A 262,296-nucleotide genomic window follows, 5' to 3' on the forward strand; every position below is an offset into this window, starting at 1 on the left:
CTTCTTCTCTCTCTCTCTCTCTCTCTCTCTCTCTCTCTCTCTCTCTGTCTCAATCTCCCTCCCTCCCTCTCTCTCTCTCTCTCTCCCCCCTTCCCTCCCTCCCCCTCCCCTCTCTCTCTCTCTCTAGCTATGAGCCCTGACCAGAGACTGTTCTGGCAAAACACTTCCGTTTTAGATTTATTTTGTCCTCTCCTCCATGGATGTTCCCCCTCAAGTGCCTCTTCCCAACTACATTTTTAGTAAGTATACCCACACTAGCAAAGGGTTATGGTTAATATTGTTTACATAGTAAATGTTTAAACAAAAGTGGGGAAGCAAGAAAGTACAGTTATCCCTTCCACATCACTGGGGCCCACAACATGGAAAATCTGTGTAAAATTTTTTGGCCCTCCCTTCATACCAGAGAAAAAATCTGGATTATTACGGTATTAAAAGATAATATATGTTGATATTATACAATACTATGTATATATTTTATGTATTTCTGAATTTCTAAACGATTTCTGTGTCATCTGCTGGCCTTCGCATGTTGTCTGCAACTTCTGCAAAACTCCTAAAAAATTCCCATTTAATTTCTTATGCCAACCCATAATATATCAAGACCACAACGGGGAAAGTTGCAGTATAAAGGGGATAACTGCATGTGCTTTACATTCTATTAGGGAGCCCAAGGTAGGAAAAGAGAAACACAATTATTTGGTGTTTATAGTCCAAGGAAACCAGGTTTCAGCAACATGATGTCTGCTCCAACATTCCTCATACCCATTGGTCCAAAAAAGCCTCATTCCCTAAAGTCCTGACCCCCTTAGGTGGCTGCCTCAGTTTATGTTTCCGATATTCCAATGTCCGTCTCTTTTCTCACAGTCTCGTGTGTGTCCTCCAACACATCTTGTCGGGACCTGCGTTCTTTTCCAAGTTTAACTTCTGCCTACATTGACTAAACTGATTTTTTAAATTACATTTTTAAATTATCAAATATTTATTTTTTTTCCTCTAATAAGAAAAAGGAAGGCAAAGCCCTTGTAACAAATAAATATAGTTAAATGAGACAAATTCCCCTATTGACCATATCCAAAAATGTGTCTCATTCTGCATCTTAGCTCGTTACCTGTCTGTCGGAAGGTGGGTCATCAGACCTCTGGAAAAATAGTTGATTCAAGACGCGTTGATCATAGATCTTAAGTATTTCCAAATTGTTTGATTTTTCAGTCTTGATATTATATGTAGAACAAATTGATTTCCTGGTTTTTCTCAGTTCACTTGGCCTCAGTCTATACAGGTCTTCCCAGGGTTCTCTGAAGCCATCTCTTTCTTCATTTCTTATAGCGCAATCGTATTCCATCACATTCAGATATTGTAACGTATTCAGTGTTTCTAGTTCTTTACAACTACAAAAAAAAATTCTACTCTAAACATTTTTTTTTTTACATATAGGCCCTTCTCCTCTTCCTTTGGTCTCTTTGGGATATGGGTCTATTAGTATAAACTGACTTTTAAAGCTCCCTCCACCTCCTCTGGCCTATCATTGTTCATTCTCTGGTGTTGTTACCTTTTTGATCCACTCACTCTAAGGAGTTGTCTACATTTCCTATAAGGATCCCTTACCCTTTCCTGGGTTCTAATAATCAACTTCAATATAAAATGAGGGAGGCATGGTTGGATAATAGTTTGTCTGAAAAGGATCTCAGGGTTTGAGTGGACCAGGAGCTCAATATGAATTAATAGGGTGATAAGTAGCCAAGAAAGCTAATGTAGCTTCAGACTACAGTGAAAGAGGCACGGCACTCGGGAACAAGGACTTGGTATAGTTAGCTCCGTCATTCTCGGCCCTGGTCAGGCCACCTCTGGAGTATGGATTTACCCCTGGAAACCATAATTTGGCAGGATACTGATAAGCTTGTTGCTGTTTGTCCTTCATTCTTGAAGAAGAACAATGGCACCCCAAATGTGATGTCTTGACTTGTTCATAAATTAGATTTGAGTGAAACAGAGCTGCACAAAATCATCAGACTCACTCTCTCCTCCAGAGCCATCAGGATCCAGAAATAGAAAGACGCACTGACTTTTTCTTCTAGATCTAGAAGGCCAAGGAGGGGGAGGGTTTCTGAAAGTTCCTTAGAGGCTGACAGCTGCTTGTTGTCAGGGAAAAGAGGACCTCAACCATGGCTATGATGTGGTTTAAGGGGTTCAGGGACCCCTCAAAGACTGAAGTACAACAGAGGATCGTCTGGAATGAATTCACAGACTCAAGCATTCTTTAAGTCAAGTTGGCAAAGGTTTATGGTAATGCCAATATGGTGGGCAGAGCTCCTTAAGGAACTTGCAACTTAACAGGAAGGATGGTAAAGGTTCTCTAGGAAAAGGAGTGGATTATCTGGCAGATATGCTAATTAGGTGATAACATACAACCTTAGTCACAGGTGTCATTCACTACTGGAAACCAGGGGAAGGAGTTTCTCAGGGGTGTATTTTGGGTCTGCTATGTCTGTAGCAAGATAGCTTTGAGAGTTGATGTCTATAGCTTGACCTCTGGATTGTATATGATAACTGTGGGAATGTATACATGATATTTCTATGGTTACAAATTTAGTCCTGTTTTTACAAGAGAATGTCTTCAGAGATCAGCTTCTTCTTATAACAGGGAAAGGTGGTTTGTCTTCCTGGGGCCCACTCATGAGTAATTGCTAGACATAGCTTCCTTGGTCTGGGAAGAGAACTGTCAGGAATAGTGTTTAAAGGCTAGGGAGAAATGTGATCTTGGAAGTGGGGTCTAAGCACAGGCACTCAAGCACCCCATCAGCTAGACCACATGGTGTAGGACCTTGAGTCCATGCCATGTGAGGATCAATGAAAAGAATCGGGGATGGTTAGCCTGGAGAAGAAACTTGGGAGCGGTCTTGTCACCTGTTCTACTTGGCCTCTAAGGGAAAATCCAGGAGGAGTGGGCAGTGGTCACAAAGAGGCAAAATGTAGAGTTATTCTTAACACTTGGAGCTATCCAAAAATGGGAGTACTGGTTTCCCCATGCCTGCAGGTTGTCAAGCAGAGGCTGGACTCCCACTTGTTTCATAGGTTCTAGAAGGAATTCTTTCTGGGTATGAGCTAGATTCAATGGCCGTGAAAGTCACTTCCAACTCTGAGGCTCTTTGCTAGTGTGAAAGAGCCAGAAAGGCCCAGACAATTTGCTGACTCTGACTCCTCTGTTTTCGGTTCGTCTCTGGATTATAAGGATTAATGGCTGCTTTCAAAATCCCCTCATTCCTCTCTTGATCTAAGAAGGCTCCCTCCCAAAGCTGCCCTTTCTGTGGTAGCAAAGAACTGGAAACAACAGATGTCCTTTCATTGACAGAGGCCTGGAGGAGCTGTGTGTGTTACAAGGCGTGCAATGGACTATGACTGTGCTGGAAGAAATGATCTAGCTCATGAATGCCGAGAAGCATGAGAAAACTTAGACGAGCTGATACAAAGTGAAGTAAGCAGATCTAGGAAAACCGTACACAGGAAAAGGAACAGAGAACAAGACTGAACTCTGTGTAATGATAACAATCAAGCTTTGTCCCAGGGAATAGATGAGAAAGTCCATTTCCCTTCCTTCTTTGCAGAGGCGTAGAAACTAGTGTGTGCAGAAAACTTCACATACTGTTAGACATGGTTAGTTTTTCCTCTTTTTTCCTTTTTTGAAATCTTTGTTATAAGGGATGGTGCTGGGTGGAGTGGGATAGAGGGGCGTGCTCATAAATATTGAACAATGGACTCTCCAAAGAAAAATGTATTCATGACATTTATTTTTTTTTGTGACATTTATTTTTGAGGCAAGCAGGGTTAAGTACTCATGCCATTTTAAAATTGAATCTGCATCTGACTTCATATGTATAATGGGTTTCTTGTCTTCTCACTGGGTGGAGAAGGAGGTGGAGGGGGCTAGAGAATTTGGAACAATAAGATAAAATAAAGTAAATTTTTAAAAAGAATTACCATTCTAAAAGATTACCAAAAGAAATTAATTTGCATTGTTAACATTTTCTTCATCACTTTCTTAACAGAACAATCAAACAAGCCTGGATTTGCATCTTGCTGGTGTGACATTTAAAAGTTCCAGCAACATAGTTTCTGAGTAATTTAATCATTTTTCTTAATATGGCTAGCATGTTATTTTAAAAAGAGGTGAGGGGTACTCTCAAATACCAAAGACAATCACGATGGTGGGCCCACAGTTTATATGCCCTTGGAAGAGGGGTGTTCCTGAGGGCGGTGATCAACTTTGGTTAACAATTAATGAGAGAATGAATATTACAATAACCTATTCTAATGAACTGTGAAATTACCCCCAGTCCTGGGCAATCTAACCAAAGAATTTATCTCTACCCAAACCTCAGTAGAGCACAATGGGATTAAATTTCTTCTAAGACTGGGTGGTGTTGGACCAAGATTGAGAAGAATTAAAATGTCCTTCAAGAGGCTGAACTTTGAAATGAGGACTATAGAAAAAAAGGGAAAACTCTGGATCTCACCCAAATCTTTGGTTATTAATAATAATTTCTTTCTTCAGTTGCCAAGGTGCAAACGTTCACCCTGAAAATTCAACACCTGATTGTACTATAAGAAATGATGAGCAGGCAGACTTTGGGAAAACCTGGAAAGACTTACATGAACTGATGCTGAATGAAGTGAGCAGAACCAAGAGAACATTGTGCACAGTAACAGCCACAGTGTTTGAGGACCGATTTGGATGGACTTGGCCCTTCTCAGCAATGCAAGGATCTAAAACTGTTCCAAGGGACTCATGATGGAAAATTCCATCCACATCCAGAGAAGGAACTATGGAGTTGGAATGCAGATCTCTTTCTCTTTTGTTTTCTTTCTCGTTCATTATAATTCTTCTACACAACATGACTAATGTGAAAATGTGTTTAATAGGAATGTATGTGTAGAGCCCATATCGGATTGTAGGCCATCTTGGGGAGGGAGGGGGAGAAAATTAAAAAATTATGGAAGTGAATGTTAAAAACTGAGAATAAAAAAATTAAATATAAAAAAAAAATCCAACAGTTGGCTCTCCCTAGGCCATTTCAGCTGGTTCCGGCACACCCCTGGTGGGGAGACTATATATTCAGGAATGGATGTGACAAACAACATTAATAAAATCAGATAAAAACAAAGTCTGGCTCCAAAGTCTGAGAGGAGCCAAGGGAAGAAATGACTGCTGCTCTAACTCAGAACTCACCCACACAAGAGAGCTGATGGATATTGAATAAAAGATGACCCATCAGCCCTGCAGAGCCCTGCATCTCTATCCTGCTTCATCCCTAGCCACCCCATCACATTAAAGATTTCAAGCCATTGGCCCACCATTGTTCATTCTTAGCAGAATAACAGTAATTCCCACTTCTATAGCCATTTAGGTATCTAACAAGTTTTCCCTTCACAATAGCTCTCTGAGGTAGATAGTGCAAAGATTGCTATTCCTGTTTTATAGATTTAAGCAGCTAGGAGGTGTCATGGATGGAGGTCTGGGCTTGGAGTGAGGAAGACCTGAATTGAAATTTTGCCTCACACACTTAGCAGCTGTGTGACCCCCAGGAAAGTCACTTAACCACTCTCTGCCTCAGTTTCCTCATCTGTAAAATGGGGAGAATACTTCATAGGGTTGTTGTGAGGCTCAAATGAGCTAACATACTAAGTGTTTTGCAAACCTTAAAGGGCTATATAAATGATATTATTGTTCTCATCGATGGTGAAGGGGCTGTACCTGGGTGATACAGGGACGTTGACTGACTTATCTTCCAAGCTTATTCCTGCCTGGTACTCCCCCTATGCTATGTTCACCAAATTCCTAGTTCCTGTTCTTCTAATCCCTGTGATTTAGGACCAATGTCTTCCCAGGCCAAAATCCCACTCTCCTGCTCCCAAACCATTGAGGATCATTTAATACCATCTTATATCATTTTTGTAACCTCAGTAAGGGCCAGAGCCTGAATTAGTGATCAACTAGAAGAAGAGCTGAAACCTAAGTTTCTTTGTTCTCTGAAGTTTGCTCAGAGAATACCCTTTCCTCCGTCAACAAGGCCAGATCGGGCTGACTTAACCATTAAAGGATGTTAACCATTAAAGGATGAGACCCTAATCCCGAGAAACTATCTTCCTTAATATTTTATGGGCATATACTATGTTATGGAATGTTAATGTTAAATTAAATACAGAAACGCTGGGTTGTAGTTTCACCTGACCCTTGTCAACACTCATCTTACTGTATTTACAACCTATTCCATTAAGGAAAATCTTTGTATCACGGTTAAAAATACACAGGGGTCATAAAATTGAGTAACACAAACATGCTGAATTGTGACCGTTCTAAAAATGTATGTAAGCTTTCTCAATTTTCTGTTCAGCAGTCAGACTTCATCTGGCTCCATGATCATGTCTGTCCGCTATGCTTAAGGGAATAAATGAATAAGTAATATAAATTTTTATATCACCAAGCTCTGTTTGCCTCCTTTAACCAAACTCTCAGGTCAACACCATGTATTCTCATGCCTTAGTTTTTCCGGGTCCCCATATTCCTTTGCTCCAAGCCTTCCTCTGCACCCTGGAATGCCTGCACATTGTTGTTGGTTTTTAAAATAATATTTTCTTTTTTCCTCGATTACATGTTAAAACAACTTTTAACATTTTTTAAAAAAGTTTTGAGTTCTACAAAATCTTATGAAAGTGAATGTTGAAAACTATCTTTACACATAAAATGTAATTAAAAAAATAAAATACTATTAAGTAGAAAAATTTTTTAAAAAATAAAGTTTTGTGTTCCAGTCTATCCCTCCCTTTCCCCTCCCCATAAGTACTCCAATACAATTTATATACATGTATAATCATGTAAAACATTTCTATGTTAGTCACTTTATACAAGAACACTCAAATTAGAAAGAAAGACAGAAGGAAAGAAAGGAAGGAAGGAAGGAAGGAAGAAAGAAAGTGTTAGAAATAGGCTTGACACTGAAATTCAGGTATGAAGGGCAAGTTATTATTATTGAGGAATTCAAAGGAATTGGTAAACGTTCCTGGCCAGGAGCGGATTTCACTCTTCTTTTTGGGAAGAGGAAGTGGGGAGTACAGGAGTGAGACCAACTTTATTCTGTTAGACTGACCTAGAATGATGCACCATCAGCTCAGTACCTCCCTTCAGAGAACAGATTGGTCTGCTCCCTTCTGGGTCATAACCTTCCCTATACGACCCCAACATGAAACTCCTTGGCATGTTCCCCCTCCTCAACATATGTCCCATGTTCAAAAACGGCAGAAAACTCCTCCCTGTGGGTGTGTGAGGTAATATTCAATTAGCCAATTAAGCATTTGTGGTAGCCATTTGACCCAGTTTTCTCTTCAACCCTGACTGTTATCTGGCCAGTTTAGACCAGTTTTCCTAACATCCTGAAATTGTGGTTTCTACAAAACCACAAACTCTATTCCCATTGGCTGAGGACTCTCATCCTGGTTAATTTTTACTCCTTCTTTGTTTCAGCTGACAATTAATTATTCTGTGGAACTCAATTAACTCTTCTGTGGAAATCTAACTTTCCCTTTTACCCATCTCTCACAGAAGGAAGGAAGGAAGGAAGAAAAAGAAAAGGCAAGAAAGAATGCTTCATTCTGTATTCAGACAGTAGCAGTTCTTTCTCTAGAGGTAGATAGCATGCTTCATCACGAGTCCTTTGAGAATGCCTTAGATCATTGTATTGCTGAGAATATCTAAGTCATTCACAATTCTTCATGATACAGTGTTGCTATAACTGTGTACAACGTTCTGCTGGTTCTGCTCACTTCACTTTTCATCAGTCCATGTAAGTCTTTCCAGATTTTTTCTGAAATCATCCTGCTTGTCATTTCTTATAGCACAATAATAATTCAACACCATCATATACCACAGCTTGTTTAGCCATTCCCCAACTGATGGGCAACCCCTTGACTTCTAGTTCTTAGTCACCACAAAAAGAACTGCTACAAATATTTTTGTACAAGTAGGTCCTTTTCCCTTTTTTTGTATGTCTTTTGGATATAGACCTAGTGGTATTGATGGATCAAAGGGTATGCACAGTTTGATAGTCCCTTGGGCATAATTCCAAATGGCTCTCCAGAATAGTTGGATCAGTTCACAACTATACCAACAATGCATTAGCATCTCAGTTTTCCTACATCCCCTCCAAAATTTGTCATTTTCCTTTTTTGTCATATTTGTCATGTTAGCCAATCTAATAGCTTTGGTGTGGTAGCTCAGAGTGGTATTAATTTGCATTTCTCTAATCAATAGTGATTTAGAGCATTTCTCCATATGACTATAGATAGTTTTGACTTCTTCATCTGAAAATTTCATGTTCATATCCTTTGACCATTTTTCAGTTGGGGAATGGCTTGTATTCTTGTAAATTTGACTCAGTTCTCTAAATATTTGTGAAATTAGGCCTTTATCAGAGATATTTATTGCAAAGATTTTTTCCCAGTTTTATGTTTTCCTTTTAATTTTGGTTGCATGTCTGCACATTATTAAACAAACTCTCCTTCTTCCTCTTCTTTCTCTTCTTCTCACACTCCTTCCATGTTCTGGTGCTCCTAAAGACCCTGTATCTTTGGACACCTTCTCTAAATTGTTCCCTTTCTCATGCCCTGTCCTCCCCAAAGCCTCTATAACACCCAGCCCAGGACTAGAAGTCAGCATATATTTTTCCTCCCACTGCTGCTGGAATCAGAAAGACCTGATTTCAAATCCAGCCTCAGAAACTTACTGGCTTTGTGCCCCTAGGCAAATTACTCAACCTCTGCCTCAGTTTCCTCAACTATAAAATGAGGAGATATTGTGATAGCACCTACCTCCCAAAGTTGTTATGAGGATCAAATAAAATAATATTTACAAGGTACTTAACATGGTACCTAGCATATAGTAGGCACTTGTTCCTCTCAGTTCTCTTCCCTCTGCCACCATATGGCTCCTCCTTTGAAGATGACTCCATTCATCTACATCACCCCACCTGTATCATCCCACCTGGCATCATCTGTTGACCTCCAGATCACTCATCCATTTTTTTCAAAGGTTCTCTACTCTTGCCTTATCTTTGGTGACTTTAACATTCATGCTGATGACTCTTTTAACTAGGAACTTCCCAGTGTATTGACCTCAGCTCCCGTGGTTTCCATCTTCACTCTACCTTACAAACCCATAGGCGTGGTCAATCTTTAGAACTCCTCACTCCCTCTATGATATACCTCCATGACCTCCACCTCTGACATTGCCCACTCTGGTCCTAGTCTCCTGTTCTGCCATCTTTCCCCCTACTTCACCACTTCTTAACAACCTGGGGTCCCTTTGCCCCTCCCTGTTCTCCCTGTCAACCATCTCTATTCTGCATCACCTCCTTCTCAAAATATCGACCCCCTACTTAACCATTTAGTAAGGCACCAGCTTCCACCATACTTGCTTTGCTAATCCTCAATCCTGGGTCACCCCTAGTATCCATTCTCTCTACCCCTCCTTTCAATCTGCTGAATACTGCTCCTGGGGGAAGTGATAAACAAAACTGTGATGAATCATATCATCTAATTTCAACTGGGCTCCCATCTCACTGCTGCTTAGTAATCATTTTATTATTCACCTCTGATCAACTCTATTAGAGCCAAAACTAGCATTTTTTTTTCCAAGCTGGGGGAATTGGTAGAGGGGAGGAAGCATTCTTTCTAAACTGCTGAAAGGGTGAGGAAGCCTGATCCTGCGAAAGGAGACTGCTATCTCTACCACAGGAGTAGGGTCAAGCAAGGACAAAGTACAAATTTTGGGGTAATACTGCTAGAACCCTTTGAATTCCCCACCTTAAGGCAAAGCTCCCTAGTCCTTCCCTAGTTACAACCCTGCTCTCCATCATCCTGCCCACACAGGCTGTTCCAAGCTTTTTTCTCTCTCAAGGCCCACAATTCACTCCCTTCTCTCACTCACTCTCAGAAGATGACATCACCTCTTGGTTGGTTGTTGTCTTTCGTGATCGAAAAAGACCAAAATGACGTCACTATAGTGGGGTTAAGGTACAGTGTGTCTGACTGTGGCTGATCAGACCAATAGGAGCTCAGAAGGCTCTACCACAGGTTGGATATAAATAGCCCATGTGAACATTTGGTATGGAAATTTCTCTAAATTTGCGCATCTCATGTTTCTTTTGAGCTACTGAAATTCTGTTTTGCTCATAGAGCACAGTGCTTTCTTTGACGTGGGCACGCCCTGCTGTGGGGTTCTGTGCCAGTGTCTCCCATGTCTCATAATCGATTCCAAAGGTCTTCAGAGAGACCTTGAGAATGTCTTTGTATCATTTCTTCTGACCTCCACGTGAGTGCTTGTCTTGTGTGAGTTCTCTGTAAAATAGTCTTTTAGGCAAACGTGTTTGGCATTTGAACGAAGTGGCCAGCCCATCAGAGTTGCGTTCTCTGCAGTAGCATTTGAATACTTGGCAGTTCAGCTCAAGAAAGGACCTAAGTGTCCAGTACCTTATCCTTCCAGGTGATCTTCATACTCTTCCTAAGACAATTCAAATGAAAGTTGATTCAGTTTCCTGGCATGGAGCTGGTAGACTGTCCAGGTTTCACAGGTATACAACAATGAGGTCAGCGCAGTGGCTCTGTAGGCCTTCAACTTGATAGTCTAATACCTCTTCTCTCCCACACTTCCCTTCGAAGCTTCCCAAACACTGAGCCAGCTCTGTGTGCGTCAACCTCATCATCCATGTGAACATTACTGGAAAGTATACTGCCAAGGTAAGTGAACTTATCCACAACATAAGCACCACTTATGGATGGTGTGGTGCTGGCTGATGGACAACCTCTATTTTCTTGGAGTTGTTAGGTCAAAATTAGCTTGAGCAGCAGAGAATCGATCCATAATCTGTTTCAACTCAGCTTCAGAGACTGCATCATCTGCAAACAAAAAGTCATGTACTAATTCTTCCTCTACTTCAGTCTGCGTTTGTAGCCTTTTCAAGTTAAATACTTTACCATCAGTGGGGTAGCTGACCTCGATGCCATTTTCATCCTGTGGAAGGGATCCAACAGTGTTATGGAAAACATCGTGCTAAAAAAGCAAAGGAACAAGCACACAGCCCCGCCTCACCCCATTGATGACTGGGAAAGTGTGAGAGTATTGTCCATTATCCATAACCCATGCAAGCATGCCATCATGAAACTGATGCACAATATTGATGAACTTCTCTGGACAACCAAATTTCACCATGATCTTCCACAAGCCCTCATGACTGACAGTATCAAAGGCCTTGGTCAGATTGATGAATGCTGTATACAGAACTCAGTTCTGCTCCTGGCATTTCTCCTGGAATTGTCAGGCTACAAACACCACATCAACCATTCCTTGGCCCTTTCTGAGGCCACACTGGCTCTCAGGTAGATGAGCATCTTTCAGGTGAAGAATCAGCCTATTAAGAAGGACTCTGACAAGAATCTTGCCAGCAATGACTAAAAGAGAGACCTCCTTATGATTGTCACAGGACAACCTATTTCCTTTTCCTTTACAGGGACGGACAATGGAGGCATCCTTGAATTCCTGGGGGATAATCTCCTCTTGCCATATAGCCTGAAAGATTTCAGCTTCTGTATGAGCAGTGGACCCCTGCTTGTAAATCTCAGCTGGAATAGAATCAGCACCAGGCACTTTGTCACATGAGAGGAGCTTAATGGCATTCAAAACCTCTTCTTCAGTTGGAAGTTCAGCTAGAGAGGGATTGACTTCAACCTGAGATATATAGTGCATGGCTTCAGCAATGGGTGATAACAGTCTGTTGAGAATGCTATGGAATTGTTCAGCCTATATCTCCAGGATCATGTCCTTATCACTAATCAATGTGGCTCCATCATTGCTGAGCAGTTGAGATGCACCATAGGTCTTTGGCCCATAAATAGCCTTCAGGGCACCATCAAAGCTCTTTGGATCATTGCCATCAGTATAAATCTGAATTTCATCTGCCTCTTTATCGAGCCCCAAATTCTGTATATCTCTAAGTTTCGTTTGCACTTTACTTTTGATGGAGTTAAACTCTGCCTTCTTAGAGATGGACAACCACTTTTCTAGTAAAGCCCACGGAGTTCTCGTTTTTTCACTTAGCAGCTTCTGAATTTCCCCATAATTTTCATCAAACCAATCTCGATGAGTAAATATGGTACTGTACACCAAATCTCTGAAAGCTGCCCACTCCTTTTTTACTCCACTATTGCCAAATGTGTGTTGACTCAGCAGCAAACCGTTCACACTAGGAGAAGCACTCTAATCTGTTGACAATAAGTTTTAATGTATTTAGATAAATGGACGACAGTGTTGGTGATGAAAAGATCATGAGACAAACAAGTCGTCAGTAGTAAGTGACTGTTGCTCTCTCTAATTCCATTCCTCTCAAAGACTTCCTGCCATGTCTGATAGACTGTGCATACTCTGGCATTAAAGTCACCTAGAATTACAAACTTGTCCCCTTTCGGCATATTGATGATGAGAGTCTCCAGGTCTTCCTAAAATTTTTCTTTGGCCTCATCGGGGTTCATCGTGGTGGGAGCATATGCACTTGTAATGGTGGTGTGGAGCTTTCCTGCAAGTGGCAATAGTGTTGTCATGACCCTGTCATTCGCCCCTTTGGGGAGGCATACAAGCTTGTTGACTAGATTAGTTTCAATTGAGAAAACTATGCCAGCTTCATGGTGCTCCCCATCACTGCAGCCATTCCAGAAAAACATGTATCCAGCTCCGACTTCAGTAAGCTGGCCTTCATTGGCCAACCCTTTTTTCACTCAGGGCTGCTGTTTGAATATGATGCCTGCTGACTCCTCTCACAACAAAAGCTGTTCATCTTTCAGGTCTACTGGATTTCTTGTTGTCTATAAGTGTGCACACATTCCATGTACCAATTGTGAATGGAATCATCTTTGCAAAAATTTTTCTACATTTTTTTTTTATGTTTCAACTGCAGAGTAGGATCCCTGCCTGCTGCAGTAAGCAGACCAGGGTTAGGTTAGGTGAAACAAAGAATTTTTAGGGCACCTTTTCTAGCCCCTTCCTCATACCATGAGGAGAGCAATGCAGTCCTTTAAAAAGGCTGCTCAGACATGAGGGGGCTGCTGAATCCTACTGCTGCTTCAGTCCAGCGAGAAGATGACTGACCCTGTGGCTTAGGCCACCTGTGGGCAGGGTTGTGACTACAGCTCCCAGTGTAATTACCTGCTGCCTTGTCACTGGCCCATCAACACAGAACTCTGAGTAAGTAAAAATAGTAAAATGGTATGGGTGATGTCTTTTGACACACATATATTGGATTTAAGTGGGGCAGAGTTGCACAAAGTCATTGACCTCACTCTTTCTTCCGGAGTTATCAAAGTTCGGTGGCAAAATAAAAGTCAGTACAACTGGTGATGGCCCTGGATGCAATGGAGGATCTTGGCATCTTCAGTGTCTAACCAAGCTCTAAGCACTCCACAGAGCCTGCTTCAGCTGCCTTCATGGCTGTTGGAACAAATTATTCTCATCCCCTCGTTCCACCAGAAGAAGTCTTCACTTGCTTAGGGTAGCACCCCCCTCACTCACTGACAGATCTGAGGCCTGTGGGTTACCCTCAACCTGGTTTAGTTTGTCTGCTGAAACAGTTCACGAGGGTGTGGATACTGCACATGCTACAGCTTCTTGGAGCCACCATAGCAGAGGTGCTGGTCCTACCTGAACATCCCATACATCCCATTATCTAAGGGTACTGAGCAGAGGAATAAGATATGATAGTGAACGCAAACTGGAGGGGAAGGAAAAGTAAAAAAAAACCAATAGGAGGTTGTTGCAGGAATATTGTAATGTATTGTAATAGGTGTATAAGAAGGTGGTAGCCATGGGAATAGGGAAGAAGACCCAGATGCTAGAGATGCCATGACGTTGGGATCAACAGGCTTTGGTAGCTGATTGGATGTTGGGGAAGCAGGGTAGTCAAAAGGAAGAGGGAAGAGTCAAAGGTAACACTGGGATTCCATGCCTGGGTGGCCTGGATCCAGCATGGTGGTGCCAATGTGACTGCTGGCTAGAGTGAGACTCAAGGCCCATGGGAGGGAAGTGAGAGTGCTGGGACTCTGGGTGAAGCAATGATTGCCCAGGGGGCCAATGGGGTCCCTGCAAAGCCAGAGGAAACCTGGGCTGGACTGTCCAGGACGCCCCTAAAAGGCTTCTGAAAGGGACCCAGGGCCCTCAGCCATTTCTTTGTGGACCAATTGGCCACAGAAGGCACCCCCAAACTTAACTCCTGACACCATTTCATCTACGTAAGTGCTTGTGGTGAGTTAAGAGAAGTGAACTTGGAGAGGAGATGGGGTAGAAGTGCTGACCAGAGATGTTTTCAGTCATGGCCAATGTTTAATTGTTTTTCTGGACTGTACAAGGGAGGGCTTCTATATGGATGGAGTAGGAGGAGACTGTGGGCTAGTAGGTCCTGATCAAGATGAAAAAAGAAGAATATTGACAAAATGTTTTTGAAATTATTTTTAAAGCTTTACTGGACTTTGAGTCAGGAGACTAGGGTTCAAATTTTGCCTCTGATCTTGGACTAGTTATTTCTATTTGCTGGGCTTTGATTTCCTCATCTGTTCAAAAAAAATATGGGAGACACTCACAATCCTTCCCCCGTGGAGTTGTAGTGGGGAAAGAGTTTTGTAAATTTTAAAGCGCTACATGTATGAAGTTGTTCTTTGGGTTTAGATGTGTGATTTCCTGATGTGGGGAATCTCCCGGTATGGAAACTCCCTTGCCTGATGCAGATTGCCACCTGTTCTATAATTCATAGTCTGAGATGGTTCCCCAGGATGCTGAGAAGTTAAGTGACTTACTCACATTCATCCAGGCAGTGTGTGCAAGAGGCTGGATGGGAGGCCAGGTCTGCCTGACTCCAAGGCTGGTCTCTATCCACTACACTTCACTGCCTGTCAATGGGAGTAATTATTAGTAATCAATCAAAAAACATTTATTAAATGCCTACTATGTCCCAGGCACTCTGCTAAGGGCCGGAGATACAAAGAAGGGCAAAAAACAAGGATATACAATTACAATCTAATGGAGGAGGCAACAAGCAAACAAATACAAACCAAGCAAGCTCTATACAGGTTAAATAGGAAATGATTAGCAGAGGGAAGACTAGAGCTAAAGGTTGGGAAGGCTTCCTGTGGAAGGTCGGACTTTAGCTGAGACTTAAAGGAAGCCAGGGAGGTCAGTAGTTGGAGCAGAGGAGCATTCCGGGCATGGGGACAGTCAGAAAAAATACCAAGAGCGCAGAGATGGAGCATTTTCTGTGTGGAGCAGCCAAGAGGTCAATATCACTGGATACAAGAGTACATTTCAGGAATAAGGTATAAGTAAACTGGAAAGGTAGAAGGGGGCTAGGTTATGAAGGTCTTCGAATGCCAAATAGAGCATTTTGTATTTGCCCCTGGGGGCAATAGGAAGCCACTGGAGTTTACTGAGTTGGGGGAGGGGTGAGGGTGTGTGTGACATGATCAGACATTCATTTTAGGAAAATGACTTTAGTGGCTGAATGGAGAATGGATTGGAGTGGGGAGAGACTTGGGGCAGGCAGACCCAGCAGCAGCTATTGCGATAGTCCAGGTGATGAGGGTGTGCACCAGAGTAAGGACAATGCCAGAGGAGAGAAGGGGGAGTATTGGTGAGATGTTGCAGGTGAAATCAACAGGTCTTGGCAACAGCTTGGATATGGGGTGGGGAGAGATGGTGAGGAGTCCTGGATGACTCCTAGGTTGGGAGCCTGAGGGATGAGAGGGTGGTGTTGCCCTCTACAGCACTAGAGAAGGTCGAGGGGGAGGGTGGCTTTTTTGGGGAAAGATAATGAATTTTATTTTGGACATACTGAGTTTAAGATGTCTACTGATTATCCAGTTTGGGGTGTCTGAAAGGCAGTTGGAGATGCAAGATTGGAGGTTGGGGCAGGAAAGGTAGATTTAAGAATCTTCAGCATAGAGATGGTAATTAAATCCATAGGAGCTGATGAGATCACCACGTGAAGGAGTATAGAGGGAGAAAAGAGGAGGACCCAGGACAGAGCCCTGAAGGACACCTGTGGTTAGAAGACATAAGATGGAGGATCCAGCAAAGGAGACTGAGGAGTGCTCAGAGAGGTAGGAAGAGAACCAGGAGAGCATGGTACCCTGAAAGTCTAGAGAGAGGAGAGTATCAAGGAGGAGAGAGTGATCCACAGGGCCAAAGACTGCAAAGAGAGGTAAAGGAGAATAAGGACAGAGAAAAGGCTTGGCAACTTGGAGAGCAGTTTTGGTGGCATGATAAAGTCAGAAGCCAGATCATAGGGGGTTAAGAAGAAAGTGAGAGGAGAGAAAATGGAGGCACCTATTGTAGATGGCCTTTTCAAGGAGTCTAGCCCCAGAGGGCAGAAGAGATATAGGAGGGAGGGAAGAATCAAGTGAGGGTTTTTGAGGATGGTAGACACAGGAATATGTATATTGAAGTCCCCTATAGTAGGTGTTGAGGAGGAGAGAAAAATTGTAAGCCAGGTAATGAACTCATTGAACTCAGGATTGACATAGAGGTCTCTAGACAATAAGTACTAGGATTTTGATTGAACCTCAAAGGAAAAAAAAGGTTACTGAATGATGGAGGAAGAGGGAGAACCTGGAAGGGGCAATGGGGAGCAAGGAAGATTCCGACTCTTCCACCTTGGCCAGTGAGCAGAGTGAAGGTGCAGGAAAGAGAAGCCAGGGCAGTGTGTCACCAGGGGGAAGTCAGGTTTCAGTAAGACTTAGTAGCTGGAAGGACTAGGAGAAGGCTAGATTTTAGATAAAAGGAAAGTTATTGTCTATGGAATAGGCATTCCAGAGGGCACAACAGTAGGTCTGAGTGGAGTTAAGATGAAGCTTTAGGGGAAGAGGATTAAGGGGAATGGGAATGAAGAATCAAATGGTAAGGGGTGAGGAATGGGTTTTGGATGGCTGCTAGGGTCTACAGATGGCGATCTATAGGAATTCAGAGTCACTGAAGGGTGTGACCAAGGATGAGAATGATCACCAAGTGGAAAGCCTCACTACTCTATCCTCAAAGGACAGGTGCAGCAAGAGATGGGAAGTCTGAAGTCAAAGGGAGGGCTGCTTTCTTTGCACTGGAGGTTTCCTACATCCAAGTTGTGAGATTGGGCTGGCAGCAGAAGGCTTAGTCAACATTTATTAAGTGCTTACTTAATACTTACCAAGGGACATAGTATAGAGAATAGAGAACTGGCCTTGGAGTGGAGAAGATGTAGGTTCGAGGCCTTTTTGTGCTATACACTGTGTGACTTTGGGCAGTCATTTAACTTTCTAAGACTAGAAAAACTAGGAGAACATGTTGATCTTTATTGGTAAAGGGAGTTCCTCATCAGAGGTTTCTCAAACCATTGATCAACATTTATTAAGTACCTGCTATGTGCCAGGCACAGGGCTAAGTGCTGGGAATACAAAAAGAAGCAAAAGACAGTTCCTGCCCTCAAGGGGCTTATAATCTAATGACAACAACAAACATGCTAAGCATTGCGCTTTTTACTACGTTAACTCTCAGCTTACTAGAACATTCAATTAACCAGAATCCCAGATAGGTTCAGAGTATTAAGAGCTTGGAGACTGTCCAGCTCAACTCCCTTATTTTAACGATGAGGAAAAACAAGACCCATGAAGGGTTATGTAAGTCACTCAAGGTCACACAGGTCTTTCATCAGTCAATCACTTCCCAAGTATTTCTTGAACACCTCCCGCCATGTGCCAGGCACTGCACTAGGTTATTGGAGATACAGGGGAAAAGGCTAAGGCATACACTGTCTTGTGTGACCCTGACCGAGCATGTTCCTACATCTAACTCCCACATACCCCCTCCCCACCCCGAAACAGGTGATTCTTTAAGACCTGAGGAGGATGGGGAAGGGGGAGACTTCGACCTTGGGGAAAATTAGATACTGATTTCCACCAACCCTCAGTTTGTTTTGTAATGCCCTACTATGCTAAGCCTATACTATTAAATGACCTGGGAACCCAAGTTTTAAGCAGACTGCCAGAGCAGGACAGGATAGAGAAAAGGTTAAAGACCCCCACTTTAGGATTATAATTGCAGGTACCAATCTGCACTGAAGGAGCATGGGAATCTGCAATCTGCATTAATAGATGGAGTTTCCTTACCAGGGATTCCCCTAGAGCAGTAAAACTATAGGCCTAGTCCCTACCCCATTCTAGATAGAAGTTTGACTTAGCCACTAAACAGCTGATGTGAGAGAATGTAGCTGGACCGGAACAGCCCACTCCCCTCTATTGTGAAGAAAAGGGAAGGAGGAAGGGAGTAGAGACGCTGAAGGTCAGGACAGTCACCTTCATCTAGACTGAAGGTTTTGGAGGTACTCTCCTGCTTACAACTGAGCTTTGTGGTGTCGGGTTTTTTTTTTCTGGTTTTTGTTTTTTGGTTGTTGGGTTTTTGTTTTTTGTTTTTAGCACAGAGTTGCTGCTGACCTAAAACTGAAGACTTGGCTTCCCTGACTCAGCAGGATACAGATGTATGAGCCCTGCTGAGAGCAGGGCAGACAGAGACAGGGAACCCAGCCCCACACAAGGGAACTCATCCCTGGGGCACAGATGTGCGCGCCCCCAGCCATTTACCTCCATGCTGGCGTCAGGAAGCTTGAAAGCATGATGATGGATAGCAGGTGTGCCCAAGCCTCTGGGGAGCTTACTGACTGTTTCTAGAAACAGAGACTGGTCTTGCAGCAGGAGCAGCAGCGGCGGCGGCAGATACACCCCAACTGGACCCACTGGTTGGTTTAGTGACTGATTGCAAAGTCAAGGGGACCAGAATAGGACGTGGAGCGAGGGAAAGGGGCATTGAAAGTGGTGCTTTATGAGACCTTGTTCAACTCACGCATCAACCCTCTGCTCATCAACACCAGCGCCAGGGGTGGGGAACATATGGCCCTCTAGGTCCTCGGGTACAGCCTTTTGACTGACTCTAAGTTTTACAGAACAAATCCTTTTATTAAGGGAATTTGTCCTGTGAAGTTTGGATTCAGTCAAAGGGCTGCACTTGAGGACCTAGAGGGCCACATGTGGTCTTGAGACTGCAGGTTCCCGACTCCTTAACAAGTCTCCCTGCCTCCAGGCAGCCCATTCAAAGCCTTCTGTACAGTCCAACATACTGACTTTTTTTTTTGGAGGGGGGAAGTCAGGGCAATTAGGGTTAAGTGACTTGCCCAAGGTCACACAGCTAGTAAGTGTATCAAGTGTCTGAGGCTGGATTTGAACCCAGGTCCTCCTGATTCCAGGGCTGGTGCTCTATTCACTTCACCACCTAGCTGCCCCCACATTGACTTTTTAAAGAAAATTTTTAAAATAAGTTTTTATTGATATTTTCTGTTTCTTACATAACCATAGTTATCCCAAGTATCCCTTCCAGAGAGCCATACCATATGACAAATATATATATATATATATATGTATATATACATATATATGTATACATATATACATATACATATTTAGAGAGGAAAAAGAATCAGCACAACTGATCAATAAATTTATTAAGTCTGGAAAATATGTGTAATATGTAACACCTGTTGACCTCCATGAAAGTGTAGGTTGCTACCACACTCATTAGATCTGCTTTATATGAGATAATATTTGTAAAGCACTTAGCATAGTGCCTGGCACATAGCAGGCACTATATAAATACTTATTGTCTTCCCCTTCACTACGTTCCCTATATATGCCTTAGCTTCCATTGATTGATTCCTTCAAAACACATTTCTCATAAGCCTACTCTGTGCAGAGCCCTGCTCTGGGTTCTGGGAGTTGGAGGAAGGGCCGACTGTGACTGTCAGTCACAGAGTCTTAGAATTTCCAAGATGAGAAGAAGAGCAGAGACTTGTGAGGCTATGTAGGCCACTTGTAAATGTTAAATAAGTGGCTCTCCAGAAAAATGTTAGCATGACACCCATTTTTCATCTAATTTATATTATGAACATTTTTCCATCCCTTTCTTGTTTTTTAGTCATTTTTTCAGTTGTGCCCAACTCCCAATGGGCTCACCAAGAGTCGGATATGACTGAAAAAGCTATTAAAGCTTAAAGCTACACAAAGACATTTGGGATGTCCTGAATTATCTCATTTGACCTGCATAACAACCCTAGGAAGTACTACTAATAACAATACTTAGCACTGATATGGCACTTTAAGTTTTACAAAGTGTTTTATACATATTGTCTCATTTGATCCTCATAACAACCCTGGGAGATAGGTACTATCAGTATCCCCATTTTACAGATGAGAGAAATTAAGTGACATTCTTAGGTCACCTAGCTCACTTAAGTGTCTGAGGCTAGATTCGAGTTCAGGACTTCCTGACTCCAAGTCCAGCATCCTTACCACTGAGTCACCCAGTTGCCTGTGCTGTTGGCGAGCCTATGATGATTCATGTCCTCTAACCTTAACTAGGCCCTCACTGCTGTCCGACAATACTGTTTTTAATTTCTAATTGACTCTCGATTACACTCTTTATTTCAGCTCTTCTTCTCTCTTCTCCTACCTTCATACCTTTGCACAGTCTGCCCCCCCCTGCCCAGATCAAACTCCCTCCTCCCCTCTGCCTTTCAGAATCCTTCCATATACAGCCCTGGTGCCACCTCCTCCAAGTAGCCTTTGCTGAACTCCCCAAACATTCCTGTCATTCTCAAAGATTCCTAGAGCTTGTATCTTACTGAGCTCTATACACATCCTATTGCCCTGGTAGGATGTGACTCCTTGAGAGCAAAGAGTCTTTGTTTTTGTCCTTGGGTCCCCAGAACCTAGCACAGTGCCTGGTAGTCAGTCAGTAAGTCAAGTAGTATTTATGAAGCCATACTATGTATGTGCCAGGCACTGTGCTAAGCCCTGGGAATGTTAAGAAAGGCCCAAGAGAGTCTGTTGGAGGCAATACCATGCAAACAACTAGACAAAGGTAGGAGGAATTTGAGATAATCAACAGGGGGAAGGCACTAGTATTAAGGGCAATCACTGTAGAAGGTAAAATTTTAGCAGGGCCTTGCAGGAAGCCAAAAGGCAGAGAGGAGGAGAGAGACTGTTCCAGATATAGGAGACACTTTGGTTTTGGGGGGCTTTTTTGAAGCAAACAGGGTTAAGTGACTTGCCCAGGATCACCCAGTTAGTAAGTGTCTAAGGCTGGATTTGAATTCAGGTCCTCTTGACTCCAGGACCAGTTGCTCTAACCACTGCACCACCTAGCTGTCCCAGAGGCATGGAGATAGAAGATGGAGTGTCTAGTGTAAAAAAAAAACCAAGGAGGCCTCTGTTGACCTTATGTGGATACCAGGGGAGCCCACTGGCTGTCACTTGATTATCCTTTCCTCTTATCACATCATGACCAGCCTGCCTTCCTTTCTGTTGTCCCAACTCTCTGACAACATTGTTTATACTGCTTCTCTTAGGCCTTTATTAGTACATCATACCCTGCTCCCCATCTCCCCCATCCCTACTACTTTATGCTTTCCCATTGCCCTCTGGGTGACTGACCCACAGCTTTTATTCTTTGGAGCCTGTGGTATTTTATGACTCATAGTCATACAGCATCATTGGAAGAATCTTGTTAAAAAGATGGGCCTTTTTTTTTTAAGGGAGAGACTTGAAAGCCATTAAAAACACTGTCAGTTTTCCCAAAGGCAGCTGAGCTAGGTCTTCTCTTCAGGTCTAGGACTAGTTCACTGTCCTTGATCAGAGTCTGTTCATCCAACTGTATAGCATAGTCAGAACAACAGAAATTCTTCATCCACTTGGTTTTTCTTGTGTGGATGGTTCAGGTGAAATCTTTGAGGGATGACAGATCTCATTTAGGAAGCTTTAGATACAAGGCAGCAAAGGAGGAACTTGGAAAAGTCTGGATTTGTCAGAGCAGCAGCTCACATAAAATAAGAGGTTTCAAACAGCTCTGAGCATTAGAAACTTTTTTCCTTAAAAAGAACCTAAAATCTGCCTCTCTGCCATTTCTAACCATTGTTCCTATTTATTATTGTAATTCTTAATAGTAATTCAATTTATGAACCACTTTAAAATTTACAAAGTGCTTTTGTCACAAAATGTTGTAAGTTAGAGAATGTACTATTAATCCATTTTACAGATGGAGAACCTCATTTATAGCAGCTCTTTTTCTGGTAGCAAAGAATTAGAAATTGAAGGGATGCCCATCAGTTGAGGTATAGCTAAACAAGAAGAAGCTGTGGTATATGATTGTGATTGAATACTATTGTGCTATAAGAAATGATGGGGGGATGGTTTCAGAAAAACCTGAGAAGACTTATGTGAACTGATGCAAAGTGAAGTGAGCAGAACCAGAAGAACATTGTGCATAGTAACAACAATATTATAATGACGATCAGCTGTGAAAGATTTAGCTACTCCGATCAACACAAAGATCCAAGACAATTCCGAAGGACTCATGATGACAAATGATATCCACCTCCAGAGAGAAAGAGAGAGAACTGATAAAGTCTGAGTACAGATAAAGGCATATTTTTTCACTTTCTTTGTTTTTCTTGCTCTTCTTTTCATTGTGTCATTTTAGTCCTGTCTGACTCTTTGTGACCCCATTTGGGCTTTTCTTAGCAAAGATACCGGAGTTCACCATTTCCTTCTCCAGATCATTTGACAGATGAGGAAACTGAGGCAAACAGGGTTAAGTGACTTGCCCAGGGTCATACATCTAGTAAGTGTCTGAAGCCAGATTTGAACTCAGGAAGATGAGTCTTCCTGATTTCCCAGCCCAGGGCTCTATCCACTGTACCACCTAGCTGCCCTACGTTTCTTTTTCTTGCAACATGGCTAATATGGAAATACATTTAGTGTGATTTCACGCATATGATTGATATCACATTGTTTGCCTTCTCAATGGGTGAGGGAGGAGCAGGATAGAAGGAGAGAATTTGGAACTCACAATTTTTAAAAAATGAAAGTTAAAAATAATAAATGTGTATGTTTTTAAAAACTAAATCTCAGAAAGATAACTTTACCTTTCTAGTCCTTCATCTGTAAGTCACTTGACTTTTCCAAGGTCACCTGGCTAGTGTATCTGCCCTTTGGGTCTAAGGAGAATAAATTTCATCCTGCTCCCATTTAGGTTCAAGCCGGTGATCATGCCCGTTCTCCACATTTTTGTCTTTTCAGAAGGCTATCCAGCACTCAATTCTTTCATGACATCAGTAAAGGGGAAAGGCAGGGAGGGAGACCGAGCTCATCAGTCTTCCAGGATTTCTGCAGCCCTTGTCACTGGCTACTTGAGATTTCAGTCAGGATCAGCCTAGCCAAGGGTGGTGGAATGACCAATCGAAAGAGCTATTGTCTTGTCTGATATTGATCGATGATAGCTCAGCAACCCGAGATGGGGAAAGGGCATAGTCACCTCCTCTGCCTACATTTTCATGTGTCTAAAGGTGTTTCTGGGGCCTCACTAGGACAACATTCCTGCAAAGAGTCCTGGATCCAGCCCTCCCTACCTCTGGTGTTCCTCAGCCTGTGCAAGGCAGTGTGGTGCATGGTACGAGCATCAACCAACATTTTTTAGGCACTTTGTGCCAGGAACTGAGAGCCAGAAATACCAGAAAAAAGCAAAAACAATTCCTGCCCATCCAGGAACCCTAGACTAAAGGCTGCAAAAAGTCACTTCCCCCTCTGGGTGTTCTCATCTATAAAATGAAGTTGCATTATGATTCCTTGTGTAATTAAATTGAATCTCTCCCAGCTCTGAAATTCTCCGTTCTAAGGGCCCTCCCAGGTGTAACAGCCTATATCCTAAGCCCTCCTAGCTCTGATATCCTCTATCCTAAGGGCCTTCCCAGCTCTGACAGTTTGTGTTCTAAAGGCCCTCCCAGCTCTGACATCCTATGTTCTAAGGGCCCTCCCAGCTCTGACAGTCTGTGTTGTAAGGGTCCATCCAGCTCTGACATCCTGGGTTCTAAGGGCCCTCCCAGCTCTGACATTCTGTGTTCTAGGGGACCTCCCAACCCTGAAATCCTGTGTTCTAAGGTCCCCCCAGCTCTGACAATCTGTATTCTAAGGGCCCTCCCAGCTCTGTCACTCAGTATTCTAAGGGCCCTCCCAGCTCTGACACCCTGGGTTCTAAAGGTCCTCCCAGCTCTGACATTTAGTGTTTTAAGGGCCCTCCCAGCTCTGACGGTCTGTGCTCTAAGGGCCCTCCCAGCCCTGACATCCTGGGTTCTAAGGCTCTGACAGTCTGTGTTCTAAGGGCCCTCCCAGCCCTGACAGTCTGTGTTCTAAAGGTCCTCCCAGCTCTAACATTTAGTGTTCTAAGGGCCCTCCCAGCTCTAACAGTCTGTGTTCTAAGGGCCCTTCCAGCTCTGTCATTCAGTATTCTAAGGGCCCTCTCAGCTCTGACACTCTGTGTTCTAAGGGCCCTCCCAGCTCTAACAGTCTGTGTTCTAAAGGTCCTCCCAGCTCTGACATTTAGTGTTCTAAGGGCCCTCTCAGCTCTGACACTCTGTGTTCTAAGGGCCCTCCCAGCCCTGACACTGTGTTCTAAGGGCCCTCCCAGCCCTGACATCCTCTGACATTCAGTGTTCTAAAGACCCTCTCAGCTCTGTCATTCAGTGTTCTAAGGGCCCTCCCGCCTCTAACTTTCTGTGTGCCTTCCTCATAGGCCCTTCCTGCCACTCACATGGCATGCTTCTGTGGGGCGGGGAGGGCTGGGAAGCCGGGGCTCCTGAAGATAAGCTTTGCCTCCTTCACCATTTAGTCGCCAGCTGGCCCCAGCTTCCTTGACTCTACCCTTTAATCAGCCAAGAGTTAAGCAAGTCCAGCTGGTCCATGCAGGTGTGCAGAGGGAGGGAAGAAAAGACATCAGACAACATGTCAGTGGGCTGGGCTGCAGCGGCATCCCCCTCACATGACAGGCCCAGGCACTGAAGCCTGACAGCTGTATTTATTGTTCAGCTCTTGCAGAAGAACTAATTACACAGGATGAAAATTTCACACCCACAGTGGAAAACAGGATTTGTTCAAACAAAGACAGGGAATGTTTAAATTAATACATGTAAACACATCTCTTGTTACAGACCTTCTTGCCCGTAGATAGCCCAGTGCCTTTTTTTTTTGCAAGAGGTACTGGGTAGTGATCATTAGATCTCACAGCTGTAAAATGTTTTACCATTCACAAAGCCTTGTCCAATTCACTAAGCACTCTACAGTTTATACAGCATGATTTACAAAGGGCTTTACAGTTTGCAAAATGCTTAATCTTTTATGAGGCACAGTTTACAAAAACTCTATAGTTTACAAAAGCTTTTTAATTTAAAATGCATTATAGTTTCCTGCACTTTAGAATTTTTACCCTTCATAGAAGTTCTCCTCCTTAGAGCATAGGCAGATTGGAATAACAGATAGGGAGCTGACCTTGGAGCAAACAAGTCCTGCTTCAGACCCCTGCTGGCTATGCGACTTTGGATAAGTCATTGCTGTAACTCTCTAAGGTACCAGCCTCCACCGACAGAGGGAATATCTTCACCATGCACTCCTCCCTCTACCCATAAAATCAGAGGTCTGGTCCCCCTTTCTTTACATTTTACAAAGCTCTTTATAATTTATAAAATGCCACATTTTTTTTTCAAAATGCTCTATAGCTTACGACATATTTCCCAGTTTACACAGACTTTACAGTTGAAGATACTTTACAGTTTAAAATGCCCTTTTAGTTTACAATTCACCATTTACGAAACCCTTTGAAATTTTACAAAAGCTTCGTAGTTTGCAATTTACAAAGTACTTTATAGCTTGGAAAATGCTTTCAGGTCTGTTCTCTCATGGGAACCTCATAGAAGCCCTGAAGTTTGTAGGGGGTTATTATCCCTGTTTTACGGAAGAGGAGACTGAGGCCCAAAGTGGGGAGTTGGCTTGGCCAAGGGCATGCAGCCAGCCAACGGCAGGACCCAGAACCTATATCTTGAGACTTTCAGTTCTAATACCAGGCTGCCATTGGAAACAGAGTGACTCCTGGGGGAGAGACAGGATTCAGCAGGCAGCATCAGAAGTTACCCCTCAGGGGGGAAGGGCTGGGGGGTCCCCAAGGCAAGGAGCATCTCTACTGTGGAGATGACAGCCGTTGCTAAGGCTCTTATGGAGAATTATGAGCTTTGTGCATGAAAAGTCTGGGGGCGGATTCCTAAATGCGGATTCAGATGAGCTTTCGTTCCTGGCTCTAGCCTCTCAGTTCTATTTAATTCTCCCAAGATTTGATGTTCTTTGTGCATCACCCTCCCCCTGGCACTGGCTGGGCTCCGGCTCGTCTCAGTGGGTGGGGACTTTTTGTTTCATGACTTTGAAAAATGAGGATGATTTTGAGGAGGGTGGCATCTAGCTAAGATATGTGGAATCATTGGAAAACAGAAGCTGGTGGCTTCACATAAATAAGAAGGAATAATTAGACCAAACAGAGCCTGGATGGGTCACTGGGTTAATTGCCATCAAATATTGCTTTTGTCACATATCTCCCCTGCTAAAGAACCCTCCATAGTTTCCCATAGAATAACATCCAAACTCAATTTTCCTGTCCAGCCATGTCTTCCACATCTCCCCAACATTGACCCTCAGCTCTGGTCAAATTGACTTTTTTCCTGTCCCTCTTTGTGGATTTATAACACCCTAGGATTTTTGGCTGAGAGGCTTTAAACAGAGATTGGATGACTACGTATGTTATCGTGGGCATTCCCCACTATGCACTGGGGTGTATGGGGTGCTCAGGGAGGACCAGCACCTCTGGTGGAGGGGCATGCTGAGCCCTTTTCAGAGCCGCTCATCCACCTTTGGTATCCACCCAACTCTCACCTGTGACTCCAAGAAGCTGTAGCATGTGCAGCAGCCACACCCTGGTAAAACCATCTGGGCAGACAATCCTGAGGGTAACCAAGAGGCCTCACAGCCGTGGTTGAGTTAGGGGGGTGTCTATCCCAAGCATGTGAAGACTTCCCCTGGTGGAATGGGTGGATGAGAACGATTTGTTCCAACAGCCACAAAGGCAGCTGAAGCAGGCGCTAAGAAATGCTTAGAGCTTGGTCAGACACTGAAGATGCCAAGGTCATCCACTGCATCCTGGGCTGTTGCCAAACGTCCTGACTTTTGTCCTGCCACTGAACTTCGATGGAAGTTCAATTCTGGAAGTGAAAGTGAGACTTATGACTTTGTGCCACTCTGCCTCACAAATCTAATCCACATGCAAGTCAAGACATCACCCTGTTATGTCATTGGTCTTCTCTGAAAACAAACACCAGTGAAAGTCTCCTAGTGTGAGGGCAGGAGCTAAGGAGGAGAGAAAAATTGTGAGCCAGGTACCAAACTCATTGGGGAAAGAAGAGGAGTGACTTGGAGGTCTGTAGACAACAGCTGTAAGAATTTTGATTAGATAGTCAATATAAAATACATGAACCTTGAAAGAGGAGAGATTACTGAGTGCTGGAAGTAGGGGGAGAAGCTAGAAATGTCAAGGGGGAGCAAGTGTTACAATTCTCCTGCCTCAACCAGTGAGTCATAGGGAATGAGTGAAGATGCAACCAGTACTAGAAAGGGTGGCCTTGAGAGGTTGTGTCATCAGAGATGAGCCAGGTTTCAGCGATTGCTAAAAGATGGAAGGAGTGGGAGAGGAAAAGATTTTAGGATGAAGGGAAGTTTGGTGTCAGTGGAACAGGCATTCCAGAGGGCACAGAGGAAGGGGTGGGTGGCCTTTGGTTGGGACTTTGGGATGGGAGGGTTGAAGGGGATGGGAATAAGGAATTGGGTGGTGGGGGATGGAGGATGGAGCTTGGGTGCTTACCTACAGGGGTTCAGAATCACTGGGATGTGTAGGATATGACCATGTGTGAGAATGCTCATCACTGAGTGGAAGACACCCTTCCACTTCCCAGAGGAGACTGGAGAAATTGGTCTGGGGACAAGTGGAGCAAAAAATGGAAGGCAGATGGTGAGACAGGAGGCCTCATTTCACTACTTCCTTCCCAAGGCTGAACATTAGGCAGGTAATAGCAGCAAGAAATGGAAGCCAAACCTGCACAGTAGGAGATGGAAGTCCCACTGACTTTCATCAGGGGACAAGGGCAGCAGGAGATGGAAGGCCCGAGGTCAAAGGGAAGGTCAATCTTTTTTGCACTGGAGCTTTTCCACATCCCAGTTGGGAAATCAGGATGGAGGCAGGAGGTAGCAGCTGCTTTGTTCTGGTCTAGAAGGAAGTAGCTAGCAGGCCCCTAACAGCTCTCCCTCAGAGGACTCAAGCAGCAGGATACGAAAGACTCATGGTCAGAGGAAAGTCTCCCTTCTCATCTGAAGCTATAGATAAAGTGGGCACAGCAGGAAGTGGAAGTCTCCTGTCCCTCATTTTACAAAGGAGAAAACTGAGACCCAGAAAGGAGAAGTGGCTTTGATTTTGTTGCTGACAGGTATATATAATAAAGGCTGAAATTTAAAACAAAGGGTCTAAGGTGAAACCCCAGAACCCCCTAACCCTTTAGTTCTCTGTCCCAGGTTGATACATGCCAGGAGCATGGGGCTTCACTGGAGGCTTTCAGAAGATGAATAATGACAATCAGGGATGTGACAAGAGTTAAAAGGAATTTTCTAACCCCAAGTCAGATGATTGCTGGGACTGATGACTTCCAGTTAGAGAAGTAAGTTCAAAGGACAGACTTTGTCTAAAGGCTCCTGCTGGTTCGTTTTGTCTGACATAGCCTTAGACACTATGGTGTCAAAGATCTTTATTCTTGCCTTGTAAAGGAGAGACTTACTAGCTGCTGTACCCCAGCTTATGGTAACAGAGAAGAGGGGGTGACCCAAAAAGATGCCTATACCAGGAGATGGTAGCAAACAGCAGCGCAATAAACACTCCAATTCCCATCTCCAATGGACAATATGGTGCCATGTACCACAGTGCAACAGTGCCTAGCAGAGAGCAAGGTGATGACATCACCAGGGGACATTGGCAGTTCTCTACAGCATATATGCATTTCTAGTATGTGTGCCCTTATACACGTGTACCCAGGCCATGTGTTTCGACCCATTCATATTCACTGGCTATATTTAGATAGATAGATAGATAGAGAGTTAGATAGATATAGGGGCAGCTAGGTGGCTCAGTGAGTAGAGCACCAGCCCTAGAGTCAGGAGGACTTGAGTTCAAACCCAACCTCAGACACTTGACACACACTTACTAGCTGTGTGACCTTGGGCAAGTCACTTAACCCTGATTGCCCTGCCAAAAATAAAAAAAAAAAGAAAGAAAACCTAGAGATAGACATAGATATACATATAGATTAGATATAGATATAGATATACACACACACACACACGTGTGTGTGCCTGTATGTGTGTATTCTGTCAGTGTGTGTCTACTTTCCCCACTGATAATGTGATAACCTCTGGGTTATCTGAACAAAAAAGGAAAATGCAAGGTAAAGGAGAAAGGGAAAGATATATCTAGCTGAAAGCAGAATTCCAGAGAACAGCAAGGAGAGATAAGAAGGCCTTCTTAAAGGAGCGTTGCAAATAAATAGAAGAAAACAATAGAATGGGAAAGATGAAATTTCTCCAAGAAAATTAAAAGATAACAATGGAGTGTTTCATGAAAAATGGGCTGGATAAAATATAACAAAAATGATAGGGGCTTACCAGAAGAAGAGATTAAGAAGTGACCGGATTGTACAGAAGAATTATACAAGAAAGATCTTCATATCATGGTGTGGTCACTAATTTAGAGCCAGGCTCCCTGGAGAATGAAGGCAAGTGGGCCTTAGGAAGCACTGCTAACAGCAAGGCTAGTGGAGGTAGGGGAAGTCCAGCTGAGCTATTTAAAACCCTAAAAGGTGATGCCGTTAAAGTGCAGCACTCCATATGCCAGCAAAATTGGAAACCTTAACAGCGGCTGTTGGTTTGAAAAAGATCAGTTTACGTCCCAATCTTAGAGAAGGGTGGTGCCAAAAAATGTTCAGGATACCAAACAATTGTGCACATCTCACACACCAGCAAAGTTATGCTCAAGTGTCTCCAAGCTAGGCTTTAGCAATATGTGAACTGAGAATTACCCAGGCTGGTTTTCAATGAGGCAGAGTGAACTAGAGACCAAATTGCCAACATTCGCTGGATTATGGAAAAAAGCAAGGGAGTTCCAGAAAAACATCTACTTTTGCTTCATTGACTACACTAAAGCCTTTGATTGTGTGGATCACAATAAAATGTGACAAGTCCTCAAAGAGATGGGAGTACCAGATGATCTTGCTCATCTCCTGAGGAACCAAGAAGCAACAGTTAGAACTGAACATGGAACACCTGATTGGTTTAAGATCGGAAAAGAATTATGACAAGGTTGTATATTGTCACCTTATTTATTTAATTTATATGCAGAGTACATCATGTGAAATGCCAGGCTAGACAAATCAAAAGCCAGAATTAAGGTTGCTGGGAAAAATATTAACAATCTCAGATAGGCAGACGATACTATTCTGATGGCAGAAAATGAAGAATTAAGCAGCCTCTTAATGAGGGTGACAGAGAAGAGTGGAAAAGTTGACTTGAAGCTTAACATTAAAGAAAACTAAGATCTTGGCAACTGGTCGCATCACTTCCTGGCAAATAGAGGGAGAAGAAATGGAAGCAGTGTCAGATGGTATATTCTTGGGCTCAAAAACAACTGTAGTCAGAGACTACAGCCATTAAATTAAAAGATATTTGCTCCTTGGAAGGAAAGCTTCGGCAAATCTGGACAGCATACTAAAGAGCAGAGACACCACCTTGCTGACAAAGGTATGTTTAATTAAAGCTATGGTTTTTCCAGTAGTAATGTATGGCTGTGAGAGCTGGACTATAAGGAACGCTGAGCACTGCAGAATCAACGCTTTCGAATTGTGGTGCTGGAGGAGACTTTTGAGAGTACCTTGGACAGCAGGGAGATCAAATCAGTCAATACTTAAAGAAATTAATTCAGACTATTCACTGGAAGGTCAAATACTGAAGTGCTGAAGCTTAAATACTTTGGCCACATAATGAGAACACATGATTCATTGGAAAAGACGCTGATGTTGGGAAAGATTGAAGCCGAAAGGAGAAGGGGACAGCATAGGATAAGATAGTGTCATGGAATCAATGAACATGATCTTGGACAGACAGGGAGAGATAGTGGAGAATAAAAGGACCTCTTGTTCTATGGTCCATGGGGTCACAAAGAGTTGAACCCAACAGAACAACAATAGTATCTTTTCTTGTGATGATTTGCTGTTCTGTTTAATTAAACAACTTTTGATTTGAACTAATGCTTCTCATTGGCTTGGAAAAAGTAAATGCATCATGTTGGTTCATTTTGCTGAATTGCTGTTTTTTCTTTGTATTCTTTGTTCTAAGGGATGACTCTAGATGGGAGAGGAGGAGGGATGTATTGGGAAACGAAGTAAGGTAAACACAACAGATACTGATTAATTTTTTTTTAATGTAAACACATCACAGGGTGCAGCTAGATGGTGCAGTGGATTAAAGCACCAGCCCTGGAGTCAGGAGGACCTGAGTTCAGATTCAGTCTCAGACACTTACTAGGGGTGTGACTCTGAGCAAGACACTTAACCCCATTGCCTCAAAATAAATAAATAAACACATCAGGGTCGGGGTGGAGAGCCTTACAAGCTTTGGAGTTTGTCTTGAAACTCCTGAGTGTCTAGTAGCCTTCTGGGGGCACACCTGTGAGGAAATAGTCACAAAACTGGCTCTAGAACCCAGATCTCTGGATCCCTGATTCAGGAATCTCTCATTGAACCATGCTTTGTTATAGTCCCAATTAAATTAAAAAAAATAATTAAAAGAAATTAATTAAGAGAAAATAATAACAGGTAGCTGTTTTTGTAGCCTTTTAAGGTTTGTAGAGTACTTTAACATGCTGTCTCATTTTGGATCCTCCCAGTGACCTGGGGAGGTAGGTGCTTTTATTATCCTTATTTTACAAATGAGGAAACTGAGGAACCAAGAGGACTCATGACTTGCCTAGGGACACACAGCTAGAGAGTGTCTGAAAGCAGAATTTGAATGCATACTGTCCTGACTATCTACTGGTCACCAAAATGGAGAAGGGTCTAAAGAACCTAGCAGTAGTTGAATGTCCTCTCTAAATTCTGGGCTTTGTAAACGAAAGATGCTTAATGAATGTCTGACAGAACTACTGACAGAAGTGACTTTACTTGTTTATTTGTTTTCAGTGAAGGTTCTTCAGTTCCTGTTGCTGTTCAGTCATTTTTTCAGTCATGTTCGACAATTTTGTGACCCCATTTGGCGTTTTCTTGGCAAAGATACTGGAGGGGTTTGCCTTTTCTTTCTCCAGATCTTTTGACAGATGAGGAAACTGAGGCAAACAGGGTTAAGTGACTTGCCCAGGGTCACACTGTTTAGTAAGTGTCTGAGGCTGGATTTGAACTCAGGTGCTCCTGACTCCAGGTCCAGCACCCTATCCACTACATCAACTAGCCACCCTTCTTCAGTTCCTAGTTCACATGAAAAGGATGGAACAAGGTAAGGTAAAAAGGAAAGCTAAGGGCCTTTGGGATGAAGGATTAGGAAATTGTACATTTTAATTTAAATGAACTAAAAGGGAAAAATAGAAGAAAAGGTGTTGGTTTTTCCTTACCAAGGTATGAGCTAAAGTCCTTCCCTACCCACCTTTACTGCAGCTTCCCTTGGGCACTGATTATGCTATAGGCCCTAACCCTTCACAATTCTCAACAAGGAACATTTCTTCCCTTCTCTCCCCACTCCAAGTTTTTAAATAGATTCCATTCTTCCTGACCTTCTGGGTTTGTATTTCCCAGCAGTCCTGGGAGAGCTGCCTGGAAACCTTGAAGTAGGCTGGCTTGGTACAGTTGGGCCCAGAGAGTCCAGGGGATGGCCTCTGAGATCGCTCAATCAGCCAGCCACCCACTGCTGGGGACTCGACATGGCACATGGTGGTCATGAGGCTCCTCTCAGACAACCAGCGTTTTACTTAACATGCCAGGCACTGGGTATTTAAACAAAGGCAAAAATAGAGTCTCTGCCCTCAAGGAGCTCACATCCTAATGAGTGAGAGATAACATGTCATTAACTAGTCATATACAAGACAGATGCAGAAGGAGGCTTTGGAGACATTGGGGAGGGAGGAGACCAGGAAAAACCTGCAGAAAGGAGCGCTGGAGCTGAGTCTATGTGGGAGGCAGAGAAAGTAGGCTGGTGTAGACAGATTGCAGGGCGTTTGGAGAGGTAGGAAGGGGCCAGGTTGTGAAGGGGTTTAAATGGCAAACAGAGGATTTTATATTTGTTGAGAGACTTTGGGTGGCCTAGATTGTCCTGGGACTCCCCCGCCTCTCTGGCAGTGCATCCAGGGGTGGTGGGGGGGTGGCACTCATTGGGAAGCAAGAGGCCCAAGTTAGAATCCCAGCTCTCCTATTTACCATCTGTAAGACCCAAAGGAAGTAATTAATTTCTCAGGTCTCAGTTTCCTTTTCTCTCAGCAAGGAGCCTGGATTAAAGGTCTCCAAGGGTTCCTCAAAGCTCAAAATCCTGTGAAGCTTCTTTCCATCTTCTTATAGAGAACAACCTAGTGAGAAACTCTGGTATTTAAATCAATCTTACTGGGGAAAAAAGGAACAACAAGTCAATTATATGTCATTTCCCCAGAAATGGAGAGTCATCAGGTTCCTAGTGATGTAATGGAAAGGGCACCCTCTGGGACTCATTTTTTCATCTATAAAACGGGAATGATAGTAACATTTGTACTATCTCACAGACCTTAAAGCATTATGGAAGATAAGCTCTGGGAGGGCAGGGATGGTGTCATTTCTATCTTTGTAATCCTCAGCTCCGCTCACAGCCCCTGGCATACGTGTGTATGGGAGTGTATGTATATACGTGTGTATATGTGTGCATATGTGTGTATAGATACATGGCACATGGATAAGCAAATATATACACGTATATGTATGCAGGCAGCACACATATAAGCAAATATATACACATGTATATGTATATACACAGCACATATATGTAAGTATATGCATCTGCATGTCTATGTATGTGTGCATACATGTATACATATGGCACACAGGCTAGCATATACTCGTGTGTATCCATGCACATGCATATATAGATACAGATATAGATATATGTGTGTGCATCCATACATACATGTATATATACACGTATAAACAACTAGGTGGTACAGTGGATAGAGTGTCAGGCCTGGAGTTAGGAAGACTCATGAACTTCCTAAGTTCAAATCCAGCCTTTGACACTAGTTGTGTGACCCTGGGTGAGTCACTTCACCCTGTTTGCCTCAGTTTCCTCATCTGTCAAATGAGCCGGATTGATAAATGGCAAACCACTGCAGTAGCTTTGCCAAGAAAACCCCAAACGGGGTCATGAAGAGTCAGACACGACTGAAACAACTGAATAACAAACACACGTTTCCTCCTTTCCCTTCCTCTCCCCCATTAAACACTGACCATCACCTTAGAGTGAGCACTGACCTAACCCTAGAGCTAAGGGTTTGGGATGAGATAGTATAGATGATGCCTGGCACACAGTAGGTGCCTAACAAATGCTCATTAGTTGATTGATCCATTGTTGCTAGCAAAAGAGCTGAAGCAGTGACCATCTAGCATGCTATGATTCATGGGTGTTGTGTCTGCGTGCCTGGTACGGCCATGAGTGAGCTAGCACCTCAGAGGCAGGCCCCTTTATTTTTTCTGATGCCCCGGACCATGGAGAGGCCTCAAAGGGGATTAGGGGTACTACTGTGGTTTGTGCTAACAGGCAGGAAAATCTTTCGATTCCAGCTGTCTCATCAGCATTTATTTGTACTGCCTGGTGCTGGATGGGTCAGTCCATTCACAAACAACCCTGACAGAGAGTGGCTTTACATGAACCCTGCTTGGAATAAAGAACGGACTGATGTCAATAGCACGACCACACAGGACAAACTGAGCTTGACCTACCTCCTGCTTCCGTGCCAGCCTCTAACTGTCCTCTTTCCTTTCCCTGCCACCCCCAAACCACTACCTGACATCTGTAAAATCACAGACTGACATTCATTCATTCATATACTCCCTTTATTGATCCAAAACAAGCTTCTTCGTACACAATCTCATGTTTGGTGATGTCTGCAGGAGAAACAAACAACAAACATTTATCATGTCTACTATATGTTACACATTAGAGATATAAAGGCATGAAGGAAGTTGACCTTGCCACGAGAGAGCTTACACGCCACTGGAGGATGCCACCTATACACAGATAAATAGGAAGTTATTTGAGGAGGGAGAGAGCATTAATTCCTTGGGACACATCAAGAGAGGCTTCATGGAGGAGGTGACGTCTGATCTGAGCCTTGAAGGAAGAAAAGGAGCCTGAAAGGCGGAGATGAAGGAACATGTTCCAGGCACTTATAAATGATTTTTTAAAAATTATTTTATTTTTAATTTATGGAATAAAACAAACATTTTCATATCATAGTATGATAAAAAAATAATCTCACATGAAACTGCAAATCTATCATGTACAACTTGCTATTCCTTTTACAGATATAATCATGTACATTTCTATTTTTCCTTTTATCCCCCCAGGACTCCGCCCCCTCCAGAGATGGATACCATTAGGCACCAATACACACACATGCACACACATATGTAAAAATATTCTATACATACTTCTATTCATCAGTTCTGTCTCTGGATGCAGATAGCATCTTTCTTCTTATGTCCTTTATTCACTTCATAAATGATTAGTCAATCCTACGTCAGCCCCTCAATGCCCCACGCCACAAGGGCTTCTCTGGGAATCTGGGAGGGGTTCTTTATAGTTCCACTCTTCCAACCCTTTCTGCCTCAACTCAACCAAATTGCGCTGGGCGCCAAAATTGTTCTGCTCACTGCATCCCATCATGGAAAGATCCATCGCTGGACCACTTGAAAGATCATGGAGAATTGGAGAGATGCCACAGCACCAAAGAAGGACAGATGCCGGGCCCTGATTTTTTTTAAAAGAGGGAATGGGGGGAGAAAAAAGAGCCCCCATAAATGATAGTCCAGGGAACCTGATTTCAAATGCCCGGAATAAATAATGTTTGACATGATCGTACATGTTTTTAGAAAAGCATTAGATGAGGTCTCTCTTTTTGTAATACCTAGCTTTTATATGGCATTTTAAGGTTTGCAAAGCACTTTACGAATGTTACCTCATTAGATTCTCACAACAACCCTGGGAGGGAGGTGCTGTTATGATCCTCATTTTACAGTTGAGGAACTGGAGGGAGAGGTTAAGTGACTTACCCAGGGTCACATAGCTAATAAGCATCCAAGGTCACATTTGAACTCAGGTCCTCCTGATTTCACTGGGCCACCTAGATATCTCAGGGGACAAGAGAGATGTGAGCTGGACAATGGTACAGTTAGCATAGGATTAGAAACAGTCTGTGTTCTTAAGGAGTTTACATTGTATTGGTGGGATACGACATGTAAACAGATAAGAGTATACGCAATAGTTTGAGAAGAGAAAGAACCCAGATGACTTTGGAGACTGAGAAAGGCTCCCCTTAGGAAGTGGGTTATGAGCTAACCCTTCAATAAAGTTAGGATTCTAAGAAACAGAAGTGAAGGGGGAATCCCAGACAAAGCACGGAGGTGACAGATGGAATGAATACCAAGTTCTGGAAGCATCAGGTGGGTCAGGGTAGCTTGACCATACTTGATCAAAGGGGGTTGTATGAAATAAGCCTGGGAAGGGAGGCTGGTCCAATCCGTGGAGGGCTTTAAATGCCAGGCAGAGGAGCTGGTATTTTTTTATACTAGTAACAATAGGGAGGCTCAGAATGTTGAGTAGGAGAATGACAATCAATAATCATTTATTAGATACCTACCATATGCTAAGCATGGCCTTGAGGCTGCAGGTTCCCCACTCCTGGCCTAGAGAAACACAATGGGGTCATGCTGGGAAGTCTTAAGCACAAAGCAGGAGTTTGTATTTTATCCTAAAGGCAATGGGAGAGAAGCTTCTTGAGCACAGAAATACACGGTCAGACCTGTGGTCTAGGAATATCAGTTTAGTAGCTATGTAGAAAATGGTCTTTTTTTTTTTTTTTAGGCAATCAGGGTTAAGTGACTTGCCCAGGGTCACATAGCTAGTGAGTATCTGAGACTGGATTTGAACTCAGGTCCTCCTGACTCCAGGGCCAGGGATCTATCCACTATGTTCCCTGGCTTCTCAGACATATAGAAAATGGATTGTAAAGGTGAGAAATTCAATGCAGGAAATCCACTTACAAGTCAGTTACAGTAGTCCAAGAAAGAGGTATTAAAGGACATATTTATGCTTTGGGAGTATTCTCCTGTCATTTGGAAAGGGGACCAAAAGCTAGAAGTCCAATTAAGAAGCTCTTACAAGGATCAGGGGAAGAGGTGAGAAGCATCTGAATTAGGCAGGTGACCACATGACTGGACCGAAGGGCATAGGTGTATTGGAGAAGTGGGATTGGCAACACTTGGTAATTCATTGCATAGGGGAGGGAAGGGGGGGAGAAAGAGAGAGAAAGAAACAATATTTATTAAGTGCCTACTATGTATCAGGCAGTGGGCAAAGTGCTTTAGAGATATTATCTCTTTATTAAGTGCCTACTATGTGTCAGGCATTGGGCTAAGTGCTTTAAAGATAGTATCTCTTTTGGTCCTCACAACAACCCTCTGAGGGAGGTGCTATTATTATAATACCTACTTTATTGTTGGGGATATTGAGGCAAACTGAGGTTAAATGACTTGCCCAGGGTCACACAGCTAGTAAGTATCTAATACCAGATTTGAACTCAAGATTTGCCTATCAATCTATTTACTTAGCCATACAGAGTGAAGGATGATTCTGAAGTTGTGAACCTGGGTGGGATTTTGGCCCCTGGAGCAATCAAGGGATCATAGAAAGTACCTTAAAGATACCTAGTACCTTAAAGATAATCTGGTCCTACTCCCTTATTTAGAAATGAAGAGATTTGGGCCCAAAGGGGTTAAGTGACTTACCCAAAGTCACACATTTAAGTAGCAGAGCATGGATTCTAACTTGGGTCTCTGACTGCAAACATATTACTTTTCCCACTACCTCCCTCAGTAAAAGAGCTGTAATGCTGTCAGCTGAGGCATCAGTTATTTCAGTGGCCAAATGCTTGAAGGAACTAGACCCCAGAGGTACCTAGTACCAATAAAAGAGCAGGTGATCTGGAGAGGTGGATGCCAGCAAGAAGACAATGAGTGAAAGGAATAAGCAAATCCTGACCTTCCCCATCTGTGGAGCCTCAACAAGGGCAGCTAAGAATAATAGAAGCCTTATAGATCTCTGAAGTATAGGAGAAAGGAGTGTGCTTCCACTGGGGGTTACCAATTGACTCCCTAGGGACTTGGGTACAAGTACTTTCTGCATGCATTGCTTTGTAAATAAAACTATTTTGAAGTCTATGAACCTGAGCGCTTGTAAGGGGGAACTAGTGGCCACTCCTGTGGTAGAGTGAGACACTGAAGTTCCCCAGATTCCAAATGAGTTCAATAAGGAAGAGGTTCCAGAAATGTAATTGGTACTTTCATGTCTGGAGGAGGCCTCTGTTAGAAGGATTATCTATATTCGAAAAGACCTTTCAACTCTGAGATTCTTTGATTTTATGAATCTTCAGTTGTGAGTCATCTTTTAAAATGGGTGGAGGGGTACTAATAGATTTTAAGCTTTATTTCAACTCAGAAATAAAGATAAAAATCCCTTGTCTAAATTATTGAACTACCAGAAATATAATAAACACCAACTAGTCCAATTGTCTCATTTGAAAGATGGGAAAGCTGAGGTCAAAAAAGGGAAATGGACATTTTTATGGTCATAAATCAAGTCTGGAGAAGAACCAGGAGTAGAACCCAAGATCTGTGATTCCTGTGCCTGAGTTCTTCCCTATATACCATGCTGTCTATCTTCAAAGAGAATATAATGTTTTTAGGGGGAGAAAGGTAGAGGTGAGGTGGGGAAAAGTCTTATGCACACAAAATGATCAAACACTGGAATGAGAACAATGCCAATCTTATTAACCTAATTTTACCAAAAAAAAAAAAGATTCATTGATTTCTTTTTTTTTTTTTTGGTGACACTGTGATTTCTGGATAAACTCCCCTGAACTCTCATCAAAGACTGTTTGGAACCAAGAAAAACAGACAAGTAAAAGTGTAGGAAAGGAAAGACATGTGTTTCCTCATCTGTAATTCACCCCATTTTATAGATGAAGAAACTGAGGCTTATGGTCAAAGCTGAGACTAGAACCCAAGTCCCCTGCATTTCAGGGTGATGTCTGTTTCTCTCCCCCTTCCTCTCTCTCTCCTTCCCTCCCTCCCCCACCCCTCTGTCTCTCTCTCTCTCTCCTGTCCCTCCTCTCTCCTCTCTCTCACCATCTGTCTCTCTGTCTTCTCCTCACTGCCTCTCTACAACCATTTGTTAATCTTTGACCAAAGGCAACACTTACAGGTGTACAGCAACCAGAGAAGACTGCAAATTCTCTTAACCCAGTCCTCCTCCCCCAAGTCAGCACAACAAAGGGCTGGGTTGCCGCCAGAGGGCCAGCATGAAGGGCATGCTCAGTTAAGTGTCTGCTCCCAGAAGGCTGTTTAATCAGCTTTCAAACGGCCTATTTCGCTTCATCAGCTTTGCCAGCGTTAGAGACCGTTTCCCTGCAAGGCTGTGCCAGAAGTCATGGACTGGGTCTCTCCGAGCCTCTTGCTCTCCCATAGAGAGGCCACGTGGCAAACGGCTGGTCCCTAGGAGGCAGCAGGTCCTTAGTTACTCACCTCCAGGCCTGCTGGATGGCAGGTTTGAGCAGCATCCAAAGCCCTGCTTTTCCTGCTCAATGGCAATCTTTGTGCTCAGCTCTCTGGGCCCCACTAGGACAGACCCCAGAATGCAAAATGAGCTCTGCTGAGTCTGGCACCTTTATGCAGCCCTGTGATATCTCTGCAGAAATTTTCCAACAATAACATGCCTTTGCCCTGTGGTCTAGGCGCTTGGCTCCTCCCCTGTCTGGGCCTTAGTTTCCTCACCTGTAAAATAAGATTGAACCATGTGATTTCTATGGCCCCTTCTACCTCTGAAACCTGGGAAAATGCCACTTCCTGAACTTTAGTTTTCTCATACACCAAATGACCTTTTCTCTGCCAGGAACTGACTGTGCTGCCCTGGGCAAGTCAGGCCCCCTTTCTGAGCCTCAGTTTCTCCTTAGATGATACGAAGGGACTAAGCTAGACAGGTCTGTCCAGTTCTAATACTCTTTGGCCACAAATACAAGAAAAGAAAATCAGATAGCATATGGGAAACGAACAACAACATAGGATTTCCTAGGATGTTAAAGCTGGAAGAGACCATGCATCCTTAGCCCCCTCAGTCCATGTTGGGTTGAAGCTGGCTCATCCCACTGGCTCTCGTAGTTTGATTTTCAATGTGTGCATTTACACCTCAGAAACTGGCAGTTACGCCAGTCAGGACTTGATGAAGTATTCTGGTGATTGTCTAGACTTAAGAAAGCGGTGGAGAAAACATCAATAATGCGGATTAAGCTTGAGGGTGCCACATATTTTTTTTCAGAGTCAATTGAACAGCGTACTACTGCCCAAATTGTACAAATGAGGAAACTGGACCGAAGAGAGGAAATGACCAACCGAAGGTCACACAGGTGGTAAATAGCAGAGTAAGCATTCGAGATCCAGGTCCTCTGATTTCAAATACCTTCCTGCCTTGCAGAGAGACATCACAGTGAAATCTTTTAATTATCATCACTGCTTTGGAGACAATCGGAGTTAAGTGACACCCAAGGTCACAGAGCTAGTAAGTGACTAAGGTCAAATTTGAACTCAGGTCCATCTGACTCCAGGACCATTGTTCTATCTACCGCACCACCTATCTGCCCCGCAGTGAAATCTTTTTAAAAGTGAAGGACAGTTTGGTGAAATGAGTAACCCACCTGACCATCTTCCATCTTGCCCCTCCTGTTTCTCTACTTTCCAAACCATCAGAGACCAAGCCACTTAACTCCTTATTTCCTGGGACTCTGAAGCCTCATCTCCACCCTGTCACCCATGCATGTACCTTCCCCTCCCCTTCCACCTCTTGTTGTGAGAACCGTAATCAAATGAACACTACCATTGCCTCTAGAAAGGCAAGGTCAATAGACATATGGCTTTAGTCACCACTTTTGTGATGTATCTATTTCTCAGTGGTGGGCAGTGGTGTGCTGGTAAATGTTCGATTCCTGATAACCACTCCATCTCGTGTGTTGTCTTCCTCATTAGAATGCGAGTTCCTTAAAGGTGGGGATTATCTATTTTTGTATTTATAACCCCAGTGCTTAGCACAGGTTTTGACACATGGTAAGTGCTTAATAAATGTTTTTTTTTCCCTTTTCCCATTCATTTATTAGTTTCTTTGTAGCACCCCTTCCAGACTACTCTTTCAACTTATACTTGCATTTGCACATGGGGTCCCCAGAGGACGGCTGCTACCTTTGTTATAGGGGTAACCCTGTACATCGATATTCCTAACGTTATGACTGAGAAGCCCCCATTGCTGTGCCTGCCAGCAATAGTAAGCTGGTAAACTCAATCCATTCCTATCAAAGGTATTTACTCAAATGGGATAGTAAGAACAGTAGTTATAAAACATTCCCCACACAAGCCTCTTCCACAAATATACACAGCATTTAGAGGGAAGGTTGGCTCACACTTAGAGTACATTGGTAATCACACACACACACACACACAAACACACACACACACACACACACACACACACACACACACACGGAGAATACATATCTAGCAAAGGTCACAATTCCTAGTAATGTTAGACCTAGATTCCTTTCTCTCTTTATAGAGTTTTCAGGGTGTATTCTTCTCCAGATCCCAACTCTTGATTGCCAGGGGGTCACACTCTTTGAATCTGCTTTTTCCCTCAACCAACTATCTCTCTGTAACCATGTCTGTCTGTATCGGGTATTTCTGCTCCCCATTAGGTAAAGTGGCTAAGCCCTTCAAAGCTACAGGGCCAATGTGGGGGACCGAGTGAAATTCCCTCCTCCCCTTGCAGGGTCTCCTCTACAACTTCTCTGGCTACCTCCTCAGGGCTTAACTATTTAACTATGTATAATGGATATCATATTTCTTGCCTTCTCAATGGATGGGGGAGGGGTGAAGGGAGGGAGAGAATTTGGAACTGAAAAGAGAAAAAATTTTAAAGAATAAAAAGGTATTTAACCGTTAGTTTAATACCTCATTAACACCTTATGATTACATTCTGGGTTTTTTCTGTGATATCAACTGAAGTGGAAAAGGGACTCCCCTTCTGCATATATTTACCACCTTGTCTGATCCTCATAACATGACCTCATGGAGAGGCAGTGGGAAAAGAAGGCTGGATTTGGGAGCCAGAGGACCTGAATTTGAATCTTGACTTTGCTATTAATTAATTGTGCGATACAGAGGGCAAGTCCCTTCGTGTTTTTGAACTTCAGTTTCCTCATCTGTAAATATGACGGTTGGATTCTCTTTTTCTGTTGTGCCTTATACAAATTAACAATTGCTTTATTTGATGTTTGTTAGGCTCAGATTTTAAAAATTAAAATAAAAAAAGATTTGGACTGGGTAACTTTGAAATCCCCCTCTCTGATCTGACATTCTAAGCTCTGAGGTCTCTTCTAGCTCTCAATCTTATGCCTAAAGTCACATCCCCAGAGACAGGACCAGATGGGCTAGACCAGGGTCCTGCTCACCTCCCTCTACTTCCTGTGGTTCTGATGCGCCAATAACACGGTTCCTATAAGCCGCTGTGATTCTTTCTCCCAACCCCCACCTTCCAAAGTCAGCAGGAGACTACAGGCTGGGGAAGTCAATACTGCACGGTTTAGCTGGAAAGTGAATGACAGTCCCAGCTCCTATTTCAAGGATATAATGAGCGTGCAGAGGGTGGCTGGAGAACAGGAAGATCAGGTGGCTTTGGGAAAGAAACAGTTGGGAAGGCACGGCCTGTGTCTGGCATAGCTATGATGCCTCTGCTATGGGGGAAAGACCACAGGAGGGAAAAGACCAAGAGCCCAGGGACCCCTGCCAGCTCAGAAGTGGGAGAAAGAGATGGGAGGCTGGCAACATCTATAAAGCGCTTCCTATGTATTAGGCACTGTGTTAATTGCTGATGATACAAATACAAACAAAAAAGAAAAACAGTCTCTGCCCTCAAGGAGCTCCCATTCTAACGGGGGACGGGCCAGCTTCAGCCGTTCCTTTGGGAAAATAATAGTAATAGCTAACATTTACACGGTGCTTTAAAGTTTGCAAAGGGCTTCTTCACATATATCATCTCTTTGGAGCCTCCCAACAAGACTGTTTTTATCCTTGTTTTACAGATGGGGAAACTGAGGCAGACATAGGTTAAATGTCTCCCCTATGGAGACACAGTGAGTGAGTGTCTGAGGTCAGATATAAAGTCAATTCATCCTGACTCCAGGTGCCTAACTCCACTTCCCTCCTAGCAACCTCTAACCAGGGTTTCGTGTCTGAGGTACCTCTCAGCCCTGGCCTTCTACGTACATTTACTTCTAGTATTTACATTTCCCTGAGAATGACGCTCCGGTATCAAAATGAAATCGATCTAAAGCAGAAAGTTATTCAACCGTATACCCAAAGTACCCTTTTTATGGATGTTGATAAAGGTGTTACAGTCATAGAGTCAATTGAATTGAACAAATACTCAATAAACATTAACTATGTGCAAAGCATTTGCTAGGTGGGAGGAATTTTTGTTGTTCAGTCACTTCAGTGGTGTCTGACTCTCCATCACCCCATCTGGGGTTTTCTTGGCAAAGATCCTGGAGTGGTTTGCCATTTCCTTCTCTAGCTCATTTTACAGATGAAGAAACTGAGGCAAACAGAGTCAGGGTCCCACTAAGTATCTGAGACCAGATTTGAACTTGGGTCTTCCTGACTCCAGGACCAGCACTCTATCTACTGTACCACCCAGCTGTTCCAGGTGTGAGGAATACAACAATGAAAAACCAGAATAGTCTTTCCTATCTTCAAGAAACTTAAAATCTACATGGGGGAAATCTGATATGTTTATAGATCAGTATAAGGCAGAGAGCATAGCGGGAAATTACCTTGGACCAGCTCCCTCACAGCTGCTGTGAGAGAAATGATTTGTAAATTGTAAAGTGCTGTAGAAGTGAGACCTGTGGTAATCTGGGAAAGAGATTCTCTATTTATAGAGTCCTCCTTGCTTCTGCCCCATCTCAATTTTTTTTTTCAGTAAAGAAACATCCTTCTTTTCCTCTCCTCCCCCTTTCCTTTGACTTTTTCTTTCCCTTTTTAAAAAGAGGGGATGTGTTTGAAAAATAATTGGTTAGCAGCGAAGGAGCTCATTAATTGAAGTCCTTGCTCAGCAGGGTTCTAGGCCCGGCGGGTGATTGGGAAGCTGCTCATGTGGCAAACTCACAGAGCTGGGCTTTTCTGTACGATTCAGGGAGGTGGGAGGTTGGGAGGGGCTGTTCGGAACTCCGCTGGTGCCCAAGAACATGTCACCAGATCTGCCCTCCCCAGGCCCCTGGCTTGAATTGCCTGACTCCGCGTCTTCTGGTATATTTGGAAGCCTCGATGATGATAATAGTTAACATTTATAGGGCTCTTGCTATGTGTCAGGCACTGTGCTAAGTCCTTTACAATTATTTTCTGGGGGCGGGAGTTAGGTGCTGTTATAATCCCCATTTTACAGGTGAGGAAACTGAGGCAAGCAGAGGTTAAGTGACTTGTGTAGGGTCACATAGCTAGGGAACTGTCTGAGACTGGATTTGAACCCACTCTATCTACTGTGGCAGCTAGCTACCCCTAGTCAAGGGGGCTTAAAGAAGATGATCAGATGTTGGAAGATTCTCCTACCTTACCTGAGCCTCAGCTCCTCTGATCCTCAAACACACGCCCTCTTCCCATTCTAAAGATTGTTGCTCTATTGGCCTGCCAGCAAGCACTGACTTTTACCTACTGCATGTCTGTCTCATCCTCTGATAGGCAGCTAGGGAGCAGGGTTTAATTTCTGGCTCTGCTACTGACTTGTTGTGTGCCACTAGGTAAATCCCTTCTCTTCCTGTTTCCTCCATCTGGCAAACTGGGACATCTGTTCCTCCAACGGGCTGCTTGAGACCTGTGGACCTCAACCATACCTCTTGAATCGGTCCCTTCTTTTCCATTTCCCATAAACACCTTGCCTCCTGCTTGGACAAGTGTGCCAGCCTCCCAACTGGCTTCACTTCCTCCGAGTCTCTGATGATAATTATGATAATAGCTGGCATTTATATATGCCCTAAAGTTTGCGAAACACTTCACAAATATCATCTCATTATATCCACACAACAATCCTGGCAGGTAGGTGCTATTTATTTTGTGTTCAGTTGTTTTCAGTTGCTTTTAACTCTTCGTGACCTTATTTAGGGTTTTCTTGACAAAGATATTGGAATGGTTTCCATTTCCTTCTCCAGCTCATTTTACAGATGAGGAAACTGAGCCAAACAGGGTTAAGTGACTTGCCCAGAGTCACATAGCTTTATTTGAACTCAGGAAGATGAGTCTTCCTGACTCCAGGCCCAGCGCTCTATGTACTATGTCACTTAGCTGCCCTATCTCCATTTTACAGTTGAAGAAACTGAGGCAGACAGAGATTCAGTGACTTTCCCATGGTCACATAGCTAGGAAGTATCCGAGGCTGTATCGTGGGTTTAGGTCTTCCTGACTCCAGTTCCAGCCCTCAGGCCCAGGCCTCTAGCCATGACAGCACTTAGTTGCCTCTAATCTCTCATATACAACCTACCAGATTGATCTTCCTAAAGCCAAATGGAATAACCGTCTCTTCTCTGCGCAAACACTCTCCCTGGTTTTCCATCCTTTATAGGAGAAAGAGTACAGAGCAAGGGTGGGGAACCTGTGGCCTCGAAGCCACATGTGGCCCCCTAGGTCTTCAAGTGCGACCCTTTGACTGGATCCAAACTTCACAGAACAAATCCCCTTAATAAAAGGATTTGTTTTGTCAAACTTGGACTCAGGCAAAAGGCCGAACCCGAGGACCTAGAAGGCCTCACGTGGCCTCAAGGTTGCAGGTTCCCCACACCTGGTATACAGTATACAACTGCAGGTGAACTACAGTGTAGGTCAAAACCTGAAAGAGAGGAAAGTGGGGGGTGATGGCCTGTAAGAATAGGGAGTAGTAGAGGGACTGGAGGTCCCAGTGAAGATAAAGAAGAGCTCTTGCCCTGGGGCCTTGTGTCCCCAGGGCTAAGCATAGTCTCTAGCACACAGTAGGTACATACCAAATGCTACCTGACTGACTCCATCTACCTGGCCCTAGCCACCCAACCCTGCCATTCTCCTCTCACTTCTACCCTTAGTATTCTACATCTTACCCTGAGAATAGTAATCAAATTAATACTAGCATTGCTACTGAAAAAGCTGTGACGCCCTTGTGATTTCTCTTTACTCCCCCTTGGTCATCACTCTCCTATACGTGTTGTTTCCTCCTCTTAGAATGTGAGCTCCTTGATGAGAAAGATTGTCTTGTTTTTGTATGTGTATTTCCAGTCTTAGCACAGGGTTTAATGATGCTTTTTCATTTGGGGGACTGTAACAGCAAGCACCTTGGCACACCCAGTATGGCCTACTAGCACAGGTTCTTTGATCTGCTCTTCTTAAAGAAAAGGCAACTTTAAGGGGTTCAACAATCTTATTTTAATTACATCCACTAGTTCAGGGGAAAGGTCAGCGCCTTGAATGTGAAGAAAATACAAGCAGAGAAATTAGCACAAAGGTCAACAGACAGGGTTCCAACTGCCTGAACACAGTAATACAACCACCTACATATACCACCAGATTGGGGGCACCACTACATCTGAGTAGCTGGGGGGGTTCTTGACAAATGGCTACTTAGAGTCCCATCCAGGGAATCAAAAGGTCCTTCTCATGAACAATCCCCCAAAGCAAAATATCAACCTCAGAATATATATTCACTTCTCAGAGCCAGAAGGCATCAAAACCCTCATGACTCAGTGCCTGATTAGTTTAGTACCAAAAGTGTGGAAGCCTTCCTACAAGCAAGCCTCCCCATAAGCAAACCTCCCCCTAAGCAAGCTCCTCCTGTGGCGAGTTCCTCCCTCAATGGGCTCTATGTGACTCAGGATGTATCACAGCTGTGATTGAACACATGTGGTCATATAGGCCTATTAATGGACAGGGAAGATCTTCCTATTCCATTAACATTACAGGAACCCCCTGGGATTGCTTGTGTCTCCAGCTCCCATTCTCTTTGGCAGGCTGGGTATTTAAAGGGCAGGCAGCTGATTACTCAGAGTTCTAGGAGTAACCCTGAGAGGCTGGGTTTTTAGCACACTCCCTCCCTCCAGTGTGTTTTCTGCTAATATCAGTCAGTCAGACTGAAATTAGCCTTTAGAAAAAAGGTATTTATTAAAGTGGTATAGCTAGGAAAGTTGGTATCCCTAAAAGCCTGGAGCACACTCTCCCACAGATACACACAGAATGAGCTTAAACTTAGACTATGGTTAATGGAAGTACTTTCTTGAGCCCACAACCAACATTCTTCTCTATTGAAGGTTCACTCTCTTTGGAGCTGTTTCCTCCATTGGGTGACTATCTTTCTGTATCTCTGTGTCTATATATCTGGGTTTCTGCTCAATGTGTCCTCTGGCTGGTTAGTCATTCCACTAAAATTGTCAATAGCTGGGGAAGGGGGAAGAGTGTAGGGGAAGCTGGGGAGAAGGAGGAAAGGGAGGAGAGAGAGAAACTTGGAGGATTTCTACTCGTTGACACAAAATGTTGCCTCCATTATCAGATGCAGATGCCCTATGTCCTACCTTAGCCATCCACTGAGGCGGCCATACCTCCAAGCTCACCATTACCCAACTGATACCTGGAATACTCTGAACTCTTTCACTCCAGCTTGACTGAGCTTAATGATGGACTGATAGCTCTTTTATCCATAGGCCCAAATCACCTTTCTTTACCTAATCAGAGAGGACCACAAAGAATAGAGGGATGAGCGGATGCAGACCATCATGTTTATGCATTTAAAACTTCATCACTGTCTATCCGGGATGTATGGTGTGTTCAGGGAGGACCAGCACTTCTGGTGTGGGGGCTGCTGAGCCCTCTTCAGGGCTACTCATTCATCTTTGGTGTTCACCTTCACCCAACTCTCACCTGTGGCTCCAAGAAACTGTAGCACGTACAGCAGCCACACCCTGGTAAAACCATCTGGGCAGATGACCCTGAGGGTAACCAATAGGCCTCAAACCCTTGGATGAGTTAGGGAGATGTCTATCCCAAGCATGTAAAGACTTCCCTGGTGGAATGGGTGGATGAGAACAATTTGTTCCAACAGCCATGCAAGCAGCTGAAGCGGGTGCTGAGGAATGCTTAGAGCTTGGTCAGACACAGAAGATGCCAAGGTCATCCACTGTGTCCTGGGCTGTTGCCAGTTGTCTTGACTTTTGTTCTGCCGGTGGACTTCGATGACTCTAGAGGAGAAAGTGAGGCTGAAGACTTTGTGTAACTGTGCTTCACTTGAATCCAATTCAAGAATGAGTCAAGACATCACCTTATGATATCATTGGTCCTGTTTGAAAGGACAAACAACTGTCCATTAAATGTTGAGTCTTTTGTGATTAGATCAATTAGAGTGGGATAGAAGCCCATCTTTAGGATTTATTCATTCCACAGGTTTAAGAGAAGACATGATAGAGAGAAAGAGAGAATAATTGAAGAGCTGATCTGATAGAAGAGATAAGATCACAGATTAGGATCACTTCCTCTGAGACTACAGCAAAGGAAAAGACAACAGACAGTGGTGAGACCAGTGACTGTATATCAGATTAGAAGAGGAAGCTCCCTCACAGAAGATAGTCTTAAATTTCTAAAGAAAACAAGCAAGGTTTTATGAGCGTGTATGTGAAGAGGAAGTTTGAGTAGGTAAGAGGAAGTTTGGAAGGGTAGTTTAAGTGACCAAGATAGAGTGTGAAGCAGTGAGGGCCCAATGAAGATTAGATAACATAAACCTGGCATGTAGGCAGGGCAGCTAGGTAGCACAGTGCAGGGGACCTGGAGTCAGGAAGACCTGAGTTCAAATCCGGCCTCAGATACCTACCAGCTGTGGCCCTGGGCAAATCATTTAACCCTGTTTGCCTCAGTTTCCTCATCTGTCCAATGAGCCAGAGAAGGAAATGGCAAAACATGCCAGTATCTTTGCCAAGAAAACCCCAAATGGGGTCAAGAAGAATTGGACGTGACTAAAACAAGTCAACAACAAAAGCACATAGGGTTTGACACCAATCCCTGGCTTCTACCCAGCCACGGAACTCTGCCCAGGTAGGTTGTCAGTCAGTCTATTAGCCAATAAACATTTATTAAGCACCTACTGTGTGCTATTCAGTATGCTAAGCCATGGAGATTAAAAAAAAGGAGGCAGAAGAGTATCTGCCCTCTAGGAGCTCACATAATTGAGGAGACAACAAAACAATAAAAATGTACAAACAAACCATATGCAAGACAAATAGGAAATAATTATTAACATAAGGCAATAATAGAATTAAGAGGAGCTGGGGAAAAGACTTCCAGTAGAAGATGAGATTTTAGTTGAGACTGAAGGAAGCCAGGGAAACCAGTAGGCAGAGATATGGAGGGAGATAATTCCTGGCCTGGGAGACGGCCAGAGAAAATGCCTAGAGCTGAGAGATGTCTTGTTTGCATAGTAACCTGGAGGCCAGTGTCATTGGATTGAAGAGTATGTGGTGGGGGAGCAAGGTGTAAGAAGACCAGAAGGGGAGGAAGGGAGTAGGTAATGAAAGGCTTTGAATGCCAAATAGAGCATTTCATGTTTGATCTTGGAGGTGATAGGGAGCCACTGGAATTTTTGTTGGGAGTGGGGATGGGGGGGGCCGGGGAATGACATGCACTTTAGGACACAATTTGGTAGCTAAATAGAGGATGGACTGGAGGGAGGAGAGACCTGAGGCAGGCAGACCCACCAGCAGGCTGTTGCAATAATCCAGGTGCCAAGTGATGTGGGTCTACACTAGAGGGGTGCTAGTGTCAGGAGAGAAGAGGGCATCTTAGAGAGATGTTGCAAAGGCCTTGGCAACAGACTCTATGTGTCGGGGTGACAGATAGTGAAGAGTGCAGGATGATACCTATAGATAGAAGCTTAGGGAAATTGCAGGATGTTGGTCGACAGTGACAAGGAAGTTTGGAAGTGGGGAGGGTTTAGAGGTTAGCAAACTGAGTTGAGTTTTGCATATATTGAGTTTACGATATCTGCTGGATATCCAGTTTGAGATGTGTGAAAGGCAGTTGGAGATGAAAAAGTGGAGAGATGAGGCAGGAAAGGTAGATCAGAGAATCATCAGCACAGAGATGGCAATTAAATCCATGGAAGATCACCAAGTGAATGTATTATAGAGAGAGAGGAGAAGAGGGCCCAGGACAGAACCTTGTGGGACACCTATAGTTAGAGGGCATGAGGTAGATGAAGATGCAGCAAAGGAGTGGCCAGATAGGTAGGAGGAGATCCAGGAGAGAAGGGTATCTTGAGAAACTGGAGAGACAAGAATATGGAGAAGGTGATCAACAGTATCAAAGGTTGAAGAGAGGTCAAGAACAATGAGGATTGAGAAAAGGCCATCGGAATTGGCAAGTAAGAAAACACTGGTAATTTTGGAGACAGCAGTTCAGTGGGGTGATGAGGTTGGAAGCTAGACTGTAAGGGGTTAAGAAGAAAGTGAGGAGAAAATAAAGGCAGCTATCACAGATAGCCTTTTCAGGGAGTTTAGCCACAAAGGGCACAAGAGATATAGGACAATGGTTAGCAGGGACTGAAGAATCAAGTGAGGGTTTTTGAGAATGGTGGAAACATGGGAATGTTTATAGGCAGTAAGAAAGGAGCCAGTAGACAGGGAAAGATTGAAGATAAGGGATAGAGTGGGGATTGCAGAAGAGGAGGAGATGGGATAGAATGAGACCACCTGTGTAGGTAGGTGGGTTGGCCTTTGTAAGGAGTAAAACCGCCTCTTCATGTGAGACAGGGGTAAAGGAGGAGATAGTGGCAGAAGGCATATGAGAAATGTGAAATGAGGAAGAGAGGAAAAAGGGGCAGCTTATATGTCTTAATTTTTTTCTTCCTGTAAAATATGAGACAAGGTTCTCAGCTGAGAGTGGAGGGGAAGTAAGAGCCATAAGCAGTTTGAGGAGGGATAAAAAGGTTTGGAAGAGCCACTGTGGGGAGGGTGATAGTGAGTTAAGAAGGAAGGTGTAGAAGGATTGTCTAGCAGCAGTGAGGGCCCAGATAAGATTGTATAGTGTAAATTTGTAGTGGACCCAATCAGAATGGTTGTGTGATTTTCTCAACCTTTGTTCAGTGACTCCTTGGTCAAAATAGGGAAAAGAGTAAAGCAAATGCAAGGAAGATGGCCGGGAGGAAAACTAAGGAGTCAAGGGATTGGAGGTCACAGTATGGACAAAGAGTAGGGTTTGGTAAGGGTAGGCCAAGGGAGAGGTAGAAAGACAATAGATGATGGTCAGATAAGGGAATATTGAACAGGAAGGTGGTGCATTTGTGAGTGATGGCAAAATCAAGGGTATGATCATTTCTGCATGTAGTTGAGGTAGGTTGGAGGAGTAGGTCATGGGAAGTGAGAGGAATTGAGTGGTTAGAGTGCTTGAGGAAGAGTCAATGTACGTTGAAGTCTACTAGTATGATGACAGGAGTTGTGGAAGAGAGAAAAAACTCATTAGGGAGAAAAGAAGAGGAGTCACCTGGAGGTCTATAGGCAATAGCTATAAGAATTTTGATTGGGCGATAGATATAAATCACATGAACCTCAAAGAAAACAAGGTTACTGAGAGATGGGGGTAGAGGAAGAAGCTAGAAGTGGCCATGCAGAGCAAGGAGTATTCCAAGTCCCTTGCCTTAACCAATGAGCTGAGGGAAGTAAGTGAAAGTATAGCTAATACTGGAAAGAATGGCCAGGGAGGCTGTGTCATCAGGGAGGAGCCAATTTTCATTGATTGCTAGAAGATGCAAGGAGTAAGAGAGGAAAAGATTTAGGATAAAGGGAGATTTGTTGTCTATGGAATAGGTATTCTGGAGGCTACAGCGGAAGGGATGGGTGGCATTTGGTCAGACATTGGGGTGGGATGTTTGAAGAGGATGGGAATACGGAATTGGGTCAAGGGGGATTAGGAGTGGAATTTGGAGGATATGACCAGGTATGAGAATATTCATCAGTGAGTGGAAGGCGCTGCTTCTCTTCTGGAAGGAGCCTCAAGCTGAGGCAGGAGACAAGTGCAGCAAATGTGGTCAGATGGGAGGCTCAGGTCCATTACTCCTCTTCTCTCCAAAGGCTGGAAGTTAGGCAGGGGACAACTCAGTAGGAGATAGAAGTAAAATTTGCATCAAAACACATAGAAGTCTTTCTCACTACCAACTTTCCTCTTCTTCCCTCAAGGGACAGGTGCAGGAGAGGATGGAGGACTTGAGGTCAGAGTGAAGATTTGCTTCTCTTTGCTCATCAAAGGTGGGAGATCAAACCAGTAGCAGGAGGGGAAAGTTACCTTGTCTTATCCCATCACAAAAAGAAGTCAAGGCTGCTGGTCCCTGGCAGCCTCCAGGCAGGACGTGAGCAGCAGGAGATGGAAGGCATACGGTCAGAGGAGGATCTCGTTCTTCTCACCTGAGGTGGGAGAGGAGGTTTGCTGGGGTAGCAGGAGCACATGGGCATCCTATGTCAGGAAGGGAAGCAGGTTTCCCAGTTCTCCTATTCATTGGTTCATCACCCTCAGGATCCTGGGGAAAGTTGCTAATTTTATAATAGTAATAGGGTCCCATTTAAACGGTTTCCATGAAAGGGGGAAAGTGAGAAAGGCACCTAAAGTGCAGACATGAATCAAGCATGGAATAGGTCATTTATTTCTATATAACAGAGGAAATGCTAAGCATAAAACAATCATAGGGTCCATTAGGAGTGATTACACAAACTTTTTTTAGTAGTTTACTTATAACTTCTTGTTGCAGTCTGCTGAAAGGCTGTTTGAGAAGCCTCATCAAGGCATAACAGAGTTTGGTAATTCTGCTAATTAGCCATTTCACATTTCATTTCTTTGCTTGACATTCTTTCTTGTGGCCTCTTTCCTGGTGGTATTTGAATTGTCCCATAAATGTGCTTCCCCCTACTCTCAGCCAATGCTGTGCTAGGGGACACGGCTGCTACTGCCTTGCTTGTGGGAGAGGCCATATTGCTGTTTCTTCACAAGGTTGATGCTAAAGAAAAGAAACACAAGGCAGGTAAAGGTGTCTAGGGTCTCTGTGACAAGCCTGGCTAGATGAGCCCCTGCTCCATGAGGGGAACAGCGCCATTCTGTTGGAGTAGTGAGGGACCAAACTTCTTCACCCCTGAGATCACTCCTTGTCACTTGGAGGGCTGTATCCTAGATGCCCACCAGGCAGAGACCAGCTCCTCTTCTTCCAGGTATGGCACCCAGTGTCTTCCCCTCTTCAGGCTCATTAGCCATTCATGGCCTAAGGCCAACCTCCAAATTTTGCCTTATGGTTAATTTGGTGGAACTTGTGCATGTTTTGGGGGGCTAAGAGGAAGGTTACTTTACTATGTAACTTTATAGTAGATCTTGTTGGCACTGCTTCCTCCATTGGCACTCAACAGCATCAAACTGGAGAAGAGAAGAAAGATGGTGGGGACAGAGGAGGTTATGACACAAGGTGGGAGTTTGCCAAGCACTGTGCTAAATGCTCGGGACACACATATACAAAGAAGACATGCTGTGCTCTCAAGGAGTGCACAGTATTTCCAAGGGAGACGACAAATGTTGGAGAGGGCACATGGCAAGACCTGGGAGTCCTTAGGATGTGTCAGGATGTTTGTCTCTCAGAAATGGCCCACCCCCCAATTTCAGAAGGGGAAAATTAAGTTTAAGGGTCAGAGAAGAGATTCTGCCTTTTCTCTGGAAAGGGGTTAAGTGTCCTGCCAATAGAGGAAACAGAAAAGAGAACACCGGCAGGAAGGTTTGGGGTCAGCTCTGGCGTAGGGGGAGGGGACAGTGAGATCCAGTTTTGGGTTTTGGGTTGCCAGTTTTGGCTGGGGTATTCCAGGCATCCCGGAGGGGTCTGAGGTGGTCTGCTGGCAGGAGAGAGGTATTGGGCCTTTCCAGGTGCCCCAGGATGTCTCAAGAAGAAAATGGCTAGAAATGTAAGTTGGGGCCAGGTTGTGAAGAACTAAATATCAAACAGAGAAGTTTCTATTTGATTCTAGGGGTAAACGCCCTAAAGAGATTTACTAAGAAGGCATAATAAAAACAGTAACTACAAAACATTCCACCCTAACCCTGGAACCCACCGCACTACAGATACACTCAGAATTTGTGGGAAGAGTGAGTCCAAACTTGGAATACAGTGGTAGTGAGGCACCTATGGAGGGAAACCATGTGGCCAAGTGAAGCCCGAATTGCCTCAAAATCCCTTTCTCTCCTCTGGGAGTCCTCTCTGCAGAATAATTCTTAATTGCCAGGGTTAGCTCTCTCTTGAGCTAACTTTCTTTGTTGCCAGAGGTCACACTTCTGTAAGCTGCTTTCAGCCTCAGGTGAGTGTCCTCTATCTGTGTCTTTTTGGAGTCTCTGTCTTTCTCAACTGCAACTTAAACTCTCTTGAACTGATTCTCTGACTGCTGCCTTGACTATAAGCTTACTTCCTGGGTAAGTAGGTCTGTTCCTCCTACTAGATCCACGGCCAATGCTTTCCCTTCCTCCTACCCCCCAGCTCCCCAGTAGTAAAGAGCTGGGTTCTTCCCTGACCCCGGCTCTCTTTTAGAGTGGTTCAAACTGGCTGGACTATGTCTTTTAAGGATCACCCAGGGAAGTGACCAATTTTTATTTATTCAATGATTTCATTGCTTTCTGCCTCTGAGAGAGGTGTTTCTACTTTGTAAAGGATGTTAACACCTTGTTGACAATTAAAACACCACCATTTGTGATTACATCCTATGAGTATATCAACTGAGCTGATATGGGGGAAGGGGTGGAGAGGGGTGAACCGAATTTTCCCCTTCCCTACCTTAAGTATTTGCCTAATGCATACAAAATGAAAACAAAGTAGTTTTTGGAAGGAGTACACAAGGAACTAGAGGGAGGGGAGAGGTAGGATCAAGAAAGGTTTCATATTAAAGATGGAACTTGAGCTGAACATTGAAGGGAAATGGGGATTCTGAAAGGTAGAGATGGGGAGGGAGAACATCCTATGCATAGGGGACAGCCAATGTGAAGGCATGGAGACTAGAAATGGAATGTTCGCTGTGGAGAACAGAAAGTAGACCAGTCTGGCTTCTCCTGTGGAAGAGCAAATGTATATGAAGACTGGAAGGATAAGAAGAGGTCAAGGGGCTATTTAAATGCCAAAACAAAGGATTTTATATTTGATTCTGGTGGTTAATATGGAGTCATTGGAGTTTATTGAGTTTGGAGGTGAAGAGTTGTAGTCAGACCTCCGCTTTAGGAAATGGGGATGTATTGGAATGGGGCAGTGGGAACTAGGGAGACCAAATAGGAAATTATTGCAATAAGCCAGGTATTGAGGTGATGAGATCCTGAAGTAGAGTTGTACTTCATGAATAGAGAGGGAGGTATGTGGAAGATGTTGGCATGGTAGAAAAAACCAAATTTGGCAACTGATTGGATTTGTGAAGGGGAAAGTGAGGAGGAGAAAATGACACTGTGGTTGTTAATTAAGCTGGGTCACTGGAAAGATGGTGCTCTGACAATAACAGAGCTTTAAGAGGGGTTGATTTGAATGGAAAGATAATGAATTCTGTTTCAGACGCTGAATTTGAGATACCTCCAAAGACATCCACTTGGAAATCCAATATGCAGTTAGACTGGCAGATGAGAAACATTAGGGCTGAATTGGGGAGTCATCAACATAAAAATGGAACCCATGGTGCTGATGATGTCATGAAGTGAGATAGAGATAAAAGAGAACTAGGCCCAGACAGAGCCTTGGAGGACATCTACAGTAAGTAGGCATGATATGAACAATGAATGAGTGAAGAAGACTAAGAAGGAACAGTTAGACAGGTGGGAGGAGAACCAAGAGAGACGACATTTCTTGAAAATGCAGAGAGAAGAGGGTATCCATGAGGTCCTTAGTTAAGGGTCTCTAAACAGCAGGTATGGGTGGTATAGCTTCCCAGACACAAAGGGCTAGGTTCAAATAATACAATAAGGTTTTCTCCCAGTTCCCACAATTGAATAAAGTTTTCTCACAAGACAGAAATTGGACTAGACCCATAATTGAATAGAAAGGGAACTGAGCTAGCTCCAGTCACAAGATAGAGTCAGTGTGGTTCACTCAATTCCCATAATTAACCACTTGCTGCCCTAATCCCCTCAATTCCCTCACAGGCCACAGTGCCTTGAGGCTGCTCTGGTTTATTTGCCTTGGCTATAGCAGCCATGCCTGTCTGGGCTGCGGATCCCTGCCACCTGATCTCTGGTGTTTCCTCCAATCTTTCGGAGCTTGAAAGATTGCTGCTAGGTTTACTCCAGCTCACTACCGATCCACTTGTGATGAAAAGGCTCTTCTTCACCATTGGCAGGAAAGTCGTGGGATATTTGCTCATGCTCTGAATTAGGGTAATGCCCCTTCCCCTACAGGCCATCACACTCTGCACATCCTCCGAGGGGGGAACCCAATATGTACATTATTGGATATATACAAAATATATTCAAGGTAGATGGAAGGCACTCTGCAAGGGAGGGGAGACATCAGAAACTAAGACACCCAGGAAAAGCCTCTTGCAGAAGGCAGGTTTTGACCTGCATCTTTAAGGAAGATGTTGAGGTGAAGGAACAGAACATTCCAGGCATGGGGGACAACCAGTGCAAAGGCAGGAGATGAACTGTTATGTTTGAGGAACTTTAAATGGGCCAGTGTAAATGGATTGTAGGAAATGAATATCAACATATATACTGGAGAGTCAGGATTTCAATTAGAGAGGGACACTATAAACCAGGTAGTGAACTCATCAGGAATGGAAGAATTTCCTCTTAGGTATTAGCCACCAGCATCTAGACTGAGTGATGAATCTGGACAGAGTGAACCTCAGAGAAGGATAGAATACTGAATGATTGTAGCGGAAGGGGAATTTTATTATATATATATTTTGCTACCATAAAAGTATCCTTATTTTGGTATATGGAACCTTATTTTTCTGTCTTTGATTTTCTTAGGTCTTATACTCAACCACTAATAGGATCACTGGATCAAAGGGTATGAAAGTGTTCATTTTTGCCTATTTTCAAATTTTTCCAGAAGTTTCCAATTTTCAATTCCACCAACAGTATATTAGTATGTCAGTCTTCTTGCAGCTCACCAACTATTTCTATCTTTTATTATCTTTGCCACTTTGATGGTTGGGAGGAGACTTAGTAAACTTTAAAATACTATGGTCAACAAGCATTTATTCAGCACTTATTCTGTGCCAGGCACTGTGCTATGCGGTGGGGATACAAAGAAAGGCAAGAAATAGTCTCTGCTCTCAAGGATCTCAGTCTAATGGGGGAGACAACAAGCAAACAGTATGTGCCAACAATAGATGTACAGGATAAATTGGGGATAATCTCAGAGGGAAGGCATTTAAGATTAAGGAGGACTGGGGGGCAGCTAGGGGGTGCAATGTAAAGCACCCACCCTTTAGTCAGGAGGAGCTGAGTTCAAATCCAGTCTCAAACACTTGACACTTAATAGTTGTGTGATCTTGAGCAAGTCAACCCCTTTGTCTCGCCAAAAAAAAAAAATACATATTAAGGAGGACTGAAGGAAGAAAGGTGCAGAAGGTGGGATCTTAGCTGAGATTTGAAGGAAGCCAGGATAGAGATGAAGAGGGAAAGAGTTCCAGGAATGGGGGACAGCCACTAAAAATGTCCAAAGGTGGGAAATGTGTGTCTTAGGCAAGGAATAGCAAGAAGACCAGTGGCACGAGATAGAAGAGTGAGGGAGGGTAGGGGTGGGAGTAGTAAGGTGTAAGAAGACTGGAAAGGGAGGAGGGGGCCAGGCTGCCAAGGACTTTAAACGTCAAACAGGATTTTATCCTTGACCCTGTAAGTGATAGAGACCCACTGGAGGTAACGTGGTCAGACTTGCACTTTAGGAAGATCGATCTGACAGATGATTCCGGACGGATGGACTGGCATGGGAAGAGATTTCAAAGAGGGAGGCGGACCCGCAGGCTATAGCAACAGTCCATGAGGGAGGTGAAGTGTGAGTTATTATTATAAGTAGGAGCAGCACTGGAAGTTACACAGTCAGATTTTTGGCTTGACTTAAAAAAAAAAATCCCTAACAATGACAGCTGCCCAGCATCAAACGTCCCCATGGCTGGAAGCGTTCAAGGAAAAAAAAAGTCTGGACGACAACTCCTGGGGGAGGGTGCAGAGGGGATTTATTTTGCCAGGGGTTGGGACTGCGGTCTCCTGGGGTCCTCTTTCAGTTTGGGGGGGATTCTCCGAAACCGCGATCACGTGATCCGGTTAAGCGCCCCGATCTGGGATGGGGCCCCGGCCCGGCATCCTAGCTCGGACATTCGCTCGGTAGGTGACCTCCGGTCCCCTCTCCGGCCCCAGGGTGTTGGACTTCGGCGGTGTCTAAGGTTCTTCCCAGCCCGGGCCGGCTGTGAGATCCTCGGCGTGCCTCAGACTCTGACGAGGTTTTCTAGGATTTACTTAAAAGTGGGTCCTGGAGCCGAACCCCCTAACTTTACAAATGAGGAAACTGAGGCCCGGAGGGGAGGCACTAGACCAGAGTCACCCCACAGCCGGGGACTCGACAAGAAAGGTTTTTTTTTCCTCCAGGTCACGTAAGGACAGGCCCCACCCTCCTATCGCCTTATCGCCGCAGGGGCCGGAACTGTCGCGACATCCGCCCCAGGAGGGAGGGCGGTGCCTCGCCTCGGCTCACGCTATTGACGTAAAATGGCGAGACTGTGACGCAATGCTCACGACGGCGCGGGCGGCGTCATGGCAACACGCCTCCGCGGCATCATGGAAACGCCAGGGTGGGGTGGGGTAGGGGGAAGCGCCAAGAGGCTTCCGAGGATCCGAGCCCCCCGCCCCTTCCTCGGTCTGCTCAGCGTCAGTCGACTCGCGATTGGCGAGGACGGTGGGCGGGAGACGATCGCGGACGTCACCTTTCCAGCGGCCGGAAAGCGCGGTCGTTGTCGTGAAGCGGCGACTCTTTCGGCTTCCCTCAAAGCCGCGTCTCCGCCGCCTCCGCGCTTCCTCCTTGCCCCTCCCGCCCAGTCTCCCATTCTCGAACACTTCCTGCGCCAGTTGCGCGGGCGGGCCGCGTGGGGCGGGCCTGCCGCCTGCGCACGTTTCCCCCTTCTCCTCCTCCTCCACTCCCCCCTCCCCTCGTAGTTGTCGTCGTCGTCCTCCTCCTCCTCCCACTTCGGCATCCCCGAAAGGCGGCTGCGCCAAGAACGCGGCGTAGCGGCCTCCTCCTCCCCCCTCTCTCCCGAAAGGCGACTGCGCCGAGAGCGTGGCGTAGCAGCCGCCCCTCCCCCTCCCCCTGCCCTCGGCATCCCCGAAAGACGTCTGCGCTAAGAGCGTGGCGTAGCTGCCTCTTCCTGCCTCCGCCCGCCGGCGCTGCCCTTACGCTGGCGGCGTACGCGGAGGCGTCGCTTTGCCCACACTGGCTGCTGCGGGGCGGGCTCCGGGCCGCCGCGGCGGGCGGGGGAGGGGGAGCCGGAGCCTGAGTCGGAGCCGGCGGGGAGGAAGAGGCGGCGGCGGCGGCGACGGGGGCTTAAAGAGACCACAGGCCGGGTAGGGCCGAGCAAGCAGACGCTGAAGAAGAAGAAGGGGAGGAGGAGCGGCGGTAACGGCGGCGGAGGCGGCGGCCCCCCACCCCAGCTATGAGGAGGAGGGCGGCGGCAGCGGCGGGGGTGGGGGCTGCGGGGCCCCACTGGTGATCGCCCGGACCCTGAGGTAAAACCCCTGGGTGGGGGGCGAGGGCGACCGTGGTCCTGGCCTGGGTCCTGCCGCCGCCCGCAGTCCCTGGACTGATGAAAGGGAGGCGAGACACGCATTTTCTCCCAGATCCTGCTCAGACCCCCCCCCCTCCCTTTTCCCAGGCTCCCTGTTTCTCTCCTTCTTCTCTGATCCCCCCTTTGCTGAGATCCCTCCCTTTTCCCACACTCCCTGTTCCCCCTCCCTTTTCCCTGACCCCCCCACAGTTGAGACCCCTCCTTTTGCCGACTCCCCCTCCTCCTTTCCAGACTCCCTGCCGAGTTTCCCCTCCCCCGAAACCTCCCCTTTCCTTTCCCAGATTTCCTGCTGAGTTCCCCCCTCCCGCTTCCCTGACCCTTCCCCCTCCTGAAGCCCCTCTGCCTCCTCTGAGACTCCCCGCTGAGGCACCCCCTCTTCCCCACTCTGCTCCCCCTTTCCTCAGTAGCAGCCCTGCTCCCCTTTGTTTTCAGGAAACCCTTAAACCGAGGTGGGGAGGTGTCCCCCAGGTGGAGGGGCACTTTGCTCCCCCTCCCCCCAGCCCTCCGTGGCAGGGAGTGTGTGTGTGTGTGTGTGCCCTCTGTCACCCACACACCCATCCCTTTCTCTCTCACACACACCCCTTTTCGCAGGGGCCCAAGCTGCTTGCTTGTGGTGTGGTTTTCCTCTTTTCTCTCTTGTTCTGTCTGACAGACACATCCCCCACCCCCACCCTCTTCCCCCTTGGCAGGGGTCCGGGCCGTGGGGTCTCGGTGTCTGGGGGCCTTGTCCCCTTCCTTCAGCGGGTGGCAGAGGGGGCTTGGAGGGGTGAGGTTTTCCTGTTTCACCCCCAGCCCACTCCACCCTCCCAGAGCAGAGATTTAGAGCCCTGTCTGGATAGTATTGTGCCCTTCCCCCACTTCGGGAAGGGAGGTTTTTCCCATAGTTTCCCACACCCTTCTCCTTTTCCCCTTTCTCGAGGCTTAAAGCTGGTGGGATTTGGAGTCCAGATACTTTTTATAGCTCTTTGAGGGACGTGTTTTCCTACGCTTTCCCATCCCCTGACCCTCTCACCTCCCCCGTACTCCCCCTTCAGGTTTGTCCTTTGGTGGAGGGGTTGTTCCTGACTCTGGAAAGCTAAGATGATGGTGATGATGGCCAACCCCCCCCCCAAGCTATTTCCCAGTGGGCTTCTCCCCCCTCCCCCTTCCCTGTGGGTGGCCTCTGTTAGTCTCCATTTCCCCTTCTCAGAGCGCTCCCCAGCTCATGGACAAAATCCATCTGCTCAACTCTCAGATGAGAGAGAGGCTTATAAAGTACAAAGGACTCAACCTGGGGGAGGTTGGGGGGAGGGGTCAGGAGGAACCAAGGAGAAGGGGACCCTTTAAAAAATAACCAAAGAAGAGGCAGGGGTATATGTGGAGTTAGTGTGACTGTGGGTGTGGATGGGGAGGGGGAGGATAGGGGTGGTTTATAGTGAATTTGTAGCCATTTTTCTAGGCCACTTGCCACCGGAAAAGAACAGATAGATATCAGACTGACTGAGAGGGCGACGAGGATACTAGGCCTGGAGGAGGGAAGTTAATATTAATATTACTGTGCACAGGGGGAAAGACCCTTGGCATGTATGGCTAGGGGCTCCTTCAGATTGCCTGCCACCAATTGGAAATAAATTGCCACGGACCTGGTGAATATTTTTGACAGAAGAATTGTCCAAACAGTCAGGCAGTTTTTAAAGTCACATACACAGCCTGTCTCCTCCCTTCTCCAGAGCAGAAGCTGTTTAAAAAAAAAAAGATCCTTGGAGATGTTTGCTGTCTGCCTGTGAGCAAACAACTTGAGGATGGAAACAGGAAGGCTCTGCTGGAAAGAGCAGGGTAGCCACATGTGAGAAAGGTGGTAGGTATGGGGGAGGGCAGGATCTTTGAAAATGGCTTTAGATGCATTCCAAAATGTGGTTGATGTTTGGACACCCTTTTGTTAAAACCAGAAGTTGGACGGTACTATTCATTTTGGGGAAGGAGGAGGTGGGGGTGGGGGGCTGTGTGTGTCAGCTCCTCCTTAGATTAGTTATCCGCCAGTAACAGCTACTTCTTTGGGGTGACACTACCTTAGAAATTGCTTATCTTGATATATAAAATTTGCAAAAATTTTTCTTTTTTAAAGTTTGATATTGAAAATGGATAGCTGAACATGAGGATGGTTTTTGCTTGATACTGTTTCACTGAAGTAACTTAGGCTCAAATAATTGGAAGTCTGTGTGGCTCGGTTGTCATAAACCAGAGAATGTTAGAGCTGGTGTGTGTTTGAGGGAAGGAGAGGAAAAGGGGCCTTGTTCATTGTGCTAGGTTTTATTGTTTCCAGTGATTTCTTTGAGTCACTGGTTAGCGTCTAAGTTAGCACCCCTCCCTGTGTTGTGCATGTTCTTAAAAAACTGGGTGGTAATTACATTAGGAGTTCGAGGAAGTGTAAGAGGAGGTGGTGAATTTGGTAGGATTTCTGTATATCCATGGTTTTCACTCTTCAGGAAAATTTCGAAGGAAGTATAGTAAAGGTGTTTGTACTTGGAGAAAGATGTAGCTGTTTCTACTGGTGTGTAGATGTGTTTATGTATTTATGTATCTATGTATGTGCATAAACTAACTTCCTGCCCCCGCTCCATTCACCTGAGGTTTACTTGCTGCCCAGAGTGTTGATACTGGCGTGACTCAGGGACTCTGAAAACTGGCTGAAGATTGCCGTTGTGGACATTGAGATTTTCACCTTGGACTGGAGAAGCTAAAGTCTTCTTACACCAGTTGCCAGTAAATATGTTCACTGGATTTAGGCCTAATGCCATTCTTGGTTCATTATACTTTCTTTTCCTCCCTCAGTCCCTGGCATTCTGCATAGGCTCCAACCAGAGGAATTTCTACTTGCTGAGGCTGGGCCCTGTTCACTCCCTTTGCTAGGTCATAGTCTAATACAAGGATCCATTTATTTTCAGTGTGATGTGAGAAAGACTGAGTAGCCCAAGTGACCAAAAGTGTAAGACTTCCTTCTTGGGGATGGTTATTTGACCCTGTGGACTACAGCTTCCAGCCTCCTTGTTCTTAGGTGGGAATAGCACCATATTGGCATTTTTAAGACCATCGTTCTTTGCTCCCATTTCTTTTCTCCTCCCCTTTCCCTGCCCTCACCCCCTTTCAAACCTTAGAGAAGTCCTGTTATTTTACCAGCTCAAGATTGACCAAGTCAGGTTTGCCAGTTGACCTGTTGGGGCCTCTGCCCTAATCTGTGATCTCCTCCCACATGTGTTGTCACATGTAATAAGGCAAATGTGATCTGAATGAGGCTGGGAAATAGTGGAGCACCAAGTTTGTTCTCTTCTTCCTCCTCAAATCTGCTACTAGGTCTTTTCTGTTTAAAGGTGGTGGTTGCCATGAACCTAGTTTAGCAATAGCATGAGAGGCCATGTAACATTGAAGCACTCTTTGGCTATTGACTTGGATGTGAAATTTGAGCACAATTTAATGATTCAAACGAATCATAGGTTACTTTATAACCTAAAAAAAAATAGCTTCCGGCTTGAGGAAGCCTTCACCTCAGAAGCTGCCAACCAACCCTTAAGACAGAGTTTCAACACAAATGTACCCCGGAAACACTTGGGCTCAGAGTATATTGACAGAATTCATAAATCTTAGGAAAGTTTGAGGGTATAGGGGAAAAAAACCCCAGGATAAGAAGGTAGCTAGTCATGGAAATTTCATCTCATCTATCATGGAATTCTTGGTAGATAAAATTTAAATTTGTTTTATGCTCAAAAATTGTCACATGAAATACTTTAAGAAATAAATTATAGGACAGAACAATTAGCATTGACATTTTCCCATGGAACCTCTGTTTACATAGTGTGGAATAGCAGGGTTCTATGGAACACCATTCAGGAAACATTGTTCTAGGTGTAACTACTGCTGAATTGAAGACTCTTCCCTTCCTTCTTTGATGATCTTATATTGTGGTTAATTGAGGTTTGGGATGTTACCTAAATGTTTCCTTTGGGAGAGAGCCCTAAATCCAGACTCATAAAAGCTGAAATTTTTCTAATCTTGGTGTTTTGAAGGGAATGATGGCTGCTCTGGACTCTTAAGATATTTGGGGGGCACAGTATCACCTGGAAAATAGATTCTCTCAGATGTCTGGGAAAGAGCTGTGACCGACTATTCCCTTTGAGACTTTGAACAGGTCTCCTTGCTACCATCCCCTATTCAAATAAAGACTGTTTGACACTTTCGAATAATCGTTTATACATCAGCACTTATTTGTATTTGTGAGTTTGACAGTCCTCATCAGTGTCCAAACACAAAGCATGTGTACTTACGGTGACCTGCTGTAAAACTGAGGTGTCACGCTGAGTGTCCTGTATGGTATGTTGTAAAGAACAGTGAACTAGGAGTCAGGACACTTGGAGTGCAGGTCTTTGTGGCCTGGTGAGTTTGGGCAAGTTACTTCTCTTGCTTGAAACCTGTTTAGTCAGCTGTAAAATTCGGGGAGGGGTTATTGGATTAGGGAGTCTCTATCAGCTCTAACCTTTAATGGTTCTCTGCCATAGGATGCCAGAGCTTCTTAGTCAGGAAAGTACTCTGCACCATTTCTAGCCAAGTATTAATAAAGCTGATTAAAGTGACCTTAGGAGCTGGACAATGGTAGAAGCCACTTAAGCTGATTTTCTGTTAGACTGTATGCGCTTTGAGGGCAAAAGTTGCTTCTGTATTAGGCTTGTTTGGGTCAGGGCACATAGTAAGTACTTTATATGATATCAGGTTGATCATGGACTGTACTCCCTGGCACTACCTATGTCTCACAGCTGTACTAGGAGTATGGTCTATATAATTGGCTTTGTTTTTCTTACCTATATTTATTTACTTTCAAAGAGATCTCTTTTTTGAACTATAGTGTGTAGTCAGTTCAAACATTTAGCCCCATATTTTGGGGAAGGTACTGGGGATACAAAGGCAATATCAGACCCTGCTTTCAAGAAGTATAATTATATTCAGTATAGTACATACTTCTCTGTTAGAATTAACAAGGTATAGTGTTGAGCATAGGAGAGAGCTGAGTCTGAATCTTGTTTCTAAAAAGATCTGTAAAATGGGCATTTTATAATACCTTTTGTATAATAAAGCTATCTCCCACCATCTCCTACCAACTCCCAGGGTTGTTCTGTTAAATGAGATTAGGTAACATGCTTTGTAAACCTCAAAGGTCTATATAATGTCAGCTGTTTTTATCTTGGGGGGAGGAGGTTATCTATCAGTCTAGTATTTGTTTGATGGATTGGTATTGTCATCACAACTCACTCAAACAGAAATATTCTGTGGTCAGAAACTCATAATTCTGAACAAGCTTTTTGATTTACTTTTTAACATAATGGCTTGGTACAATATCCTTTTATTTCCATGGAGCCTTCATATGTGGTAACTTCCCTGAATAGACTGGGTCCATCCTGCCTTAACAGAGGCATTCTGCTCAGGGGTCCCAAGTCTCCTGGTCAGACCACATCTGGAATGTTAAATAAAACTCTAGGCCTTGCATTTTGAAAATCTAGAGGTCTTCTAGAGGCAGGTTACCAGGATAGTAAGGGAGTCTAGTTTCCAGACTCCCTTACAGGGGGGTAAGGACCCCCACATGTCTGTATATAGATATAATGTATTGGAAGCTGACAGTCTCTTAACATGGATATATCTGCATTTAATGTGCATGCTTGGACTATCTTATAAGTATCATGCTAAAATGAGGCTGCCTTATCTTTCAGATAGCTATTGTATCTTTTTCCTGTAAGTGGTAAAACTTATTTACCAAATCTACTGTGTTTGAAACCTTGGTATTTGATTTTTTATTTCCTTTCATCTCCAATGATCCTTCAGTTACTCTAACTTCTAAGATTTTACCTCTGTAATATCTCATATTTGTCTCCTTTTCTCTGTTTCCACTGTCCTCTTCATGGTACAGGCCTTTCTAGTACCATTTTTCATTATGATCTCTTCTGGGTATTACCTTTTGGGGAAGAATTTTGACAAATCTATGTAGTCATAGGATGGAGACAGGATTGGAGAACACTGTGGACAAGGATGAGTTGAAGCAACTGAGGATGCCTGACTCCTATTGCAGTGGAAGGAGGGGTCTGGGCTTGTTCAATATCACTGTTGGAGAACAAAGCCAGATTAGTCGATTCTGTAAATCCACTTGTTCCTACAGCTTGTTCTTTTTCCAATCCATGTAGAGATCTGATCTTAGCATTCTTCCATTATTACCTTCCAAATTCCTTCAGTGTTCGTAGATGGAATTCAGAGTTATTACTGATCAGTAAATGAGCATTTTTAAAGTGCCTCTTACTAGTGAGTACTAGTGAATACAAGCACAAAAGTGAAATTGCCCCTCCCTCAAAAAGGTGTATATCATTCTGCCAGGCAGACAAACATGCACAAATAAGTCTAATTCAGAGTAGGTAACAGGGCGGTTGTTGATGGAGAGAGGTCACTAAGGTTGGAGAAGATCAAGACATTCTTCATGTCTTGGTGGTGCTTGAACTAGGATTTGAAGGAAACTGGTGATTCTCAGAGACAGAAGTGAAGAGGAATTGCAAAGGCCTGGAGATGAGATGGAACATTCCATCTGAGGACCAGATAGCCTGGACTAGGAGAGTCTACCTCAAAAAGGACTCAATCTCTGTGGGCCGCATGTTGACTTAGAAAGCCACAAATTAGCATTATGAGTGTTGTCTTGTATTTTTATTTCTTTGTCCCAGTTAGCACCCTAGACTATAACATGGAGGGCAGCAAAATGTATTGAAGCTGAAAGAGTAAGTTGAGGCAGGTTTGTGAAGAAAGAGCTTTGAATACCAAGCAAGAGTTTCTCTTGAAGCCAAGAAGTGATAGGGAGTTGCTGGAGTTGGAGTACACAAGGACATGTACTTTAGGAAAATCACTTTGGCAGCTCTGTGGAGGAAGAATTGGAATGGGAGAAGGCAGGAGGCATGAAACCAGGAGGCCCTCCAGTGCCTCTGCCAGATGGGACCACCTATTCCTCCTCCAACCTGCCCTCCCAAAAACCAACCCTTCTCTGTGCCTGTGTTTCAGCCATTCTCTGTGTTAGAAAGGCCTTTCTCTTTTCCCATCCTTCATCACCTGTTGAAATGCTCTTTAGCTTTTAAGGCCAACTCCAGGTGCCACTTCAGCAAACCGCCAGGAATTCAGTGCTAGTCAGCAAGCATTTATCAAACAATAGTTCTGTGCAAGGGATCACGCTGGGGATCCCTGGGTCCTCAAGTGCTAAAGGTCCCTGGGTGCTGGGGTCTTTGAGTGCTACAGGTTGCTGGTTGCCAGGGGTCAGCATAGACCAGGGCTCTGCGTTCTTGAGCTTACATTTTACTGTTGGCAGTGTGCACACTGATGAGTAAATACAAAGTAGTTTTGATGGGGACCAGGAGAACACTCGTAGTTGTGGGAGGGATGAGGAAAGGCCTCATGGAGGAGCTAGGGATTCTAAGGCGTGGTAGGGGGAAGAGCATCCAAGACCCCCTGGGCAAAGGCATACTGGAGGGACTGTGTTGTGCACAGGCGAATGCAAGTAGCTCATCTTCATTTGGAGCCTACAGTGAGGAGAATGATGGGAAATAAGTCTGGAGAGGTAGGCTGTTGCTTTCCATGTGTAATAAAAGAGTTAGTTTTTTGTTTTTTTTCTGGAGCAAGAGAACTGTGGAGGTTCAGGGAACCTGTGATCAGGGAAGTGACATGGTCATGCCTTGGATTTAGGAATAACAAGTTGGCAGTTGTATGGAGATAGCTTGAAGAGGGGAGAAAGTGAAGCAGGAAGACCACTTAGAAGCCTCCAATTGCAGCAGTGTTATGGGGCTTGACTAGAGTGGTGGCTGGGTTAGTAGATCCACAAGATTTGGAAACTGTATAATGGGTGCTAAGGGAGAAGGGGAAGAGTCAGGGATGACCCTGAGGTGAGCCTCAGGGATTTTGTGTCTGGCTGGATCTTGTCTCTCTTAGTAGAGTGTGCTCTGGAAATCTTTTTATCTCCAGTACCCGAGATACCTTAGCAGGGTAGATAAGAGCTGGCCTCGAAGAAGATATGGGTTCAGACCCTGCTTCTGAGGCATGGGGCTATGCGACTCGGTGTAAGTAACTTTTAACCCAGTGCTCTAGGCACCTCTAGACTTTGACTTTACATCATCAAGAAGGTGAAGACCTGAATTGGTAGAAGGAGCTTTTCTTTTTATTTTCACACCTTTTTTGTAGCCAGTTAGGTCCCCAGGTCTTATCTGCAATGCCAAGTTAAGATAGGGAGCTAGTAGTAATAGCTAGTAATAGTAGTAGTAGTAATAGCTAGCATTCATTTAGTAGTTTAATGTTTGCAAAGCGCTTTACAAATACTTTATTCTATCCTTACAACAACCGTGGTAAGTGGGTGCTATGATTATCCTCATTTTATAGATGAAGAAACTTGAGGCTGAGAGAGGTTAAGTGATTTGGCTAAGACTGGGGAGGTAGTAGGGGAGATGAGAAATGTTTACAAACATAATACAAATTAAATATAAGTGCTTTGGGAAGATGTAGACACAACATTGTAAAAATTCACAACATTTCCTGCAATGGATTTCAGAAAATCACCCCCTTGTAGCCTGAGAGCTTATGCTTGAGAGACAGCAGATTTGTAGGTGACGAAATTCAGCAATTATTTATCAAGCATCCTCTGTTTCCTGGGACCTTCCCGGCCTGTGCTGTTAATGTTGTCTTGTTGCTGCATCTCCTTGAAACAACAGCTCTTGGTGTCTGCCTGATTCAATGAGCAACTCTCGTTTTTTTATTGGAAGAAAACTCAGAGCTAAGAGATTTTGCGTCTCCTGTGCATTTGGAGAATGGCATGATAGTGTTTATGTTCGGCTATCTCCCAGACTTGTTTTAAGGATTAAAAAATAGATATAAAAGTGCTTTGTAAACTGTGAAGCACTGTGCAACTGTAAGATATTTACTAGCAGCTTACATTCTTATTTCTTGTGGTAGGTAGTATTGGTATGGTTTAAATATTTTTTATTCTGCACTTAATACCAAATAGAATATTTCCATATACAAATGAACAGAAGATTGTACATGAATTTGCACATCTCTTTTGTAGAGCTTTCTTTTCAAGTATATAATAAATTCCATGTGGAACTTTTCAAAGTTGTCTTGCTTGTTTGTGATTGCTCTTGGCTTTCTGTCCGTTCTCTTACTTTAGAGGGAGAACCTTATACCACTTCCCCTTTCCCTTCCCTCCTCCATCCCATTGAAAACAAAAAGAAAAACCAAATGCTTGTAACAAAGATGCATAGTCAAACAAAACACAGTCCCATAACTTATCACATTCCTCTTTTCCTCACTTATTCCCTGTTTGACTCAATACAGTCTACTCTCTAAAGTAAGGCATCTTAAGAAAGAGTTCTGTGGAAATACAAGATAACATTAGTTGTAGACCACAGTTGAGTGAATCCGATTTGAGGGAAGAAATGAATTAATTTGAGTTGCCAATGGGATTTTTCTTATTATAAAGATTAGCTAACTGAGCCTCATAAGGTTGAAGTGATTTTGAAGCATAGGATTCGAACAGGGAAAGACTTAAAAGATTATTTAGTTATCTCATTTGAAAGATGAGGAAACTAAGACTTTGGAGGGGTGAAGTGACTTGCCCAAGCAGATGAGTAGTTGTTGGTATATAAATCCCAAGTTTTCTAATCCTCAAGGCAGTGTTCTTTCCACCGCACGATGCTAATTGGCCCATCCATGGTCACATGAGTAAGTGGAGGAACCATGAGTCAAACAAACTCAGTTCATCTGACTCCCAAGTTTGTTTTTTTCCCCCATGCACCATACTATCGTAAGATGTTATAGTGGTGATTTTAAGTTGTCAAGAAAAGTTTAAATTATGTTCATTGTATGCTTTTTAAGAAGACTGGGAAGTATTTAATAACCTTCAGTTGTCAGGAAAACAGCTGTCTGGAATACCTTGTTCCTCAGAGGCTTTTGCTATAATTGAAAAACAAAAGTTCAGACCCACTGTGCCTTGAAGTTACTTAATAGACTCTGTTGTCTTAAAAGGCAGTGGATTCTTATCTCTGCTGATGGGATGTCAGAATGTAACTTTGCTTGTAGGGACCTACCTCATGCATATACTTTGTTTCAAAGATAACACCCCCCCCCCCCATGGCAAATAACAGTCAACTTTCAAACTCCTGATGCAGTTTGATGTTGGCATGAACTGCTTGTTCCTCAACCACTTCCTCTAGTCAGCTCTCCCACCTTCATGCCCAAGTGAATTTTGAAGCTTTCATCACACCTTTCATCGTCAGCAGGATGTGTCTGTAACAAATGTAATTACACCCTCCTGGGTCACCAGAGTCTTTCCAGAGCAAGGTTAGTGTTACACTGGCAACAAGTTCTTTCCGATTGGACTTCTTGGCGTGAAATTCCTTGAAAGGCTGAGTCTCTGTGGCACTAAGTGGGGCTATTATGTAGTCAGGAATCCCTTGCCTGCTGACTCAGGCTTCAGAATTGTCTGTGCTTTTTAGGTCTGTGTTCAGATTTAGGGTCATCTTGTTTTTCTGCTCTGTTACAAGTGAATTTTTCATTTAGAACCAGTGTGAGAATTAGAAAGGTTTATTTTATAACTTAATATCCCAGGGATCTTTGAATGTAGACTGGCACAGAGGAATTTTAGAACGTAGAATATTAGCGCTTCTAAAGCTCATAGAATATAGGATATAAACAAAAGGATCACTAGAATATAGAACATAATGTAAGATGTGGAAAGAATCTTAGAACACAGAATGTCATGGTCTTAGTGGATAATAAGTTTAATATTCATCAGTATGTTGTGGTATGGCAGTCAAAAATTTAACATTTTGGTTTGCATCGAGAGAAATGGTGTATAGAATGAGACAGTACTCTAGTCAGACTACACTATAGTGCTCTGTTCAGTAATGGGCATCAGTTACATTGATAAACTGGAGAGCATCTAGAGGAGGGGGACCAGGCTGATGAAGGATCCTGCTGTGTGAGGATAGGTGGAAGGAATGTGGGATGGATAACTTGGAAAAGAGAAGATGGGGAAGGAGAGACCGACATGCTAATGGTTCTGAGGTATTTGGAAGACTCCCATGCAGAAGAGATATTCAGGTATTCGGTTTGTTCTGCTTGGCCCCAGAGAGGAATGGGTGGGACTTGCAGAGAGGCAGATTGAGACTTGATGTAAAGAAAAACTTCTAATGATCAGAGCTTTCCAGAAGTGGAATGGGCTTTGGGGAGCTGGTGGATTCCCTCTCAAATAAAGGCTCCTAAGACTTCTATTGGAATGTAGCCAGGATTCTCCGTGAGTTACGGGGTGGAATATATGGTACTTGAGGTTTCCTTCAACTCCTGAAATTCTGTGAGTTGAATGGGATCTTAGAACAGTGTTAGAACTGAAAGGTAATCTGGTCCAACCGTCTCATTTTTCAGATGTCCCTACAGAAGGGACATGACTTGCCCATGGTAATCCAAAAACTATTGTGTAATCGCTAAGGTGGTGATTATCAAATTTATTGGTTTCAGGACCCCTTGACATTCTTTTTTAAAAAATTTTTTCAATGTATATTTTATTTTTTCCCCAATTATATGTTAAAATTTTTTAACATTTGCTTTTTTTTTTTTTTAGTTTTGAGTTCCATATTTTCTCCTTTCCTCCCTCCCTCCCCTCTCCCCTCCCTGAGACGGTAAACAGATATACATGTGCAATCATGTAACACATTTCCATATTAATCATTTACCCCTTGTAGTTCTTAAGATTTATTTAGTATCTCTCCAAAGAGCTTTTGTTGTTTTGTGAATATATCTATTAACATTTACCTTATTAGAAATTAAAACATCTTCATATTATTATGAATAACTTTGACCTTGTGGACTCACAGAAAGGGTCTTGGGGCTCCTGGACTACATGTTGAGAACCAGTGGGCTTAGGGAAGATTAAGAGTTTTTAGGATGGGGCAAAGGTCATTATTACTAAATGGGATTCCTTTTCAGATTTGCTTCCAAAGGTCAAAATATCACTGTTATACCCCAGGGCATGTTTTTTAAAAAAAGCTTTTACCTTTTTTTTTCAATTATATGTATAAACAATTTTTAAGTCTTTTTTGAAAAAATCCTAGTTCCAAACTCCATCCCTCCCTCCCTCTCTCTCTCCTCCTTGAGAAGGTAAGTAGTTTGATATAGATTATACATGTCCAGTCATGCAAAACATATTTCCATATTAGCCATGTTGGGAAAGGAAAGTCAAAAAGAAAGAAAAAATTTTTTAAAAGTGTGCTTTGATCTCCATTCAGACTCCATCAGTTCTTTCTTTAGAGATGGCTAGCATTTTTCATCATAAGTCCTTCAGAATTGTCTTGAATCATTGTCTCACTGAGTCATTCACAGTTAATCGTCGTACAGTATTGCTGTTACTGTGTACAGTGTTCTGGTTCTTCCCACTTCGCTTTGCATCAGTTCATGTAACTTCCTCTAGGTTTCTCTGAAACCATTCTATTTTTCATTTAATCATATACTTGTTCAGCCATTCCCCAGATGATGGGCATCCCCTCAATTTCCAATTTTTTACAGAGCATGTGTTAATGTTATGCACTGGAATGTAGCTGAAAGGCTATTTGTTATATACATAGAATGATCCAGTAAACTGCCGAATCTGTAGCATCAATATTTGAGCACTAGATATATGCAAGTCATTGTTGTTGGTGCTATGGGGGATATAAATTGGCTTGCTGCCCTTGAAGAATTTAATGTTCTTGGGCACACTTAAAATTCTGTGAGGTAGCCAGTACAAATATAGTAATTTCCTTTAAACCAGCAAGCATTTATTAAGTGCCTATGTTATATAAGCACTGCTAGGTGCTGGGACTACAGAAACAGCTGAAAATAGTTCTTCTTAGGGAGTTATGTTCTACTGGGTAAAACAGCATGTGAACTGATAAATGGACCTCAGTTTCCTCATCTGTAAATGAAGAGCTTGTACTAGATGGCCTTTGGAGTCCTTTCTCACTTTAGATCTGTGATTATGTAATCCTAAGTAAATACAAATAAAATATAATTTGAGGATAGGAAGAGCATGAACAACTAGGGTGATCAGGAAGGACTTTGTATGGGCAGTGGTCTCTGAAATTGATTCTTAAAGGAATTGAGAATTTCAGAAGTAGAGTGAGAAAGGGAGTGCCTTTTAACTATTAAGGACAAGCTGTGTAAAGGCATGAAGCCTTTGTGAGCAGGCTGTAGCTAAACTCTGGGACTTTAAAGGCAAATGGGGAAATGTGCATTTTACTGTATTTTGAAAGCAATAGGGACCCACTAAGGCTTCTTGATTAAGGGTGTGGCATAGTCAGACCTATGCCTTAGTTGCATTATTTTGGAAACTGTGAAGAAGGTTTTGGAGAGATGGGGAGAGACAGGAATCAGGAAGGCCTTTTTAAAAAAAATTATTTTTGGTTTTCAACATTCACTTCCATAAGATTTTGAGTTTTAAATTTTCTCCCATTCCCTCCCCTCCCCCTTCCCCAAGACAGCATGCAATCTGATATAGGCTCTACTTATACATTCATATTAAACATATTTTCACATTAGTCATGCTATAAAGAAGCATTAGAACTAATGGGAGAAACCACAAGAAAGAAGAAACAAAACAAAACAGCAAAAGAAAAAGAACAAGTAGTATTCTTCCATCCGCATTCAGACTCCACAAAGTTCTTTCTCTGGATGTGAATAGCATTTTCCTTTATGAGTCTTTTGGAGTTGTCTCAGATCCTTGCATTGCTGAGAAGAGCAAAGTCTATCAAAGTCAGTCGTCCCACTGTTACTGTGTACAATGTTCTCCTGGTTCTGCTCATTTCACTCAGCATCAGTTCATATAAGTCTTTCCAGGTTTTTCTGAAGTCTGCCTGCTTGTCATTTCTTAAAACGCAGTAGTATTTCATTACATTCATATACCGCAACTTGTTCAGCCATTCCCCATTTGATGGGCATCCCCTTAATTTCCAATTCTTTGCCATCAGGAAGGCCTTTTAGAGGACTGTGGTATTAGTCTAAATGAGAGGGGTGGTGGTAGTATCAGTGGAGAGAAGGGAATCGGTTCCAGAAGTGTTGTGGAGGTCAAGTCAATAATCATTTAGGACTGATGAAAGAGGGATATCAGAGTGACTTGAAGTTTGGGAGCCTAGGTGACTGGAAAGATCCTCAAAGGAAATAGAGAAGTTTGGAGGATGGGTGGATTTAGGTGGAAAAGATGATTTATATCCTGTATGTGTTTGAGATATCAATAGGATATCCAAGTGGAGTCAACCCACTGGCATTTGATTATATTGGACCTGAAGTGAGAGAGAGAGAAAGAGACTAGGACTGGTTATAAAGGTTATATTGTTACATGTGAGGAGCCTGAGGCTCAGACAAGGCAGGTGGCTTCCTGGAGTTCTACCGCTGTAGAACTATGACCAGCACCTGTTCCACTATAGTGTGAAATGTAGAAGTGCAAAATGAATGATGTTGACAATAAAGGAGTTCAAGGAAGGTGAGATCATAATGCACAGTTGTGTTTGGGAGAAGTTGTCTGAGAATCCTTCTCCCACCCTCTTCTTACACCCCCACAACCCCAATAAAAAGGAGTTTGGTTAGAGGGTTGTTTTAATCTGTCCCCTACACAGATCGTTTGGATCAGTTCACAACAGTGCATTAGTGTCTCTGTTTTTCCAAACCCCCTCTAACATTGTCATTTTTCTTTTCTGTCATATTAGTCAGTCATCTGATAGGTATGAAATGGTACTTCAGAGTCCTTTTAAGTTTGCATTCCTCTAATCAATAGTGATTTAGAGAATTTTTTTCATGTGACTCTAGGTAGCTTTGATTTCTTCTGAAAACTACTTGTTCATATCCTTTGACCATTTATCCATTGGGAAATGACTTACATTCTTATATTTATTCTATATATTTGAGAAACAAGGCCTTCGTCAGAAAAAAAGTCATAAAATTAGTTTCCTAATTTTCTGCTTTCCTTGGAATCTTGGCTGCATTGGTTTTGTGCAAAACCGTTTTAATGTAATCAAAATTATCCATTTTATGTCCTGTGATGCTCTCTGTCTATTATTTGGTCATAAATTCTTCCCTTATGATATATCTAACAAGTAAAATTTTCTATGCTCCCTAATTTGTTTATGATATCATCCTTTATGTCTAAATCATGTGCCCATTTTGACCTTATCTTGGCATGCAGTGTGAGATATCGGTCTACCTAGTTTCTGCCCAACTGCTTTCTAATTTCCCCAGCAGTTTGTGTTAGATGATGAGTTCTTATCCTGAAAACGTGGATCTTTGGGTTTATCAAACACTATTGTGTGTTTTATTGTGTGTTGTGTACCTAATGTATTCCACCACATTTCTTAGCCAGTACCAGATTGTTTTGATGGTTACCGCTTTGTAATGTAGCTTAATCTGGTACTGCCAGGCCACCTTCCTAATGTGAGTTATTATTGTACAGGCTACACTGGTTTTATTTCGTAGAATTCCATTATTAAAGGAGACCTTGGAAATCATCTAGTTCAATCCGTATTTGAAATATGAATCAATCAAAAATATTAAGTGTTTGCTATGTGCCAAGCACTGCCAGCCACATCCCTGACAAGTAGTCATCTGGTGTTTAAAGACCTCCAGTGTCTAGGAGCTAATCACTGTACAAGGCAGTCTGCTCCATTGTTAACTCTAATTAGGAAGTCCTTATACTGAACCAAAATCTGCTTCCTTGCAACTTCTGTCCTCTTGCCCTCATTCTTACCTCTGAAGCTGAGCAAAATAACCCTATTCCTTCTCTTTTGGCAGTCTAATGAAGTTTGGATCCCTTCTCAGAATGTTGTAAAATGTTTTTAAATGCATAAAATAAAAATACATAGGATTAGAAGAGAAGCCATTAAGTTTGAAATACAGTCTGTGGATAGGAAGCCTGATCACATGTAATCTAATCATGGGTATAAGTGTAGTAGTTTTGAAGTAGTGATGAGAACTGCACCAGTTGTAATATGGTTTCAAAATATCTGATTTCTCTTGGTGACAGAGTCATAGGTACTGTTGGTACTTCTGTGGTTCATTGCCTAAGTTCGTAGTTGAAGGAAATGCTAAACTTCAGTTAGAATTTTGTGAAAATAAAGATGTAACTTTTTTCCCATCCAAGTTCATAGAGTCCTGGAAAACTATTTACAAGAACCCTGGTTCTAGGGAGTATCATGGCACTTACCATGTAGATGCTTCACCTGAGTTTAGAGAATGAAAGACTCAAATGTGCTTATTTGAAATGAAACATTTTACAAATGAGGAAGCTTTAGAGAAGTGAAGGTGAAGGCTTTCATACAGAAAACTAGCTCCCGTAGCCTGGGTCCAACATAGATTAATCCTCAAGCAGCTTGTATCCTTGGATGACATGTCCAGTGAGAGTGCAGGGAGGTAGCATGGTGATACAACAGAGAGAATGTTGGCCTGAGTGTGAGAGGCCTTCTCAACCAGTGGTTACCTGAGCTATCTCACTTTACCCTCTGGGCAGCTTAGGATGAAGGTCAGGGCCAAGATGCTCTCTGGGCTCCATATCCCAGTCTGAGCATTTTATGTTCAGTCCATCCCAGTGCTTATGGTCTATGTTAGAAAGTTCCTGAAGCTCTGACATTGTGCTCTCAGGTGCTTTCCGGCTCTATAACTACATGATGTGAAACTGTTTACTTGTTAACTAGTCACCAGTTAGGCAGTTGGAATTGTATTGGAACAAAATGGCAAAGTCTAAATGAGAACAGGATTCTAGTCTGAAAGAGGCTGCCAGTTCTTGGTGAAGGCTGGTCATCTTGTTGTGTGCCAAATTTGGGACACATTTGATTTTTTTTCCCTGGGTTGAAGGACTAAGGGCTTATGCTTTGGTCTGGGGGCCCAGAGAATAGGGATGGTAAAGAGTAATTGAAGATAATTCTGAACTAAATAACAATAATAATAATAATAATAACTACCATTTCCATAGTGCTTACTGTATTCCAGGCACTGGGCTAAGTGTTTTTATAATTGTTAACTCATTTGACCCTCACTCCACCCTGGAAAGTAGCAGGGATTATAAATGTGGCTTTCTTCAGAACAAGGGCTGTTAATTTGAGTTGTTAGGTAGCAGACTTCATTACACACACACACACACGCACACGCTCACACGTGCTCTCTTGCTCTCTCTGCAGTGTGGAGCCATAGTGACTATTAAGACTAACACCTGGGTTTTGCCATGAAAGTTGAGGTTTCAATCGCTTCAGTGAATCCTTCTTCTTCTTCACATTAAAAAACGAAACCGAAATACTTTGACTGATGATTCTTTTTACTGTCTAGAAATTATGTGGAATCCTGTCCCTACCACTTTGTTCTTCCTGCTTCTTGTTGTTTGTCATTTCAGTCATGTCTGACTTTTTGTGACCCCATTTAGGTTTTCTTCGAAAAAATACTAGAGTGGTTTGCCATTTCCTTCTCTAGCTCATTTTACAGAGGAGGAAACTGAGGCGAATAGGGTTAAGTGACATGTCCAAGGTCACAGAGATAGTAACTGTCTCAGTTCAGATTTGACTGGTTTTCTATCCACTGAGCCACCTAGCTGCCCTATATTCTTACTGCTACCTTTACACTATTAGGCCTCCATTAATTACCACTCACCTGGACTGTTGTGTTTGCTTCCTAACTGGTCTCTCTACCTACAGTTTCCACTCCCATCCACTTTATCTTTCATCTATGGCTAGGTTAAGTTCCCTCATCCAGTCTGAGCAGGGTCTCTGGGGGTCATATTCCAGTCTGAACATTTTATGTTTAGTCCATCCCAGTGCTCATGGTCTATATCAGAAAGTTCCTGAAGCTCTGATGTTGTGTTCTCAGGTGTAAAATTGGGACTAATTTTATCTAACCTTGGTATCCTTAATGTCCTATATGCTGTAAATAGTTGCAAAATGTTTGTTTTATCTATGTCATTTCTTGCTCAAAACTCTTCTGTCACTTCTTATTGCCTATCTAATCAAGTCCCTCCTCCTTAGCCATTCCAGGGCCTCTGGAGTCTGGCACCTTCCTACCCTTTCTGCCTTATCTTAGTCCAGTTGCCTCTGTATCTTTTATTTCCCAGTGAAAGTGCATGGTCCAGTAGCCACTCCCTGTGATATATTCCACCTCTGGACCTTTGCTCATTGTTCCTTATATTTGTAAAACCCTCCCCCTCTCCTTCATCCTGTTCTATTTACCCGTTGAAATTCTACCTGTCTTCTAAACCCAGCTCAGATGCCACCTCTTCTGTGAAGTCTCATGATACTCCTAACCCAGAAGTGATCTTTTTCCACTTGGACTTCAGTTTGCTTGTTACTTCTTTTATGGACATAATATTATTTTGAATTACAGGGTTTTTTTGTGTTATGATGATTTAAAAATGGCAGGAATAACATTCTTGTATCACTTGTATGGATGAAGTTACCCCAACTTGCTAGTATTGATTTTTTTTTTTCTATTGAATCTCAGGCCTAAAAGGGAATCTCAGTATTCTTGAGAGATGAATGCTGTGCTCTAATATTCTCCTACCCCCAGATTCTGAGCTTATGAAGTTAAGGACCGTGTATTCCCCAGAACCAAGTGTAATTCTCATCACATTAGCAGATGCTTAATAAGTATTAGGGTTTGGTTTGTTTCCTAATCTTATTTTCCTAATTTTATTCTTAAACGTATTGTATTTTTCAGTAAAGGAGAGATGGATCTGACTTGCTGCCTTTCTGTGCTTTGTCATTTTTCAAGGTGTAGTCCTTGCTTGTAGATTGAGATAGGAGAAGCCTTAGACACCATCATCCAGCAAGGCTGGTGGGACACTTAGGGTAGAATGTCAGAAGGCTAGGTCTCTGTGATGGTTTCTGTTGTGGGCCCAGAGTTAAAGTACAAAGCCTAGCAACAAAGACTGGGTGATATGGAGGTGCACTGTCTGCTTATCTAGGGCCAATATTTAACCTGCTTTTATGACTATAACTTGGAGACTGCTTCTTTTAAACTGTAAATATTTATTTTCAAGGGAATAGAAAGGTGTATTATGTATATGTATATTTATACATACATATGTGTGTATACATATACACTCACACGTGTGTGTGTGTGTGTGTGTGTGTGTGTGTGTATGTGATGTGAGATGTGGAAGAAGTGGGAATTGGTGAGATGTTTTGCCATTTTAGCTAATTTTCTACTAAGAGATTTGGCAGATTTGGTAGGAATTAGAGTTACTCTAGTCACATCTTCTCATTTGAAAGATGAGGAAACTGGGGCCAAGTTTGTGTAGGTGGTAAGTAGTAGGGCTGGGAGTCTAACCGAGGTCATCCGATTTCGAGTCTGGTTCTCTTAGAAACAAAACAAATTTTTAGCCTTTAGGGAAAGGGAAAAAATGGTGGAGAGGAGAAAGGTAGTATGTTAAACATTGAAGTCAATGGTCATCTACCTAAGATCTGGAAGGAATATCTAGTTAAATAAAAGAGAGCACTGAACATGTACATTTTGTCTAGGCTACCTCCCATGTCTAAAGATACTGTATCGGCAGAAACCTAGCATCCAGTTGTCTCTTCCCTTCACCACCCATATTCCTTCCTTTCCTCTTTCTCTCCTTTTTAGATTCCACTTCTTAGCTGGAGCAGGTCTGGTGGCTAAGAAACCCCAGGAAGGCCCCTATTGTTGTCTGGATCAAATTATGCTATCTTTAGTGCTTTGGACTATTTCTTTTCAAGTTCATAATTAAACCAAATGGACAAGTGTGGGGGGGAAAGTGAAGCACGATTCTGTAGCATTGAGTAAGCCTTTGCCAAAAATACTGTGTTCCCCACTGAAATTCAGTGTCATAGAATCATTAGATCTGAATTGGACTAGTTCTTAATTTCTAAAATATAGTCCCCTAAAATGTCAGAGCTAGGAGAGATTATGTAGTCCAGCTCCTTCATATTTTATTTCTTAATTATTTTTTTGATTGATGAAAATTCAGCCCATTCTTTTTTTAAAATTAAACTAATTTTTTCCCAGTCAACAGAAATCAAACCCCTTCGTTTCACATGTGAGGAAAGCGAGGACTTAAGATTATTTCCCAGTGATTTGCCCAGGGTCACACAGATACTAAGTATGAACCCAGGTCCTTGCCTCCTAGTCCATTCATTAGTCTTTTCTCATCACCTGTTATTCTGCCTCTTATGAAGCCTTACTGCCAGATGTGGAATATGTTGTGGAATCAGATGCATAAGTATCTGTTGATTTTATATTTTGTGCTCTGGACTGGGGGATGGAAAGAATTGTATACAGTTTGTCCTTGGAGGCTAGGGTGATGAAAGGGCCATGCAAGGACTGTTGAGGAAATTGAGGCTATTTAATCTAGAGAGATAAAGAGTTTTTAGAGTATGTGATAATTGTCTTCAAGTATTTGAAGGACTCTCATGTTTAAGAGAGGTTACTTATGCTTTGGGCCTGGAAGGCAGATCTAGGAGCATTGGGTGTAAGCTACATAGAGGAATCTTTCAACTTTTTTTTTTTATTTTTATTTTTTTTTGGTCAAGACATGTGATTTCTTCCATGTTAAAAGCTCCTGGTATGAAAAATCCCCTCACCAGTGCAAATTAGCAGATTTGTAACTTAGAGATTTGCCTGGGCCGCTAAGAGATTAAGTGACCTACTCATGGTCACCCAGCTAGTATGTGTCAGAGGCAAGACTTTTATTTAACTCTTCCTGATTTCAAGTCTAGCCCTCCATCTATTATGGATCCATGTACCTCATCTTAACACTTAGAGCTATCCAGAAGTAGCATTTGGGATAGTTGTAGTAGGTCTTACCTTGTTGAAGATATTCAAGTAGAGCTTGGATTACTTCTTTTGGGGGATGATGGGAATTTTGATTTAGGTTGGACTAGATGCCTTCCTTGAGGAGCCTAAAGCCTAGTAGGGAAGATGGAGATGTGTATGTGTGTGAAATGTTAGATGATAAAAAAATCAGATGCTTCAGGACAATGACAGATGTCACAAGGAAATGCATGATGACTTACTGAATAAAAATAGAAAGCTCAGCATTCTAAAAAATAAGTAGGATTTAGACTAGTGTGAGGAGGGCATTCTCAAATGTTGAAATGATAAGAGCAAAGGTTTGAAAGCCCGAGGTGCAGTGTTATGTAGTGGAAAGAGTGTTGTTAGAAGAATTGGGTTTGTGATTCCTGTCTCTCTACGGGCCTGCTTAACTCTTGTTTGTAACTTCACTTCACTTCTGGACCTCAGTTACTTCATCTGCTTCCTTCTAGCTCTAAATCTGTGGTCCCAAGTCACCCCGTCTCCTGAGTCTTGGCTTTTTTCATCTACAGAGGGAGGATAATAATATACTATCTCATAGGATTTTGAGGAAAGTGCCTTGTATGAATTTCAAATCCTGTATGAATTGAGTGCTTGTTAGACTCATCTAGTTGGACTGGACAGTACTACTGATAAGGTGTGCTGCGAAGGTAGAGGCAGAATTGGGAAGACTCTCAAATACCAAGGGTTTAGCAAATCCAAAAGCTATTGGTGTTCTACTTCCTGGTTGTGAAGGAGTAGAAACACACATAGACACATCCATCTATCCGTGTGTGTGTGTGTGTATGTATGTATGTACTGTGTATGCACACACATACACACTTCAGTTTACTTAGAAAAGGGGCTACTTTAGCATAGGCTGTTTGCCAAAGTGGGGTGTACTCAATACACATAATGGGGAAAGTAAGTAATCTTTGTTCTCTGAACATTTCTGACTTAGTCCTTTTGGAAGAATAAAATATTAACTGTAGAAAGGACATTAAGACACAGAATTCAGTTCAGTTCCATAAGCATTTATTAAGTCCTGTGTTTCATCGTGTTTAAACTAGAAGACTCAAGTCAGCAAGCATTTATTAAGCCCCTATTATATGACAGGCACTTGTGGTAAGTACTGGGAAAGTTACGTGTATTCTGTGCTCTAAGGTCCTTTCCTGAAAGGACCATGATGTTGTGGTTCTTCCATGAAAGGAACTTACAGAAGAAATTCTAGTCCTGTTTCTAGAAATGTTCTGTCTTTAAAAGTTGAGTTTCAACTTTGAAAAACTAAACTCTGATCTGTGCAGTGACTGACCATGATTCTAGGGAGTCACTGACGAGGCCGGCTGCCCACCTGACAGAGAAGTGATGGACTTGAGGTGGAAAATGGGACATAATTTTTGGACACCACCGATGTAGAGAGTTTGTATTGCTTCAATATGCATATTTGTTACAGGGTTTGTTGTTGTCTTTTAATTTTCAATGGGAGGTAGTTGTGGGAGAAAAAATAAGTAATTGTTAATAGAAAAAAAAAAGAAAAGAAAAAAATTTTTGAACAGCTCTATCCAAAAGTTAGTGTTTGCTTTTTAAGTGGTACCACAAGATTAATTTGAATGGAGAATTCATTTTTTCCTAATACATGAAGGTGTGTTTTTGCATTTCAGGCAAAGGCCTTTCTTTCTTAGTCTTGATGTTACTTCCTTCCTGTGATTTCCCCTTTTTGGTATAAGACTGGCTGGGTCAGTGGGCCAGAACTTGAAGTTTTTCCCTTCCAGTGTGATGCTTGCTGCATGACCTGGATTTCAGGGATATGTGTTCTGGAGAGGCTCAGAGAAGTAGTGGGTAGAGAGCTGGCTGTGGGATCAGGAAGCTCTGCATTTATTTCTCATCTCTATCACATCTGCACTGGATTGTCCTGTTCAGGTTACTCTTCTCAGTGTTCTAGGCCACACTCGAGGACTCTACGTTGTAGAGATGGTGCCAGCTTCCACTGGTAGAGGGCATTTCCTCATCTGGGCATTTCAGTGAAAGCACATGTTGCCTAACCTTGTCCTTGGTTTTGGTATTTTGTAGCTAGGAGCCTGATGGTGCCATGCTGTTTTTGCCACTCTGTATTTAGGGGGTGTCACTTCTATGCCTTATCATTCACTTCTGCCCTAGTCTTTCTTGTCCAGGGCTGCAAGTGATTAAAAACAAACAAGCAAGCAAAAGTTCCAACTCTTCTGCTCCTGTGATCAAGTACTGATCCCTGCGAAGTTAGATCTAGCATATACCTGTCAGCTTTAGTCAGCTATGATTGTAAAACGAGCCTCTGCTTGAGGGTCAGGAGTCTCAGTTCAACTGTTAGTGCTCCTTGTGGACTGACCCACTTGCTTGTTGAATTTCTGGGCATTACTCAGTCCTTCTGGGCCTAGGTTCTCTGAACCTCTCTAGAACACACATCCCTGAAATCCAGGTCATGCAGCAAGTATCACATTGGAAGGGGAAAACTTCAAGTCCTGGTCCACTGACCCAGGCAGTCTCATACTAAAAGGCGGAAACCTCAGGAAGGAAGTAACATTAAGACTAGGAAAGAAAGGCCTTTGCCTAGAATACAAAACACACCTTCGTTTCTGTTTGTCTTGTTTTTAGGCATCTGTTCTGGGTTTCTGATTCCTGCTCCTTGATTTCTCTCCCCTTTGAAATCAGCTTGTCCACCTAAATACTTGTAAGATTCTTGTTTCCTCAAGTCTGTGTCACTTGGACTTTTCCACTTTGGCCAGTCTCCTTGCAGCCACATTTCCCCTCATGTTCCGCCTAGCTTGTTCATTTTTCCTGACTCCAGGATCTGATGTACTATCTGGATTAGGGTGTCCACAACTTGTCTCCAGACTCACTTGACGTGGTCATGACCTCACTGCCTTCTCTGACCTCTCTTGGAGCCTGAATTTCTGACCTGGCTTGTCCTGCCACTCTTTACTGTTGTGACTTGGCATAACATCCCCTAACAACACATAAAAGTAACTGGTACTGGCCTGTTTTGAATCTATTTGTGCTCATGGAAAACTGGAAACCAAGTTCCCTCTGGAAGCACTTCTGCTGGTGTGACAAAAGCGTTTCAACATGTTTGTCTTCTGTTTGCTCCTTCTTGCTGAAGGCATTGTCTCAATACAGAAGTCAGTTGCCTAGCAGTGTCTTAATGCAGCTTAGTCTGTGTCTGATGTCATAATCTGGCAGCACTGTAATTGGTCAAGCCTTTGGGAGGCCTGGGTGATAACCTGATGTCATAAAAGGGAGTTGACATCTAAATAGGCTCAAGTAGTAGATTAAATTTCAGGGACAGGGGAGAAAATATCTTCTTTGGTAATTAGTCAGTCTCAAAGGGACAGGATAACTTGATTAAGTTAAACTTAGAAATGAAATGAATTTGTCTTTTGAATATGTAGATGTTGTTGTAAGGGAAGTGTTAGGAGGGAAAATAGGTTTCTCCAGTTTCAGGAAGGTGGAAGATGTTTCAGGAAGTGCCAAATGTCATAATACTTTTATATTTGTCAAGTATTAAACAGTTTATAGACTTGTTTTTAAATACTCAAAAATCTCAATTTGATTCGCAGCTGAGCCTGACAGGTGAAACAACTGATGTCCCTGGTCACACAGATTTGATGACATTTAGGATTATTTTGATATCTGGAAGGCACATTGAATAACAGATTTAAGAAACAAGAGACCTTAGTGATCTCCTGTAGTCCAGTTGAGAAAACCAAGACCCAGAGAGGCAAAGGGGAATTGCTTTAATCTCCCAGGTAGCCAAAGTCTGAGCTTGAGATTCAAAGCTAGGTCCTCTTGCAGCAAATCCAGTGCTCTTCAACTCCATGGGGCTGCCATAAAAAGGAAAGGTTTTTTCTGGCAGCTTCTCAGTTCCAAGTGGTGGGCCACTTAAGCTAATACAGTTTTGGGTAGTTATACCCAGCACAGCCTGTTATTCTGTGGATGGAGGACTGTTCAATAGAACATGAGCCCCTTGAGGCCATGGAAAGTTTTATTTTTTCTTTGTATCTAAAGTTGTGCGGCACATAGTAGGTGCTTAATAAATGCTTTTGAATTGAGGATAGTTGGGGGAGCGTGGCAGGATGAGGGAAGAAAGAGGAGAGCATTTCATTAATGTCACAGTTGGAAAGGGTCTCCAACTTTGGCCCAGTTCTCCCTTTGCCAAACATTGCCAAGTGATTGTTTGATTCCATTCCTTTTTTGTCTTTCTTCTGATAAAATGTGTCATTGTGTCATGGAGGGAGTGACTCCAGGCCTGGGCCCCTAGTCCCTTCCAGCTCTTAGATCTAGAGCCTTTGAAAAGTCTATGATACTTTCTGCCAAGTTGGAAAGATTTTGAGTATGGCCCCAACAATGAGTTGTTTGCTTGTTATCCGAGGCCCATCTTAGCTTTGTGCAGAGAGAGGCTCATCACCAGAGGGTTGGCTGCCAGGTGGTGGGGTTTTTTGGCCATAGGAACACATGCAGGTTGTTTTCTAAGGCAGAGAGGATGTTCTAGTCAGCGTCAGTGGAAGGAAGAAATTGCGTATCCTTCAAGCCTCTCACATGAGAGGTGACAGTCTTAGCATGAGTTGGACACTTAAGGAGACTTTATTCTTACAGACCCAGAAAGCTCTGCATGTCCCAAGGCCTATGTTTCTTCTCTTTCACCCTTCTCTGGAGAATTGAGCACTGCTGTTCAGGGTAGGCTCTTGGGAAGAGGTCAGGAGTAGGAAAGTCCTGTGGTTTAAGAGTTACTTTGCCTTTCTTCAGTTCTCACCTGGCAGGGTAGCAGGTGGGGGTGAGCTTCTTTGTTACCAAAGCTCATGCTCTATGCAAACCACATTGGAGGCTGCTGCAGGGAGCCCCCAAAGTAGCAGTGTCCTCAGAGCTTGCAGTTTGTACTGTGTACTCTTAAGACTCTCAATTCAGATGACATGGAAGACCCAGCAAAGCTTCTTTCCTTGCTCGGGGTTCCAGAGAGAATGCTGAATGGTTGGTGTATAATTTTGTGAGCAAGATCCAGGGGTTTATTTAGTTGGACTGGAGGAATGGCTGATTTTGCGGCATTATGTCATCTTTCCCTAGCCCAGCCATTCTACTTTAATCACCTTAAGTATGAACTCCATGGTCCTGAATTTCTTCACAGAACAATAAAACCTCAGATTTAGAAGGGATCCATGAGACCTTCAAGCAATACCTTAATTAAGGCGGTGTGTGTGTATGTATGCGTGTACATAAACATATACATATATGCATATGCGCGCGCGCGCACACACACACGTGTCTTGTGTGCACAGGCTTTCTGCTAGGTGCTGGTCATTTAGTTCAATCCACCGTACAGCATACTCAACAGGTGGTCATCCATTCAGTCCCTGCTTGAAGGTCTTAAAGGGTGCTCCCAACCTCCTAATGCAGCTTGTTTCATTTTTGCATAGTCTTCCTTTTTAGATGGTACTTTCTGAAATTGAGCTAAAATCTTCCTCTCTCCCATTTCGTCTATTGTTTCTAGTTCTCCCTTCTACAACTGAAGCAGGACAGATCCAATCTCTGTTCTCCACAACAGCCCTTCAGTTGCCTGAAGACACTGGTCATATATATCCATTAAGTTTTCTCTCTGCTGAGTTCATATCCATTTCCTTGAGCTGACTCTCGACAGTTCCCTCACCATCCTGGTATCCTCCTGTGGACATTCTTCAGATTGTCAGTATTTTTCCTAAAAGGTGGCGCCTAGGACTGGACCCAGTACTGCAGATGGTGAATGACCAGGGCAAAGAATTATCAAAGGACTCTCATTTCCTTTATCCTGGACACTCTTTCCTTTCTCAGCGTATGCTAGGTTTTTGAAGCCACGACCCCATCTTGGTTCAGGATTAATAGTGCTCGTTCTGAACTGACCTCATGCTGAGCATCCTGTGCATGATACAAAGAAATTTAGTGGTTAGGAGGAAGGCTGGACAGCATTTTTCCATGAGATTAATATACATAAAGTGTTCTTCAAGTCTTAAGGCTTAAATGTGAACTGTTGTTCCTTTTGTAATCATTGTCCTCGAGTTGTTAATGTTATCGCACGTTCCAGGGTTATGTGTTGCTGGCCTGGATAACAGGATTGGCAGAACAGCATGGTATCATGGAACTCTTCCTGGATTTGGAGACAGAGGAACTTCATACAAAATAGATCTCTTCCTTTACCTTGTGTGTCTTTAGGAAGTCACCTCACTTCGTTAGGCTTCAGCATCCTCCTGTGCCACACGGGTTGTTGGGTGATTTCTCTCAGTCTTAGGATCCTACTAATCATAGGCACTTGATAACTTCTAAAGTGTTTTTTTTTTAATTTGATCCTCACGCAGACCCTATAAAGTAGGTAGAATAGATATTATCCCCATTGTGCAGATGAGGAGACTGAGGTCCAAAAGCAGTTCAGAAATTGCCCCCAAATGCAGAACTAGTCATTGGAAATACTGCAGGCAGCCCTTGGTCTTCAGACTCCAGGCACCTTTTCAATCAGAGAGGCAACACTGTGTAATGAATTAGGAATCAAAATAACTAGGTTCTGGTTCTTGTCAATGTTTTGTAACCTCGAATAATGATTATGCTTGATACCCTTTGGGTCTGGACTAGATCATCACCCTCATCCCTTCTACCTTTAACATGCTGTGAGCTTTACTATTCCTTTGGCCCATAGAACCTGGCTGTTTGGATCTGGGGGATACTAACCTGTGGCTGCTTAGTGAAGGAAAAGACTTGATTTTGGGGAAACAGACCTTTCTTACCGGTGCAGCTACTGGTGAGATGCTAGTCTCTGAGGAGCCTGTGGAAGGAGAAAGCCTCCTGCAGATATTTTTCCTTTGCCAGCTTAGTTCCTATTATTAAAAAAAAAAAAAAAACCTTTAACACCATCTTTATTTTAGATTAATTAAGGTTTAGTATACAGGGAGGAGGAGGTGATAGTTCCTCTGTCCTGGTGAGGCCACATCCAATAGGAGCAGGAATTTAGAACTGGAAGACATCTTAGAAGTTATCCAATCTTCTCCCCCCTCACCAGTTTTCCATTGGGGAAACTGAGGCCTGGAAGTTGTGATTTCCTCAACGTTACTGAGGTTGTATGGCAGAAGTTTCTACAGACAGTGGCTGGGGCTTCAGGTTCTGTATCTGTTTAAAAAAGGAAAGGAAAAATTACTTAATTCAATCACGATCTTTGTCTTTAGGAATATTTGTTGGGGATGAAGGGATTCCTTTTTAATTATGGGTTGGACTAGATGACCTCTGGGATCTCTCTTCCAGCTCTGAGATTGTATGAGCCTTACCACCCCCAGATGCTGGTTTTATGGTTTTGTTGCCAATGCCAGAGCTTTCATCTTCTCAGGTGCATTTCAAATCCTTTTGAGGATGTAGTTTGCCCTTTGGTAAAGCAAGCAGAATATGCCTCCATTATGAGTGGGACTGTAATTAAAATAATAGCTGCCTCCTTATAACACCTTTCATCTGAGAATCTTGAGGTGCTTTCCAAACACTCTTTGTTGGCCATCATTATGATACCCATTTTCCAAGCGAGGAATCTGAGGCCCTGAGAAGGTAGAACTGAGATTTCCTTGCTGCCTATAGAAATTCAACAAATATTTATTAAATGCTTCCTGCATGCCAGGAAGACTAATATGAAAGGTCCTTGGTCTTCAGGAACTATTCTTGTGGTCACTTCTGCTTTAGATTCTGTTCTTAATGGAATGAATGAAATCTAGTGACCCATGGGAAGTAATGGAATAATTTTACTGGTAAGGGAGGTATGAGGAAAACGACCTTAGAAAGTTTCTTTTCTCCCACTCCCCTGGGTCCTAATTGAGGTGGGAACGGCCCCAGTGGCTCTCCTAATTCCCATAGGTTATTTTATAGATTCTAAACCGAGAAAAGGACTATTCCAGCCTCTTCATTTTACTGATGAGGAAACTGAGGCCCAGAGGAGGGGAAATGACTTACCCAAGGTCGCACGGTAAGTGGCACAGATGAGATTCAAACCCAAGTCCTCTGACTCTAAATCCACTTCTCTTTCCTAAACACTTAAGTGCCGCTAGCATGAAAAAAGCACGTTGGAAACCATCTGGCTTTTTTCAAATCCACCCTTGTCTGATGTATTGCTTTGAGTGATGTCAGCCCCAGGAACTGTGACATCACTGAATAGAGCAGGTCAGAAGAGAAGTAGATTCCTGGGTCCATCAAAGGGGACCTGGTCATTGGCCTTGACAAGATGGGAAATGCCCAAAAGAACGTGACAGGTAACTAGGCCTTTGACAAAAACTTGTGACAGAACTTGCAAGACTGTAACTGAGATGCACAGCTAAAATGTAAACCCATGCCGACTCTCTTTTGGGGGCCAGGTGTCCAGTCTTAACACAGAAGTATTCACTGATCAAACCACCCTCATGTAAAAATACTGGTTGGGCTCTAGAGAGCACACCCTCACAATAGCCCTGGGTCTTTGAACATAGTATTTTTGTGGCCAATTAGGAGCAGCAGCAATACGATAATGAAAGCACTGGCCTGGAAGTCAGGAGACATGGATTCTTGTTCTAGATCTTCAGTTATCTTGTTGTGTGACCTCTTGAGCAAGACCCTTCCCCTGTTTGGTTCTTTTTCCTCATTCCCATCTGAAAAACAAGGTAGCTATATAAGATGAACTCTAAGGAATCATTCTAATGCTGACTTCCTCTAATTCTATGATTGGCTCAGTTGGTGATCCTCAGGGTCCTGATCACAGAGTCAATTCTCATACCATCCTGCCTCATAACTTTTATCTGTCCACAGCCTCAGATGGCACCCCTTCAAGCTGGACTTGCCTCCTGGGGAACAAGGGAGTGTTAATGACTCAGCTTAGCACATTCTTGCTGCTAGAAAATAATGTAAAACATACAGGTCTAGGCCTCAGTTTCCATACCTGTAAGATGAGAGGGTTGGAATAGATGATCTTGCAGGTCCTTTCCAGCAGTAAGAATATCCCCTTTGAATAAGAAGTATAGTTATACACTTTACAATTAGTTTTATTATTGAATTTTGAGGACCCCCTCTGGGGAATCAGAGTAGAGATGTGTCTGCTGAGAAAGCAGATTGGTTTGCATGAATACACCTTTGCCTAAATACCATTTCTTTGGTGACTGAGTTTTCCTGAGTCCCACCTGTCAGAGATGTACACCACAGCTTGAGTCACATTGGAGGTTTGCATTCATTCTAAACACAAACGACTGCTGAACTTAAGTGGATTTCACCATTTCAAATGGGCAGTTGGAAACTTTGGAAGATTCCCTATAGAAGTCAGTCTTAAACTATTTGCTTGGCTCTTAGATCCAATTTTTCTTTAATTTTAGAATCTGTACGTGTTTGGACTCTTGAGCCCCTCAACCCTTCTAGTACAGAATTCTTTTTAGCTTGGGTACCTGAGGCTTGTGCTTCTTCTGAAATTTCCATCATGGCATTTCTTCTAACCTTTGTATCTCATGGTGAATATTTTCCAGGCAGGTGTGACTTGAGACAATAAGAGATGCAAGCAGATAATTGATTGGCAGTTACTAATCATACATTAGGGAATCTGTGGAAAAAGAGAAGGCAGGGAAGAGGAAGAAATGGGGAGATGAGACTTCAGAAAGCTTCACTTCCCTTGTAACAACACAGTATGGATAGCATCCATATCTGGAGCTCCTCTGGTCTAAAAATTTTACTGAAGACACACTATGGTTTTGGTTTGCCCATTAGCTCTCTGTGGTTGTGAAATAATTTATTTGAAAAGGAGGCAGTGTAAGTGAAGTGCAAAGAACCCTGGTCTTGGAGTCAGGAAACTTGAGTCCAAATCCCAGCTCTCTGCTAAGTTGCTGGTTGTGGGACCTTGTATAAATAACCAAACCATCAAACTTTCCTGGGCCTCAGAGGTTGCCCCATCTGAAAATGAGAGGATGGGATCAGACAAACTCTGAGATCCCCTTTGCCCCTAATGCGGCTAGGTGGTATAGTGCTGGACTTGGAGCCGGGAAGATCTGAGTTCAAATCCTGCCTCATACTTACTGTGTGACCCTTGGTAAGTCACCTCATAATAATAGCATCTGTGTCACAGAACTGTTGTGAGAGTCAAATGAGATAACATATGAAGTGCTTTGCGAACCCTAAAGCTTTCTATATAAATATTTGTTCAGTTGCTTTCAGTCATGTCAGACTCATCATAACTCTTTTTCGGGGGGTTTTCTTGGCAGAGATACAGGAGTGGTTCGCCATTTCTTCAGCTCATTTTATAGGTGAGGAAACTGAGGCAAACAGGGTTAAGTGACTTGCCCAGTGTCTCACAGTTAGTAGGTGTCTGAGGTCACATTTGAGCTCAGGAAGATGAGTCTTCCTGACTCTAGGCCCAGCACTCTATCCACTATGCCACCTAGCTGCCCCATATAAATATTAGATATTATTATTAGTAATAATAATAATAAAATAATATTTTTATGATGAATTCCCTGAAAAAAGGTAATTTAATTTCAGCAGCAGCTTGCTCTATTAGAGCTCTGGTAGGTGACAAGAATTATTTTTTTTTTGTGGCGTAAATTGCTCGTTCTCTACACAGTAGAGTAAATGTTGACCTTTCCCTTGAGAGGATTACAGTAGAATTTGTCAGCTGGTATGGCCTAATTCTGGTTTACAGAAGGTTTTTTTATATGGTAGATGATAAGATCTCATTCACTCAGAGGTTGTGGAGTGGCAACTCTTGGGGATAAGAGCATGCCCAACTGAGCTTGTTGGCATGGTTTGGTTGGGTCTGCCATGGGGGAAGCATTCGTCTCCCACAGTCCTCTTCTTAGCTTATCCCTATCTAGCCTCTTCATTCAGTGAGCCCAAGACTTTGTTCTTTCTAACTCCCTCTATCTTTGCTCTTGTTACTTCTTCCATCTGGAAAAAAAAATGCCTCCATTTTCTTGCAGAAATGCCTCTGCCTCTTATAATTGCTGTCTTCCATATTTCTGGCTTCTGTTAATGTCACCTCCTCCAGAAACCTTCTATTGCACCTTCCTATTAAGACAGCAGTCTTGTTTCTCTCCTCTGAACTCTTCAGCCACTTCATTGGTCCCTTAGCCCCATGGGTCCATTGGTCCCTTCTTACATGGTCCTTTCGTTTGACCATCTTCACAAAGTCATAAGACTCTGACTTCCTTTCCCTACATGTGACTCACCTGCTCAAAAACTTGGTATCACTCCTTATGGCCTACAGGATAATATCCACAATCCTCATCTTGGTGTTCAAAGCCCTGTACACTTTGGTTTCAGCCTACCTTTTTAGCTTTAATTCACATTCGATCCCTTTACAACACTGCATGTTCAGCCAAATTGGACTATTTGTTCCCTGAACTCAGCATTCTGTCTCTTGCCTAGAGGCTTTTGGGCAGGCCAGCCTTCATGCCTGGAATGTATTACTTCCTCCTCATCCTTATCTGTTAAAATTCTCTTCTTCCTTCAAAATTTTGCTCAGACTCAATATTTTTTACTGGAGGTTTGCCTCTCTTCTCTCTTCTCACCTCTCAAAATCACCCCCCAATCACTGATGGGGAAGGGGAGAAAGAAAAACAAAACCCTTGTAACAAGCCTGCATAATCAAGCAAAACAAATTCCCATGTTGGCCATGTCCAGCACTGACCCAGTATAAGCTCCTTGAGGGCAAGGATCATGTCATTTTTCATTTTTGTATCCCCAGTGCCTTGTACATAATAGATGCCTAATGCTGAATCATTAGTCCTTTCCACAGATGGTTAGTGTCTGTTATACAAAAGAGCTCAAATACTTTTGTGTGTACGCACACGCACACACACACACACAGCTTTAGGCTTGGTAGCTTGCACAAAGGCACTTAAATATATGTTGATTAATTAGTTCTAAGCTGTCTTGACATTAATTTGGCTTTGAACATGAAATAAAGGCAGGTTTGAGCATCTGGTCTGAGCTGCAAAGGGATTTTGGTGATTATGACCATCATTTTGTTCTCTGACGAAGGATTGGTTACCACATTACAGAATGAAGATGTGAGACCTTACTGGGCTTTGTTTCAACGAGAGAGTTAGATTAGATCCTAGCTTTAGATCCTAGTTGACCTGTGTTCTGGTAACTGAATGGTTTTGCTGAGAGCTATTATTAACTACAGTAACTTGCATTTTTATAACCCTTTAGGGTTTACAAAGCACTTCCTTACAATAGTCCAGTGGAAGTAGGTAGTGCTAAAGCTGTTTCCATCTTGACAGATGGAGGCATTGGCTCAGAAAGTTGAGTCAACCTAGGTCATGTAGGCACTAGCTATTAAGTATCAGAATCAAAATGTGAGCCTTGTTTTTAGGTCTTCAAGTCATCCTCTTTCAGTTATACCATACAACTTCTCAGCAAATCTCTACCATCTTTCTCATACACGTATGGTCACTTTTTAGAGAATTGGGATTTGATATCCAAACTATAGTGGCAATGCTCCTACATTTCCTTTCTAGGAGATACTTGAGGATGGGATGGGGCCTTAGAGCTTCCTCCTTTGGAATATCTGTCCACAGCATACAGAATTAGAGAGATAGAAAGTGCAGTAGAATGGGCTCCATGACATAGTCTAGAGGTTGTTTTCTTCAGTTTTTCTTGGAATAGTTGTGTACCTACTCTATACTATGCTAGGTGCCCACAATATAGAGGCAAACTAAAGAGTGTCTTCTCTTATGGAACGTAGAAATCTATGTTAAATAACTGAGAGAAAATGTATCACTGAGGATAAGATAATTTGAGGAAAGAAACAACACTAATGGGAAGGATGGTCAGAGGATGTTAAACCTGAGCTCTCGGAGCCTTGGAGGAAGAAGATAAGGATTCTGAAAGGCAGAGATGAGTAAGTTTCTGCTGTTGGCCTATTTACTTGTCATTTGTGTCTTCTGAAAAGATGAGCAGTGGTTGAAGGGATGGCCCATCAAAAGGAAGGCATATAGGATACTTCATTGTCTTTAAGTAATTGAAGGGGTTTTATGAGGGAAAAAAAAGACTTGTTCTGTGTAGCTCTAGAGCATTGCTGTCACACTCAAAGAGAAACCCCAGCAGGCTGCGTTTTGACTTAGAAAACTACACATTAACATTTTCTCTTGTATTTAAAAAAAAAATTGTTAAATGTTTCTCAATCGCACCAAGAGTTTGACCCCTGCTCCAGAGAATTGTTATTGTTCTATCTTTCAGTCCTGTCCAGTTCAGACTCTTTATGACCCTATTAGGGGTTTTCTTGGCAGAGATACTGAAGTAGTTTGCTGTTTCCTTCTCCAGCTCATTTGACAGATGAGGAAACTGAAGCAAACAGGGTTAAGTGACTTGCCCAGGGTCACATAGCTAGTAAGTGTCTGAGACCAAATTTGATCTCAGGAAGATGAATCAGCCTGACTCTTCCCTGCACTCTATCCACTGTACCACATGGTTGCCCTGAGGACTGAACTAGGCCCAACCAAATGTTGATAGGCTTTGGCATGATAAAGAGGGTGTTCTTAACAAGTTGAAATGACTGCTAATGAAATGGGCTTCCTCAGTGGTAATAATAACTCATATTTTCATAGCCCTTTAAGATTTACAAAACATTTTCCTTACAACAGTCCCATGAGATAGGTAGTAAAAATGATATCTCCATTTTTCTGATGGGTAGATTAATTGATTCAAGCAGGATCATACATCAGTGAGTGTTAGAGTCAGGCCCTTAACTCAAGGTATGGCTTTTAAATCCAGTACTGTGTGTTCCCATGAGAAGAGATGTAGTAGAGGTGATCCGTGCTTTGAGGGGGATGTTGGACCAGATTATCCCTCAAAAGTCCCTTCTAACTCCCTCCAGTTGTAAAACTCAGAGAAAGTGACCACTTTTTGTGGGGAGCTCATTAGTTGTTGGATTCAAGTTAAACGGACATTTTTTCTTGTGTCTCCTTCTCCTGCCCTGCCCCCTTTCCAGAAAGTAATTTCCAAGTAACTGGGATTCTTATCACTATTTTCACTGGAGTGTCTGAGGCCATTCTGTGTGTCCAAACATAAACTTTTGTTTTACTTAAAATGCAAGATGCATAGATACTCTCATCCAGAGGTCTAGCCCTGCCCTAACCACCCCACACCCCTCAGTGTTTCACTAGTCTTGAATTCCCAGAGTGAATAAAAATTTCTTCTTTGTTCTTGCCCTCAAAGGCAGAGCAAGGATTTTGTGGAAAGTTGCAACCTTCATCCTCTATGGTAAAGAGAGACATTTCTCCTGTGAGACTCCCTGTGAAGAAAGAAGACAAAAAATTTTTATACCAGAGTCTGTTTGGAAAACTTGATTAATAGTAGCTCATCCCTTCCTCACAACTATCCTAAAATGTGTTCTAGTTCTGCCACTTACACTGTCTTTGTTATCTTGGGCAAGATTTTTAAACTCTTGGTCTCAGTTTCCTGATTTGTAAGGTGAAAAGGTTGGATTAGATGATTTTTAAAAAATTTTCGAGTGTTAGACTGTACAAGTGTTTACAAATGAGAAAACTTGGTATCCGTGGAGGAGGAGTGTAAGAGTGCGTGGCTAACAAGTGTTGGAGCTGAGATGCCTTAAACTCTGTGACCAGTACTTTTTTCTGCTGAATGGTGCTGTATCCTATACCTTTTCATTGGCCTGGAATAGTGACCAGGGAGAAACCACTTGGAATTTGTTTTTGTTTCTTAAGAGAATATGGGGGCCACTACACAGTTGTCCTTGATTAAAGATTGGTAGTTCATGGGATTGTTAAGCTTTATTTAGTCACAGAGTGGGGAGATGCTTTGTTGTTCCATGCCATTTGTCTAAAGAGCCTAGACTACTTTGCCCTCATTGCTATTTTATATATTGCCCATGACAGTACCACAGATGAAGGCACAGAAACACTGAGGAAAGAACACAGGAGTCTTGTCCATTCATCTATCAGATTAAGTGTGCTGTTGGAAAAATAAATAAAGGACTAAGAATCAAGAAAGATACTGTAATCCATTCTCTATCATGAGCTAGATGTTCCATGTGAACTCTGACCTTCTGCAGCTCCTTTTACTCATGTGCTAAATGACAGGATGAGGATGAGCCCTTCTGCTTATGAGAGCCACCTTCATTGCCTTCCTTTTTGCGGATGAGAGCTGGCTAACGATAACATACACGTCTACAGGATTTAGCTTTATTCCCTTCAGATGCCCTAGGAACAGGGATTAGAATTAAAATCATCACTGTCAGTGAGAAAATCAGAATTGTTTAAAAAAAAAACCAACACACACCCAACAACCCTATGCCTAACTGTTATGAAATCAAGATAATGATAACTCCCATTTCTCAACCCTGTAAGCTGGGCCATATGCTTACATAAGCACACACACATGCACACGATTTTTCTCTTTTTACAGATGAGTAAACCAGAATCCAGATGTGTAGTAGATTTGCTCATAGTCATATAGCTAGGAAATAATAGACCCAGAAGTTGAAGCCAAGTCTTAAGCTTTTGAGTCTGATACTCATGCTAAAAGCATTGACACTACCATCTCATTTGATGCTTTCTGGTGATATCCATTTGGAGTAAGGTGACTGAACACCTGTGACCACAGTGTAACTCAAGTACAGTCAGGATTTCACCTCAAAGCAGTTCACTTGGAGATTGCATTTGTAAGGACGTGTTGCATAGCTCATCTCTTCATAAAAGGAACCTCCATGATTGGTCAGCGCAGCTCTAACTTAATTTCCTATAATTTGTAGACCTTGAAATAAGAATTTTGATATTCTTAATGCTGACCATGATATATTGACAGTTACTGGAAGGATCTTAAAACCATTAAAGAGAGAATTATGTACACTATAATTTTATAATTGGGGGACGTCAGTCCTACTGTTATTTACTGGAGTCATTCTATACCTGAACTGTTATATTCACTTTTTTTTTTTTTGGCAGGGCAATTGGGATTAAGTGACTTGCCCAAGGTCACACAGCTAGTACATGTGTCAAGTGTCTGAGGCCGGATTTGAACTCAGGTCCTCCTGACTCCAGGGCCAGTGCTCTACTCCCTGCACCACCTAGCTGCCCTTTGTATTCACTTCTAACCACACTTTGGTACAGGATTCAATAATGGGCTTTAGAGACCGAAAAAGCCTTAGATATCATTTAGTCAAATATACCCTTATTTTACAGAGGGGAAAAATTGAGGGTCAGAGAGAACAAGTGATTTGCTCAAAATTACACAAATTGTGGAGATTCAGACCCAGGTCCTCTGACTCAACAACTGTGCCATAAGAGGGTTATCTTGCAGAATAGCTACAGGGGGTGGGTGGGAAATTATCACTGTCTTCTGAAGAGCTGTTTTAAGAAAGAAGGATCAGGTTCATTCCAGTTGGCTCCAGAGACTGAATTAGGACCAATGAGTAGAAATTACAGGGAGGCAGATTTTTGGCACCTTGTTATGAAGATCCTTCAAGGCTGTTTCAGTAAGGAGTGGGTTTTTAAGTGGAGGCTGGGGTGGATTTAGTGTGCTGCATCTGGAATCAGAGGTTCTGGGTCCACATCCAAACTACTTGCTACATACTAACTGTGTGAACTCTTGAGAAAAATCTTGTGCATGTGTGTGCTTATGAGTTAACCTTGGTTTCTTCATCTGTAAAATGAAGGCTTGGACAGATGACCTTTGAGGCTTTTTAGCTCAGAATCACATGATCTTTTGTTTGGAATGATGAGAATAAATGACAATAAAAAGTAAGATCATTTGTTTTGGGTGCTTTAAAGAGGATTCATATTCAGGATAGGGCTTGGACTATGGGTTGCCTGAGGCCCCTTCTATTTCAGAAATTTTATATTTCTTTGAAGTCATTTTTATTTCTTGAAGTTATGTGGAGTTAAAGCAGACATAGCTTGCAAAATAGGGTCCTCTGTGGCCAGTGTTAGTTTCTTAGTCCTCTCCTTAACAAGAGACACAACTAGATGACAGTTTGACTAAATGGATATAAGTAAAATACCATTTATAGAGGAAGTAGTGTGTCTTCATGGCTTCCATCACTAACTGCACAGCTTCCCTTTCAGTCATCTGAGGTCAGGCTGTTGCCTCTTGGTTGCATTACTAATGGCCCAGAGATACTGTGTCTGAGTGACTGAGAGCCTCTTCAGAAAGCCTTACAACTCAATGAGAAGGTGGAGAAGCAGCTGATGAGGTTTTGACAGAAATGAATGTTAAAGTGATGTATTTCAGAGAGGAAAAATTGCCAAGTGACCTATATGTTGCCGGCTGGAGAAGTGGAAATAAGCTGACAGCATGGGAAATTCTGTGCAAGAGAGGATTCAGAAGTGGGCAGGCATCCATCTGTCTGTCCATCCATCCATCCATCCATCATCGTTCTGCTTGAGCTTGGAACTCAGATAGCCAATGGGAACCTCAGGCCACCTTGTCAGGGGAAGATAGCGAGCCAAGATGGGAATCTCCCAAGTAAGGAGGGAGCTCCAGCTATCACCCCAAGATAATTCCCAGATAAAGCCAGGCCTAGGTCTTGTTTTGAGTGCCATATTGTAGAGGCCAGAGCAGTCTTCTCTCAACACACAATAGTTGTATGAAAGGCCTGTCACAGTTATGAAAATACCCCACATGACATGAAGTGGACCAGCATCACCTCACAGGACCATCATGGGCATTTTTTAAACAAACCCCACTGTGATTTTGTAAATGTGTACTGTGACATCCCTCATCTAATGTAGTGTGGCTGATTAGCAACAATACCATTTTAGTGCTTGAGCCCCCAGCCTGCCTGTCATTGGCACATTGTTTGTAGCCTTCATATTAAAAATTGTCCTTTGCAACGACCTGCTCTACTCTGACATTGCTGCTTATCGTGTTTTCATGAAACTGATGTGATTGTTTTGGGGGGGAATACAAAGATTGTATACGCAGTGTTAGCTTCCTTCAGGAAGCCGCAGTCTGGTTAGGGAAATGAGACGTATATCAAAATGTTACAATGCCAGGCCATTCAGTTCCACGGACGTAATAAGGCCATGTTTGATAAGTGCTGGACGACAGCTTGGCATAGTAAATAGAGAGCCAGTCTCCGAACCAGGAGCATTTTGGTTTAAATCCTTCCTTGACACACAATGGCTGCGTGATTGGGGAATTCACTTCTCAGTGCTCTGAACAACCTTCTTAACACTAAATATTGCAGAGAAGGTGTTGCCCTACATTGATAGTGGCAGTTTCTTCACCAGGGAGTTCCCCAAACCAGAGTAATCCAGTCCCTCTCTCCGTAAGTACCAAGTGGTGTAGACTTAGGTAAGTGTTCCCACCTGTGAGAGGAGGGAAAGAGTAATGAGGTATTTTTTCTACTATACCATGTTACTTTTACGTGATTTTTTATCATAAAGATTTGGTAGATTGAGACTTTTCTGGGTTCATTGTTCCAGTCAGTCAGCAGTCACGAACCAGTTCTCATCCCGTAATATTATAGAAAAGTATAGGATTGGTGTTTACTGTCTATGGCAAAGGTGCTACAGCTGATGGCTTGCCAGTATTGGGGAGCTCCAAAAATTGGGTCCAACTGACTAGGGTTCTCTCCATCCTGCTTATAATTGCCACCGCCCACCCACAGCCACCACTATAACATCCATAAATTTATAGTCAACTGGCACCCAGTCACCCCTCACTATCTTCAGCCCAATAGAAAAGCAGGGATTAGAACCATGGCATTCCAGAGACCCATAGAAGGTAAGAGTTAGGAGGCTTCTCAGAGATCCTGTCCAGTATCCTTCATTTAAACAAACGGGAGGCCTAAGGACAGGAAATAACTTGGCAAGTTAATGGCAGTCAGGACTAGAACCCGGTTCCTTTGACTCTAAGGCCATTGTGTTTTCTCCTGTGGTAGGCTGCCAGTTTGAAAGGCCACTTACCCTAAAACTAGGAAATTGAACCAAATTCCTACTGATCTCATCCTGTCCCAGTGACACAACTCATATGGCTATATTGCTTTACAATTTACACAGTGTTTTCCTCCCAATAGTCCCTTGATTCTGTTTATTTCCCTTTGCACCTGTTCAGATAGATCTTCCTATGTTTCTCTGCATTCCTTATATTTGTTTCTAACCATATAATCATATTCCATTATGTTTGAATGTGATAGCTTTTTCAGCCATTCCCTGAAATGATGGATGCCTACTTTGATTCCAGTTATTTGCTACCATAAAGTATTGCTGTGAATATTTATTATATTAGAACTTTGTCTCTTTGGTTTTCTTGGCATATATATCCAGCAGTGGGATCACTGAGTCAAAAGGGCAATGACTGTATCTATTGGGGTGGGGCAGGGGGTGGAAAAGATCTTCCCATAACTATACTTCCTCTTAGCCTAGCTCAAAATTCACAGCTTGTAAGTTGGTTTTCTTAAGCCTGGTACTCAAAGACTCTAAATTCTTCTTCATCTTATCCAATGTTTGGGTTAAGCCTCCCATATTATATCCTCTTTATTACTGCTTTAAAGAGCTGAAGGTAGGTGAAGCTGGTAGGCTCTAGATGTGGACTAGCCTTAGAAACCCTGTTCAAAGAGTTAGGGCTCCACAGGGGAAAAGATGTGTTTGGGGTTGGAGGACAGGATGAGACAATAGCCTCTTTTTTAAAAAGTACATTTCTTTATGTCGGTTCTGAATTTGGAGTCAGTTTTTCTTACATATAAGATGTATTGTTTCTGGTAGCGTTTAGGTAAAAAATTTCAGGAAAAACTCTCAGGTCCTTGGACCTCTTAAAGAGTTCTTAGAAAAAGGTTGTTGCATTAGAGTACCAAAAATTTGACTTAATTAGCCTGCAATTTGATTTATTTTTAATTCCACAGATAATTATTGAATGCCTACTGTGTGTAGAGTTAGACTAGCAAGGAGGATAGTGTTTGATTGGTCTAAAGAGTGTGTATAAGGCTAAAAAGGTAGATTGGAGGAAAGTTGTGGGAAAAACTTAAGTACTGGAGAAATTGTATTTAATCCTGGAGTTATTAGGGAGCCACTGGAGTTTCTTTTCTTCCCTGATAAAATGTAAGCTCTGGAGAGATTTTTTTGGTCCGTCGGTCTGTCTGTCTGTCTCTCTTATGTCTGGCACATTGTTGGCACTTAATAAGTGCTTTTTCGTTGAGCAGGGAAATGACGTGGTCAGAACTGTAATTTCGGAACAACACTTTAGCAGCTACAGGGAGGATGGATGAGAGAGAAGAGACTTGAAAGCAGGATTACCAATAGAAGTTTATCAAAATAGTACCGATGGGAGATAAGGAATGTCTGAACTAGGGTGGTGGTTGTGTTAAGTGAAGAGAAGGGAATATATGCTAAGATGTTGTGGATTGAGTTAGATGTAAGAGATCTCTGGAGAACACTGAATGGGCATTGAAAGGAGGAATAGGTATATTTTAGCTTTGCATAGGTATCATCTTTTAAAAAATCAGTCATGCTAGGACTTAACTCAAATGCACCAAAACAGAAATATTAATATGTACTTTACTGATTATAGTGCAATAAAAATGTAATGAGGGGCATTTGTAGAGAGAAGAGAGCTAGAGATTATATAGAGAGATCTAGGAGATGAAGGGGAATAAGCATTTCTGTAACACCTAGTGTGTGCCCTGCACTATGCTAAGTGCTTGTTACAAATAATGAATCATTTGATCCTCACAAAAACCCTGCAAGGCAAATGCTGGTATTATCCCCATTTTATAGCTGAGGAAAGGAAAACAGATTTAGCAACTTGCCCAGGGTCACACAGCTAATAAGTGTCTCAGACTGGATTTGAACTCAGGACTTCTAGACCCCAGGCCCAGTACTCTATTTGCTGTTCCACCAGCTGCCTCAAGGCATCTGGTCATCTAGACTATTATTATATAGAGATAATTGAATCCATCATATTATGAGATCATTGAGAGAATGTAAAGGGAGACAGGACAGAGCCTTGTAGTGAACCCACAGTTAGCTGAGTTGGATATGGGTGATGATTCAGCAAAAGAGTTGGAGAAGGGGTAGGCGGTGGGGACACAGAAAGAGGAGTGTTAGGAAAACACCAAGAGGAAGGAAAATGGTTTAATTTTATAAAGAAGTAAAGAAAGATGAGGAGAAAGAAAAGGCCATTGGGAACTTAAATGTTTGTTGGTGTTTATCTGCCTCACCTCCCCAAAAGACTGAGCTTCAAACCCCAAAAGTTTATGGTTCCATGGTCTAAGCAGACCCCTGTGCTCCCCTGTAGCTAATGTGACTCCCCCATCTCAGGTTGCAGGCCTCTAGCCCTCCTACCTCCTTTACCTATTCCATGTGTACAAACCCTTTCTGCCATTAATATTGACTAAGTGGGGAAAGCTTAATGAGGTTTGAGCCAACAACCCGCAGCAGGATCATTTCCTGGAGGGTGGCATTGTGCTTATTTAACCCACAGGTAAAAGGGCTGGGCATCTTCCGGCCCAGACTGGAAAGAGGAGAATGTGGCTTTCCCAAATCCTCTGGCTCCCTTAGCAGCTTGTAACTAGAGCTAATCAAAGAGGAGGGCCTTGGGAAGTGTGGGGGTGGGGGGCTTTTCTCAACTGCTTGCTCCATTTGAAACCTAGAATGACTGAGCCTGGTGGAAAGCTGTCTGCACTGTCATCCCCAGTGGACTTCCAGCATGTATCTGGATATACACATACCCAGACAAGGCTCCACTTTATGTTCTCTCAGACCCCCACCTCTCTAGTACGAAGCTGAGGTTGAAAAGGTGCAAGCCCAGACGTGTCTCTTCCTCTTCTCTTCCCCTCCCTCACCTCCATTACATGAATCAGTATGATGTTGATCTTTGAAACCAATATGTAACTCACTGCCATAAAAGTGAGACCAAAGTCATCTTTGACTTTCTTCCTGGAATAAACTTTGCCGTGGGAGTCTGTGCTTCATGACATCTAACTTTTGAGAGAGATATTAGAGGTCATTTATTTCCAACCTCCTCTTTGACAGAAATTGCTTCTAAATGTTCTATGCTTTCTTTGAAAATCTAGCTCACTAGAGTGTAAGCTTCTTGCGAAGAAGGATTGTGTCATTCATTGTATTTGTATCTCCATGCCTAACAGTGCCTGGCATGTAGCACTTAAATACTTGTTTGTTTGCTTTTTAATTAAAATTTATTTTATTTTTCAACCAACAAGCATCTGTTCTCTCCCCTTCTACCTAGAAAGGGCTTCATATCACGTTTTAGGTCCAGAAATCTCTGGCCTGAAACCTAGGCTTTCTTATCTTGCCCTCTTCTGTGAATTCTTTCAGGCTGTATACTAAATTTGAACACCTAGGACTGACCTTATCTCAGGCCCTCAGGCTGTTGGTTTTCATAGTTTGATCCACATATGCTATAGGAGGTAAGAGAGTTGGAAAGGGCAGTGACTGAAATCAGACAATCTGGTTTCATATTTGGCTTCTGATTACTGTCTTTGTGACTTCGCCAAGTCACTTAACTCCCTTGGGCCTCAGTTTCCTCATGTTTAAAATGAGAAGGTTAGATTAGAAGGCCAGTGACATCTTCCAGCTTTAGTCCTGTGAATGTGTGGATACTCTGTGCCAACCCAAACTTGAGGGCTTTGGGTAGAGGCAGCCCTCTCGCAGCCTTAAGATGACAGTGAACTTGAAGGCATATCAGACAAATTTAACAAGCATCTCCAGATTTGTCCTCTTGCCTCCATTTTTTCCCTTCTCCAACTCTTTCATCTTGCTATGAAAATAACATTACTAATGAATAGTTCAGGTCACCCATAGTCAAAACCTTGAGTAGTTCCTTATTACTTGTAGCATAAAATATGAACAACTTCTGGCATAACTGACCCTCTACAATTTGGCCCCAAATACCTTCTTTTATTGATATATTGTCTTCACATGTCAGTCATTTCCCACCCACCTACTCTCCGATTGAATCTTTTTTTTTTTTTTTTTGGACAAAGAAAATTTAAAACATCTGCTACAGATGCATGGAAGGAGGTATGTTTTGTTGTCTCTTTTACACAAACTTTGATCTTTTTGTCACTCAAACTTCCTTTTGGTGGTTTTTAGCATTTACCTTATTGTAGTCATTGTATATATTTTTCTCTCTCTTTTTTCCCTTTATCAGTTACATGCAGATCTTTGCACATTTCTTTGATATCCTCATATGCATTTTTCCAGACTACCTTTCCAATCTTATTTTGTTCTACCTCCCTGCTTTTACTCTGTGTTCTAAGCTAACGAAACAGCTAGATGTTCTCTGTTCTCATCCTTCCTTCTCTCACCTCTGTACATTGACTGTACATTGGCCATATCTGGAGAGCGTTCTTGTCTAGGTTTACACCTTTTTTACCCCTTAAGACCTAGCTCATGTACCTTCTCTTTCTTGAAGTTGTCCCTGATTCCCTTGCTGAAACTGATCTTTCCCCTCTCCTTTTTCCTCCCCCCCCCCTTTTTTTTTTTGGAGGGAGAGGAGGGCAAGGCAGTCAGGGTTAAGTGACTTACCTGGGGTCACACAGCTAGTATCAAGCATCTGAGGCCGGATTTGAATTCGGGTCTTCCCAGGACCGGTGCTTTATGCACTGTGCTCCTCCTGTCTCCTTTCCACAAGTATTTCAATGATTATAATAATGATGACAACAATAGTTACAATACCTAATCTTTATACAATGCTTTGCACTTTGCAGTTTTACATATGTTATTTCACTTGATCCTCAAAACAGTTTTTCCAGATAGGTGCCATTATTCCCATTTTACATATGAGGAAACAGGCAGACAGAGGTTAATTGACTTGCTCAAGGTCACATGGCTAGCGTCTGAGGCAAGATTTGAACTCTGGTCTTCCTGATTCCCGGTATAGTCCTTTGATCCCTTATGTCACCTACCTCCTTGGATCTCCCTTTCATCTTTATTGCATTCTGCCACCTTATTTGTAATCCCTTCTCCATTAGACCATAAGCTCCTTGTGGACAGGGGCGGTCATTTCTCATCCTTGTACGCCCAGCACTGTTTCATAGCAGGTACTCAGCAAGTGTTGAATCCAATTCAGTTCTTCATTATTGAATCACCTCTTGACAGGCATCTTTTTGTTTGTCTTCATTTTCCAGCCCATCATCTACTTCGGTGCCTGTGTGATCTTCATCATCATCATTGTCATCTTCCACCCCTCTAATAACATTCTCCTGTTAAAAACCTTCAGATGCACCCTGTTGCTTACTGAATATAGTATAAGTGCATGATCTTAGCACTCAAGGCTTTCCATATACTGACTCCAACTTTATTTCATACAACTTATTAATCCTTTTTGTGGATTCTTTTGCAGCCAAATTGTGTGACTTTTAGTTTTCATTCTAGTCCTTCGTTCTATTAATATTTGCTTCTTTAAAACCCCATTAAGTGAGGTGCTCATGTTTCTTATTACTCTATTTCTGGACTATATTTCTCTTTTATATTTATCCTCTGAAGTCCCTGCTCTCCCTTTCAGACCTAACTCAAGTGCCACCTCTCTCAGGAAGCCCTCTTTGATTCCCTGAGGGATGGGGGTGGCATGTGGTGCTTTATACCAGTGTTAGGTGGTTAGCAAATGATGGTTGAGTTGAATTTCCCCACCTCGACTGTGAAAGTGATCTCTCCCTCCTCAAATTTCTCATGCACTTTGCCTGGACCTCTCTTACTTATCTCACTCTCCCTCATGTTTGTATCTCAGTCTTCCCTATTAGGTTGTAAGTTCCTTGGGGACAAGGACCCTGCACATAGTAAACATTTAGTGAGTATTTGGTGAATTAAATTTAATTCACTTTCCATCAGTCCATCTGAAATCTCAGGCAAATGAAAGTGGGAGCAGAAAGGAAAACAGGAGGGAGGGAAAAATACCTGCTCAGAGAAGTGCTTCTTTGGTACAAAAATCATTGACATTGCTAGATCTATAAATCTATATCCTTATGTTTTATGAACTATCCCTGCCCTCCATTTCTCTATTCCCTGTTGTTCCTTGCTTCCCCAACGCAAATTTATTTTCTTTTCAAAAAATTTCATGATGTGTAGCCTCAAATCAGACAAGTCGGCAAAGAGCAAGTGTCCTGTTTGGGTAGGAAGATATTGGGAGTGAGTCAGGAGTCCTGGATTCAGTTCCTGACTCTTGCATTAAGTCTCTGTGTAACCCTCGAGTAGACCTTCTCAGCCTCATTTTTCTCTTCTGTAAAATGAAAATATTAGACTAGAAATTTTAGAATTAACTTTAGATTTAAAAAAAAAAAACTCATACAATTCTATGCAAGTAAATGAACTCCTCCCCAAAGAAACTGTGTGCTTAATTATATGCAGGTGGTAAGCTGTCTAGGCTAAGGCCAGAGAAAAAGCACCTTTGAATATACCGCCTTTCTGTAAACTAATGCTGCTGAGTGGGGAACCAACTTTATTGTTGTCAATTTTATTGATCCTAGCTACCACCTCTTTGAAAATAAAATTGAAAAGTGGAGGTTTTCCTCTGTGCTATCTCAGAGCAGCTACTTTTCCAGTTTCCATTGGTTGTCCCTGCAATTTTGAAAGGAGGCATTTTGTACCCAACGCTCTGCTCAACCCAAACCCCTAACTGGTGCTGATCTTGAGCACCTTGGCTTCTTCCCCATGGCCCTGGCTCGGCCCTGCCCTCCAACGGCTGTGTGTACATTTGGCACGGTGCCTCCTCTTGACTTCCTCTGGTGGACTGCTGTAGAACCCATAGTTATGACTCCCCTGAGATCACTTCCTCCCTAAGAACAATGGAGGTATTTGTACACCTGCCTCTGAGGAAGCCCAGGGCCAGAGCTACTTAGCTTTCAGGCCTTCTGGCCTTCCTTGGTTAGTTTTGGGTCAGAGTTGCTAGAAGCAGCCATTTGGATTTCCCCTGCTTTGACCTGTTGCTATCCTAGGGACAGCCTGATTTGTTCTGTTCCCGCTGATCATCCTGTGGTGTTTTCCCAGTAAAGGATGTGTTAGACACTAGTATGCGAGCAGGGCTATTATTAACAGTGCCCTGCTACCCTAAGCTGATTCCTTGCCTGGGCTAAGGGCCGGCTTTCTCCCCTCTATATTCTCTGTCTTCTTTGCTCTTCCCTAGAAGTGTAAGAGGGTCAGAAAGAGAGTCAGGAGACCAGGTTAGTTCCTTTGTTTAGGACTTTGTCTGCACAGATAAAATGTTTTTAGACAGACGTAGAATTTTAGTGCCCAGAGTGGCCTGAGAGATGGAAAAAGTGTGGCTCAGAGAGGGGTTTGTTTAAAGTGACCTTATAATTGTGTCAGATCTGGGGTTAGAATTGAGGTCTCCTGACCCAATCTTTGCTTTACATCATATATTTCCTGTCTCTTTTTTACTTTCCTATTTGCACATGATACTTTGTGGCTAAAACTCAGCAGGTGAGTGTATTGCCAGCTGTCTTATAGTTGGGGGAAGCTGAAGTGGTGGGATCATGGCACTGGGGAGGGTGGGGGAGATAAACTTCAGATGCTAGTCCCTAGCCTCTAGGCCCGTAATAAAAGGATTTGTTCTGTAAAACATGGACTCAGTCAAAAGACTGAACTCAAGGACCTAGAAGGCCACATGTGGTCTTGAGGCTGCAGCTTCGCCACCCCGTGCTAGGTTCTCTTGCCCTTAATAGCATTCTTTCCTATTGTCTGCCCCTCCCCAATACCTCCCATCCTCAAAGCTAGGCTAAATTCATGCTCCTTTTAGGAAGTGTCCCCAGCACAGAGTGGTAGGCATTTCTTTCACTAGCCTAAGATTTGTTAGGTATATGATTCTTAACAATTAACACTGCTTTGTAATTTGTCTCATGGTGTTGTCTTGTATTAACTAACAGTGTATTGTCAGCTCCTGTAGGGCAGGAATCACATTTTATCCTTTATTTCATTAAATATTTGTTAGATGTATTAATTCTATGAAGTAATTCTTATTTTATTGGCCTCAGTCTAGTATTTTCTTGGAGGAAAAAATATTATTTTTTGTTTTGTAGTGGTTTAAACTTTGCAGAAATAAAGGGGAAGCATGTTTTGGAAGGCACACTGGACTTAGTATCAGCAGTTACTGTTGCTCAGAACGGTTTAGGGACCGGTGTGATCCAGGTAGTAAGTAGCTGAGCTAGAATTTGAACCCAGCATTCCAAATCTAGAGCTTTTCTGCTTCCCTGCATCGTTATTACCTGTATGATTTATCATCTGGTTATTGTAAAGAGTATTTTATAAAGCTTAATGTACTATAAAAATGTGAGTAGTTACTGTTAACATTGTCATTATTAATAGGACTATGAGTCTAAGTTTCCTAACTAATTTTCTTCTGGTTTTTTGGTTTGTTTTTTTGGTCAGCTGGGAGCCAAAGGATCTAAGCTGGAAGGAACCTTCCCACAGAATGCCTTCTCCACCAAAGAGTGACCTACAGGCAACAAAGATGAGAGCCACACTAGGACTTTGGAAACCACTAACATTTCAGTAGCTGGGAGCTTGTGGGTGACGTTTTCCCCTTCACCCCACCCACCGCCTCTGCCTTGGGCCGCAATGGTGTATTGATTGCAGAAGAACCACGCTTTGTCCTTGAGTTTCGGTGGATTGGGGTTTTGTATGGCAGCAGCGTAACCGTGGAGAGGCCAGGGTATCACAAACTTATGGATTTTGACAAGAGAGGAGGGAAAGGGGAGACGGAGGAAGGCAAAAGAATGGCCAAGACAGGGGGGGGAAGGAACACCCATGGCTGTCGGAATACGGGGACCAACTCGGGAGTCTTAATGGTGGGCCCCAATTTCCGGGTTGGGAAGAAGATCGGATGTGGCAATTTCGGGGAGCTCCGACTAGGTGAGAATGTTTTTACACTGTTATGCATGCTTAGATCAGGAGATCTAACATATAGAATCAAGTGTGTTCATTGACAAAGCCTCCTTTGGGGAGGAGCAAAAAGCTTATATACTTCTTTTTCCACTTGTAAAGTATTATTGCCCACTCCCCTCCAGCCCCACCCCCAGAAAAAAATGATCATAGGGATTTAGAGAAGTGAAAATTAGCTCCATTTGACAAATATGTTGGGGACCATCAGCTTAGATAGGACTTTGGCTTAGTTCTCTTTGTTCATCAGTGATAAAGGGTGTCATTGCCAATACAATAGATAGCATTACTTTTAAGCAGAAGAACAAAAGAAGGAAATTGTTTCCCCTTCTTGCTCCCTGTTCTCCTATTCCAACTTGTTCTTTTGAACAAATTGTTGGGGAAGAGGGTGGCTAGCTACCAGTAAGCAACCGGAGATCTGATCACTTACAAATGCTGAGGCTATTTTTAAAGGAGGCAGCAGCCGTGAAACAGTCTGAGGTCATGGAACACATGCAGATCTTTACTTGAGTTCCCTCTTTCCCCAGAAAGAATCTTTAAATGATATTTTAAATGATTCCTTCTTAACAGGCCCCAAACAGGACAAAGGGCAGATGTTAACTGGTGTTAGCTCTGCTTCCGTTGGATCTTAGGCTCAGCAATCTGTTAATCCAACTCCTGCATTTATCTATAGGTGGAGGGGTCAGCATGGTACACCAGGATAGCCTCCATTTACTCCCTCCTCCTCCCTCTTTTTTTCCTGCTCCCTCTTCCTGTCTTTTTCTCTCTTCCCTCCTTTTCTCTGATTTTCTCTCCCATTTCTCTGTAAATAGTAAAGTTAAACATAATTAAACAAGTATAAAATAGTAAATTTTCAGTTATCTGACATTCATAGGATCATAGGTGCAGAAAGACATTCAAAAGTCATCCAGTCCAGCTCCTCCATAGGAAACTGAGGCCCAGAGGTGAAGTGACTTGCTAAAGGTCACACAGGTAGTAAGTAGTTAAGCGGTATATAAATATTAATAATAACAACTTGAACTTTTATTAGTTGAAAGTTCTGTGTATCTCCAGCATGTTGGTAACTGATGCTCCAAATAGTGATTGCAAGATTTTGAAATGCATTCTGTAGAAGGTTTTAATTACATTCAGTGTTGTTTTCATTCGGATGCTTTTTGTTATCTCATTCATTAAGTTTGGTGACCCATGATTTGTATCATGATTTGTCAACTCTTCAGTTATCCAGAGTCTTGGATCAGCTAGATTTTCCAATCATAGAGCTTGCTCTAGGAACACTTCTTTGTATAACTGTGCAGGTTTCTCTGTCTATAACAGAGCCAAGAGCTAGGAAGAAAGCAACCAGAATCCATGTACATTCCTCAGTGGATAACTTATCCCCTCAAACCCAGAAAGGCAATTCTCTTTTTCATAATTTGGACAACCTGTTTTCCCAGCTCACAGTTGATAGGAGGGTACTTTAGCGGCCATCTAGTACAGCCTGTACACCAAAGGAATCCTCATTATAATATACTGACATGTGGTCATATAACTTCTGCTTGAATCAGTAAATGAACACTTATTTATTATTTATTGGAGATCTCCAAGAAAGGGGAACCCACCACCTCTTAAGGTGATTCATTCCACTTTGGGGCAGTTTGTATTGACACTAAATTACTCTGCTTGTAACTTCTCGTTGCTTCCATTGCCCTTTGGGGCTGTACAGAAAAGTATAGAAAGTCCTTTTCCCACGTTTGTCCTTGAAATACTTAGGGACATCTATGATGATCCCTGCATTCTTTCCAAAGTAAAGGGGTGGGGAGAGGGAAGAATGTCAGTGGGTCTTAACCTCATCAGCTGATGACTCAGCAACAAGTTAGGAAAAGTATAAAAAAGCAGACGTCAGAACTGAGCACTCGGGGTGTATGAAGGGGGCAATGTTGTGAAAGGGTAAACGGTTTTACACCTTTCAAAAGAAGCAGTGTTTTAAGGAATTAAGTAAATCTGTGCTATCATTGCCAAGGGTACTTCCCTCTGTGGTGTAGATCAAAATATCCATCTACATTGTTCTCCATTTGGGTACAATTTCTGATCTTGCCTTTGCTTAAATCATCCAGAGAGAAATTATCCAGTGCATGAGGGGTCTTCTTATGGTTCTTTCACCATTATACAGCCAGCAAGGCAATGTGGGTTTTCTGCAAATACCCCTCGTGACTGGGAAACAGTCTGATGTTGTACATGAGCGATGGCAGCTTAAAGTAGTGGAGGTTTGCAGTGATGCCGAGCTATCAATGAAAAGAAAAATGATGTTCAGTGTACTCTGTTTAAGAAGGCAGGGAAGTACATAATCCTTGGGAGTAATTTCTTTTTTTTTTATCATAATTTATTTTTTCCCCAGTTATATGTAAGGACATCTTTATGTCTTTACATTTAGCATTCATTTAAAAAATTTTTTGAGTTCCAAATTTAGTAATTTGATATAGCTTATAATTGTTCAGTCATGCAAAACATTACCATATTCGTCATATCATGTAAGAAGATACAAACCCAAAGGAAAAAAAAAACACAAAAATACAGAAACTGGAAAAATGTATGCTTCAATCTACATTCGAACTCCATCAGTTTTTTCAACATTTACAATGGCTTCTCAAATGAGTGCATTAATTTACCCTGTGTGACAGTGTTTTCAAATCATTGTGAAGAATGAGGTCAGAATAGATGCAGGTGTGTTCTGCCTTTGAGACGACCATTTTCCAGGCTGGACAAGTGGAGACTATTGCTTGTAGTGATACTGTTAACCAATCAAAATGCAGGTTTCACTCCCTCAAAGCTTCTGAGGAAGGACCGAGTACCTTAGAGACAGTTGAATAGAAAGCATCTTAAGATTTTAAAATATTCAGTAAGACTTTAACTCCTCAGAATCTTAGGGTAGGAGTTGTTCTAAGGAGGAAGTAAGGAGTGATTCTTCATTTTACAGAAAAATTCATAATGGGGTAACTTTAAAAATCCCAACTAATCTTCTAGTGCATTTAAAACATCTAATTTTGAATGGTTAATGAGTGCACTGATGGAATATCCACATCGAAATGGTCATAAAACATTGAATTAAATTTATGCCCAACTTTCCTAGAGCTGTATCTGTTCTACATAGTGAGATTAACTTCTGTAGTGTTTATATCTGTAAGTATTTTCTTGCAGGCTTTGGAGGAAGTTCTCAACAGTGATCTTGATCTCAGTTTAGGGTCCTAGTTAGATATATGAATTTGAGCCCCTGAGAGTCTAGAGGTAGAAGTCTGGTCTGTCCAGAAGAAAGTACATTTGCCTTAACAGTACTTCCTGTGTGTGCTGCTACCCTTGCCCCTAGTTGATTGGCCAAGTCGCCCAAGGCTTTGTATGTATTTATTGCCTGATGTATTGCCCACAACTTGTATTCCCCCTGTTTGTCTCTGTCCCTGAACTACCTTCCCTTCTTGTCAGGGGATGAGGCCCTGTGAGTTCATTGGCCTGTTGGTAGTTAGATTATTGGTCTAGTGGTGTGTGCTGCTTTCCCCTGATGGAAATCCTTATGACCATCGTGTGCAGAGAGGGTTCTGGAGACCAGAGCCAGAAGTTCTTAAAACTGATGGCCAAGCCTTTCAAAACTTGATTCCTGTGCTTTTGTTATGTCTGGAGCTGCTGCCTTACACAGGCTGTGAAGAGGGGCCATTATAGCAGCCTGTCTGTTCTCTTCATGATCAGAAAGCAAGATCATGGCATAGTGGAAAGAGAACCAGACTTGGAGCCAGGAGACCAGGATTCAGAATGCTACTTCCCAGCTATGTGACCTCGGGCAAGTCATTTCTCCTCTGAGGCTATAAAATGAGGATAAATAAAGCTTGTACCACCGGCCAGGTTTGTTTTGAGGAAGACCCTTTATAAACCCTTTAGTGTTGCAGAAATAGGAATATCATTAACATAATGACATTGATAGTTGGTAAACATTTATTAGTGTTTGCTACTATTACTACGTGCTGAGTGCCGGAGGCAGATACCAAGAAAGGCAGAAGACAATCCGTGTTCTCAAGGAGTTCAAGCTCTAAAGTATAGCTCCCGTTTCTGTTTACAAACAACAGTGCATTAAGTTTCTTCATGGTGCAGAGTGCAGTCTCTGTGCTAGAGCTTCAGTAAGATCTGGCTTGTCTCCCCATGGAAATTAATTCTTGTCAGGGGTTAAGATACAAACTTGCATCACTCTACTGCATGATATGACAGTAAAGGTTTACAAAACAGAGTGCTCTGCGAAGTTTGGGGAACGTCATCAGCATCGGGGCGGGGGGTCACAGAAAGATGTTTTCTTTGCAACAGCTCTTGGAAGTGAGAGCAACGTTAGTCCCGTTTTACAGATGAGGAAACTGTGGGGAAGTGACTTGCCAACAAAAAACTACTCGGAGCTGTTGTGTAACAAATGCTTGTAAAGTGTAAGGTGATACGGAAACACGAGCTGTTGTTGTCTGTCATTCACTTTGACCCTTTGAAAGTCACTTCTGTGAGTATTGGCAAAAGATAGTGGTCAGCTTGGGGGAAGGGACAGAAGTCACCCTTTTTTTTTTTTTGTTAAATAATCATGTGAACACAAGGAGGCAAATTTGACCTCTGACGTATCACTGAGACTTAATGGGCTAAAAGACCTATGACTGGAACATGACTCTGGAAGGCTATACCCTCAGAAGAAACAGGATAGGTAAAAGTGGGGTAAAGTAGCCTCGCATCTTAAGGTACATTTGTGAGCTGGAATCCAGGAACCAGAGGCGGGGTGCTTTCTGGCAGAAATGATACTGATGATACTGCAGACCACCTAGAGAGAAGAAGGGAGCAGATGAGAAGTTCGAAGACTTGAATTGTACGGCTGACGCAGAGGCCCAAGATTTCAGTTGTCTGAAAGTCTGCCCAGGTGCTCTCTGTGAAAAGCAGAGCAGCTGATAATTTCTTGACTGTCTTTAATGATAATCTCAGTTAACAAAAGGAAATTTGCATCAACAGGTAGGAAGCTGATTAGTAGAGCGGATAGTGACACGTGAGCACTCCGAATTAGAATTTGTGATTGTTGGAGAGGGAAGCTGGGTGTGGTCTGACATGCACTCTAGACTCTGAGAGAGGGTATAGAGGAAAGAGCTCATGAACTAAAAATCAGGAGGGGAAGTTAACTCACTGCAGACCTACTGTGTGCTAGGCATTGTGCTAGGGGACCTGGCACAAAGAATTAAGCAATCTCTACTTTCAAGAGCTTACTAATGGGGAAGATAAAAGTATATACATGCCATATATATAGTGAAGAATCAAACATACATAGTAGTTACATACAAGGACTTGGGGAGGGGGTGCACCAGCAGTTGGGGGAATCAGAAAAGGCTTCATTCATAAGAACGACATTGAAAGAAAGGAATTATGTGGGGTACAGGTAAGGAAGGACTACATTCCAGGCATGTTAGATGGCCCATGCAAAGGCTTGGAGATGGGAGATGGAGTGTTGTGCATGAGAAAAAAGGCCAGTTTGGCTAGATCCCAACAGTGTGGGAGAGGAAGTGATGTCCAGTGAGGGTGGAAAGAGAAGTTAGAACTAGGTTGTCTAGGACTTTAAACACTAAACAGGAATGTATTTGATTGTAGAGAGAGGCGGGAGCTATTGGAGTTGGTTGAGTTTAAGGAAAATGTTTTGACGGCAGTGTGCAGAATGGACCATAGAGATCTGAAGTCAGGAGACCATTATAGTAACCTGGGTGGGAGGTGGTGAGGGTCTGAACTAGGCCAGTAGCTGTGGGAATAGAGAGAAACGGTTGGATGTGACATGTGTAGGTAGGAATCAGAGAGGCAATGAGTGAGGAATCCAGAATAATTGCCAGAGCTGCCAGCTTGGGATGCTGGGATGATAGTGGTGCCTTTGATAGAAACAGGGAAATTTGGAAGGGGGGTTGTGGGGAAAAGATGATGAGTCTAGTTTGGGCTATGTTGTATGTAAGACATCTCTAGCACACCCGAGACTGACGCTCAGTGGATGGGAAGCATTCAAGAATGATTCTGAAATCACAAAGAGGAGAAAATTCCTGTGAGGAACAGAAGTGGGAGATTCCTAAAGAAACAGAAGTGGATGCTTAAAAGAACTCGCTGAACAATCCAGATTTAAAAAAAAAAAAAACAACACATGTACAGAAGGCGGGAGCAAGGCCAGTAATGGAGTATTAATGCAGAAGCATAGCATGTTTCTTTTAGAACACTGTCAAGAGAGCTAAAGCTCAGAATGAGTCAGGGCTGGGAAGGGTACCTAAGGAGGAACAAGGAGAATTTGGGCTTTTTTAGAGTTAAATTGGTGGGAAAGAGATAAGTGTGGCAGCCAAGAAACTAAGGCAATAAGAGCTTATGCATCAAGAAAGCATGGTTTCCCAGAAATAAGGAAATGACAGTCCTGCTGTATTCTGCCCTGATCAGATCATATCTGGAGTATAGTATTGTGGGTGCCACATTTTAGGAAGGATATTGATCAGATGGAGCTTTTCAGAAGAAGATATTTGGGGGGCTGAGGTCATTAAGTTCATGCCCTTTGAAAATCAGTCAAAGGAGCTGAGAATATCTACCCTGGAGAAGACAACATGGAAGAAGCTCTTTTCAGCTCTATGAAGGATTGTAACCCCACGGAGGGATTGGACTTGTGCTCCTTGGCCCCAGAGGATTGAACTAGGAGCAGTGGGGGGGAGGCAAGGAAAATCTACCTAACAAGAGGTATGGAGGTGGGATGGACTCTCTCAGAAAGTAGTGGGTTCCTCCTAATTAGAAGTTTTCAAACATTTTTGGTTACCAATGTGTGGGAATTAATTTGATGATGTAATTTTGTCACAAGAGTCTTTTCCTTTTTTTCCTGTTGTGGGGGGAGGTTGTAAGGAGAGGGTGGCTAGGGATGGGGCTCCCCATCCTCCTCATTCCCCCCAAAACACTCAAAAAAACCCAACAGAAAATGACAGAATCAGATAAGCAGGACAGCCACACAAAGATGCTCATACCTTTGATCTTGCCATCACCCACAAATGTACCACTTCCTTGTTCATGATCTCGGAAATTCCCAGTCTATTGTCATTCTACCTCATTCTGGGTCATTACTCCCCCACTAGCTATACTTTCTTCCCTTCCCCATCTTGACCCCTTAGTGGACCAGTTCGACTCTATACTGTCCTCTCAAGTCTTTTGTTTCCTTATATCACCAATATTGCACTTCCAAGAGTCTTAGATGACTCCCTAACTCTCTGCCATTGCCCCTATGCACATGCTTCTGAATGAAGGCAGGGAAAAATCACAAAACCATGCTAAGTCCACTACAAATTTATGTTACTTAACTTCAGCTGGGTCTCACTGCTAAAGCAGTCCTTTTTTACCTTCCTGATTAATTCACAGTCCCACTCACCACAGTGACTCTTCCAGACCTTTTCATCCTTCCTCAAACCTCCTGTGATTCCCCTTTCCCCTTCCCTTTCAGCTAAGACTGTTGCCTCACATTTCGCTGAAACATCTTAGACTATTTACTGAGAGCTCCCTCTTCATAGCACATCACGTATCCTTCATCCCTGTCTCACATGAAGAGGTGATCCTTCTTGCCAAAGCTTGTGTCATCATCTTCAACAGATTGCTTCCTCTTATCATCCCCACTCTCTCCCTGTCTACTGGCTGCTTCCTCCTGCCTACAAACATGCTTATGTCTCATGTCTTCTTTAGTCTCAAAAAAACCTATACTTGATCCATTTATCCTCAGTAGTTTTTGTCCCACTTTCCTCCTACCTTTTATGGTTCTGCTCCTTGAGGCCATCTCCAAAGCTCTCTCATCTAGCTGCTAGAGCCTCCTGGCTCTTTTCACACAACATTACTGATATAACATTTGCATTTTCTGTCTCTCATGTATGGAATGCTCTCCCTCCCTTTCTCCACCTCAAGTCCCAGCTAAAATTCCATCTTCTACAGGAAACCGTTCTAGATCTCTCTTAATTCTAATTTTTTTCCTCTGCTGATAATTTCCTGTTTATTCTGTGTGTAGCTTGTTTGTACTTGGTTGTTTTCATGTCTTCCCGTTAGATTGCAAGCAGTGATGGTCTCCTTTGTATCTCCAGCATTTAGCACAGTACCTGGCACTTAGGAGCTTAATGTTATGGTGAGAGGGTGTAGGGAAGGAGGGAGTTTCCTGTGCAGGCCTCTCCTGGAAATGCTCATTTTATTTGGTATTAGTTTAGAATAAAAATAAAATTGAAATTGAAAAAAAAAAGTCTGAGCAGAGACTGGTTGACTTCTTGGCAAGTATATTATAGAGGGAATTGTTTTTTCAGGTATGTGTCAAGACAGAGTCACCACTGAGGTCCTTTTTATCTCTGTAAGTGGATAATTCTGAAACCTTGAATCTCAGAGGTGGAAAGTATCTCAGGACACCTAATCTAGATTGGTCCTGAACAAGATTCCTTGACATAACATCTCTGGTGTTGCCATCCAGCCTCTGGACGCTTGTAGCACATAGGTCTTCATGAGTCACTTTTCTGAGACATGCCTTTGCAATTCTGGACAGCGCTCTGTTAGCAAGTTTTTCCCGGTACTGAACTAAAATTTACCACCTCTATATACATTCTGGTGTCTAGCCACTGATCTTAATTCTCCCCTTTGGGGCCAAACAGAATTAATCTAATTTCTCTTTCCTATAATAACTTTTCAGAGGTTGAAGATAGTGACTTTTCCTTTCTACCTTTTCCTCTTCAGCCTAAACATCTTCAGTTCTTCCAGACAGTTTTTTTCAGGTTTGTTTTCATAGGCCTTTCCCCATCTTATTCCACTTCCTTTGGGCACATGCCAGTTTGTTCCTCCTTAAGTAGCCTGTTTGCCCAACATGGAACACAATTCAAACCAGCTTGGACAGGGGACAGTTAGCTGTTATTCTCTCCGTGTGGACTCAGGTGACATTAGCTTCCTTGTCTGCCACATCCCGTTGACCATCATTGGGCTTGTATTTCACTAAAATGTCAAACTCCATGTGTTCCCTGTTATCTTCAGAATCAAATATACAATCCTCTGGCTTTTAAAGCCCTTTTCCACATCACCGGCCTTCTTGCTTCTCCTTGTACACAATACTCAGGTCTTCTGGCTCTGACTTTTCACTAGTTCCTCAAACCTGGAATGCTCCTCTTCCTCACCTCTGCCTCCTGGCTTCTTTGAAGACTCAGCTCAAATCTTGTCACCCGAAGGAGCTTTTCTAGATTCCTCACCTCCAGCCCCCTTCCCTGCTTATCTTTCATTTAAACCACATATATTTGAATGTGCTTTTTTTTTTTTTTGCATGTAGTTACCTCCACTAGAATATGAGCTCTATGAGAATGGGAACTCTTTTTTTTTTTTAACCTTTCTTTGTATATCCATAATTTAGCACAGAACCTGGCACATAGTAATCAATAAATGCTTGTTGACTGATTAAAATCAGGCTTATTCCATGTCAATTGTGTTCAGTCACATCTGAACATCCCACCAGTGGCTTAGATACATTTCTTCCCAACCCCATGCCAGGCATCTCAATATGTGGGATACAGGGAAGCTGAAATTACAGGTACCAAGTAGGTACCACTTATTCTCTGTATTGGTTTACATCAAAAAAGGTGTGGCTTCATAGATTTTTTTCCCCTGGTGTTTCTGTATTTCTCCTATCAATCAATAAGCATCTGTAACAGGAACCGTGCCAGGCGCTAGAGATACAAAACTAAAGAAATAACCAAACGATCTCTGTTTTCTGGCAGCTCGCATTCTTTTGGACAAGACAATGTGTACATATATAAATATATGCAAACTATTTACCAAATAAATACAAGGTAGTTTGGAAGGGCCTTTGGGGGAGAGAGATCAGGAAAGACATTGTATGGAAACTAGTGTATGAACTGTTGTTGCTTAAAGAAAATGAGGAATTCTGTGGAGTAGAGGTCAGGCTAGAATATATTCCAGCCACAGGGTATTGCTGGTGCAATGGCATGGGAGATAGCCTTTGTATAAGAACCAGAGAACTCCCAGTTGGGCTCTAATGTAGGAAGTGTAAAGGAGTTTTTGAAGAAGTTGGAGCCATTTTGTGAAGGGCTTTAAAATAGAAGTGATTCTGTTTTCACACTAGAGATAATGAGGCAGCACTGGAGTTTGTTGAATAGGGTGGGGACATGGTTAGGAACATCACTTTGGCAGCGAAGAATAGATGATGTGAAGAATAGGTAGGAGTGGGAAGGATCTTTCAAAGACATTTTAGTAGACAAGGAGGTATATATCTTCAATGAGGTCTAACCAATGGGCCTATTAGGGAGAGGACAAAGGGAGAAAGTAATCCCAATCCTCATTCTCCTCAACTTCTTTGCATTGTTGATCACGGTCTCCTTAATACTCTCTTGTCTTTAGGTTTTCCCGATACCACTCTCTCCTGGTTCTCCTATCTCTCTGACCTATCCTTCTCTGTCTCCTTTGTTGGATCCTCCTCCACATCATCCCTCTAACTGTAGATGTCCCTCAGGGTTCTGTCTTGGGCTGCCTTCTCTTCCCTCTTTCACTTCACCTTGTGATCTCATAAGCTCCCATAGATTTAATTACCCTCTCTGTGCTGATGATTCTCAAATCTACCTATCCTGCTCCAGTCTTTCTGGTGACCCACAATCATACATCTCTAACTCCCTTTCAGACGTCTTGAACTGGATGATCTGTAGACATTTTAAACTCAAGTTGTCCAAAACTGAACTCATTATCTTTCCCCTTAAACCTTCTCTCCTAACCTCACCTTCACCATTACTATAGAGGGCAACATCATCTTCCCAGTCCCTCATCCTATATACTCAGAGAGGACCAATGACATCGTGATGTTGGGGTCAAGGTACAGTGTGTTCGACTGTGGCTGGTTCGTCTAATATGAGCTCAGAAGTCCCTACCACAGGTCAAGCACAAATAGTTCATTTGAACACTTGGGATGGAGATGTCTCTAGATTTGTACAGCTCACGTTTCCTTTGTGCTACTGCAATTCTGCTTTCCTCATAGAGGCGCCTTTGGGCAAGCCATGCTGGGTGGTCCTGTGCCAGCGTCTCCCATTCTCTATTCAGCCACTAAAGTGATTTTCCTAAAGCACAGGTACAACCATATCATCCCCCTACTCAGTAAACTCCAGTGGCTCCCTGTTACCTCTAGGAATACATACAAAATCTTCTCTTTGCTGTTCAAAGCCCTTTATAACCCAGCCCCCTCCTACCTTTATAGTCTTCCTACACTTTGCTCCCTAGCACATACTCTTCTATCCAGAGACATTGGCCTCCTGGCTGTTTCATGAACAAGACACTCCATTTCTCCGCTCCGGACATTTTCTCTGGCCAATCCCCATGCCCAGAACGCTCTTCCTCCTCTGCTCCAGCTACCGACCTCCCTGGCTTCCTTTAAGTTCAGCTAAAATCTGACTTTCTACAAGAAGCATTCCCCAGTCCCTCTTAATTCTAGTGCCTTCCTCTGTTAATTATCTCCTATTTATCCTGTGTATATATATAAAGTTTGCTTTGTATGGATTTGTTTGTATGTTATGTGCCACCTAAGATGGTAAACTCCTTGAGGGTAGGGACTGTCTTTTGCCTCTTTTTGTATCCCTATCACTTAGCACAGTGGCTAGTATGCAGTAGGCACTTAATAAATGTTTATTGATTTATTGAATAATGTAAAGTACAGGAGGAGCAGAGAAATAGTGAGGGAAAGTGGAGGAAATTGGTGTTGAGAACCACCGAGGGCACTCCAGTTCTACTGAATCTGACTTGAGTGTACGTTGCACTTTTCAGCATGTATGCACGTGCAAGCACACATCACACACAGACTTCCTGGCCTGCCTTTTTCAGTCACATCGGGTAGTATCAAAAGAGAGCATGTATGTAATGATGCTTTGTGATCACTTTACAGGTATTTTTCAAAGTGAATTGTGAAGTATGAAGAACTAGGTGGTAGGAGGTGCAGGGTATGCCATTGCTAGTTTTCAGGAAGTGCCATAAGTCAGGAGATGATTTTCTTAATTTGTCTCTCTGTTTCTAGTTTCAGCCTTCTATCTGTCTTTCACACAGCTGCCCAGATCATCTTAACAGGCCCTACCATGTTACTCTGATGGTCATAAACCTTCAGTGACTCCTTGTGGCCTGCAGGATTAAAGTGAAAGCTCCTCATTCTCACATATAAAGCCTTCTCTGATTCTGACCTACCTTTCCAGACTTTGTATTAGTCGTTTTCACATATTCTATATTTGAACCAATTTGTACTAGTAGCAGTTCTGAGATCCGTGTTGTAGCTTTCATCTCTGTACCTTCCCAGTGCCTGGAACTGTCCCTCATTTCATAATCCTTTCCTTCCTAAGAGACTCTGCTCTGACACCTAACTGGCCCTCCTCCTCCAAGTTGTCCCTCCTCAGATGACTTAGCATTTACTTTTCTTCATACCTGTATTGTCCTAGTAGGATGTGTAATTTCCTTGAGGGCAAGGAGTGTTTTATTTTTATCTGTCTTTAGAGTCTAGAACTATACCTTGTATATATTAGATATTTAAATGTTTGAATTAAATGAAGTATGTTAGCATTTCACCAACCTTTTATAAGACCATAGAATTCATAGTTGAGACAGCCTTTAGAGATAATTTAGTCCACCTCATTTCCATTTTACAGATGAGGACATTGAGACTCAAGATGTTTACAGAATTTACCTGTTCAGCCCAATTGGGCCTATGTCATGCTATCCTGGGACCACCTTAGACTCTTGTCCAGGATCAACATATTGCAAACAGCATTCTTAAATGACAGATGGGAATCCAAGGCTCTGAGAGAGCACTGGCTTTGCCCACAGTTGCCCAGCTAGTTTGTTGGACCTCCTGGCAGAGCCCAGGTCTCCTGACTCCAAGACTTAGATCCTTTCACCTCTTACATTGCTTTTTGGGGTGGGATCTAAGCACCCTAGACTGAATTCCTCTGTGATGAATAGGGTTAATACAAGACCCAGGAGGCTTGCATTCCTAGGTTTGTAGGAGTAAGTTAACTAGTTTTTCTGTTTCTGGGGCACCACAGAATGTGCCTCAGGGTCTAGGAATCCTCCTAACTAACCAGAGGGTCCAAGGGGCCCAAAATGCTCAGGAAGCACCTAGCACTTGGTTGAGGGAGGGAGCCCTACCGACTCCTCCATCTAAACAGGTTTTAGATGGAATACATAGGGTTGGTCAGTTGTCTTTGGAGAAGGTGAGGAAATTGAATGGACTTCTGACCAGGTTTGTTTGAGGGACTAGCCTGAAAACTAGTCTGAACATTTTGAAAGAGAAGAGAAGGAAGATTGCTGCACGTGGAGATGGAATGTGTCATTTGGATGAATTAATTCTTGATGTTTTTCAAAGGAGAGCTTGGCTTTAGCTGAGAGTATCTGGAAAATAAAGTGTTCTGAAGGGAGCAAGCACTCTTTGTTCCTATGAGCTGGGTCAGAAAAGCTCACACAGACTGACAAATCTCACAACCCAGCCCATCTCATTATCTTTGGAAATGTGTCCATTTCCAAAATCCCTTAAAGATGGGCTCTGCTTGACCTCCAGAGGAAGCCCCTTGCATCATTAGACCCCTCTTACTGAAAAGCTTTTCCTTTTATGGAGCTGAAATCTGTTTTACTATATTCCCCTCCCCCCTTCCTGTTTGTCTCCTAGAGCTGCATTTAACAACTTTGCTCCTGCTTCCCCCATGATAGTCCTTTAGATAATTGGAGGAAGTGATAAGCTCCCCTAAATCCTTTCTTCAGGGTAACCTCCTGGGTTCCTTCCTTCAGTCCTTGGTCTTCTAGTCCCCTCCCTATGCTCCTTGCCTTCCTCTAGGTGCATTTCAGCCTTCCTATGTCCCTTCTGGAATGTGGCTTTGTTGCATACATGCAGGAGACACAGTTGTCCGACCCCAAGCAGATGACAGTAACTCTACTCTCCCCTGTTTGTTCCAGGTGCTTTATTTGCTCTTAAGTCCTAAGGAGCTCTTTAAGCTCACAGGCTTAAACCTTAGGTTCCTTATTCCTTCCTTTTCATCCCCCCATCTGAGCTGTGTCTTGACAAAAGAATAGATAGATGGGAAGCCCAGGTAGAAAGCTTTCTTGTTTGTCTAATGTCAGCAAAGCTTAGGACCTGCCCTCATCATCCCTGTCTATTGCCTCTGCTCTGAGCATTCTCATTCAGTTTTGAGTCCAGTTGCTGAGGGTGGTACACAAGTGTGTCCTCCAGTAAAGGGTCACTTGCAGAATAGGGAAAGCCAGTGCTCATACCACTTATTGGGGAAGAGAACAAATATGCTGAACTTCCCTTTCATGTGGTTAAATACAGCAGCTTTAGGGTGAGAATCTTACCACTTGGGCCCTTGTGGAGTGATAGAATTATAACTTTAAAAGAAGTTTGTGAATACTTAAAAAAAAACCATCCATTTTTAAAACTAAATTTTATGCATTTTACTTATTATTACCTACATTTCTCACTGCTTACCTGTCCTAGAGAGCTGTTCTTTAAAATAAAGGAGTGGGGAAAGGGAAGAAAATTCTGCAAAACTAATCAGCATATCACAGAAAAAGTCGTAGGTTATATACAGTGTTCCAACCCATGGCCTTCTCTGCAAAGAAGCTGAGAGAGGTGTCTATTAATAATAGCCAAACTTGGTTACAATGCTGCATATTCAGTATTTTTAAAGATTTATTTTTAGTTTTCAACATTCATTTCCACAAGATTTTGAGTTACAAATTTTCTCCCCCATCTCTCCCCTTCCCCCCACCCAAGATGGCATGCATTCTGATTACCCCCTTTCCCCAGTCTGCTGCATATTCAGTTTTGATTGCTTTGTTTTTCTTTCCATTTTTATGTATATAGTCTTCTCGATTCTACTTGTTTCACTCACTCTGCATCAGTTCATGTAAATCTTTCTATGCTTCTCTGTATCATCATATGCACCATTTCTTACAGTATGGTAATATTCCATTATATTCATGTATGACAACTTGTCTGTTCTCCAGTAAGTGGGTATTTACTTTGTTTCCAGTTATTACTGTAAAAAAAAAAAGTGCCACTGTAATTTTTTTGTCATTGACTTCCTTGAGTATATGCCTAGCAGTGGAACCTTTTGGTCAGAGGGCATGAATTAAGCTCTCTTTTCTTTTTCTTGCTAGAGAGAGAGAGTGTGTGTTTGTGTGTGTGTGTGTGTGTGTGTGTATTGTTTTCAATCCCCCTTTTCAAAGCCACTCTCTTTGTATTACAAATTGCTTTCCGTATTGGATGCACCAATTCACAACTCCAGCAACAGTGTATTAATGAGCCATTATTTCTAGCATCCCTCCAATATTGCCTTTTTTCACTCTTTGTTATTTTTGTCAATTCTAGGTGAATTCTAGGTGTTTAGATTTGCATTTCTCTTATTCATGAACTGAAATGTTCTTTCATATAGTTGTTAATTGTTTTCACTTCTTTTGAGAATTCTTCATATTTTTTAACCACTTATCTGTTGGGGAAATGACTTATTTCTGTGGTTCTTTAAGGTTTGCCAAGGGCTTTGCTCCCAACACCTTTATTCTACAAGTGGGGAAACTGAGACTCAAAGAAGTTTAGTGATTTATGGTTCAGTGTCATTCAAATGGAAAATTACAGCTGGGATTTTAGCCTACTGTAACGATGCTGAATGTTGGAGGTGGGAGGGACCAAGCATCTGAGTTGGAAGAGTTCTTTGAATCTAAAGGATAAGACAACCTAGATCCCCTCTAGTCTTTCCCTCATTTTATCACTGGGGAAACAGCTCTAGAGAAGGGAGATAGCAGCGAAGTCAAGAAGGCTGGTCACTCTCAATCTGGTGGTTTTTTCACACAGCTGATACCCTGATTCCCTTTCACTTCCATGCTTGTAAAGGGCCAAACCAGGCGGATTGCTCCACCTTTTCTGCTGTGAACATCGTTAACATCTGCGTGATTTAGACCTCTCAGTCCCCATGTTCTCAGATGCTGCTGGGAGAATGTGTTCACTTTTTTCAGAAACTTTTTTGCTTTTGATAAGAAAGATCCTTCTGATGTTTAGCCCACCAGCTTCCACACTGGTGGCAGCTGAGAGGATTTCTACTTAGACTTGGAACTCAAAAGCTCTGCTTTTCTTCCATTCCCTCAGTTCTTTTGTTGAGCTGCCCCAGACCCTTGTAATACCTTTCCTTGAAAGATTAAGGAACAGAATAATTGGGGGGGGAGAGATAACAGATTGAAAATGATTCCTTTGGGATTGTTTGTGGATACTATGCCCTGGGCTCCATCCCTTTTAACTCCAATGAATATGCTCATTTCCTTGAGTTAGATGGGCCAGCATGGACACGGCCTACACCGGCTCAGCTCCACACAGGCTACTGGTGCCTTCCTGGTTGTCGAGCATCCTGCTGCAGAACCGATTAGCCCTGCTGGCCCATGGAAATGAACATTTTTCAAGAGGCCAGATGAGAGAGAGTGACTCACCACTGAGTGAACTTTGATCCATCTGGAGGAAAGAGTATTGAACGTGACGCACAAAACCAGTGAGAGCCCAGCATGGCCAAGAACAGCCTCTTCCTGTCTGGCCACAGGATGCTTCTGAGGAATTACAGGGAGGAGGCAGCCATGGTGAGGGCCAGAGAAGAATATTGGGCCCAGCACCGCCACATTCATTCTTTACTCTCAGTCTTTTGGAACTAGAGATAACTACCCTTTGTAATGGCGGGAAGTGTCCATTTAGCCCTGTCAGATAGTTATAATAGTAAAGGATCCCTTGAATTTTACCTCCCTTTTCAAAGCTATTTCCATTTGTGTGATCCCCTCTTTATGGACAAGAGTTGATGCAACAGAGGGACCAGAATGGCTAAGTTAAGTTTCTTTGCTAAGTGAATTAGTGGTAGCATCTGAGTTTTTCCCATCTGTAAAATAAATAGTCTTTGAGGACCCTTACATCACCAAAGCCTCATGAGCTGTGGGCCTCAAATGGTAGAGGTGAATGTTGAATGGCAAGGGAACTGAGTCCCAGAAACAGCAAGTGACTTTCCCATGGTATTGAACCAGTTTTGGGTCACATAAGCCCAATTAGTCAATTTATTCAGAGTATTCAGAGTAACCACTTTTCTCAGGAGAGAAGGAGCAGTCTCCCAGGATGTACTTGGTACAGAGAGTCCTGTATGCAGAAAGATCTGGCTAGGAATTGGGGCATATCACCTAACCTCCCTGGTCCTCAGTTTCCTCATCTGTAAAATTAGGATTTGGGTTATAAATGGCCTTTGAGGTTCCTTCTAGTTCCAGACCTCTGACCTTTTTAATCTTATAATCTAGGATTTGGCCAAAAAAGGAAATCTGTGGCTTTCTCTCAAGCCTATCTTTTGAAGAATGTTTAATAGTAACATGTTGGTTGCTGAACCCATACTCTTATGTATGTATGAATCTGGTTTTCTCAGTTTGTCTTTGTGGGTTAGGAAAATTTGGCCTCCTGGGAATCCATTTTAAAAGTGAATATGTCAGTGGTTGTAGGGGAACAAGACAGGGGTGGGGGTATCCGAGTCTGTATACTTTGTGGCATTGCTTTGTCGACTAAAGATTTTTCTGTTTAGTTCTCCCATGGAATTATCTGGGTGGGTAACTGACTGGAGAGGATCGGTGTAGCTTGTTTTGTTCTGTTTTGTTTAAAGAAACATGTTAAATAGCTTCTCTTTGGTACCCATGGATTTCATGGCCTCACACTGGCTGGATAATGGTCCAGGAGGTAGCAGAGCAGACCCAATGCAGGTCTGAAAGCTTTGGATTAAATGTGTCATAGAGCCTTTATTGGAGGATTGGGGGCAATGTAGAGTTACATGTCACAGATGGAGAGGGGGAAAAGAGAGAGACGGGGTATAGTCATAGATGTCCAAGCTAACATCCAGAGGATGTTGGTGCTGCAATTTATTTTGCCTGCCAATTTTATAGATGTGCACATGGCCAGCCCACAAAGGTGAAGTTTTTGTAAAACCATCAATTAAGATCTAAAAGGAAACCTTTCAGTCTAGCCCCATCATTTTGCAGATTAGAATACTGAGGTAACACAGGTATTAAGTAGTTGAGGCAAGATGTGAATTGAGGCCTTCCGATAGCAGATCTAGCAGTCTTTTCACTATATCTCATACCATTTGATACAGAGCTTGCATGATCACACTAAAGTGATAATCTTGCCCAACTTCTCAGGCTCTTGAAGATAGAGTTCTTTTTCTATATGTATGATGCCCTTCCTAAGAAAGTGTGTTGGTGGAGCTCAGCTAAAGCCCAGAGGACTCAGCCTCACCTCTGTTTTCAGTGCTAAGCCTAACCAACCCAAGGCCCTGGTTGTACCATTAAGAGCCACATCCAGGGTCCTCAGCAGAGGCCCAGAGGCAGGGGGCCCCTCTTAGAATTTGAGAGCATTTATTTTGGGGGGTAGAAGCCTTAGATCATCATAACCTGGATTCTGCTGTATTAATGTTAAGATTTGGGGGACTGAGGTGGGCTCGAGGTTAGTTTGGTTTTTTGTTCAAGTGGAAACTGGGGACCTTCAATCAAAAGCTACTTTAAAAGATTTTTTAAAAAAAGTTTGGCATGTGATGATTGATTTTGATAGACTTGGCCCTTCTCAGCAATGCAAGGACCTAAAACAATTCCAAAGGACTCATGATGGAAAATGCCATCCACATCCAGAGAAGGAACTATGGAGTCTGAATGCAGAGTGAAGCAGACTCTTCTCTTTTTTGCTTGTTTGTTTCATGCGTTATAATTCTTCTATACAACATGACTTATGTGAAAATATGTTTAATAGGAATGTATATGTAGAGCCTATATCAGACTGCAGGCTGTCTTAGGGAGGGAGGGGGCAGGGATGGGGAGAAAATTTAAAACTTATGGAAGTGAATGTTGAAAACTAAAAATAAATAAACGAAAAAAGTTTGCAGAATTTTGGTCTTGCTCTGAGCTTTCAGATAGATAAAATACTAATCTTCAAAATCAGCTATTGGCAAAATTATGTAGAACTGAGTGTTGTAAGCTAAAAACAAAAAAAAGGAAAGAAAAAAATTTTAAAAAAAGAAAAAAAAATGAGCTATTGGACACATCTAGTAAGAAAGTGTTTGCTTCTTCAGAGGCCCCCTACCCTCCCAAGCCTTTTAGACCAGAGGCTGTGTGGCTGCAGCTCAGTCTCTGAGCCAGATTTAATTGTTGCTTCTCCAGAGTGTCAGCCGGAAGGACTACTGTGGAACTATCACCATTCCCGTTGATGTGCCTGCATGGGGCCCATGGATGCTGCTATTGGGTCTGAAAGCAAGAGGAAAGACCAAAAGGGGCACGATTATAAAGCCGTGAAACTTTTTAAAAAGTTAAAATCAATGTTCATTAATGATGTCCTCCTCTGATGCTTCATCACAGTGAAGAAGTAACTCTGCACTCTTGAAGGCAGCACTATGTACTCCAAGCACAAGCAGGCCCATCGAAGTTGTAGAGGCATCAGGGAGGGCCCAGGGACAGAATGCCTATTTGTTGGCTAAGGGACAGTCTGAGTGTGCAGAGGCTCATCATCAGTGATGCATTTTTCAGCACTGCCGCTCACAGCGATCTTCTAATAAGGTGGTGGGGAGGCGTGGCGGGATACTGAAGAAATCATAGGTCCTTGAAGTCTAAGGATCCAGCAGATATTGAGAGCCTAGAATCTTTGAATTTCAAGGCCAGACAGGGGTCTTAATCATCTTGCCCAACTTCTCACCCAGTGTAGGTGGCATCCCTTCTATAGTGTCCCTGACAGGTGGTCATCCAGCCTTTAAAGACAAGCCGCTGCTAGAAACAGTGCTTTTTTTTGTTGGTCATCTCAGATTGTTAGGAAATGCCTCCTCCTAATGAGCCAGAATTGCCTCCCTTTTGGTCCCATTTCTGCCCTCGAGCCAACAGAACAAACCTGCTCCTTCTTTCCCATGAAGGTCTTTGAAAGTAATTTTTTTTTATTGTAAATTTAAATTTAACATAATTTTGTTTTTACATGTGACTTCCAACTATATCCCTTGGCTACCTTGGTGAGCCCTCTCTTATGACAGAGGCTTACCTAAAAAACAAGATCAGCAGAATTGAGTAATAGCAACAATCTGTAAATGGGCCACACTTCGAGTTCCCCACTTCTCCCCCCAAAAAGAGGGCGCTGTGGTCTCCCATCTCTTCTTTGGCGCCAAGCTTGGTTGTTATCATTCGATCCCATTTTGAAATTTGGGCTTTGTTCTTTCCATTTACTTAGTTGTAATCATTTTTATTGTTTTCCTGGTTCTGCTTCCTTTCACTTTGCAACACTTCTTATCTCCATAATCAGTAAGTATTTATTAAGTACCTACCGTGGGACAGGCACTGTGCTAGGCAGCGGGTATCCACATACAGAGAATAAAAGAGCCAGCAATGACAGTAGGTTAGCAGTTACACCTGCCAATTTTTTTCAGTACCTCAGGATATCGGTTGTTTAGGATTGATGACTTAAACTTACTGAGGTGCTCATTTCATCACTTGTCTTTAGTCTTCTCCTCTCCGTCCGTAGATAATTCTTTTAAAAATAAAAGCAGAAGCAAAATAAAAGTTGAATAGGTTTATGGGTTCGGAATTTAACAGGACTTCAGAGATCATTACCCCCTTTACTTTACAGATGAAGAAACTGAGGCCTAGCCAAGGGGAAGCGAAGTGCCCAAGTTTACAGATGTGGTAACCACCAAAACCTTAGATTTGAGTCCACTGCTATCTGTTATCCTCATCCCATCCACCTGGAGCCAGTGGTCCCGTACCTTCTTTAATCTTTTTCCTTCTAAATAAAATGTTAAAATACTCTGCTTAATCCTTTATATTCATTGTTAGATTTGGGTTACTTTAGACATTAGCTCTCCAAATGCTGTTCTTACTATACCGTAATGCTCTTTTATGTCCATCCTTAGTTCGCTGCCTTTGATTCAGTTTTCTGAACAAATTCTTTTAAAACTGAAAGTGGTAAAAGCTTTGCAATCTAATAAAGATTGTCCAAGATTGGGAGGCAGAGTCTGACTAAGAATGTGCAGCATTGCATGTGTTGTCAGACTCAGTTGATTGTTGGTTAGTTTTACCAAATTGTTTTCCCCTCCTTATTTTGTAATAAAGGATGGATCACTGGTTGGGAAGAGTGGGAAGAGACACATATTTGTTTGTTTTTGTTTGGTTGGTTGGTTTTTTGGAGGGGAGGAAGGTAGGGCAATTGGGGTTAAGTGACTTCGCCAAGGTCACACAACTAGTATCAGAGGCCAGATTTGAACTCAGGTCTTTCTTACTCCCTGTCCAGGGCTTTATCCATTGAGTCATCTAGCTGCTTCTACAGCTAACATAATAACAGCTAGCATTTCTTTATATTCTGGGAACTGAAGGAAGGATATGATGAGAGTTCCTTTAACCTTCTCTGGTTTATAACAAAGCTATATAGTGAGTTTTTCATATTTGTAGATTGTCACTTTGGTAGTTGGGGGGTGGGGGGGGGGGAAGCCTGACCCTTAGGGAGAAGTAGTAAATAGCTTGGGTAGTGAAGAGGGTGATCTGAACAAGGCCAGCAGCCTAGGTAGGAGCCCTGAATATAGGCTCTAATTCTCTGGGCTGTCACAGGAAGCATTGCAGCTTTCTGTCCACCTGAACTGTGCTAGATATTCCCACTAGTCGAGAGTGATTGTTGTGCTGCATGCCCCTTTTGTCTAAAAGAGTCACATGTAGATAGATGTGCCTAAAGAGCTGAGGGCTGCTGGATCCTTTTGCAGGGGCTTGTAATGAGCTGATTATCAACTACTCTTCTTTCTGGTGAGTTCTTCATCATCTGCTATTTCCTAAGTCACATCCTATCTAGAATGTTGTGTTTTGTACAAAAACCAGATTTTAGGAAGATTAAACTGGGGGGAGACTAAGGAGAGCATAGAAACCTCGTCATAAAAGGATCATTAAAGAAACTGGGGATGTTTAGCTTGGAGAAGAAAAGCCTAAATTGGGGGGGGGGGGCAGGACATGGATGAAATCCTGTAATAGCTGAAGGTTATGATCAGAGAGAAGAATCAAGAACTGTTCTGCTTGGCCCCTTGTTGGGAGAATTAGTCGCAATAAAAGGAAGGTGAGGAGCCCGATTTTAGCTCAGCAGACACTAATTTCCTCTTCAGCAATGAAATGACATGCCAGGGGCAGAGGTAAAATTTTTTGGAGGTGATACAAGTGAAAGCTGAATGACATTGATGGAATTTATTCCTGAGTTAGTAAGTTGGAGAAAATACCCTCAAAGTTCCAGCACTGACGTTCTGTGTTCTAAGGTATATACCAAGTCTGATGTTCCAGGTTCTAGAGTTCATTCTGGTTCTATGTTCCATTCTGTGTTCTAAATTGCCTTGCAGGATCTGATATTCTAAGTTCTAGGGTCCCTTTTAGCTCTGATATTCTTTGTGCTATGTTCTAAGAGCTCCCTAAGGGACAGTGACTAATTTTAGTTGGCATATCTCCCATACCTAGCCTGGGGTCATCCCTTGACAAATGCTTGTTAAAATGGATTGACATTCTATGCTCTAAGGGCGCTCTCCCAGCTCTGACAACATTTTGTGCTTTAAGGGGGTGGGGGGGGCGGTAATCCAGCTCCAAGGTTATTTGTTTCTAGCTTTCTCTCATCTTCCACCCCTCTACATTTTGTTCATCTTTCCCAGAATCCTCCGTTCCCCTTCCTACCTCCCTACCTTCAGTTAGCCTTTTCCCCAATTGTGGGAACAGTGTGCTAATGTCAAAGAAGGGTTTGAGAGTCAGGTCACTTAGGTTCCAACCCAGGTTCTGCCTCTTAGCTGTGTGACTTTGGGGAAGTCACCCCAGCCTGGAGCTTTTGTGGTCTTTTGTAAATTAATGGGCTGTTGGACTGGATCTCTTGATTGATTTCCCACCTGTTAAAATCCTATAATCCCTTGAAGGCACTCTTAGTTTCTCTCTCTCTCTCTCTCTCTCTCTCTCTCACTCACTCCCCCCCCCCGCCAGCCTCCTCTCCTTTTCCCCCTCTCTCTCTCCCCCTACTTAACAGTGTATCAAAAAGTGTTTGTGCCTGCTAGTAGGCTCTCACCACCACATCCCCCACCCATTGCCTTACAGGACAGCTTGTTCTATTTGTCAACACAACCTAAGCTGGCTCTACCCTGGTAGCTGGGAGTCAATTCTCAGTTGGTTTACTTGCCTTCAGAGCCTTTCAGTAGCCAGCCTTATTGTTTGTGAGCACTGAGGACTTTGGTGTTAGTGTGGAGGAAAACTCCTGATCTCAAATCTTTGGCCTTGGGATGCATGATGACTTTCTTTTTTCATATTTACTTTCTATGAAGTCTGTTTTCTTTATGTATTTACTTGAAAGATAAAAGAAAAGCTAGTCGAGTGAGTGAGGAAAGAGGAGAAATCTAGTTTTAAGTCTTAGCTTTGCTAACAAACTTACTGAGCAACTTTGGGCAAATCAACGCCCACTCCCTTCACTTTCCTCCTCTAGAACATGGGGATAATAGCCTCCTTGATCGGCTGAACTAGGTTTCCTCATCTTTATTAAGCACCTAACTGCGTGCCAGGCTCTGAGCCAGGCGCTAGGGTACAAAGACAAAGCCAAAACAGTCCCTGTTCTCAAGGAGCTTCCCTTCTAATGAGTGAGAAACAGCATGAGCTCATGTGGGCAGGAGACCCTGTTGGTTGAGAGCATCATCTTTATATAGGATATTTCTGGGTTTTTTTTTTAAAGTATAACACTTAAAGCAGCACCTTTTGTTCCCCCAAATAACTTAAAGAATGCTTTCATCCTGTAGTCTTGCCCAGAGGCCAAGAATTCTTATTGCTTAGTGCTGACCCTCACCTGTAAGGCAAGGCCTATAACTAACTCCTGGAGCTCAGGGGGAGCAGCAGTCTAAATTGTAGGTGGCTTTCTTTAGCTTGATGCCACATCCTGACACCTCCCTCAGGCCCTCCAGACCAGAGAGTGACAGGAGTCTTGCTCACTGAGCCTCACAAATCCTTCATACCTCCCTGCCTAATCTCAGCTCATCTGGGGAGTCACTGAGCTCTGGGGTCCCTCAATTGACTTCTGGACTGCTGTTGATACCACAGCTACCCAAATAGATTGCCTCTAGGGAGGGTGTGAGGCCTCTCTGTTTTCTTCCTAAGAGTCCAAGAGCCCTTGCCTTTACCTGTTTTAGTTCTTATCTCATCTGTTTCAGCACAGGGTGGCCCCTTAACACTTGGTGGACTGAAACTGGATGGTGAGGGTCTGGGCAAATGGGCACATTTATTTTCATACCCTTCTGGTCTCCAGAATATCTCGGTGCTTATGGGTCCCATGAGGGATGTGTTTGGCGTTCATGTCCTAGGATGGAGGTTCAGGGCGAAGTAACTTAGAAGTCAACATTTTATTTGAATTTCTGCCAATGAATATCAGCCTTCAGTTAAGCTAACCTCTTCCCGTACAAACATGTCAGTTGTGTTGGAAAGAAGAGGACCCCGGGCAGCATTGACATCGATAAATAAATGAATAAACAAAAGAAATAACCAAGATCAAAAGGGAGTAGATACCATGATCAGTTTAGGAACGAGAAGTTTAGCCTAGAGAAGGAGACTTAGGGAGGGCATAAACATGGTCTTTGGTGTCCAAATGGTTGTCACAGAGAAGAAAGATTAGGCTTATTCAATTTACCCCCTGAGGGTTGGGCTTAGAGCAGTGGACAGAATTTGCAGAAAGGCAGATTTTGACTCTGTGTAAGGAAAAACCTCCTAATAATCTGAGTGGAATGGGGTTGAAAGATGGTGAGCTCCCCCTCATTGGAGGTCTCTAAGGACAAACTTGCTGACTGATCTCATGTTAGGGATCCTGTATGGGGTTGGGGTATTCCTGTTCAGACAAGCTAGGGGAGGGCAGGTGGTCATTGACCTCCCAGCCAGCTCTGAGACTCATTGATTAAGTGACTCTGTCATAGGGACGGCTCTGGTGAGGCCTGTCTCGATTCCTTTCAATAAGATTCTTGTCCAGTTTTTTTATCTGTCATCCAGTTTATTAAACTTACTGTGAGGCATCAGGAACTGAGATCAAAGATATTATATTACATTCTCTCCATCTCCCCCACCCCCACCCAGGCCATATCCTAGAAGAGGAGAGGGCAGTGTTAGTGACCAGAGATGGACTTCTAGGCCCTGGGGCCAAGCAAAGTGGGGAATGTGGAGGACCTGGGAGGATGGTTGAGTCTTCCCATCACCTCTGGAGGGTAAGGGCGTGCCACCTACCACCTCTAGCCTCTTTTGTTTGCTGGGTTGAGGGATGGCCAGACACAGTTACGCTAATTAAGGTGGTGTTTTGCCCTCATTTAGTCCTCTTTCCCACGCCTCCTTCCAGAGCCTGCTGCACTACTGAGGCCCTAGGGAGGGATGGGAAGCTCTTCCCAAGCACCTAAGATGGCTGAACTGGAGTTACCCATATGACCCTCCTATAAAATAAAAGGCTGGACTGAATTTAAAGCTCCAGAATCCCTTCCAGCTTTAAATCCTTGGAGACAAGGTTTCCAGAGCAGTTCAGAGACAGAGCTATCGGGGAGTGGGGCTGTATTCTCATTTTATAGCTATGGGGAAACTGAGACCCAGAAATGTTGAGATTCTCTAAGTCAGAGTAAGAATTTGACCCACTGAACTCAGTACTTTCTCTAGAAGTACTTCCCCATCCCCAGTCTATCTTCCAGTGTGTCATCTTGTCAAGATGTTTGCATCAGAACCCATGGTTGTCGTGTCGAACCCAAGCTCTTTCTTCAGCCTGGCTCTCAAGGCTTCTGTTAATTTAACTTCACCTTATTTCATGTCCTCCTCTAGACTCATGGCCTTTCCTTCCCCAGGAACCCTAACTAGGCCCCATCACTTTCCTTTGACTCTCACTGAATTCTCATTTCTCTGAATGCCTCTGTATGAATTGGAGGTGTCTCAGCTGCGCTGCTACAGGACGATAGAGAAAAGCCTGAGAGATCCAGTCCAGCTGCTTCATTTTACAGATGAGGAAACTGAGGCTATGATGGCTTTAATGACTTGCTCAGGGTTGTACAGAGTCAGGTTTTTAATCCAGACCGTAGGGCTGCAGATCCATTGTTCTTCCCATGATTCCATGCTGCCAAACGGTGGTGTTTGCTTCTTACTTGGCTGTGTCTCTGCCTTCCCCTTGCCTGATGCTCACCTGGTCCTTTGCATTGGCAGGTGTGCTGAGAAGTCTCAGAAAGGGAAACGCTGTCTTGCTTACCTCATGACCAGCCCCAGCCAGAAGCTGCATCACACGAGTGGGCAGTTAGCACCACCTATTGTCAAGTGGCTCCCACAGATGGGAGCCTGTTCTGGCCGATGGCCAAGTGAAGCCATCTCCCCCGCCTTCCCTCTCATCCACTCCCATCAGCTCCTCTTCTGGGGGCACAGGGACCCACCACCTCACTGCCTCACCAGGTCTGTGGGACGTGAGACTTGTTCACAGTGGGAAGTGGCAGCCAGAAAGGCTGCTGTTTGTCTCTGTGAGGCAGAGTCAGAGTTTGAATCTGGGTCTTCAGGCTCCATTGCAGTGTTCTGTGTATGTAGAATGTGGAGAGTTGCACTCTTGTCAGCTTTGCTGTTTAGTTCTAGGTACCATATTTTAGGAATGAAACTGAGAAACTAGAATATGCCCAGGACAGGCAGGCTAAGATGAGGAAGAGGTTATCATCAAATGATCATTCCCAGGAACTGGGAATGCTTCATCTGAAGAGAAGCTTTAGAATGGGATTAGTGTCTTCAAATCCTGGACCTGTACACGGAAGTTAGAGTAAGCAGCTGACAGTGTGCCCAAAAGGGAAAAGCTGTCTGGCAGCAGAGAACTACAGGTCTTGAGTTCAAATCCTGCTTCTGAAACTACCTGTGTGACTGTCGCAGATCATTTCACCTTCTTGGGATACATTTTCTACACTTGTAAAATGAAGGGATTGGATGGACCTTAACATCATCTGTGACTCGGTGGCCTTGAAAATCAGTTTCCTATCACTGGAGGGCTTCAGGCAGAGGTTGGGTTCTAGACCTCTTGTGTAGAATGTTATAGAGATTCTGTTCTTTATGAAAATAACCTCTTTATCCTCTCCCCCTCCTTCCTTCCAGCCTTTCCTTGGTAGTACTTGACTCGAATGCCAATCCAGACCCCTGGTCTTCTTTTTGACCTATTTACTTCTGGAAGGTGTATCAGATGGACACACATTAAGCCTGTACGTTTAGGCTGTGTCCAGGATGCTACCAACCTTAAGCCCTGCTTTTCCTGTGCCAGTGGACCTCCCTAGAGCCTTATGCACCCTGAACTCCGAGGGACCTTCTCCTGAGCTTGTTGCCACAGCCACAAAGGCAGGGAGGAGGGCAGACAAAGGCTTAAATTAAAGTAGCAGTTATAACACTGATTATCTTGCTGTCCTGGGAGCCCCAGGGCAGCTGGTCCTGCAGGGTTTCTGGCCTCATATCCTAGAAAACTCTGCACCACCCCCACAGCCAGATGGCATGATCTTTACTGCCCTCTGAGCAGAGGACCTCAGGAACAAAGGCGGGGGCAGCCCCATGGGCTTTCTGCCCACATCCCTTCCCTTAGGACACCATACATCTGCGTCATATTCCAGAAGGAGAGGAGGTCCTTCTGAGGCCAGACAATGGGTGAGGGGAAAGGAGGCTGAGGTCAAGAGTTCGCTGCCCAAACTTGAAGCTTTGCTTTGCTGGTTCCTGGACAGTTTTCTGAGAAATACTTTGCCTTCTTTCACCAGGGTGTTTGGGCTTAGAGACTGTGATTGACTTAATGCTGCAAAGCCCCACTTCAGGGAAAATTAGGGGTTCCATCTCATCACCTATTCTTTGTTGTCTTGTCTTATTGGTACCTGTTCTAAAAACATCATTTCTGGATGTACCCTCCAGACTCCTCCACTCCCCACCTCCTATGTCTTGTAACAAAGAAAAGGAAAACAGTCCAACAAAACTATTTTTATGGTGTATGCAACATTCCATATCTATGGACTCCCACTTCTCAGATGAAAGGAGGAATTTTCTCTGGGGCTTAGAGCAGTTGTAATTCAATTGTAATTCATGCTACATCTTGAAGCTTCATTTTATTAATTTCATGACCATTATTTTAGTCGTTGACATTGCCTCCACTCTTGAAAAGCTCATCACATGGTCTTTCTGTTTCCTTCTTTTTGAGCCTGGACCCACCCATGGACGCTGTTTTCTCCCTATTGGAAATCCAAACCTTTAGACTTATCCGTAGAATCTTGTTTTTTGGCTCCTTCAAGACTCATGGATAGGACGTATTTCTGACTAAACCCTGTAGAACATATCCACCAAGATGTTTGCATACCGCAGGGACAGCCAGCTGCTACCAAGAACCATTAAGGGAAGACAGGCAGACGCAGACATTCACCTTGATTCTGAGTATTGTGGAAGTTATTTAGTTAAAAGCCATATGTTCTTATCCCACTCCTCAGTAGAAAACTTTAGAAAATGACCAGATGAGTGGTGTCCAGAGGGTGAAATCCCACTGTGTCAGCCTACGTGTGTGTTAGTGTATAAGACAGGTTTCCTGTGTCCAGGCTCATAGCTCTGTCCACTGGGTCTCTCAAGAGTCCAACTCTGTCAGCCCTCAGCCCTTTGGCCACCAGCATGGCCATCACTCTCCCAAGATTCCCGCTCCCACCTGGCTGACACAGATTCATAGACCTAGTGTTCAGCCAACTCATTTGGTAGAGGAAGAAACCGAGGCCAGAGAAGGGAAATGATTTGGCCAGAGTCACATGGAGTCCGAGCCATAACCAGGGCCAGCACGCAAGTCTCCTTGTGCCAGTGCTAGTGTTGCTTCTAACATATTCTACTGTAGAGACTGGTTTTTCCCTAGGCAGGAAGTTAGAAAGAAATTGCCAAAGCGTACGTACTGCCCCTGCTTTCTCAGAAGTATCTGCATTTTCTAGTGCCTTAACTTAGCTTTCTTCCTAGTCCATGTTCTGGGGTCTTGGCCTCATTCTGAACTTGTTTTAACTCCTCATTTTCACAACCTGCCTCACTTGTGTTTATAAAGCATCCTCTTGATTACAGACCACTGCAGATTTCTGAGTCTTGACCTCTTACCCTGGCTCCATTCCCCAGATCTCATTTATTCCTTAACAGTACCCCATCGGGGCAGCTAGGTGGTGCAGTGAGTACAGCACCGGCTCTGGAGTCAGAAGGACCTGAGTTCAAATGCGGCCTCAGACACTTGACACACTAGTTGTGTGACCTTGGGCAAGTCACTTAAACCCAATTGCCTTGCCTTCCCCCCTGAAAAAAAAAACAGTACCCCATCACCCTTCTCTTCCTACCCCTACGTGCTCAGGCCATCAGATACTTACTCAGTGAAATGTGGTGGGGCAGTGAGATGCAAGCACGACACATAATTCCTGTCTCCAAGAATTTTATAGGCTGGTGGGAAAGAAGGCATGGCTGCCCAAGTCTATGGTTAAATATACTACAGTTTCAGATTGGGTACAAAGTGCTGCACTGGGCTGCACGTAGGGGTGAGCAGCAGTCAGAGAAGACGTGCTTTAAGGAGGAAATGCTCTTTGAGCAGGGCCTTGAGGAACTCACTAGGCCAAAGTAGGGCATTCCAGGCACAGAGACCAAAACAGCCTGAGCTAAGGTGCAGAAAAGGGGAAAGTGTAGGAAATGTTTCAGCCTACCCCTCCCTTTGTTCCTCCAGCCTTCAGTGATCTTCCCTGTCGCCCACCTGCCTCCAACACACAGGTCCCTACTGGTTGGGAGCACAGAGAATCTGCTCGCTTTGGGGCAGAGCTCACCTTGGTAGGGAAGGGTACAGTCCAGGACAGGAATCTTTGTAGGGCCAAGGAGTTGGTGAATAATAGACTTGAGACCTAGAATTCCTTTGCACTGTAAAAGCATGTGTTGTCCAACTCTGCCACACACGCCACTCTCCCCCGTCCCCCAATCACATTGACCTTTAGTCTGAGACATGGAAGCAAGTATGTGACGGATGAGTGAATAAACAAATTAGCGTACTGTCATATTTTCTGCATTTCAGAGATTCCAGGCAATGACCCTAGAAAGAGAAGTAAGGCAAATTTAAGAGAGAAGGGGAAAAAAATACTTCTCCATTTTACAGATGGAGGAGATAAAGCACAGAAAGGGGAAGTCACTTGCTAAGCCAACTGGCAGCCGACCTGAGACTACATTAGAACACCTGTCTCTTGCCTCCCAGTCCAGAGTGTGCCCAGTGCTTCTTAAACTGTGGGTCACAACCATGGGGTCACAACACCACAGTTTAAGAAGTGCTGAGGGATCGTGAGTGAAAAAAGTTTAAGAAGCCTTGCTCTAGACTATACCACATTGCAGCTGTTCTGGGGACATAGGCCCCAGGCTGGTCAAGAACTTATGTCATTTCCCTGCTTGGATACAATGCTTGCTACAAGTTACTTTAAAGGCAAATGACACAGATTGGAGCTCCTTGTGAAAGATGACACTTGCCCATGGCCTAGACCATTGGTTTTGAGAAGAGGTTTTGACCTTGATAGTTGTCCTCCCCGACCAAGAGGAGCAGTCCTTGCAGCCCTCACATACACACACATACACCTTGGACTTGTTTATGTGTGTCTAATTTACCTCCTCAGAGTGACATAGGCAGGGGGTGGGGAGTAGGGTAGGGAGAGAACCCCTCATTGTAAAGCCTGTTAAAACTGGGCACCTTTTTGAATTCAGCTTACTGTTCAGCCTACCTGCCTGCTGCCACCCCAGACATTTCCCTTGAGATCCAGGGGTGGAAGCTTTTCTTATTCCCCTATGGCAGCAAATCGCCCCTTGCCCAGAAGTGTCCAGCAAAGCACAGATCAAAGATGTGGGCTAGAAGCCCCCTCAGACAACATGAAATACAACCTCTCCCTAAATAGGCACGAATCCCTAACAAGTCTCTCTATCTAGCCTTCAGTGAAAGACTTCCAAGGTTGGGGAACTCACTATTTTTAGGAAGTTTTTCCTTATATCAGACTAAAAGTCTCTCCATTGTTCCAGATTCTGCTCTGTAGGTCCAGAACAAGGTTAATTGCACTTGTATACGACAGGCCTTCAGATACTGGAACATCCTCGGATTATACTTAATTGTGTGCACGTCAAAGCCTCTTGAGGTCTTCTTGTCTGGACCCCTTGTGCCTAGGCCTTAACCACAGCAGACAGGATAGAATTGTTTGTTGACTTGCCTCGATCACCTGGCTCCCCCCCCCCCCCCCCCCCGAGTCTTTAGTTCTTCAGGCTCTACATCCCTGGTCCCTCTTGCCAGCCCATCACCATCTTGGTGACCCTTCAGGTTGGCCATGTCCTTAAAATATGATACCCAAAATACTGGCCCCATTTCCTAGCTTTCTCAGTAGCTCAGGCAGCTTGTCAGTACAGATACAGTTTCCGTTTTCATGTGCTAACTGATAAGTTCCATGCCTTGGTCTAAATTCATAAGTTTATGTCCATCCTCTTCTCTTTCTTTGATCAAGCCTGTTATTTTTTGAATAAGCCTCATTTTGGGGCTGGTGTTTTTTGGTGGGGAGCCATGTTTTTACGCTGTTCATCAGTGTCAGGAGCTGCCCGTTTCGTCTCCCTTCTCCCTGCCCAGCCTCCCTTGCCACCCTCCCCCGATAACACATAAATTGGCTCCGCAACCCTTGGCTCTCTCCAGAGCTCCTGAGCTTCGATGGCCAGATCGTCAGTGCCGGTGTCTCAGGCCCATCGCTTTCTTTACCTTGAGCTTGTAGGCTAGTGTTGATGGCCTCGCTTTTTCCAGTGGTCCCTCTGGGCTGGTTCTGGCAGGGCTCTTGGATCTCACTCTCCATCCCTCATGAGCACAAATACGACATCACCCTAAATCTAAGCCTCACTTTTCCTCCAATTCTGTTTGGACCAACCCTTCGTGCAGCATGTGATTGGTGTTAATATTCAGCGTAGCCTACTTAATCAATTCAGCAAGAAAGCCCTGTACTTGGTGTGTCATGGAGATGTAAAGCCGCATGCTGCCTTGCCAACGAGGTAGTTGAGCCAGGAGGACTAGGATACGGACATAAGTAAAGATTACAAGATAGAATGTGACAAGGATGGGACTTCACGAAGAAAGCAGCACCCGGGCTGGTCCTTCCGAGGGACGGAAGAACTTCAGCAGATGGAAGGGGAGGATGAGCACGAGCCGTGGTCTGGTGCAGGGATGAGGCAGGCCGGGCTCCTCGGGGAGAAGCTGTGCAAAGGGAGGGTAGCTTTGGGTGGGGATAGAATTGTCCTTTTAAAGAGATGCACTTTTGGACTTGTGTGGCCTGATGCAAAGTGAAAGGTGCTGTGTACAAAGTAACAGCCGTATTGTGAGAGGGTCAGCTGGGAATGACTTAGCTATTCTCAGCAATGCAAGGATCTCAGACCACTCTTAAGGATTTAGGATGCTGTCCAGAGAAAGAAACGATGGTGTCTGAATACAGATTGAAACATAATTTTTTTACTTACTTTATTTTTCTTGCAGTTTTTTTTGTCTGTTTTCTTTCACAGCATGAGTATTATGCATATGTATAACCTACATTGATTGGTTGCCTTCTCAATGTGGGGAGGGAAGGAAGGGAGAGAATTTGGAACTCAAAGTTTTAAAAACAAATGTTAAAAAATGTTTTTACATGTAACTAGGGAAAAATGAAATACTAAATTAAAAAAAAAAACCAAATTGATACACTTTTGGAGGGGAGGAAGGCAGCTCCATTTGCGGATAGGTTAAGTTTGGACCAGTTCAATAGTTTCTTCTCCCTGGGGTGTTTCTACTCCCTAACCACCCCCAGATGAGCTTGCTGGCATTGGGGGTAGAGAAGGATAGTCATGGAAACAGGCTTCCATTTTTCTCACTTTACCATTTACAAAGCATGTCCCTACGCTAGCTTAGGGAAGGTGTTTTAAAGTATTCCCATTTTATGTATTAAAAAAAAAGAACTGAGGTCTGAGAAGGAAAGTTTCTTGTCAGTCTCTTACCACACAGGTGATAAGTTTGGCCTCTAACATCCTCCCTCCCTGAGGGAGGCCTTGGTTGAGGGTAAGATGTAAAACCCTAGAAAATGTTCCTGGGAGGTTGGGGTGATCCTGTTGGGGCAGGGTAGGGGTGAGGGGTGTTCCAAGGTGGGTGATTTCATGTTTCACACTAGAAGGGCTCCAGCAGCAGTGAGGAGGAAGGCCCTCTCTGCTTGGCCACCTGTTCCATCTTGTCCCTTGAACTGCAGTCAGAGCCCGGCATGGCACAGGGGGAGAACACAGTTTGAAGTCAGAACATTTGGGTTCAAATTCAAGCCATGCAGCCTATTAAATGGGACGCGTCTCATTCTCAATCTGAGCTTGTTTCCTCCTTTGTGCAAGGAGGAGGGAGTTCATTTGAACAGAGAACTTATTAAGCACCTTATATGTAAGGCACTGGCGGCTGGGGGTACAAAGACACCCCTCCCCCAAAAAAAAAGCCAGGCCCTGTCCTTGAGGAGCTAACAATTTGCCAAAATGGGCTAGATGTCTATAGTGCTTCACTGCTCTAAATCCTGTGAGCCTGTGGAGGGCCACCAGGGCTCTTCTGCTCACTGAGACTGGCTAGGGCTTGACCATGGCAGAGAGCAGCCACTTGTAGTCAGGCAGCCTGACACATCATTTTCTTGGTACTCTCTAGGTACCCTCTCACGTATAATCTTCACTAGTCCCAGTTCACTTCCCTGCCCTCTTCCCCAGGAGCAAGAGGCTGTGCACATGCCTCTGAGCTTTCTGAAATTCAGTATTAAATCAGCAGACATTGAACTGACCACTCAGAGTCAGCCACAGTCCCTTTCCTCATGGGCTTGTAGCTAGAAGAGGGATGAGGCACTGGCCAACAGACAGCTCTAACAGGTACTCTCACATGGTCGGTGCAGGCAGAGTGCTTTGTGAAGTCAGCATCAGCCGGGGGAAGGGGCACGGACAGAGGCCAGGCTCTCGAGGGTGGCACCTTTGAAAAGGAGGCAGCCTGAAGAAGAGGAAAGGGTAGACAAAGACACAGGGATCAACGAGCTGTATAAGCGGGCACAAGGTGGAGTTAAGCTTGGAAGGTGGGGCAGTGTCAGCTACCAGTGGGCCTTGACCTCACATTTGTGGTAGAAAGGGGGCTGGACCTGAGGTCAGAAAACTTAGCTTCAGATCCCTGCTCCAGTAGTTCCTCGCTTTGTGACTGTAGATCGGTATGGCCCTCAATCTCTCTGAGCTTCAGTTTCCTCTCTGTAAAATAGAGGGCTGCCACCTCAGAGGGTTGTAGTGAGGAAAGCACTTTATAATTGAATTGTGGTGACAAGGAGAGGAATCACCCTGACTCTGGAGGCCAGAGGGAGCTAGTGAAGATTGTTCTTCAATCTCTTCATAAGAAAAATTATCGGGGCAGCTAGGTGGCGCAGTGAGTACAGCACCAGCCCTGGAGTCAGGAGGACCTAAGTGCAAATCCAACCTGAGACATTTGACACATGTACTAGCTGTGTGACCTTGGGCAAGTCACTTAACCCCAATTGCCCTGGCTCCCCCCACCCCAAAATTATCCAGGCAGTGGCAGGAGAGACTGGTGGTTGGGGACCATATGTGCCTGGCCTGGAAAGTGCCTTTACTTTTTACCTGAATGTGTGGATTAGAACCAAGTCCAGATGGTTTGTTCCTGAGTGTCTCAGGTTGTGCTGGTCTTGCCAACAATGTGTTTACAGCCCCTTTCTTTCTTTCTGCAGGAAAGAATCTCTATACAAATGAATACGTAGCTATCAAATTGGTAAGTGCTACTCCATTGCTTTCCTAATCCCTCCTTTCCTCCTGGCAATTTGGAATTGGTTTTTTTCCCAGCCTAGTCCTGCAGCCCTGCTGGCTTCCCACCCCAAGCCCTTTCCCCAATGTTGAACCACAAAGACTACATTAATTTGCTAAATCCCAGCCTTATATAGTTTTCATGCAGTTCAGCTGTGCAATTCCCCCATGATGGGGAGAGAAGGAATAAAAGAAATCTCAGAAAGGGGCTAATAGTCCAGCTCAGCTGTTATGCAACAGACAGGGCAGGTTTGTCAGCACCAAGATGAGGAGGACAGAGCACATCAAGAAAGTGTGGTGGAGTCTGAGGGAGAGGATGCCACAGGCTTGGGCAGTCATGGAAGGCCTCTAGAATATGTGGGACTAGAGCTGTTGAACCAGTACAGCAAAGCCTTTCTTGAATTGTACCTGAGCTGGCATAATCAAGCATTGGTCCTGGCTTAGTGGACAGGGACCAGTACTGCTCAGGCAACAGGTGGCTTAGCCCAGTACACCATGACCCAGTAGACCCAAGTCTCCCTACCCCCTGCAGGCCTGGACAGTGAGAAGCCTAAAAGCTGGAGCCCCTTCAGCAGAGCCTGCCACACCAGGGGCTCAACCTCAGCCTGCACTGCACCACAAGGCCTTGGTTTGGGGCCAGAGACACAGGATGAAATGAGAACGCTGCATCTGGGGTTGGACACCCTCCGTTCAGCTCCTTCCTCAGCTGTTGGCTCTGTGACCTTGGGCATCCCTTCCCTTTTCTGGTCCATAATTTCCTCATCTGTAAGATGAAGGGGGTTCTCTAAGACTAGATGTTCTCTAAGATCTCTTCCAGCTTTAAATCCTGTGATCAAGCTTTCAGGAATGGACCCTTGCAGGCATTTCTAACTCTTCAGCATCCCACTTATCTGACTTTTGCCCCACTAGACCCCTGGTTTTAATCTGGGGGAGAGAGGAAACCATCTTCCTCCGATGGAGGACTTTCTCTCTTCCCTAATTAAAGTCAGGGCCCCAAGGGGAACAAAGAATTGATTTTGGAGGTGTGCAAAAGGACTGGGCCACATTTATTTTCCACTTGGGAAAAGGCAACACACAAACAGCATTTGTCTCAGGCCCACATTGCTTCATATCCACCCTTCATAGCATGAGCACTCTGAGCTACACGGCTCCGGCTTTAGGGCTAGGCTACACTCCTGCACCCAGGCCTTCTTGTGACCCATAACACACATGATCAGGGGTTGGGCTCATTTGGGGGCTTAGAGCAGAATGAAACCCACCGATTCACACAGGAACACAACTGCAGCCATGACTTCCTGGGGATTCTTGGCACTGAACTAAAGAAGATCAGACCTGGAAGAGACCAGAGAACATGGAGTGTCAGAGCTAACGGAGACCCCAGAACACAGAACATCTGAGCTAGAAAGCACCATAGGAGAGAGACTCTTAGAGTTCATCTAGTTCAACACCCTGGAGGCCCAAAGAGGAAGAAGGACTTGGCCAAGGTCACACTGTGATTTAGTGGCAGAGCCAGACCTCTCCTCTCCCAGCCCAGAACTCTTTCACCTTTGCCTTTGGTAGCAGTTGGGGACAATTTTACGTCTTAGGTGGATCTGAGAAATGAGTTTACATTAGTGCTCACTGACCTTCACCAAAAGGGCCAAGGCCATGGGTTCCATCTTCATGTAGCCATTCCCTTCCATTGGTCCAAGGCAACTCCATATACCTTAGCAACAAGATGGAGCTGTCGGCCCTGCTGGAGATGCCAGCGGGGCTCAGGAGAACCAGCTCCATGGGGTCTGAGCTGCTCTGACCGTGGTTTAGAGGAAGAGTCTCAACTGCCAGAAGCCAGAGGTCCCTTAGCAAGTTCTCCCTTCACGAGGGGTTTTTAATGGAGTCACTCTTCCTTAGAGTTCAGCAGGGCCTAGGCTACCCCCAAAGCTGCCCTCTTTTTTTTCCTCCATTGGATTCTCTCCATCTGACCCTTTTTATGGGATTCCAGCGACCAGATAGATTGCTGGTGATGGTGGCCTTGTTGTCGCCCTGACCTGGGCAGCGGAAGAACTGCTCTTCTTGGGGGAGACGCAGCCATCCCCTGGGCTGGCCATGTCATTAACTGCAGCCTCTGCCTCTTGTTCTCTTTCTCCTTCCCTCCCTCCCTGCCCTGAAGGAACCTATAAAGTCCAGAGCCCCGCAGCTGCATTTGGAGTACCGGTTTTACAAACAGCTCGGCAGTTCAGGTAAGGAGATGTGCTCCGGGTCGGGGATCGCCTCACAGGAGCCAGGGGAGGCAGTGTCGGGGTTGAAGAAATATTATTCTAGTCTGAGAGTCAAGACACCCATGTTCAAGGCCCAACTCTGCTGTATGACCTTGGGTGAGTTGCTTCCCTTCTTCAGGGCCTCAGTTTCCCCTTTGTTAAATTAAAGGGTTAGACTCTATGATCCCTAAGATCCCTTCCAGCTCTGATCTTCGAGGAGTCAAGGATAGCTTCCCAGGTCTTTTTGCCCACCCCTAGCCTGCCATGGAGACTGAGGCCTAGAACCACCTCCCCAAGCTAGTTTGCAGTTTTTAACAAACCAAATACAGGGGTAAGAGAGTGGAACAAGAGAGACAGTCGGAGAGCTGCAGCAGTCTGTGCAGCCTGAGATGGATCGGGTGCAGTGCTGAGCACTGTGGGAGGTCAGAGGAGAGGGGAGCCCAGAGAGTGTAGGGAAGAGGCCTGGCCACCACCCCACCCCCGAGACACCTTAGGAGCCTGCCATGGAAGAGGGCAGCTGTTGGCATCACTCATCTGGGGACAGTGGAAAGAGCCCCAGATCAAGAGTCAGGAGGCCTGGGCTTGAGTCCTTGTGCCATCACTGACTTACCTCGGGCAAGTCACACATACACCCTCATTGTTCCCCCAGTCATTGTTTGGTAACTTATGAGAGACCTGAGACCATCTCTTAGGAGGAATATGAATATGGTCAGATAGTGCGAGATGGCGAGGGGAATGGGATCCACACCACTGGAAGGGACTGGGGACAAGAAGACTTGAGCAGTAGGACATGGCAGGGAGACCCAGGTGATCCGTGGGGGCCGCCTGTCTCCCTCAGTGGACTCCAGGGTGGGCCAAGGGTAACATGTCAATAGGATATAGAGCTGGAAGGACTGTTAAAGATCATCTAGTCCAACCTCCTGCCTTTAGAGGGAAGGTGACTTGCCCATGGTCACACAGATAGCTGCCAGTCAGAGCGCAGAGCCAGGGTTCTTTCCACTCCCCAGCAGCCTCCATGCTCATGTCTCTACTGCTCTTTCCCACTCTCTTGTCTCCTGCAGAAGGGATTCCTCAGGTTTACTACTTTGGCCCATGTGGGAAATACAACGCCATGGTGCTGGAGTTGCTGGGACCCAGCCTGGAAGACCTGTTTGACTTGTGCGACCGGACATTCACTCTGAAAACTGTGCTAATGATTGCTATCCAGCTGGTGAGGGCCCACGGTGATGGGGGTGGTTTGTGGCCTGGGCCTGAGGAAGAGGGGAGAAAAATGTGTGCAGGACAGAACAGACGGGGGTCTGTGTCTGCCTCTGGGGGCCTGAGGGCCTATAGAACAGTGCAAAGGTGGGTCACTGAGTGCAGTTAGAACAGATAGCTTGGAGAAGGTCAGAGAGCTGTGGATACTGGGAGAGAGGCCGAGAAGGCCCTGAATGTGTATCTGAGACCTCAAACCCAGGGACTCCAAGACCCCCTGGTCCTTACTTCAGGCCCCATCTCTCTGCTAGTCAGGGGCTGTGATTCTGACAGTTCTATAGTTGGGGGAGTGCAGGCAGGGCTGTCCTCCTAGCCATCACCGTTGACGTTAAGAGGTCACCCTCAAGAACTTTTGATCTCCTCAGCTACCCATCAGAGAGCTCCTGGACACGCGTGTGTGCGCACTCTCTCTGTCTCTTCACCCCCCCCCGGCTGAGGATTGGCCCTCTCCTGCTCCCTTTCTAGTCTAAAGAGGCCCCTCTGTGTTAGTCTGGCCACAGGTATCCCCTCTCCAGTTCCATGAGTGTTTGTTGTCTTTGTTGTTGTCGTCTTCCTCTGGTCAGAGTAGTTTTCAAGTAGGTGAGAAGCAGGGCCCACCCTGGGCTTCCAGAGTTCCAGTCCCAGAGACTGGCATAGGGTGAAAATAGACATGGAGTGCAGCAGGGAGAGGGCTGAGAAGGGAGAGAAGAGTGGAGGACAGCGGCAGGCAGGCAAGAACACAGAAGGAGCGGTGGGCCGGGCACTGGACAGGCCCGGCCTTGGGGTTAAGGGATCTCCGGATTCTCCACACTCCCTAGATCACACGGATGGAATATGTCCACACCAAGAGCCTGATATACCGTGATGTGAAACCGGAGAACTTCCTGGTGGGCCGGCCGGGGAGCAAGCGTCAACACACCATCCACATCATCGACTTTGGCCTGGCCAAGGAGTACATTGACCCTGAGACCAAAAAGCACATCCCCTATCGCGAGCACAAGAGCCTGACAGGCACGGCGCGCTACATGAGCATCAACACACACCTGGGGAAAGGTAACCACCAGTGGATTCCTGGGAAGGAGGGAGGCTCAGATGGAGCCTTCTGTAACAGATGAAGGAGCAGTGGCACAGAGGATGGGGCTGACCCAGGTTCTGGCTGGCAGCTTGGTCACCCCTCATATAGGGCCCATGAAGTGGTTGGGCAGAGAACCCAGCACTGCAGAGAAGGGAAGGAGGGAGCATGTGTGTGAGCCACTCCCAGGAAGGAGAGGTGAGGACATCAGTCCAGAAATGTGGGGCTTTCACTGAAGTCCCCAAGGAGTTAACAGTAGAGGCGTGCTGTTCAAAGGGAATAGAATGAGAAGGACTTTCAGTGGAAGAACAGGGGCCATGTTAGATTTGGTTTCCTAGAAAGCGCCGCTGCCCCCCATTTAAGAGCTTCACACCCCCAGGGCGCATTCTCTGTAGGCAAGGCCTAGGAGAGTGTGCATGTGTTCATGGAGGACGGGGTGAGGGGCACCAAGCTGACCTGGGAGGCAGGGGCATGGTAGCCAGCCTGGTGGAGAGAGTGGCCCTAGCCCCCTGTGGTGCCCATGCATGTTCATGGTTTGGTTGTCCCCTCTGGAGCCCAGCAGCCCAAATTGCCTCTAGGCCTGTCTCTAGTGTCTCATTAGGGAGGGTGGGAGTCCTCAGATCAGGCAGGAGAGCTGCATTTCCCTCTTGAAGCTGGGCTTTCTTCCTTCAGCAAAGATTTTGTGCCTATGGTGGGAAGGGCTCACTCGGTGCTGGTGCTGGTGCTGGTGTTGGCACTGGTGTTGGCAGCAATACAAGCCTGGTGCTTCCACTCACTGAGTTCCCAGTCCTATTAGATCAAACCTCAGTGTAGGTGACCCAGCAGCATCACTGACAAGTATATTGGGTTGCACTTGGCTCCAGGAGGTCCAAGGAGAGAAAGAGGCCCTGACCCCAAGGGTCCCTGCAGGCACACAGTAGGTAGGCATTGATTGATGTTGTGACATGCTTCCCATGTGTTCCTTCTGCAGAGCAGAGTCGGCGGGATGACCTGGAAGCACTAGGCCACATGTTCATGTACTTTCTCCGTGGGAGCCTCCCCTGGCAAGGTCTCAAGGTAAATAGTGACCAGCAGCCACAGGGCTGAGGACCTCTTAACCAGATTGCTAACTCTTGTTAACTCTGGGCCCTCGAGCCCAACATGGTGTTTCACATTTTGGTCTGAAGGGCAGCTAACTGCGTCATGCATGCCCTGCTTCATTTGAATTAAATAGTTTCTGTTGTGTATGCTCAGGGCATTTGGAGAAACCTGAGTTATGTATCTCATCTGTCTGCTTTGGCCCATCCATGCTGGCCTGTTGCAGAACCCACTTTATCATCTCACCTTTTCCACACAAGCCCCCAAAGGTCAGAGAGGAGCTGGGGTGGTGTTTTCCCCTTTACAGACCCCAGCAGAGGGAGCAAATTAAATTACCAAAAGAACCAAGCCTGGGGTGCCCCACACCCAGCCCTTCCACTAGGAGACCAGAGTCAGATTACCTACTTTAGCCCAAAGCCTGGTGTGTGGCAGGCCTGTCTCCTGCAGCCTTTCAGCCTCAGAAGTCAACAGTCAGCCAGGACTTGTGGGCTCGGGCTCAGGCTCAGGCCCCCCCTTCATTGATCGCGTAGGGATGTTTTACAGAAGCAGTAGCCACAGGGACACTTGTTTGCATAATGGTGCCATTGTGAGCCATCTCAGGTGGGTCCAACAGGCTTGCCTCAAAGCTCCTCAGCCTTAGAAGCGGTGGCGCCTCAGTCCAAGCAGCCTTGGATCCAAGTGTCCCCTGGCTTTTGCTGTGCTGACCTGGCCTCAGCATGGGGCTCAGTGTGGAAGCAGCACTGAGCTGTGGCCCGGCTCTGGTCTTCTCCTCTAGGCAGACACCCTGAAAGAACGGTATCAGAAGATCGGGGACACCAAGAGAGCAACACCAGTAGAGGTCCTCTGTGAGAATTTCCCAGGTAAGAGGCCCTTCTTCCTTCAGCCATGTGGGATCCCAGCCAGCCTCTGCCCCTGCAGTGAGGCCACTCAGTGTCTGTCTAGGGCTCGTGGGGAACTTCTCTGTCCTCTGGGCCACGTCAGAGGTGGCAGGAAAAACCCAGATTGCCCCACTGGGGTCTCTGGAATCTCTTTCATCAGAAGCATATGTGGTTTAAGTCTGTTTCCTGTCACCTACCCACAAGGCCAGTGAGGGTCCCACCCTCCAGGCTGAGACCAACAATCCCCTTCAGGAAAAGCCACTGTGACTTGGGCAACTGCCTTGGATGGCTGAAGCCTCAGGATCCGAGCCCATGCTGCTTCAGGCCCTGGGGTAGCTGAGAGATCCAGGGCCCTGGTCTGAGCAGGCAGAAAGTCCTGCAGCCTCTCTCAGAGTGAGTCTAATGAAGGAGACGCAGCTCTGGCCTCTGTGCCCCAAACAGCAGACTTGTAGAAAGCACCGTTACAGAGGGCAGGCTCCTTACATCGCATCCCCCTCCCCTCGTATCTCTGCAGAGGAGATGGCCACTTACCTGCGCTATGTGCGGCGGCTGGATTTCTTTGAGAAACCCGACTATGACTATCTACGGAAACTCTTCACGGACCTATTTGACCGACATGGATTTGTGTTTGATTATGAATATGACTGGGCTGGAAAACCCCTGGTAGGACCCCACCCTCACCTCCCAGCCCAGAGGCCTACACCACTTCAGCTTCTGACTCAGGGCTGGAGCTGGGGCTAAAGGGTCCCGTCCCCCAACCCCCAGGAGGACCCATCTGCCCTCCTCCCCTGCCACAGTGGGGAGGTGGATCCCAGATGTGGGACCCACAACCCCTTGACCTTCCTTTGTTCTGCCTTCCAGCCAACCCCAATTGGCACCATCCACAGTGACGTCTCTGCCCAGCCAGTGAACCGGGACAAGGCTCAGTCCCATGCCAAACACCAGGTAAGGGAGTGCTCGGGAGCATCAACACCACATGTCTCCCCACGTAGGCTCTCAGAGCCCTTCTGGAAGGCCAATTAAAAGCTCATTTCTTAAGCGTACGGGGCCCTGTGCTAGTAGGTGCTGAGGACATGAAAACGAGGTGCACCGTCCCTGTCCTGAAGGCCTGTCTGTATATCATCATAGTAAGCAGAGCACAGAGTCCGATGGGTGGGGTGGAGGAAAACACCCGAGCTCTGTGGTAGGAGGATGAGAGGATGGAAGCCTCTTAGCGCCTGCACTGCTGCACCTTGGGGAGAGGTGGGGCCTCGCTCAGGGAATGTCCAGGCTGTGGAATAACAGGAAAGGTCATTGGAGCCAGACTGTGGGGAGTCTTAGTACTTGGCATTTTAACCAGTGGCAGTGCAGTGGTCACCCCAGTGAATCGGGAAGGTGGTATTGGCAGCTGTGTCAAAGCTTGATGGGGAGGAAGGCAGGAGGCAGGGAGCCAGCCAAGAGGCGATGATGGCCCGCATCAGGCTCCTGGTGCCAGAGAAGGGCCTGGAGCAGCGACTCCTTACGGGAGGGCGGGGTCAAAGATGATACCAGGGCTCTGAGCCGGTGTGATGGAGAACATGGCTCCGAGACCCTTCTTCTTTATCTGATTCCTTCCTCTGCATGGGAGAGGGAAGTCTGGGCTTGAAGTCAGCGGTACCTGAATTCCAATCCTGATTCATATGTACTAGCTCTGTAACCTTATGCCTTGAGCTCATCTGCTCAGCTCCTGCCCTGGGTGCAAGACTTGCCGCATCGGGAGCTTCCCACAGTGGTGAAATGACCACAGGATGACGATCTTCTAGGGGTGGGGAAGACAGACAGGGAGGGCTGAGGGAGCACCCCACAGCTGCTGCTCCCCCGGCCATGCTGCGGGTCTCACGCTTTCACTGTCTATCCTCCCCCTTGCTTCCCCAGGTGATGAGTTCCACCAATGGTGAACTAAACACTGACGACCCCACGGCCGGCCACTCCAACGCCCCCATCACGGCCCCTGCGGAAGTGGAGGTGGCTGATGAAACAAAGTAAGATGCCCGGGCTGGGTCCCACTCTTCCTCAGTCAGCAGGCATTCATTAACTGCCTGCTCTGTGCCAGGACACAATCTCCTCCTTCAAGGAGCTTGCCTTCTAGTGGGGAGCATTTATTAAGCCCCTGCAGTGTTCCAGGCACTGTGCTAAGCACTGGGGATGCAGAGGAAGGCAAAAAAGTCCCTGCCCTCAAGGAGCTCCCATCCTAATTGGGGAGGTGGCACACAATCTGTACCTCCAAGCTGTATGAACATAAACGGAAGGTCACATCAGGGGAAGGCAGGAGGTGGAGGGGAGGAGATGGAGAATTCTAGGCCTGGGGGATGGTCGGGTTGCATGTATGGAGTCAGGAGGCCAGCATCTGCCCCTGGATCACAGAGAAAGGGGGAGACACAGGGAGTGAGATATAAGGTGAAAGTGGCTTTTATGTTTGATCTGGAGGTGAGAGGGAGGGAGTTGCTGGAGTGTTGTGAGCAGGGGAGTGACACGGTCAGACCAGCAGCCAAGGGGATGATGGACTGAAGAGCAGGGAGACTGTCCAGAAGGCTGCTGCCAGAGGCCAGGGGTGCAGTCATGGCCCCCAGGATGGTGGCAGCAGTGTAGGCATACAGACCTAGGAAGCAGTTACAGAAGTGTAACAAGAATAAACACTTGTATCAGAATATACACACAACGGGACGATTGAGGAGGGTCAGGGGCTGAAGCTGCCCCTTGACGGTGAGAGGCCTTCTCTGAGATGGCGGCAGAGAGATGTGGGCATTCCGGGCCCGAGGGACAGACAGCACAAAAGTCTGGAGTCTCCCGTGCAGAAAGCAGAGGGAAGGCTGGCTTGTCTGGACCAGAGAGGGCAGCCTCAGGAAGCATGGAGAAAGCTAGGTTGGGATCTGTTTGTGAAGACCTTTCAAAAACAGTCAGCACTAGGGAGCCATGGGGGTCTGTGAAGTTGGAGTAAACCTATGGTCACACTTGTCCAGTGTGTGGAGGACATAGTGGGAGAAGGCAGAGACGACAGGCACGGAGACCCTTTGGGAGGGCATTTCGAGAGTCTAAGCCAAAGGAGTGGGGGGCCTGAACTAAGGTGGGGCAGTGGGGTGAGTACGGAGAAGGGTGGGAGGAGGAGGAAGATCTGGCTACCGATTAGACGTGCAGATGAGGGGGTAGGAGAGCTCACCAAGGTTAGGAACTTGAGATACTCAAAAATGTCAGTGTTGTTTGCAGAAATGGGGTGCTGGGAAGAGGACGGAGTTCAGAGAGGAAGGGGACTTTCATCTCTCTCTGAGACATCCAGTCTGAAACACTCTAGGCAGATGGGGATACGGGATTGGATGTTCAGGACAGAGACTAGGGCTGGAGATAGACACAGGACATCAGCAGAGACATGATCATTGAGCTGATGAGGTCACTGGTAATTAATAATAATAGCATTTATCTAGTGCCTACTATGAGCCAAGCACTTTGGGAGGTGGGAGCCGTCATGGGCCCCATTTTACAGAAGCAAACAGACGTCAGGTGGTTTGCACAGGGTCACGCAGCTAGGAAGCATCTGAGGTCAAATTTGAACTCAAGTCTTCCTGACTCCAGGCCCAGCAGTTCTGTCTATCAATTGAGAGAGAATGTGTAGAGAAAAAGGAGAGGGTCCGGGACAGGACAGCGTGGATGATGCATCAGTCAGACTGGTAGGAGAGGAACCAAGAGACCATCGTCATGGAAACCCAAGTAGAGAGGACAGGGTGGGGTTGGGACAAGGGGAGCAGGGCCAGTGGCCTGGGAAAGTCCTGAGCATCAGAGGACCAGAGATCAATGGGTGAGGGGACACGGGGAGCCAGAAGGAGGAGGAGCTGATGCTCAGACGGGAGGTGGCAGTTTTTAACCTGAGGCAGAAGGAACAGTCATGGGTAGTGGTCGTCTCCCGTGGGCATGACTCAGACGGGGGGGGGGGGGGGGGGGGGGGGGAGGAGCCGAGAGGAGAGAGAGACTCCTCTTGGCCAGGGGGAGTGATGCCCGCAGAGGGAGTGTCTGGAAGGGGCAGGAAGGGAGCGAGGCAGGTCCCAGCCCCGTGTGTGTGTGGGAGGGCTGGCCAGGTGGCGTCCTGAGGCAGTGTGACCAGCCCTTCATCTGCCTCCTTCACCTTCCAGGTGCTGCTGTTTCTTCAAGAGGAGGAAGAGGAAATCCACACAGCGGCACAAGTGAGCCTCTGGGGCCCAGGCGGACCGACCGGAGCTGTCGTCTCCACCCTTTCTGGCCCCAGAGATGGCAGGTGGCCCCTGCCTGTGGCCCTGCCTCCTGCAGCCGGGGCAGGGGGCGGCCTGAGAGAGGCCAGGAACAGAGAAGCCAGGGGGAGGAAGGGGGACCACTAGCCCCAGCCCCCGCCCCCCTGGGCCCAGGGGTCACCCACTCCAAGCAAGACTTTGGCAGATTCCCACATCTGTGTCTCGTCCAGTCCACCTCGAGAGCGCTAACTATTTAAAAACCACACACCGAGGAACCGAAACCCACCAAGAAAGCACTTCCCCCCCCTTCCCTTCATCCTTCAGTTTGAGGTTTGACTTGCGTGCATCAGGGATTGAGCCCTGCACACTTGTCTCCACATGCGCGCTTAGGTCTAAGGTGAAGCCTGGGAGGCCCGTGTGTCTCCGTCCTCTTCAGTTTGACCTTCACCACTTTAGTGTTATAAAATCCAGCCTTTTTCTCTTCCTCTTTCAGAAAGGCCGTTATATCATGGTGGGGGGAGGAGGGAGTTGAGGAAGCAGCTTCTCTGTTGTTGAGGCGCCCACCCACCTCCCCTTGTATGTCTTCTGTGGGGGCTGGGCTATGCCTTGTCACCCGTGCACTTTGATCATCCAGTGGTTCTGGGAGGGGCGGGGAGCAGGAGCTAGGAGCGAGATGAGGGAGGTGGAGAAAGATAGCCCCCAGACCTTCTCAGAGGGGGCTGGGGGAGTCTGAAACCAAAGGGAAGGGGGAAAGTAGTCCCCACAGCTGGGAAAGTAGATGCCACCCGAAGGTCTCACTCGTCATGCAGGGTGGTTCAAGCTACTTTGCATGTTTCCTTTTCTCCCCCCACCCCACCCTAATTGGAGCCAAAAATGCTGCACCAAAGCCCTGGGGAATTTGGGTCTCCCCTGGAAGGGCAGGATGGGGACCCAGGGGCAGGGCTGCCTGCAGCAGCCAAGTCCCCTGTCACACACCCCCATCCACCTCGGGGAAAGGCGAGCTCAGCCGGCTGTACCCCAAAATGGTGGCGCGGCCTGGCGAGCAGCCAAGAGAGGTCTACAGCGGGTACTTGGGCCCCCTTTGGTGGCCCTGGGACAAGGCATAGGGCCTGAAACACCCTTGCCCTTGATGCTGTCCCAAACCCTGATCCTCTCCCACCCTACCCCCATCCCCCTTATCCACTCTCCTGCTCACTGAAGGCTGTCCAGACTGGAGGTCAGCTTGTCTCCTCTTCCTCCCCGCCATCAGATCCCACCCCCTGCCAGCATCCAGGGGACAGCAGCTCCTTTAACACCCCTATCCCCCAAGGTCGCTCTCTAAGAGCTGATGATGCGCACCGGGTATTTCCCCTTCTCCCCAGCCAGCGCCAAGGACGACAAAACGCCTTAAGACCCCCGGCACCCCAGGAAAGGGTCCGAGGACGAGTATGTGTGGCAGGGGAAAGGGGTGCACCAGTCACTGGTGGCCACAGCAAACAAACCTAAACCCAAGCGCCCTTTCACCTCCTCCCCAAAGGAAACGGTCCAAGGGAGCATTGGCCCAGTCTGTACATGTTGAGTCTCACTTCTTTTGGTCCATGTGTCTGGCTTGGCTGAAAAGCATCAGCTGGAAGACGTATCCCTGTTCCAGACCTGAGTCCCAGCGTACAGATCGTACCTGCGCAGCTCCACAGCAGGCGAGCGAGCGTCCATCGTGAGTTTAGTTACTGCTTTACCAAGTGTACAGAAATGGCATTTACATTTCTCTGATGCTTCCTGGAAGCCATAGAATTTAGGGGCTTTTTTAAAAAAAAATAAACAAAAATGAAAAAGAACTTGAGGCCTAGGCCTTTCCTTCTCGGGCATCCCTGGGAGAGGAGTTGGTGGGGGAGGGAGGGACACGTGGTTCTTTGAGACATAAAATCCAAGGTGGGAGGGCTCTCTGAACATAAGATGTCAGAACCAGAAGCCTCAGAGGCCTTCTTGTCTAAGAAACCAAGATGTGACTTGCCTCAGGCCACAGAGCAGATTAGTGGCAAAGTACCATACCAGTGCCTTCTTACGAAAAAAAATAAACACCATCATACCCAAACCACTGTGACCTTGCTCTCTGCTGGTTCAGAAGGGCGGTGGTCCAGGGCACACGGTTTCATTCATGGGGATGTCTGCAGCCCTGGGAGGTAGGCAGGGCGAGGAGTCTCCTCCCTGTTTCACAGCTGTGCCAAGGACTTGACCTCACCCTGCCATCTGTCCTGGAGCAGACAGGAGATCACATGCAAATTTGAGCGCCAATCAGATTGCCTGAGGTGGTCTGGGAAGGGTCTTTTTTCAAGGGACCCACATCCTCAGATTCCCCAGTGTAGAGCAAAGGACCTGTGCCTGTCTTGGCTCCACCCGCTACAGCCACGGGCCAATTGGGAGCGTGAAGTCACCATCCCTCTTGGCCCGTTTGTACTTGTGAGGAAGTATAAATCACTAGGGAAAAGGGCACTTTGTTTTCACTGTGTCTTGCGTGAGCTTTTGTCCAGCCTTAGTCTACCAGCCAAACTTGGGTCTGCCAACCCTGTTTGAAAAAAGCAGAGAAAAAGCTTTTCACAGAGTAACAAAAAAAATCTTCAGGATGAAAATGTGCTCTTAGGCCACCGGGAGCTGAGCTCAGACTGCCAGCACTGTCAGATACCCTCAGAGCTTGCCACTTCCTCATGTGAAAGCGAGGACTGCCTCGTTTTTGACTTTCTGTATTTGGTGCCTGGACCGCAGAAGGTACTTAATGATTGCTTGTTGGATGGGAGGTTAATTCGGTAATATATTGATACAGATGAAGAAAAGGATCCCGAGTGGGTTGTGGCCAGGATCCGGATTCAGAGCCGGGTCTTGCCAGTCCTCCACAGGCTCCAGGACCCCACCTCGTTGCTGGCTCTCCGACAGGGTCCCAGGCCAGCAAAGGGCTTCAAAGGCTGTACTCATGCCGGGCTTTTGGGTGAGTCCTAAACAGACTGCCCTCACAAGAAGATGTAAGAGAAATATCGTGCCGTGCAAGCCACATTAATGGTATGCATCAGATAGGAGCACAGGATGGAGGGACAGGGCTGTGGGAAATGTCTCAGTTGAGCAATCTTCTACCCTGTATAACAGGGAGAATGGAAGAGGTGCTTCAAAAATAAACGGCATCTCAAAGGATGCAGAGTCAACGGGGAATCCTTGGCTCTTTGTCACAAGGCTGTTGGGTGAAAAGAGTGTGGCAGATGGCCCACTCATCACTCGGAGCTAATCACTGTGGGACTTTGCAGAGGGGAGAAAGGTGGACTCTCATGTGCTCCAAGGAATGATGGATGATCAGGGAAAGAAGAATAGTTGTAGTTGGTAAAGCCAGCACAGAAGCAGGTATTTTGGCCCTGAAAAAATGAGAGGGATGCTATACTGCCATGATGTGGGTCTAGAATGTGACCTGTTGAGACCCAGCCAACAGCTGCCCTCCACTTGTGATGATTCACGTAGGAACCAAGGTTAACCCCAGAAGGGACCCGCTCCATAAGGAAGAAGCCAAGCTCCCTCCTGGTGACGTGGCTTCCCTGGCCACCCCTTCCAGTACTGGTGGCACACACACACACACACACACACACACACACGCACACACACACACACACACACATATTTGGTGGGGGAGGGAGTCCTAACACTGGGCTGCCCTCGGCCACTTCCAGACTCTCCTTTTACCACTGTCGCTCAAGAACCTTTGAGACTGATCCAATCCATACTTCTCACCCAGTCAAGGTTCTGGTAGCTGTTATGTACTAACCTCCACGGTCGTCTTCCTAACTTCCTCCCAGCTTCCCTCAGCAAGTTCAGTGCCTAGCTCAGTCTCTCTCCCCTGCCTACCTCTGTCATCATCCTAGGAGACTTCATCATATTAATTTTCCCTCAGTACCTCACCTTCCCAGTTTCTCAGTTTACTCGTTTCCCATGGCCTAGTTCTTCACCCCAACACATCTACACACAGATAGTCATACCCCCGATCTTGCCATCCCCCAAAACATTCCACTTCCATATTCACAGACTCAGAACTTCCTTTATCTGATCAGTCTTTGATCATTTCATCATCTTTCCCTTGACCTTACCACCTTAACTGCTGTCTTCATTGTGACACCCAATCTCTCCACTGTACTTGCTACACATTTTTTAAAAATTTTAATATTTTTCCCAATGACAAGTAAAAATTCATTTTAAACTTTTGTTTTTTTACAATTTCAAGTTCCAAATTCTCTCCCACCTTCCTTCCCCTGCCCCATCACTGAGAAATCCAGCAATCTGATAAAGGTTCTACTTTGTGGTCATGTGAAACATTTCCAAATTAGTCATGTTATGAAAGGAAATAGACCCCAAAAAACCCCAAGAGAAAACCAAAGTAACAGCATGCTTCCATCTGCCTTCAGAATACAACAGTTCCCTGGAGGTGGATGGTGTCTTTTCATCATAGGTCCCTCAGAATTGTCTTGGATCTCTCTATTACCAGAATCTGGTACTCTTAGTACTTCCCTCATCGTGAACTCTGGGTGAGTCCCTTGTCCCCTAATGCCAAGCCTAGGCCTTAGCTTATTCCCACATCTCATCCAAGAGTTCTCTTATGTGTCTGAGTGGAGAAGGAGAAAATGACAAACCATGCTGACTGGCTCCACTGCAAATTCATGTTATATCATCCCAACTGGGCCCTCCCTCATTGCAGCAAGGCAGGCCATTTATGCCTCCCTCGTTGATTCCATCTCCTCTCCCCTCAGCAGATTTCCCACCTCTTTTTAGGTCTCTCTCAACCTCCAAAGATGCCTCTCTCCCCACCCTCACCTGAGAACCTTGCCTCCTACATCACTGAGAAAACAGGTCATTCGCTGAGAGCTCCCTCCACGCATCCCTCAGATGCCATTTCCTATCCTCTCCCACACCCCATGAAGAGGCAACCCTATTCTTTGCCAATGCAAACCCCTTGCCTGCACAAGTAGTTCCCATTCTGTCCCATCCCCAGCAGATTTGCTTTCTTCTCTCAGTCTTCAACTTCTTCCTCTCTACTGGCTGCTTTCCTGATGCCAGCAAACATGTTTCTGCTCATCCTTAAAAAATCACTTGTTCTGACCACCGCCCCTAGCTATGGTCCCCTTTCTCTTCTCTTTTCCTTCTACATCCTCCCTGGCTTTTTATTCTGTCTCTCTCTGCCCTCTTTCCCCTCGATTCTCTCCCGGTTTTTGTGACACTGCTCTCCCCTGGTTCTCAATCTCTGACAGGACACAGGTGACTCTTCTACCTGTATGCTGTTTCACTTGGTGGTCACATCAGCTCCTGTCGATCCAATGGCCATATTCTCCAGACTGTCTCCAGCTGCCTCCTGTACATTTCAGCAGATATCGGAAAACTCGACATGACCAAAACAAAACTTGTTCTATTTTCCCTCAACCTCTCCCCGTCTCCAGACCTCCTTATTGCTGCTGAGGGCACCGCCATCCTTCCAGCCAGGTCACAAGCAGGGCATTGGTGTCATCCTTAAACCCTCACTCTCTAACCACCTCCCACCCCCATATTCAATCTGTGGCCAAGACCCATCCATGTTACCTTCATGACATCTCTTGTCATGTTGCTGTCACCTCCTCACTCTTGGACTGCTGCAATAGCCTTCCTTCTGGCAGGTCTCCCAGCCTCCCCTCTCCCCTTCTCCACTCATGGGCCAAAGTGATTTTCTTAAAAGCACAGGCCTGATCCATGTTATCCCCTCCAGCACCCCTCCACCTGCGCCCCCACCTCGCTTGAAATACTACAGTGACTCCTCATTACCTCCAAGGACCAAATGTAGATTTTTGTTTGGCTTCTGAAGCCCACCACAACTTGGACCCTTCCTAACTTCCCACCCCTAATGCTGCCCCTCTCCCCATTGCCCACTGACCCCAGCCTCCTTGCTGTTCTTTGCTTATCTCCACACTTTGTGCCTTTTCAGTCCCCTGTGCCTGTACCCTCTTCACCTCTGCCTACTGGCTTCCCTCAAGTCTCAGCTAAAAATCCCACCTTCATGAAGTCTTTCCACACCTCACACCCTTCTGAGATTACTTTCCGTGTTTGCAGTGTACGTACACACTGTGTACACACACACACTTCCAACGAGAGCTCCTCGGGGGTATGGCCTATCTTTTGTCTGTTGTCATATCTCCCAGGATCAGCAAAGGCCCAGCACACAGTAGGCGCTCATGCAGACGTAACTGTTGACGGATGAAACCCTGGGCACCAAACTGAAGGGTACACGTCTGTAGGTGATTTTCATCCCTGCCACCCATGGACAGCAGGGGCACTTCCGATGACAAAGGTAGATGTGGGAAATTCAGAAAACAGAATCTGGATTTCTAGTCTCTGGCTCAAAATACGAGCACGATGGATTTGGGGAGTATATGGAACTCAGGCTAGTAAAAAATACATTTATCTGGACTCTTGCCGATCTGATCAATCAAGCAGAAAAGGGAGGGAATGGGAAACAACTGCCTCCATGCACGTCTGCGTTTGTGTATATGTTATGTATGTGTTATACATATACAGTTGTATGTCTGTGAGTTATGATAAATGTACGCTAAGCCAGACACCAGAGTGATGCAGCTACAACAAAGTAAAAACAGCAGAAAATAGATCAGTGGTCGTCTACACAAGGCAGTAACTATCCAAGAAGGAAGCCAGCTAGTAAGTCCGTGGTCTTCGATTCCTCAATACAGATGTACCAAGTACAGATACAAAAGAGGCGAACAAAGGATCCCACCAAAAGGAGGAAAATCCAACCCCATAGTTATCGCTGACACTTCAGGGGATGGAACTAACCCCCAGAACATGGCTCAGGAATGGGTATCCCCAATGCTACACATGTTCTAAGGCAGTATTTGTGCAGGGTGGCCCCGAGGCAAAGGTCTGAAAGCTGTCCTCTGACTTCGGGTGTGCCCTGAATGTCTGCAATATGCTTTTTGTCCCATCAAGGCCTCACAGTAAAGTAAGCACTCCAAGCACTGGCCTAGTTTTACAGATGAGGCCAACTTGACTTCAGTTGAGGTTAAGTGGTTTGCCTAGGATCACACAGCTGGAGGGGCAGGATTTGGATCCGGGCGTTTCTGATTCTGCGACCAATGTGCTACTATCTACTATGCCAAGCTGACTCTTCACAGGAACACGACAGCCAAAGAAAAGGCAGAATCGCACTGTGAGCATATCTAAGTCATCTCTAGCTCTGGGTCTGTGAGGTGTTCTCATAGAAGGAAATCCAAGAACCAGAGTGGGTGAAGTATGGTAGAGAACATCTGGATGAAGAGCAGTGGAGGTAGAAATAGCAATATTGTGTGTGTGTGTGTGTGTGTGTGTGTGTGAGAGAGAGAGAGAGAGAGAGAGAGAGAGAAAGAAAGAGGGAGGGAGGGGAGGGGGAGAGAGACAGAGAGAGAGGAGAGAAACAGAAAGAGAGAGAGACAGAGAGATTGGGAAACAGATTACAAACCTGTCCTGGAGACACATAAGTGATGAGGGACTTCTATTATCTGGCACATCTGACAGAATTTGAGAAAGAGCAGTGTAAATACGTTCTCATTTTGCCTTAATGATAAAATATAAGTTTTCAAAAAAGTTGAGGAAATTACAAGGAGAACTGCTACTGCGGACTTAATTCTAACCAAAAACAAAGAAATGGATATTGAAGTAGAAATGACAGAAACCTGGGCAGGGAGTGAGGTGGGGAATTAATACTCCATCCTAGAATTTCTGATAGAGGAGGAAAAGGCCAGGCCTAGTCTGACATGCCCTCTAGAATTTGAGAGAGTGAACTTCAAAGAATTCAGATAGAGGGGGCGAGGGGGGGAATTCCAACAAGGTAGTACACAGAAAGATCCCTCCAAAATACTACTCCAGACAGATCTAGAAAATTGATGCATCAGAATCCTGATGGGAATATCCAAGGGAATCAGGAGCTTGGCATAAGACATAGAAAACTTTTCCTAAGCAGTAAACTCCCTGAAAATGAGGAGACAACAAGAAATATTAAAACAAAAATCAAGAGACTAAAAAAATAGAAGAAAATGTAAGGCATCTCAAAGCAAAAACAAAAGAACTGGAAAAGAGATTGAGGATGTAAAATTAAGAATCATTGGACTACATGAAAGCCATGACCAGAACAAGAACCTAGATACCACATCTCAAGAAATTTTAAAAGAAAACTGCCCAGATCTTGGACCCAGAGGGCAAAAGTGGGAACATAAGAGATCTACTGGTCATGTCCTAACAAAGAAAAAAGAGAACTCCCAGGCATAGAACAGCCAAAACCCAGACTTTCTAGTCAAAGAAATCCTGTGAGTAGTCAGAAAGATTTCAAGTACAAAGGAAGCATAATCTGTCTCACAAAAGACTTAACAGCCACCACTACAGAGCTTGGGAAATGTTTCCTCCAGAAGGCAATGAATCTAGGCTCACAGTCAAGAATACAAGCAAAACGGAATGTAATCTTACTGGGGGGAGACAGACCTTGAGTGAAATAAAGGACTCTGAAAAGGCCAGAACTCTGTAGAATGTGAATTCCAAACAGTAGTTTAGAGAAAGGTAAAAAATGAGTAAGGATAAACTGCCTAGTCTGGGGTGGTGATACATGTGTCCCCTCTGAGCCCTATCCTTAGTGATCAAGAGGAGTCCAATTAAATTAAAGGCCTGAGAGTGGTTTTAAGTGCTGTTAAGATCATCTTGAGGGATGGGAGGAGAGAGAGGGGAGAAGAGGAAGGGGGGAGGGGAAAGTAAGGTAAGGGAAAATCATTTCAGATAATCAGGGTATAAAAACCTGTAAAAGTCTACACAAACAAGCAGGGCAGCAGCAGGGGGGACAGGGGGTTAGGTTGAGGGGCTGATACTTGAACCCCATTCTCATAGGAGATGGTTGAGAGAATACATACACTTAGAGTATTTCATTCAACAGCAAAAAATAGGAGAGGAAGGGGAAGGGGAAATTAGGGGGAAGGTAGATTAAGGGACAGATTAGTCCTAAGCAAAACAACTTATGAGGATATATAAAAATATTTATAATTCTTCTTGAGGTGGCAAAGAATGACTTTGAGAGGGTGGTGATTAATTGGAGAATGGCAAGACAAATTATGGTATATGAGACAGAATACTATGGGGCTGTAATAAATAATGAAGAGGACGGCTTCATAGAAACCTGGGAGACTTGATCAGCGGCTGCAGAGTGAAATGAACAGAACCAGGAGAACGATTTCTATGATGACAACATAAAGACAATTTTGAAAGGAGGAACTCTGCTGAGTGTGATGACCAACTATGATTCCAGAGAGTGACAATAAAACACCTCCTGACAGAGATGGACTCGGTGATGTGTGTGTGTGTGTGCATACATACATGGCCGACAGAAGAGGGATGGGGGGCTCTCACAGCTCTGAGGACCCCGGGGCAGAGTTCTGGAGCTGGAAGGGGCCTTGGACATCCTGCAGCATAACAGATGACGTAAAAGCACCCAAGCGAAGGAAGCAGCAGGGCCAGAATTTGAACCCAGGTCTACTGACTCCAAACCCAATGCTCTTTTCCCCCCATCATCTGAAGAAATGCACTGAGTGAGGCTGACAGACCAGATCAGCCCTTCAGACAGACACCGAAGTCATGGAAGGGAAGGAAGAAATCTCAGAAAACAGCTTAAGCCTCCGACGGAAGCTGTCCTGGAAGGAAAGGGCTCATCAAGTGTTTTGTCTTTGTGTCCCCCGCACACAATGGGGGTTTGCTGAATGAGTATGTGAGCCAGTACAGACTCCAACTTCTTTAGTACATTCCTCTTCATTAAATTCTATTTTAATGTTTTGTGGTTGTTGAGTCATTTTTCAGTCGTGTCCAACTCTGTGACCCCTTTTGGGGTTTTCTTGGCAAAGATACTAAACTGATTTGCCATTTCCTTCTCCGGCTCATTTTACAGGTGAGGAAACTGAGGCAAACAGGGTTAAGTGACTTACCCAGGGTCACAAAGCTAGTAAGAGTCTGAGAATTTGAATTCAGGAAGATGAGTCCTCCTGACTCCAGGCCTGGCACTCTGTCCACTATGCCACCAAACTGCCCTATTTTTATTTTCCTCGTAATTAAAACCTAAAGATGCAAACAATTCCAACAACAAAGAAGTAAAGGCTTCCTACAAAATTCAATGTGAATGCATAAACAACTCACTGACTACCATGTTCGTCAAATACAAACACCTAAGATGAAAGCAAAAGCCAAAGAGGATGATGAGCACCCAAGTCTCAGTGCGGAGAAAGGGCGCTGCAGCAAGGCTGACCACGAAGGCCATAGCAATCCCTGCCATCTGTGGGCCTGCCTAGCCCACAGCTGCTGCTCAGGGTGGGCGGGCACAGCTAGTGACAACAGGGACTTCGTGACTCCTCCAAAGGATTTTGCTGCCTTCAAAAAAAAAAAAAAAAAAACAACGATCTTTAGACTGAGAAAGAAAATGGACAGCAAGGAGCTAAAACCCAGCACATGAAGCAGACGCTCCTCGAGGACCTGAGTACGGTCAAGCCACTAACTACATGCTCAGGTAAGGAAAATGGGTGGATCTGATTGCTGAGCTGCTGGCAGCCATCTCTCACAGATCGATCCTCAAGGAGAGGAAAAGAGACGTAGGTCTAAAGAAGGGCTAATATCACAGTGTTTCATTTCTGCTTTTAACAAAAAGTTACTAAGCCTGTGAACTAATGGTCCCCAAGCTTCACTTTTATATGCTGGCAAAATCTAAAATGAATTATTTAAAGGTAAGTTGTGAGTATTTAGAAAAGGAAACTGATCATGAGGGAGGGAACAGTCCTAAATATTAAGTGCCTACTGTATGCCGGGCACCATGCTAACCACACCACATTACTATCTCCTTCAATCCTCCAAAGAATCCTGGGAGGCAGGTGTTCCGAACTCCATTCTGCAGATGCATTTAGAGGTGAAATCATTTGTCCAGTCACGCAGCGAGGAAGTACTGGAGGGCAGAGAGGCCCAGCGTTCTCTCCACTGTGCCAGCAGCTGCCAAGTTAGCGCAGCTTCATCAAAAACAGCTCCTATCAAACTGGTCACGTTTCTTCCTTTGACAAGTTATCAGACTGAGAGAGCAGAGGAATGTTATGCAGGCATAGCAGACGTAAAATACACCAGGAAAAGCCTAGGCCAGGAAGGCAGCTGACGAAGCCTCCCGTGTGCTCCTTGTGGACAAGCTGGAGAGATGCGGGCTGGGCCATGCTAGGAGGAGGGCCCTGTTGGAGGCATCTTTATAGGCCTGAGGCTGTTGAGCGTTCCTACCCCTGGCAGGTGTGGCGTGGTTAATCAGATGCAGTGAATCCCCTGAATGAACGTGTATAGCAGCGAGTACTAAGTCTGAGGTCAAACCTCACTTTGTCCTTTGTGTGGTCGAGCTTGGACAACAGAGTAAAGACCCAGGGAGTTCTGAAGCAGCTAAACATGAGCCAGATCTAAGGTGATGAGATCCCACCATACTTGGATTTAACAAAATAGGGGAGGGTGCTGAGGACTTCAGTGGATTGAAAGCTTGATGAGAGTATAGTCAAAGAGCTAATTAGGGCTGCATTGAGAGGGGCTGTGACCACCGGGAGGAACATGATAGCTTGGTACCCAAGTACAATGAATATTCAGGGACAGGAAGGGAACAAGAGCCTAGATATCATATGTCGGGGAGGAAGCCATTTCCCATTCTCAGTGGTACAGTAAAAACAGGAGAAACAACTTCTGACCCACAAGAGGGGACAGAAGCAAACACACATGATATGCATCTAAGAAAGAACTAACCATAGCTTGAGATGAAAAGGGGCGGCCATTCAACTCTGCTGGGATTGCCAATGTCAACACTGTAACGGGGGAAGACATTCTTAGGCAATCCTCAGGTGCTTTCTGGGTGGGTGATGGGATATGCTTCTCAAACCAAGGAGACCGCTTGGATGGTGGGCTCTCCCCCCACAAACACCTCAATCGTCTAGTGAGTGAGAAAACAAATTACATTACAAACCATTTAATAATACCCACTATGTACAAAGACCTACATGGGATTGCAAAGAAAGAAGAGGCTATGTTCCCACCCAGAGGCAAGGGTAATTTTATCCTTATTTTCAAACAAGTCAAGACATACTCAAGTCTTCCCTCTGGATCCATAAAATACTGGGGGTGGGCGATCCCTAAAGGTGGAGTGAAACTGAGGGGCTATAACCCCATTCTTCCAACTTGGCCATGTCAGACCAGGAGTTACTGGAGATGCTCCCTGAGGAGGCCCCTCTTTCCTCACAGACCCACAGTGCACTCTCTGGCACCTTAGCAGAATGAACACTGTGTCTCCAAAACATCAAAGACAACCAACCCCATTTCTTTATTGATTACCTATTTACAAGTCACAAAGCTGGCCGAAAGCGGAGTGTTTGAACACTGAATGTGAGAAATCATTAGATACATTCATCAATATAGCAATGCTCATGAATCGAGACATTCCCAACTCCAATTCAAGGGTGGACATGAATACAAGGAAATTCTCCAACTTCAGGAGACAGGCATGTTCAGCAGCGAGTTACATCCATCCTAGCTACAATGCCCAAACTGCAGAAAGCCATAAGAATGTACATTGCTCAGAAGATGTATACACATTTATTTTATTTTTAAAAAATCATTTCAATAGGACGAGGTGTGAGGGACCACACCTTTGCCATGGCTTCTGGGAGGAGGGATTCTGTAGAACAGAAGGAATCACTGAAACTGAAAAACTGTTGGAATGAACACACACACACACACACAAGCACACGCACATACACACACATGTGCACACACGCACGCGCGCGCACACGCACAAACTGACAACTCATCTTCCCCTGTTACAAGTGCTTGGTATATAGTACCCAAGGAATATCCTGCTTTCTTGGGCAGGGGGATGGGACAAGATGAGGAAGGAAGGGGGCACCAGAGGAAACGGAAGTGGGAAAGCAGGGAGACCTAACGGTGTCCCTCCAGCACCTTTAGGCAGAGAACGCCGACATTCAGTAACAACATCAAGGTAAAAGCAAGCTAAGTGCTCACCAGAGACAGCAACACAATCTATATTCTAGCAGGGAGGAAGGGGCTGGTGGGCCTGGTCATCCACTGAGGAAATCAGCTCACACACTGCCTGGTACCAGGCTCCTGACCCAAGGACTAGACCTATGACATGAACATCTGGGCCTTCCATCTCTACCAGCTCTGTTCAATCAGGCTATATGGCTTGGCCTGCTACCAGCTCAGCCTGGACAGCAAAGCCTAGCTACAGTTACTGTTGAAGAGAAAAGGGGATGACTATTCACCCCTGTAAGAAAACTGCCCTCAGATACAAGTCCTCAGACCTCAAACAGCAAGGCAGAAGGCATCTTCCCGGCTCGTTGCTGTGAGGGAGGAGGCATGAGGGCAGGAGGCAGGTTTGAGGCACGTTTCAGTGCCCACAGAGATAAACCAAGTGAGTTAAGCCCCATATTCCAACACGGGGCAGAAGGACAAGCCCATCTCTGCATTTTAGCTGAGGCTTCCTCCCTTCTGACACGGCCTTGAAGAGAGAAGCAAATGAACAACAAACTCAAGCCTTTTCGCCCCTCGGGGATCTGAGTAGCATCATTTAACCAAGATACAAAGAAAAGGAACAGGGGAATGGCCCCACACAATTCTCAAACAAGGAAAACGTGACATTTCTGTGAGTGATCCAGTTGTAAATCAGGTCTTGGAGTCAATTCCCTAATGTGCACGAAGTGAAAGGGGAAAGGGACATCCTCACCCTCTCCGGTAAGAACAAGGCAAAAAGCAAACGGGTATAAGCTGCCCCCTTCTGTACTAAGAATCTTTCCCAAATGTAAGCCTTAGAAAAAGGCTGCAGAAAAATTTACATCACTAAAGCACTAAAACAGGGAAGAGACCGGCCCAGACAAGCACAGACCCCATCTGACCACGGGAGGACTAGAAGGAGTGGGGATGAACAAGTACAAAGTCTGCAACATGTTCCTGAAATGTTCCCTCAGCCCTGGACTATCTGTCAATGAGCCCTCTGGGCGGGGCCGTTTCCTGACCTAGGCTCTGGGCATCCAGGAGTACACACACACACACACACACACACACACACACACACACACACACACACACAAAATAAGAACGAGGACTTCTCTCCCTTCCCCCAACACCATACATACCCCTCCTTACAGGAGAAGGGTCAATCCTAGAATGCATTGCAACGTGCAGTCTACAAAAATAAATGACACAGACAACGGCAGTTTTACAGGGGTTCTGGGATCAGGTTAGTTTACCTGACAACTCCTGCCGCTGAAAGGACTTCCTTTTTCTCTCTCAACTGGCTCCCCCAAGACAGTCTGGGGTCACCCCCGAGCTTACTGGACACTGACAAAATGGTGCCACTATCTAGACCCAGGAGAAAGTCTGCTGGGGCGCTCTAGGACCCCACCTCTGCTCCTCTTCACACGCCGACGTGCTGGCCCTCACTTACAGACAGGTGGTCAGTTCAACTGGTGCCACTTCTAGGACGCACAACAGATTGTCTCTAGTTAACAAAGGAATACAAGTGACCGAGGGGCAGCACAGGGCTGACCAACTTTCAAGAACAGCTCTCTTCAGACATTCACTTAAAAACCTTTGCAGTGAAGCAAACCTCACCCCATTAGGTTGTAGCCCTGGACCCAAAGGACAAATGCTCTTTCCCCGGTGTATGAGGAAGGAGGATGTGGGAGGGAAGGGGGAGGAGGACATGGCAGGGGTCAATATGACCCTCCTTTTGTTTTTCCTCCAATCTCTTAAGGGATTGTCTCATTACAGGAAGTTTCCCACCTCAACCAAAGTATTTTTTTCATGCTTCTAATCAACATAAAAGCATCTACATTCATTACAATTTTTAAAAAAATGCTTTTCATGAACTCAGAGGATAAGATGACCACTAAAATGGAGGCAGTTACTACCCCATGTGACTCTAGTGGATTCCTGTAAACCAGTCTGTGGGGGAGAGCGGCAGCGGCATCACTAACACGAGGCAGAAACATGAAGTGTGCGTGGGGCCAGCCGCGCCCATCGGCACGGTCGGACTCGGCCGGAGAGGAGAGGGGGAGAGGGCCACTCCAGGAGGGTACTGCCGGGCGGCCATTATGTGTAGAAGATGATCTCTGGGATCTGTCCGTCCTCCACCGAGGTGCCGTTGTTGTTTCCAGCCGCGTAACAGAAGGTGAAGCAGGTCTTGGCCCCCGTTGTGGGTGACTCCCGGATCACTTTGCGCAGGCCTTTGGTGCCGTAGTGGGAATCCGGACCCTGGGTGGGAAGCCACAGAGAGTCCGCATAAATGAAGAGGTTCCCGTCTCATTCTACCTATTCCCGTCAAGACCAATTCAGACGTCACCGTCCCTGCCCCCAGCCCCTCTGTCTCATCTGACCAGTAGACCGCAATCCCAACAGTAACAGGCCCTGTGCCAAGGGCCTTCCCAGGGGACCCAGAAGGGAAGTGACCAGCCCAAGATCCAAGAACTAGCAATGCTGGCACCACTGCTCCGGCTCTACCTCCAGGGTTCTCATAGCTTTGAATCTCTCCTCTTTCACCCTCTGATTGCTAGCTGAAAGTTGGAAGCTGATGGTCATGACACAACTCCTTCCATCTGTTTAGCACCTAAACTTTTCCAAAACCTTTTCACATCGATTATCTCCTTGGAGCATCGCAACATCACCGGGCAAGGGCTGTTCCCACCCTACGGAGAGGTCACACAGCAACCCCATGGCAGAGGCCTGCTGGGGGACTCCGAGTCTACAGCACTTGGCATATTCAGTTCAACGAGGACTCACGACACGCTTTACCACAGAGAGCAAGGTCACAGGGCTGGGCTCAACTCGGTCATGCACATAGGGGTGTCAGGGGTATCAACAACCCATGAGGAAAAGTAAAAGGGGGGTGCAGAGGCCCCCTAAAACGCCATATGGATGGTAACGTGATGACCCCTGGACAGGAATAACAGGCTTCAATCTGCGCCGTGGATTTACACAGCGCTCTCGTCACACTAACCCTAAAAGATGGTGAGATTTGTAGCTGAAAAGAGCCTGAGGCTGAGAGAAGACGGTGACCCGGTCCCCAGCAGAGAAGTCTCAGGGCTGGACAACAGAGCCACAGTTTGACTCCACCCCCAATGTTCTCCCCGAAGGGACTATTTTCATGATTCCATCTGCTTTTCACAAAGGGTTTTCAGGCGCTGGTTTGGTGAAGAGGCTGCAACCAAACACAGACATAGATGTCTCTGCCCCATGCTTTGGCCTCCGTAAAATGATTCTGTCTCTGCCCTTTCCAAAGCCTTACCCGTAGGGAATACCCACCATTACCGCAGGGCACTGAAATTTTCAAACAAAGCTTCTTCATCTAAACCAAGGCGTTTTGTGGGTTTAAGGTGGGCTTCCTGGAGGCCCTCAAGTTATACTTTCTCAATTGTAAAATGGAAATAAAAGCAGCACCTACCTCACACGGCCATTGTGAAGATCAGAATGTGTATATAATGTGTGTGCGTATTTACACACATACATTTCCCTACATCACTCACACACAATATACATACATACAAATAAAGGACACATAAATGCATACATATTTATCACTTTTGACACTCTACACAGCACACTCAATAGAGAGTATCAAAAGCAATATAGTAATATAGAACAAGGCCGTCCAACCTTAGGTTTTTATTGAAACAACAGACGACATATTTTGGTTTGCCGTTTTAGTGAGAGCTCTGCGGTAGCTCGGCTTCGTTTACTGAAGCATTTATGTGAATTTCTATGCTTGTAGGCGGGCCGCATTTTGGACAGCTCTGATATATATTATATATAGTAATATACATAAAATATATAGTATATATAATATAGTAATGTATAATAAAACACACACACATGTATGTGTGTGTGTGTGTAAAAGGATCCTGAGAACAAGAAGTCTGGGAACCACTGAGATAAATATACATACATACATACATACATACATACAAACACATATATGTAGTTATCCATACAGATATACGTGTGGGTGTATTTCTACAAATATATATGTGTGTGTTTGTTTACATATTTCAGTGGTTCTCAAATCTTTTACTCTCAGGACCCTTTTACGCTCTTAAAATTACCAAGGATTCTCCCACCAAGAACTTTTGTTTATGTGGATTTTATCTATCCATCTTTATTGTATCAGAAATTAAAACATCTTAATTTTATCATGAAAACAGTTTTGACCTTGTGGGCCCCTTGAAAGGACCACTGATACATTAGTAATACTGAGACACAAAGAACAATATTTGACTTCTACACTGACAGAATGGACCTTACAACATGGTAACCATGTCTAAGGATCCCAGTGAATAACAGTCATACTTTCCTTAAGTCACATGGACAAAAGACTAATAATTATAGACTGTATTTCCAAGGGATTTTACACATTATAAAACGCTTTCCTCATAACAACCTTGTGCTACAGGATATAGGTGATCTCTCACTGTCTTCTCACGTCTTTTCTGAATGCGCATTCTCCTGGACCACAGTGCAGCTTCTGGGGGGAATCTATACGCTCTATACACACCTTCCTCTATATACTCTTTTCCTTGGTTCGTCTGACAACCCTTCCTCTTGGTTCTCCTGAGCTCTCTGACCATTCACTTCTCAGTCTCTTCTGCCAGTTTATCATCTGTCTCCACCCTCCTGAGCTTGAGAGTCCCACGAAGCTCTGCCCTGGGTCCCATTCTCTTCTCCCTCTGCATTCTTTCCCTTGGAGATGTCAGAGCCTTCTCAATCATCATCTCTATGGTGATCACTCACAGATCTCTGTCTGGCCTTCAACTCTACCGAAATCTAACATGGTGTCCCCACCTCACTCCTGGACGTCTCCAACTCGATGCCCTGCCGGCAGCTAAAATCTGACGTGTCCAAAATTGACCTCGTCACCTTCCCCTCTACATACATCCTCCTCTAAACTTCTCTATGTTACGGCCACCAACCTTCTAGTCAACCAGGTTTGAACCCTTGAGAAATCACCCTTGGCTCCTCTACATCATACCCCACGCACTCCATCAGCTAACAAGTCTTGGTAATTCTATGTTCACAGTATCTCTCACATCTCTCTCCTTCTCCAGAGTTCCATGGCAACTGCCTTAGTTCACCCCACCACCACTGGGAATCTCTAGGCTAGAAAGGCGCTTCCTCCTCAAGGGAACGTCTCAGAATTCTTCAAAGCTTACATGATGTACCATCTCCTCCATAAAATAAATCCACCGATTCTCCCCTTCTCTCCCAATTGTTAGGGCTCTCTTCCCTATGCCCATGCTATAGCTTACCATTAGACTATAAATTTCCAGAGGGCAGGAACAGCTTCATTTTTGTCTGTATGCCCAACACCCAATCTAGTACTGTACATGGGAGAGGCTAAATCAATGTTTGCTGAATGAATCCATCTTGCAGATAAGGAAGCAGACCCAGAGAAGTGTCTCATGCATGACTACACAGCTGGCAGGTGGCAAAGCTGGTAAGGGTATGTACATACTCTTTTTTTTTTCACTCCATAGCCAAGTAAACTATGTGGCCACACCAGACAAATATGCCTTTGCATGGCATGGGCTTCACCCTTTGCCAGCCTGATGCTGGTCAAATACTAACCCTGCCCCGCCCCCCCACCCAAACAAGAGTGGGGCCTGGGGCCCCTTCAGCAGAAACACGGTACCTTCAGTGTTGCACATGCTGTGTAGTTGACATTGGGCAGGATCTCCACAGGCTCTTTAAACATGACCCGGAATGTGTTAGAGGACCCATCACAGCTGAAGCCGGTGTCATTCTGACCCAAGACTGTGTTGCTGTCAGTGTGAATGATCTGACAAGCAGAGGAGGAAAAAAGAATGGATTTTCTGCATGGAAAAGCTCCAAAGGTGGAGCTTGTGAGAACAACAGTATTGGCATTAGACCGTCTGTCCCCTTTCCTCTACAGGACAGATGCTGATTATCAACTGATGTTTCAAAACTCCCTAAATTCACTTTTCTTTGGAGAGAGCACATGTGCTTTCATAAAATGAGGGAACTGGCTCAATCTCTAAGATCACTTCCCTTGCATTCAGACTATATAAAAAAATCCCGGAACTCCAATACAAAAACTCACTCCATTCGCTCATTTTGACAACAGAGAATAGCATCAGCTCACATTTCTAGAGCAATTCAAAGGGCTTTGATCTCAACAACTCTGTGATGCACAGAACAAAAGAACAATTATTCATGTTCTGAAGGTGAAGAAGCAGATTCAGAAAGCTTGTAAGACAGGCTAGTTCTAAGAGCTCCATGCATGTCTTTGGGGGTACTAACTAGAAAGTCAATCTCTCATTTGATTTCAGTGAAGGTAAATTGATACCAAGTAGTTCGGAGTATCAGTTCTTTCTTCTTTTTTGAGGCAATTGGGGTTAAGTGACTTGCCCCAGGTCACACAGCTATTAAGTGTCTGAGGCCAGATTTGAACTCAGGTCCTCCTGACTCCAGAGCTGGTGCTCTATCCACTGCACCACTTGGCTGCCCCAAAACAGAAATGAAACCTGTCTTATGTAGCTGTAGAACCATACAAAGTACAGACAAGGTAAGGCTGATACCTGGATGTTGACTTGATAATCCGTTGGTCCATGTATTGATCCATATAATCCAAACCCAACCACAAATATCCTTTTGTTAACTGAGAACCTGAGGAGATAAGAGAGTTAGCCTTTTAAAATATTCTGATATTACAGAGCCAAGTGCAGAATCACAGAAGGAAACAAAACACAGGGAAAAAAAGCACCTTCTTCAACTGTTTGCTCATTCGTTGGGTCCAGCCAGGGTTTCTGCTCAAGTAAGATTCCCCACCCTCACCACCCCCTCCTTGTTTTACAAACTTATTTGACTGCCCCAGTAAATGGGTAAGCTTATTTATTTTTTAAAAATTGTAACTTTGACCAGAAGGATACACACCCCAAACCTCTCTGGCCCATGTGGTGCGAGGGTGCTGGGGCTCAGTCCTCTACAAAGCATTTATTCGGGGAAGGAACTTTGCTCCTCACCCTCTCTAGGACTTATGGAGGATAAGTGAGACAGAACAACTGCTCTGGATTAGAAAAGCTTTAGATCTCTATCAAGAACAAAATACTCTGAAAATGTTTTGTGCCTTTATGCAGAGCTATGAGGTGCAGAGAGCTGTCTGCTTCTATCACAAAGGATGTCCCCAGAATGCTGGTCTTTCATAGCTCTGTTTTTTAAAAAAAGTCTTCTGCCTCTTGCCTTCTCATTTATTCTTCCAGTAATGGCCCTTGGAGGGGATGCTGGAGAAAAAGAAGGCATGAAAAAGAAAGACTTCAATGCCTTTCCAAATTTCAGTAGGACTAGCCCCACGTAAGAGCTTATGCATTTACGCAAGGTGAACAAGTGTGAACCTTAAGGAAACCGCAAAGCTCCCTTACTTTCCCCAAGCTTCTCCTACTCTATCGGATTGTGTCCTATGTCCCGCAGTCCTACACTGTGCCTGTCGTTCACAGAACCGTGGAGAGGCACCTGGAGGGAGGAGCAGGCTCTACACATAACAAATGAGTAACTTAAAAGAACTCATCAGGTAAATGTATGACAAGAGAAGAGGGTAAGCACATCACATGTCAGGTGCTGATGAGGGCATGGCCCAAGCTATCCTGGTGCCCTTGCAAGTGGAAGAGAAACCACGTGAAGCCTCCAGCCTTTGCAGAACAAGCCTTCCCCTAGGGGAAGGGAGGGGCAGCAAAATGACTTTACTCAGTAATCAGAATGAAAACAGACACAACACACAAGCCCATCAGTGCGCACAGAAGTGAAGCCAACCTGATGCGGTCACTAGTCCCGCTGTAGCCCCAGCGGCTCTCCACCTGCTGAAAGCGGTTGATACTACATTCCTTCCCTCGAAGGCAGCAGCGTGGTCTGTCAATGAACTCCACTCGCGGCTTTGGGTTCACGGTAAAGTGGAGAAACAGGCTGACCACCTCTCGGTCAGTGAGGATGCCTGACTGAGCAGGCCCTGGAGCAGAGAACAAACACAGGGAGGATCTGCTGAACACCTCAAAAGAACCTTCTCAAGCCCTGTGGCATAGCTACCACTGGCCAGGACCAGCCCAAGCCTCCCTGGCAACACAAGATACTCAACTCTCTGGGCCTGGTCTAGTCTCAGAGATGAATATCCAGATAGGAACCACTTTCAAATTTGCAAAGTGTTTCAGGAACAATCATTTCTCTAATGTACTTAAAACATCAAGACACAGGAAGGGGGATAGGTGGGAAATGTCTCTTTTTAATTTCCTTTCAAAAGACTACTAAAATAGAAGTCTTAATTTTCTAGAATAATTTTCTACAGGGTGTAAATAAAGGAATTAAAAATAAAATTCAATTACCACACAATCATCTAAGGAACAAAAATAAATGGATAGTATTTCGACTTGACTTTATGAATAAGTCAGCTTGTAATACTTGTTCTGGTAATTATATGCTATACACATGTATAGGAATCAACATAAACACATACAAACACATATACATATACATGTATCTATAGGGACAGGAAAGCCTCATTTATCTGATATCATCAGGGAAGATGTTTCATGGATGTGAATTTCCTAAATAAGTGAAGTGCCATTTTAACATCTTTTTAAATGTCTTTCTTTAAAGACCATTTTTGATGGATATTTTTAAAAATATATTCCATCTTATCCTGCCTTCTCAAACAGGATTCAGAGCAACAGACATTCCTTTCTCAATGACTCAGGGTCAGCGTCATGAAGAGTAGTTGATGAGACTGTAGTAGCATGAGGTCCTCAGAGTCTCCTGAGGTGAAGAGTTACTGAGTTTGTACTGAAGAGCTCAAGACTACGGTACTGGCCTTGTGTATGTGAGCTACCTTCTACCGTTCCTAGCTTTTCTGCCTCCTGCCCATCTTGTCCTCATCCTTAAACAATGTGCACCTCGCTGGTGACCTCAACCACTCATTCACTCTGGGAACCTCAGCTGCCCCTTTGAGTTAAGTGAGGACAACCTGCAGATGGGCCTCCTGGGAGGATAGAACTTTGTGAACCTTCAACTACTAGAAACAGAAGCAGGTATTCACTGAGTGTCTGAATATGCCCCAAGACCTAGGCTAACCATCATGGGGTATATGCAAAGATGAATAATGTGCCTCTCTATCACAGAAACAGATTTTTCATGGGAAATAATCCTTTCAAACAGTAATCAAAACATAATATTCCACACAGTGGGGAGGATATAAGTCTTATGCTACATGAACCCAGGTGCCTCACTGAGTACAAGGAGCACTGAAAACAGAACTCAGATCAGAAGGTTGGAAAACTGTGAGAACCAGAAAGATCTGAATTTCATGGGCTCCAGGAAGTTGGTGAGGATGCCTCAAGCTTTCAGTAACCAACTGATATCTAAAAACCTTAGCCTGTTCTCTGCATGTGTGCGCACACATATGTGTAAAATAGAAGAAAGTCCTCTCTATACGAGATGACTATTATAATACATAAATCTGGAAATGGAAGAGACTAAGAAAAAAAAGAAAGGTCACTCTGTCATCTAAAGAACTGATTATCAAGAGCCATCCCGACCTGCAACCAGCCCCTCAACAAGTCAAACATAGCCTTTGTTTAATGAATAAACTACAGTCTGAGCCTAATGTGTGCTACATTTCATTCAACCACAAACACTCAGTGCCTGGAATGTGTATTAACAGCCAAATCTCATGGCTGGTGACATTAGATGGCTTTGAATCATGGACTATCAGGATTTCTGTAGATGATCCAGAGGGAAACAGCAAGCTCCTATGTATTACTGAACATGACTTGCATAGCCCAAGTGGCATGAAAGACCAAAGTGGACTAGATAAGGAGATGGATCAGTCACAAAGTGAGGAGGAGGACCAGACGGACAACCTCCCCACAACACTGCTATGTACACCCACAAGGTCACAGCAGACAGCCTCTGGTCCACGGATGAGCTCTCCATGGAGGATATAAGGAGGGAGGTGGCCAAAACCCACAAAATATGAAAAGGTGTGGTGCCCGCCCCAGCAATAAATGTGTGCCTGGAATGGACATGCAGTTTGGGGGACAGTCTGTGTCACCTCTGCACTCGGCCCTGGGAACACTGCCGAGAGAATCCAGTGATCTCAGAGGAGCCTGTTTTCTTCTTTCAGGAATTAACCACTCACTAAGTTGGTGGTTTTGTGCCAACATCCTCCCAGGTCTTCCTTGTCTTAAAAAGTTTTCAAACATGCTACAGATCCAGACTGGTGAATTACCTGCAGCAAATTCTTCAATTGTCATCAGTGGGAAACGAATGAGAGAAAGGGCTTTGCCCAAAACTTTCCGCTTGTTTTCTGGAGTCACTGGAAGCTGCTGCCGCTGACACTCTGCTTCTGACCAGCGGACTACTGCATTAAATAAACGAACCTCTCGAATGCCCAAGGTGTCCCGCTCCAACACCGCAACAAGCGTGTCTAAAATAAAAAACAAGAACCATATCACTGAGCCAAGAGAATGCCGTTTTCATGTACACTCCAAGTTTTTACTTATTTTTAGTTAGGTGTAATTGAAGGAGTTGGTCCTTTGAGAGGAGGAGGCTGCTCTGCAGTCAAATCCCTCATGCACTATAACCAGAGGCCTTGCGCTGAGATCATCTGGACAGTGGCTAGGAGGTGAACATCTGAGAGCACGAGATCCACCTCAAGTCTCAGTTTGCCAATGCCACAGGACCTCCGGGGGAGGCAGCAACACTGTTCCTACCTGTCTATTGTCTTCTGTGGTTATACTGACCAGTTATTGCTTTGAGGCAGGGAACGCATACCGAGTCAGCACAGATCTACCCTCCCAAGCCAAAGGTGAACCAAATTAAGCTCACCAACCCTGAAGACTACTACCAGAAACTATGAGCATGAATCTCTGTTTACCCAGACTGTCATAACTTTTTGACTAAAAATGACCGACAATTTACAAATAAAACTCTGGACTTCTTGTTTTTGTTGTTACTGTCGTGTTTTGTTTTCTTTTTACCAGCTGGTAAAACCCCAGGTATACCTGCTTGGGGCCACAGGCAGATTAAAAAACAAAATCATAGAAAACACAAAAAACCCCATAAAGCCCAGCTGACTCAGGTGTTAAAACAGTAATTGCTGGATTTTAAAGCCAAAGTTGGGGCAGATTGTGAAAGTAGCTAATGGCACCCTATCTAAGGGTTGTGAGCATGTTTGGGCCACAGAAACAAATTCCATACCGGGTCACCAGTAGGTGTTTCAAGAGTCAACATTACCTAAATCAATGTCTGTGAAACCCTCTGCATTGATGGCATCCGATGTGTTTTTATCTATATTCTCCAAGCACAGGCTGGCCAGCTGGGGTTCGTCAAAGAGTCTTGCCTAACAAAAACAACAAGAAGTAAAGTATTGATGTATTAATGTTTTATTGATGCCTTTTATCCTTAAATCTCAGTGATTTCAAATCTTGCCTTCCCCCATAGGGTAAAACTTTTCTTGCGACAAAGGAAAACAAAAACATCTGACACCATAAGCACAGCGGCTAGTAGACACAGTATTCTGTCCTAGGAAGCCTCTGCTATTTGTCTTGAGAGTAAATGTATGTTTCACTCTTGCCCCTCCAGATTTTAAAGAAACCAATCACTTATAAATTACATAATCACCCCCAAAGTTCTGGAGTACGTGCTTTTCACAAATGACTGACCAACGTATGCAAGCCAGGGGTTAGAGGCATAAAGCAGCTTTCAACTTCAGTAGTAAATCATTCAGGAAAAGCAAAATAAGCAAACGGAAATACTCTTATGCCTTGATTGCCATTTTTAGATAAATCACATATTACACTGGGATGTGGGAATGACAGTAAGGCCACACTGGAGGACTCTAGAGGAAAGGACCTATGTTCCTCTCTAGGAATTTAGTTTTGATTAAATCATAAGAATCAATCTCACACAGTAATTCTTCTAAGTCTGTCGGTAATAATCACAAGGAGACATAGCTTCCATATTCGGACACGTCACAGTTACAGTTCACAGAACCCTTTCCTCACAATGACCCCTTTACAGGTGGTGCAAGCAGTATCTCCTCCTTTGTACAGATAAGGAGACTACAGGGGGACAGTAAGTGATGTGGTCCAAGGTCACTGAGTATCAGGACCAGAATGAGAAGAGCTCTTTAGGACTCCACATCCAGGGCTCAATCCACAGCATCACATGACTGTTTCTAATCTGACCAATGGGCCAGGGTGTCTCCTTACTAGAGCATAAAAAGGGAACAGCTAGGACAAACTGGAATGTGCCTGACAAAAGACTAAACTGGGATGGGCAGAGAGTAAAAGCAGCCTGCTTCTAACAGCACTTCAGAAATGGAGCAGAAGAGCCAGGCTCATACCTTGAGTCCCTTGCTCTTCAGAAAGGTGTGATCAGGTGAAATGGTCTGTGACTTGCTTGTGCTCTTGGTGGGAGGGGAAGGGGAGAGTTAGCGGTGGACACTGATGTGATGGACGTTTGTTGCTAGATAGATATCTCTTGGTGTCTGATCTATAAAGTGGAATTATTAGATTCTGCCTCCAAGAAGCCCCACTTTCTCTCCCCTCCTGGCAAAAAGTATAACAAATAACTTTAACAAGTGAAAATCAAGGGCTTTTTGTTTTGTTTTAAATAACAGGAGAGAGGAGAGAGTCTGATTGAGCATCACTTAAAAGAACAGCAAATTAACACAGACCCAAATAGGGAAAGTGGAAGAAAAATCCCAATCACAAATGCCTTAAAGACCTTTCAGTTAAATGGCACAGATCCTCTATTTCCCTTCACCAGCCCTTTTCAAGAGGCTCATGGACATCAAATAGTATTTGACTTCCAAGAAACCAATAAAATCACTTCTCTGCAATTGAATCAGAAAACTATGTCACTTCAAAGTTAGGGAAAGGACTGCAAAAGAAACCTTAGACAGTTTTCTGATAATCCCATACTAGTCACCAAAGATACTTTCCTATAACACAGAACTCAGTTCCATGGCTTCAATAAAGCATTTTTACAGGCTAAAAATGTAATGGTTTTGTTTCAAAAGAGCTTCATTTCACAGCACTGAGTTCTAAAGCTTCTCAATCCATAAAAAATAAATAATTGGGGGTGGGGGGAGACAGAAGAGAGATGGACTCAAGAGATCTAGGGCTTCTGACATTCTACAGTCTATGTCCTAAGCTACCTTTCAAGCTCTAACCTTCTGTTTCAAGGTCTTTTTGAAGTCTGACAGTTCAGCATTATCAATCAAGGGATAGGCATTAATTAAGTGCTTGCTTTGTGTTAAACCCTGTGCCAGAGACAAAAGTGAACCAGTCTTAGACTTCAAAGATTGCACATTTTATTGGAGCACACAAACACTTGCATATCTAGGCAGAGACAAATGTAGACAATATACACAGCAGTGTTCTGAGAGATAATGCACCAGTAGCTGCAGGAATCAGGAAAGGCTCCATGGAATAGGTGGCACCTGAGCTGCGTTTTGTTTAAAGGTCAGAGATAAGGAAGGAGGGCATTCCAGGTGGGAGGTACAGCTAGTACAAAGGCTTGCACATGGAGAGTGGAACACTGTATGTGAGAGACAACCCTATTAAATTGAACACAGGGGACATAGCTGGCCAAGAGATGTTTGGTGGCCTGAAAGTTCTAGGTTCGATGTGCCATTATAACATTTGATGTAACATCAAGAGTTATTTACAAGCATCTACTAAACCGGTGTAGAAATCTCACACAAGTGTGTAAAAATATCCCTACAGAGTTGTGTAGCAACAAAGCAGATATTATGTACAAACAAGTCAAGGTGAAACCCACTGTCTTCCATAGGAAGAAGACTGTCCAGGCCCAAGGTGACTGCAACTCTGAAAGGCCCTTCCTCAGGTTTGCTAGAAAACTTCTTGGGAGACCCTAATTTGGGGTTTGTTGCCCCACCTGCTCCTGTACCTCCAGAGGCTGTCAAGGACCCAACTCTGAGAGCCCGGTAAGAGCAGGACCTACAGACTGCTCAGACACCCGGGCTCCCCAAAGAAGACAGTAATTTGCTAAGGGAAGCGGCTAGAGCCCAGCATCGGCAGGGTACTGTCCTGTGATGTCACTGGCATAGAGTATTTACAACATGCGCTTAGTCACTAAGATACTGAAGGAGATGAATGGGCTTTGGAGTGAAAATAACAATTTTAAGAATATAATTCATACCTGGGACCTGATCTTGGACATATTTTGTGCATTTAGCTGTTCTGGATGCCAATTATGTTCTCCCTGAGATCAAATCTAAGGTCGATGCAATCCCGGCACAATATTTCAATGATGAAATGGTGTCCGTTACTATTATTCCTTCTCCTTTTTTGTTTACAGAATAAGAATCATATTTCAAATATCCAAAAAAAGAAAGAAAACCTACTGCAATAATCCAGGCGACCGATGATAAGGGTCTGTGCACCTGGATGAGAGCTCTACGAGGAGAGAAAGGGTTACGTGTAATGCTGTGAAGCTCTGCCTGGAAGGCGCTCCCTGCCCCACCCACCCCCCACCCCGTCTCTGCCTCATAGCTCCTTGCTTCCCTCAAGCCCACCTTCCCTAGGAAGCCTCTGGGGACAGTGCCTTCCCTCTGCTGATTATCTCCAAACTACCCTGTATGTATCGTTTGTACCTAGTTGTTTGTAAGTTCTCTCCCCCGCTAAATTGTTAGTCCTAGAGATCAAGGACCATCTTTTGCCTTTCTGCTGAACACAGTGACCAGCCCACAGTAAACACTTAATAAATGTTACCTTGCCTTAACTTGAAGAAATAAAAATGGCAAGATTGGGTAACTGATTAACTGATTAGATATAGAAGTAAAAGAAAGTGAGGAGTCTAGGGTGATCCTAAGATTTTGGGAAGTTGGGAAGAGGAGTTAGTTTGAGGGCAGAGATAATGATTTCTATTTGGGATATGTTGAATTTGAGATGCCTAGTGAAAGAAGCTCCGGAGAGAGTTTAGGGTCATCATAGACAGATCCAGCAGTCATCTATATAGAGATGAAAACAACCCACAGGACCTGAAGAGACTGTCAAGTGAGAAAATGTAGAAAGAGAAGAGGACCAGGACAGAGCCATCAGGTATACCCACAGTAGGCAGAACACAGATGAAGATCCAGAAAACAAGACTGAGAAGGAGCAGTCAGATAAGTAGGAGAAATGGGAGGGCAGTATTATGAAAAATCAAAGAAGAGAGAGTAATTACAGGGAGAGTTATTCAACAGTGTCAAATGCAATTAGGAGATCAATAGTAACTTTAGAAAAAGCAGAAGGTTGGATGATGAGGTTGGAAACCAGACTGTAGAGTTACAAAGAGAGGAAAAGAAATGGAGGAACTTACTATAGATGGCTTTCTCAAGGAGATTAGTCACAAAGGGGATAACAACAACAACAACAACATAATCCAACCAATCACCTTGTTTTTAATCTCCAAGAACTTCTGCCCCAACTAGAGTGAGTTATTCCACTTAACATGGGGACTCTTAGATCTGCTGATTAGCAGGTGAGTGAAAACTCATCTCAGGCCACTATATCTCGTTGGCCTCAACCCATTCTTTACAACTCATCCAGTAGTCCATTAGACAACCAGGACCTATCTGGCACAGACACTTTACCATGTGCCCTGCTATCTCACACATATCCCCTTCCCCCACGTCGTTCCACCTCTTGTTCTCACTCTGGGAATAATGATTAAATCCGTATCACAGATAGCTATTAACAAGGGTGCTCCCCCTGCTAGGCATACAGCACAAAAAGATCGAAGATCAACAGATAGGTCCTATATGCACCAAAACGTTTATAGCAATGCTTCCTGTAGTAGCAAAGAACTAGAAACAAGATGACCACTGATTAGGGGAACAGCTATACAAATTGTGGTACGTGAATGTCATTGCATTCGTGTACTAACTACAAAAAAACAGAAAGAGAGAAAAGCACGGGAAGATCTACATGCAAACAGAAGCAAAACCAGGAAAACAACACACATGACTAAAACAATGTGTATGAAAAGAACAAAAAGCCAGAGACTGAACACTGTGCTGTGTGGTGATCATGCGTGGCTCCAAAAGAGCAAGCACAAAGTTTACTTCTGTCCCTTCTCTGCAAAGCTGCAGGAGTGCGACCTTGCATGTACTGTCAGCTGCAGTTGATGGGCTGTTAGTTTTGCTGATTTGCTGTTTTATTTAGTGTCTTTTTAACTTTCAGTTCCAAATTAGCTTCCCACCTCTCTCTCTCTCTCTCTACCCAATAAGAAACCAAAATAAACAAAACCCATTACAAATATGTATAGCCAAACAAGACACCCCCCACATTAGTCATGTCAAAAAAAAGCCCATCGCCTCTCCAACTGAAGACGAACAGCATGTTTTATCATGAGTCTTCTGGAACTATGGTTGGTTCCATGGGGTTGATCAGAATTCCTCAGTCTTTTAAAGCTATCTTTACAGTATTGTTATTGTATAAATTGTTGTACTGGTTCTGCTCTCTTTAACTTTGCCTGAGTCCCTTTAAAGCATCCCAAGTTTTAAAAAAATTCCTCCTCTTCTAAAAATTGTTACAAGAATGATTCTCAGGTAAGGGATGTACTTGGAAATGAAGGTGATATAAAAACAAAAGATAGAAATAAGGGAAATCTACATTCACAATCCCTATATCTGGCCTAGCCCAAAATGCTCTTCCCTGGCCACTGACTGGCCTATATGTGTTGCAGCGTCATTTGAATGAAACCTCTTTTTTTGTGAATTGTTCCAGCAGTTCTAGAAAACAATCTGGATCCATGGCCAAAAGGATAGTAAACTATGCATATCTTTTGACCCAGGTTGAACATATGTATATTTTAAAAACAAAGCAAGCTTTGGAAATGTGGAGATATCTATTCTATTTAGTGTCTGTTGGGTTCAGAATGAAAAAAAGGTTCATTTCCAACAAACCATTTATAAGTATTTACAAACAGGGATAGCCTAATGATGGAGTTGCCGGTTCAAAAGATATGGACATTTTAGTCACTTAATTCCAGAATGCTTTCCAAAATGGTTGTATCATCTTACAGCCTCACCAACAATGTACTATATTAGTGTCTACGGCTGCACAACCTCTCCAACACTGACTACTCCCATTTTTTGTCATCTTCACCAATTTGCAGGGTGTGAAGTGAAACGTCAGGGTTGTTTCAATTTGCATTTCTCTTACTATTAGCGATTTAGGGCATTCTTTCATGTGGTTGTGAATAGTTTGCAATTCTTTTGAGAACACTGACCACTTACCTATTGGGGAATGGTTATAAGTCACATATGTTTATTTTTTTTTTATCTTCCTTAGATACTAAACCCTTACTAGAGAGATTTGATACAAAATGTTTTTCCTCATTTGACCACTTCCCTTCTTATCCTAGGCACAATTATTTTGTCTGTGGAGAACCTTTTCAGTTTCATGTAATCAAAGTTATGTGATCTGCTCTTCTTCTAATTTTTTTAAATTAGATTTTTAACATTAAGGTCACTTATCCATTTGGAATGTATTGTGGAATGTGGTATACGGTTTGGGTCTAAGCCTAATTTCTGCCAGACTGCTTTCCAGTTTTCTAGTGGTTTTTATCAAATAAGGAAGTTTTAACCCCTAGGTAATTTATATTTTCTGCTTTATCAAAATGGATTTTTCACTGGGTTACTGAGTTCCACCGTTTCTGATTTTCCCTTGTCCAGCCTATTCCACTGATCTATTTTTTTTTTTAACCAATACCTGGCAAACCCTTCATCGCTGATTCACCTGTAGGCAGGGTGTCACCAGGTTCTCTCCAAAAAGCTCCAGACCCACCTCTTCATTGTTACCTATTCCTGACATCCACCTTCACCCTTGTCTTCTTGCATACATTTAGAAAGAAGTCTCTAACTGCTCTTTCTGTTGTCATCTTGTGGCTGTTCCTGCTGCACCTGTTCAATGCTCCAGCATTTCTGATGTCTGGCGTGCTCAAAGAAGCAAAGAATCTTGTCAGGTCTCATCTTCTTTCTAAGAATGTTTCCAATGCCTCTTTACTGATGAATGTACATCTTTTTTCATTTATGGTTAAGCTCCAATTTGCCAGGTGGGTTACCCTGAGCTGTATCATAAGCTCCACTGGCTTTTCGGAATGCATTGTTTAACTCCTTCTTGCATTTTCCGATGAATACAAAATAGTCTTGTGTTATCCGAATTTCCTTACCTTTGTATTTGGCAAGTCTTTCTTCTGGATCACGTTCACAACTTATTGTCTCTGAACTGATTTATTCAATTTAACCACCATGTATCTTGCAGTTTGCGGCCTTAGTTTTGTTGTTTGTTGTTTTGTTTTTTTATTTCCTCGAGGGAACCTATGAATTCTTTCAATTGGTATTATGTTTTCTGTGTTCAGAAATTTTGGGCAGTTTATTTATTTGATGTGATGTTCTTCTGAGAGACCTAGGATCCTTACGCTGTCTCAACATGTCCTGTCTTCAAGGTCAGGATGTTTGCCTTAGGTAGAGAGCATATTTTCTTTTAATGCTACTATTTTTGCTTCTCTTCTTCTAAACTGACCTTCGTTTCTGCATATTTACTTTCCTAATCCATTGTTCTTTCTTTTGTTTCCTTAGTGAGACTTGCTCTTACTGATTCATATTTTTCTATTCTACCAACTTTTTTTATTGTTCAAGCCAAAATTTTGCTCTCATAATTTTCATTTTTATTTTAAACCACTCTGAACAACTCCTGTTGTTCAATCACATTCTCAAATTCCAAAGGATCCTCTTCATGAAGTTTTGGATTGTTTTCCTTTGTTTTGCAGTATATAATCATAGATGCCTGGACTCGTTAATTAGATCTGAAGGCCATATTTCCTTCTACTCCTTTTCTCCTGTTGATTTATCTGCTTATCTTCAAGGTCTTTGATTTCTTCTTCTTGAGATCTTGGATAATTCCAGTCTTTTCCCCACACTGCTCACTTTCTGACTCCCTCCCCACTCATGCTGTTTTCCCTGGGGGCTGTATCTCAAAGCATCTCAATCTCCTTCCATGCTGGGCAATTTGCTGTTCACCAGCCTAGGTCTCTGTCCCAAGTGATTTTTGGGAGTACCGAACTGCCCCAGCTGGATGCTAGGCTCTTTTCCTCAGGCTCAGTGATGTGCCAAAAATATTCCACTCCCTCCTTCCCACCACATACAGTGGCCTGGTCTCATTCCCCTGATCCAGCAGAGTGCTGTCATGCTGGTGACATTACAGCCAGGGGTGATTTTTTTTCATTTGGAGTTTGAGTCTTTGAGGCTCTAGGAAGAAAGGGCAGTTGAGATAGGAAGCTGAGCTCTATTTCAAGCTTAGAAATGTCCTGCCCCTTTCCCTCTGTTCCACTGTCCTAGAGAAATCTTGGTAGCACAGAACACTGCTGTTGCACTGGCTACTGAGGCCCCAGTAAATTTCCACAGCTAGGGGCCTGGGTCTCCCAGGTGTGGGACTGGGTTTTGTTGGAAGCCCATGGGTCAGTTAGTACAGCCTTACTGTTGGTAGTGTGGTGGGCAGCAGGGAAGACGGTGCTGCATAAACTCAGGGTAGGCATCAGTTTATGGAGTTTAGGTTTTCTGTTTTTAAACCTTCTTTGGGTTCTAGGTGTCCTAGACTATAGAGATAGCCGTTGCTTTATCTGATGCATAATTTGTTTTAGAAAGGTTTAAGGGGTCATGAAAACCAGTGTTGGTCACACTTACCTTTTGCTCTCTAACTGGGTCCTCCACAGAGTGAGCCAGTAGGAGTTTCCTGTATATTACAGTAAGCATACTTGTTGATACCACCTGAAAGCTTAAGCTGCCCCAAAACACAATCCATCTGCTTTGGCAATGTAGGAAAATGCAACATACTGATACTCTTCATTGGTCTCCTGTATATTTTGTGTGTTCTTTTAATCTCTAGAGGCCTATATGGTTAGGGATAAAACAGGAGTTTTTAAAATTGAATTTTATTTTTTTTTCAATTAACAAAAATCTATTTTCTTTCCCACCTACCCATGTGCACTGGGGAAAAAAAAAAAACCCTTGAAACAAACACGCACAATGAAGCAAAACAAGTGTCTGCATTGGGTCTATCCAAAGACACATCTCGTTGTGCACCCTAAGCCTATCTATCACCTTTCGGGGAGGAGGTGGGCAGGACAACTTCTCTTCTGTTCTCTGGAATCATGATGCTCACTGCACTGATCAGAGCTCTCAAGTCTTTCAGGGCTGTTTGTTGTCAGTGTTATTCTTACAGTATAAGGTTTTCTCCTGTTTCTGCCCACTTAGAGTTCAATGAAACCATCCTTTTACCATTTCTTAGGATACAATGGAATTCCACTAAATTCACATACAATAATTTGTTCAGCCATATCCCACTCAATGGGCACCACTTTAGTTTCCAATTCTTTGCCACTACAAAAAAACTGCTAGAAAGACTTTTGTACATGGGGGGCACTTGCGTCTTTCTTTGCTCTTTGTGAGGGATAGCCCTAATAGGATCAGTTTAGTGCCTTTTAGGCATAGTTTCAAATTGCTTTGTAGAAAGGCCAGCCCAATTCACAGCTCCATTGACAATGCATTAATGTGCATAGTTTCTGCAGCCAGGTTATAAAAATAAACATAAAAAAAGAAAGTTTCCAATACCAGATATTTATATGAGCATTTTTTTGTGGTAGGGAAGGATTGGAAACAAAGTAGATGTCCATTTATTGGGGAATGGCTAAACAAACTGGTGGTACATGAACGTAATGGAATATTACTATGCTGTAAGACAGTAGTGTCAGAAAGAAACGGATTCCCATGGGCTGTATTTTGACTTTGAAAACAACAAATTAACATTATCTATGTTGCATTGTATTTTATTTTGTTGAACATTTCCCAATTTAATCTAGTTCAAGCTGCGAGTATGATACCTCTATCATAAGGAACTACAATTATCATAAATACAGGGAAGCATGGAAAGATTTTACATGATTTGATGCAAAGCAAATTTAAGCAGACCCAAGAAAACAATATACACAAGGCTACAACAATATAACTGGAAAGACCACAAAATAATCACAAAAGAATGTTGCAAAATTACAAAGAATAAGCACGGCTCCAAAGGAAAAATATGAAAAGACACTCCTTTGGAGAGATAAGAGGTCCATGGGTGTGGTGTATTGCATATATTTTCAACCTTTTATTGATGTACTGATCAGTGCTGTTTTTCTTCCCTTGCTTTTTAAAACTATTATTTATAATATGGTATGGTTATCTGAGAAGGGAGAGGGATATTAGAAGAAATTCTGGTGATATAAAAAATAAAAGATATCAATAAAAAACATTTCTTTCATCATACTACTCAGGCTAAAATATGATCTGTTGCCTACCACACATCAAGTATATTTGCCTTTGTTCCAAGGTCCCAAAACCAAAAAGAAGCCAGAGGCAGAATGATCTGAAGGTCTGCTCCTTGGAAATCAGTTTGGGGCAGCTACTTACATTTCTGGTTAGTTGAGTGCTACAAAGTATTAAAAGAAATGAGCAGGTTTTAATTCACTATTTCAGATTTAATTCCTTAAAATATTCCTCTGAATTACATTCCTCTGAAAGGAATGTAAAGAACTTTCTCTGAACACATAATTCTGAGACCAAGTAATCATGAACATCTGAGGCCTTGTCCATTCATACAAAGAAGTAGTAAGGAAGTCAGGAAGAACAATGAACTAAAAGTGGTGGGACTTGGATGCCAATCCTGACTCTGTTACAAACTCTGTGAGACCCTGAGCAAGTCTCTGAACCTTGTCCATAAAATGAAGGCCGAGACTATGGTAAAGAAACAAGAACTGGAGGAAGGGGAGGGACAGCCAGTGAGAAAGGAGAAGGAAGACACGAACTGGAGCCAGAAGAGGAGAATGACTCAAGGAGGACCTGGGGGGTGAGCTGAATGTTTTCACTTAACTTTTATCCTCAGTGTTTCCATATTAGAGTAAGCAGAAGCACTAACAATAAATATCAAGCCTTAGGAGAGTTGGTAGTGCTGTACAGGATGCATGTTCCAGCAGTTCTCAAGCATGTAGTGAATACATTGTAAACAGATGCACCTCATTTATTTCCTGTTGTGAGACCTTGCTTACACTCCACATGGTATGTTTTTATGCTACAGATTTCCAGTGGACCCTCCGGTCTTTATAGATAGAGCTGGTATCTTTCTTCTGTTAACAAAAGTTAAAAGGATCACCCAATCCTCTAAGAAATAGCTTCAACTCCTGGAATGTAAGGATGTTTTAAACTGAAATGTCTATTTGTTCTATGTTATAACCTCCCTTATATGACATTTAAGTTGGATCCTAACATGCCAGTGAAGGGTTTTACATATTACAGGGCTCTGTCTCCAAGCAATTGTCTCTGTCTAATCCCTAATAAAAGTGCATTTTCAGAAGTATGCTCAAATAGGAAAAATTTTTGTGGAGAGCCCAGGTGTTATATATCGTGGAACTAACAGCCTAAAACTGGGCCCTTCTGATGCCCGAGAATGTATTAGACAATGGGCCATTTAGATTCAAAATGTGATCAATGTTTCTAGCTAGTGAAAAGGAATTCAATTCCTCCTCCTCCTATATAACCAGGACCTCTCCTAAACAGCTCTTTATGAAGAAGAGTACAATTTTAAATTGTATATCATTTCTGTCACATAATGGTTTTTCCAAAGATATCACATGAAAACTACTTACACCCTCCTTCTCTCCCCCTAAACAAATGCAAACTTCCTATGTTGACAAGTAAGAATGCTTACAACTATTTGCAGTTAACAATCTACAAACGGCCACATAATGAAGCTTTCATATGGCTAAAAATAAAGTATGAATCCAAACATACCTGCGTTAGAAGCATGAAAGCATTATCAGCTCGGAGATTTTTCTTTAGAAATTCCACACAGTGTGCCTCAAGAGCAGGAACAGCATATTTTTTAGCTGTATAAAGTGTGGTCATAACAGTCTCTGGTCCAATCTGAACTTCATCAGAATAAAGAAATCTGAAAGACAATACATCACAGGGCCAGTGAAATAAAACCTGATTTAACTGAAAAACAAACACTAACGTACCTATTATGTTCACAAGGCCTCTTCCTCAAGGAATACCGTGCCAGCCATCGGAGAGCTTACATTTTTGCTGGAGGGAGATGCTAAAACATACACAAAGATAAAAGACAAGTTATATAGTAAAAGTATATCGCTACCAAGTGGAAGACAGGAAGGAAGGTGGCATGAAAGAAGCGAGCGATTCCATGGGGGGGGATAAAGAAGGGAAAATATTGATATTGAGGAAAGTGTGCAAAAGTAAGATGCAAAATGTCACATTAAAGAGAAAAACAAATAGGCTAGATCGTAGACTATGATGGCTGGGTCATATTTCTATGTATTAAGTCTAGAAATATATACTTATGCCAGATTGTAAAGGACTTCCAATGCCAAACAAAGGAGTTTGGGTTTTATTCTATTTTTTTAAAATCACTATTTATATTTAATATTTTTAGTTTTCAGCATTGATTTCCACAAGAGTTTGAATTACAAATTTTCTCCCCATTTCTACCTTCCCCCACACTCTAAGATGGTATATATTCTGATTGCCCCATTCCCCAGTAAGCCCTCCCTGTCCCACTCCGCTCCCCCCCCATTCCCTTCTCCCTTACTTTCTTGTAGGGCAAGATAGATTTCTATGCCCCATTGCCCATATATCTTATTTCCTAGTTGCATTTAAAAACTTTTTTTTTGAACACCTGCTTTTAAAGCTTTGAGTCCCAAATTCTCTCCCCTCTTCCCTCCCCACCCATCCTCCCTAAGAAGGCAAGCAATTCCACATAGGCCACATGTGTATCATTATGCAAAACCCTTCAACGATACTCATGTTGTGAAAGACTAACTGTACTTTGCTCCTTCCTATGCTATCCCCCTTTATCCAGTTTTCTCCCTTGACCCTGCCCCTTTTCAAAAGTGTTTGCTTTTGATTACCTCCTCCCTCTATCTGCCCTCCCTTCAATTGTCCCCCTTTTTTATCCCCTTCCCCCTACTTTCATGAGGGGTAAGATACCCAATTGAGTGTGTATGTTATTCCCTCCTCAGGTCAAATCCGATGAGAGCAAGATTCACTCATTCGCCCTCACCTGCCCCCTCTTCCCTCCCAACAGAACTGCTTTTTCTTGCCACTTTTATGCAAGATAATTTACCCCATTCTATCTCTCCTTTTCTCCCTCTCTCAATATATTTCTCTCTCGTCCCTTAATTTGATTTTATTTTTTAGATATCATCCCTTCATATTCAACTCACCCTGTGCCCTCTGTCTATCTATCTATATGTATGTATGTATGTATGTATGTATGTATGTATGTATATATGTATATTCCCTTCAGCTACCCTAATACTGAGGTCTCATGAATTATACACATCATCTTTCCATGTAGGAATGTAAATATAACACTTCAACTTTGGTAAGTCCCTTGTGATTTCTCTTTCTTGTTTACCTTTTCATGCTTCTCTTGATTCTTGTGTTTGAAAGTCCAATTTTCTATTCAGCTCTGGTCTTTTCATTGAGAAAGCTTGAAAGTCCTCTTATTTTAGTGAAAATCCATATTTTGCCTTGGAGCATGATACTCAAGTTTTGCTGGGTAGGTGATTCTTGGTTTTAATCCTAGCTCCATTGACCTCTGGAATATCGTATTCCAAGCCCTTTGGTCCCTTAACGTAGAAGCTGCTAGATCTTGTATTATTCTGATTGTGTTTCCATAACACTCAAATGGTTTCTTTCTGGATGCTTGCAGTATTTTCTCCTTGATCTGGGAGCTCTGGAATTTGGTGACAATATTCCTAGGAGTTTTCCTTTTGGGATCTTTTTCAGGAGGTGATCAGTGGGTTCTTTCAACTTCTAGTTTACCCTCTGGCTCTAGAATATCAGAGCAGTTCTTCTTGATAATTTCTTGAAATATGATTATCTAGGCTCTTTTTTTGATTATGGCTTTCAGGTAGTCCAATAATTTTTAAATTATCTCTCCTGGATCTATTTTCCAGGTCAGTGGTTTTTCCAACGAGATAGTTCACATTGTCTTCCATTTGTTCATTCCTTTGGTTCTGTTTTATAATATCTTGATTTCTCATAAAGTCACTAGCTTCCACTTGCTCCAATCTAATTTTTAAGGTAATATTTTCTTCAGTGGTCTTTTGGACCTCCTTTTCCATTTGGCTAATTCTGCCTTTCAAGGTATTCTTCTCCTCATTGGCTTTTTGGAGCTCTTTTGCCATTTGAGTTAGTCTATTTTTTTAAGGTGTTGTTGTCTTCAGTATTTTTTTGGGTCTCCTTTAGCAAGTCATTGACTTGTTTTTCATGGTTTTCTCGCATCATTCTCATTTCTCTTCCCAATTTTTCCTCTACTTTTCTAACTTGCTTTTCCAAATGCTTTTTGAGCTCTTCCATGGTCTGAGACCAGTTCATGTTTTCCTTGGAGGCTTTTGTTGTAGGCTCTTTGACTTTGTTGACTTCTTCTGGCTGTATGTTTTGGTCTTCTTTGTCACCAAAGAAAGATTCCAAAGTCTCAGTCTGAATCTGAGTCCGTTTTCACTGCCTGGCCATGTTCCCAGCCAACTACCTAATCCTTGAGTTTTTTGTTGGGATATGACTGCTTGTAGAGCAGAGAGTACTTTGTTCTAAGCTTGAGGGGATGCACTGTTGTTTTCAGAGCTCTCACAGCAAGCTCTGCCACACCAGCACTCCTCCTCCCCAAAGAACCATCAACCCAGACCGCGACTCAGATCTTAAGCAGGCTCTGCATTCCTTCTCTGATCCACCACTTAATTCCTCCCACCAGGTGGGCCTGGGGCTGGAAGCAACTGCAGCTGTAGCTCTGTAAGCAGCCTCAGAGCTGTACCACCTCTGCTGACCCCAGGGTGGTAGCCAACCGCAAACTCCTTTCAATCTGTCCCTGCAGTTTTTTCCACTAACCTTCTCTGTTGTCTTTGGTGTCTGTGGGTTGAGAAGTCTGGTAACTGCCACAGCGGACTGATTCAGGGCGCTACCACCTGTTCCGCCCAGCTCCTGGTCTGGTTGCTCCAGGCACGGCCCACACTGGGCTCTGATCTGCTCCATTCCCAGCACGGTGCGATAGACCTTACCCTGTGACCATCCAGTCTGCCCTGGGCTGGAGACCTGCTTCCCCCTGTTATTTCATGGGTTCTGCAGTTCTAGAATTGTTCAGAGCCATTTTTTTATTAGTGTTCGGAGGGTCCTGGGGGAGAGCCCTAGGCAAGTCCCTGCTTTCCAGCTGCCATCTTGGCTCTGCCCCCCCAGTCTAGTCTATTTTTTAAGGTGTTATTTTCTTCTTGTTTTTCATGATTTTCTTGCATCACTCTCATTTCTCTTCCCAATTTTTCCTGTACTTTTCTTACCTGATTTTCAAAATCCTTTTTGATCTCTTCCATGGCCTGAGACCAATTCAGATTTTTCTTGGAGGCTTTGGATGTAGGAGCTTTGACTTTATTGTCTTCTTCTGGTTGTATGTTTTGATCTTCTTTGCCACCAAAGTAAGATTCTATAGTCTGACTTTTGACTTTTTAATTCTTCGTTAAGGTAGGGCTCTGCTTCCAGGGTGAAGAGCATACTGTCCCAAGCTTCAGGGGTTTTCTGCAGCTGTTTTCAGAGATACTTCTAGGAACCTGTAAGTTTTCAGTTCTTCTAAGGTGGTATGATCTAAGGAGAGGTATTTATTCCTCTCCTGGCCTGTGCTCCGGTCTGTGAGTGACCACAAGCATTCTTTTCTGCCCTAGAACTGTGAGAAGGGTTCCCTCTCCACTTCTGCCACAAGCTCTGTTATGCCCATGCTCCTCCTTGCCCCAGGCTTGCTACGCAGGACTGTGACCCAGATCTAAGTATGGGCAAAGCAACAGAGTCCTGCCTCAGTGCCAGCAAAGTGATCCCTGTTATCTCCTTCTGACCAGTTGCTCGATCCACTTACCATCTGTGGGCTGAGAGCTGCTACTGCCGCCACCACCCCAGTTGGCTGCACTAGGGCCAGGCTGGCCTTCACTCCTCTCTGACTCAGGTTTGACAGACCTTTCCCACTGACCTTCTAAGTTGTGTTTGGTGTTTGTGGGTTGAGAAGTCTGGAAGCCGCCACAGCCTCCAGTGTTTCGGCCCGCTGAGGCCTGCTCCGGGTTTGCTGGGGCTTGGTCTGTGCTGGCATATTTTGTGCTGTGCTGAGCTCCTCTCCCAGCCCAGTGCAAGAGACCTTTCCTGTCAACCTCCCAGGTTGTCTTGAGCTGGAAATTTGTTTTACTCTGTCATTTTGTGGATTCTGCTGCTCTAGAATTTGTTTAGAGTCATTTTTACAGGTATTTGGAGGGGTTTGGGACAGCTCTAATAAGTCCCTGCTTTTATTCCGCCATCTTGGTTCCACCCCCAGGCCCCGAGTTCTGAGGGAAGCTCCAGGATGAGGCAGAAGTAGAGGAGGCATGTTTTTGAAATCCATGGTTTTGAATCTAGAGCCAAGAAGAGTTTAAAGGCAGGCAGGCCTGGAATCCTCCATAAATGGAGGCTCCTTAAGAGGCTGAGATGTGAATGGGAGGTGAATAAATAGAGGCAATTAGTGCAGAAGAATTTTTCTAGTAGTTTAACTATGAAGAGTAGAGATCTGGGACAGCAGCTTGAGGAGGCCAGCAGGGCCAAATGAAAATTGTTTAGAGAACGTAGGAGACCTGGCACATTTATAGTAGCAGCCAGTAGATAAGGAGAAAGTGAAGCTTAGAGAGGAAGATGGGATGATTAATCTGAGCAAACTCCCAGAAGCAATGGAAGGCGATGGGATCAAAGGCCTAAGTAGAGGGGATGGACTTGGCAAAAAGAAAAGCCATCCCTTCATCAAAGAATGAAGCAAAGGAGAAAAGACATAGAGAGCAATTCTGAGATGAAGAGAAAGGGGAGATCACAACAGATGGTATCTAATTTCTCAGCAGGGTATGAAGTGATGTTCCCTGAGCATAGGGAAAAGGTTGCATGGCTGTCTAAAAAGAGAAGACAAGATTCTGAACAGCTGCTGCGAAGACAGCAATGAAGACTGAAATCATGAAGAACAGGAATGCTGTACATCAATGAAGGCCCTGGCGATGTTCTCTGACAAATCTGCAGTGTACTCAATCAGCTGAGTGGAGTGATTTCCTCTAGTGGCATTAAATAGCACAGAGGTAGGAATAAATAAGGTAGATGGAGGAGATAAAGAAGAGTTGGAATTTAGCAAGGCATAAACAACAAAACAAAAGGGCAAGGGATTTGAGAGAAGAGGACATTATAATAATTACAATAGCCATTATAATAAAATGTATAATACAATTAAGTGTAAGGTCAAGATTCCAAAGAGAGGAAGATGAAGCCAGAGCAGGAGATGGACTAGGAGAGCAAAGAAAGTTGGAGTACCTACAAGTCAAAAGGAAGGAGAAAGAATAGGTTTAGGAGGAGTGAGGCAGAGGAAAGATAAATGGGCAGGGGTCAGAGACAAGAATGTCAGAATCCTAGCTTATACAATTCAAACTGCTATGGGTGACTGAAATCAAGAATCTGACCAGTTTTGTGTGCAGGTAAAGTGCACTGAATAACCACATCTAATGACAAGAAACCACAGAGTTCTTCTAAAAAAAAAGTGGCTATGAATAATATCAGTGGCACTAAAGAGGTAAACATGATTGAAGATGATGGGGCAGGTCATGTAATATAAGAAACTACTTAGAATGACAAAATTAATAAAAATATTAATCTTCCACATGTGTGCAACTTACAAAACCCTTTTATATCCATGACCTCATCTGAGTAACCAAAAACAAAACAAAACGACCTGTGGTGTAGGGAGAACAGGGGTAAACATGATCATTTTACAGATTTGGAGGAAACTGAGGCTGAGTAATGGGTGTCATAACTTTATATCTTAAGGCTTCAGCTTAAGTACTTGATTCCTCCTGCAAAAGCAAGAGTTCATAATCTTTTATGTATCACAGAATCATTTTTCAGAATGACTTTAAATATATAAAATACATAAGATCATAAAAGAAACCAATTATGCTGAAATAGTTATCTATGTGTATTAATTAATATATATAATATGTATAATTTGTGTTTGTGTGTGTATGGGTGTAAGAGCAAACAAATCCACATACTCCAGGTTAAGAACTTTTGTCCAAGTCGAATATCAAGTAAGGGACAGAACTGGGGACTCATTCCAAGGCTTGCTGACTCAGAATAATATAGTAGAAAGGGCCTGAGACCGGTGGTCAGGATGAATTCTAAGTGATGGTTCAAATGGTTACTATTTTTATAATTTGTGCAAGCCACAGAATCAAAGAGTAGAAAAGGGACCATCTAGGCCAACCTTCACCTGAAGAGAAATTTTCTCTACAACAACCCCAACAAATGGTCATCAGGCCTCTGTCTGAAGACCTCAGTGACAGAAAAACCATGACATCCAGAGGCAGCCCACTGAACTTTGGCACTGCTCTAATTGTTGTGAATTTTTTTTTAACATCAAACTTCTCGGTTTTTCCAGTTCTGCCATCGGGGGCCAAGCTCAGCAAGTTTAAGCTATCTTTCCCATGACAGCCCATTAGACATTGAAACTGCTATCACATTCTAGTCTCTGGACTCAATATCCCTGGTTCCTTCAAAGATCCTCATACAGCATAGTCTCTAATTACCTCACAGTGCTGACCATCCTTCTCTGGACATTCTCCAGCTTAGCAATGTCCTTCCTAAAATACAGTGCCCAGAACCAAACATATTCTGTATGTGGTCTGACCAGGGAAGAATAGAGTTGAAAACGGTCTCTTCCCTTGCTCTGGACATTATGCATTTCTCAATGGAGGCTCAGGTCATGGCAGCTTTTAGAGTTGGTCTGTCACACTGACTCCTACTGAGCTTACAATCTATACCCCTTAAACCCTTTTGTTAAGAGCCATACATCATTCATACTGCATTTGTATCACTGATTCCTTTAACCCAAGATTAAGACTTCAAATTTATCTTTATTAAATCTCATCACAGTAGATTTAGCCAGTCGATATAGCTTAGTGAGACCGTCTGGGACCCAGGTTGTCCACCAATGTGCTAGCTGTTTCCCAGCTTCACAGCATCTGAAATCACAAGAGCAGGGAATCCTAGATCTAGAACTAGAAGAGACCTTAGCAGTCATCTAATCATTGCACAGCTGAGAAAACTTACTCAAAGAGCTTGACTTGACCAAGGTCACACAGCTAATAATATATGAACCCAAGGCCTCTGATTCCAGAGCTAGTGGGGTTTTTTTCCCCTATTCCAAACTGTCTCACATACATGTCTGCTTTTATCCAATTCACTAGAAATAAAAATGGTGAACAGCATAGGGCCAAGATCAGATCCCTGAGGCATCCACTAAAGACCTCTATCCTCCAAGCTGATGTCACTCCATTAATGATTCTTTTTTGGGTCCAGTCATTCAACCAGTCCTGAATACACCTAAGTAGCCTACTTCTGAGCACAAAGATAACAGGACAGATTTTGTCAAATGGTTTGCTGAAATTCAGGTATACACGATGACATTCCCCTATTCTACCAGTCCAAAACAAGTAAGATTTGTCTGAACTGATCTGTTCTTGGAGGCAGTGCAGTAGAGCAGATATGCTAGACTGGGGATCAGGAGGATCTGGGTTCTAGCTATACTTACTATTCTATGACCCTAGACAAGTCACTTCACATCCAGCGGCCTTGGTTTCCCTATCTGTGAAGCAGTGATCATGATGGCACCTACCTTACAGGTTTGTTGTAAGGAACAAATGAGACAACACATGAACCTTAAGCCCATGTTAGCTGCTGTTATCATCACTATTGTTATTACTGACGAAGCTACACTGGCCCTTACTACTGCCTTTTTTAAATGTTCACGATAATTCCATTGATTTGTGATCCTATCGCTGTAAGCGTTCTCTCTAATTATGGAGATCATACTCAACCATGCCTGTCAATCCTAGTCTGCTCCTGTCTATGTCTTCTCCCAAATTTGCCATGGCTGTGGAGGGAGGTGTCCACCTGGGACAACCTGGAAGCTTTCACTGCATGCTCCTGACATCACCAGAATATCAATGGAGCACATGGGCCCTCAATTATCCTTTGCTCTCACTAAGTGATGCTTCATCCTTTTTGATTACATCTTTTATAAAACTTCAACAATGTGCATTGCTGGTGGAGTTGTGAGCTGATCCAGCCATTTTGGAGGGTGGTTTGGAACTATGCCCAAAGGGCTATAGAAATGTTCATACCCTTTGACCCAGCAATACCACTTCTAGGGTTGTATCCCAAAGAAATCATGCAAGCGGGAAAAGGATCCATATGTACAAGAATATTTATAGCAGCTCTCTTTGTGGTAGCCAAGAATTGGAAATCAAAGGGATGCCCATCAAGTGGGGAATGGCTGAACAAGCTGTGGTATATGAAGGTGAGGGAATACTATTGTGCCATAAGAAATGGGGATGATGCAGACTTCATAACAACCTGGAAAAACCTACACGACATAATGCTGAGTGAGCGGAGCAGAGCCAGGAGAACATTGTGCACAGCCACAGATATATGGATTCCGTGAGGACCAACCCTGACATAATGCGCTTTTCTCAGCAACCTAAGGGGCAAGGACAACTCCAGGGGACTCACGATGGAGAATGCTATCTTCATCGAGACAAAGAACTGCGAAGTTTGAATACAGACTGAGGCACACTACATGCTCGCCTTTTCTGCTTCTCTTTTGTTTTTGTTTTTTGGGGTTTTTTTTTTTTTGGTTCTGTTTCTTCTTTCTCATGATTCATTCCATTGGTCAAAATTCTTCTCCATGACTTGACTAGTGCATAAATTAATTCAATGCAAAGTTATACATGACAGTTATATGAGACTTCATGCCGTCTTGGGGAGGGAGGGGGGAGGGAGGGGAGAAAAACTGGAACTCAAAACTATGTAGAAACGTGTGTGGTAAACTAAAAATAAATAAAGAAATTTATTTAAAAAAAAAAAAAACTTCAACAATGACTGCTTGTTTGTGATGTGACTATTCAAGCCTGACAATGCCCACTGGATGATCCTCAACTCTGATTCCTCAAAGACTGTAGTATTCTATGACTTATAGCCATCCATCAATGGAATATTGATTTTAAAAAGATAAGCTTTTGTTTTAATCTAAAAAACAAAGAAAAATGCTTATAAGCCATCTCAATAATGTATTCTAAAATTCTTCCAGAAGTTGCCATCAAGCTTATGACCTTAGGGTTTGAAGGGTCTACTCGCTTTCCTTTAGTGAAAACTGGGGCATTAGTCCTTCCATAGTCTTCTGATATTGTTCCTGCTCTCCACAATTTTTCAAGGATCACCAATACTGACTCAGCAATCATATCTGTCAATTCTTTCAGGTTCCTAGGATATGGTAACAAATTCACTGAGGTAAAACCCCCAGCTGCTGATATACAAACCCCATTCCCCTTGACTTGTGCTCCTTCACATACCCTCCCTTTCCCTCCCAATGTTGCCCTTTGGAATTCCTGCTCCATAATTTAAAAACTTCTTTTCATATTAAATCTCTTTCTTTCTCAAACTTTCTGGCCCTTACTGAAACATGTCTTCCTCCCAAAGAAATCCCCCTCCCCCATCATCTTTCTAGTTGAGGCTACACTTTTGCTAATGCCTCCCAACTTATTGTTTGTTAGTAGGAGAGTCATAATACTTCTTGTTCCCAACTTCCAGTTCCAGATCCTTTCTCTATCACCTTAATTAAACAATTCTTCTCCTTTGAGGTTCACACTATCTAAAGTTATCAGCCAATCCAGATCCTGGTGTCTGATTCCCCTCCACCTCCAGAACATTCTTCTTTCCTCAAGGAATTCAGTGCCTGGCTTACAGTCATTCTTTCCACCTCAATCCTCATACTACTCAATATACATATATACCCCCTGAAATATATGAATGGCCCAGTTCCTCAATCTATTCCAATTCCATGACCTACTCCACTTTCCATCACCCACAAGTGTTTCCACTTCCATGGTCATGAATTCCAAAATTACTTTATCTTGTCATAATTTTTTTTTTATCATTCCATCTCCCCCCCGCCCCAGCCTTGACCTCTAGCTGGGTTCTTTGTCCTCATCAAGACTTCCATCCTCTCTGTTTCTCAGTTCTTTCTATCACCCCAGCACTAATTACACCCTCCTCTCCCTTCCCTTCTGGTACTCCTTGGTGAACTAGCTGAAATCCAAGAATGATATACACAATGACTAACCAAAAAACAAATGAAAACAAGAACATACCCTCTAAAATAAAGCTGGATACTGAGTGGCCAATCTTGGTCCCAGAGAAGAAATAAGAAAGTACCACCCTTCCTTCCACAGTCTGTAGTTCTGCAAGTTTTCTTTTAAAATTTATGAAATGCACACAGGACCAACCATATATAACTAGCATTTCTTAATTTTTTTAAAGTTTATCGACCCTGTAATCTTTGCTAGACTCCATAATATCTTCAGACTAATAACTATGCTGAAATGGTCAGTTTTTCCAGTAATAACGAATAATTTCACATTCTTCTAGTTGTCTTAAGATTTGCAAAATATTTTCCTCGTGATAATTACAAGAGGTAAATCAAACAAGTATTATCCCCATTTTACAAATAAGAAAACAGACTCTCAGAGGTGACTCCGCAGTCTCATGTCTAGTACCAGAGTATTAGTCCTATGTAGTAAACCCACGTCTCCTGATTCCAAAGCTCATCATTTATTCCATTATGTTATGTTCACCTTCAGCCTTTTCAATGCTAACATATAGGAAGCAACCACAACCAACGACCGACACATTAGGCTGGCCTCCCCCCAAAAAAATTAAACCACAAAAAGATCACCAACTAACACAAGCACTTTGAATTTGAAAAGGAGTTTATGGAAAATTCAAGACCATAATTAAATGGCTCTCATACTGTCAACACGGTCATATCCTTCCTTGCATGTTCCTTATTGTGGCATGTATGATGTACATCGGCAGTTGTTCAAGCATATTCCATGTGATTTTTGCATGCACTAAAAAATCTTTCACTAAGGAGAAAAATGTCACCCATAACTAAATCAGCTTCCCTTTCACTGTGGCTAATGTTTTCTCTTGCATTTTCTGTGTCTTTGGGCACAAGAGAATACAGAAAAGTATGGAGCTGACAGCTTCAGCCTTACTTATCACAAAGAACTTCTATTGGAGGTGGCACTGTCATAACTGACAAAAGACATTTAAAAGGGCAATGCAAGCATTGTGCAATACTATGACAGTCTTATTCTTACTGAAATATCTGCAGTTTGACCTGGGATCATGAACTTTTGTACCCATTCCCTCATCCTGAACGGGACTCCCAGAGGTATGGCTACAATCTCAAGGAAAAGAGAGGGTGGTGACCAGTCCATGAGTTACCCAGCAGACACTGCTTAGCCAGCCAGAGAGGCTGCGGTCACAAGTACAACAAGCAGTAGGATCATTATGGAAGTTAGGGGAAATCTAACTCATCAGTTTACCACCTTTAAGAATTAAAACTATTGAAAGGCTATCCTCTACTCTTTGCGTGAGAGGGGTGGCAGGAGGGAAGGGGGGAAATGGAGGTACAAGAGAGAGAAAGAGAGAGAGACAGAGCACCACCACTCTGTAACTTAAGTCAACACTGTTTCTTTTATTTTCATCGTAGCAAAAAAAAATCCATTTAAAATATATAACTATTTCTTTGGTCATGCCGAGAAAGGAAAGAGATTAGGATGGTGTGATAGGCAAAAGTGAAAATGAGCCAAGTAGCAGAGAGGAAATAATTCAATCCCTTATACAGAAATACAGGAAAGATAACTAGAGACAGCAATAGACAGAGAATTCTCAGCTGGCAATGAGTCAAAACAAGGACTCCTAGATCCTTCTTGATCCTATGCAGTAGCAATCGTAGAGCCACCTGGTGATTTGCACAGATAGAGCACCCCTTGACCTCTGAAACTAAATCCTATAGGGGGAGGGAAGGGTGACTGATACACTATAATTAAGCACAATGTAATCCAATATTTTTAAGTAACTGCAAAGGCAAACTCCAAGACTTTAAGGAACAGCAGAGGAGGAAGTCTGATCTTCAAAAACTAACAAATACTTGATTGTTATTACTGCTTACACAACAATTTCTTAAGATCTATATAATATTTAAAATAAGCCACTATTAAGATTTTAAAATGTACTGGCATGCAAAATTTGTGCTAAGCCCTTTTGATGGAGTTGTGAATTGATCCAATTGGGAACTGATCCAGCCATTCTGGAGAGCAATTTGGAACTATGCCCAAAAGGCTATAAAACGGTGCATACCCTTTGAGGTAGCAATAGCACTGCTAGCTCTGTAACCCAAAGAGATCTTTTAAAAAAAAAAAAAGAGAAAAGGACCCACCTGTACAAAAATATTTATAGCAGCTCTTTTGATGGTGGCAAAGAACTGGAAATTAAGGGGATGCCCATCAACTGGGGATTGGTCGAACAAGCTGTGGTATATGATTGTGATGCAATACTATTGTGCTATAAGAAATGATGAGCAGGATGCTCTCAGAAAAACCTGGAAAGACTTATATGACCTAATGCAAAGTGAAGTGAGCAGAACCAGAAGACTGTAGAAATCAACAGCAATATTGTACAATGAAGAATTATGAATGACTTGGATGTTTTCAGCAACACAATCATCCAAGACAATCCAAGAAAAGACTCATGATAAGAAAGAAGCCTCCAGAGAAAGAATTGATATTGTCTCAGTACAGATTGAAGCATTCTAATTTTCACCTTATTTTTTAATTTTTATTTGAGTCTTCTTGTACAAAATGAATATGGAAATATTTTACATGATTACACATGTATGACCTATATTGGATTGCTTACCACTCAGGGAGGGGAGAGGGATAAAATTTGGAACTGAAAACTTAAAGAAAAACCCAATGTTGAAAATTGTTTTAGCATGTAATTGGGAAAAAATATTATTTAAAAAAATTTGTACTATGCAACAGAAGAGATACAATGGTACACAGATACAGTCCTGGACTTCATGGGGTTAACACTGTAGCAAAGGATTATGCAATCTCATCATGAAGTGAAATATAAGCAAAAGATCATGACTTTACATAAACCCACCTTAGAAAAGTAAAATCTCCTTGAAAATTAACCTGATAGAAAGCTTTTTGAATTGCTTTCATATATATTTTGATTTCTCAAAGCTACATCTCAAGTTTTATCTCTAGAGAAGGTGGCAAATGTAATTTTTAAAAATCTTTTAGGAAAAAAATCAACAAATTAAAGAACGTCAAAACAAGCGCAAGAAGAAAAACTTTGAAAATAGACAAAACTGAAAATAAAAAAGCTATCGAACTGATAAAACAAAGGGCTTTAAAAAAAAAGTAAAGTAATAAACCACTAACTAAAGAGGATCATAAAACAGAAAAATCAAAAAAGATGAATAGAATTATCCAAAACTACTACATATTTATATGCCACAAACAAAATGATGACTATAAATTTTTTTGGTAGCTATGTGTAGGATGAGCAAGAAGATGAGATTTGAGGCAGGGATGATAATCAGGAAGCCACTGGGAGAGGTGATGAAGGCCTAAAATGGGGACTGCATGAGCACAGAGAAGGGAGTCCAATGTGTAAGACAGGAAGGCAGAAACAGCAAGCTTTGACAACTGACCAGACGTATGGGGTGAGGGAGAGTGAACAGTCAAGGACAAAGAGGTTATAAACCTGGGAAACCAGAAGAACAGTACACCTTCGATGGAAAAAGGAAAATTTGAAAGAGAGGTGGGTTTAGAAAAAAAGACAGCTTTGTTTTAGATATCAATAAAATGAGAGCAATACATTCCCCCAAATTATTCATTAGCGAAGTTCGATTTCTATTGGGAATTCATGGATGGTTCAATTAGGAAAACTACTATTATAATTAATCATATAAACAACAAAAAAATGATAATATCAAAAGATGAAGAAAAGCCTTCAAACAAAATACATTCATTACCCATTCCAATCAATTAATCAAAAAACATTTGTTAAGCGTCTACTATGTGCCAGGCACCGTGGTAAGCAATGGGGGGACAAGGGGTAGAGGAGGAGGAGGATGACAAAAAGAGGCATAAGACAGTCCCTGTCCTCAAGGAGCTTCCAATCTAACTCCCAATCCTTCACATTAAAGAGAAGCCTAGGTATGAGAGAACCCTTCTTTAAGATGACCATAAGTAAATGTCTAAAATCAAGAGCTAGCACTATCTGCAATGGAGAAACAATGAAAGCTTTTCACGTAAGGGTTTTGTAAAAACTGGCGTCCAAATTCCCATATTACATATTCCCAAATGTACATATTTTGTACTTAGAAGCCTGAAAGTTGTTTTCCCCCAGAAGAATACAAGTTCCTTGAGGGTATGAAATGTTGTTTTTGTTGCTGTATCCCCAGTATGTGGCACATAGTAAATGTTTAATAGATGTTTATTGATGAAAACAAGATGCCCTCCATCTCCCCACAATTCTTTTGTTCTAGAAATGCTAGATATAGTAATAAAACAAGACTGAAGTGAAAGGTAGAAACACCTGCAAAGATTTGAGCAAATTTTCTTGTTTTTCTTTTTGGGGGGTGTGGGGAGAAGCATGGTTAATGCAGAAATTTGTTTTTCCATCACTATACATATTTATATATGAAATTTCTAATTTTGGTTCCCCTGACTTCTCAATGGCTGGAGGAAGGAGAGACTTTGAAACAGAAAAGAAAATCAAAATTAAAAAGTAATAAAAATAAAGGAGACTAGATTACCTCTAAAAAATACACAAGAGACAAAACTATCCTTATTTATTGATGGCTTGCTTGGAAAACTGCAGACAATCAGCAAAGAAACTAAAATGTGAAGTAGCAGGACACAAAATAAATCCAACAAAACCAGAAGGAAACAGTAGGAAGAGAAAGGCTACTCAAAGTAGTATTCGGCAGTGTAACTACCCACTCAGGATATACAAATACTACTACAAAATACTGTTTCCGTTAATAAAGGAATACTTAAGTAACTGAAGAGTTACCTACTGGCAGCTGGTGCTGGGCCTGAGTTTATATCTGGCTTCAGACACGTCTTAGCTACATGATCCTGAGCAAGTCACTTCCCCTCTGTCTGCCTCACATTCCTCAACTGCAAAATGAAAATAATAATAATGGCACTTAGCTCTCAGGGATGCTGTGAGGATAAAATGGGACAAGAGTTATAAAGGCCCTCACAGGCACACGCCTGACACGAGTGGGCACCATACAAAAGCTTATCCTCTTCCCCACTCCGCTCACAGTTGGGCCTCACCAATACAATTTTTAAAATGATGGTACTGCTTAAGTAACTTACCAAACACAGGATCACAGAATCAAAGATGTACAGCTAGGAGGAAGTGCCTCAGGCTCTGATGAGGAAAGGAGTGATATGCCTTTCCCAGAGTCATGTTTCTAGCTTGTGGCCAAGCCAAAATTTGCACCCAGGGCTCCCTGACTCCAAATCCAGGGCTCTCTTTGCTACACCACGCTGACTCCACAAGAGCCACAGTGTTCGATACCCATAATCTTGAGAATAAAATCTCTACAAACTAAGACAAACAGGTAAACTGCAAAGGAATTACTTTATAGACCAGGCAAAATAACAAAAAAATTAATCTGGAAGAATAAAAGAGAATATAAAGGAAATATTAAAGATTTTTTAATTAAAAAATAAAGAGGCTTAGCATTACCAGATCTGAAACAATATTATAAAACAATAATCAACCACACTGACAGTGTAAGTGGAACAGAACAGGTAAAATGAGACCTAAAACCCAAAGAACATAATAATTGCTCAATCATCAATCAACCAAAGAACATGACTTTAAATGGATAAGTAACTTAAACATAAACGGTCATATCATGAGAGAAAAAAGAGAAAGCAGTACCTTGTCTATGATTAGTGGAAAAATTCATACCCAAAAAAGAGATGATAATTACAAAGACAAAACAGACAATTTCAATTTTATAAAATTAAGAAGATTTACAACAAACAAAATCAATACAACTAGAATAAAAATAAGAAACTATCAAGCAAAGGAAACTTTCTTTCTTCTCACTCATTTCTCGACCACTTCCAGGCTGGCTTCTGGGCTCATCACTCAACTGAAACTGCTATCTCCAAAATCACCAATGATCTCTTAACTGTCAAATAGAATGGCTTTCTCAAATGTCCTTCTTCTTGACCTCTCTGCAGCATGTGGCATTGCTGACCAACCTCTCTCTTCTCTGGATTTTTGTGACAGTTCTATCTCTCAGTTCCCCTCCTACTGTCTGACTGCTTCTGTCTTTCCTTAGCTGGCTCACCATTCATGACAGATACACCCACCCATACCTCAGGGTATACCTCAGCCCACTTCACACTCTACGCTAAGATAACTTCATCAGCTCCCATGGGTTTAATTATAATCTCTATATGACAAGAGGATCTTTATGTCCAATCCCAGCTTCTTGATTTTCTGAAAGCGTAGGTCTGCTCATGTCACTCCCCTACTCAACAAATTCAAATGGCTACCTCTTTAGGATCAAACGTAAGCCTTTTTGTTTGGCTCGTAAAGCCCTTCACAACTTGGTCCCAATATGACTTATTAATGTATATGTTATTCTCCTTCCAATCCCCTACAATCCACTCAGTCTGGCCTTCTCATTCACATGCCTCTTCACTGTTTGTCTCCTTCACGCCTAGAATGTACTTCCCTCTCCCCTCTGCCTCTAAGAATTGCTAGTTTCCTTCAAGACTTACATTGAGAATCATTTTCTACATGAAACCTTTCCTGATCTCCCAGGTGTTAGTGCCTCTTCGCCAAAATTACCTTGTATCTATTTCTACATCTCTTTTTGAGTACATATTGTCTCCCTGGATGGAATATAAGCTCCCTGAGAACACAGACTGTTTCATTTGTATTTCTGTCCCAAATACCTAGCACAGTTCCTAGCACGTAGTACACTTAATAAATGTTTGTTGATTGATTCCCTAATAGCTAAATGGTCAAAGAATAGGAAGTTTTCAAAAAGAGCAAAAAAATCAACTATTAGAAGTGCTCCGGAATGTAATGAAAGGTTGATTTCAGAAAAACTTGTATGAACAGATGCAAAGTGAAGTGAGAACCAAGAAAACACTGTACATAGTAACAGAAACATTGTGGGATGATCAACTATGGATAACTTATCTCTTCTCAGCAATACAATGGTCTAAGATAATTACGAAAGACTCATGATGGAAAATATTATTCACATCCAGATAAAGAACTGATGGACTCTGAACACAGGTAGAAGAATATATTTTTTTTTACTTTTTTGTGTTTTTTTTCCTTTGGCCTGTTTCTTCTTTCACAATTATGACTCACATGGAAATATGTTTGACATGACTACACATATATAACCTATATAAAATTGTTTACCATTTGAGGAAGAGGGGTGGGGAGGGAGGGGAGGAGAAAAATTTGGAACTCAAAAACTTACTAAATGAATGCTAAAAATTGTCTTTTGAGAATTAGGAAAAAATACTATTTTTCAATTGTTTTAAAAACTAAAAGTGCTTGCTCTTTTTCTGGTGGCAAAGAATTGGAAACTGAGAAGATGCTAAACAGGTTGTGGTATATGAATGTAATGAAATACTATTATGCCATAAGATGAGCAGGCAGACTTCATAAAAACCTGGAAAGACTTACATGAACTGATGCTGAGTGAAGTGAGCAGAACCAAGAGAACATTGTATACAGTAACAACCACATTATATGAAGACTAACTTTAATAGACATATGTCTTCTTAGAAATGCAAGGATCTAAGACAACTCCAAAAGACTCATAATGGAAAGGACTGTCCAAATCCAGAAAAAGAACTACGGAATCTGAATGCACATCAAAGCATGTTATTTGCTCACTCACTCTCTCTTTTTGTGTTTCTTCTTTCTCATGGTTTCTCCCATTGGTTCTAATTCTTACGTACAACATGACAAATATGAAAATAGGTTTCATATGAATGTACATGTTGAGCCTATATCAATTTACATGCCATGTTAGGGTGGGGGGACGGGAAAGATGGGGAGAAAATGTGGAACTCAAAATCTTATGGAAGTGAATGTGGAAAACTAAAAATAAATTTTTTAAAAGTGCTCCAAATCACTAATAACAATAAATATGAATTACAAGTACTAAAAAGCATTACCTCACATCTATCAAATTTACAAATATAAGAGACTAAAAAAAGTCAATATTAAAGAGGCTATTTGGAAGACAGGCACATTAATACACTGTTGATAGAGCTATTAATTTGTCTATTCTAGAAAACAATCTGGAATAGCGCAATAAAATTTAATAAACAGTTCATACCCTTGAAGCTAGAGATCCCCAAGGAGGTTAATGACAAAAAGAAAATATCAAAATATTCATAGTCATACTTTTCATGGCAGTAAAAAAAATGCGTACCTATCATTTGAAGAATGGTTGGAGAAACTGTGACATGTGTGTCTACATCACGCCAAAAGGAATAAATTCACAGAAACTGCAAGACTTACATGAAATGATTCAGAGCAAAGAAAGGATCAGGAGAAAAACATATATGATGCCCACAATAATGTAAACAAAAAGACTAAGTAGCACCAAATTAGATGCAATGACCAAATGAATATGCATAGTTATGAGTAAAAATAAAAATGAATAGTTCTCAAAAGGAAAACTGCAAATTATTAACAACCACATGAAAAAGTGCTCCAAATCATTAATAAACATAAATGCAAATCAAAACAACTACGAGATTTCATCTAACCCCTCCCCCTGAAAAAAAAAATATATATATATATATACATACACACATATACACACACACACACAAACACACACACACACATTCTTATCCTTTGATCCAGTGATTTCACTGCTAGACATATATTCCAAAGGGGTCAAAGACATAAAGGTCACAATACACCAAAAACATAAGAACACTTTTGGTAGTAGCAAACAGGAGCAAGGGAAGAGAATACGCATTTATATAGCATCTACTAAGTGCCAGGCATTATGCTAAGTGCTTTTAAAATACTATCTCATTTGACACTCACAACAGCCCTGTGAAGTAGGTAATTTTATTATCCTAATTTTACAGTTGAGGAAAGTAAGGCAAATAGAGGTTAAGTAACTTGTCCAGTATCATATTTGCTGTGTGAGGCTAGCTTTGAATTCAGGTCTTCCTGACTACAACTAGCTGACTCAAAAAACAGGTAACAAAGTAGAAGCCCATCTATCAGCAAATAGCTAAAGAAACTGTAGAATGTGTAACGGAATAATGTAAGAAACAATGAACACAGAGAATCTAGAGAAGCATGAGAAGACTCATACAATCTTGCAGAGCAAAGTAAGTAAAATCAGGAGAAAAATATGCATGATAATCAACTGACTATAGAAATGGAAATGACAAAAAGAAAATGGAATGCTATGTAATTATAACAACTAAGCTTGTCCCTAAAGAGATGAAAAATTTCACCTCTCTTCCTTCTTTGCAGAGATGGAGGGCCTTGGTTGTGGTACATCATACAAACTGTTATATTTGGTTGAAGTGCTCTTTAGTTTTGTTGAAATGATCCCCCTCTCTTTTTTATTCCTTATTACAAAGGATAGCTTTATGGGAAAGGGGAAAAATTCGGAAATGATAATGGGGAAAGAACAGAAAAATAAACAAAAATGTAAAACAAAAAAAAATTTTTGAAGGCAAGGACCAATCTTAGTTCCAGAGATTACTGATGAAATACATTTTCCTTCTCTCAATAGTGGTGGTAGATTACAGATACTGAATGTTATCTACATCACGAATGATGACTAGCTTTAACTTTTGTTATAAAGATTCATTCACAGAGGCTTACTGGAAATTGTTAGTGAAATACAACAACCAAAGGGGTTAGTAAAACATGAAAAAGAAAAGGTAGCTTACCGTGAGCCCAAAGATAACACCTAACAATTTCTTTCCTATTTCTTCTTGACACGTAAGCTTCTCCAATCTTATAGAAAACTGTGCCTGCTGGAGCTAATTACAATAAACAGTCTTGGTCCCAAATAATGAATAACAAAACACACCTTCTTTCTCAGAAGAGAGATGAAGGGCAATGGGACTAAATGATGCCTACAGCGCTAGACCCATTTTCTCTTCATCAGCTGGTCTGGCTCACCTGAGTTTTAGGTTGAGGGACAGGGGTTGTTACAAGACATGCAATGATTATAGTATTCTACTTTTTGATAAAGCCAAAGACTCCAGCTTCTGGGATAAGAACTCAATATTTACAAAAACTGCTGGGAAAACTAGACAACAGTATGGCAGAAACTAGACATAGACCAATATCTTACACCATATATCAAGATAAAGTCAAAGTGGATATACAATTTAGACATAAAGTGTGATTCTATAAGTTTTAGGAGACAAGGAAAAATTTACCTGTCAGATCTATGGAAAACAGAAGAATTTATCACCAAACAAGAGATAGAGAACATTATGAAACGCAAAATGGATAATTTTGATTAAATTAAAGTTTTTGCACAAACAAAACCAATGCAACCAAGATTAGAAGGGAAGAAGAAAGCTGAGAAACATTTTTTACAGCCAGCATCTCTGATAAAAGCCTCATTTCCAAAATATAGAGAGAACTGAATCAAACTTAAAAGAATACAAGTCATTCCCCAATTGATAAATGGTCAAAGGATATGAATAGAAAGTTTTCAGAGGAAGAAATTAAAGCTATATATATAGTCATATGAAAAAATGTTCTAAATCACTATTCATTAGAGATATGTAAATTAAAACAACTCTGAGGTACCATATCATACCTATCAGATTGGCTAACATGACAAAACAGGAAAATGATAAATATTGGAGAAGATGTGGGAGAACTGAAACACTAATGCTTTGTTGGTGGAGTTGTGAATTGATCTAACCATCACAAAGGATGGCTTTACGGGAAAGGGGGAGAAATCCAGAAATGATAATGGGGAAAAAACATTGCTCTGGAGAGTAGTTTGGAACTATGCTCTAACAGCTATAAAACTGTGCATACCCTTTGATCCAGCAATACCACTTCTAGGTCTGTATCCCAAAGAGATTATAAAAAAGGAGAAAAGACCCACATGTACAAAAATATTTATAGTAACTTTTTTGGTGGTGGCCAAGAATTGTAAATTGAGGGGACATCCATCAATTGGGTTATGGCTGAACAAGCTGTGATATATGAATGTAATGGAATATTGTTGTTCCATAAGAAATGATGAGAAGGCAGACTTCAGAAAAACCTGGCAAGACTTGCATGAACTGATGCTGAGTGAAGTAAGCAGAAAACACTGTACACAGTAACAGCAACACTGTGTGATGACCAACTTTGATAGACTAAGCTCTTCTTAGCAATGCAATGATCTAAGACAATTCCAAAAGACTCATGATGGAAATGCTATCCACATCCAGGGAAAGAACTATGGAGTCTGAATGCAGATTGAAGTATATTATTTTTTAATTTTTTTTGTTTTGTTTTTTTGTTTCTTCTTTGGTTTTTCCCTTTGGTTCTAGTTCTTCTTTAACAACATGACTAATGTGGAAATATGTTTAATATGATTGTATATGTATGGCCTATATCAGACTATAAACCATCTTGGGCAGAAGGAGAAAATTTAAAACTCAAAATCTTATAAAAGCGAATGTTGAAAACTAAAAATAAATAAACAAGCAAATAAATATTTAAAAAAAGGCAGGAGCCAAACTTCTTTTTAATCCTATTTTATTCATTCATTCACTCACTTATTTATTCATTCATTCGCCCTAGTAACCCCTCTTAATTCCAATGCCTTCTCTATGTTAATTGTTTCCAATTTATGCTGTATTGCTTTGTATAGATTTGTTTGCATACTGTCTCCACCATTAGATTTTAAGCTTCTTGAGAGCAGAGGCTGTCTTTGGCCTCTTTTTGTGCTTAGCAAAGTGCCTGGCACATTGTAGGCATTTAATAAATGTTTACTAAACTGAATCAAATTGTCAGCTAAGTAATTCTGGGTTTGTTTACTAAGCTTCTAAGGTAAGATTTATCACAAAGAACTGTTTGAATAAACAGAAATCAAAGTTATCTGTAAAGTTTATGAACTCTCCATAGCATATCTGGTTTCATAAGAGTAAATCTCAAGTGGCTTCTTCTCATTCCTACCAAGCAACTTACCTCTGCAGAGCACTATACTGGAATGATCTTATTTGAGCTTCACAATGCCCCTGGGAAATCAGCAGCATTAGCAGTCTTATCATTCCTACTTTATTGATAAGGTTCACAGAGGTGAAAGGACAGGCTCAAGGTCACAAAGTTAGTAAACCACAGACCCAATGTTTACTAGGCTTTCTTCTCCTTTTTTAAAACTAGATTCTTAACTGAGATAACTCTCCAGTAAAAGTAACACCATGGTTATGATGACCACTATCCTAAATGCCCCAAATCTAAGAACTGTGGGCAAGGATTCAGAGGGAAATCTTAAAGGGGGTAAAAAGTTGGTGCAGAAAAGAAGACTGAAGGAGTTTATTTCCCTACATAGATGATGAATCAGTCACATTATTAGGTGCTTAATAACAGCTCACAGAATGTTCTTCCACAGAAAATCAGAAGTATAGATTCCTCTCTCATATTTAAAAAGGGTCAAGAAAGAAAAAATACTCTAGGACTGAATTTTCTAAAAGCTTTCTGGGCTGGTTGGGAACAATTAAATTAACTGAAGCAGCTGGAGCCTCTGGAACTCTCAACCCACAGATGGTTAAGGGGGCTGGACAACTGGTCAGAAGGAGATTACAGGGGTCCCTTTGCTGGCACTGGATGCAGGACTGTTGCATTGCCCATACTTGGATCTGAGTCACAGTCCTAAGGCAAGAAGGAGCACTAGCACACCAGAGCTTGTGCCTTAGGAGAGAATGGACCCTCTTCACAGTTCCAGGACACAAAAGAGTGCTTGTGATTACTCACAGAGGAGAGCAAGGGCCAGAAGAGTAATAAACAAACCTCGCCTTAGATCACACCACCTTGGAAAAACTGAAAGCTTACTAACCCTCAGAACTAGCTGCACCCAAAAAAACCTGAAACTCAGGACAGTGTCCTCTCCACCCCAGGAGCAGAGCTCAACTTTATTGTAAAGTTAAAAGTCAAGAAATAAACAGGGAACATGAGCAAACAACAAAAAAAATCCTGACCACAGAAAGTTACTACAGTGAGAAAAGGAAGATCAAAACACAAACTCAGAAGAAGACAAAATCAAAACAGCTATATCCAAAGCCTAAAGAGGAAAATGTGAATTGGTCTCAGTCCCAAAAGGATCCTGGAAGAACTCAAAAAGGATTTTTAAAAAGCAGATAATAGAGGTAAAGAAAAAATTAGGAAGAGAAATGACAGTGATACAAGAAAATCATGAAAAAAGAGTCAACACCTTGATAAAGGAGGCACAAAATAATACTGAAGAAAATCACATCTTAAAAAAACAGAATATGCTAAATGGTAAAAGAGGCACAAAAATTCACTGAAGAGAACTCCTTAAAAAAGCAGAACTGGCCACAGGGAAAAAGATGTACAAAAATTCACTAAAGAAAAGAAGAACTCCTTGGGGCAGCTAGGTGGTGCAGTGAGTAGAGCACTGGCCCTGGAGTCAGGAGGACCTGAGTTCAAATCTGGCTTCAGACATCTGACACACTTACTAGCTGTGTAACCTTGGGCAAGTCACTTAACCCCAATTGCCCCACCCTCTCCTTGCAAAAAAAAAAAAAAAGAAAAAGAAAAAGAACTCTTTAAAATGGAGGATGGCCTAATGGAAAAGGAGGTACAAACAATCACTGAAGAAAATAATTGCTTAAAAATTATAACTGAGCAAATGGAAGCTAATGACTCCATGAGACATCAAGAAGCAACAAAACAAAATCAAAAGGAAGAAAAAAATTAAAAGAGAATGTGAACTAGCTCATTGGAAAAACAACTGATCTGGAAAATAGATCAAGGAGAGATAATTTAGGAATTATGGGACTACCTGAAAGCCATGATCAAAAAAAGAGCCTAGACATTGTCTTTCAAGAAATTATCAGGGAAAACTGCTCTAATATTTTAGAACCAGAGGGTAAAATAGAAATTGAAAGAATCCACGTATCACCCCCTGAAAGAGATCACAAAATGAAAATTCCCAGGAATATTATAGCCAATTTCCAGAGCTCTCAGGGCAAGGAGAAAATATCACAAGCATTCAGAAAGAAACAATTATATTTGAATTGGAGCTACAGTCAGGGTAACACAAGATTTAACAGCTTCTACATTAGAGGATCAGAGGTCTTGAAATACGATATTCTGGAGGGCAAAGAAGCTAGTATTACAACCAAAAATTACCTACGCAGCAAAACTGAGTATACTCCTTCAGGGGAAAAAATAGACATTCAATGAAATAGAGGACTCTCAAGCATTCCTGATGAAAAGACCAGAGCTGAATAGAAAATCTGACTTTCAAATATAAGACTCAAGAGAAGCAGAAAAAGTTTCAGAAAAGAGAAATCTTAATACATTCAGTAAGATTAAATCATTCAGATTTCTATATGGGAAGATAATACCTGTAGCTCCTAAGAACTTTCTCATTAATAGAGCATAAATAGAGTTAGAAGGAGTATATATTGATAGAGGGCACAGGGACGAGTTCAATACAATGGGATGATAATCTAAAAACTAAAATTAAGGGGTGAGGAAGAAAAATGCACTGCGATAAGGGAAAAAGAAAAGGTAGAATGGGCTAAATTATCTTAATAAAAGACGTAGAAAAGAACTTTTATAGTGGAGGGGAAGGTAGGGGAGAGGGGTAGCACGTGAACCTTTCTCTTATCTGAATTGGCTCAAAGAGGGAGTAACATACACACTCAGTTGGGTATAGAAATCTATCTTACCCTACAGGAAAGTAGGAGAAGAAAGGGATAAGAAAGTGGGGGGGCGGGGAGCCTGATAGAACGGAGGGTACATCAGGGGAGGCAGCAGTCAGAAACAAAACACTTCTGAGGATGCACAGGGTGAAAAGAGAGACAGAGTGTGGGATAAACAGGGGGGATATAGAATGGAGGGAAAGAGAGTTAGTAATCATAACTGTGAAAAAAAATTTTACAATAAATTTCTCCGATAAAGGCCTCATTTCTGAAATATATAGAGAACTGAGTCAACTTTATAAAAATAAGAGCCATTCCCCAGTATATAAATGGTCAAAGAATATGAACAGGCAGTTTTCAGAAAAGTAATCAAAGCTATCTACAATCATATGAAAAAATGCTATAAATCACTATTGATTAAAGAAACGCAAATTAAAACAACTCTGAGGTAACATCCCACATCTATCAGATTGGCTAATAGGAAAGGGAAATAACAAATGTTGGAGGGGATTTTGAAAAATTGAGACACTAATGCACTATTGTATTCAACCATTCTGTAAAACAATTTGGAACAATGCCCAAACGGCTATAAAGCCAAGAAAGGGCTATTAAGGGCTTTGACCCAACAATAACACTACTAGGTCTGCATCCCAAAGAGATAAAAAGAAAAAGGAAAAGGACCTATATGTACAAAAATATTTATAGCAGCTCTTTTTGTAGTGGCTAAGAATTCAAAATTGAGGTGATGCCCATCAATTGGGGAATGGCTGAACAAATTGTGGTATATGATTGTGATGGAACACTATCGTATTGTATTGACAAGGATGATGCTCTAAGAAAACCTGTAAAGATTTACATGAACTGATGCAAAATGAAATGAGCAGAACTAGAAGAACACTGTACACAGTGTTAGCAATACTGTATGATCATCAGCTGTAAATAACTTAGCTATTCTCAGCAATACTATGATCCAAGATAATTCTGAAGGACTTAGGAAAAATGCTATCCATCTCCAGAGAAAGAACTGATAGGAGTCTGAATGCAGATCAAAGCATACTTTTTCCTTACTTTTTTTTCTTGTTTTTTTTTGGGGGGAGTCTGTGTTTTCTTTCACAACATGACTAATATGGAAATATGTTTCATATGACTGCACATGTATAACCTATATCAAATTAGCTGCCTTCTCAATGAGTGGGGGAGAGGAGGGAGGGAGGGAATTTGGAACTCAAAATTTTTAAAAACCAATGTTAAAAATTGTTTTTGCATGTAATTGGGGGGGGGGGAAATATTAAAGTGGGGAAAAAAAACAGCTTTCTAGCTGGTAAAATTAAATAAAACTACACAGCATACTTTTAATTATTTGGGAGCATTCCCTGAAAAACACTTTTACCCTTACAGCATTTCACCATGTTTAAAACCAGATGAGTTTCCTATTGCTCATACACATTACAAAATGGACAACTTATTTCTCAGTAACAATAGAATCTATTCCAGCATTAGGAAAAGCCCCTATAGTTAACTGCCACTGTCAGGTACCAGTACTTATTCCCAGGCCAAAATCAAACACAAAGTATTTCACTAGAAATTAAAACATCTGAAACATAAATTCTTCAAATAACGGGCCTGGAAGAAACCTTCATGATTAATGAGTCCCATCCTTCATTTTACAGATATGAGGTAGTTGAGGCCAAGGGAGATGAAGTGACTTGCCCAGGCAACGCAGCTGGTTAATGACAGTATCGGTAGGAATCCAAAGGAGCAGATTCCCAGTTCATCATCCTTTCTGATATTCCACCCTTTGTAAAGCAGTGTTTAGAATGCTCAAGTTTTTTCCCTACCCTGTTTTCAGTAAAAGATTTTTGGTAAATTACCTCTCTGTCAACAATTCTCTAGCTCTACAGTTAGCAGAGCACACAGCAGTATCACATAGACTTACTTGAGTAAAGCTAAGAAAGCAGCAGGCTCCACATCTGGCAGTTCAATTTCTGTAGAAGTTGTGGCCATTCCACCATTAAACATTGCATCGAAGACAGCACTGCCCACAGCCAACACAAACCTAATATTCAAAAAGAGAGAAAAAATGTCCATTAGATTTCCATTCTCTTATCTGCACTGAAATACTACCAACATATCTATGCTCATTATCCTCTTTTGCCCCCTCTCAATTGATCACTGCAGGAAAAGAAGGTTAATGTGTTATACCCACATCTTAGAATTCTAGGCTGCCTTATAAACAAACACTTCCAAAGACACAAAGAATTTGCACCTGGCTGGGAGAAAAGCTTTTCCAGGACAGGGGTTGACCTTTCAACCCTGTCTTCTACCTCCCCCCACACACATACACAGAGCATTTAGTGCAATACTGTACTCAAGATGCCCGATTTACAAGATGACTGCTAAAAATTAAAACAAGTCTGAGGTACCACCCCACAGCTATCAGATTGGTTAACATGACCGAAAAGGATGATGACAAATGCTGGAAGGGATATGGAAAAGTAAGTACACTAATGCCCTGTTGGTTGAATTGTGAACTGGTGACACCATTATGGAGAACCATTTGGAACTATGCCCAAAGTACTATGTCTGTATCCTAAAGAGATTAAAGAGAACAAAAAAGGATCTGTAAATATTTATAGTGGCTCTTTTTGTGGTGGCAAAGAACTGGAAATTGATGCCCATCAACTGGGAAATGCTAAACAAGTTGTGGTATATGGTTGTGATGGAATACTATTGTGCTGTAACACATGACGAGCAAGATTGTTTCAGAAAAACCGGTGAAAATGTGTATGAACTGATGCAAAGTGAAGTCAGTAGAACCAGCAGAATACTATACACACAGTAACAATACTGAAAAGACGATCAACTGTGAAAGACCTAGCTACTGTGATCAATAAAACAATCAATACAAGACAATTCCAAAGGCCTCATGAAGAAAAATGTTATCTACCTTCACAGAGAGAACTAAGGAACTCTGAAGCATACTTTTTTCACCTACTTTATTTTTCTTGATTTTTTTTTTTGCTTTTACAAGATGGCTGATATGGAAATATTTTGCATGACCTCACATGCATAATTTATTATCAAATTGCTTGCCTTCTTCTCAATGGGTAAGGGAGGGGCTAAAGACAGAGAGAATTGGGAATTCAAAAATTTTAAGAATGAATGTAAATGTATAATTATAAAAGAAAGGAAAAAAGGATTGTTGAACTAAATAAACAGAATTACACACTATCAGACTAAAAAAGGTTCCTTATAGAACATAGAAGAGGAAATGGTGGAGCAAGAAAAGTCCTAAGAACACTGTATATCAAAACTGGAAGAGGGCATAGAATGTTCAAGGTAGAGGAGCTCTTCAAGATTATCATTAATCCTTAGATGATCTTTACAGCGAAACAACCTGAAGCATGGAAAAGGGGAATGGATGATGTGCTCAAGGCTTATAAGCCTTGTTCAGGTTAGTCCATCTGAACAACACAACAACTTTGTGTGGTACCTAGTACAGGCACTCTAACAATTTTACAAGGAAAGTGAAGTCCTAAGATGTTATATAATTTCTTAAGTATGCACAGCTTTCCACTGACAGCACTAAGACTCATTTTCCCCTAATATTTACAACTACTTTCCCTAATCTGGAATTGAAGTTCTGAAATTTCTCCAAGTCCTTAATGGAATTATGTATCTTAGACCTGCTATTTCTATGGTCCTAAAACAAAGACTCTGTTTTACTAATAATTACCTGTAACAAATACTCTTCTCCAAATCATTTGTTTAAAGAGTGCCTTGTATTTGCAATTTAGTCCTCCTGACAAACAGATGAAAGGCAGCTTAGCATGGAGGAGGGAAGGTGGGCACTGCAGGTGGGAACACCTAGGTTCAAATCCTGCTTCTGATACATATCAACAGTAGAACTGTGGACAAGTTATGTAACTCTTCAGTGCCCCAGGAAACTCTACAACTAAGAGCTAAAGATGACTTAACAGATTTGTCCTAGAAGTTTCAATATAGAAAGTTACTGAAATACACACACACATACATACACATATACACACACACACACACACACACACACACACACACACACCCCAAATACAAAGAGAATAATGGTTTATGGTTATACATATGTTAGTTAAACCCATTATCTAATTTTATTTTCAAATCCAGGTCTTATATGAACTCTGATAATTGTTGCACAGACAAAACTTAAAATGCTTTTCCAAACCAAAAAGGAATTCTGAACTGCATCATCCCCCACTTAATAAAATCCAGTGGTTCTCTATTACTTCCAGGGATCAAATAGAACATCTTATTTGGCTTTTAAACCCCTTTACAACCAGATTCTTCCCTATCTATCCTACCTTCCTATACTTTACTCTCTGCCTCCATAGATCTGGGAGGGGAACACTTGATTGGAACCTGATTGGCTCAGAATGAATGTAAATAGCAATTGTTTCTGTTTGGGCCAGAAACCCTGAGGGTCTTCCCCTCCCAGATCTATTATTATTTTTTTAAAGAGGCCATTCTTTGCCTCATTTCTAATTAGGCATTAATCACTGAATGGGTGCCACCTCAGTCAAACTGACACCTGTTAAAGACCTTGGCTTGAAAAGGCCAAGGTCCCCCACTGCATCCTGGGCCATCTCCAGTCATCCTGATCCATATTTGGCCATTGGACCCAGATGGCTCCGGAGCTGAAAGTGAGGCTGGTGACTTTGCACAGCCCTCTCTCACTTAAATCCAATTCATATGCATGTCATGGCACCACCTCCCTGATGTCATGGTCCTCTTCAAGAACTAAGGAGAAGGAGCAGCAGCCCCCCTCCAAGCACTTTGTGATCCAGCAAAACTAGGCCTTCTTGTTGTTTCTCCCATATGACACTCCATCTCCCAACTCCATGTTTTTTCGATGGCTGTTCCCCTGTATTGGTAATTAAGGCGGGACTTTTTTTTTTTTTCTGTTTTCTCTTTTAGAAATGCTACAGTAATCAAATGCCTTTGAGTAAGCCTTACTAGGTGCAAAGCCCCATGCACACACCCTTTTGTTAACTAGATGCTAGACCCCAGGCCCACACCCTTTTGCTGATTAGGTATGAATCCTTCAGGCCCTGACACAGTATAAAAGATCCAAGGTTCGCCTTTGACTTTTGGGGCTCTCAGTCACTGAAAGAGTGGCTTGGGACTCTGGGCAGCTGCTCTAAGAGCCTCCCAGCTTGTGAACCCAGATGTTGATGCTTTCTTGGTAACTATGAATTGTGATTTGGTCTATTTATATTGTGTATGTTTGTAATTTGTTTGTATTTGCTCTGAAGTTCAGGTTGCTGGCTTTTCCTCCTGAACCAAGGTGAGTTTATATGTTTGATTAAAGTAAGATTGTTAACCCCTTAATGTTGCTTTCCTTAGTAAAGCAGATCAAAGAACCTGTGTTAGCAGCCTTTCTGTATGCTGGCAGTAGCTGCTAGCAGATTGTTGCAACACTCCCATGCCTAGAATGTCCACTTTTCTCACCTTTATCTCTGGGCTTCCTTTAAGACTAGCTTAAAACCCACCTTTTACAAGGAGCCTTTCCCAGTTCCCCCTGTCTCTTTCCTCCACCAGTGCCTTCTAAGATGACTTCCAATTTACCCTGTATGTATCTTGCATGCACATAGCTGCCTGCAGGTTTTCTTTCCCACTAGACTATAAGCTCCTCGACAGCAGGGACTACTTTTACCTTTGTGATCCCACAATGCCTGTGCATGGTAAGCACTTGAATTCACAGTGTGTATATTTGATCCAAAAATATAGATGGCAACTACACATGGGGATTATATGATTCTCCTCTAAGTCTACCCACAACATGCTGTTATGGTAATCAGGGTGGGACTTTTGTGTTTTCTCTTTTAGCATGCTAAGGTAATAAGTACCTTTCAAATGTAATGACAAGCAAAGTGGACTTTTTGTTGTCTTTTGTTTCTTTGATTGAATCAGTCTTTGACCTGCTTAACAAACAAGAAAACCTAGTTCACATAGATTTGAGTCCCATGGTTGTGACACCCTGACCCTAAGAAGGGTATATAAGATCTGAGGTTGGCATTCTGTTTTGGGGCTCTCATTCACTGCAAGTGCCATGTGATTTGACAGACGAGACTCTGGGTAGCTGTTGGAGCCCCCCGGCTTTGAAAATCCAGATGTGAGTGCTTCTCTGGTAACCATGTATTGTGATTTGGTTAGACAGAAATGTTGATCTGTTTATATTGTCCCTGTTTGTAATTTCTGTTTGTATTTGCTTTGAAGTTCAGGGTGCTGGCTTTTCCCCCTGAACTAAGTGAATGGTATATGTATGTTTAATTAAAGTAAGACTTTTAACCCCTTAAAGTTGTTTTCCTTAGAAAAGTAGATCAAAGAACTTGTGCTGGCCGCCCTTCTGTGTGCTGGTGTTATTGGTCTTTCACTCCCACAACAGCTGCTAGCAACACTGTTGTTACATATGCTTCTGATAGGTACACCTAAGGTGAAAATGGCCTTCCTCACTTTCACTATGCATTACAAGGATACTAATAGAGCACACAAAATGTTCATGAGTTATCTCATCCTCTTCTCCTGGATCTCAGCCAATACTGTACAGCCAATACTTCTAAGCACAATAGTGCTTAGAAGTTCAGACACTGAATATGCAACTGCAACGTGAAGCACTGCATTAACATGTCACCATGTCTAAAAATGATTCCTAATGTTTTGGCCAAAGGTTCCTGTGTGCCTATTACTCTCATGCAACATTTTATGTTTAGAACAAAAAACTCATCACTATCCCCTAAAAGATATAAAGCGGTTTTCATAGCTTAGGACGGTACCTGACCCCATAATAGGCACTTAAACAAATGCTTACTGAGTGACTGACTGACTAGAATACCCTCCCCCCAGGGTATGTGGATTTGGTTAATGACAAAATTTACTTTGCTTGACTATGTCTATTTGTTTGGTTTTTTCCTTTTGTTGTTGTTCAATGGTGGGGACGGGGTGAGAGAGAATAGATAAAATAAATGTTCTGTGGGGTGGTGTGGGGCATATTAGACTCTTTGACCACCAAAAAGGAATGCAGGCTCTCTGCGTTGAATGAAGTAGGCATTTAATAAATGTTCACTGAATAGAACTGAATGTAGTAAAAATCAATTTCACCAATCCAGGATAGGGAAGTTGTTGTGTTTGTCATTTGTTCTCAAAGAGGACCATGACACCAGGGAGATGATGACACGACTTGCAGTTGACTTTGATTTGAGTGAGGGAGGGCTGTGCGAGGTCACCAGCCTCACTTTCTCCTCCAGAGCCATCTGGGTCCATGTGGTACTAATGTGGTCAAAGATTTTCCCTGCCCATTCAATAGGCCTCAAGTGGAGCTAGTTAAGGGAAGCTTGATTAGGAGAGGTTTGCTTATAGACAGGCCCACACCCTTTTGCTACTAGGTGCTAAGCCCCAGGCCTACACAGGGTATATATACCCTGCGGGTAGCCACTAAGCTCAGACTAGAGAGTTTCAGAGACTAGAGAACTGCAAGAAGAAGAAAATGAAGAAGAGAGGATGCAGGCAAGCAGGCCCTAGCAGAAGGGAAGGTTGCAGGATGGCTCGGCCCTTTGCTCTGATAATGTGTTTTAGTGGCCTTCCTGTTACACTGAGGTGGACTTATTCATTTTGGGATACAATTACTGCTATGTCTAATTGGGGTTACTGGTTTTGGGATTTGATCCTCTGGTGTCTGAATAAATGTTTTACTACTTATGCCTCCTATACAGAGAGTCTCATGCTTTGCAATTCTGAACTATACAGGCATGTTCATGGTCATGAATCTTGATATCATGAATCTTGCCTTACTGAAATAGTCCAGCGGCCTGATATTCACCAGGATGACTGGAGATGGCCCAGGATGCACTGGGAGACCCTGGACCTTTCAGGCTAAGGTCTTTTCCAGTTCTCACTTTGAGTGGGGTAAGGCCCATTCAGTGAATAGGCCTCTTTAAGAAATTAATCAAGGGATGGCCCCTTTAATTAAAACTCCAAAAAAAAGAAAAAAGAAAAAGAAAAAAACCAAACAAACTGGGAGGCGAAGACCCTCCGGATTCCTGGCCAAAAGAGTAACAGTTACCATTTAGTATTTACAGGGAGGTATGACTGCATAGAATTCCCTATGTATGCAAAAAACATGAAAGCTCAAATAGAGTACAAGCTCAACCTGATTCAGTGATGTGAAATGGAAGCCAAAAGAAGCAGATGCTACCACAGGCTTAAGAGAGAGAGCTGTCCAGAATGAGAAGCAATGGTGCCTTTAGACTCTGGCCTCGGCTGAAAGCATCTAGGATGCTATATTGAGCCCTGGGCACCATATTTTGGATCAAATTTAGACAAGCTTCAGAAACCAGGGCAGTGAGAGAATTGATGGCCATGCCATATGAGGACTGGTTGATGGGAATAGGGGATGTTTAACATGGAGAAGAGAAGATTTAAGGGAGACATAATAATTTGAAAGGCTATCCATGTGGAAAAGAGATTAGAGCTGTTCTGCTTGGCTCCAGATGGCGGGGCCAAGAACAAGTAGAAGTTGCAGAGGGACACGTTTAGACCTGATATTAAAAAAAAAATTCCTGACAATTAAGAGTTCTGCTTCAGGAGATATGTAGTTCCCATCATTAGAGGCCTTCAAGCAGAGACTGGATGCCTATTTGCTGAGAATGTTGTACCTTAGGTTACTGTTCAAGTAAGGCTAGACAGGCTAACACTTGAATTCCATGATTAACTTTGAAAAGGACTAAGGACTGCTGGCCTGGACATCACTCAATTCAGTCTTTCTCTGCCTTAGTTCCACTACCTGTAAAATAAGAACAATACTACCTACCACACACACAAACCTCCTGAGGCTGTTTTAAGATACCACAGTATTTCATATTTCAACAGCAAGAAGAGAGCTACTATGTAAATCCATGATATCACTGCTACCTATTTCGGGCTGAACTAGAATATATTGAAAATGTGCATACCATATTCCTAAAAATAAAAGAAAAACTAGGGGGGAAAATACAGGGCATGGAATTTGTGGATTAGAAGGAAACTAAGGGATGAGTCTAATCCTGTCATTTTACAGATAAGGAAACTAAGGCACACAGTGAGACTTTTCCATTATACCAAACTGCCTCCTTTAAGTGAAGATTCCTTTAGCCTCATGCCTTATTATAAGAACTTCAGAACCAGGACAGACCCTGGAGATCGTCCAGAGAGGTAAAATTACTCTGCCAGAGAGGTAAAATTACTTCCCTGGAGCAGACATGGGATTTGAACCCAAGTTCCTCTTAACGTTCTTTCCATTGTCCCACATTGCTGGTTTGACTCAACTCTCTAAAACCAGATTAAGAAGCCCCTTCAACAATCAAGAATGTCTGCACCCTTTCACACTGCCTCTAGGGCTCATCCAGTCCCACTGTGCCATGACTAAAGTGCCTTGAGTACTAGGTACAATATCAGTGTACCTACCATAAAATAAATGTGGATTGAAAAAAGGTAAAAATATTTTAAATATGGTAATTTTCAGGGCATGTTCCAACATTTAAATATGAACACATTACTTATCCCATGGTCAGACTGGAAAAGAACAGCTAACAACTCAATGCAGCACATTCTCTGGATTTTCACTTTGAAGAAGTTTACTATAGAGAGGGAAATCCAGTGTTTTCTAGAACCACTCTAACAAGTAAATAACTTTTCAAAAGTTCATTTTATTCATCTGTATTGTTCTAATCCATAAAATAAACTAATACAAAGATCAAATGAACCACTCTGAATTTCAACCCATACCATAATCCAAAAAGAATAAGGTTTCTTCCCCACCCCTCCCCTCCATCTCCAAGAAATATTATAGGAAAATAACACTCATTAAGATAGAATATCCTAGCAACATAAATTCCCCCTACAGTTCCTAAAATAGTATTTTCCAAACTGACTAAGGAATCCTTTTGGCCTTGAAATGTACCATACTGGTCTGAATATAGAATGCACTACCCCCCATTCCTAATCAAGGCTTGTACAAAACCAGAGCATGGCCTAAATCTTTACTCAGCAACATAAGCAGAAAAGTCATGAATTTTATTAAACTTTCTTTTACAAAAGTTGTTTCCCTTCCATTATAATGTGAGCTCCTTGAGAGCAAGGACCATCTCAGTTTTTAATATGCACTCCCAGAGCTTAGCTCAGTGCCTGGCACATAGTACGCACTTAATAAAATGTAAATTTTTTTTAAAACATAAAAAAAATTTTAAATATGGTGATTTTTAGGGCACATGCCAATGTCAACCATGGACACATTAATCATCCAATCATCCTCTCTAATCTGGCTATCTGCAAAATGGGAATCACGACACTCATATTACCTACCTCACACAGCTATAAAGAAAATGCTTTTCAAGTTTTAAAGCACTATGCTTTTTTCATACTGTATATGCCTACTTTCAAATGTTTATTGTATGCAGAAAACTGTTGCTTTTTTGTATGCAGAAAAATTTTGCTTTTTTATCCATTCTCCTAGAATCAGATACATGAATTGAAACCATTTTTTTTTTAGATATTTGAGATGCAAAAAGGCTTAGGTATTTCTATTTCATACTTCATGACTTTTCCTATATTTCTGTTATCAACATCCCTTTGCAAATAATGAAAGAAATAAAGCATGCGGTTCTACCTATAAGGACTAAATGCATCAAAGGATACATATGCTTAAATACTTTGCACTTTTGCTGTAAATAGAAAAAAATACTCATTCATTTATTTCCTTGTCCATTATTTTCCTTTGAAGTCTCAGTAGATTTGGTCAAACATTTATAAAACCTTGTGATTAACATAGAGTTTTTAAAATTATTTTTTCATGTATTTTACACTATTTTACTCATTTTTTCTGATTTTTCAGATTTTCAGAATTTACAATTTGGTATAAATAGTATAGCCGTTATAGTAATATAGCTTTAATTGAATCCTTACTGATAAAATGTCTGAGAGACTTTCTGATAAACAGATTTTAGAACTAATAATATCCCATCCTACTAATGTGATAGTGAACTTTCATGTAGTGAATTTGCTAATAGAAATGCTACAACTGAGAGGCAGTGAAAGAGTATTCTTTATCTGATTCCAGCAACAGTGAGTCCATCAGTTAAGTTCCTTCTGTAACTGATAATCTGAAAAGTAATGAGAAATGAAGTTCTTGCCAGACCCAAGTTTATGACAAAAAGAGATGAATATCAAATGAAACTATATTTGTAAAGCACTTAGCCCAGCGCGGGGCACATAGTAGGTACTATGTAAATGTTAGCTATTATGAAGAGCCACAATGTCTGAAAGGTAAAGATGGTTCTTCTTGACTACACAATAGCTAAATACTCTTACACTTCGATCTGGCCCTACTGCAAATTCCACAATCGGTACTGTGAAGAAAAGTCCTGTTTTCACATTTTATTTAGTGAGCCAGTGCTTAGAAACATTCAGAAATGTACAAATGCTGGGAGCCAGTGAGTAATGCTAACTGGTGTGTTATATTCAAGGGTGGGGACCTGCAGCCCCGAGGCCACATGTGGCCCTCTACATCCTCAAGCTCGGCCCTTTGACTGAATCCAAACATAACAGAACAAATCCCCCTAATAAAAGGATTTATTCTATAAAATTTGGACTCAGTCAAAAGGCTGCACCCGAAGACCTAGAAGGCCACACGTGGCCTCAAGGCCGCAGGTTCCCCCACCCCAGCATTAGATGAACTAGAAAAGTTGATTGGCTTATTGCAGCATCATTGATTGAAGAAATCTACTCATAAAAAGTATGTGGTATAGCTCCTGGGGGTTATTCAATATAACTATGCCATGTAATCAATTCCTAATATAATAAGGTACCTTCAACTTTTAACTGAAAACTGAAAGAAAGCAAAATCTATATCAGGATAAGTTTTATCTAGCATCCTCACTATGGAACCCTTTTGTTGAAAGTTGTCAGAAGGAACTTTTACCTTATGTACATATACCAATCACTGAGCAATTGTTGCCTTGCAAAGCATGCTGTAAATTTATTCCATATATGTCAAACAAGCCAGACAAACTGGGTCAGAAATTTTGGTTGACAATAGACAACAAATATGTGGTAGCAGAAAACAGATACTTGTTCGATGGATTCTCCTATTTGTGAAAAGACTATACTAGGCGAAATGATAGCAGCGTACCTGCAGGTATAGTAATGTTGAGGCTGACAAAACTACAAGTCAGCAATTGCTACAATGTAACAACCTGGGGCAATTAATTTACATTGCTTGATCTGTCCTTGAGACTCATAAAGCAGCATTGTTGAGACTGCTAATCAGAGAATGAGAACAAAGAAACACATAAGCCATTGCATGAAACTCTAGTTTTGAAATCTACCTAAAAGTCTACAGTGTCACTGACTTCATACCAGGGTAAGAAATCTAAATCTGTAACTATTAGGAGAACCCTCCATCCAAATGTTCAGATTTTAGCAGAGAACAACCCAAGGCCAAAGTCAGAGACCACCCTATTTTATAACAAGAGTAAGTTAGATGTTCTTGACCAAATGGCAAGGTGTTAAGCAGCAAGCAATCTCCAAGTCTCTCATCTCCAACTGCCTTTCAGACATCTCAAACTGGATTTCGAGAAGACATCTTCAACTCAACACATCCAAAACCTAATCATTATCTTTTCCCCAAGCCCTCCTCTCCTCCTTCTTTCCAGATTACCATAGAGGGCAACACCATCCTCCCAGTGCCTTGGGCTCCCAAACTAGAAATCCACCTGGACTCCTATCTCTCATATCCAAGCTGTTTGCTAAGGCCCGTCAACTTCACCTTTGCAACCTCTCTCCAATATGCCCCCTTTTTACCTGACTGCCCCCACTCTGGTGCTGACCCTCATCACCTCATGCCTGGATCACTACTGTAAGTTGCAGGTGAGTCTGCCAGCCTCAAGTCTCTCCCCACGCCAACCTATCCTCCATTCAGCCACCAAAGCAATTTTCCTAAAACGCAGATTTGACCATATCACCCCCATTCTGTATATCTCCAGTGGCTCCCTATTTCCTCCAGGATCAAATGCAAAATCCTGCTTGGTATTCAAAGGTCTTCATAACCTGGCAGTCCCCCCCAATCTTCCTGTTTTTCTAACACCTAAGTTCCTGCCATGTACTCCAATCCAGTGACACTGGCCTCCTGGCTGTTCCACAAACATGATACTCTATCTTTTAACTCTGGGTATTTTCTCTGGCTGTCCCTCAAGCCTGGAACCCCTCATCTCTGCCTCCTGGCTTCCTTTAAGTGCCAACTAAAATCTCATCTTCTATAGAAAGCCTTCTCTACCCTTCTTATACCTTGTCCCTATTATTTCCTTTTTATCTTATATATAGTTTGTACATATTTACTTGTTAAATCCCCCACTGGACTGTGGGCTCTGAGGACAGGAACTATATTCTGCCTCTTTTTGTACCCCCAGATCCTAGCACACAGTAGGTGCTTAATAAATGCTTATTGACTGGCTGACATGGCCCAAGTGCTATATGCTTTCCAAGAGATTTACTTGTAGGGGTGTGGCCCACAGGAACAACCTATATCATCATATTGTTACTTTAATAGAAATCCTAAGTGCGGGTACACGTGAGGATTAGGGAAGCTTTGAAGCAAAAGAGGAAATCAGGTTTATTTCCATACTGGTAAAACTGCCCACAATAAATACATACACATACATGCAAAATTTTATATTTAATATTTTAGAAGAAAAATATCTCTAGGTGGCACACTGGTTAGAGCACCGGACTTGAATTCTAGAAGATGAGAGTTCAAATCCCACCTCCAACACTTACTGGCTATGTGACCCTGGGCAAGTCACTTAACCTCTGCCTGCTTCAGTTTCCTTAACTGTAAAATAGGGAAAATAATAGCCTCTATTTCTCCCCCACCCCCTGGATTGCTCTGGGGACCAAATGAAATAATATTTGTAAAGCACTTAGCACAGTGGTTGACACATAGCGGGCAATTGTTCCTTTCCTTCCTTCACTGAACCTCTATTCATATCACTCAGGATACCAGAGTTGCAGAGAACGTAGTTTGGAAAACAAAGTCTTAGAAGATTTTAGGAACAACTCAGAAAGTTTGTCGCTGTTCTGTGTCACAATTTAAGAACAACTCTCTTTCCAACAGTGAATTGGGAGGTGGTGTTAGCTGTTGATAGTTTCTTTTAAAAATTGCCTGTTCACATCCTTACCTTCTCACCTTTGCCTAGACTTTTGTACCTAAGATTCTATTCCCACAACTTCAATGAATCTCCTCTAAGAACACCAATCAATCAAATCCAACGGCCTTTTTTTGGTCTTTGTCCTTTTTGATCTCTCTGCAGAATCTGGCCCTTGTGACCCTCCTCTTTCTTAGGTTCCAAGAATGCCATACTCTCTAGGTTTTCCTTCTGCCTTTTCATGTTCTTTTTGGCCTCTTCTGCCTTCCAATGTTCCATCTTTGGCCCTCTTCTCTGTATATATTCTTTCCTCTCAACAATTTCTTCATTCCCCCAGCTTCAACTACCATGTTAAAAAAACGTGGTGCTCTCTCTTCAAACTTCCTTCTCCTTTCACATACATTTGGTTACTCAGCTCTATTCAAAACATCCCTCACCAAAAAATTTTTTAAATCTTTCACATTCTGTTTCTATTCTGCTTTGACCAAGAATGGGTACTCATCACCACATACCCAGATTACTGTGACAGCTTCTTTCATGTTCTTCCTTCCTTCTCCTACTCTTTCAATTCTGTCTGACACATCCTATATATTCCAGTCAAATTCATCTTCCTTATGCGGAAATCCAATAATGTCGTTCTTCCGGTCAAAAATCTTCAGTGGTTCCCTGCCTCCTAGGGAGTAGAGTTCAAACTCTTCTGCCTGGCCTTCAAGGCTCTCCATTTTGTCACGACTTTACCAATCTTATCTGCTGTGATTCCTCTCCATGCTTTGGGAAAACTAAACTACTCTCTAACCTCAGCACAGGCTCTCTGTTTTGCTACCTGTTCTTTGGTGCCCATCTCAAATGTGGCTACCAACAATCATTCAATCAATATTAAGTGCCTACTATGTGCCAGGCATTGTACTAAGTGCTAGGGATATAAAAAGAGGCAGAAGACAGTCCCTGCCCTCAAGGAACTTACAATTTAATGGGGGAGAGAATATGCAAACAAATTTAAATAAAGCAAGCTATAGACAAGATAAATCAGAAATAACGGGGGAAGGCACTGGAATTAAGTGGAGTTAGGAAAGGCTCCCCGTAGAAGACAGGTCAAAGCAGGGTGTGTCTTAATCCCTCTTTCACATCACCGATCCTTCAAAATACTTGACCACAGTTATCGCAGGGCATCCCCTTCTCTCCCCTCCCCCAGCAAGTCTTCAGTTCTCCAGAGTAAAAATCCCCTATTCTTACAACTGACCTTCATATGACTAGATTTCTACTGACCAGAAGAGAGTACAACAGAACTATCCAACTACCTAGTCCTATACAATATACCCCACCACTAAGCCTAAAATAAATAAGCACCTCAGACTAGATGGTCTCTTAGGCTCCTCACACCTCTAAAATCTATGACTGACCTCTCATGCTCAAACCTCATACCTAGTAAGCAAATTTATTGATTTTTCCTTAAGAAAGTCTCTCAAACTCATTCTCACTGTCACCACGCCAGTTAACACTACCCTTCATAAACCTTAAAGCGCTATACAAATGCTAGCTCTAATCATCACCATGACTTTATTATTATTATCTAGCCTGAAGTACTGTAGTGGCCTCTCCTAACTAGTTATCTTGCCATCAGTTCCCCGAGTCAGCCCAGCACTACCAGGTTACTCTCTTCCTACACCCATTACTTTGATCTCACTACTCTGCTCAAAAACCTTTTTAAGTCCAATTTCCTTAACCTATGTTCAAGACCCATCACAACCTGGACCCAACCTACTTTGGCAGCCTTATCTCCCAATAACCTGGCCAAATAAAATTATTCACAATGCCTCATACACAGCTTAAGCTTCCTTACCTCTGTGTCTTTAGCAATCCTGCCTTCCCCTTCCTTGAAAATCTCTCTGCCCATCCCAACTCCATCTTTGACTTTAAAAACCCAACTCATCTTTCTAATGTCCAGGTCAAATGTCACTTCTTTCATAAAGTCTTTCCCAATCCTCTCCAGTTAAAAGTCTTCCCCACCACCCTCAAATTCTTATTACCTCTTTACAGCAGTCTTCAGGACTTTATCACAAACAGACACAGATTATAATTATGTGTACATCCATAAATGTTCATTTTTTAATTGACTGACCTCCCAAGCTAGATTGTAAAGTCTGTGTCTCATTCATTTTTGCAACTTCCTCTAGTGGTACCTTAATGCTTGTAGGGTGCTACAAGCATTAATTGTTAAGCCAATTATCACCTGAGTAATATTCCAATGAGTACACATCATACAGATAGGCATCTCCAAAAATACCTCCTAATATACTAGACACTAGAGGCAGCATAACCTAGCATACAGGGAACCAGCTTTTTAAGTCAGAAAGCCACATACAGGCTGTGTGACCACTGACAAAGCACAACCTCTCAGAGCTCTAAGGCAGTAGAGTCAAACTCAAAAGATAAAGGGAGTCACTAGCTGACTCATAAGGATGTCTGTTGACTACATACTGACTTAGTTTTAATATTTAATATCATCTATGTTTTGCTGTATTTTTATTTTTCCCAATTATATTTTAATCTGGTTCTGGCAATCTTAGGAATGTTGTTTAATTTGGATTTCAAAACTATAATACCCCATGGCTCCCTAGGTGATCTGTCCAATTCCTCCCCTCCAGCAGCTTCCTCCAACTACTGTGTTCTTCTCCTAAATGTCTGTTTGAGGAAGCACAAGTCAGTCATGCAGTGATATCAATTAAGTTGGGACTTTCTTACTGTTTTAGAATGATAAATTAATTAAGTCTCTTTGATTGAACCTTACTAGGTACAAAGCCCCAGGCCCAAACCCCTAATTACTACGTGCTAAGCCTATGTGGGCGTGGAGACCTCAGGGTCCTAAGGGGAGTTGCTAAGACCAGAGCCAATAATAGGAGCCTAAGTTCTGGTGGCTCAGATGACATTTGATGACAGCTAAAAGTGTATAAAAAGAGAGAACAGAGCTATTTGCCTGGGGCTCTGAGCCACAGGAGGAGTGGCACATGACTCTGGGCCAGCCACTGTTATGAGCTCCTTGGTTCCTAAATTCAGATGTTGGTTTCTTGGTAACTATGAACTGTATTTGATCTGTTTATAATGTATGTTTGTAATATGTATTTGCTCTGAAGTTCAGGGTGCTGGCTTTTTCCCCTGAACTAAGTGAATGATATTGATATGCTGGATTGAAATAAGACTGTTAACCCCTTAACGTTGCTTTCCTTAGTAGAGCGGATCAAAAGAACCAGTGCTGGCAGCATTCTTGTTGTTGGGCTTGTGTTGGTCTTTCACCCCCACAGCAGCTGCTAGCCGAATTGTGGCAACATATGCCCACTTGAAACCCACAATTCCCCAGAATATTTCACCACCTTGCCCCAGGTTCCTAGGCAAGCACCTCCCTCCACTCTCCCTTTTCAGCTCTCTTTTATGTGAAGTCTTCTACTACCAGATTGTAAATTCCTTGAGGGCACTCTTTGCTTGCTTCCCAACTCAAAGTAAGGGCTTAATAAACTCATTCACTCTCTCTTTCTCCTTTCCCCCTTCTGTCTCCCTCCCCTCTTTTCTCTCCCTTTCCCTCCATGAGACTTAATGACAACCGCTACGCTCCTGTGGTCTCCGATGATTCTCTACTTTACACTAAAGGGAAACCTAAGTAGCTTTATCCCAGTGGCATGAATGATCTTTTGGCTCTCCCAAAAATTTAATCCCATGAAGCAGTTTGGTTAGACATTGAAGACTCTAAGGTTCTCCACTCCATCCTGGCCATCTCTCTCCCTGGCCCCTTCCTAGATGCTGACCTACAACTGCTTGAGGGAATTTCCTCAAGATAAGTTTCCTGCCTTAACAAAGTCACAGGTCCAGTTCCCCTCACTAAAAACCAGCAATTTTATACAAGTTACACTAAGTTCAATATCATCCTCACCCATCCCAAGTGTCAAACATGATTCTTCATATGAATTCAATCCCAATAATAAGCTTCAAACATGGGGTGGGAAGGGAGCCAAGATGGCGGCTGGAAAGCAGGGACTTGCTTAAGCTCTCCTCCAGATCCCTCCAAACACCTGTATAAAAAGGCTCTGAATAAATTCTACAGCTGCAGAACCCACAAAATAGCAGAGGGAAGCAGGTCTCCAGCACTGGACAGCCTGGATGGTCGCTGGGAAGGGTCTATCGCAAGGTCCTGGGAGTGAAGCGCAGCCCAGCGTGGGCCATGCCAGGACCAACCAGACCGAGAGTCGGCAGAGCAGGCCTGAGGGCCATGAATCATTGAGCTTTGGCAGTTACCAGATTTCTCAACACACAAACACCAAAGACCATGGAGCAGGTCAGTAGGAAAACTGCTGGATCAGAGTGAGAGCGGTCTGGCCCCAGCCCTGGGGGTGGCAGAGGTGGCGAGGTGGTGGCAGCAGCAGCAGCAACAGCCTGAAGCTCCTGTGGCTGCTTCCGGAGCTCCAGCCAACTGCTTCCTGAGTTCCTGGCTCACAAGGTGGGAGGAATCAAGCCGTGGATCAGAGCAGGAGTGCAAGGAGCACTTTGTTGGCACAGAGGCAGGTTCTCTTCCTTTGCCCTGCTTGGATCTGGATAGCAGTCCTGGTTGGCAGTTCTTAGGGGAGGAAGAGCACTGTTGTGGCAGAGCTTGCAGTGACTGTGGAGTAGAAGTAGCTCTGAAAAGAGCAGTACTTGGACCCTAAAGCTTGGGACAAAGTACTCTCTACAAGCAGTCATACCCTGACAAAAAGCTCAAGGGTCAAGTGGTTGGCTGGAAACATGGCCAGGCAGCGAAAACAGACTCAGACTACAGAATCTTTTTTTGGTGACAAAGAAGACCAAAACATACAGCCAGAAGAAGTCAACAAAGTCAAAGAGACTACATCAAAAGCCTCCAAGAAAAATATCAATTGGTCTCAGGCCATGGAAGAGCTCAAAAAGGATTTGGAAAAGCAATTAAGAGGAGTAGAGGAAAAATTGGGAAGAGAAATGAGAGTGATGCAAGAAAATCATGAAAAACAAGTCAACAGCTTGCTAAAGGAGACCCCAAAAAATACTGAAGAAAATAACACCTTAAAAAACAGACTAACTCAAATGTCAAAATTGCTCCAAAAAGCCAATGAGGAGAAGAATGCCTTGAAAGGCAGAATTAACCAAATGGAAAAGGAGGTCCAAAAGACCACTGAAGAAAACACCACCTTAAAAATTAGATTGGAGCAAGTGGAAGCTAGTGACTTTATGAGAAATCAAGATATTATAAAACAGAACCAAAGGAATGAAAAAGTGGAAGACAATGTGAAATATCTCACTGAAAAAACCACTGACCTGGAAAACAGATCCAGGAGAGAGAATTTAAAAATTATTGGACTACCTGAAAGCCATGATTAAAAAAAGAGCTTTCATCTTTCAAGAAATTATCAAGGAAAACTGCCCTGACATTCTAGAACTAGAGGGTAAAATAGAAATTGAAAGAATCCACTGATCGCCTCCTGAAAAAGATCCCAAAAAGAAAACTCCTAGGAATATTGTCACCAAATTCCTGAGTTCCCAGGTCAAGGAGAAAATACTGCAAGCAGCCAGAAAGAAACCATTTGAGTATTGTGGAAACACAACCAGGATAACACAAGATCTAGCAGCTTCTACATTAAGAGACTGAAGGGCTTGGAATATGATATTCCAGAGGTCAAAAGAGCTAGAATTAAAACCAAGAATCACCTACCCAGCAAAACTGAGTATAATGCTCTAAGGCACAATATAGATTTTCAATAAAATAGAGGGACTCTCAAGATTTCTCAATAAAAAGGCCAGAGCTAAATAGAAAAATCTGACTTTCAAATACAAGAATCAAGAGAAGCATGAAAAGAAAGGTAAACAAGAAAGAGAAATCATAAGGGACTTACTAAAGTTGAACTGTTTTGTTTACATTCCTACATGGAAAGATGATGTGTGTAATTCACGAGACCTTTCTCAGGATTAGGGTAGTTGAAGGGAATATTCATATATAGAGACAGAGGGCACAGGGTGAGTTGAATATGAAGGGATGATATCTAAAAAAAAAAAATTAAATTAAGGGGTGAGAGAGGAATATATTAACAAAGGGAGAAAGGGAGAGATAGAATGGGGTAAATTATCTCACATAACAGTGGCAAGAAAAAGCAGTTTTGTTGGAAGGGAAGAGGGGGCAGGGGAGGGGGAATGAGTGAGTCTTGCTCTCATTGGATTTGACTTGAGGAGGGAATAACATACACACACAATTGGGTATCTTACCCCAGAGAGTACCCCCCAGAAAGTAGAGGGAAAGGGATAAAAAAAAGGGGGGATGATAGAAGGGAGGGCGGATAGGGGAGGAGGTAATCAAAAGCAAACACTTTTGAAAAGGAACAGGGTCAAGGGAGAAAATTGAAAGACAGGATGGAGGGAAATATAGTTAGTCTTTCACAACATGATTATTGTGGAAGTGTTTTGCATAATAATACATGTGTGGCCTATGTTGAATTGCTTGCCTTCTTAGGGAAGGTGGGTGGGAAGGGAAGAGGGGAGAGAATTTGGAAATCAAAGTTTTGAAAGCAGATACTCAAAAAAAAAAAGTTGTTTTTGCATGCAACTGGGAAATAAGATATATTAGGGAATGAATCATAGAAATCTATTCTGCCCTACAAGAAATAAGGGGAAAGGGGATGGGGGGAGTGGGGTGACAGAAGGGAGGGCTGACTGCGGAATGGGGCAATCAGAATATATGCCATCTTGGAGTGGGGTGGATGGAGGGTTGAAATGGGGAGAAAATTTGTAACTCAAAATCTTGTGGAAATCAATGCTGAAAACTAAAATATTAAATAATAAAATATAAACTAACAAAGAAAAAATGAGCTTCAAACATTCTTCTGATTCAAAAAGACTTTCTATCTTGAAGTAGCAAACAGTGTAAAGAACACAGTTCAAGGTCTCTTTCAGCTCTTCATCTCTGATCCTATGGAGTCAGGAGTCCCAGCTGTGACTGTAAACATATGGCTTAAAAGACCTTAAGCCTTAGTTCCCTCATCTGAAAAATGGGAAAAATAACATTTATAGTGTGCTACCTGAAAAGGCAACTGAGAGGAATGCACTTTGTAAACTTCAGGTCCTTTATAAAGGCAAATTATTTGTATTGTCATTCTACAGAACTTTCCACAATAAAAATTATGAAGAAAATTATTTTCTCTCAGAAGTACTCTAGCCACACTGTATTTCTAGTAAAACAAAAAATGGCCTGACTAGGCTGTCAATATCTCCGTGCATCTGCTAAATTTCAAAATTTTATTTCAAGGAAATGCCATCTGAAGGTCAAATGACTTAGTTAACAAGTAATTCCAAATCACTGTAATCCTTTGCTAAAGGATTTTTTAAGATTGTTAAGTTTAGGGCTGCGTAACTACACTATTTAATGACAACCACTTGTAAATTATTTTGCAGTTGATCTGGAAATACACTGTCCAAATCCAATTACTGACAAATATTTGTTAAGTATATTTTTTAAAATAATTTTTTACCACCCAGAATAAACTAAGTAAAATATGCAAAATAGGAGATGAAAGAGCAGAGGTCAATTAAATGTCCAGTGAAACCCTCCAACTTGTAAAAGCACAACAAATCAAAGCATTAGAATTGTCATGGCCATTAGAGGGCCACTACTGCAAATTCCTAGTTTTGTAAATGAATCCAGGTTCACTGACTCACAGTATTAGCATTTTCTCCCCTATACCAAGATGCCTCTAAATGCAGCTCAAACAATATTCATTATTTCTTTGGTGAATGCAACAATAAAAAATGAACAGAGCCAGAAGGCAGTACTAAAATCACTGCCTAGATAGTACACCACGACCCACAGTTATCATACTTTGCTTTTTAGTAGTTATTAAGGCAGATCTCTTCTATGAATAGCTATACTGCACTCCTGGTACATCGCTGGCAACTTCACATTCTACTCTGAACACCTCCTCCCTCTCCCCTCCCCTCCCACTCGGAAAGCAATCAATGTGAAACTTCTCTAAGACTCCATTCTATAAGATTCCCCTTTGAGGAAGCCTTGGTTTCAAACACAGGAGGACTTCACTGGCCTCTACTATCATTCAGTTACCATTTGCGTTCTCATCTTTGTTGATGCCATAAACCCCAGGCTAATGGATAAAAATTCCATTCAGAGGCTCATCTAACACTCCATACTGGATCTATGGGTGAAGTAGCAGAAACATCAATTCAAGCTGACCACACATCTAGAGCAACACGAGAAAGTCCTGGGGAAGAAGAGGCAGCACCATGTAGCAGAAAAAATATGTCTGGGGACTGAAAGCCCTGGGGGCCACATCTGCCTCGTGAGGATCAAGGAGCTGGCTGGTTTCCCTGCCTCCAAATCCAGATCTCTTCCCATTACACTGTGTAGGTGGCCCTACTCTTGAAAGTCCCTTGTCTATTAACAATACACAAACAGAAAGGTATTTGAGGCCCAAAAGAAGGTGCATAACTTCAAGAAACAATAAAATATCGCTTATCAGGAATGACAATAAAGAATCTGGCTTAAAGTCCAATGTACAGGGGCAGCTAGGTGGCACAGTGAGTAGAACACTGGCCCTGGAGTCAAAAGGACCGGAATTCAAATTCAGCCTCAGACACTTGACACACTTACTAGCTGTGTGATCTTGGGCAAATCACTTAACCCCAATTGCCCTGCCTTCCCCTCTCCAAAAAAAAAAAAAAAAAAAAAAAAAAAAAAAAAAGTCCAACATACAAAAATACCTGTACAAAGATCCCTAGGGAGATAAAAGCAACTTGGCAGAAGGCAAGAAAGCTACAGAGAGGTACACAAGTAAAGGGAAACAGGAATACTTGGGTTGAAAGCACAATAGAATTTTCTAGCTGTGCATGGTGGGCCAGAGGGGGCACCCAGCAATCTTCTGAGGGGAGAACTAAAGACCATCAAATTGCAAATACACCAATCAGCCAACATTCTCTGATCATCTCCTATAAAAGATCACAGGATTTAAACTGAAAGCGACCTGTATACACGAGGTTCATTTTCTACTGCTTACTGCCTTCTTCTCCTCTAATAAGCCATGATATTTCTGACTTCTTCCCTTTCATGTCTCACTGCTTACATGTAAAACCTGAGGAGCAGGGGCGACGTATGCCAAAAATTCCTTTTTATATTCTCTGAGGTCCCAAACATTTATGAATTTATGAAATCCACTGAATTAAAAATGCCTCACCTTTAAAAAGTCTTCCCTATCCATCCCACGCTTAGCAAATAGAAGGTGTTTGTTTAATTGCATCACCCTTCTCCTCATTTCAGTAATTAAATTATTTGCCCAAAGTCACACAGCTATTAAGTACCAAGTACCAATTCAAACTCAAGTCTTCTGACTCCAAATTCAGATCAAATGAGATAATATCTGTAAAGTCCTTAGAACATAGTAGGTAATTTTAAAATGCCTGTTTCCTTCCTCCCCTAATCCAAGTTACTATACAAGAGACTGTGCTAGTTGCCATTTTCGTGGGTCACTGACCTTACACAATCTGATTGGGGAAAAAGACTGCCTTAGACTAAAATAATTATACAAAGGACTACGTAGTGAGTCTCAAATGAATAGCATAAATCCTAACTGCTGCATTTCAGAGGGGGGAACCATTGCTATGAGGTAGGATGGTCAAGAAAGGCCTCCCAGAGAAGGTAAAACATTTGCAGTTCAACTGGATATTCATTTCATGCCTACCACATGCTTGACACCATGGAGAATACAAAAGGAGTAAGGCCATGGTCTCTGCCCTCAAAAAGTTTAAATGCAGGTATATACGGTAAGGATTGTAATATGAGAAGGTAGGAATGAAAGGGAAGCTGTCTCAAGTATCTACTGTCCTATACAATAACCAAATGACCAAGAGATATTTACTACCTACCTACCTACAGGACAGAAGATGTAGTCGGAAGAGGGAGGAAACTGATGTGAATGGTTTAGGGAAGAGAGGGAAGTTAAAGGAGGGGAGCTAGAATTTACCCACTGCTTCCTTTGTTCTTTTTGAGAGATTGTTTAAGAATTAAGGGTTCAAGGTGAAATCAAATCACAGGGCCCTTAAAGAGCATTTGGTCCAACCCAATCAGTTTACAAACAAAAAAACTGAGGTCCCTAGAGGGACAGTAATTCAAAGGGGAGGGGCACACCTGAAGAACAGGGCAAGGGAGGACAACGGGAAAGAGGAGGATTTAGGGGCTGACACCCTTAAGATTGAAAGATATATTCTAAGAATGAGATGGGTTTTTTTGGGGGGGGGATTGAGATATGAGGGAAAAGGATCAGAAGAAGGGGGTTCAGGAGCAACTGAGAATAACAGACTCTGTAAAAGGGGACCAGGGATACCTGCCAAAGGGGTGTGGTAGAGCATTTGATTTAAAGGGAAGAGTAGAGATCAAGGATCATAGAGAGGTTGATCTGCAGAAAGTAGCAAAGGGCAATCATTGGGGAGGGACCTAGTTTGGGGAGGGACCTGGTTTGGGCAGCCTGAAGAGAGGAAAGGGCAACAGGAGGTCTAGGAGTAGTGCCAGGGAGGGGGCCATTATTATCCTGATAACTGGACGCTCCCTCTGCGGCTGTCTGAGGACTGCCCCTCTTTTTCTCTGAAGGGCTGTGGTGTGGGGGTACCACAGTGGGGGAATTTAAGAGGGGCCGTCATCATCATGCTCATCACGGAGGCTTCCTCTGTGGCTCTCCCAGGACTGCCTTGCCCAGCCCAGCTTTTTCCTAGCAGGGGGAAATGGGGGGAAGGGAGGGAAGGAGGAGAGTACAGTAGTTGGGAGCTTCTAGTGAACAGACCTCATCATAACTGAAAGCTCCCTCGGCTCTTGAAGGACTGCCTGGCTTTTTCCCTGCAGGGTGGCAGGGTTGGGGGAGTGTTCAGATAAGGGAACATCTTCATTATCCTCCTAACTGGACATGCCCTCTGTGGCACTTGGAAGACTCTTGGCTTTGTCCTTTCAAAGGGACTGGGGTACAATGGTGGGGGGTTTGCCATGAATGGCATCTTCCTCCTCTCTTGGGGTGGTGCTGCTCTCTGAGGAGCTGCCTGGCTTTTTTTCTTTCAGGGGTGCTGGGATTGAGGTGTAAAGAGAATAGAGGGAGGGGTTTCAGACGGAGACCATCCCAATCCGCCCCCTGTCTAAGGGAGCCCTCCCTGATTCTCCAGGGCTGCCCAGCTCTTTCTTTTCAAAGGGGCTGGAGGTACAATGGCGGGGGGGCGCCACCCCCACCCTCCCCCAGTCCCGGAGCACCCTCTTTGGCTCTCTAGGGCTGCCCAAATCTTTCTTTTCAAAGAGGCTGGGGGAACAACGTGGGGAGGGGGGTGTTGGATGGGCGTTATCCCCAACCGCCCCATGGAGGAGGGGAGTTTGGATGGAGGCCATCCCCATCCTCCCCCCTATCTAGGGATGCCCTCCCTGGCACTCCTGGGTCTGCTTGGATCTTTCTTCTCAGAGGGGTTGAGGGTACAATGGGAAAGGGGGCTCGGAAGGGGGTCATGCCCATCCTCCCCCGGGGTGGCTCTGAAGGGAGCCGTGCCCATCCTCCTGGGCGGGGGGGGGGTAAGTTCCGAAGGGAGCATGCCCATCCTGGGGGGGTTCGGAAGGGAGCCATCCACGGGGGGAGGGGGTCAGAAGGGGGCTGTGCCCGTCCTCGGCATGGGGGGGAGGCCCGGAAGGGGACCATCCCCATCCTGGGGGGGAGCTCAGATGGGGACCATGGCCATGGAGGAGGATAGGGGGGCATCCCCATCCACCCCGAGGCAGTTCAGAAGGGAGCCATACCCATGGGGAGGTGGGGTTCTGAGGGGGGCCGTCCCCACCCTCCCCTGGGGGCTCAGAAGGGGCCCGTGACCGTCCTCGGTGGGGGGGGAGTTCGGGTGGGCACCATGCCCATGGGGGGGGCCATCCCCATAAGGGGGCCTTGCCAGTCCTCCCCCGGTCTGGGGCGCCCTCCCGCCGGGGGCTCACCTGTGCGCGGGGATGCGCTGCGAGCTCATGCCCTTGCCCACAAGGAAGTGCACGTCGCTGAGCACCTCGTTATTGAAGAGGAAGGCGAAGCGCTCCTTCACCGTGGGCTTGGTCGCCTGCCAGTTGTAGACGGGCTCGCGGTGCAGCACCAGCCCAGCCGCCGCCGCCCCCACGGCCCCGGGCGGGGCCGCAGCTGGGGCTGGGCCCGGGCCGGGGGCCGCCGCCGCCACGGCCGAGGCCGCCCCGCCGCCGCCGCTCCCCGCGGCCTGGGCGGAGGCGGCCCCGGGCCCGGCGGAGGCGGAGGAGGCCGCGGCGGCGGAGGCCGCGGAGGCGGCCGAGGCGGAGGCGGCCGCCGGGTTTCCGGGGGCCGAGGCCGCGGCCGCCGCCACGGCGCAGTTATTGTAGCTCAGGCCGGTCCCGGGCCCGCCGCCGCCGCCTCCGCCGCCGTTGCCGTTGCTGCAGCCGTTCCCCACCCCCGGCGGGCAGGACGACAGGCCGCCGCCGCTCCCACCGGCCGCCATCTTGGTTGGAAGCTGCTGCGGCAACGGCAGAGGCAACGGGCGGGCGACGGCGGAGACGACGGCGGCGGCGGCGGCGGCGGTCGGAGTGTTTACAAATAGAGCCGGGCAGCAGCGGTGCATGGGAGCGCGGGGCGCGCGCGCCCTCCGAGGGAGGGGGGGCAAGGGCGCGCGCGGCCGAGGAGGGGGGGCTGCGGGGGGAGGGAGTGTGGGGCGCGTGCCGCCCGGGGTGGGGGGGGGGCCTGGGCGCCCGACGGTAACCCTGGAGGAGGGGGGAGGAGGGGGAGGGGCCTGGGCGTGAGCCTGTGTGGGGGTGGGGAGACGGCTGAGGGGGCGCGCAGCCCGGGAGAGGGCACGAGGGCGGAGACTAGCGCACACTGCGGGGGGGCGGTGCGAGGGCAGGGGCGGGGCCCCTCGGGGGACCGTTAGGTGAGCGGCTGAGAAGGGCTGGGAGACCCCAAGGAAGCAGCAGTTCCCCTTTACTTCCACCCAGATCCCCAGGCGGGTTGCTGAAGGCGGAGCCCTTTCTCAGACTCCATGTGAGGCATGGAACTATTCTCTTCTCCCCCCCCCCCGTGCCTCAGTTTCCCTAGCCGTACAAAAATGGGTTGTGGGCTAGAGACTAGCTTCCAAGGTTCCGTCAACCCTTTTTTTGAATCCTACAAACGCACCTTAGTCACATTTACCTCAAGTCGATGTCAACAGAAACCTTTTTGAAGAAATTTTTTTAGTGCAGACCTGTGATCACAGGAAATCACAAGAGGAAAAAAAATATATATATAAAGACATTTTGAGGCAGGTTGGATTCATTCTAAGGGATTTACAGAAAGACATAGAGGCGAATTACTCAGAAGTCAATGGAGGCGGGGGGACTGTGTTACTAGGCATATTTGTTCAAAGGTTATGTTTATAGTGATGGGAGGGAAATAGATTTAAATGAATTAAGTTAATAAAAAAATAAAAAGGTGGGGAAAAGTTTGGGATCCTTAGTGATGGTGTATGTACCCCCTACAAACATCTCAACAAAGCTCTTTCATTTATGTAAATTTATTTGGATCTTGAAACAGGGTTTTTAAAAAGATATATACAGTTATTATTACAAACACGTGTGATGTGAATTCACTTGGATCTTTAAAATAAATAATGTGTTGGCAGCTCAGACAACCAAAGCTGCTCAGGAAGGTGATCCCAAAGTCTGCCTAGCCCAACCTGAACCTGTACTTGTAGAAGAATTTCTTCAAAATCTGTAGATTAAGAAATAAGCATTTATTTAAGCACCTACTAAGTGCCTGGCATTGTGCTAAGCTCTGGAGATAAGAAGAAATGCAAAAGATAGTCCCCGCCCTCCATGAGCTCACATTCTAATCTGGAGACACACCAAGAGCTACATAAAAAAAGAGAATACTTCATGTTAAGCTAAGTCTTCAACCAGGGCTTCCAAGAAGCCTAAGTAGAGAGGGAGGGCATGGGAGACAAGTCAGAGCAAAGTCAGAGAGATGGGAGCAGAAAGGTGGTGGGGAGTGGCACTTCTTTTCCATCTCCAGCTATGTCCTTTTTCTGCCTAATCTCCAGCCTTTGGAGGGAAGAAAAGTAGCAGGGACTCTCAGCTGACCAGCTGACCATGTACCTCCTATCTCATACTGCACTTGACTCCAATCTCCAGTCTCTATTGGGAAGAGAAGTGGTACCCTCCACTCAGTGATGAACCTTCTTACATCCGGTCATACCCTTCACCTCCCAGTGATTTCAAATTCCTGTAGTTCATCCAAACCCTATTCCCTCCACCCCACCCCAATTCCTCATTCCCATCCACCTCAACCCTCCTATGTCAAAGTTTCAACCAAACACCACCCAGCTCTTTCATAGTGCCCTCTGGAATGCCTGTTTCATAAACAAACTTCCCTTCATCTTAAATCTTTTCCTCTCCTACTTTTTCCATCTGGCAAGGTTCACTGAAATCTGGCTCCCCACAGATTATATAGACTCCCTGACTATCCTCTCTAGTTCTGGCTGTACCTTCATTCTCTTCAACTCACTGGTTGAGGTGGGGTAGTTGAAATATTATCCTCTGCCACTCACCCTACCTCCATCATACAGTAACCTCTCTTTCTTTGAGGTTTATTGTGTTCATCTCTACCACTCAATCAAAATCCTGTTGTCTACAGACCCCCAGGTCACTCCACCTTCTAACTGGGGAAGTAGAAGGAGGGGATTGGTTGTATGAATGGAGTTAGGGTGATGTATTATCAATGTTATAAGGGGGAGAGAAGGGAATAAATATTTAAACATCTACTATGTCAGGCACTATACTAAGTTCAGAACTGGCCTTGGACACAGGTGGCCCTGTGTAATAACAGCCACACTGGCATACCCAGGACGGTTGCTAGTGTAGGTTCTTTTATCTGCTTCACTAAGTTCAGGGGTCAACAATCTTTTTTAATTAAACAGAAAAAAATACAGAGAAGAGAAATAAAGACCAACACACAAGGTTCTATAGCCTGAATCAAAGCAAAAAACTGATTATATATATATTCACCACTGGATCGAGAGAGCCTTTAGCAGTTGGGGAGCTCTGAACATAGGGCCACTCAGAGTCTCAACCAGGGAAACACAACATCTTTCTCATAAGCAAACCTCCAAAGCAAAAGCTCACCTCTCAGACTATATACTCTTTCAGCTAATAGGCTCAGTGCCTAATTAGAAATTAACAAAAGGTGTGTAAGCCTTCCTACAAACAAGCAAGCTTCCCTTAATGGGCTCCACATGAGGCCTATTGATAGGTGGGGAAGATCATCTTCCCCGTTAACCTTACACCCTGGACAGGTCACTTAACAAAACGGCCTCAGTTTTGAGCTCAGGTCTTTCTGACTCCAGGTCCAGCATTCTATGCACTGTGCCACCTCTTTATAGAGAGACAGAACTGCCCTTATAAAAAAAAAAGGACAACATTTGGCAATTGCCTGTATATATAGAATGAGTGAAAGTGAGGAGTTGAAGGTGACACAGAGGTTTTGAGCCTGAGTGACTCAGAGGGTAGTAGTGCCCTTAACAATCATAGGAAGAAAAAAGAAACAATCATAAGGAAGTTTGGAAGAGGGGAGAATATGGTGGGAAAGAGGAGTTCTGTTTTGGATAGATTGAGTTGGAGATGCCTAGCGGCCTTGTTGGAAATGTTTCATAGGCAGTTGGTGACGCTAAGACTGTGGCTCAGGAAAGGGAAAGGGTCTGGATTTATAGATGTGGGAATCCTCAGTGCAGGAACAAGCATTAAACCCAAACCAGCTGATAAGATCACCAAGGGAGAAAGTGTAGAGAGAGAAAGCAGGTCCTATGATGGGACCTGGATAATGGAGACCATGAAGGACTGGATTCAGCCTTTGCCTGAAAACTGCCCATTATGGGGAGCCTTCCACCTCCTGAGACAGGCTATTCCACTTCTGGCTACCTCTAACAGGGAGTTCTTCACATCAAACCTAAATCTACTACTTTGGCACCCCTAGACATAGATTCTAGTTCTGTCTTTTGAGGCCAGAACTTCCTTCTTCCGTGTCAGATTCTTTCAAACCCTTGAAGATAACTATCATGCTCCACCTAAGTCTTCTCTCCTCCAGGCTAAGTATCTTCAGTGCCTTCACCAATGTTGAAATGCCTACTTTGTGTAAAACACTGTGCCAAAATGAGGAGAAATGAGGGGTCACTAAAGCCCTTTCCAGCTCTGAAACTTTGCTCAGGGGGAGGGGATGGGAGCAAAAGATAAAGTTGGAGGGGTAGAGTGTGAGACTCAGAATGTATTGAATCTAGTAAGTCTGTGGCAGTACAGCTTTGCTTACCAAACCCTTAGCTAGAAGTGCCTTTATGTAACACAAGGACTGGATTCTTCAGTGATGTTTACAGAGGAGAAAACTGAGAATCAGAGAATGACACTGACCTGCCCAAGGTCACAGAGCAAGTCAATGGCAGAGCCAAGATAGAACCCCCAGGTTCCCTTACTCCCAGGTCCAGAGTTCTTTCCATTACATTAAGCCCAGTCTCCTGATTGTCAAGTTGTCTCCCACAGGGTAAAGGGATGTTTCAGGAGCTCAATGCTGAATTAAAAATACTAGTACTGAACTATGCATTTTAGGCAATTTAAAATTATTCTAAATATTAGCTATTTCTAGCTCAGGAAAGAAAATTCAAATTAGCAGTCTCCTCATGCCCTTGACCTCTCTGTACCCCTAGATGGTTCAAGGTAACTTTTACAGAACTCTTTAACAAGGAAAATATAATAATATGTTAAAATACAGTTTGAGGTTGACATTCCAGAACAAGTCACTACTCCATTCTTTTTTTGACCACTATCCTCAAGTGTTCTGAAGAAATCAAAGGGGCCTTCTCTTGCTGATGAATATTTTAATCATGAAATCACTTCAGGGGATGGAGGAGACAAGGATCTTAAGGAGACAAGTAAGTTTCATTTTCTATTCAATCAACTTCCATAGGATCTGTGACTTTTCCAATGCAACAAAGATTAGGAGGGAAGCAGAAAACTGGGAGAAAATCTTTACAACTAGTGTCTCCGACAAAGGCCTTATCTCTAAAATATACAGGGAACTGAGCCAAATTTATAGGAATACAAGTCATCCCCCAATTGAGAAATGGTCAAAGGATATGGACAGGCAGTTTTCAGAGGAAGAAATTAAAGATATCTAGAGGCATGTGAAAAAATGCTCAAAATCACTACTGATTTGAGAAATGCAAATCAAAACAACTCTTAGGTACCACACCTCTCCTGTCAGATTGGCTAAAATGACAAAACAGAAAAATGATAAATGCTGGAGAGGATGTGGGAAAATTGGAACACTGTTACATTGCTGGTGGAGTTGTGAACTGATCCAGCCATTCTGGAGAGCAATTTGTAACTCTGCCCAAAGGGCTATAAAAATGTTCATACCCTTTGACTCAGCAATACCACTCCTAGGGTTGTATCCCAGAGAGATCACACAAGAGGGAAAAGGACCCATATGTACAAAAATATTTATAGTGGTTCTTTTTGTAGTAGCAAAGAATTGGAAATCAAGGGGATGCCCCTCAATTGGTGAATGACAGAACAAGTTGTGATATATGAATGTAATGGAATACTATTGTGCTATAAGAAATGAGGAAGATACGGACTTCATAATAACCTGGGAAAACCTACATGATATAATGCTGAGTGAGCAGAGCAGAACTAGGAGAACATTATACACAACCACAGATATATGGATTCTGTGAAGACTAACCTTGATAGACCTTGCTCTTCTCAGCAACACAAGGTGCAAAGACAACTCCAAAGGACTCATGACGGAGAGAGCTATCTATATCCAGAGAAAGGACTATGGAGACTGAATGCAGATTGAGGCAAACTGTTTGCTCTCCTTTTTTTTTCTTTTTTTTTTAATCTCTTTTGTTTTTGTCTTTTTTTGGTTTTATTTCCTCTTTCTCATGATTCATTCCATTGGTCATAATTCTTCTTTACAACTTGAGTATTGTGTAAATAAGTTCAATGCAAAGTTTTATGTAGAAGATATATTGGATTTCCTGCCATTGGGGGGGGGGGGTGGAAGAAAATCTGGAAATCAAAATCATGTGGAACTGAGTGTTGTAAACTAAAAATAAAAAATCTTAATTAAAAAAAGAAAAGAAAAAAATGATTTTTGGCTTTTGACAAAATCCAACACTCATTTCTATTAGAAATTATTAAAATTCAAAGCCCATTTCTATTTTTTAAAAGCATAGGGATAAATGGACCTTTCCTTAATAGAGTAAGTACTATCCATTTAAATCCAAGAATAAGCATTAGTTGTAACACAAAAAAGTTAGAAGCCTTTCCAATAAGATCAGAGTTAAAGCAAAGATACCCATTATTACTGCTACTATTTAATATAGTATCAGAAATACTAACTATAGCAATAAAAGAAGAAAAATTAAAGGAATAAACAGAATAGGAGAAACAAAATTATTAATTTTTATAGATGACATGATTTACTTAGAATATCCTTGACTCAGTTCTGCTATTATTAAGTCTACTCAGCTTAGTATTCAGCTCTACAAAGTTAAAGAGCTCAAGGAAAGAAGAAAAGGACACAGAAGTCTAAAAATATTTGTAGCAACTCTCTTAACAAAAAAAAAAAAAATTGGAAACTAAAGGGGTATCTCCCTATTGGGAAATGGCTTAACAAATGATGGCACGTGCCATAAGAAATGACAAAAATGGACAGTTACAGAGGAAACTGGGAAGACCTCTACGAACCAATGCAGAGTAAAATGAGCAGAACTACAACAATTTACACAATGATAACATTATAGAGAAAAAGAACTTTGAAAGATATTAGAACTCTGACTAATGTAATGATAAACTATGAGTCCAGAAGACTGAAGGCCTTTTCTCCCAGTGAGTTGATAAACTTAAAATGCAGAAAGAGACATTCATTTTTGTGCATAGCCCTTATTGGGAATTTGTTTTGGTGAACTAAATGTGTATGATAAAGGTTTTATTTGGGGAGAAGTTGCTATTGTCCAGTAGTGGGGGGAAGGGCAATATCCAGTGGTAGAGACAGATTATAAATGCATGTAAAAAAAGAAAATGCACATTGAAAAAAAGGAGGAAAGACCTTTTATTCTGAACCTAAACTATCTAAAGAGGCACATCTGGAAAAGGGTTTTTAGACTAGAGAAATATTTCTTGATATTTCTAGAGAAACTGAAAAGAAAGCTTTTAATATGCTTCCACATAAGCAAGGCAAATGCTGGAGGCAATACTACTCTACAGTAGTAGGTAATAATAATAACACCTTGTAATTATAAATGGCATTTACTGTCTCATATTGTGTTAGTCTTTCCTCCTTACCTAGTCCATGATCTCCCCAAGGGAAGTGAATATGCAGCAACAAGGATCTTTATGTACACTTTAGTGGCCCCATTTCTATTTGAGTTTGGTACCACTGCTCTATATTTTCTATTTCTTCTTCCTTACTACCTTCTCAACCCCTTGCAATTTTTATTTCCAACCCCACCACTCTATAAAAAATGTTCTCTTGGGGGTGGAGCCAAGATGGTAGCTAGAAAGCAGGGACTTGCTTAAGCTCTCCCCCAGATCCCCCAAACACCTGTAAAAAATGGCTCTGAACAAATTCTAGAACGGCAGAAACCATGAAATAGCAGAGGGAAGCAGGGATCCAACCCAGGAAAGCCTGGATGGTCGCTGGGAAGGGTCTATCGCATGGAGCTGGGAGCGGAGTGGAGCACAGCCCAGCATGGGCCATGCCAGGACCAACCAGACTGCGAGCCAGGTGTATCAGGCTGTAGGGCCCTGAATCGTTGAGCCGTGGCAGTTACCAGACTTCTCAACCCACAAACACCAAAGACAACAGAGAAGGTTAGTGGAAAAACTGCTGGATCGAGTGAAATGAGTGCATGGTCAGCCCTTGCCCTGGGTATGTGGAAGTGGTGCAGCTCTGGGGCTGCTTCCAGAGTTCCAGCTGCAGTTGCTTCCAGCCCCAGGCCCACCCTGTGGGAGGAATTAAGGGATGGATCAGAGCAGGAGGGCAGAGCCTGCTTGGAAATGGGTCGTGGTGTAGGTTGGCAGTTCCTGGGGGAGGAGAAGTGCTGCTGTGGCAGAGTTTGCTGTGTAGAAGTAGCTCTGAAAACAGCAGCGCAGCTCCTAAAGCTTGGGACAAAGTACTCTCTACTCTATGAGCAGTCATATGCTGACAAAAACCTCAAGGATCAAGTAGTTGGCTGGGAACATGAACAGGCGGACTCAGATTCAGACTCAGACTTTGGAATTTTTTGGGGGATGACAAAGAAGATCAAAACATACAGCCAGAAGAAGTCAACAAAGTCAAAGAGCCTACATCAAAAGCCTCCAAGGAAAACATGAACTGGTCTCAGGCCATAGAAGAGCTCAAAAAGGATTTGGAAAAGCAAATAAGAGAGGTAGAGGAAAAATTGGAAAGAGAAATGAGAGTGATGCTAGAAAATCATGAAAAACAAGTCAACAGCTTGCTAAAGGAGACCTCAAAAAATACTGAAGAAAATAACACCTTAAAAAATAGACTAACTCAAATGGCAAAAGAGCTCCAAAAAGCCAATGAGGAGAAGAATGCCTTGAAAGGCAGAATTAGCCAAATGGAAAAGGAGGTCCAAAAGACCACTGAAGAAAATACCACCTTAAAAATTAGATTGGAGCAAGTGGAAACTAGTGACTTAATGAGAAATCAAGATATTATAAAACAGAACCAAAGGAATGAAAAATGGAAGACCATGTGAAATATCTCATTGGAAAAACCACTGACCTGGAAAATAGATCCAGGGGAGATAATTTAAAAATTATTGGACTACCTGAAAGCCATGATCAAAAAAAGAGCCTAGACATCATCTTTCAAGAAATTATCAAGGGAAATTGCCCTGATGTTGTAGAGCCAGATAGTAAAATAGAAATTGAAAGAATCCACCAATTGCCTCCTGAAAAAGATTCCAGAAAGAAAACTCCTAGTAATATTGTCACCAAATTCCAGAATTCCCAGGTCAAGGAGAAAATACTGCAAGCAGCCAGAAAGAAACCATTTGAGTATTGTGGAAACATAATCAGGATAACACAAGATCTAGCAGCTTCCACATTAAGGGATCAAAGGGCTGGGAATATGATATGAGGTCAAAGGAGTTAGGATTAAAACCAAGAATCACCTACCCGACAAAACTGAGTCTCATGCTCCAAGGCAAAATATGGATTTTCAATAAAATAGAGGGACTTTCAAGATTTCTCAGTGAAAAGACCAGAGCTGAATAGAAAATTTGACTTTCAAACACAAGAATCAAGAGAAGCATGAAAAGATAAACAAGAAAAAGAAATCAAAAGGGACTTACCAAAGTGGAACTGTTTTGCTTACATGGAAAGATGATGTGTGTAATTCACGAGACCTTTCTCAGTATTAGGGTAGTTGAAGGGAATATACATATATATATAGACAGAGGGCACAGGGTGAGTTGAACATGAAGGGATGATATCTAAAAAAATAAAATAAAATTAAGGGGTGAGAGAGGAATGTATTAACAGAGGGAGAAAGGGAGAGATAGAATGGGGTAAATTATCTCACATAAAAATGGCAAGAAAAAGCAGTTCATTGGAAGGGAAGAGGGGGCAGGTGAGGGGGAAATGAGTGACTCTTGCTCTCATTGGATTTGACTTGAGGAGGTAATAACATACACACTCAATTGGGTATCTTACCCCACGTGAAAGTAGGGGGAAGGGGACAAGAAAGGGGGGACGATAGAAGGGAGGGCAAATGGGGGAAGAAGTAATCAAAAGCAAACACTTTCGGAAAGGGACCTGGTCAAGGGAAAAAATCGAATAAAGGGGAACAGGATAGGATTGAGGGAAATTTAGTTAGTCTTTCACAATGGCACATAGTAGGTGCCCTATAAATGCTTATTCTCTTCCCTTCTTTGTTAGATTAAATTACTCTAAGTTATCTTATCTGTAAAATGAAAACATAATATTCTCATTACTTACCTCACAGGGTTCTAAACCTTAAAGCAGTTGTATTTCCCTCAATTCTATCCTGTGCCGTGTGCTTTTACAAATATTATTTCGTCTAATCCTCACAACAACCCTGGAAAGTGGGTGCCATTATTATCCTAATTTAATGGTTAACAAAATTGAGGCAAAATGAGATTAAGTGACTTGCCCAAGGTCACACAGTTAGTAAATGTGTGAGACCAGATTTTAATTCAAGTCTTCCTGACTCCAGGCCTAGCACTCTATCTACTGTGTCACTTAGCTGGTACAAACTCTTCCCCCTGAAAGACTGGGGCACACTCTTCCACAGGCACCCTCAGATCCATTGGAAAAGTGTGATCAAACTGAGTATGACGGTAGTAAGGCTATACATGTACGATAAATCTGTGGCAAGGGAATAACTCACAACTTCTGGTGCTTGGAAGTGACCTGGAAATCTTTTCTTGAGTCAGTAGCCGGCATTCTTCTCTGGTGCAGAGTCATGCTTCCTTGGGCAATTGTCTTTCCACATCTGTTTGAGCTTGATATGGCCCTTTAGCCAGATGCGCTGTCTCCTATCCCAGCTGGATGCACTGTCTGTTATAGGGCCATCTTCTTTGATGACATGATCGGAGAAAGAGAGAGAGTCTCCTTCCCCTCCAGGAGTGATTTCCAATTCTCCATCTGGAACTATTGTTTTTATCCATGGGACTTAGTCTTCTCAGCCAATTGCAAGAGGTTTCCTATATGGCATCATCTGCCTTTCATCCAATGGCCCAAACTCTCTGTTCCCCTCAAACGAACTAAGAACTTACTAACACTTATTTTATACTTTGGGTTGATTTGGATTAATAAAATCGCCTGAGCCTTCTATGATTACATTAACTGAGGTGAGGGTGGAACTCTACCCTTACATAAATGAGTGTAAATTAACAAGAACTTATTAAGCACCTACAATGGGCCAGATACTATGCTAGGCCCTGGAGGTACAAAACCCAAAGCAAAAACGGCCCCACACTCAAAGAGCTTATGTGCACATATGTGTATGTAGACAAAACAGAAAACAGACACAAAGTAACCTTGGAGGGAAGGTATTAGCAGGTTGTAGGACATAGGGACCATGGCTAAGATATCTATCTTCTTTTCTATATTTCTTTATTCCTTCTTTCCTAAAGTATTCTTTCTTTTCTCCCTACTTTCCTCCTCTTCTTCCTCCCTCCTTCTTTTCCTCCCTTCTCTTCCTCCCTTCCTTCCTTCCTTCCTCCTTTTTTCCTCCCTTCCTTCCTTCCTCTCTTTCTCTTTCTTTCTTTCTTCCTTTTTTTCTTCCTTTCTTCCTTCCTTCCTCCTTCCCTTCCTCCCTTCCTTCCTCCTTTTTTCCTTCCTTCCTTCCTTCCTTTCTTTCTTTTTCTTTCTTCTTTCCTTCCTTCCTTCCTTCCTTCCTTCCTTCCTTCCTTCCTCCCTCCTTCCCTTCCTCCCCTCCTTCCTTCCTCCTTTTTTCCTTCCTTCCTTCCTTTCTTTCTTCCTTTCTTCCTTCCTTCCTTCCTTCCTTCCTTCCTTTCTTTCTTTCTTTTTTTTCTTTCTTCCTTCCTTCCTTCCTTCCTTCCTTCCTTCCTTCCTTCCTTCCTTCCTTCTTTCCTTCTTCTTTCTATCATTTTAGCTACCTACCTTTCTTTCATTCTCCCTTACTTCCTCCTTCCCTCTCTTTCTTTCTATCATTCCTTCTATTCATCTGTCTATCCTATCTTGGACTTACTGTGCAATTGGACAATTAGTGAAAAAGTAGAGGAGCAGGCTATGTTGCATTTGGGAAATTGCATATCCCTTTCAACTATCCCAAACTGCTTCCTGACAAAAAATCCTATCTTTTGAATACCAATACCTTTCCAGTAGTGTTAGATAGTGGTAAAGAATAAAACACCATGATCTTTGAAGACTGAAGATGGTAGGCAACTCAATAGACAGTAGAGAGATCTATGAGGGCAGTGGTGGAAGTTGATTATATCTTATTTCCAACTGTGACACAAGAGGTTGTGTAAAAGACATCATCAAAAAAGTGCATGATTGGGAAAGGGGGAAAGGAACAAGCATTTATTAAATGTCTACGGTGTACCAGGGGCCCAGTGCTCTAGCCACTGCTCCACCTAGCTGCCAGGACTGTGAAGTGCAGTATGGAATCTATTAGAAACTTAAAAAAAAATACTATGAACTGGAGGTTCACAGTTTCCACTTTTTTCTCTTTTGCTATTTACATGAAAATGCCCCTTTTTTGTTACTTAAGTTCAAAAATTTTAAAAAAATAAAGGAAAAGGAGCTGGGATAGCTCTATAGCAAAAGAAATCATCATTGTTCTTATCACCCAGGTTCCCACAACCTTGGGGTTATCTTTGATTCCTCACTTTCCCTCATCCGCCATAGCCAAACAGCTTCCACATCTCACTGGTTCTATGTCCACAGCTCTATTTGTCCCCTTATATTTATTCGCACAGCTATGATACAAGTTCAGGCCCTCTTCACCTCTCACCTAGACTTCTGCAGAAGCCTCCTGATTGGTTTCCCTGCTCTAAGTCTCTTCCTTCTCCAGTTCATTCTCTATGGAGCTAACAAAATGATTTCCTAACTCATGGATCTGACCATATTACTTTTCTGCTCAATAAACTTCAATGGTTCCATATCACTTCCAGGATCAATCATTATTTGATCTCTTATCCTCTTTGATTTCTAATTTTCATGAAAGTTTGATAACATATATAATTAGTAATATGGTAGTACATTTATAAATATATATCATATAATATACATAATATATAATATTATATGTATTATAAATAAATATGCATATATTTGGAGGTACATGTTCGAAAGGAAAGAGGAAAGGAGGGGAATAAGCATTTATATAGTACCTACTACGTACCAAGCACTTTTAGAAATATTATTCTATTTAATCAAAAACATTTTGCTGATAGGAATAAGCAATAAAAAATTTTGGAGGCCACTGGTCCAGCTTCCCATGATCTTGTTGTACCCTGACCCTGTCATCCAATGTCAGCTATCTCTACCCGCTTGTTTCATCTGCAGATTTGTTAAACATGACATCTGTATCTTTATCCAAGTCATTGATAAAAATGTCAAACATTAAAGGGCTAATATAGAGGCACTCTGCTGGAGACTTCCTTCCGCATCAACATCGAATCATTAACATCTAGTCTTTGTAGTTAATGTTAACAACTGCAGCCATTGAACCAGTTCCATTAGAGACTTTTGCTAAAATCTAGGCAAACGTATCTACAGCTTTCCTTTGATCTACCAGTCTAGAGATCCTGTTAAAAAAGAAATCAACCAAAATTAATTTAGCATAACCTATTCTTGACGAAGCCATGCTAGCTTCTTGTGATCATTGCTTCTTTTTCTGCATTTTTAATAACCATTCCTTTAACAAAAAGTTCTTGAATTTCTTCAGACATCAAAGTCAAACACACTGACTCCAGGTCAATTTTTGTGAGGCTTTCCTGCATAGTTGAGAAATAGGCATATTGCTTTCTACTCCATTAAATAATAATTAGAAATCTGTCATATCTAACTTTTCTAAAGTTCTATTCGGGTCCTTGCCTTCTTTCTTGTTTATTTTTTTAGACTTTTACGTCCTCAAAAGGGGTACATTTTGGTCCCCCACTATTATAATTTTACAGTCTATTTCTCCTTATAACTTGTTTAGCTTTTCCTTTAAGTATTTAGATGCTACACCATGTGGTTCATGCATGTTAAGCACAGACATTAATTCATTGTCTATGGTACTTTTCAGCATAATGTAGTTTCCTTTTTATCTGTTTTAATGGAATCCATTTTTACTGTTGTTTTGTATGAGATCATGACGGCCACTTCTGCCTTTTTAAATTCAGCTGAAGATCATGACCACTTTTGCTTCAACCCCTTATTTTTAACCCTGTGTGAATCTTTTATGTTTCAAGTGTGTTACTTGTAAACGACAATATGATGTTAGATTTTAGTTTCTAATCTGTTCTGTGATCCTCTTCTGTTTTATGGTGAGTTTATCACATTCACAGTCATGCTTGTTAATTGTGTATTTTCTTCTATGCTGTTCTCTTATATTTTTTCTCTTTGTTTCTCACCCTCTCTTTTTAAAAGAGTGTGCTCAGCCCCAGAGCCCTATACTTGATGTAGTCTGCTTCTGCTCCCATACCCTTCTTCTATTTCTTTCTCTTGAGTCCAGAGCCCAATCACAAGTTCTCACCTTCTCAACCCCTCTTCATGACCCACACTCTGTGGTTAGAGTTTGTTTTGCTTATGACTGATCCCTCCTCGAGTTTACTTTCCCACTTATCCCCCTCATTCCCACCTCCTCCTTCCCTTTGTTTGGTGAAAATATATCTCTGTTGAATGAAATGTATCTCTGCACCTGGTATGTGTGTGCGTGTGTGTTTGTCTGTGTGTGTGCACATGCGTGCGTGCATGTGTGTGTGTGTGTGTGTGCGTGCGCGCGTGCATTTTACCCCCTTTTTAATGGTTCAGATGAAAATGAGGTCTCAGCATCATTTACTCCCCTTACACCTTCCTCCTCCTTTTTTGTAGTCTTTTACTTGTGTCCCCCAATTATATGAGACAATTTCCCCCATGCTCCTTTTCCCTTTTTCCCTTCTGTCTTACTTTCCTTCTCCCTTTCCTTTCTTCTGTTAAGATCTTCAGAACACAACAAAACCATTCCCAAACCTAGTCCCTCTGTGACCCCTGACAGCATTAGGTTTCTGATGGGACGCTTGTATCACCTCTCTCTATTAGACTGTAAACACTTCATCTTTGCTTAGTTCCTTCTGATTGCCCACTTACATATACACCTTTTCATGTTTCTTTTGACTCCTATGTTTGTATTTCAAAGTTTCTACTCAACTGTAATCTTTTTAAAAATAAGTTTTTGTTGATATTTTCTGGATTTTTTTACATCACCATGGTTATCCCAAGTATCCTTCCCCCTCCCAGAGAGCCATCCCATGTGATTGAATAGTATTTTTCAAGAGAGGAAAGAAGGAATAGCACAGCTGATAGATACAAAGAAAAAGTGGGAAAACATGTGTAGGCCCTTCTACCTCTTTGAATGGGTAGATTGGGAGTGGGGGCGGGAAGATATCCTCTGAGAGTGGTCGTTGTATTTCATTCTCAAAGAGGACCAAAATGATATCTCTATGCTAGAGTCAAGTCTCAGAGTGTCCAACTGGCTGATCAGACCAATAAGAGCTCGGAAAGCTCTACCACAGGTGGGGCACAAATAGTCCATGTGAACATTTGGGGTGGATTCTCCAAATTTTCACATCCTGCTTTTCCTTAGAACTGTTTCAATTCTTCTTTGCTTACAGAGCACAGTACCTTCTCTAACGTGGGCATGCCATGCTGAGCAGTCCTGTGCCAGTGTCTCCCGCATCAAACAATCAATTCCAAAGTTCTTAAGAGAGACCTTGAGGGTGTCCTTGTGTCACTTCTTCTGACTACCATGTGAGCACTCGCCCTGTGTGAGTTCTCCATAAAATAGTCTTTTTGGCAAGCAATACATGGAACCATTAGTTACAGAAAATGGAAAAGTTTTGAATGCTGTGGATAAGTTCACTTACCTTGGTAGTGTACTTTCCAGGGATGTACACATGGAGAATGAGGTTGACCTACACATTGCCAGAGCTAGCTCAGTGTTTGGGAGGTTCTGAAGGAAAGTAGGAGAGACAAGAGGTATTACACTGACAACCAAACTGAAGGTCTACAGAGCCACTGTGCTGATCTCGTTGTTAGCCTGTGAAACCTGGACAGTCTACCAGAACCATGCTGGGAAACTGAATCACTTCCATTTGAATTTTCTTAGGAATATTCTGAATATCACCTGGCAGGATAAGGTACCAGACACTGAAGTCCTTACTCAAATTAAACTGCCAAGCATTCAAACTCTGCTTCAGAGAGCGCAACTCCGATGGGCTGGCCAAGTAGTTCAAATGCAAAATATATGCTTGCCTCTGATATATCTTTGTTTGATTCCTACTTGATCTTTATAATTTTGTTACATTTACTTTAATTTTTTTGGTGTGTAGTTGTTTCCCTTTACATTGCTGTAGTTATTTCATTCTGCATCAGTTCATATAGATCTTTCGATGCTTCTCTATATTTATCACACACATTATTTCTTATAGCATGACAATAACCCATTATATTCATGTACCACAATTTGTTTAGCCATTTCCTGGTTGACAAGCAACTACTTCGTTTCCAATTCTTAGCTATCGTGAAAAGTTCTGCTATAAATATTTTGGAGTATATGAAGACTTTCTTTTTATTGGTGCCTTCCTTGGGACATAAGTCCGGTCATGGAGTCTCTATTTCAAAGGTTATACACATTTTAGTCACTTTATTTGCATAATTCCAAATTGTTTTCCAAAATGGTTGCACCATTTCACAATTTCTCACCAAAGTAGTCACTAGTATGACTATCCTTCCACAAGCTCTCCAACGTTGACTTTTGCCATTTTTTCCTCACATTTTCAGTTCTGGTCTTTTTGGTCAGGGCTTTCAGATAACCTAGTGATTCTTGAATTGTCTTTCCTTGGTCTGTTTTCCAAGTCATTTGTTTTTGCTATGAGATACCTTACATTTTTATCTATCATTTCAGTCTTCTGACTTTGTTTTAATATTTCTCATCTAACTAAGTTACTAACTTGTTTAACACAACTTGTTAACTATTACAATTTTTAATGAGTTTATTGCTTGGATTTGGAACCATGCCCAAAGGGCTATAAATCGGTACATACCCTTTGATCCTGGAATACCACTACCAGGCCTGTATCCCACAGAGATTTTTTTTAAGGAAAGAGAAAAAGACTTATCTGTACAAAAATATTTGTAGCAGCTCTACTTGTGGTGACAAAAAATTAGAAATTGAAGGCATATTCATCAGTTGGGGAATGGCTAAACAAGTTGTGGTATATGATTATGGTGGAATACTATTGTGCTCTAAGAAATGACAAGCAGAAGGCTCTCAGAAAACCTGGGAAGACTTTAATGAACTGATGCAGAGTGAAATGAGCAGAACAAGAACACTGAACACAGTAACAGTAATATTATATGATGATCAACTATGAATCACCTATCTGTACTCATCAATACAATGATCCAAGGCAATTCCAAAGGACTCATGATGATAAATGCTGTCTACTTCCAAAGAAAAAACTGATGGAGTCTGATGCAGATCAAAGCACACTTTTTTCACTTTATTTTTTTGGTGTTTTTTATTTGGTCTGTATTTTCTTTCACAACATGACAAATACAAAAATATGTTTTGCATAATTACATATGTATAACCTATATCAACTTGCTTACCATCTCAGGGAGGGGGAAAAGGAGTGAGAGAGGGAGAGAATTTGGAACTCAGAATTTTTAAAAATGAATGTTAAAATTGTTTTTATATTCAATTGTGAAAAATAAAATATTAAAAATAAATGAATTTATTGCTTGGGTAAGGTTTTGTACCTCTTGAACTAAACTATTAATTCTCCCTCCAAGTCTTTCCTTCAAAAACTCTCATTTCCTTTCTAGTTATTTTGTCTAGAACTCTCATTTATAAAATCATTTTTACCTCTTTTTAAAATTTGTTTCATTTCTTTCAGAAATTCTAGTTGAACTTATAGTGAAGTTATGTTTTTTCTTTGAACCTTTACTTATAGATATTTTAGAATCATTCTTTTCTTCATGGTTTATGTCCAAGTCACCATAATAGTTCTTTATGGCAGGAGGGGTTTTTGTTGTTTTCTCTTTTTTTCTAGACATACTTCTAGAATTAGGGAAATATTAGAGAAAAAGATATAAAAACCAGGGGTTGGCTGTCTGTTCTTTGGAGCTCTTTGCCGCAGCAGTGGTGGCGCTCATGACTCTGGGCCAGCCCTTGTTCTGAGCTCCCGGCTGAACCTAGATGTTGGTAACTATGAATTGTATTGGGTCTGTCTGTTGATATTTGTAATTTGTTTGTATTTTGTTCTGAAGTTCAGGGTTCTGGCTTTTTCCCCTGAACTAAGTGAATGCTGTCTGTATGCTGGATTAAAGTAAACTTGTCAACTCCTTTAACCTTGCTTTCCTTATTAAAGCAGATCAAAAGAACCTGTGCTGTTGGCAGCTTTCCGGGTGCTGGCTGTGGGTGGATCTTACACTCCCACAGAAGCTGCTAGCTGGATTGTTGAAACACAACCACAGTTCAGGCCCCAAGGTTGGAAGGCTTTGTACATAGCACCTTCCTGACTAGAGCCAGTACCCACTGTTTGTCTTTGCTGAACCAGAAAAATGACTCACTGTGATTTTTCCTTGGATTTTCTGCCCACCATTCAGCCTACTGCTCTTTCTAAGTCTTTGTCAAAGTCATTGTTGGGAAGAGCAGAGCTGCCCTACTTCTCCCTCCTATTCTGTCTTTGCTAGACTCCCAAAGATCATTTTCCTTGGAAGAAAAAACAAAAGCAAAATAGGAATTGGGCAGCTCTCTTTTTTCCTTATGGTCCCATCCAGCATGAAGGAATAGAGAGCTGGCCTTGGGGAAGAAGACCTAGGTTCAAATTCTGCTTCTGACACAATTAACTGGGGGCAGGGGAGGGGTCCTCAGGCAAGTCCCTTAACCTCTGAGCCTCAATTTCCTCAAATGTAAAATGAGGAGGATAATAACTTACCTCACACAGCTGTTGTGAAGCTCAAATAAAATAACATGTATTAAGTACTTTGCAAACTTTAAAGTATTGTTTAGATACTTTCTATTATTAATCAGAAATCATTTATTAAGCACAACTAGATTGATCAGTGCATAGAGCACGGGGTCTAGAAGCAGGAAGCCCTGGGTTCAAATCTGTCCTCAGACACTCATTAGCTGTGTGACCCTGAACAAGTCATTTCACCTGTTCCTGTCTCAGTTTCTTCATCTGTATATGTCAGAGGTTATGGTGAGAATTGCATGTTAAGTACTCTATTATTACTAGGAGGCAGATACTCCACCAAGTCCTGTTGGTGATGCAAAGAAAAGAAGTGAAACGACGTTTGCCCTCATGAAGTTTACATTCCATCAAGGAAAACTGTGTACACAGATCAATCAATATAAACTACATATAAATACAAAGCAACAAGGGGTAGGTAGAGGAGCAGTACTACCTGAGGGGATCCCAAAAACCTTCATGCAGGAACTAGAGCTTGGGCTGGACCTTGAAAGATGCTGGGGATCCTAAGAGGTAGAGGTGAGGAGGGAAGAAATCCCACAAATGGAGCCTAGTCTGTGCAGATGCATGGCTATGAGAGATAGGGTAGAACATAACTTTTGTAAAAGGAAATAATTTGTGGTAAGTCTGCGAAGGTAGATTGGAGCCAGGCTGAGAAGGGCTTTAGATGCCAAAGGAAATTGTGATTCTATTTCCTAGTTCTTGGTAGAGCTAAAATAAACAACAAGAAGCAGCACGGTGTAGTGGATAAATGGACGGCCTTGGAACCGGGAAGATGTAGGTTCGAACCCTGCCACTGAGGCATGTGGGTTGTGTGATCCTAGGCAAGTCACTTAATTTCTCAGTGTTCTGAGCCAGCTCTCTAAAGCTTAAGTTATTGAGAGGCTGCCAACCTGTATCAGTAGAGAGAGTTTCCTCACTCAGGAGATCCTTCTACCAATGAAATTGCACATCTAGTCCCTGTTCCAATGTTATCTTTGGCTTTCTTGCTCATGTGACTCTGGACTTTACCTCTCCTATCACTATTTTTATGAAACCATGGCACCATTTTTTATTTATCCCATCACTGGCCCTTGCTTCTATCTCCCATTAGTGTCTTTTAAGATCTTTGTAAGTTCCCTGTGCATCCATATCTTGAGACAACTCTTCATCCCCGACAGAATTGTTTTCTTTTGTGTCTTCTGAATTTCATTCTTGAGAATTTACCATCCTTTCTGGGATAATTTCAGTCAGTTAATCCACAACCATTTATTCAGCTCCTACTAGGTGCCAGGCAATGTACTAAACCCTGAGGAAGCAAAGAAAAGCCAAAAAAAAGTCCCTCCCCTCGAGAAGCTCATGGGAGAGACAATTTGCAAACAACTATGTACAAATAAGATGTACACAGGGTAAATTGGAGGTAATCTCAGAGGGAAGGTATGGCAGTGGAAGGGAATGGAGGAAAGACCTCTGCAGATCTTTTATATGATAAGATTCAAATGATCCTTTCTCTTACGCCCCTGAAATCTGCTCTCCCCAAATCCAGGCTGTATGTCAGACTATGCCCAACTTGAACCAAGAACCTATGACCCTACAACCAAGCCTCTTTCCATCCCTCCAGGCTCCCTCTCTTATTATCGTGGTATATGTGAAGGAACCCTGAGCTTGGAATCACGAAACCTGGCTTAGGTCCAGGAGTGT

General features: G+C 43.2%; 2 protein-coding genes across 2 annotated transcripts; one reads left to right on the forward strand and one right to left on the reverse strand.

Annotated features, from left to right (window-relative positions):
* Window positions 1–59,951: 59,951 nt before the first annotated feature.
* Window positions 59,952–156,329, forward strand: CSNK1G2 (casein kinase 1 gamma 2). Its single transcript, XM_036763017.1, has 12 exons — window positions 59,952–60,203; window positions 108,424–108,906; window positions 143,748–143,788; window positions 145,970–146,039; window positions 147,119–147,267; window positions 148,109–148,343; window positions 149,333–149,418; window positions 150,215–150,299; window positions 150,832–150,980; window positions 151,179–151,262; window positions 152,211–152,317; window positions 154,457–156,329. Exons 2-12 carry the CDS (start codon window positions 108,720–108,722, stop codon window positions 154,509–154,511), a joined length of 1,248 nt encoding a protein of 415 aa, XP_036618912.1. The 5' UTR covers window positions 59,952–60,203; window positions 108,424–108,719; the 3' UTR covers window positions 154,512–156,329.
* Window positions 156,330–166,880: 10,551 nt separating this feature from the next.
* On the reverse strand, window positions 166,881–242,465 carry BTBD2 (BTB domain containing 2). Its single transcript, XM_036767104.1, has 9 exons — window positions 241,850–242,465; window positions 217,563–217,682; window positions 190,494–190,650; window positions 178,886–178,991; window positions 177,879–178,076; window positions 175,415–175,607; window positions 174,187–174,274; window positions 173,280–173,426; window positions 166,881–169,852 (listed from the first exon to the last, which is right to left on the reverse strand). The coding sequence occupies exons 1-9, from the start codon at window positions 242,368–242,370 to the stop codon at window positions 169,691–169,693; spliced, it is 1,692 nt and encodes a 563-aa protein (XP_036622999.1). The 5' UTR covers window positions 242,371–242,465; the 3' UTR covers window positions 166,881–169,690.
* Window positions 242,466–262,296: the final 19,831 nt, after the last annotated feature.

Source organism: Trichosurus vulpecula, chromosome 1, assembly GCF_011100635.1.
Source record: "Trichosurus vulpecula isolate mTriVul1 chromosome 1, mTriVul1.pri, whole genome shotgun sequence".
In the NCBI taxonomy this organism is placed as follows: domain Eukaryota; kingdom Metazoa; phylum Chordata; class Mammalia; order Diprotodontia; family Phalangeridae; genus Trichosurus; species Trichosurus vulpecula.

Excerpts from the sequence above, each read along its gene's own strand:
- CSNK1G2 (XM_036763017.1), top strand. The coding sequence starts at position 108,720 with ATGGATTTTGACAAGAGAGGAGGGAAAGGGGAGACGGAGGAAGGCAAA. Across the intron at positions 143,789-145,969 it reads AATACGTAGCTATCAAATTG|GAACCTATAAAGTCCAGAGC; the intron begins GTAAGTGCTACT and ends CCTGCCCTGAAG. Across the intron at positions 149,419-150,214 it reads TCCCCTGGCAAGGTCTCAAG|GCAGACACCCTGAAAGAACG; the intron begins GTAAATAGTGAC and ends CTTCTCCTCTAG.
- BTBD2 (XM_036767104.1), bottom strand. The coding sequence starts at position 242,370 with ATGGCGGCCGGTGGGAGCGGCGGCGGCCTGTCGTCCTGCCCGCCGGGG. Across the intron at positions 190,651-217,562 it reads GCTTTCTTAGCTTTACTCAA|ATTTCTTTATTCTGATGAAG; the intron begins GTAAGTCTATGT and ends ATTGTCTTTCAG. Across the intron at positions 173,427-174,186 it reads ATTATCAAGTCAACATCCAG|ATCATTCACACTGACAGCAA; the intron begins GTATCAGCCTTA and ends TCTGCTTGTCAG.